At 41.8% G+C, this 242,055-nt stretch overlaps 5 protein-coding genes across 8 annotated transcripts; 3 read left to right on the top strand and 2 right to left on the bottom strand.

Moving 5' to 3' along the window:
* Positions 1 to 1,918: 1,918 nt before the first annotated feature.
* On the top strand, positions 1,919 to 63,890 carry IPO9 (importin 9). The gene is made up of 24 exons (XM_054980741.1): positions 1,919 to 2,195; positions 21,039 to 21,100; positions 21,938 to 22,024; positions 22,805 to 23,006; positions 24,280 to 24,368; positions 26,406 to 26,492; positions 31,322 to 31,441; positions 32,209 to 32,309; positions 34,409 to 34,467; positions 34,896 to 35,047; positions 35,981 to 36,079; positions 38,241 to 38,347; positions 39,503 to 39,642; positions 40,893 to 41,052; positions 41,213 to 41,439; positions 43,178 to 43,326; positions 44,455 to 44,583; positions 50,221 to 50,496; positions 51,173 to 51,339; positions 52,431 to 52,564; positions 54,611 to 54,730; positions 60,539 to 60,643; positions 61,469 to 61,545; positions 62,822 to 63,890. The coding sequence occupies exons 1-24, from the start codon at positions 2,063 to 2,065 to the stop codon at positions 62,930 to 62,932; spliced, it is 3,093 nt and encodes a 1,030-aa protein (XP_054836716.1). The 5' UTR covers positions 1,919 to 2,062; the 3' UTR covers positions 62,933 to 63,890.
* Positions 63,891 to 75,270: 11,380 nt separating this feature from the next.
* Positions 75,271 to 116,853, top strand: LZTR1 (leucine zipper like post translational regulator 1). 3 transcript variants are annotated; one of them, XR_008597052.1, is made up of 20 exons: positions 75,271 to 75,462; positions 75,602 to 75,664; positions 77,421 to 77,477; positions 78,264 to 78,343; positions 80,166 to 80,274; positions 80,683 to 80,766; positions 82,009 to 82,066; positions 85,798 to 85,937; positions 86,487 to 86,688; positions 87,383 to 87,493; positions 88,623 to 88,715; positions 92,135 to 92,230; positions 92,672 to 92,855; positions 94,412 to 94,581; positions 95,539 to 95,695; positions 98,536 to 98,662; positions 100,399 to 100,548; positions 101,456 to 101,561; positions 107,476 to 107,796; positions 107,966 to 108,040. XR_008597052.1 is itself a non-coding variant. In XM_054980108.1 (20 exons), exons 1-20 carry the CDS (start codon positions 75,296 to 75,298, stop codon positions 111,153 to 111,155), a joined length of 2,352 nt encoding a protein of 783 aa, XP_054836083.1. In that variant the 5' UTR covers positions 75,271 to 75,295; the 3' UTR covers positions 111,156 to 116,853. The 3 variants fall into 3 exon arrangements, 2 of the variants coding, with proteins under 2 accessions (XP_054836083.1, XP_054836084.1); XM_054980108.1 differs by lacking the exon at positions 107,476 to 107,796 and adding an exon at positions 111,039 to 116,853 and having other exon boundaries at positions 107,966 to 108,046; XM_054980109.1 differs by lacking the exon at positions 107,476 to 107,796 and adding an exon at positions 111,039 to 111,122 and having other exon boundaries at positions 107,966 to 108,119.
* A 4,899-nt stretch (positions 116,854 to 121,752) lies between these two features.
* Positions 121,753 to 176,868, top strand: MMP24 (matrix metallopeptidase 24). 2 transcript variants are annotated; one of them, XM_054980905.1, is made up of 9 exons: positions 121,753 to 121,908; positions 137,506 to 137,654; positions 143,828 to 143,944; positions 153,374 to 153,678; positions 167,452 to 167,613; positions 169,345 to 169,559; positions 172,660 to 172,798; positions 175,806 to 176,072; positions 176,531 to 176,868. In XM_054980905.1, the coding sequence occupies exons 1-9, from the start codon at positions 121,753 to 121,755 to the stop codon at positions 176,866 to 176,868; spliced, it is 1,848 nt and encodes a 615-aa protein (XP_054836880.1). The 2 variants fall into 2 exon arrangements, with proteins under 2 accessions (XP_054836880.1, XP_054836881.1); XM_054980906.1 differs by having other exon boundaries at positions 121,753 to 121,875.
* Positions 176,869 to 185,764: 8,896 nt separating this feature from the next.
* EIF6 (eukaryotic translation initiation factor 6) lies at positions 185,765 to 197,842 on the bottom strand. The gene is made up of 6 exons (XM_054980052.1): positions 197,620 to 197,842; positions 195,710 to 195,795; positions 194,885 to 195,060; positions 190,809 to 190,985; positions 188,412 to 188,593; positions 185,765 to 187,506 (listed from the first exon to the last, which is right to left on the bottom strand). Exons 1-6 carry the CDS (start codon positions 197,724 to 197,726, stop codon positions 187,497 to 187,499), a joined length of 738 nt encoding a protein of 245 aa, XP_054836027.1. The 5' UTR covers positions 197,727 to 197,842; the 3' UTR covers positions 185,765 to 187,496.
* A 3,594-nt stretch (positions 197,843 to 201,436) lies between these two features.
* Positions 201,437 to 213,460, bottom strand: FAM83C (family with sequence similarity 83 member C). Its single transcript, XM_054981721.1, has 4 exons — positions 212,606 to 213,460; positions 207,290 to 207,457; positions 205,898 to 206,022; positions 201,437 to 203,048 (listed from the first exon to the last, which is right to left on the bottom strand). Exons 1-4 carry the CDS (start codon positions 213,152 to 213,154, stop codon positions 202,175 to 202,177), a joined length of 1,716 nt encoding a protein of 571 aa, XP_054837696.1. The 5' UTR covers positions 213,155 to 213,460; the 3' UTR covers positions 201,437 to 202,174.
* Positions 213,461 to 242,055: the final 28,595 nt, after the last annotated feature.

A 242,055-nucleotide genomic window follows, 5' to 3' on the forward strand; every position in this document is an offset into this window, starting at 1 on the left:
TGACATTTTAAATCAGCTAGACTAACAATGTCTTTATCTGAAAATGGGCTGCCATTTCCACCCATCATTAGTAGAGTATAAATTACAACTTCTCGTATTTTCTGCTATACCCTTGTATATTTTGTCTTTTTGTTTGAAAATTTGAAGGAAGACCCTGTTTTATTTACATTAATGTATAGAACACAAGTGGTTTGTGTCAAATGGCAATTGAAGCGAGTTAATTTTTATCTGAAAAGTGAAGTGAAAAATATAATCAAAGGTGACAGTGAAGAAATCCAGAATTTTTTAAAGCTATGATTTAATAATAGTATGCCATCATTCTACCTGGTTCCTAAAATAAAAGCAAAACATGAGTTCATACTTTCAAACTCAGATCTTATGTATTTAAAATGTGATTTAAAAACATCAAACATTAAACTAAGATTGCCACATCAATTACAAACAAAAATACAGTTCATAGTTTGTAAGGACACTGAATCTAGTTGGACTTTAAGATGCTACTGTACCTGAATCCTGCTGTGCTATTATTAGACTGCCTCATGACAACCTTGCAGTGTAGTCCATTGTTGATATGCAGGTTGGAGCTGAACCTGAGGCTGAAAGAGCATAGTGTGTACAACAATCCCGATAGAATAGTCTGGTGTTCTTATCCCTGTATGGCAGACTGCTAGGGGGAGTACAGAGGGGTACTAAGGAGAGAGTGGTGTAAAATCACTTTGCAATGTACTCCAGTGTCATTCTCCCTTCACCACAGACTGGAGAAATGGTCGTATTAACCTCTATGCTTCATGATCTTCACCTGTCATAGTGGAGCTGAGATTGATAGTGGCTCTCTAATAAAGGCTACTAAACTGTCATATTGTTTATCTTTATTGGTGACACACATCACAGCACAGCATCAATCTCACTTTGCAAATATGAAGGGTACTCCATAATAGGTCAAGCAATAACAGTATCGATTTGGACAGGTACTTTCACTTTAATCTGCTTTGTGTATTTCTACAGTATACTTCCAGGCAAGATAATAGTACCTAACTTGCTGTGCCAATTAAACAATGTATTTGTTTGATTATAAATCTCATCAGTGAAATTGTGCATGACTCTGCAAAATTATTTGCTTCCAATAGGCCACTAAAGATCAATATGGATAGCATGTCTGTTTGCATTCATAATATCAATTGCTTCTTGAGTGTTTGCTGCAACTCGGATAGCATTTAAGGCATTCCTTAAGAGAACTAGCTTGCCTTAATTACATCTCTCGAGAAAACTGCGACACACAGGTTATACGATCAATAAATACTCTACAAAAAAGAGAACAAAGGAAAGGCGAAGACACAGGAAATACCCCACTAAACTCAGCGAACATCTGGCAGAGCTGCCCGGTGGCTCAAGACAATGCAATGCAGCTTACTTCAGAACTTCTAATACAATGCAGCCACCGCCCTTCTGTACAACAATCCGGATTTAAAATAGCGTTTTTAAAAAGGTGCCTCTTTGTTTTAGGAATTCCAGTGACAGAAAACAACAAACACAAAATGTATCTCCGGTTATAGCAATAATAAGTCGAGTTAAAGTATCCCCACCATTGCTCTGTCCTATTTCAACTCCATTCATATCGGTGTGAGCGCTTTTACCCTTCTGAACCGCGTAAAATGGAGATTCCCTAATCACCCCAGCAGCCGGGAAGCGCGCGCATCCGTCACTCTAGCCTCGTTCTCTCTATGGCTACACGGTCGCACGTGGACCTTACAGGACGACCCTACAGGAAGAAAGCCGCCGCCGCTGCCCTTCCTCCGCCGAGAGTTGAGAGCCTCGTTTCCCCTTGTGTGGGCTGCAGGGGGCGCTGTTCGAATTCCTTTCCTCGGTTCATTCTCGCCCGCGTCGCTCTCCTTACGCAAGAACGTTGTTGGGCGCGCGTTTGGCGCGGTGGCGGCCGCCGTAGCCCGCGCAGTGCCGCCTTTCTGCCCCACCCCCGTCTCTCTTTCGCGTTCGTCGTCGGGCTACTTCGCCTCCCCCCCCCACTGCCCCAATCGGCGTGACGCTCCCTGGAGGACTAGGCGGGATGTCGGGAGCGGGGCCGGTGGCTCAGGGGCTGAAGGAGGCGCTGGTGGAGACCCTGAACGGGATCCTGTGCCCGGTGCAGGGGGTGCGCGCCGCCGCTGAGGAGCAGGTGAAGGTTCTGGAGGTGACCGAGGGTGAGTGTGAGGGGAACCGGGAAGGAAAGGGGGATTTTGGCCTCCTGCGCCTCGGGGCGAAAGCCGGCTCGGAGTTGTTCATCATCCAACCCTGTTTCTATAAGGGGCGGGGAGACTTAAGCGAGCAGGACTAAGAGAGGAAAGCTCGCTTCTTACCCCAGTCATAGGATTCCTTTCGGGGGTTCACCACGTCTTCCTCCCCGCCGATGATCCCCAGGCTAACTTGCTTTTCCAAGTCGTGTTAGTCTCTCAGGAGGTACCGAAATATGACTTTGTTTCTCTTCCTTTCACCCATCTTGTAAGTCTTGACACTTTGGACTGTGCAATAAGGTTTGAGTCCGCTGTCTCCGGTCTTCAAACACTTGAAGACATCTTCCTTCTCCTGAGGGATATCTGAAGAAGGGAGCCCTGACTCTCGTGAAAGCTCATATCCCGAAAATCGTGTTGGTCTCTAAGGTGGACTCAAATCCTGCTGTTATACTGCAAACCAACACAGCTGCACACCTAAAACTATCCTCTTGGATTGTGCAGTTTCTGGTGCTTTGAGCTGGTGGGTTCCATAATGATAGAGGATGCTGGGCCCTCAATGTACTGCTGACAGGTTCCTGGTAAAGTGCCATATAGGGTTTCCGAGAGAGAAGGTATGCTGAAATGGGATTGAACTCCTCAGAGGAAATTTATTAAGTCTGGGTGGGTTGCATAACTCTGTAAATTAATGCGGAAAGGCAGTTTGGTGAGGATGGTCCTTAGTAAGCTGGTCGAATACAAATCATGGAATCAAATTAAGAAATTTAGATTTAATTTCTAAATGGCGACTCTTGCCCCTGATTTCAGACTTGCACAAATGCTAGTTTTGAGTGATGCTACAGCCACATCTTTTTCTTTCTCTGACCTTTCTCTTGAACCATTGTTATGCTTGGTCTTTGAGGTGTGGATTGCACAACTTCCTGTGTGGACTGGTGGAGACCAGCAGGGGCTGGAATACCCTGCATATCTGGAAATTGAAAGTATTGAAATTTCTTCGGTTACACTGTTTAGATATGCCCATTGAAATTCTCTATAAATGTATTGAATTCAGGAGTGTGGGACTGACATAGCAGTTCCATGTTTTGTCATCAGCGTAGGAAAATGCTTTCTTTGTTTACGTGATTGCATCTTGTTAGATGAGGTGAGCCTCGTCAATTCTTCACTGCAGTTGTTGAATCAGAAATACAAAGTTCCGTTTCAGCATGTATATTGGAATTGAGTATATGCACGCTTAAAAAGAAAGAATTTCCCTTTCATATTCCAAATGATGAAAAAAAAATACTTTACTCCCATTTATGTACTTGTAAGTAAGGAAGATCTGTTAATATGTTGTATAGTGGTTGGAGTAGTAAATTCAGATGTTAAACCAGACCTGGAAACTGAAACTTCCCTTCACATAAGCCATTCTTAAGCTGAGAGTAAAGAATTCTTATGATCTCACTTTGATAGCTTTAGAAGTAGTTCTTCTCACACTACACCATGATGCAATTATGTCATGCAAGTAGATGGACTATGTCATTTTTATGCAGAGCTTCTTCCAAGGCACTTAAGGCTTTGATTCTTCCTTTCCTGCTTTATCCTTACAACAACAGCTCTATGTGGTGCACATGAACAAATATGTGAAGCTGCCGTATACAGAGCCAGACTTTTGATCTATCAGGGTCAGTATTGTCTACTCTGACTGGCAGTGGCTCTTTACATCATCCTTTTTATTGAAGATGCCAGGGATTGAATCTGGGACTGTCTAGATCTGGTAGATACTCTCCCAGTGAGCTGTGGCTCCTCTCAGATTGATAACTGACGGACTCAAGATCACCTAGCACATTTCGTGGTAGAGTGGGGATTCATACCAGGATCTCTCAAATATGTGTCCAGCATCCTCACCACCATACCATACTGGCATAGCCTTCACCTCACTCCAGGTCATGACTTGCATAATGCTTCTCTGATGCTGTGCTACTTGTTTCAGGGGAGGCCCAGTTTTTTTATATCAGTTGTACTGTGTTGTGTTCTGTTTCTGTCTTGTTTGGCACCAAGGGCCATCCTTTGATGCCTCTACCCTAGTACCTCTTCTCAGTTGAAACTATTGCCTCTTGCTCAGTTTCCTAGGAGATACAAAGATACAGTTTCACTGAGGGTTTGCTCAGAAAGGCAGAAATCTTATGTGTAGAGGATTGGTTGCTTTTTTGGACATTCCAGTAACTATGGACAAAAGAATTATGTGGATTCCTGGGAAGGGCTCACAAACTGTGAAAGGGTTGTTTAAGGATAACTTTTCACATAAAAACAAGTTTTTAAGGACTTAGAAACAAAATGATGAAGTGAAATACATATGCATTCTTTGGAATTTATATTGCTTCAGATGTTATCCTCAGGTTGCCTAGGAAAGCAGTGCAGACTTTTTGAAGAGCTTTCTAAGACAGACTTCCCTCACATGCCTTTTCCTAACAGTGGTACCCTTGGCTTGCAGAGTGTTAGAAGGGTGAGTTGGGAGTCCCTGTCAGCCTGGAAGGGCCTCTGTGTTTATTAAGGATTGGTCATACTCAGAACTCATCTTACTTTTATTTCTAATGCTAACTCTCTTAGAAGAGCGCTGAGACTATAAAAGGAAGAAGATAAGACTCTTCTTTTTTTTTTCTTCCTCCTGCACACCAAGCAAGTGGCTTTTTTCAGGTATTAGTCTGGCAAGCCAATCTATAGCCATAGAACATCACAAGTAACTCTGTTAGCAGAGCAGCAACTTCAACTGTATCTAAGATCAGTACCTCAGTAGAGGAACATTGCAGAGCATCTACATGTGCTTCAACCTGCACATTACAAAAAATTTGTTACCTCAGCTGACCCAATCTTTAGCTGAAGAGTATTGCAACAGGTAGTACACTCAGATGTCAGCCTTCCCACCCACTGTTGGAAATGTTACTTTTGAACATCCTGTGCTCAGATGCCTGCAGAGTGAGAAAGGTATGTGAAAACGTTCCTTCTAGGCTGAGAAAGAAAAGGCATCCTTACCCAGAGGAAGAATCGTTAGATGGTTGATCAACTGTAATTAAGCTTTTATTCCTTCAGTGCCTTTTCTTATATGTTGTTACTTACAGGTTCCTTCACTGTTTTTTGTTTACCTAACTGTTGTTTTCCAGTATAGTTAGGAAGTCAAAAGAAAATTTTCCACAGTTTAGGGAAACACTCAAACTCAAGAGCAGGGTAACTGACTGGAGACAGGAAACTGACAGGTGTCCTGCCTTCATGACTATGTGGTGGGAATCAGTCATGCTAAGATGCCGTCTTTTCTTCAGAGTAGAGGAAATTATATGGTTCCAGTATTCTTTTCTCCTGGCGGTCTTGTCTCCTAGGATTGTCCCTATGGCAACAGTGAACTTTCTCTGTGTTAAGTCCATTTCTCTGGAATGAGGAGTGAATGTAAAGCTGGCCTTTACTTGTTGCAGTGTAAGACTGTTTTATTCCAGAGGGCATTTGGTAGTGGGTAAACACTTTTTGGCAGATTTGGCTACATTTTTAACTGTACTGTTTTTATCTTGGTGATGGGTGGTAATAATGTTTTTGTGCCTTTGCAGCTCTTGCTGATTTGATAGTTACCTTCAGCCTGAGGAGATAAGCCAGGATATAAATATTTTAAATAACATAAAATAGGAATAAACTTGCTTCACACTTTCAGTTAGCATTGCCAATTCTGGGTTGAGAAATTCCTAGAGATTTGTGGGTGAAGCCCGGGGAGGGTGGGGTTTGGGAGAGAATGGACCTCAGCGGGATATAATGACATCGAGGCCACCATCCAAAGCAGCCATTTTCTTCGGGGGAACCAGTCTCTGTAGTATGAAGATTAATTGTAATTTCAGGAGATTGGCAACCTACAGCACACTCCCACTACAGCACGCACACACCCTCCCCAACTACAGAGCCAACAAATCCTGACATGTTTCTGACTGAGCTATGCAAAGTGTCCAAGCCATGTAGATGCTCCCAGCTCTAGGAGAAACTAGTTAGAGCTGGTAGTAGCCATGAGAAGTATATTGCTGTTCAATCCAGGAGAATATATTGCAGACTGGGGGAAATTGAAACAGTATCTAGAAAAAAATGGGATGTGAAAGGAGGACTGTGGCAGTTTGAGAATTATTAACACGTGATTTTATAAAGGGGAGAGAGAAGTAACTTTACCATTAATGGGAAATTTAGTTATTAATCAATCTGAGCTAATATTAGTATTAAGAAGAATGTATTAAAAATAGATAGGTTAAACAGCGAGACGTAGATTGGATATATTAGTAAATTGGAGATATAGAAGAATTTGAATATGCTTAGAATAAGTGATACAATATATATAAGATTTAGAAAAATTATAGTTAAGAGTAATTTAAATAATAAGATGGGCTAAGGGTTGGAAAGCTGTTGGAAGTCTATAAGGAGGGGGGAAAGGGGGGTTGATATAATTTAGGTAAGATGGGGAATTTGTGTAATATTTTATGTACTCACCAATAAAAAATTTTTTTTTTAAAAAAAAGAAGAAGTATATTGCTGTTCAGAAGATCTGAGAATAGTGCTATTAAACCATAACTGAGGTTTGCTCATTCTAGGAGTGGCTGCATGAGGAGCTTGAGAACACGTCACATTTCTTGTTTTAGTAGCAAGCCCAAGCTGTGTTCCATGAGGTAATGTCATAGTGTGGACCCTGGGTCACTGTGAAGTATTCTGATCTGATTGGCCTTATTTCCCTCTCATGGAGCCCTCAGATTCATTTAGATGTGTCTTGATAGATGATCTGATTCTTGTGGGTTGTACTTTTTACTGTGCAAAATTGTGTTAAGCTGAAACTGAAGATATAGGCAAATTGACACTAGTTTACCCTAGAAGATACCCACACATCATTTCCTAATCCAAGAGCTCATAATTAGAGGTGTGTGATTTGGGTTTCCGATTTCGGATAAATCCCCAAATAGGACCCGATTTGTAAATATTTGGGATTTCTGAATCGGGCCCAGCATACTGGCCCCTATTCAGAAAGACCAAATCAAAGCTTCCTGAAGCAATTTTGGTCGCTTTGGGGCGCTTTCAACCCCCCCGGCTGGATCCAGCTGTCTGGAGGAGGAGGATCTCCCCTTCCAGCCAGCTGAAATTTAAGGGGCCCTTTCCACATTTCAGTTGGAACCCCCTCCTCCCCTGCCCATCGGGTGAAATAAGTGATGGGGCAGGAAGTTTCAGTATGCTCCAAATCTTCACGGAGCATACGGAAGCAGGGCAATAAGTGGTTTCTGAAGCATCTTGCTTCAGATTCAGAAAACCGAATCTTTCTGTCCCTGCACATCCCTACTTGTAAGTATACTGTAATAGTTGAATAAAACAGGAGCCCCATGGCATCTTAATCACTAACAAAGTTTATTCTAGCATAAACCTTTGGAAGGCAGCACTCATTTCATCAGATGTACAGGAGAGTAAATTCATGAAGCTGAAGGGAGGGATGTTACAGAGAGAAGCCAGTTTAAAACAAGATCCAGCCCCAAAGAGTAGTCGTCATGGGTGTGAGATACTCCCAACTGTTGTTAAGCAAAATATGACCTAGTAGAGGATGAAAAGAGATAAGCCGTACTGTATGAATTTACAGAGTTATAGGTTGAAGTGATTTGCAAGGGGTGGAATATGCAAGATATGAACTTGTATAGTGAGGAATTCCAGATCCCTGTTATGCTCCGTAGGCTGCCTCCCCTCCCCAAGTCTGGGATTCTTAACTCTCTATAGAAAAGAGTCCAGCAGCACCTTTAAAACTAACCAACTTTACTGTAGCATAAGCTTTCGAGAATCACAATTCTTCAGATGCAAGTCTGCATCTGAAGAAGAGAACTGTGATTCTCGAAAGCTTATGCTACAGTAAAGTTGGTTAGTCTTAAAGGTGCTACTGGACTCTTTTCTATTTTGCTACTACAGACTAACACAGCTAACTCCTCTGGATCTATTAACTCTCTATAGGTCCTAATATTTATATATCCCACCTGTTCCATATCCTAAACTTCATCTGAGCCTCTGTTACTTATTATATCTGCTTATCTCATTTCATCCTTCTCTAAGTTTTACATTTATCTACCTAACAAGAGTTTGGAGTGTCTTACACCCAGGCTGATGACTGCTTGGATTGGATTTTGTTTTGAAGTGGCCTCACTTTGTAAAATTCCCCCTCCCTGTTTCTGCTTTGTATGTAAATTGTCCTGATGGATTAACGTTCCTTTTTGTATGCAGTGAGCTCTGACTCATAAAACCTTGTGCTGCTATCATTGTATTAGTCTTGATTCTTGTTTTATTCTGTTAGTACAGACAAAGAGAGCTACCCAACTGGAATTGCTATAATAGCTGTAATCCTAAAGACAGCCAGATGACTTTGTGATGAATGTAAAGGGAATGATGTTATAGGAGGTATTTAAAGGGAATGATAAGGGAATGATGTTATAGGAGGTATTGAACTTCCCCAGTCACTTAGGTTTGAAACCTTGGCTATTTCTGGATCTTCCAGTTTGCAGCCAGGATCTACTTAAGTTGGATGTTAGCTGAGAAAGCTGAGGGGTGTGTGTGTGGAAAATGGTCCTAAACCTTGAATAATAAACTTGAAATTAGGCTACCACAAGGCATTAATTTTATGTAGGATTGACTTTGGAGACTATTCAGAAGCTTTGGCTCGGATAGCATGTAACATCTCCATTCTTCATAGAGTATTTGGCTAATATCAGTGTGTTAAACTGATCTCTGTAGACTAGCAACCATTTTATCCCTTATGTTTCTTTGAAGTCACTTGATACTGTTTAAGTGACTATTTGAGTAACAAGGACATGCTGAGATTTCCATAGTCTTGCACTCTTACCAGTGTCCAAGCCAGTGTCTCCTCCCACCTGCCAAAGTGCTATAAGGCTGCTTGCTCTCTAGATGGCTTTTAATGACTGTGTGTAGTATAATAGTTATTAACTATACCATGCAGTATTTTAAGGATATTTTATTAGTTTTATTAAGTTGGTCATGAAGCCCTTAACACTGGCTAGAAATCTAAATAAATATATAATGCTTCCCATTGGAATGTGCTGAGGATGGAACAACACAGGCTGTAAAGAGAGAGGGTGTTGTTGAGAGGGGCAACAGTGTTGCTATGGCAATATCCTACACACCATTTGTGGATGCAGTTTGCATTCCCTGCACAGAGTTAAATTCACCTCTCCTTACCTGGTGCCATCAGAAAGCAGTAATATGCCAAGAGGTTTAAACAGTATTATGAGTTTTGATAGGGGAGGTGCTGAAAGGGAATGAGCTGATCTCACTTGCATTTCTGACTCATTTAAATAGAATAATGTGAAATCTGGCTGCTTCTATTCTTTCATCATTTAACATCTGAAGAGAATCTCTGTTGAACTGAAATAACAAGAATAACTGAATAACAAAATAAGACTTCATCTAATATATATGATGAATTCAGCTTGGTTTGAAAGACAGTTTGTTCTGCTGCCCACAGGTGCAAGAGACTATATTTATAAGCCTGGCTGCCATGTATTAATTTTTAAAGTACTTACTAAATACACTTAATTTTCTCAGTAGTCCTCACAAGAGCCCTGTAAGGTGGACCATTATTTTTCATGTCGCAGATGGATGTTGAGGCTGAAAAATGGCTTGCCTAATACTACCTAGTGAATTTGTGGCTGAGCAATAGATTACTGGTTCACATTCTTAATAATTGTATTACACCAGCTCTCAAAATCAAGGAGGGGGAATTCTGCCAGGTAATAGACTACAGAGAACTTTAAAACACTGACTTCAGTCTTCTTTGCTCAGTTAGAATTTCAACAGTTCACCTGTGCAGGCTTGAGATCTCTTAAGGCATAACTAATGTATGGTGGGTATTTCCCAAGAGTATTTCCTTTTACTTTATACATTTAAAACCTAAGTAATACCTTTTTGGGTTGACTGAAGGTCCACTTAGTCTAGTATTACTTACAAGAATCTCAGCAGCCAACAGGTACCAGAAATCAATGTTGGCCCATGTTCTGTTCTCTGCTGGGTCTGCTTTTGACAGATATATGAAGCTAGAGTCTTCGTTGATATGCAGTGAAGTTACAGTGCTTGGTGTGACTTAAAAACAAACTATGGAAACAATGTCAGATCGTCGTCATTCTTCTGTGCAGCCCCACATTGGGACTGTGCAGGCGCAGGCCAGCCACGGAAAAGATTTTTCTAGCTTTTAGAGATGTGAAGGGGACGCTCGGATCCACCGCGCATGCGCGCCGGTGTTCCCTCCAATTTTGAATGTATATATATCCGAGCGTCCCCAGCATTCCCTCAGTTCCTTTTTCGCCGCCGTTCGAAAAGGTTCTTATTCAAGCGTTACTTGTTCTCTCAGCGTCTCTTCGGAGTTTGTTCGTCGTGGATTGTGCTGTACGATATTTTCTTGTATTCCATCTCGTGGGAAATATCATTCCTAGATGTCTCAGACAGCTTTATTTAAGAAATGTCTGAAGTGCAGCACGAAGATGACCCATTCGGATGGCCATGAGCTTTGTCTCATCTGCCTGGGCGAGGGGCATATTGTGGAGCGTTGTGCGGTGTGTATGGCCTTTACCCCAAAAGTGAGAAGCGATCGGAAGGCCAGGTTGCGGGCTTTCCTGTGGGATGCCAACCTTCTCCCCCCCCAAACCATCGGGTTCATCGGGAGACAAGCCCCGCTCCGCCGCTCCTTCGCCGGCACCATCTCGGAAATCGCCGGAGCTGCTCCCCTCGTCCGGAAGGCCAATCTGACTCCGGTTCCGTGGATTGACCTTCTAGCCGGAAGGCTAAGAAGCGTTCCTTGTCAAAGCCGTCATCGAAGCCATCGTTGAAAACTTCGGCCGCCGAGGCTTCTTCGGAGCCCCCGCCTAAGAAGGCCAAGGCCAAGTCGAAAACCAAGGGTCGTGCCCCATCTCCGACCCCGACTGTGCGACCCAGTTCGCCATCCAGGCCGGTTCTGATTGACGATGATGTGGTGAGTCTCCATAACCCGTCGCCTCCTTGTACGCCTCCTCCAGCACTATCGGAGGACTACGTACCATTCCCACCTCTCTTGGAGCCGTATCAGTCGTTTGAACGTTCCCTGCCATCCGCTCCAGCGCCATCTGAGGTCTCCGTTTCGATGCAGCCTGCCCCATCGGTTCCGGCGCCGTTCCACTGGCCTGCTCAGATGCCCGCCCCTCTACCTCCTTGGCAACCTGTCCCTGGACTAGGGAACATGACCACCTGGCAGGATTTTGTGGCTTGGTTTCAGCAATCCGTTCCCTTCCTGCAACATCCATCGGCTCCACTGTCTTCTGCTCCGGTTCAATCAGCCATGCAACCTGCACCTGCTCCTCCTGCGGCTAGAGTGCAACTGCATCCCTCAGTTCCCGGTCCTTGTCCATCGGTTCCGGCGGGACGTCCGGCTTCGGTTCCGATGCAGACCCCGGCGGAATTTTCAGACTCCAAGGATGAAGAAGGCCTAGCATCCCTGTCCGATTACTCCTCGGATGTGGCTTCTGACCCTTCCCCGGATGATACCGTAAGGGAGCTCCGTTCGTCGTCCCCAAATGACGACTACAGAATGTTTGCCGAGCAGATGGTCCGGATAGCCACTGCGCTGGAGATAGATGTTGCTTCCACGACCTCCAAGCCTAAAAGCAAGCTGCTGGAGGCGTTGTATTCGGGATCCCCCGCCTCGGTGGCGTTCCCTCCTGTGGAGGACTTTGTAGATAATGCTCTTGCGCTCTGGCAGACCCCAGCATCCCTGCCACCAACGGCAAAGAAGGTCGAAAGGTACTATCGTCTGAAACAGGAGGACTGTCCGTACCTTTTCACTCACCCTAAGTCCTCTTCCATCGTGGCGGAGGAAGGTCAGGCACGGTTCCGATACGGTTCCTCTTCGGCTCTGGCAGACCGGGAGGCCAGGAAGCTGGATGGCATGGGCAGGAAGCTTTACTCATCCGCTTCTTTAGGATTCCGCATAGCAAATTTCCAAGCTATAATGGGGTCCTACAATTTATTTTTATGGAAAAGGCTGTCCTCTTATCTCTCCGACCTCCCGGAGGATCGTCGCCACTGGTCAAGGCCCTCCAGGCTGAGGCTATGAAGCTGTCGAAGCAACAGATGACAGCGGGCAAGGATGCCACCGACTCTGCAGCGCGAGCAATGGCGACTTTGGTGGTCTTGCGTCGGCACGCCTGGCTGCGGTCCACGGCCCTGCCACCAGAGAAAAAGGCGAAGGTGGAGGATTTTCCGTTTGAGGGACCCCAGCTCTTCTCAGAAAAGACAGATGAGTCCCTCTCACTGATGAAGAAGAACCAGCAAACAGCCAAGTCCCTGGGAGTCGCTCCTTCAGCTCAGCCGTCGGGGCCGAGGTATCGTTACGGTCGGTTCCAATCCTACCAGACCCCATACCAACCATACCAACAGCGTCAGGGGCGATTCTTCTCGAGCCAGTCGTATGGCCACCGATCCTACCCGACTCAGCAGCGCCATTCTTCCAGGCGCTCCGGCCGGTCCAAGGGGAGGCAGCAGCCCCCCTCACCTAAACCCTTGACATCTGTGCAGAAGCCTCCTGTCTTCTGACTAGGCCTGGACGCTCCCCAGTTGGCCTCCAAGGACACTGTTGTTACTGCCCATTTCTTGGACAGGCTTCGGCCTTTTTTGCCCTGTTGGCGTCTTATTACCTCTGACGCTTGGGTCCTGTCTATTGTGGCCCATGGTTACAAATTGTTGTTTTCTGATGCACCTCCTCTTTCGCCCCCTCCCCGTTGTTCTTCATGTTGGAATGTTGTTTTACATAATAATGTTACGGAATTGGTGAACAAGGGTGCTGTTCGGGTGGTCAATGTCGCTACTTCCCCTTGGGGATTCTATTCGAGATACTTTCTCGTAGATAAGAAAGACGGAGGATTTCGGCCCATTTTAGACCTCAGGGGCCTTAACAGCTATTTAAAGGTTGAGAAATTTTGGATGCTGACCTTAACAAGGGTCATGGAGCTCCTGGAGGCGGGCATCTGGTTAGCTATTTTAGACTTGAAAGATGCTTACTTCCACATCTCCATCTTTGAAGGCCACAGAAGGTATCTGTGGTTTGTCTATGGGGGTTCTGTATATGAATATACAATATTGCCCTTTGGGCTGGCCTCGGCACCCAGGGTTTTCACAAAGTGCATGGCCACTGTGGTGGCGTATCTAAAGTCCAGGGGATGCTTTATCTACCCCTACTTGGATGACTGGCTCCTGGTGGGGCCCTCAGCTGACTCTCTCCGGGACCATATTGCCCTCACCTTGTCCGTACTAGCTAGGTTGGGCTTGGTGGTGAATTGGGACAAGTCTGTCTTATCTCTGGGCTCAGCCATTAGATTTATAGGGGTCCATTTTGACTCGCCACGGGGGAGGGCCTACTTACCCCCGGCTCGGTTGGACAGGCTTTCCTCCCTAGCCCGTCATTTCGTGCACAACCGTTTCCAAACTGCCCTCTTGATTCAAACATTGCTAGGCCTTATGGCCTCCTCCACAGGGGTGGTCTTTTTCGCATGCCTTCATATGAGGCCTCTGCAAAACTGGTTCGTCCGGAGGTTCAACCCCCTCACTATGGGCCAGTATCAGAAGTTCTCCATCCCCAGGGTGGTACAGCGGTCCTTAACCTGGTGGACTGTCCCTTTCTTAGCAGAGGTCACCGTCTTTACTGACGCCTCCAACTTGGGGTGGGGAGGGCGCTGTGGGCAGCTGTCAGCCCAAGGCATCTGGTCCCCGACTGAAGCAAACATGCACATTAACCTCTTAGAGCTTAGAGCGATCCGTTACTCCCTTGCTTCTTTTGCAGATGTCATTCGGAACAAGAGGGTTCAGGTCCTGTTGGACAATACCACGGCCTGCTACTATCTCAACAAGCAGGGAGGAATGGTCTCGCTCAAGCTCTGCAGGGAAGCTGCAACTCTCTGGAAATGGGCCATTATCAACAACATCCTTCCCAGGGCCGTTCACATTGCCGGGGAGCTCAACACTGCGGCAGACACGCTGACCAGGGTGCTTTTGCCTCAGCACGAGTGGTCCCTCAACAGGGTTTACCTCCACCGAGTCTTTCGCGAATGGGGTACTCCACTCATCGACCTCTTCGCCACAGCCCACAACAAGCGGGCCCCGCTGTTCTGCTCCCGGGCCGGGATTGGCCATCATTTGCTGGGGGATGCCTTTCAGATACCCTGGTCCCCAGGGCTCTTTTATGCCTTCCCGCCCTTCCCGCTCATGCACAAGGTCCTCTCCAGGGTCAGGGACTTCAACACCCACTGTATCCTGATTGCCCCTCGGTGGCCTCGTCAGGATTGGTTCCCTCTCTTACTCTCCCTTTCGCAGGGAAGATGCCTAGCGCTGCCACCTGCCCCGGACCTACTGGTCAGGGAGGGGGTCAGGCACCACAATGTGGCGGTTCTGAGCCTGGCTGCCTGGCTCCTATGGGCCCCGGGATAGGCCTCTCCTCAAATGTTCTTAAGGTTATTCTAAATGCCCGGAAACTATCAACCAGGCTGTCCTACCAGAGGAAGTGGTCACGTTTTTCCAGGTGGTTGACCCCTAAGGGGGTTTCTCCCTTTGATTGTCCCTTGCCTATCATTCTGGACTACCTCCTGGACTTGTGCTCGCAGGGTCTTGCCTTCTCGAGCATTAAGGTACACATGGCTGCTATCTCTGCTTTCCATGAGCAGATTGATGGGAAGACCATTTTTACACACTGGCTTTCCAAGCAGTTCCTGAAGGGCCTATTCAAGACCTTCCCTCCTAGGGCCCCTCCGATTCCTCAGTGGAGTCTGTCCCTGGTACTCTCCTAACTGATGCTCCGGCCCTTTGAGCCCCTATCCACCTGTCCCTTGCCTTTACTCACACAAAAGGTAGCCTTTCTGGTGGCAGTCACGTCTTCTAAACGGGTAGGGGAGCCATCTGCTCTGAGGTGTGACCCCCCCTTCCTGCAGTTTTTCCCTGGTACGGTCATGCTCCACACTAGCATGGAATTTCTGCCCAAGGTGGTCTCCAAATTTCACCTGCAGCAAAAGGTGGTCCTCCCTTCCTTTTTTCCGACACCCTCGTCCTCAGGGGAACGGACGCTACACACCTTGGATGTGAAACGTGCTTTATTGTTTTATTTACATCGCACCAAATGTTTTAGGAAATCTCCTGCTCTGTTTTTGTGTTACTCTGGCCCTCACATGGGCTCGCCTGCTTCTGCCCAATCCATCTCTCGTTGGATTGTGTCTACAATTAAACTTTGTTATCAGCAAGCTGGAGTCCAGTGCCCCTTGTTGGTTACCGCTCATTCTACTCGAGCGCAAGCTGCTTCTGCTGCCTTCCTGCAAGGAGTGCCGCTCCGGGACGTCTGTCAAGCCGCAACGTGGTCCACTGCAGACACTTTCATCAAACATTATTCTGTGGACGTGAATGCATGGCGTGAATCAGCTGTTGGCACGGCTGTCCTGCATTCTTTGTTCAAGTAGACACTCACACCCGCCCCCATTGGGGAGATGCTAGTTATTCTCCCAATGTGGGGCTGCACAGAAGGACGAAGACGATAAACAGGGTTTCTCACCTGTAACTGTTGATCATCGAGTCTCTTCTGTGCAGACACACATTCCCTCCCACCTGCCCCGCTGTGAGTGCTTGGTTGACTAAGTTGGTTCTCCGGCGCCTGCGCAGTCCCAATGTGTGTCTGCACAGAAGAGACTCGACGATCAACAGTTACAGGTGAGAAACCCTGTTTTTCTCATTAGTAATACACATTTGGCTTGTTATAGAAGTTTGTTGCTTTTACTATGATAACATAATTATTTGACCTTAACTATAAATGAAGTTATAATTTTAGAGCCTTCTTTTAGATGTGCACCTAAGACAGTTTAAGTATACCAAATGTCTTAACAGATAGTATCAAATTTGTTGCCTACAAGTGTGCTTTTTAAGATGGGGACCTGGTTGCTTTTCTCAGTTAAATGCACACGCAATGGCACACCCAAAGTGGCTGCTGTATAATAGGTGAAGTTGTTTTTCTTGTTGGTGGAAAAGAAAAAAATTCAAGGACAATTTTGGTTTGTTTTAAAGGGCATAAGATATAGAAGGTTATTCTTAATGATATTGCTATGCACTTACTATGGGCTGCATCCTGTTCTGGGTGCAGTGAAAAGCACTTCTGTCAGTGGACTTCTGTCTTTACACATCTTCTGTTTCTTTGTGAAGATAGTAGCATTCACTGGTTGAATGTATCTATTTGTATTTTCTGGAATTAATGGTGCTTTTTTTTTTTGGTAAAGATCTTGGTGGTTATTTTCAAACAAGTCAGTAGGGTCTTGTATCTATAACCAAGAAAAATTGGTTTGGGAGATGGTTTCGCATTTTGTAACTACTGTATGTACATTCTATTTAGAATGCATAGTGAGGTGTTGATGCTGGTAATATTGTGGGATATTGAGTCATACATCATAGTCCTCTGCTAAACCCATTGTGTCCCTATTTGTGTCTGATTAAGTGTGCCAGTGAAAAGTTTCCAGGTACAGGTTGGCTTGTAGACCAGCTAATCGGACAGTCTGATAGCAGGCAATGGTCAAGAAAGATAGATTTACCTGTTATTAAGAACTGTGAACTGTACTGCCCTCACCTATGATTATTGTGTAATCTAGGGTTATATCTACAGTCACATAATGATTCCATTAACTTGGAAGCTGACAGAGGAAAATGCTTTCTAATTCTTACCTGAGGTTTTCTGGATCTTTTCCAGTATAGCCTAAACATGGTTCTTCTGCGAAGGGAGAGCCCTCGGGAGATCAAGACTAAGTCCTGAGCATGTGGTGTTCACTGAACCTAGCTGATGGCGCCTACTCTCAAGTAAAGGCCAGTTGTGCAGTTTGTTTGTTTATTAATGATCTTGGCTTTGATTCTACAAGTAGCTTGAGATGATTAAAGTATGTGTCAGTTTTAACTTCCTGAATGAGTCCTAGTAAGGGGAACTTTAATGTTTCTTTTTGTAATCATGCTTCTGCAAGAAATAGTGACCCATAAGGAGCATTTGAAGGAAGAAAATGGAAGGCTTTTGAATTGCGTTCTTTATATTGCACCTCATCAGCTTTATACACTGTGCTTCGTTTGTTGTATTTCTAATTAAGTGAAGTAGAGAGGTTCATGAGAAGAATATAAATATGAGTTTAGCAAGAAAGTACTCATTTTTGACTGATTATACTAACTGGCAGTTCAGTTCCATTATAGCTCCAAATGGACAAATCTGCAACATTTTGCCATAATAATTTGCTAGTTGAAATTTGGCTCATATTTTTGTGGAATTTGACCCCTAAAATGATTGAGTTATACCACCAGTTCAGTTAAAGCAACAGTGTAATCAACAACTAACTCTTAATTGAATTAATGTGTAATTACCATGTGGATTAAATAGAAAATGCTTGAAAAAATATGAAAACATGATATTGACAAGAAGTAAATCTTGTCTGATTGCCGAGATTGTCTTGTGACATAAGGATGACAACTCTTTCCAAAATATATAGGACCCAAGTCATTGGGCTATAAATTGGTGGTTTGAATTATGTCCAAAACTTTCTATAAAGCTAGGGAGGCCCACCTGGCATCGACCAGGGCCAGGGCTTTTTCAGTCCTGGCCACAGCCTGGTAGAACACTCTGTCCAATGAGACCAGGGCCCGGAGAGATTTATTAGCTTTTCGCCATGCCTGTAAGACAGAGTTGTTCCGCCAGGCATGTGGTTGATGCCGGGCAGTGCCCTCTAGCCGGGGGAGTACCGATATGCCCCCCCTACTAGTGACACCTCCATCTCTCATATTTCCCTGCCAAAATACTCTGGAGATGGCTAAAAGGTGGTCATCTAGATTGTGTGCTGCTGTGTTTACATATATACATATACATATATCCGCCCTGAGCCTGCTGATGTGGGGAGGGTGGAATATAAATTGAATATAAATAAAAATAAAATAAATGTGGACAGTGGAGCATTAGGAGCTTATAAAGTAGACTACATGTTCTATACTATGTACAGTTTTAGAACTGTCTTCAACACTGCATAGAGTATTGTGCAATAATTAAATAAAGGCTGTGATGTCTTGAATAACATTTGCTAGGTCTGAATTGAATGGTAATAGAGGACGTTGCTTCTGGGTGCTAAGTGTGCAATTGGAACACCAGGGAAAGGCGAACTCTAACATTGAGGGAATGGAAACATTTGTCAGATTCACAGGGTATACCAGCTGTCATTACATTAGCACTGTCTGTGGATTCAGCTTTAGTTATCTTACCTGGTTCTGTTCTCTTACTGTAAGAAGGCACTGAATAAGAACAAATAACTCAAAGCGAGGATCAAATGGAAAGGATTGTGTAGGGTGTTCGTGAACTGGAAGCATCTTACTCTAGACCTTGCCCTGTGAATTTAAGTGCAAGTGTTCAAGACAAACTTGTGGGACTTCAGAGGATGTGTTAAAGTGATGAAAATATGTTCCCTCATCATCCTTTTGCAAAAGTGCACACTACTCTGTGTAAACTGAAAGGCATTTTTACTATCTTAGGAGGCTGTATTACTATATTAATGGTGGAAAGTATTTTCCATTCAAATTTAACTTAATATTCTTTTTAACATAGTGTTCACCCCTTTTATCTCTGTACCTCATTGCGTGCTCTCTTCTGTCTGCACTGCCCCAGCTCTTTTAGCATCCCTTTTATTCCCTTTTTTTGCTCTTTCCTTGACCTACCAGGTTCTCTGCACCCCATTTTTCCTCCCTATTCCCAATAGCATGCTCCCTTCTCTCTGCACTACCCTAGCTGTTTTGGCATCCCTTTCTTGTATCCCCTTGGTTTTATCTGCTCTTCCCTTCCTCGCCATCTTTTATTTCTCCTATCTGCCTTCAGTGGCAGTAACTCCCAAAGCTTTCACTTTTCCAGCAGCTCACACACTAAAGGAGTGGGGGCAGGTCAACTGTACAGCATACCTGTTTGGCTGCAGCAAGCTGGGAAAGCAGATGCATCATGCACTTGGGGATCCATGGAAAGGAAGAGCAGTGTGGATATTTCTTTTGTTTTTACCCCACTTCAGTGCATTTTGATAGGCCTTACATATTCTCATAAAGAGATGGCAAATGGCTGCAAATGATGTGTATTTGGAATTCTTGCAGGTGGAAAGTCAGAGAAGGGGCTGCAGTTGCCTGTAGGCCTGCTTTTGCATATTCTTGATGGGGATATAGGCTGCTTAAATCACCCCTTGAGTGCTGCCTGCTACAAGCCTTGAAGTGAACCAGCTTTCACCCTAAATTTGATATCTGTCTTTGTAACATAATGTTCTGCTATTCATGCTTTTTGCTCCTGATGCAGTTAATCACACTTCCTCATTGACCACTTTTTTATTTAGGTTTCATGCCGTTGACAACACTTAAAATATAATACTGGCCATGACAAACTTTCTAAACTTGATCAGTATGATAAGAATCACAGAACAATTTATGTACCAATTTACTTGGTGCTAACTTAAAATACCAAGCGTTAGTAATGACAGCAGGAATTATAGGGGAGGGGAGGGCAGAGAGAGGTTGTATGATTGCACTATGTTGAGCTTGAAAATACATCTTTTTGGCTGTAGAGACAGTCTTGAAAAGAATAAGAATCTTCTAAACAATAAGAAACCAGATTGGAGTGCTATTCAACTTGTCGCTATCTCTTGAGACTGTCAATGGAGGTTTTGTCTCTAAGAAATATTGTATCCTTTTGTTCCTTCTTTAATTACTACTTTATTAATATCAAAAAAATTGCAAATAATAAAATTAGTAAGACTGTTTTATTGGGCTTGGTGACAGAGAAGTTGTAGAGGTAAGGGCATTAGGATATGTTACTGCAGGAGAATACTAATATAATCAAGGTAATGGCATTGATCTTTAAAGCCCTATATGAGTTGAGGTCATCATAACTTAAGGACTGCCCAATTTCTTATAAATCTACTTGACCACTTCAGTCGTCTTTGAAAGCCCTGCTTCAGGTGCCCTTGGCAGCTGAGGCTAGACAGGTGGGAACCTGAGAAAGGGCCTTCTCTCTCTTCCCAGGGAATCTCATATGTCTTCCTCTGTCATTGTCTTCCCCCTGAGGGGTGAAGACTTTTTTGTTTTGTTTGGCATTCCCTCACTAACTTTTATTAGCCTTCCTCTCCATTTGTGTGATTTTATGAGTTTAAATAAAACATAATATAAACACACACACATTCTTTTTAATCTCTCAAATGTTTTAGTGTTTGCTGCCTTGGGGACCCTGAATTGAATGGAAAGGTGCTTTAAATAAATAAATTGCTAGCACTGGAAGGATGAGCAACAGTCTGATACTTTTCTTCTCCTATATGCATATTTGTTCAGAAATACCTTCAAATAAATATATGTAGGATTGCAACTGAAGTCTCAGTTTATCATTTGCTTAGTGACTGTGAGTTCCCAATTTTCTGGTTTGGTTGAAATATCTTTAAACATTAGATTTTTCTTTGCTCTCTTTATGCTTTATTTTTTGCTGTAACAATAATTTTTGTAAACTATGCTAAACCACTGGTGTCTTGGATTTCTGTAGATATTAACCTATAAGACTTCCTTTCTTTTTATAAATAAACATTATCGATTACTAAATTGAAAAATAATTTTTTCCATACACATTTTTTCAGTTAGTTGAGGGATGTTGTAATGTAGGACGAAGTATTGAGAATGAGTTTCACTATATCGTGATTTTTTGTGTACTTTCATTATGATCATTTACAATGGCTTATCTGGTTTTTTTTTTCCTTTCAGAATTTGGAGTTCACTTGGCAGAATTAACTGTAGATCCTCAAGGAGCACTGGCCATTCGTCAGGTGACTTTTTCTCAATTGCAGTGACAGAAGAAATTAAAATAATAGCTTGGGTCATAGAATAGTCTCATATTTTCTTTACAAAGGTCTGGTCAACTAATTTAGTGCAGAGACTGCACGCTCTCTTGAGTTACAAGCTTTTAAGAGGCCAGGTTGTTGCTATGAGCCACTAGATGTCAAGACACTATCAAGTTTATAAGGTTCCTCAGTCATTGGCTCTAGTGTAGCAGAACAAATTTTTGATTTTTTTGTTGCCATAAATTGAAGCATTTGAGAGTAATATGGGTGCTCCTAGTGACATTTCTTAACTCAAGGGTGAACTTATAACTTTGAGAAGATTGCATAAGCTGATGATAACAATAACAACAACAACAACATTCGATTTATATACTGCTCTTCAGGACACCTTAATGCCCACTCAGAGCAGTTTACAAAGTATGTTATTATTATCCTCATGACAATTATCCTGTTAGGTGGGTGGGGCTGAGAGAGCTCCTAGAAGCTGTGACTGACCCAAGGTCACTCAGCTGGCTTTAAGTGAAGGAGTGGGGAATCAAACCTGGTTCTCCAGAATAGAGTCCCGTGCTTCTAACTACTACACCAAACTGAACTTTTAGTAGACTGGTTTTGGTTTGAGGTAAGAAATGCCACAAAATCCTAGCTCCCACATTTTCAGAGATAGCATCTATTAAATTTCCCTGTGAAAGTTGCTTCTGAACTTGATTTTTCTGTAACTTTTGAGAGTTTTGTTCATCATATGACCTATTAAGAAGTAAAAGAATATTTGAAATGAATCCTGAATGTGGGCACTTTTTTCTTCTCTCTTATCTCTATCCACAGCTTGCATCTGTGATTTTGAAACAGTATGTAGAAACCCATTGGTGTTCCCAGTCAGACAAGTTTAGACCTCCTGAGACTACAGAAAGGGTAATTCTTACTTTTAATACTTGATTTCATGCTGTCTCAGTTTAGAAGCTACTTTTATCTGCTTGCTTTCCCAAGCAAACTGTATTTAAACAGGCTTGGCTCTAAACTTTGTTTTCTGATAGTGAACTACTCTTCCATTGGTGGAGGAACAGAGGGCAATTTTTGCTGATTTCCTCCTGCTGCTGCAGACCATCATGTTGCTCTGAGTGCAATTCTTGGGGGTCCCCTGGCATTTGGGTGGGTGTGTGCAGTGGGTGAGGGGAGGCAAAGTTTTGCTTCTCTTTCTGAATTCTGCTTGTACAACTTTGGATCCAAGCCATAGCATTTTCTTTTTGGAATCTATTACTAGGGGTGTGCATGAATCTGAGAAAAAAAATTGGAATTGATTCTCTAATTTGGTTCAGGTGTTTCTGAAAAATTCGGCCATTGTTTTCTGTGGGAAAATCACTCTGGGAGCTATCTGATGGTTTGGGTGAAAATGACCCCTCCAACCCACTAGATAGCTCCCAGAGTGATTTTCCCATAGAAAACAATGGCCAAATTTTGTCGATTTTTTTTTAATTCAGTAAAAATTCAGGATACCCAATTTTTTTTATTTGGAATACTTGGATTTTACTGAATCAGACAGATTTCAATATTTTAATCCGAACTCTGATCCAAACTGGACACCCATATCTATTTGTATGTGATTGGAGCTCCTAGCATTTGCCGATAGAATACTGTAATGCACTGAAGTGTTTCTTGATAAGGATGTCTTCTACCCTATCTCTTTCTCCACAGGCAAAAGCTGCTATTAGGGAACTACTTCCAAATGGATTGAGAGAATCAATTAGCAAAGTGCGCTCAAGTGTTGCCTATGCGGTTTCAGCAATAGCTCATTGGGATTGGCCTGAAGCATGGCCTGAACTCTTCAATCTGTTGATGGAAATGCTGGTTAGTGGAGATCTAAATGCAGTACATGGAGCTATGCGAGTCTTAACAGGTATTTGTATAGTAGAGCCTTAATTGACCAGTTTTCATTTAACATGAGCTTGACTCTGGACCTCCAATTTTTTGATAGATTATCTGGCCTCTCTACTTGTTCTTTCCCCTAGAAGTTGCGCAGCTCATGCTTCAGTTTGGAATGTAGAAATAGTTATGGGCTCTCCATTCCTACATTGTACAAGATTATGGAATCTTTATAGTGTTGTAATAATTTGGATGTAGTGATGAATGGGATCACAGTTCGTTCTGCAACAAATGGTTCTCTTAAGCCCTTTTCTTGTTAGGTATTATTATTATGCATCTTGGTGGTTCATTTTTTGGCAGTGGGTATACAGGCATAATACCATTGTGTTCATAAATCAAAGAAGACGTGTGTCTGAGCTGGGAAAGAAAAAAAACAGAATGGAAATTTTGCCTTCAGAAGACCAGATACTTTGCCTCACTTACTCAGATAGTTTTAAAGCAGGATCAGACTGACTGATTTCCAGAAGGATTAGAATCTGAAATGAAATATTGCAGTCCACAGTACCTCTTCTCTGAAAACACCTTGATTTTGTGTGTCTGCTTGGGGTGAGATGAGGGCATTAGCCATATGGGACATTTTGAAGTGGGAGTGGCATGTGCTGGTAAAAAGCAATGTACAAGGCAACCAGCAACTGATGGCTGTGTTCATGTGCTGCACTATCATAGATTTTCAGGTATCAACCATATCATCTCCAATATCTGTCAAGCTTCAGCCAGGCAAGCTGAGAATTGGGGTGTTGAGTAGAATAATGGTTTAATTGCCAACATGCAGAATATTAGTCAGGACAATAAACTTTGAATTACTTCTGCATTAGACATAAGCCCAATTTTCATTGAGGGTGCAAACTTGTATGCAATTAAAAGTCTGCTTGACTGAGTGCTCCTCCATTTAAAAAAACCCCGTTTATACATCAAAAATTAGATGTTGGGGAGAAGGATTCTGCCTTCCCTTCTTCTTCACTTCTAAGTTTCTGTGTGCTCAGAATTATTTTATATAGAAGAAGATACGATCATGAGAGAATCTGCCTGCAAGCTGATGTGGTACAACTCAGATACATGGTTGCCCCTTTAGAGAGGAGTAGGCTTTTTAATGCATATGATTCTGAGGGAACATTTAACTCTACTTATGGCCGTTTGTAAATTCATGTGGTGGAACAGTGTGGAACTGATTTGTTGGCCATGAAGATTCTCTATAAAATACTTAATGATTACTTGACCATCTAGTTACTTTGACTGTTGTTTCCTAGAGTTCACTCGGGAGGTGACAGACACGCAAATGCCCCTTGTTGCTCCTGTTATTCTTCCTGAAATGTACAAGATTTTCACGATGGCAGAGGTATGGGGGGAGCGGGAATGAGGATTGCCTTCCCTTTGTCAGAAATATAATAAATCTATGGTTGTTGTGGATTTTCTGAGCTGTATAACTATACGGCTATACAGCCTGGAAAATCCACAACAACCATCGTTCTCCGTCCGTGAAAGCCTTCGAGAATATATATAATAAATCTACATTGGAGGAATCTATCCTGCCAAATATCAATATGCTTAGGTACTGCTGTGCTCTTGAAGTGTTTTTAGTTAATGCATACTTGTCACTGAAGTTTGATGCTTTTTGTAGTTTCTTGCCTGAATATGTCCTTGGAGTTTATGTAGAAAAATTTAAATGTGATCTCCTGACATGCTCCATTTTCTACAAGTAGCAGGTGATCTCTGTTTGAATGCTCTGAGATGCCAATCCACAGAAGAATAATTAATGATGAGATGTGGTCTTCTAGTTCCCTGCCTAGAATAGCATGTAAACTGCTTCTTTAGCTGTGTGCTGTACAAGGGGCCATGGGCAGCTGTCCATGCACTATGTGAGATAGAGCAGATACCACAACCCAAGATGTGCAAGGAGAAAAGAGAATCATAGAATCATAGAGTTGGAGAATACGATGGAAGAATACGATAGAAGATTAGGAGAGAACCAGTAGTGAAAGTAAATGCACTCTAAAACACCATTAGCATCTCATCCACATGTCATAAGGGAAAACAAGCTTGCTTACCTGTAGTATTGCATTTTTCTCTGTACAGTTACATATCATGTCCCTTTCCTCTCATAACCTTAGCAGTCATTGGGGGATTTCCTAATGCATTTCCTAAGATTAGGGCTTCTGTTGATGGTCAGTTAGAAACTAAACAGGAAGATACCGATTTTACCCATCACGGTGGAACATGTGAGAGGGGAGAAGGAATCGATTGCTTTTCTTCAGAGCTTTGTAGATTATCTCATCTGTCATCTGCACAGTGGCAATCCCATGTGTGAATGCCCAGAAAGCAGTTTGAAAAACAGTACTTGCAGCTTAGCAATCCTGCATTATATTATGGCTGTCTTAACTCCATCAGCCTCCTTACCTCATAGCATTGCTTCTGGAATTCGTTGCCACAGGAGGTGGTGGCAGCTACAAGCATTGCCAGCTTCAAGAGGGGACTGGACAAATATATGGAGCAGAGGTCCATCAGTGGCTATTAGCCACAGGAGATAGATGGTATTCTCTTTGTGGGGAGGTGGTGCTCTGTTGTCTTGGTGCTGGAAGGAAGGCAGTGGGAGGGCTTCTGGTGTCCTGGCCTCACTGACAGTCCTTTAGATGGCACTGGATTTCTAGCCACTGTGTGTGACAGAATGTTGGACTGGATGGGCCACTGGCCTGATCCAACATGGCTTTACTTATGTTCTTATGTTCTGGAATCTATGCTTCTCCCTCCGCCTCCCCGCCACCACCTGGTCTCTCAGCAGCCCCTAAGCTTGATCATGTTTGTGTGGGAAGAGGGAATCAGTGGCGCAAGATGGAGCAAACGCTATAAAACATGTTTTTTGGTAACTTAGCAAATGTCAGAACATTTCAAGTAGGTTTAAGAATATGCTTTGACAGTTCATTATGAAAGTATGTGTCTAGACTAGAAGGGTCATTATGAAAAAATACCAAAGTCTGTCGTTTGACCTCATAGTTTACAATTTATCCTCTATGCCTGTCTGCTAATTCAGGACACGCTTCATGTTTCTGATGAAATATGCCACAATAAATCAGCTTGTCTGTAAGGTGCTGCAAGACTCCTTTTTGTTCTTGCTTTAACAGACTTAACATGATCACTTCTCTGGAATTTGTACATATCTTTTGTGTCCTCTGCCTTAAACATTAAAGTACTGATATCCTGAAACAGAAATATTGGGTTAATGTTGACATTTTATGTAGAGGAAAACTTGGCTTTCCATTTTAGACAAACTTATGGAATCATTATTAAGGGAAAAATACTATTGTGGATGGCAGCTGTTGATGACACAAGTTTGAATACCAGCCTCTGTCATGTTAACAAGATCTCCCTCTCTTCCTAGGTGTATGGTATTCGTACAAGGTCACGTGCTGTAGAAATCTTCACCACATGTGCTCATATGATCTGTAACATGGAGGAGTTGGAAAAGGTATACTGTACCATTGGTTTCCTGTTTGTGAGTTATGTTTGTTGTGCTGATATCTTATTATGTTTCTAATTCTTCATATCTTATTGGTCTCTGTTCTATTGCATGTTTATTTGTTTGTTTGTTTGTTTATGCCCCGCCCTCCCCATGAACAGGCTTAGGGCGTCTAACAAGAAAATACGTTACACATCATACATTAAAACCATATACAAGTATCTAAAAACAACACAAAAATTTAAAAACGAAATATAATACAAATCTGGTGCCATGAACAATATTAACTCTGTATCCCAACCATAAAGTAAAACCTACTGGGAAAGAGAAAACAAAAAGGGTCAGTTGGGTGCTCTCTGCTCTGGGCTCTTCCAAGGAAACCTGTACTAGAGTGATGGCGACCTGTGTGGGAAATGCATGTACTGTGCAACTAAAAGAAGAGCAATTAATATTGCTATTTTAGTGTCACTTGAAAGGAACGGTAAGGGCTTTCCAGTTACACTTGGCAAGGGAACACCCTTAGCAGCCCCCATTGTCCGTGCTGGCCCTCCTCCTCTTAGCATCCTGCTTTAGATTATTGGACAACAGGTACCTGTGGAGGCTGTCTAAAAAAGACGTGCTCATATGTCATTAGAGAGCAATGTCTGAGGGAGAGAGAAGCCAATTAACGAAGGGGCTATAGTGGCAGCTCTGTACCAAGAGGAATACTGAGAAAATTGCAAGTTGAGCAGCTTACTGGCTATTAGGGGAGTGATCATTGTATACCCATCCCCATTTGAAGCTGATTTCATTGTTTTGATACTTGATCCTACTGATACTAAGTTTTGTTCCTAACTTGGCGCTGGCAGACTTCATTCCTTACATAGTGAAAGAAAATTGGTAGTTTTATTATACCTAGAAACTATATGTTGTTTTGGCAATTTATGCTTTGTCCAAGAATGAATGTATAATATAAGAATGTATAATATAAATGATCCATTGTTGTCTGCTTTTTCTTGAAAATGTCAGTCCTTCAGTTTGTAAATGCCTTCCAAGTCTGAAAGCAGTATATCAGAATGGTGCTTATTTGAGGCCACCTCATATAGCTATGAAAACGTATTCTGGTTTACAAGTGGGTAGCTAGAGTCCAAGAAGCTATCTTGTAAAGAGTTCATCAAGTAAATATCAACTGTAAACACTCATTTAGAGGTTGTATGTGTCACTGAAGTTGATAATTGTAACCAGCTGATTCTTTTTAAGGGATGGGTGAGAAAATGGATCTGAATTAATAGATGTGGCTTCCCAGACACTTCTTCTAATGACAAGAAATTTACAAGTTGCCACACTTACAAACTCATGGAACGCAAAGAAGGGCACCGTGGAACTCACAAACCAGAAGAAGATCAAAGACCTCCCGCAGGGGAAATTAACAATAAGCAACTCTAGGACAATTAAAGTACACCATGCAGTAGTCTACTATAATTTTTACAAATGAATGTAATATACAGGTAAAGTGCAAAGTGTTCAACTATCAATAAATACAGTAATAAATATACAATAAATAGAGGGTTTACAATACATATGGTTCACATTCAACAATATATAAACACAGTTCTGCTACACAATCATATTACCAGGGGATGCTTCTCTTATCCCCACTTTTACTGTGCTCACCAAACTTGGCTAAAATTACTTAATACAAGAGACACAAGGAATCTAGGTAATCTTATCTTGAACATTGTTTAAGTATTATGTCTTTGGTAGTCATAAAACTTTTTCTTTTCGGGTGTGGACCTGTTTTCCAGGGAAGAACCGACACAGCGGACACTCAACCAGAGAAGAGCCTCCTGTAGCTATGAGCCAAGTATTTCAGATGGAGCCCAGCATCCATCAGTGCTGTACAGGCTGCTAGCTATTTTCCTGTTTCGAGAATATCTTTCTCAAGAGCGTGTAAAGCCACACTCCTGTCATAAGTAATTTTAGCCAAGTTTTGTGAGCATATTAAAAGTGGGGACAAGAGAAGCATTGTATTGTCGAAGGCTTTCACGGCCGGAGAACGATGGTTGTTGTGGGTTTTCCAGGCTGTATTGCCGTGGTCTTGGCATTGTAGTTCCTGACATTTCGCCAGCAGCTGTGGCTGGCATCTTCAGAGGTGTAGCACCAAAAGACAGGATCTCTCAGTGTCACAGTGTGGAAAAGATGTAGGTCATTTGTATCTACTCAGGAGGGGTGGGGTTGAGCTGAGTCATCCTGTAAGAGTTTCCCAGGGTGTGGAATGCTAATGGCGGGAGGCTTCACTGTATCCTGAGGAGGTTCTTTTGCATATGGATTGGTACTTGATGTGCTAATCTTCTCTGCAGGGCTATTGTTGGAGATAGAATGTTTTGTTAGCCTGGTGTTTTTCAGAACTGGAAACCATGCTCTGTTCATTCTTAAGGTTTCTTCTTTCCTGTTGAAGTTTTGCTTATGCTTGTGAATTTCAATGGCTTCCCTGTGCAGTCTGACAAAGTAGTTGGAAGTGTTGTCCAGTATTTTGGTGTCCTGGAATAAGATACTGTGCCCTGTTTGAGTTAGGCTATGTTCAGCCACTGCTGATTTTTCAGGTTGTCCAAGTCTGCAGTGTCTTTCATGTTCTTTTATTCTTGTCTGAATCCGAAGAGCAATCAAACCCAGGATGAATCTTTTTATTCTTTTTATTCTTGTCTGAATCCGAAGAGCAATCAAACCCAGGATGAATCAAACAACCAAGGAAAAACAGTCTCCTACAGGAAAAGTGTTTTTGCCATATATCAAAGGAATTACTGATCAGATGGGAAAGCTTATGAAAAAGCATAACCTCCAAGCAGTATTCAGACCCACCCGAAAAATACAACAGATGCTACGATCAGCAAAAGACAGTAGAGACCCCCTCACCTCTGCAGGAGTATACCGTATACCCTGCAGCTGTGGACAAGTTTACATCGGGACCACAAAGCGTAGCATCCAGACAAGAATAAAAGAACATGAAAGACACTGCAGACTTGGACAACCTGAAAAATCAGCAGTGGCTGAACATAGCCTAACTCAAACAGGGCACAGTATCTTATTCCAGGACACCAAAATACTGGACAACACTTCCAACTACTTTGTCAGACTGCACAGGGAAGCCATTGAAATTCACAAGCATAAGCAAAACTTCAACAGGAAAGAAGAAACCTTAAGAATGAACAGAGCATGGTTTCCAGTTCTGAAAAACACCAGGCTAACAAAACATTCTATCCCCGACAATAGCCCTGCAGAGAAGATTAGCACATCAAGTACCAATCCATATGCGAAAGCGATGTGAAAGCCATTAAAGAAGCAGCGGGGGGGGGCAGAGAAGTCTGCCCGGTAAAGTGCGTCACTTACGAGAGCAGCGAACAGGGAATTAAAGTTGGTGGGAAATCAGCTGATCGGATTGCAAGTGGAGCGAACACAAACCATTTTGCGTCTCCAGAATGTTAAAGAGGAGGAAAAAGAGGATTTATGGGATCTCGCCTCGGAACTTTTAGCGACACCCGCGAGGGCAACTAAAGAAGAAGTGAAAAGCGCCATTTTGGGAGTCCGTCGGGCATCTTCAAAATATGCAACGAAGCGGCAGCTGCCTCGCGAGATTGTTATCGAGTTTTCATCTAGGAGGGTCCGGGACAGTATCCTATATAATTCATACAATGCGGAATTGGACTTTCTGGGAAATAAAGTCAAGATATTGAAGGACGTTCCATTTTTAGTGCGAAAGAAAAGATTTAAGTACAAGATGTTGGCAGCTCTCTTGAGGGAACGGGATATAAAGTACAAATGGCTACTCCCGGAAGGAATCGGGTTTAGTTATAAAGATAAAGCTTACAAGATTAATTCGGAAGATCAGCTAAGGGATTTTGTGGATAAAAATTCAGAATTTGGACCAGACACCAAGCAAAGAGAAGAGGATCCGAAGCCTGAAGGGAGGGGGGAGGCAATGAGCGCTCTGGCGGTAGCTGCGCAGAGGGAATTGCGCCCGAGGCCCAGGGGAGGGAAAAAGTTAATTTGAACTGTAATTTGTAATTTGTATGATCAACCACTCCGTCACTATTTTATTAAGCTATTTTTCACTATGGCAGTATGAAGGGAAAGCATTGAAATGTAGTGTTTAGTGTTTGTAGGTCACCTTCCCCTTTTTTCCACCCCTCCTTCCCTTTCTCTTTGTTCTCCCTTCTTTCCCATCCCTTGTGCTATTGTAGTCTTTTGTAGTTACTGTCTTGTAGGTTATGTATGTATGCAGTAGTTTTGTATGTTAGATATTGAAAAATAAAAAAATAAAAAAAAGTACCAATCCATATGCAAAAGAACCTCCTCAGGATACAGTGAAGCCTCCCGCCATTAGCATTCCACACCCTGGGAAACTCTTACAGGATGACTCAGCTCAACCCCACCCCTCCTGAGTAGATACAAATGACCTACATCTTTTCCACACTGTGACACTGAGAGATCCTGTCTTTTGGTGCTACACCTCTGAAGATGCCAGCCACAGCTGCTGGCGAAACGTCAGGAACTACAATGCCAAGACCACGGCAATACAGCCCGGAAAACCCACAACAACCAAGAGAAGCATTCCTTGATAACAAGATCATGTAGCAGAACTATGTTTATATATTGTTGAATGTGAACCATATGTATTGTAAATCCTCTATTTATTGTATTATTAATAGTTGAGCACCTTGCACTTTATCTGTATATTACATTCATTTGTGAAAATTATAGTAGACGATTGCATGGTGTACTTTAATTGTCCTAGAGTTGTTTATTGTTAATTTACACCTACAAACTCAAACATAACTTTTTTTTTTGTTTTATTCTGGTAGGGAGCAGCTAAAGTTCTGATTTTCCCTGTGGTGCAGCAGTTCACTGAAGCCTTTGTTCAGGCCTTGCAGATGCCTGATGGCCCTACATCAGACAGTGGACTTAAAATGGAGGTTCTAAAGGTAAGTATTCAAAATACATCACCATATTAGCACATAAAGATATGTTGTATTCTGATAGGTAACAAAAAGAAGTCTTAAGTTCTATCTACATAGTACCACACATTTCCCCCCCATAGCAGTTACTGTTTCTGATATTAAAATATCTTCCAAGTAGAGAGAGAAACACTGGTAGCATGCAGATACCTTTGATTTGTCTCAAACAGAATACAGCCCCAGAAACTTTTAACGGAAGTATCTTCTTTCAGAGCCCCTTAATAAGAGAAAAATACCTCTTTGAGGATCAAAAGAAGATTCTCCTTTCTCAAATTGTATTACTGAGGAAATGGTGTATACGCTTTGTAACAAATTACTCCAGAAGATTTTATTGCATGGCAAATTATCTAGGATAAGTTCAAAGAGTGTGAGGCTAGAAGACCAAGTGCAAGCTTATAAGTGCCTTTAAGATTGTCAGACACTCATGAATTAAAGGTTTTTAATTTAAAAAACTCAGTCTTTCCAATACAGCTCTCAAAGGTGTGAATAGAGGATTTATATCTCCCATTCACCTACTCTGTCAGCTGCTAGCTATAATATAAATAAGTATATATATGTTTGTTGAGATACATTTAATCAGCAATATTTTTATTAATACTCAGTGAATAATGTAGCATTCTTTCATTCAGCAGAAGAGGAAATATTAATATTTCAGTACTCAAGTGAAAAGTGCATATTTTGTAAATACAAGAATGTTAAATGATGCTAAAGATATTTTTATTTTCCTTCTCCAGGCAGTGACAGCTTTAGTGAAGAACTACCCAAGACACATGATTTCCTCCATGCAGCAGATTCTTCCCATTGTTTGGAATACACTCACAGAAAGTGCAGCATTATACCCTTTTTATTGCTTTGGCATAACAGAAGTTTCCTACAGAGACAGTTCTTATGGCAGGAAAAAGAAAAACCAGTAGAGGTGTAGATTCTAACATCTTAAAACAGATATTCCTCTCAGTTGAAATATTTGAGGCTGAAAAAAATTGTTGATATGGCTTTTCTGCATAATAAAGACTGCAGCTAGAATGCAGATAACACTGCAGACATGCACAAAACATTTCCACACAGTCAGGGTTTGCTAACTTCATTTTCTGGCTGCAGCTCATCATGTCTCTAACTTTTTAGGAAGCCTGTGTGTGTTTCACGCTCTCACGTTTAAGTAGCAATGATTTCATCAACAGATTTGTTTGTGAAGTATGGCGTGCTGCTTTGACATGGCTGTTTTAACATGATTTGAGTCCAATAGCACCTTAGAGGCCAACAAGATATTTAGGGTATACGTTTTTGAGAGTCAGTTTTTGGGGTCTTTAACGTGCTAATGGACTCAAATCTTGCTGTTCTACTGATGACCAACACAGCTACCCACCTGAAACTTGGCTTTTTTGGATATCATTTTAATCATGGTATGAACTGTTCAAATCCTTGATTTAAATCAAGGATGGTGCACGTTCCTTGACATACCAAAATCTCCAAATGTCTAAAGAATTGGTTTCCTCCCTGTAAACCTTTATTCTAAATCTCACTTTAATCTTTGTGTGGAAGGAAACAGACTCCAGTTTGCCCAGATGCCTGCAACTTGACATCTTGCCAAATTGGAACTTGATTCCAAGACTTCCTAAAATTAGGAAGCCTTTGATTGCACTTCACACGTGAGGATAGGAGAAGCAGGAGGGAGCACATGAACATGACAACAGCCTTCATTCATGCCTGTCAGACCAAGGTTTGTTTTGATGTATTAAACTGGCTTACGTTTCACTAGCTTCACTAGTAATTACAAAGAAATGGTAGATGAGTTTGAAAATTATGCATTATTCAGGCATAGGTATTCAAAGAAAATAATGGAAATGCATTTCATGTATACCCAGGTACTTAACTAAGACAAACTTTCAGTTATTTGAGCAAAGGCAACAACAGGATGTTGTGATGTGATGTGAAGAATGTATAGTTTTCACACTCGTCTGCCATTTTTGTTAATAGACCTAGTCCCTGTTTACCCAAGTTTCAAAATGGAATATTCCCAAGTAGGAAAAGGAAATAGCATTTTCTCCAGTGTGATGAATAAAAAATGTAGTTACCGCTCTCTTGATACATGGCTGCATTTAGATGTATAGTTAAATAAAAATGTGCATGGGCCTGACTTATGGGGTTGCATGTGTGCCTGGTTCCCTCTTGCCTTGCACAGAGCATCATTCAGGAAATTAAAGCTAAATTCTGGGATCAATGAAGTAGCTGCATTACTTAGCCATCCACAAACTGGGATTAAACCAAGATTAAACATTGGTTGAAAACATTGACTTCTGATGGGAAAATAAGCTTTGGTTAATCAGTTTGCCTGCATTTGTATGTCAGTAGATTTGTATGTCAAAGATTTGTATGTCAAAGATTTGTCAGTAAATGGAGTTAGTCTTAAATCACCATTTCTTTCTCACACTCTGCACAAGATGGGTAGAACCAGGTGTGCACATGAGCCTGGCAATTATGCGCATTTTTCTTTAACCAGTGTTTAAATTTAATGTCTGAATGCAGCCGGATATTACCTGCACTGACTCTGCACTCTTTAGATCTACAAAGATCTATGTGTCACATTTTGAAATGTTAGTAGATGCTACTTATTTAAAGAACATAGCAGTATGTTTGCAAGGACCACAGTCAAATGTGTCTATCTTTGTAAGGTGACTATATAGCTAATTTATCTTTAAAAAAAAATTACAAGGGATTGTGGATTGGTTGTTCCGCTGGGTATTAGTCTTCACTGTTAATATCTCAGAACAGATATAAAATTTGTGATTTAACTGGATTCTGGTAACATCTTTTCTGTTAAAGGGTTTGTGTGTTTACTTTTTCCTTATCCTCACTAAATGCATCAGAGGATTTGAGCTTAAGTTAAGGCACTGTGATCTGGTTGATAGAATATATTTCCTTAACTTGTTTTTATACCTATGTAAGAACAGAAGTAAATTACACAGAAGAAGTAGAGGACCCAGTGGATTCTGATGGTAGGAAACAGTCCTGTTGCTTTTTAGTTATTGCTGTAGATGTGACTGAAAATCTGAGTAAGCAAGTGCAAGAAAGCTAATAGGGCTAACTATGGAAGAAATACCTTGTACTTGAAAAACATGCTGTGAGACTTACAAGATTCAGTATTATTTGCTGGAATAAGACAAGCATTTGATGAATTCAAGGACTGTGTATCTTCCCTTTAACAATATTTATAGCTTTTCTTTTAAAGAAAGTAAACGTTCTTTTAATTTAAATCCTGTGAAATCTTCTCACTATAGGATAGGACTTGAAATGTACTTTTTTCAGATGGAGGACTAGTTCTTGTCTTCAGTTTTACTTGCATGAGAAAAATAACAGTACAGCTGTCATTCAGTAAGCTAAAATAACTATTTTAAGACTGTGATTTTCTTTTTTCTAAATTTAGGTGAAGTTTTGGGTTTTGAAAACCTAGTATTCAGCATATTTGAGTTTGTTCATGCACTGTTAGAAAAACCCAGATTTAAAAGCACAGTAAAAAAAGCTTTGCCAGAGCTAATATATTACATCATTCTCTATATGCAGATCACAGAGGAGCAGGTAAGTGAATTTTATGTGTGTATTAGCATAGAAAAACTTTTTAAAAATTTCATCTCTCATACTTATAAAGGAGTTTAAAAAGTGTTGTAGAAAACTTTAAATGTGTGATAATCAGTTCTTTTATGATAATCTCCAGTGATTTTATAGCACGTGTAGGATGGCAGAATATTGACATTAAAATAGATCTCTTTCTGAGAAGCATTTATTCTTGTGGTGGTATGTGATAAGAAGGGAGCTAGCTAGCTTTAGCTTCTTGCCACCTTTCAGCCTTCTATTTGATATACATTTATTGCACATATAAACTGCATCACTGAAGTATAACTGCTCAGTTAATAACTGTTTTGGACTGTGAGAGAAAAAAATGGTGGGTGATAGACTGCTTAGATATACATCACCTGTAAACAGAAGGGTGGGCATTAGTAGTGGTGGGGAGATCACCAGCAAGAAGGGTACCTTCTAACCAGCATCTTCTGGTCTTAAACTGTGCTGGGACAAACTTTGATAATAGTGGAGAAGAAGAATCTTTTCACTAGCTCATTCTGGTATTTCCCATGAGTCATTCAGATGAAAATGCAGCTGAAATTCAAAGAGCAATCTGGGAGTTCTGGCATGATTGTTTTTTGAATAGGAAATTACACTGTGGACATCACCCTTCTGAATATTCGTACATCAGTGGTTCCCCGAATGCTTTTGAATTTAGCTTTGATATAATGAGGAAAAAGATGAGAAGCTTCTTGGAAAAACTTAAGCTGTGTGTTCACCATCTATATACAGCAATATAAAGTTTTTCACTGAGCAAATGTATTGTAAGAAAAACAAAATTGGAACTTTTCTGTAAATGGCAGTTCTTCGGTTTAGTTACCTTTGACAGGCTAGACTGGACAGAGAATTTCTTACAACATACTAGTCTATTGTGCTTTCATTACTTTTCAGATAAAAGTCTGGAGTGCAAACCCACAGCAGTTTGTTGAGGATGAGGATGATGACACATTTTCATACACAGTTAGAATTGCTGCACAAGATTTATTGCTGGTAAGAAGAAAAATGCAGTGTCTGAATGTAAATAGCAATGATGAATGGGGTTTGTCTTTTACACATAGGTTGCCCAGATGACACAATTTTCAGTTACTATATATGTATTTAACTCTGGAGAGCCAGTATTACATAGTAGTTAGAATGTCAGACTGGGACTGCATCTACACAGAGGTGCAAAAGTATGCCCTGCAGCAAGTGGTGTGCGAGCCAGCAGGAATGGCTTTCACACACTTTTTCTCCTCTCACCGCTGCCCCCCATCTCCTCTGTGCACAAAAGCACACATGTGATTATGATTGTGCTGGGCCCACTGCAGTCCAGATCCCCGCCCCTTACTTTTATTTTCCTTGCAAGGACACACTTTAATGCTATTGGAATGCTCAACTGGGAAAGTGAGAAAAGCCCTTTAAAAGTGTATGGGGGGGGGGAGTAGTGCAGGGCAGCAAGCTGCTTTGCACCATTTGCTCTACCCCCTCCCTCTAATGTCTGTGGGTGAAATATCCAGGGGGATGCACCATCCACAGTTGCCTTGTAGTTCTTCCTTTGAAGCAGATCAAAGCAACAGGGTTTTTAAAAATTCATTAAAGGACCAGGATCCAGTCATGTGTATGTTCCCATTTAATTCACTGGTTTCTGCATTCCCAGTGGGGACAAATTCTTGTGAGGCATAGACTTGGGGAGTCCTGGGTTCATATAGCTACTTTCACATGAAGCTCAATGGATGATCTTGGGCCAGTCACTGTTCTTTTTTTGTCTCTGCTTAATGGCCATGCACCATTCAGTGAACAGTTGAACAATCTTTCAAAAAATCAGCTCCCTATTCATGACTGGGAAATCAGGACATAAGTTGAACTGGCAGTTTGAGCATCCCCGTTCATGAGTTCATAAAGGTATGGGAGGAGAGGTAGATAGGCCTGATCCACCCATTAGGAGGATCTAGGTGATTGCATAGCTTGCCAAAGGTGAGTGGGATGGCAGGTTGGCAACTCTGACCAATGCCTCTGGCCCCATCACTGTCCCCTGGGTTCATACTGCTACTGGTTTGCTCACTTGACCTGCCTTCCCTACCCTACCCTACCCTGTTCCTACCCCCTTGAAGGAGGAGCAGGTGGCCACCAACTCTGCCACCATCAGACTCCCCACCCACCTGTCTCCTAGGGCAGTAGCTGGTGATGGGTCCTTCTCCCTGCTCCCTACAACTTGAAGTGCAGCTGGGTCCAGGCATGCCGACACCCAGGCTGTGGTGGTGGTGGTGAGGACCTGGCAGCCCTTGAGGAGGGATACTGAGACATCCCCTGATGCAGCCACTTATTTTTTTTATTCAAGATACAATTTCTGGAAGTATGTTCACATGCTGGGGCTTACTATTTAACTAAACATAGAGGGGAAGACTGTGGCTGTTCCAAATTTTATCTCTCTGGTTACATCTAGGAAAAGCAGTTTCCTACAGAGGGAAACTGTTCCTACAGAGGAAGCAGCAGTTTCCTCCCACAGAGAGGGCCTCCTCAGGGTGCCATCGGTCAAACAATGTCGGCTGGTGACCCCCAGGGGGAGAGCCTTCTCTGTCGGGGCACCTGCCCTCTGGAATGAATTGCCTCCGGAGATACGTATGGTCCCTGACCTACAGACCTTTCACCGTGCCCTTAAGACATTATTCCAACAAGTGGGGCTGGCCTAAGTGTGTTTTAATTGAGTTGTCCTGTTCTGAGCTAAATTATCCAATATGTTTATATTTTATATTCTTACTGTTTTATATTTGTATGTTTTATTTTGGCTGTACACTGCCCTGAGTCCTTCAGGAGATGGGCGGTATAAAAATTCAATTAAAGTTAAAGTGATACGGCATATTGTGCTCAGCACTTCTCTCGCAAACAGCATCCACTGAAGTGATGTGGGGAATCTGAGTATAATGTTATATTTATTTCACTAGACGTTACTGGAAAGATGTGGGTTAGCAGCCACATGTGCCTTCTAATGTCCAATTAACTCTTATATGAAATGCAAGTGGAAGAGTGAAGACACTTCTGATTTCTGTCCAAATTCTCTGTGCTCTGGAGTCTCATCATATAACTCCAAATTTGAATTATCTGTAAAATAGGATTATATGAAGCCTTCTTTGTCTTGTCTGAAAATGCCAGCTATTGTCATACTTCTACCTAGGCTGTGGCAGCTGATTTTCAGAATGAGAGTGCAACAGCTTTGGCTGCAGCAGCTACAAGACACTTGCAGGAAGCTGAGCAAGCTAAAAACAGTGGCACTGAGCATTGGTAAGACATTTGCTACAGAAGAGAATGTGTTTGCAATGAATAGTATCTTAGCACATCTAACACAATAATACTAAATCACTTTATTTCCACTGCTGATTTATCAGGTTAAAAAAAGGCATGCAGAATTATTCCAGTAGTGATTGCACCTCTTACTGGCATCTGCAACTGATCTAGTGAATAAAAACTCATAAAATCCTGTTCAAAAGCCTGGAATAAATGCTGTGTACTTCTTCAACGTCGAAGTATCGGTAGAAGTCAGAATCTAAAAATCTACTGATTTCTATTACCATTTTCTGTACTGTAGAGCCTAGCCTGCTTGTCCTCTGTGAATCAGAGATGAACTTTATTGGTAGGTGATGATATAGAAGCTTAGGTAGAAAAATGAGCCCTTGATAGTAATTTTTGGAAAGGAAATTTCCCCATAGTGGTGCTGCTGGGGGTGTATTAGAGATAAGGAGCTTCCTTATTATGCCCCACCCTCCCAACAGCAGCACTATGGCAAAATGGTCCTTTTGACACCGGGAAATTGAAGTCTTAAACATACATTGGAATAACTGGTGTAGACCTGCGGTTCTGAAAGGTCAGATGCCAGAAGTACAGTTTTTAATAAGTTTTTTCCTGCTTTAATTTGAAGTATACAGTGTCCCATGTTTGGAAATATTTAGCTTTTGTGTTAATGATGATGACACCTGTTTTCATCATTTTCCCTGGAAGTGAATGAAAAAAAATGTTTTATGGGTCTGATCTGCAGAGGCTACAATAATGCTGTTTGTTTGAAAGTTTTAACATGATATATGGATATATATACTAGTTAAGTTGATTAATATTTTTTGGATGGATGTGTCATTGTAAAAGCATTTTAATAGATAAGGTAAAATATTTTATAGATGATCTAATAATGAGATTTAAGAATGAAAAGAAGAAACATTTTAAAGTATGGTTGTGTTATATATGTGAAACTATATTTTAAATGTTAGATGGATGTTACATTTTTGATAGTCCTTGTAACGTACATTTAAAATTTTCCTTTTGTTGTAATCGTTGTATTTTTTATTCCCCTCCCTTTTTTTCCCTTCTGTACCCCTTTATCTGGTCTAAAAATAAAAAAAAACTTAATAAAATGTTGAAACTAAGGCATTTGTTGGTTTATTGCAGGTGGAAGATACATGAAGCATGCATGCTGGCTTTAGGTTCAGTCAAATCTCTTATCACAGATAGTGTGAAGAATGGCAGAATACACTTCGACATGCATGGATTCCTAACAAATGTTGTTCTTGCAGACCTGAACCTGTCAGGTACCTAATCTCCTGCTTTACTGGCTAGTGGCCAGAATATACATAAGAGCAATTCAAGAGCCTTCCAGAAAACAAACAGATTGAAACCCTTATTGTGCCCATGACAATATTGTGGTTGAGGATTTACTGAATGTATGGGATGAAATAAATATTCCACACCTATTTTACCTTTGGTTTCAGTATTAAGGGAGTTGAGGTCCAAACTGCAAATTATATTCAAGAAATTTAATAAATGTTAATCTTTGGCAGGGGGTGGGGGAGCCAGTTGTTCAGATATAAAGCACTAGGAAGGAAGGATAAAGTCAATCATTGAAGATGTTGAAAACTTTGTAAGCCATGGCTCACTGGTAGAGCATCTGCCTTGCATGCAGAAGGTCCCAGGTTCATCTGGCATTTCCAGTTCTAGGATGAGATAACAGGTGATGTGAAAGACCTTGACTTGAGACTCTGGAGAGCTGCTGCTGGTCTGGGTAGATAATACTGACCTTGATGGACCAATGGTCCAATTCAGTATAATGCTGCTTTGGGAGTTCATGTATTCAAATCACAGTCCTGCAACATTTACAAGTTAAAAGCTTCTTGGTATCTACCTTGCAGCAGAATAGATTACTCAGAGAACGTAACAATTTGGAAAGGGTTTTGAGGATGGAAGGTATTTGCTTTTAAAGGTGTATTCTGTTTTAGTAGACATGCAAAGGTATGACAGCAAAGAATTACTCCCTGGAAGAAAGAATGATTGGATAAAATAAAGGATTCTTATATTTTGTTTAAACTCATGGAATTATGCAAATTGGTACCTACAGAGTAGGAAAAGCAGTGGCTTGCATCTCTTTCACCATCACCACCCCATTTTTCCACAACTTGCAATTCCTTGTGTCCTTTGAGTAGAAAATATTGCTACTTCTGGAAGCATTAGAACTCTCTTCCCTTCTCAACCAACTCAGGAACATAGAGGGGTGTATACAAGCTCTAGAAGAATTCTGGCTACCTACTTGACTTACGCAACTAATATCCCCTTCCTTCTCCCTGCCCAGAGAGAAGACTCTCCTAACTGCAGTCAGTAATTAGTTTCTTTTACTATCCCTGAATGCTTTCAAGGGAGCAGTGTACAAACCCTAAATGCCTCAATGAAGCATCTTATGTGTTTGCTGTATCCCTGTAAACAGCTCCTTTCAATATTATATTGGGCCATCTGGTATAATAGTATTTCTGAGGATGGAATTGGAGGAATATTAACTTATTTTTTCCAGTGTCGCCTTTTCTGCTTGGTCGTGCTCTTTGGGCTGCCAGTCGCTTTACAGTTGCTATGTCTCCAGAGCTCATCCAGCAATTTCTGCAAGCCACAGTTAGTGGTCTTCATGAAACCCAGCCCCCTTCTGTGCGAATTTCTGCAGTAAGGGCTATTTGGGGGTAAGTAAATTGTGAAATAATGTTATTTGCAAGCCAATATGAAGGAATGTGTCATCATCAAACAGTTCCTTGATAAAAGGAAAAAAGTAAAAGTTTTAGTAAATTAAATATTGCGCACTTACTATCTTACTGACCCTGTTGAAACTTCTGCTTTTTCTAGTTACTGTGACCAGCTGAAGATCTCTGAGAGCACACATGTCTTACAGCCTTTTCTTCCCAGTATCCTAGATGGACTAATCCACTTAGCAGCTCAGTTCAGTTCAGAGGTCCTCAATCTTGTGATGGAAACACTTTGCATTGTCTGTACAGTAGATCCAGCCTTTACAGCAAGTGTAGAGAACAAGATCTGTCCCTTCACCATTGCAATCTTTCTCAAGTATAGTAATGGTATGTGCCCAGATACAAATTCATTTGATAATCTTCGTGTTCAACTACAGAATAGTTTTGCAGTTGGCTTTTTCAATATTTTCTTGTGAAAGACAGCAAAGATGCCCATTTTCTTTGAGAAAATTCAGTGCATTGAATAACTATGGCATTTCTTAGGGTACAACCTAAGTAGAGTGGGTTCTTAGTCATAAGGAGTCTTAGTATGACCCGGAGCAAATCTGTAAGTGTCTGCCTGTATACTTTGCACCTAGGCTAGCTGTGCATGTAATTACCCACTAGTTTAATGTAAGGGTGGTTCTGTGCATCCAACTCCCTAACGTCATCATTAAGGCACATGTTTGGGAGACAGGCTAGCAGAACTAGTTTGGAAAGATGCTCAGATCTGAGCTAGCAACACTGCAAAGACTTTGAAGTATAGTCACCAAGCTCAATAAAAGTGTGAACACAAACTTAATCATTTTCAGATTTGTTATAATCATATAATAATTTTTTTTACCATACAGTCTTGTTCTTTGAATAGGGAGGGATAGCATTAGGTCAGCCAATTGCCTTAATTTTTATTGCTTTAATTCCTTAAGGGTGCAGTGCTAATTTATCTCACCACAATTCCAACTTCTTACCTAGAGTCTAATCTGGATTCTTACAACATAGGGTGTGTGTATTTACATCCGCTATTTCTAGATGGTTCAGAGATTGTATCGTGTTAGTTTACAATGTACTGGGGAAATAGCATCTGTACAGAATTACAGCTTATTTCTTCAGTGGAATGTTCTTACCAGCAGCCTTATAGGACACTTTTCCATTAGGTGAACTCTCTAGAGCAGGACCTAGCCAAATATTCAGCCTGCTGGCACTTGTAGTTGGTTGACATTGAAGCTTGCCTTACTCCCCAAGTTGTAAGGTAACACATTCTCCAAGGACACATCTGGAAGATGGGGAGGTGGGGAAACAAAAATGGGGTGAAATGTATTATGAGCAAAGATGAGCTTTCATGACTTCAGCAGGGCAGTGCTGGAAGTAGGAAGGAATGCTTCATTCTTAAAACAATTAAGACTAATCCTAGCTGAATGGGGAGTGGTCATCCTGAAGGTTCAGATTACTTTTTGCCTACTAAAGGGAATTTCAGTCCCCATGACTATGAGCCCAACCTACTCTGATTCTTACTTTTGTAAGCCTCTGGCTGTTGCAACAGGACCAGCCATAAATTTTTCAGTATAATGAATGTGTCACAAATTCCCCTTTTCAGATACTCATTTTTTTTCAAGGCTTTATGACTTTCCAAAGTGAAGCTTAGACATCACATTTGAACAAAACATTGAATATAAACATACTTTCCCTCCCTTTCAGTCCGTGTTTTTAAAACTATTGATCTGTATTTTTAATCAGCCCTCTGGATGTGGAGTGCTACAGATTACTTTAAAAGTTCATGGTTTTTTTCCTGCATATGCTATGCAGAAGAGACGAATTACAGTTTAGTTAGGAATTATTATTATAAGAGCATGTTTTGTCTGACATGGAACACTAAAGATGAAGAATCAGACTTTGAAGTTGTCTTTTCTTCCTATCACTAATATTTTAAACTAAATTCTGTTTTACTCAAGTGGAAAGGAGTATTCTGCTACACAGTGTAAAACAATGTTCTCTTTAGTCTTTGGTTTATAATCAGCCTACTGTATTACATTATTATTAAAATGGTGCAGCTTTGATCTAGATAGTAATTGCTGTTTTCTTGCATCAGATCCTGTAGTTGCCTCTCTTGCCCAAGACATCTTCAAGGAATTAGCACAGATAGAAGCATGCCAGCATGCAATGCAGATGAGGTTAATCCCAACGCTAGTCAGCATTATGCAGGCTCCTGCGGATAAGATCCCAGCAGGGCTGTGTGCAGTAAGTATGAGGGCACCTTCTCAAATTGGGAACGCATCCATGTAGTTTCCTATTTCTCTGTGTAAAGAACAGAAACATTTCTTCCTAAATTACTGAGAAAAATATATTAAATCCTGAAAGCACGTTATGTTTTAAGAAAAGTTGGTATGCATCATCTTTCAGGTCTCTTGGTAAGCCTCGTTCCAATAACTGTTTCCAGAGCCTGTCCATCAGAGCTTGCTTCTAAATTAAGAGGTTTATATAGAGCTAGAGACTAACACTTACTGCTACTGAAGCGACTGTCTTGAATAAGCCTAAATGAGGGTGACAACAGGCCAATCAGTTCCTTTTGAAGAATTTTTTCTGTTACACCAAAAATGTTAGATATAATTTCCAATTATGTTGACTTTCACTTGCTTAGCACAGGTACAGTGCTTCCAGTGGCAAAATAAAACCAGCTATTCTTTCCATGCTTGCTTTACAAAATACAGGAAAAGTTCACACTGCCTGGAAGGGGGCTGTGGTAGAGCATATGCTTGGCATGCAGAAGATCCCAGATTGAACCCATGGCATCTCCAGTTAAAAGGAGCTTGCTAGTAGGTGATACGAGATATAAGCCTGGGACTATGGAGAGCTGCTGCCAATCAGAGTAGACAGTACTGACCTTGATAGACCAATTTTCTGACTTTGTATAAGGCAGTTTTGTGTGTTCATGTGGTTTAGATGGAATGCTAAACTATGGTTCAGGATTGCTTGTGCAATCCTTTCTCCCCTTACAAGCTGCAAGCTAATTAGCTGCTTTCACGATAAAGCATAGTTTGCCTTTACATTTGCCAGCTGTGGTATGTGCTTGACCTATAAATCAGGATTTTGAATTTGGAAAAAAGCTGCTCTTTGAAACCCTCATCTGCAGGGCAAACACAAACCATAGGTTTGCTGATTTAGATATTGCAGGAAACTGCCATTTACCATAGAAATAGTGACATGTGAGTGGGAAGAGAGGAGGTATCATGAAGACCTGAAGTTTCTTAAGGGCTTATTTAGTTGTGCTAAACAATTGTTTGATGTTGTGCCTGAATCAAGCCACTATCATTGTTCTATGCTGTTACTTCAAAACTACTCACTTGTCTCTATATTTTTCTTTTTCAGACTTCAATAGATATATTAACAACTGTTGTGAGACATACTAAACCCCCTCTTTCAGAGCTGTTAATCTGCCAAGCTTTTCCTGCTGTGGCTCAATGTAGCCTTCATACAGATGACCATGCTACCATGCAGGTAATCTTCACTCGAAACAGGAGAGGGTGGTTTGAGGCCAAATGAGAGCCAGCATGGTGTAGTGGCTAGAGAATCAGACTAGGACCTAGGAGGCCCAGGTTGAAATCCCCAGTTGAGTCCTTGAATGGCTGGCTAGCTTATGTATTAATCTATCACACCTATATCCTCTTCTTTCTGGAAGTACCTGAATGCCAACATATGCTTCCAGATGCAGCCTACAGTGCAGATTTGTGTAGCGTATCTTCAGGTTGTTATCTGAATGTCCAAAACATGACTTCAAAACACTGTCATAAGTACTCCCTGCATGTAATTTTCACCAAATAAAAATGAATTGGGATCCATGTGCTTTTCAGAAATAAAATTGCTCACACCTGCTTCAACTGAGATGGTACTATGGGGGCAGAGACGACCTCTGATTTTATTAGAACCCAGCCTAGTTACAGTTGTTTGCATACTTTTCAGTTGCTGTGGCTTGAGGATGCGGATGAGCCACATCTATACCTATCCTGGTTTATTACTTTTCATAGGAATACTTGCAGGTGGGTAGCTGTGTTGGTCTTCAATAGAACAGCAAGCATCAAGGCCAGTTGCTTCTTGAAGACAAACAGGATTTTCAGGGTAAGTTTTGGGGAATCAAAGCTCTAATGAAGGGTGATTTGACTCTCAAAAATTTATACCCTGAAAATCTTGTTGGTTTTCAAGATGTTACTGGGCTCAAATCTTGCAATTTCATGGGAAGAGACTGCTCAGTCAGGCCCATAGGGTCAGCTAATGCTTCATTAGAGGAGGATGTGGTTCTGACTACCCTGAAAGAAGACGTTTGTGAAGCAACTGTTGAAGAAGCTATTTCTGGACCCAGCTGATATGTACTGCCACCAGTTGCAAATACCCCATTTGGAGGTGGATTGATAGATAGAAGCCATTCAGCTCCACAATTCTTTGGGATGAGACAGATTATCTAGACCCATCTCAGCTTGATTTCTAACCTTGTATGGAACTGAAATTGCCTTGGTTGTTAAGAAACAGACATGGAGAGTGTAGCTTAGTTCTTCTGTACTTCTTTTCAGTATTTGCTGCTGTCAACCCTTGTCTCCTGGACTGGTTGGCTGAAATGGATATTGAGGGCATGAACTCTACATTTCATTCTAGTCTGACCTCCATTTATCAGAAAGTGGTGCTTGGAGACTGGTGCTTGGCACCTGTGCAGTTCCCTCTTGTCACCCATGCTGTTTAGTGGGAGCGTGACTGCTTTGCATGCAGAAGGTCCTAGGTTCATTCCCCAGCACCTCCAGTTAGAAGAATTGGGTACTAGGTCATGTGAAAGACCTGTCAATTGAAGTAGACCGACTGACCTTGATAAACCAGTGGTCTGACTTCTGCTTCCAGAGTTTTGTAGTAAACTGTCATTGTATACTAGTGACATGCCACCGTACCTCTCCTTTCAGCAGAATTGAGTGAGATAGTGGATGTACTGAACAAATAATCTGAGGGTCATTGTCATGTCTGCACCTCATCCAGGCCATTATTTTAAGCTGAGATGTTACAATGAGCCATTGCTGTTACTATGAACCATTGTTTGATGCTGTACTTTCATGTCATATTGCCAATGCCATAAATTGCCTTGCTTTCACAGGCCTACTAAAGCCGCAGGTGCCTTATCGAACTGCTTTGAAGCTCCCAGGGCTTCTGACCTTGTAAACTGTTCGTTCTCATGAATCACTGTGCTTCAACTTTAATCTTAGGCCTTTCTAGTGTCTAGACTTGATATATAAACTATGAGAGGAGCACTCAAGACTGTTTTGCACCAAATGTTATGTTTTACTGTTGGGAAGGGGGACGGGTAGTTGTGCTCTATAAGAAGAATGGGTTTCACAATTTAGGTATTCCTGTCAACCTGCCTATCTGCTTGCTTTCTTCTGAGCAATCCTATGGACATATCTGTGGATTGGAATTGATTCCTGAATAAAGCCTTTCAACCAAGATCGTGGATTTTTTGCTGTGAGGGTACAGGGGTCTATCTGCCATGGCCTGTCATTGACTGACAGTCATACTGGCCTGGAGTAAACCGAAGTAACTGAGGTGCAGTTACTTTATATAACTAATCAGGGAGTAAGGAATCAACCTGTTCTGTATGGGGTTGTGCTTTCCCTGAAGGAGCAAATTCATGTCTTGATGTAGGTGCAGTTAAGTCTGTGTCTGCAGATGGACCTTCAGGTATCACCTATAGTATGAAAGCACTTTTCATTAAGCACCATCTGCAGCCCTTCCTTGAAAAGTGATATCCGGCTACAGATATCCATGCTCTGATTGCATCAGATTAGATTACTGCATTGTTTTTTATATGGGGTTGCCTCAGTTCAGAAACTTGTTCAGAATACAGGGGCAAGATTGTTAACTGGTGAAGACTGTAAGGGATGTAGCTTACCACTGATGAAATAAATACATAGGTGAACTGTTTGTTTCCAGGCACAGTACAGAGTGCTTGTTGTTACCATTAAAGCCATAAATAAGTCATATTATTATTTACTTATTCTTTCATACTTTACCTTCCTTTCCAATGTGGGGACCCAAAGGAGCTGACATTGTTCTTTTGTTTACTTTATTCTCACTGCTGGTGAAGCTACAGAACAAAAGGGTGCCCCCAGGAAAAAAGGACGACTCAAAAGACAGGAATCCGGGGAACTAAAACAGTAAACAGTCAATAACAATTAATATATATATTTACATGTGCAAAGTGCAAGTGTATACAGAATCAATACAAAGTGCATAAATAGCTGGCATTTATGGGGTAGTCTGTCAGTGAATAAATAATCACAGTAATTCCATATATAGTCTCAACTGGTGGACAGAGAGTACGCAGAGGTGGGAGAAAAGCGTCCTGCTTGAGCTAGAAATCAGTCCATTAGTCCATTAGTCCCCAGATGGAATAGGACGTGCCCAAAGGCACCTCTAGCCGACGGGCTTCTGCTCGCAATTTTCCGTTCCCGTTTCGGTGTTTCTTCTTCTTGGGCTAGTTTTAATGGACTGTGATAAAAATTATCATATAAAAATTTAAAATACATGTATTCCAATAAATTACTTACTATGCCTGATGTAATGTATAGTCATTTTACTTACACTCCGCAAGCGTCTCTCCTCACACCACACTCAGTTAGAACCACAATGAAGCCGACAGACACAGCAAATCAAAGACACACCCCATATTTAAAGTAACATGCCTTGAGTCACCTCATTAACACAATTTAGAGCTGCTAATTCCTAAAGGGGATCGAAGCTACCATCATGCAATTAACAAAGCAAAGTTGCAAATTATATGCTCATATACAGAGCAACATACAAAGAATATTCACTGAAAATCTATAGGTCCAAGGAGGATTCTCAAGAGGAGCTAAAAGGCTGACATCTCAAGAGTGAAAATGTTTACCCTTGTCCCAAGAAACAAGAGTAATCTATGGAAAGATTCAAACCACCTGGTGTTAAACTGCCTAGCATGAAAATCCATTTCGTTTCTAGTTGTAATAATTTTTTAGTCTGATCCAAGTTGGAGCATGTCTCCCCCACCTTCAAGACAGAGATCCGCAACTCATTGATGTTTGTGTGGCTGGTCAAAAAATGCTCTACTAAAGGAGCCTCTCTGGTGTTGTTTCTAATACGTGAGAGGTGCTCCTGTATACGCACTCGTAATTGTTGGGTAGTGCTCCCTACATAATTAAGGAGGCAGCTGCATTGTATTATGTAAACCACATTGGAAGACTTGCAAGTAGAGAAAGGAGGGGAGGGGCCTCTTCTTGATGGTAAAAGAATATCTAATTTAACCATCAGGTGGCATACGAAACAATCTCCGCAAGAGGAGTGTCCTACTGACAAGGACCGCACAGGAGCCTGCTGCTGGTATTCTGATGTTACAAGAATATCTTTTAGGCTCCTAGTGCGTCTGTATCCTATTGTCGGGTGATTTTCACACACAGCAATACCGCTCACTAGGTGCCAATGCTTCTTAACGATTTTATTGATGGAGCCCGCCATGGGGGTATATTCCAGTGCCCATTTGATTCTAGAATCCGTCTGACGGCTTTTGGGGCGGAGAAGTGTCTCCCAGGGTGCACACTCTGCCCTCCTAATGGCTGGCAATCTCACACCTTCGGGGTACCCCCTAGAAGCAAGGACTGAGTCCAGATACCAGCTATGTTGTCTAAAGTCATCATTGTTTGTGGAGTTGTGCTTGAGATTGCCAGCCATTAGTGCTAGGCAGTTTAACACCAGGTGGTTTGAATCTTTCCATAGATTACTCTTGTTTCTTGGGACAAGGGTAAACATTTTCACTCTTGAGATGTCAGCCTTTTAGCTCCTCTTGAGAATCCTCCTTGGACCTATAGATTTTCAGTGAATATTCTTTGTATGTTGCTCTGTATATGAGCATATAATTTGCAACTTTGCTTTGTTAATTGCATGATGGTAGCTTCGATCCCCTTTAGGAATTAGCAGCTCTAAATTGTGTTAATGAGGTGACTCAAGGCATGTTACTTTAAATATGGGGTGTGTCTTTGATTTGCTGTGTCTGTCGGCTTCATTGTGGTTCTAACTGAGTGTGGTGTGAGGAGAGACGCTTGCGGAGTGTAAGTAAAATGACTATACATTACATCAGGCATAGTAAGTAATTTATTGGAATACATATATTTTAAATTTTTATATGATAATTTTTATCACAGTCCATTAAAACTAGCCCAAGAAGAAGAAACACCGAAACGGGAACGGAAAATTGCGAGCAGAAGCCCGTCGGCTAGAGGTGCCTTTGGGCACGTCCTATTCCATCTGGGGACTAATGGACTAATGGACTGATTTCTAGCTCAAGCAGGACGCTTTTCTCCCACCTCTGCGTACTCTCTGTCCACCAGTTGAGACTATATATGGAATTACTGTGATTATTTATTCATTGACAGACTACCCCATAAATGCCAGCTATTTATGCACTTTGTATTGATTCTGTATACACTTGCACTTTGCACATGTAAATATATATATTAATTGTTATTGACTGTTTACTGTTTTAGTTCCCCAGATTCCTGTCTTTTGAGTCGTACTTTATTCTCACAACAGCCCTTTGAAGTAGCTTAAGATGACTCTCTAACTGGCCCAAGGTCACCTACCAAGCTTTCGTGGCAAAGTGGAGATTTGAACCTGCATTTCCCAGATCCTAGTTCAACACTCTAAGCACTGCACTACACTGGCTCTATATATTTGAATGTTTTGTCCTTAGAGTAGGGAGGACTATGTTCTTAATCCTGACCAAATAAAGAGATGTATAAGTCTGTATTAGAATTTACTACTGTTAAGGCTGCTGTAAGGAAGCTTTCTTTGCCTTTTAGGAAATGTAGCTTAAATTAGCTACATCTGTGAAGTCTTATATACTAGATACACTGCCTATTACCAGTGGTCTAAAAGGCAGATAGCAAAAAAATTGATGCTTGACAAACGTCTTAATTTTTAAACTATTTTATCACTTCTGATTTTGTTCCTTGACTGCTTCTACAGTCTCACCAATTTAACTTTTCCCTTATTATAGTGTTTGAGTGTCTGAAAGATACAGAACTCTCTGTAGTTTGAAGTTTTTAAAATTGTTTGTCTTCCTTTGTTCAGAATGGTGGCGAATGTCTGCGTGCATACATCTCAGTAGCACTGGAACAAATTGCACAGTGGCATGACGAGCAAGGCCACAATGGACTGTGGTACGTGATGCAGGTGGTGAGCCATCTTCTAGATCCACGCACCTCAGAATTCACAGCTGCCTTTGTAGGCAGATTAGTTTCCACATTGATTTCCAAAGCAGGGAGTGAACTGGGAGAGAATCTGGACCAGATTCTGAGAGCAATTCTCAGTAAAATGCAGCAAGCAGAAACACTCACTGTAATGCAGGTAAGGAAGCTGGAAACCAGAAGAAACTGATTATAAGTTGGTTAGATTAAGAAGCCTTATCCTTGTTAATTTGTGGGGGGGGGGTTGTAGTTTTACACAAATTATAGGCCATATAATTAGGTCAGAGTTGGTCTGTTTAGTAGTGATTACATTAATTAATTATAGAGCAGGAAAGCATTCTGGTTGTAAGTGGGTGGTCTCTCTGGATTGAATTCACAAATCTGTTTATCCATTGCTTCTGTGTAATATTTCCTATGTTTTCCAGGAATATTATATTGCAGAACAATTTGCCCTTTAATGCATAGAAACGCCCTTAGGACAATTGAAAATTTATAAAATTTGTTCATTATTACTCTTACTGAATAATTGGAAAATACTTGAGCAGCACATCTGCTAGAATTATAATTGGGATGCACCATAAGAGGTGGCTAAGGATATTTGCTTGATTATTTGGCAGGAACACAATAATGCTGTGGTATAAGGAGACTGGATACTTTATAATGAGGATATCATTTTCCCTTTGGTTTTTGTTTGTGTTTAGTCTTGCATTCGCTTGGTCACTTAATTTTTAATTAAAGAGTTTTGTTTGTTCAGTTTTAAGTATTGATAAAGCTGTTAAGCCCCCCAAAATACAGGTATACCTAAAAATACCTCCATTATTTTGTCCCTCTTGCAGTCTTTGATCATGGTGTTTGCTCATCTAGTTCATTCTCAGTTGGAACCACTGCTAGAATTTCTTTGTAGTCTCCCTGGACCAACAGGCAAACCTGCTCTGGAGTTTGTAATGTCAGAGTGGATGAGTCGACAACATTTGTTCTATGGACAATATGAAGGCAAGGTCAGGTAAGGAATTCCTGGATCACTGTATGTTCCCTAAAGACACAAGCCTGATTGTTCGTTCCTTCCTAAAAAGGATGATATGTCTCTCTAGAGAAACAAACTGGAATGCATGTGGATTCATCGTTGGTATTCCACAAGTCTTTTAAATGTTAGCTTGTCTGTCAGCTTGAAAATACCTGTCTTGTGCTTGACTTGTAATTAGGGTTGCCAGCTCCAAGTTGGGAAATTCCTGGAGATCTGGGGGGTGAAACCTGGAGAAAGTGGGGTTTGGGGAGGGAAAGGACCTTGGCAAGGCATAATTCCATAGAGTCCACCCCCAAAGTAGCCATTTTCTCCAGGTGAACTGATCTCTGTGGCCTGGAGACCAGATGTAATTCCGGGAGATCTCCAGCCACTACCTGGGGCCTGGCAACCCTACTTGTAATGGTGTAAAATAGGGTCAGTTGACTGGTGGTCTCAGGTTAAAACCGAGTTTCTTGTGGGTTTTTGATACCTCCCTCACTCCTTTGCCAACCTAGAGACAAAAGGGGGTATGAAGACAATGACATCTGAGGCAACAGAACCTGTTAGCAATTCACTTTAGGGTGTAGAGTGACAGTGAACCATCATTTCTGTCTGGCTTCTCAAAGTTACTATCCTTAAAAATGAGTTGCTGAACAGTTTCTTAAAGCCTCTGTGTATTTCATGAGGGAACATGGCATTAAAAAAACATTAAGATACAGAAGTTGGATAATATCTTTAGCTATTTGATCATCATCTGCTTGATGATTTTCATATTATACTGAGAGCAATGTATCAGCCTTAGTTTAAGATCTCAAGCATGATATTGTAAATCCTAATGAATGCTGTTGGAACAAGTAGAAGGTGGTGGTGATGATGATGATGGATTTATATGCCGCCCTTCAGGACAACTTAATAATCACCCTGTAAGGTAGATGGGGCTGAGAGAGCTCTGGAAGAGGTGTAACTTAGCCAAGGTCACCCAGCTGGTTTCAGGTGGATGAATGGAGAATCAAACCCAGTTCTCCAGATTAGAGTTCCTCTGCTCTTAATGACTACACCAAACTAGCTCTCAGTAAACTTTTTTTCTTCAGCTCTGTTGCCCTGTGCAAACTCCTTCAGTATGGCATCAACACAGATGACAAGCGGCTCCAGGATATCAGGGTAAAAGGGGAAGAAATATTTAATATGGAAGAAGGAATACGTACACGATCAAAAGCAGCCAAAAGTAAGTAATCAAAATGTTACCTTGAGACAGAATCAGCCAGGTATAAGAGATCTTTAAAAAAAAACCTTAAAATAGATTTTGGAAGTTGTAATCCTGGGTATTAAAATTTTCTTTATTTAAACTATAAACTACACACCACAACACAATAAACAACAAACATAGAGAACAAGAAAAAACACACAATTCTAAACGTAACACACTAACAATACATATATCTATAAAATGAAGAGGAAAAGAAAAAAGAAAACACAAAAAAACTCCTAAATTACACTACAAGTTGAGTTCTGATTTTCTCCGCAATAAGCGTATATCATTTCTAGAGTCCCACTTATTCTGAGTTAGTCACAAAACCCCTCTTTTTTTCTATTGTTTCTGTTTCTTAATCCATAAATCCAGATGTCATCAAATCCTTGTTACCCATTTCATGCAAAAAGTCTATTGACGGTTTCCGTTCAGTCAAGAAGTTAACTAATGTCCTTTCTCTAATTAACTCAGTAAGTTTTGCCATTAACGCAAACTCCAAAACTTTTGTCAACCATTCCTCCACTGTAGGCAATGTTGTAGTTTTCCACTTTTGTTCATAAAGTACTCTTGCTGCTGTAATAAAGTATAAAAACAGTGTTCTAAAACTTTTTTCCAACTGGCTGTCCATTATTCCCAACAGAAAAATCTCTGGTTTCAGCTGAAGTTTAATCTTCAGAATCTTCTGAATCGATGATTGTATCTGCATGAAGGTTGTAATCCTATACACTCAAGTCATATAGTAACTGAATGTATGGCAAAAAGTTTAGTCGGGTTCAATAAACAGTTCCCAAGGTGTAAATTCAAATATAGTAAAGACCTATTTCTTTATAAGAACATAACCTTACTGGATCAGACCAGTGATCCATCTAGTCCAGTATGCTGTTCTGCTCACCATCCAACCAGATGTCCTGGAGGCCCAACCAACAGGGCACCGAGGCTGACAGGTTTCAAAGGTTTACTGCCTCTGAGTATGAAGGTTCTTTTTACTCATGGCTAGTAGCCTTCGACGGACATGTTTTCCGTGAAGCTATCTAACCCTCTTCTAAAGTCATCTATGCTTGTATCCATCCTGTCAGTGAATTCTGCAATTTAATTACAGAATAAAGTATTTACTCGTCTGTCCTATACCTATCGCTCATCAATTTTATTGGGTGTCCCCAAGTTCTAGTAAGATCAATTCATACTATGATATTCTCTGTTGTTATGCGTGGTTGGTGAAAATTGAACAGTGAAGAAAGATAACAGGAAGAAAGTTGATGCATTTGAAAAGTGGTGCTGGAGGAGAGTTTTACGGATACTATGGATGGCTCAAAAAACAAGTGGGTTCTAGATCAAATTAAACCTGAATACTCCCTTGAAGCTAAAATGACAAAAAGGGGCTATTTTTTGTACTTTGGTCACATCATGAGAAGACTCGCTGGAAAAGACAATAATGCTAGGAAAGGTGGAAGGCAGGTGGAAGGAAAAGATCAGATGGCTTGACTCAATGAAGGAAATCACAGCCTCCAGTTTGCAAGATCTGAGCAGGGCTGTTAATGATAGAACTTTTTGGAGAATGTTAGTTCATAAGGTCACCATAATTTGGAAGTGACTTGACTGTGCACACACATACAAGGTCTAGAATTATGGTAAAGGAAGAAAAAATTCCCTCTATCCACTTGCTCCACCATATGCATAATTTTTAAGCCTCTGTCATGTCCCTCTTAGATTTCTATTTTCTAATGTCCCAGACTCAGATTTTCTCAGAGGAAATCATAAATACACATAGCTCTGTACTATCTCCTCATAATAGGACACAATAAGGAATGTAAAAAGGCTCCACATATCCAGTTGCTTAACAATTACAAGAGAGAGGCCTCAAAATACCTTAATCATAAGCACAGAAAATAGTGTCCTCTGCAGTTTTCCCTGCTGTTTCTGTGACTGATGGCTTTCTGATTTTTGAAATGTATTCTGTATTACGTTGATTTTCCTGAGAGATTTTAATTGTTTTTTAAAAAAACCTTGTTCTCTGTCTTACAGATCCTGAGCGCTGGACAAACATTCCTTTGTTAATTAAAATCTTAAAACTGATAATAAATGAACTTTCTAATGCAATGGAAGCAAATGCTTCCCGCCAAACAGCTGCAGACTGGAGCCAAGGTATTATATTGGTTTGACTTTTCTCCTTTTGGTGGTAGTAACCTTTTGATAATGTGTGACCATTGCTGCTTTTAGAACAGAACTTCTAACTAGATATTCCATTATCTAAGTCTGGAATATCTTTTCAAATATTTTGTACAGGAATTGTAGCTTCTTTGGTAATACGATTCTTGCTAAAAAATATACCTCTGTGTTTCCAGTTGCTTAGAGTTAGAATGTTTATGCCTTTAGTTTAGATCCCTATTTCCGTTGCTCCCTGACCAGTCCGCAGAGGAAGACCACATTCTCGTTCTCTCTTTTGAATTGGAACTCATTTTTATTTGGCTGCTAAGATTTTTGTATGATGCGGCTTTCCAAATTGCCCGTTTTGCTTATGATGACAGTTGATAGCTCCGCCCCTCACCCTCCTTCCGACTCCCTCTTTTCTTGATGTAGACCCTAGCCTTGAGCCTGGCTCCGGCCGGGTGCACCCCAAAGTCACCCAGCTAGTGGTGCGACTTTGGAGGGGGGGAATTGTAAGCAGTCGGCCTAGCCTCCGCCATCTTTAGTAGCCATTTAACATGGCTACTTGGGATATAAAATGAGGCAGGGTTGAAGCTTCTAGGCGCAGAGGTACTGGACGCAGGGGGTGGTGACGAAGTTGCTCTCACTTATTTGCCTTATATACTCAGGATGGTGTAAGAGGGCAAGGGCCAGGTGCTTCCCCTTTGCTTGATTGCAATGACACGCCCTCGATGTCCAGCTCTGTCCGCTGCTGAGCCTCCAGGCGTGTGCTCTGTTGCCTTTCCCAAACCGCCTTCCTCGCTCGAGTCTTCTATCTTGCTGCTGGCTCCAGAGGCTTGGATCTCTGGGGCGCTGGTTCCTCTTCCCTGCACGATCCCCCACCATCGGCCACTTCCATGGAGGGCCCTGGCAGCCCTTCGCTTGCCAGCTCCTCTGGTGCCACAGGCAGATCTCCCACCGGCTCCACCAGCTCCTCCACCCCTTACCCTCTGAGGAGGACTCACTGGCAGGCAGGGGGCCCAGCTGAGGCTGGTCCACGACACCATCCACCTCCCAAGGCCCCCTCTCCTTGAGCACTCAGCAGTGCCTGGTTTGCTGGGGTATGCCTGATGGAATCGTCGGAGAAGGCAAGGGGCATGGAGGTTCTCCACCGGCTCCCAGAACCTGTCTTCAGGTCCATACCCCTTCCATTCGACCAGGTACTGTAGCCACCCCTGTGTCTTCAGGAATCCAGGATCCAGTCCACCTCGTATTCTTCCTGTCCATCCACCAGGACGGGCAGTGGTAGGGGCGCTGGGTCGCTGAGTGGGTGTGGGGGTGCCGTTGACGAGAGCAGGGACCAGTGGAAGACTGAGTGGATCTGGAGTGTTGGTGGGAGCTCCAGGCAGTAGGCGACCAGGTTGACCTGCTCCACAATAACAATAACAATAACAATAATAATAATAATAATAATAATAATCGGTTTATATACCACCCTTCAGGACAACTTAATGCCCACTCAGAGCGGTTTACAAAGTGTCATTATTACCCCACAACAATCACCCTGTGGGGTGGGTGGGGCTGAGAGAGCTCCAGAGAACTGTGACTCGCCCAAGGTCACCCATCTGGCTTCGTGGAGGAGTGGGGAATCAAACCCAGCTCTCCAGATTAAAGTCCCATGCTCTTAACCACTACCCCAAACTGGCTCCAGTATAGGTCCAGTAGGGACCTATAAAGCGATGGTCCAATTTCCGGGACGGGCGTTGGGACTGGAAGTGCTTGATGGAGAGCCACACTGCATCGCCTAATTTGAGGACTTCTCCCTCCCGGCGGTGTCGGTCCGCAGTAGCTTTGTAGGCCTGCTTGGCCTGGTCCAACTGCTCCTGCAGCACTTGATGCAAGGCTTGAAGTTCCTGTATGAAGCTATTCGCGGACAGGACTGCCGAACCTGGAGCTGTCTGCGGAAAGTACTGTGGATGGTGTCCATAGTTGGCCAGAAAGGGCATCTGCCGGGTCGAGGAGTGAACAGAGTTATTATAAGCAAACTCAGTCAGGGGCAGCAAGTCAGCCCAATTATCCTGTTGATAATTAGTGTAGCACTGGAGGTATTGCTCCGATGTGGCATTTGTGTGCTCTGTCCATCGGTCTGGGGGTGGTGTGAGGAGGATAAATGGACGCGGGTACTGAGGAGAGTCTGGAGGGCCTACCAGAAGTGCGAGGTGAACTGTACTTCACATACTGGGAAACCCTGTGTAGATGGAAGATATGGTGTAGATATAGGCATGCAATGTCTTGGGCTGAGGGTGGTGCTGGACAGGGGGCAAAGTGTACCATCTTTGTGAATAGGTCAGCTATGACTGCAATACAGGTGTTTCCCCGTGACAGGGGAAGGTCCGTGATGAAGTCCAAGGAAACAGGGACCTCCTTGGCATGCTGGCATACGTCGCAGGACTGGACATAACGGGTGCAGGGTCTTGTACCACCCAAAGTGCCCAACCGGTGGAGCATCATGGACCAGCTGCAGCACCTCCTTTCGCAGAGTTCCAGGGGGAACGTAGACCTGCTCGTTGTGGGTTAGCAGGCCCTGTTGGATCTGGTACCCCGGTGAGTCCGGTTGGGCAGGGTCTTGTAAGAGCTGGACGATGCACCGGGCCCAGGGGTTGTCCTGTTGTGCTTGTTGGACCCGGACACGCAGGGAAGCAGACTCCTCCACTGACGCAAAGACTTCAGGTGGGAGGACAGTGGTGGCCACAGGAGTCTCCCCGTCCTGTCTGGCATACTCCGGCTTTTGGGACAGGGCATCCACCTGCTTGTTCTGGGAGCCAGGGACATAACGGATGATGAGCTGGAATCGGGCAAAGAACAAAGCCCAACAGATCTGGCGTTGATTCAGGTTCTGGGCGGACTGCAGTTGCTCTAGGTTGCCGTGGTCCAAGTGCACAATGACCAGGTGTTGAGTCCCCTCTAGATGGTGTCTCCAGGTTTCGAATGCAGCCTTGATCACCAGTAGCTCCCTCTCCCAAATAATGTAGTTCCGCTCAGCAAGGGTGAGTTGGCAGGAGTAAAAAGCACAGGGGCTCAGTGGACCTTTGAGGGAGAACTGTTGTGCCATGATGGCTTCCAGCGCAGTGTCGGAGGCATCTGCCTCCACAATGAAGGGTCGATTCGGGTCTGGGTATTTCAGGATGGAACTGGTTGCGAAGTGGTTCTTGAGGGACTGGAAGGCCTGTTGAGCATTCAGAGACCACGTGAAGGGAACCCGCGGCTGAACCAGCTGGGTTAGAGGAACACCCAGTGTAGCAATGTCAGGGATGAACTGCTGGTAGTAGTTTGTGAACCCCAGGAATCGCTGGACATCTTTTCGGTTCCTGGGGTTCTGCCAGGAGAACATGGCGTTGATCTTGGATGGATTCATCAGGATGCCTTGGGCTGAGACGCGTTGCCCCAGGAACTCCACCTTATCCTGGTCGAACTTGCACTTCTTGAGCTTGGCATACAGGCCGTGTCATCTCAGCCAGCAGAGTACAGTTCAGACGTGCTCGGTATGTCTGGCGGGGTTCTGGGAGAACTCCAGGATATCATCAAGGTACATGATGACGTAGTGGTCCAGCAGGTCATGAAACACGTCATTTAGGTACCTCTAGAAGACCAAGGGTGCATTACACAGGCTGAACGGCATGACCAGATATTCAGTTTGGCTGTAGCAGGTCCCAGAGGCCATTTTCCATTCATCCCCCTCATGAATCTGGATCAGATTATATGCCCTGTGCAGGTCGAGCTTGGTAAAGCAGACTGCTCCCCGGAGCTGGTCCAGGAGCTCCAGGATCAGGGGAAGTGGGTAGTGGTCCCGAATGGTGATCTGGTTCAGGGCCTAGTAGTCATGACACAGCCTGAGCTCCCCTCCCTTCTTTTTCACAAACAGGACCAGTACCGACGTGGGCAAGGTGGAGGGCCAGATGAAATCACGCTGTAGGTTCTTGGCCAAGAATTCCTGGAGTGCCAGGCGCTCAGATTTGGTCAGAGAGTACAAATGGGCCATTGGTGGGGGTTTATCGGGCATCAGGTTAATAGCGCAGTCATAGGGCTGGTGGGGTGGTAGCTAGTTGGCTCCTTTTTCCTCGAATATGTCTGCAAACTCGGCACAGTGGGATGGCAGCAAGGGCTCCTGAGGGCTTTGTGCTGGAACTGGTGAGCAGCCTCCGGGGTGGGGTGGGGGTTAGGGGGTTAGGGCCTTCTGGAAGGCAACCAGAGTGATCGGCGTTCCCAGTCAATGATGGGGTTGTTGCTTTTGAGCCAGGTCAGACTCAGCACAACCGGGAAGCAGGGCATCCGGACCAGACCAAACTGGAGTTTATCCCTGTGCCCCTCTGCGATTATCTCCACGGTCTCCATCTCATGGGTTACTGGGCCAGATCTCAGAAGCGCCCCTCTATGGCCTCCACTAAGGAGCTGACTGGCTTCTCGTGCATGGGGATGCAGTGTTGGTGGGCAAATCCTTGATCCATGAAGCGCCTGTATCCATGCCGCCGGTTGTTGCGTGGGTGGGAGCAACGTGTCACAAACGGCAAGGGCACCTGCTCTGATGCTGAGCTGCTGGGAGGAGAGAGAGAGAGGGTGAGTCCAGGATGCACCAGGGTCAAGAGCCAGAAAATCAGTCGGTCGGTGGAAAAAGCGAGCAGGAGTCTGAAAGCCAAGTCGGGGTTGAAAGCCGAGTCGTCAGTCAAACACGGAGACTAGCAAGGAGTAATCGAGGTCAAAGCTGAGGTCAGGAAACAGGAGTTCAATCCAAGCAGGGGCAAGAAACAAGGCAGAGTTGAAGCTTCCAGGCGCAGAACTACTGGACGGAGGGGGTGGTGACAAATCACTCCCATGCTCAGGTCTGCTCAGTGTTCACCTTGTATACTCAGGATGGCGTAAGAGGGCAAGGGCCTGGTGCTTCCCCTTTGCTTGATTGCGATGCCGCGCCCTCGGTGTCCAGTTCTGTCCGCTGCTGAGCCTCCAGGCATGCGCTTCTTCGCCTTTCCCAAACCGCCTCCCTCTCTCGAGCCTTCCATCTTGTTGCTGGCTCCAGAGGCTTGGATCTCCGGGGCGCTGGTTCCTCTTTTTCCCTGCTCAATCCCCCGCCATTGCCTGCTTCCACGGAGGGCCTTAGCAGCCCTTTGCTTGCCGGCTCCTCTGGTGCCACGGGAAGATCTCCCACTGGCTCTGCCAGCTCCTCCACTCCCTCATCCTCTGAGGAGGAGTCGCTGGCAGGCAGGGGGCCCTGCCAAGACTGGTCCACAACATACTGGATCTGAACTGCTGCTCCCTTGAGGCTGCTCCAAGCCTCTTGCTCTTCTGGCCGAGAACACTGGCATTTGAAGCTACTCTTTTCTCCCGCAGACTGGACTATTCTTCAAGATAGGTAGATATACTTTGCCCTCCCTCACTCTATTCCAACTTCTGACTAGCTTCCTAGGACTCTGTGTGCATGTAACCATTTTATTAATTACTCCTGTGTGTGTGTTTTCCCTCTTCAATAAAAGTTTGTTCTTTGAAGCTTAAAGCACCCATCTCGTCTGCTGTATTGGAAGGGACCCCGTAAAAGTTAATGAAAAAGATCCCGTAGTTACCGCCTCTCGCATAGCTGTCTTCCTTGCTGCTAATTCCCCCCGCTACTCTCTTATTTGCAAGGAGACCAATTCAGGTAACATCTGGCCAAACAGAACTGTTTTTAGTATACCTCCCTGTTAATAAAACTAAAATATAAATTATCAGTGATGAATGTTATTGCAAAAAATGTTATAGTTCTCATGGCATAAACGATTTATCTTTTTAAATTAACAGATGAATCCAATGATATGTGGGAAGATCAAGAAGAGGAGGATGAAGAAGAGGAGGAAAGCTTAACAGGACAACTATTGTCAGATATTCTTGCTACCAACAAATATGGTAAGCAAAGCTATTCATGGAAGTCTTTCTCCAGAGAGATTCATTTGTCCCCTTCGGTCATTGTCTTCTGCAAGCAGGTGAAGCTTTTTTTGTTCTGGCTGGAGTTTCCTTACTGGTTCTCGTTGACCCTTACTCCTGTTTATGGTGTTCTGCTTAAATTGTTTTTATGTGTTTTTAATCTTGTTGTTATTGTTTGCTGCCTTTTGAACTTTAATGTTGATGAAAAGGGCACTTTAAAATGTTTTAAATAAAGCTAAATAAAAGAACTTGTGGAAAATAACTCAAAGGGTGCTTGTACCACACCACTTGGTATAAGTACTTTACTAATATGAATAGCCAAGTGGATGGGTTCTCAAAATGGCTCAGACTTCACTGCAGACTAGGGATTCCTTCTACATAAATGTAACTGGGGGATCTTCAGACCTATCTCCCTTGGCCTTGTTTGTTGGTTCCTGGTTTACAATTCTAGCTTGCAGAGCAAATGCAAAGCACAGTTTGCTGCTTTGAACACAATGGCAGATTTTGTTTTGCTTTGAACCTGAAAATATCTAGTTATCTGGCTGCATTTTAGAGGAGGAGGTTGAGATTAGCAAAGCCTTAAACTTAAGTAGTTGTTTAAAATGTATACATCATTACACTAAAGTGAGGAATGCATATGCTTTATAAACTCAAGAAACTACAAACATGGATTTCATTATACAACTTGGAAGGGCTGGAATTCGCCAATATTTGGTGTTCTGTTCTTTTGTTGTCCGCTATTCTCTTTCCGTAGAATAACAGCTATCAAAAAGACACCTCTGAATCACACTTTTGTTTGATTAACAGATGATGATTATTACGAAGATGATGATGAGGATGATCCCGATGCCTTGAAGGACCCTCTCTATCAGATTGACCTGCAGGTAATGCTAAGTTTGTTTGTGTGTTGCACCCTACATCCTATTGCCCATTTGCTTGCTTTTTACTAACTTTCTTTTTGTTAACAGCTAAAATCATACTATTAAAGTTCTTTTCTCAGTTTTGTATTTTTAAAAAGATCCCCTCTTAACATCATTAGAAAACTGAAATTAAGTTGTCATGCTGCTCTAATAATGAGTAGCACTGTGGATAACGCTGAATAAAATTACATAGGTAAAGTAGTCATCAATAAATACAAGGATCCAGATGAAAAGATACTTTAATAATACACAGTGTCAGGCCTGCCTAGGGGATTCTCTCAGACTCTCCACTTCATCCAACACGGTTTTATGAGTTAAAGGTCTTTATTCAGATAAACCTCCCTAGAAGTGCTGTGTTACATAGAGATTGCCCAGAATGCTGAAGTACAGTCTTCCCCGATAGATATACTCCAGTTCCCCTCCCCTAGTCCAAATAAGTCAGTTGTAGTCAGCGAAAGTCCTGCAAAAGATGCCCAGCCGAAGTTCCCATACCTGGTTCCCACACAGCTGCACTGATAAAGTCTCTTAGCAAAGCATAGGCATAGTGAAGGAAGCTACACTACAGGAAGAAAGCCCATCCCACCCCCCACCCCCCAGTAGACATGCATTCACAGTTATTATGGCAGTTATTATGGCAGGCAGGCTGGCTTGCCTGCCTGACACACAGCTGTATGCTTCCAAGATAGTTCATTCTGTGATCTGTATTCTGAATAATGCCTGTTCTGTTGGGAAAAGATATGTAAGAGAAACATGACTAAATAGATGTTTTACATTAATGCATACAGCAGTATGCTGTTGGATTTTCAGACAGTATAGTGGATGAATTCCACATACTTTATCATTCTACTTCTGAATCTCCACAGTCAAACAGCTGAGGGGTTGGGGTGTGAGGATAGCAGTAATTTTGATCAGGAAGACGTTCAGAGAGGAGATAAAAGAAAGTTTTCTAGAAGACAAGAAATAATAGCGAGAGCATTAAGCTGCTGAATTTGGTTTCATCAAAAGTTTAAGAAAATTTAGAATAGTTAATGTTAACGCTGAAGTAGTGAAACCTACAAATCAAACATGGAGTTCTTTGAATCATACAAACTTTAAATACACACCTAATATGTTTGGCAACTTTTAATCTTTTATATGTTGTAGAATCTTTGCATGTAGAGAAAAAGAAATCTTATGAAAAGATTTGTAAGAAAGAATCTTATGGAAGTGAAAATAACCAATTTCCTCCCTTTTCTCTTAGGCTTACCTTACAGACTTCTTGTGTCAATTTGCACAGCAGCCTTGCTATGCAGTGTTCTCAGACCACCTCAATGAGAATGAAAGAAGAGTGCTACATGCCATTGGCATATAAATCCAGACCCTTGTGATCATATCTAGACAATATTTTTCTGGTTTGCTTCATGTTTTGTGAGAACATGAAACATCTTCCATAGTTCACCAGATATTATAGATGCGATCATCTTTATTTTGAAGTACTGCTCCCTATCATGATGTGGGTTAAGAGAAGGATTGTTCAGAGGCAACAAAACATGTGCATTAAGTTTTGCACACTGGATTCTCACAAGGGGAACATCTTATTCTTCAAATCAGCTTTGCAATAGACCATTAAAATAATGTGCCCCAATGCCAATTTTCTCTGCACCCTTGAAAAGGCACTCCACTGACTTCATAACACAGCATATTGGAACGAAGAAGACAGTATGGTTGTCTGTTGTTTGTTTGGATGTGTATAGAATGGGGGGAGTTTGTCCCACTTCACACTTGTGTAACACAGGGTAAATGATCTCAGTCTTACCATATCACATCTTTTTTAAGAGAACTATGAATCTTTTTAACAAAGAGACGCTTGAACGAAATGGAATCAACTTACAAAACAAGAGTTTGGATTAAAACCTGCAAAATAAAATTATTTTTTTCCAGTTGCAATTGGAAGTAAATTACTTCCACTTGGGTTTTGTCTCTTTCCCAGTTCTTCACTAAAGCTATTATTGCAGAACTTGCTACTTAAAACTCAGTTCCTGTGGTTACTGATGACTTGGTTTTGCAACCAAACAAACTTTTTAAATATGGAATCCTGATGGTATTTAACATGTCTACTTACTTCATGAATACAGTTCTCTAATACTTTTGCTTCCTTTCACACATAGGAATTATTCAGAACAGATAAACCCATAAATTAGTATGTGTATTTTTATAGGGGAGTAAAATTAACACTGACTAATCTGCAGGTACTGTTTGATGCATCTCACAACACCTCTTTGCCTTTTTCTCCCATTTGGGAAAAATTAAAATAAAATTGTTCAAATATACGTTGGTATCCTTCTGGCCTGAAGGGAGTGTCTGCATCTTTCATTTGTTCTTTTTAGGCAGGATGAGAACCACTGGATATATACAGCAACTTCTGTTCTTTGCATAACATGCTTTAAAATATAAATTTCTTTCTCTTATCCATCAAGTGTGGAAGTGAAAATTCTATCAAACAAGTTGTACTTGAGTATGCTGGCTTTTTATAACCTTATGTTCATGCATATGGTGCCTTAGAGGCATGGCAAGCCATTCCCTTCTCCCTGCTTAATTTAAGCAACTATTTGCATTTTTAATTATCTTGAGAGTGTAAAGAGTATTACACAATATCTGTTTCAGTGATAATCTGGGTGTTTTGCAAAAACGAACGCAGAAGCTTAGACTTTGTGAGCCTCCATGTTTTAAATATAGAATAGAGAAATGCCACACATGAAATCCATTTGGGTTTGATGCTGCATGCTATACATCCGATTCGTTGCTGTAAAATCTGAAACTTGTATCCATCATGCTTTCTCAGTTTAGCTACATTAATGGCTAAAACCTCATGAGTTCCTCTAGCACAAAGGAAATTATTTTAGTAACTTTTAGTTCAGTAGGGGGCAAACATTTCAGCTTTGAACTCTGGAAACTTGAACTGTGCAGAACATTTCTATAGGACTTGGAAAAAAGGAAAAGTGGGGGCTCGCCTAGCTTAACTTTAGAGAGTAGTGGCGCAGAGGGGGGAGGCAGAGAGAAAACAGAGGGACCAAATAAAGGAGTGCGTGTCCATGCCCCTTGCCCCATAGGATTTTTTTAATAGTTGGGCCAGGTTAATGGATATTTGTAGGCCCTTTGGAGTATACTGTGTGCAGGAAATATCCACTGCCTCAGTTTTTTCTTGGTTTTGATACTTGGTTTTTAAAGACATTTGTGCAAAAATTAGGCAGTGTGCTTGAGGAGAAAGATCACCAACGGATTCCCCCAGATGTTAGCATTCAGATTCCCCTTTTAGTATTGTGATAGGGGCCTTTTGGATCCCTCATATGCATTTCTGCCAGGCAGGAACAGCCTCATTGGAGCTGTATTCCATGTTAAAATGTTTGTTTTAGAGACTGTTGCCAGAGTTGTGAGAAATACATTTTTTAATTCTAGAAGTCATCAAGTCAAGAGTCACTGGAAAAAACAATAATGCTGGGGAAAGTTGAGGTCAGTAGGAATAGAGGAAGACCCAACAGAGATGGATTGACTCAATAAAGGAAGCCACAGCCTTCAGTTTGCAACACCTAAGCAAGGCTGTTGATGATAGGACATTTTGGACATTAATTCACAGGGTCACCATAAGTCAGAAGTGACTTGACAGCACTTAACACACAGAGAGAGAGAGAGAGAGAGAGAGAACTAAACATCCAGTACAAATCAATGATCTCTAATTCTGCAGTATAAGAAAGCTGTTTCACTTTCCTAACGCAGTCTACTACCATTGTGGCTTTTAAGACCATTGCATCATTGCAAAACAAATCCTATTAAACATATTGTATGGAAAAGTTTTGACTAAGTCTGTGGCAAAAGAGTTCAACTTGTTGCAAAATAGCATTTGGCTATGTATTGCTCTTCATTCCTATACTTGGCTTGGGCAAAGAAGCTGACGACACGCTGAACCAAATAGATGAATAGCCCCCTCTGTTGGGTAATAGAAAACCCAATGCAGCTTTCACAAGTGCTTTGTGCAAGTTCTTATAGATCAAGATTTTAAAGACTGGACTTTGTAAGTGATTTATGTTCAGTGTTGTGTGCATATAATAGATGATAAAACATTATTTCCATAAAGTACCCATTTTAAAAGGCTTTTTTGCTAGTAAAATTATATGTTAGATGTAATGAGAAGGGTATTCCTACCAGTCCTGTCATTACAGCCTACATAACTAGATAGGAAGGCAATATCGAGACTTGATCATTTGAAATTGAAGCTGAATGTTGAGTATTTTATGGAAATTTTGGCTTATCTGCAAAATTGACATCCTTTTAAAACTGAAAATTGCTACAAAATGTTGCAATTTTGAAATGAAATGCCTTGCTAAAAATTTTTGGTTAATTTGTTAAGATAGATGCCTTAAGGACCATTTTTGTTCAAAGTGGGAATTTTTTTAAAAAATCCAGCTAGGCTGAATCACAATAGGAATTTCCGGGTATCAGTTTTAAGACTGAGGCACATTTCAGATGTAGCAGCTGAGCAAACCCATGGTATAAGAAGCTTTAAGCTTGCTTGTGAAAACGCTTGTTCCTTTTTCCTGTGCTTGCGTTCTGCAAGATGCCAATCTTTGGGGCAAACCATAGGCCTGGGTGTGTTTCTTCAGTGCAGCAAGACTTCCACCAACACAGGAGACATTTCTCATGGCAGAGGAGGCTCTCGAATTGGAGGGACACAGCAGAGAAAGGAGTGGTGGGATCCAAGCCACTTTTCTCTTGGTAGGACTGAAGGTTGCACATCTGGCTGCACTGCACTATGCACTTCCCCTGCAAACTATTATTCTAAAATAAGATTCCACCATTGCTGAGAATTGTGGTTTGCAGGAAAAGAGCAAATTGCTGAGAATTGTGGTTTGCAGGTGTGAATGTAACAGCCAGCTATGCTTTACTATGAAAATGGAAGTAAAATCTTGCTGCATGTCTGGTGAGGTAGAAGGCAGCTGGATTCAAGTGAATCTGAAGTACCTTTATATAATGGAAAACTATGGCTTGCTGTTGCATGCCAAATAATTACATTTTTCTTCACTTCAGTTTCCTCTTAAAATGTTTAAGGAGTCTGTACTGTATGACCAATATTTATCTTAAAATTACAAATCACAGTAACTTGCCATCTTGTAGCAGTAGAAAAGAGCAAGAGTCCAGTAGCACCTATAAGACTAACAAAATTTGTGGTAGGGAATGAGCTTTTGTGAATCACAGCTAATTTCTTCTGTACTGGACTCTTGCTACAGACAGCTAACACAGCTACCCATCTTTATCTATTGCCATCTTGTGTTTGAAGTACATGAAACTCGGCCACACAACTCAGGAGATAACAGCTCAGGATAGCATATTTTATTTAGGGCATTAAAATACCTTTTGTTTCATATACAGGTGTTCCTCTTTTGTTTAGCAGAACATTACAACTACGAGATTTTTGCACAATAAAGAATGGATTTAGAGTGCCTCACTACTTAAAATGGATGCCTGATATACCTATGACAGACTTCCCTTTGGTAAAGGAAATAATAATGTAGATAATGCAGAAATTGCTGCTTCTTTCAAATGGCTGCAAATGACTGACAAGGCCTAGATCGACGAAGCTGAAGTTGGTTCCCAGTTCCCAGTTCCTTATTCGCAGTTCCTTATTCGTTATTCGCAAAGCCAAAGAAAAATATTGTGGGAAAACTGAAAAGCTATAACTCCAAAATGAAGTTTGCAGGGGCACATATTATACACCTCGATATTCAGAAGACTCAGTACTCTAAGTGGACCTATACTGGGTCATCCTACAAAACCCAGATCTTGAGTAAACAGCTTCAAAATAGGATGCCCCCAGAACATTTCAATAAGAAGAAAGGGGCAGCAGCTGCAGCAAAAAAATACTTTGGATCACCCCAAATCACACACCCCTGAACTGCAGAGACTGTCCCCTACAAGAGGACATGTGCTGGTGCGGATCCAGTCTCTGGTTCTGGACCTAAGGCCTCGAATGTGGCCTGTTCCCAAGCACCCTGTATTAGACATGGCTTTGAATAAGGAAGTGGTGAAAATATAAGCCCCTGCAAACCCAAATAATCTTTGGATCACCCCAAATCACACACCCCTGAACTCCAGAGACTGTCCCCTACAAGAGGACATGTGCTGGTGCTGATCCAGTCTCTAGTTCCAGAGCTGAGGCCTCGAATGTGGCCTGCTTCCAAGCACCCTGTATTAGACATGGCTTTGAATAAGGAAGTGGTGAAAATATAAGCCCTCTCAAACCCAAAACAATCTTTGGATCACCCCAAATCACACACCCCTGAACTCCAGAGACTGTTCCCTACAAGAGGACATGTGCTGGTGCTGATCCAGTCTCTGGTTCTGAACCTAAGGCCTCAAATGTGGCCTGCTTCCAAGCACCCTGTATTAGACATGGCTTTGAATAAGGAAGTGGTGAAAATATAAGGCCTCTGAAACACAAAACAATCTTTGGATCACCCCAAATCACACACCCCTGAACTGCAGAGACTGTCCCCTACAAGAGGACATGTGCTGGTGCTGATCCAGCCTCTGGTTCTGGACTTAAGGCCTCGAATGTGGCCTGCTTCCAAGCACCCTGTATTAGACATGGCTTTGAATAAGGAAGTGGTGAGAATGTAAGCCCTCTGAAACCCAAAACAATCTTTGGATCACCCCAAATCACACACCCCTGAACTGCAGAGACTGTCCCCTACAAGAGGACATGTGCTGGTGCTGATCCAGTCTCTGGTTCTGGACCTAAGGCCTCGAATGTGCCCTGCTTCCAAGCACCCTGTATTAGACATGGTTTTGAATAAGGAAGCGGTGAAGATATAAGCCCCCTGCAACCCCAAATAATCTTTGGATCACCCCAAATCACACACCCCTGAACTCCAGAGACTGTCCCCTACAAGAGGACATGTGCTGGTGCTGATCCAGTCTCTGGTTCTGAACCTAAGGCCTCGAATGTGGCCTGCTTCCAAGCACCCTGTATTAGACATGGCTTTGAATAAGGAAGTGGTGAAGATATAAGCCCCCTGGAACCCCAAATAATCTTTGGATCACCCCAAATCACACACCCCTGAACTCCAGAGACTGTCCCCTACAAGAGGACATGTGCTGGTGCTGATCCAGTCTCTGGTTCTGGACCTAAGGCCTCCTAAGTGGCCTGCCTGGAAAAAACTTGTATTAGACATTGTTGTGAATAAGGAAGTGGGGAACTATAAGCCCTCTGAAACCCAAAACAATCTTTGGATCATCCCAAACCACACACCCCTGCAATCCAGAGACTGTCCCCTACAAAAGGACATGTGCTGGTATTACAGTATATCTGAATGGGAATAATAGGAAAGGGCATAAAAATCAACACTCTAGTCCAGGCTCCAAATCTGAGCAGACTTGAGACCAGGGCTGCTTTGAGAGAGAAACTTTTCCGAATACAAGCTTCTTGGAGGCAGCTGAAAAGGGAGCTCACAGCACCAGAACCACTTTGGGGGGCAGAGCGCTTATATTTCCCCCACTTTCCCCCACTTTCTTATTCAAAGCAATATCTAATACAAGTTTTTTTCCAGGCAGACCACATAGGAGGCCTTAGGACCAGAACCAGAGACTGGATCAGAACCAGCACGTCTTCTTGTAGGGGACAGTCTCTGGAGTTCAGGTCTGTGAGATTTGGGGTGATCCAAAGATTATTTGGGGATGCAGAGGGCTTTTATGTTTCTCACTTCCTTATTGACAGCAATGTCTAATATAAGGTTCACGGAGAAAGGTGAAATAGTAGGCCTCAGCTCCAGAAGTAGAGACTGGATAAGAACCAGCACATGTTTTCTTGCAGAGGGCAATCTCTGGAGTTCGGGTCTGTGTGAGATGGGGTGATCCAAAGATTGTTTTGATGCATAGAGGGCTTTCATTTTCTCCAGTTCCTTATTTACAGCAATGTCTGATAGAAGGTTCTGGGAGGCAGGCCAAATAGGAGGCCTCAGCTCCGGAAGCAGAGACTGGATCAGCACCAGCACATGTCCTGTTGTGAGGGACAGTCTCTGGAACCCAGGTCTGTTTGATTTCTGGTGATCCAAAGATTATTTGGGGGTGCCGAGGGCTGTTATATTTCTGAGTTCCTTATTCACAGCAATGTCTAATACAAGTTTTTTTTCAGGCAGGCCACATAGGAGGCCTTAGGTCCAGAACCAGAGACTGGATCAGCACCAGCACATGTCCTCTTGTAGGGGACAGTCTCTGCAGTTCAGGGGTGTGTGATTTGGGGTGATCCAAAGTATTTTTCTGCTGCAGCTGCCGCCCCTTTCTTCTTATTGAAATGTTCTGGGGGCATCCTATTTTGAAGCTGTTTACTCAAGATCTGGGTTTTGTAGGATGACCCAGTATAGGTCCACTTAGAGTGATGAGTCTTCTGAATATCGAGGTGTATAATATGTGCCCCTGCAAACTTCATTTTGGAGTTATAGCTTTTCAGTTTTCCCACAATATTTTTCTTTGGCTTTGCGAATAACGAATAAGGAATAAGGAACTGCAAATAAGGAACTGGGAACTGGGAACCAACTTCAGCTTCGTCCTAGATCGCCATCAGGAGTTACCATGTGTGTGCCTTTTTAGTTAACCTGGTTTATCTACTATATGTGTTTGTACCTCTTTATGCTTATAGGTAGGCTTATGGTTGCTCTATTGATTAAGTACCGTAGATACAAGTATTCTTGTGGTAAATAATGCATTATAGATTTATCAAATTAATTATTATAAAATGCTTTTTATAGCCACTAATTTTACATGCCTGAAGAAAGAATGAGACTTTAATTACAAGAGACTTCTCAGTGCTAACAGCTAAAATGCAGTCTCCATATTTAGGGGCAGATTCATACACTATAGATAACCATTGTTGTCATGCTGTTTGACTATAAAATGTTGGGAAAAGGTTGAAATGCTGTTTTTAGTGGGGACAAGTTCTTCCGAGTCTAATCTTCCTTCAGAATTTTTAGTAAAATCTACAGGTAACATGGATGAGGATAGTAGATGGCCTGCCAACTATCACTTGCAGTTTAGTGTAAAGATTCATATTTAACTAATGTTTACCATCCTCATAAGTGGCTGTTTCTTGTAAGCTATTTAATAGAGAAATCTATTCTCTGCCTAGCACATTTAATTCTTTTTGAGGGTCTTCTGAACCGTATCATGGTGCTCTCCTACACCTTTCAGCTTTTCTTTCCAAAACCTGCTTTACAATGATTTTTCTTGAAATATTGTGGCAAAGGCAGGGTTACCACCATGTGTACTTGGACACTGGTGTCTTCTGGATTTCACTCATATTGGGGCAAGTACACTGCCCAAGTACACTGTAGCTGCCTGTCCCCATCCTATCAGGCCTTTGGAATTTTTAACCAAAATGTGTGATTTACATGTTGATAACATAATTCTGCATCAGTTACCCATCATAAAAGCCCCCGCTGGTGGTGAGGGGAAATTTGGAAATGGTATTGGGGGACTAGCGCATGGAAAATGCAGGGAAACTAGACCTGTTAGTGTTGCACGAATAGCCTTTTGAAGCAGCAGTGGGGAAACTTGAAAATCATGGATGAGGGTAACAGGAGTTTGTCTCTTTTAAAAACGCGTTAATTTGTTGTTGGTATTTTCTGAAACCACTGTCAACCAAATATCCAAATCTGGGATCAGTTTGGGATGATTGGGCTAATTTGTCTAGCCCAGTTAAGCGCCCTGAGATTTAATTCTGTTGGTCTGGGAAGGGGGGGGGGTCAAATTTATAAACAAGTACTCTGTCTCTATTTTTTAATTTTGAATTTTATTCAATTTATATTCCGCTCTCCCCGCAAGGGGACTCAGAGTGGATCACAAAATGCAATAAATACAGTAAAAACATAGTAGCATAAATTAATAACAACATTCGATTTATATACAGCCCTTCAGGACAACTTAATGCCCACTCGGATCAGTTTACAAAGTATGTCATTATCCCTGCAACAAAACACCCTGTGAGGTGGGTGGGGCTGAGAGAGCTCCAGAGAGCCGTGACTAGCCCAAAGTCACCCGGCTGGCTTCAAGTGGAGGAGTGGGGAATCAAACCCGGCTTAATTAAAACTTCAATCAATCAATAAAATCTATATAAGACAGTTGCACACATATTGCACATCCACCAAACATTACACAGATCCATGGGGCAGGGTGGCCAGCTACCAGATGCGATATCTGAAATAACAGGTGGCTTGTAAAGAGACAAAGATAACTTTCCCAGTCTCTGTATCAGGTATCTGACGAAGAGAACTTGATTCTCGAAAGCTTATGCTACAATAAAATTGGTTAGTCTTAAAGGTGCTACTGGACTCTTTTTGATTTTGCTACCACAGACTAACACGGCTAACTCCTCTGCATCTATGACCATGGAAAGCACCGCATTCAGCCGAATGGAGAGGAAATCCATCAACCTCATGAAGAAACTGGCACAAATACAAACAGACATCATGTTCCTTTCTAAATGCAAAAAACTGGACATTCTACCCAAAGGACTGTGTGTGAAGAACCCATTGAAATCCACTTACCACACAGACTACAGTGAGAAACTATGTAACACCTTATCCAGAAAACTCTTAATTCACCTCATTGGACTGATGTACAGCAAGCAACAATGGATCAAACAAGAGATCTCTGAACTAGACTCTTCCATTAAAAACAACCCCTCTGCACAGACCAGGAACTGGCAGATGTTTACCAAAACCAGAGGAACTATTTATTGCACACTATTTACTGAACTACAGAAAAAAAGGAGAAGAAATTCTCAAAAATCCTGCATGCAACAGAGAACAAGAACACTTTGGATCCACCCAGCAACATCATCAATCTATCCAGTCATAAACTGACCCCAGCAGAGGAATCTGTCCTCTCACGTGGACTATCTTTTTGCCCAGCCAGACCCACACAAACCATACAACTTTGTGGAGACCTGGAGGCCTATTTTAGACACCTAAGACTGAAAGAATTCTTCAACTACTCTGCTGAACAAAATGAGGAACAAAGCACTGAACAGACACCATCACAGCAACCATCACTCTCCCAACCCAGCAATACACAATCATCGTTACAAAACTCCAGAAAAAAGAATTCCACATGGACACCCCCTGAGGGCCGGAACTCTTCATTGGACTTTTACATTGAATGCTTCCGTCGACGCACCCAGGCTGAAATAATTGACAAACAACAACACCTAAAGCAGAACCTCAGCCATGCAGAAAGAGAGGCCATAAACAGCCTCCAAAACAATTCTGGCATCGTAATCAAGGAAGCCAACAAAGGCGGAGCAGTGGTCATCATGGACAAACAGAATTATATACAGGAAGCAGAAAGACAACTCTCCAACACAACATTCTATAAAATACTACCTGCTGATCCTACGGAGCAATATAAAAGAGAACTCAATAAAATATTGAAGACTCTTCCCGTGGACATACAAGAATGCATCCATACGGACACACCCCAGGAACCACGGCCAGGAAAATTCTACCTACTTCCCAAAATCCATAAACCGGGTAACCCAGGACGCCCCATCGTCTCAGGAAGAGACACTATCACGGTAGGAGTCTCAGGATACATGGACTCTATCCTCAGGCCCTATGCCACCAGCACACCCAGCTATTTACGGGACACCACTGACTTCCTCAGGAAAATACAGTCCATTGACAACCTACCTGATGACACCATCCTAGCAACCATGGATGTGGAGGCTTTATACACCAATATCCCACATGCAGATGGACTACTAGCCATAGGGAATACTATCCCGGACAAAACCACAGCACACCTCGCCACTGAACTTTGTCACTTCGTACTCACTCACAATTACTTCAAATTTGGTGACAACTTATATCTACAGATTAATGGCACAGCCATGGGCACACACATGGCACCACAATATGCTAACATATTCATGGCGGACTTGGAACAACGCTTCCTCAGCTCCCATCCACTGGAACCACTACTATACTTAAGATTCCTGGATGACATCTTCATCATTTGGACCCATGGGAAGGAAGCTCTTGAGAGATTTAATCAAGACTTCAATAACTTTCACCCTACTATCAACCTAAGCCTGGACCACTCTACACAACAGGTACACTTCCTGGACACCACTGTACAACTACGTAATGGACGAATAAATACCACCTTATACCGGAAACCAACAGACCGATACTCATATCTACATGCCTCCAGCTACCACCCTAAACATACCACTCGGTCTATTGTCTACAGCCAAGCCTTACATTACAACCGTATCTGCTCCAATGTTCTCGACTGAGGCTCACACTTAAGGGATTTACAACAAGCATTTTTGGAACTACAGTACCCACCAAATGAAGTGAAGAAACAAATCAACAGGGCCAGACTAGTACCCAGAAACAGTCTACTCCAGGACAAACCTAAAGGAACTAACAACAGAACACCACTGGTTGTCACCTATAGCTCCCAGCTCAAACCCATCCAACGTATCATCAGTGAGCTACAACCCATCCTGGAAAATGATACCTCTCTCTCAGAAGCCCTGGGTGGAAGACCTTTCCTTGCCTACAGACAGCCCCCCAACCTTAAACGACTTCTCACTCACAACAATGAATCGGCCAGCAGAGTCACCAGCACAGGTACCAGGCCCTGCAACAGACCCAGATGCCAGCTCTGCCCCTATATCTACCCAGGGAATACAATTACAGGACCCACTGGCATCAACTACACTGTCTCTGGCTCTTACAGCTGCTCATCCTCCAATCTGATATATGCCCTCATGTGCCAACAATGTCCTTCTGCTCTGTACATTGGACAAACCAGCCAACCTCTACGCAAAAGAATAAATGGACACAAATCTGACATTAGAAATGGAAACGTCCAGAAACCAGCGGGAGAACACTTCAATCTACCAGGACATTCCATCAAAGACTTAAAGGTCACTGTAGTTCAACAGAAACCTTTCAAAACCAAAATCCAACGGGAGGCTGCTGAACTGGAATTTATATGCAAATTGGACTGTCAAGCTGGGACTGAATAGGGACTATGAATGGTTATCACATTACCACAGGTAACAGATTTCCTTTACAGAGGTGGGGTCTGGGGGAGTTCAGTGGCACCTGGCGTGGGCTTTCGGGGACCACAGATCTCTTTGTCAGATGCATCTGGCAGGGAGAGCTGTGGTTATCGAAGGCCCATACTGCATTGGAATTGGATGGCCTAGCTGTTTGGCTGCTACAAACTAACAGGGCAAACTCCTTTGAAGCCAACTGATACACACACTAAAAGGAGATGTTTACATATACTAGCAAAGGAATGTTTTGATTGCTCCCTCCCCCTTCCTCCCCCTAATTGCCTCTTCTCTCTCCTGCTCTTCTGTATTTGACCAGTCTCTGTATCAGGTATCTGAGGAAGAGAACTTGATTCTCGAAAGCTTATGCTACAATAAAATTGGTTAGTCTTAAAGGTGCTACTGAACTCTTTTTGATTTTTCTATTACTAGCTAAGCAATCATTCCTGTCTTCAAAGGAAGCCTTTCGCCTTATGATTGCCCGGCAGCTTCAGAGTGAGGGATGCCGGGATTTGTAGTCTGAGCACTGGCAATTCCTCAGAGTCGGAAGGGAATGCTGGGAACTGTAGTTGGCATTCGGCCCTGGTGTCTCCTCCCTCTCCTCCGCCTGAAGCTTGGACCATGGCAGCTGTGGCCAGTTCGGGCGGGCGCTCCAAGGTGGCCCCCAGCGTGGATTTCGACCACAGCTGTTCGGACAGCGTCGAGTACCTGACTCTGAACTTTGGGCCCTTCGAGACGGTGCATCGGTGGCGCCGCCTCCCGCCCTGCGACGAGTTCGTAGGGGCCCGGTGAGGAGAAACTCGAGTGGTTAGGGAAGGGGCGAAGAAGGGGCTCTGGGAAAGGAACCCAAAGGGGCTTCTGAGGTGGGGGAGCTCCGCGCTGACAAGGGGGATGTATCGGTCTGTTTTCTCTTCTTTGCCCTCCCAGCCGCAGCAAACACACCGTGGTCGCCTACAGAGATGCTATCTACGTGTTCGGCGGGGATAATGGGTGAGTCTGGATTGCTTCCTTTATACCCGGGTCGCCTACGCAGAACCAAGTATAGGCAGGAGTAGTGTTACTACTTTTCCCCACCCTTCCTTTTTTATACTCCTCTGAACAGGGTTTAATAGCGTGACAGACAGCATTTCAACAAGTGAAGCTTTTCTGATATTAGATGTGCAGTGATGGACCGAGCTTCACCTGTGGAATTTTTGCCTGTCATGCTGCTGGTAATAGGCGCAGGAGCCCTGCTTGTGTGTGGAGGAGATGCTTAGTGACCCTAAAGAAAGGTGAAGTGTATTTTGTTCTTCTTTAATGTTGCTCAGGAGATACCTTTCTCCTGTCCCAATCATGAACCCACAAGTTTACGAAAAGTCAAGAGAGAAAAAGGTTCCTTTGAACACCATATGCCCCAAAATAATTTTTTCAGTATGCTTGTGTAAATGGATGTAGCAGTCTCTCAATATGATTCTAAAGGGGGTTAAGGAGGTAGGAGTAGGTTTTGAATCCTCACCTTTATCTGCAGAAAAGTTATAGTTTGAAAGGAGCTACTTTAGGCTGCCTTGGTGTTGTTTAAATGAGGTTATGTTGTCCGAAATAGTGCTTCACAAATTAATAACTGATATCCATTTCTAATTTTTCTTTTTGCTGGAAGTGATGTTTGAGCTCTTACAGTTGAGAAACTGAAGGAAAAGAATAATACCCTAGATTCTGGTATTGTTTAGAATCTCCATTGGTCTTAGTAGTGGTCAGAGCACAAGCGGCTAGAACAAGGTTGGCTCAAGCCCCTCAATTTGATCTTCAGCACCGGCAACTTAAGCAATAACAGTGCTGCACTGTCTTGTAATGCAAATCCTTCTATTTTTTTAGCCTCATCATTTCCCTACCCTAGTCTAAAATACCAGGTTTTACATACAGCCACACAGTTCCTCTACCCTGAAAAATTGGTATAATGTTGTTCAGTCTTGCACCCACACTTATCTGCAATACGGATCTAATGAAACTGCATATTTTATTTCTCCTTTACTAGCTGGCGAAATCGTTACAAGGCATATTTTTTAAAAAAACTCAAGCTGTATTTCTTCCACAGTTTTTTCCCCCTTAATCTGACAGTATGGACTTGTATATTTGTTTCTAGTCAGTGAGGAGGAGACATGCTATCATTTCATTACATTGATAACTCCTGGATTTTCACATGGTCTCCAATGAGCAGCTGCCACTGTTACAGCTGTAATAAGAGATCAAAAATAACCAGGGAATCTGGTCTGAAAACAAAATGAAATAACTGTCCCTGCACTGTGAAACTCAGATGCTGAGAAAGAGGATGTGCTGGAAGAAAATGATGTTAATAAGTCATCAGACCTACATTATAAACTCGAAGCAAGTGATGGTGTTACTGGTGAAGGGTACAATTTAAATTGAATCTGTACTGAGAAATGGCAGATATTTGTCTTTTTTTATAGCAGTTTACTAATGCTGACAATTGGTATTAGGCAAATTAGTCAATAATACAGTTTCAGCTAAGATAAATGTTTAGTCTTGGATCAAATCAACATAATAATTGGTTTATTAAAATGTGTATTAAAGCATACACATACTTTATACAAATACTGTATAGTCAGTGTGAATTAAGGTTTTAGCTCTCTCATTCTGGTTTCAAAACATGTTTCACTGTCTGCCACAAGATATTATCACACCTGTAAAAAACTTAATGTTCATATTGTGACTGAGTATGCCTGTGGACCTTCTTTCCTTTTTTCTGCAGAAAAACAATGTTGAATGACCTTTTGAGATTTGATGTGAAGGACTGTTCTTGGTGCAGGTAAAATAGTGTTTCTAGTGACTATATATGTTAAGTTGAAGCCCACTCTGAAGCTTAATTGAATAGGATCTTTAAATATCTGTCAAAGTAAGGTGTCTTTGGTGTCCTGTATTTTATTGCTGCAGAAAACTACTGTGTATACACTTGTCTTCCTTGAGGAGGCAAGTGACTTGTACTGTCCAGCCCACCAGTTAAGATCTGCCTCCAATCTCTGCTCTCTGTGACCCCACCAGCAAAGATGAAGTGGACAGCTACTAGAGACAGGCCTTTTTCAGAGGTGGCTTTTTTCCTTTGGAGTGTCCTCCCCTCTTGAGGCTCCCCTGGAGCCTGCCTTACTATATTTTTGACATAGGGAGACAATTTTCTTCAGTTAAGCTGCAGAACTAGGAGCAGCCAGTCATTTTGCTGTTTAGGTGAAAGACAGAGAGGGTAGTCTTCCCTTTGGCCTGCTTGTTCTGGCTGCTACCCAGCCCTTCCATCACTGGGTAGTCACTCTGCAGGTGGGAGACACAGTGAGGAGGCCCTTTCCATTTGCCTGCCATTTGTATCATAAATTTTCTTGATAGCTGCTTTTGGTAACAATGATGTACTTGCATATCTAATATTACAACGTGTGCGCATACAAAATATTCAAGATGTCTATAGATTATATGTGCCTCAAATAATGTATAACTTATAGTCAAGTAGAGTAGGCCAATAGAATAGTAGAAATATATATTTTTTTAAAACTCTCCAAAATACCAATATTTGTGTCCATACAAATAAAATATTATAACTACTACACAGGGCTTTTACTACAGGGACCCCTCCGGCACCCAGGTATCATCATTCGGCGGTAGTCTATGGAAGCAGCATGTTTGTATTTGGTAAGTTATCAAAAAGCTATCACATCTTCAAAGAATATCTTCCATGTCCTATCAGACTGTGTAAGAGTCTCCATCAAGTGATAACCACAAACTGTAAGATTTGTCACCCACAGTGACAAAAAGGTGCCAGTTGGATGAAGCTATAATTGCCATTCATTATTATTTTATTATTGTCATTCCTCCCGATAGCAAATTTGATGGTCATGAGCCTATCAGAAGGGGAAAAAAACGGGGCTTCTCATAGACAGTGTAAAAATGTCTGCTTATCTGGAGGATTCCCCAGATGCAGAAAAATACTTCATAATTAAAAGTAAATAAAAAAGATCCCCCCCCCCCACACACACAACACATGAGAGGCCTGGGCATGCTTAAGAAGGCTCAGAATGCTGAGAACAGTGGAACGTCAGTTAAAGGTGTGTTGGAGGGGGTGTCAGGAAACAGAAGGAGAAATTGGCTAGCTCATTGCTTTGAAATCTTATAGCATTTCTGAGAAGAAATTCTGGGTTGGGGCAAATCTGATGAGAGTCCGTGCTTATTGCTTTCAGAATGAGAGGGTAGTTAGTGAAGAGGGCGGAAATCAGAGGGGTATGGAGAAATTGACCTGTTCATTATCCTTTGGTTGGGATTTCCTAATTGTTTAGGAATTCCTTGAGTCCTCCATGACTCCTTACAGACCCCCTACTTGTTTACATTGATAATAATCTATATAGGAGATGTTATTGTTCAAGGCCCTGCCCTGAGTTAATTCAGACTGGCGTACCCAAGAATTGTGTTCAGTGAATCTAGGATGTCTAACTGAGGTTGCACCTTTCCCACTTAGTAAGGCTTTGAGCACTCGTGATGTTCAGAGCTGGAATATCTCCACAGTCTCCAGCTGCTAGCCCTCAGGTTGACTAATCTGTGGCTGAGCTAGGTGGCTAGGAAATAAGTTTTGCTTTGATTCCTGCCCAGATGCTACTGTGTAGGCCTTAGGAGAGCCCTGTCTAGGTCAGTTGCTCCCTGCAAATATAGAAATGGAAGTGTTTCTTCATGGCTGTAGATAGAGGTACCAGTTGGAGAGCATATCCTGGAGCTGGATCAGTGGCTCCCCTACCTAATACATTTCCTCTATCAATCGTCAGCTACTGCAGAGTTAGCTACCATCCAGCCTCTTCAAATCACTTCTCAATCACATTCTCCCTTGGTATTTTTGCTCTGCTCCAGCTCCAACAGTGTCTCAATAGCCACCTGCTAGCAGATGAAGGTTGGGATGAATCTGTTACACTTCTGTACTGCCTGCCTTTGTATCTATTTCTTCTCTAGCATATTCAAATATATGGGAATGCTGTTGTTAGCTGAATATAATTTAGAAGCAAAAATAATATTGTTCTTCAAATACATGATTACTATAAGTACACTCTGGCACATAAAGGCATACAAATGGACTCATACTGCTTTTCCTGAATTTGCTACATGTATGTGCATGTTCTGGAATCTTGTATGTTTTGTGTTTGGTTCTCTGTTAATCATCATGCAGTAGTTTGTTAGCCCAGTTAGTTGACCTTACCTAGCCATAACGCAAGATTTGAGTCCAGTAGCACCTTCAAAAGCAACAAGATTTTCAGTATATAAGCTTTTGAGAGTCAAAGCTCCTTTCATCTTGAAAGCTTATACCTAAAAAATGTGTTAGTCTCTAAGATGCTACTGGACTCAAATCTTGCTGTTCTGCAGACCAACACTGCTACCCACTTGAAACATCACTTAATGCTGTCTTGTCAAACTTTGTTTTACTCTAAGTTTTGCCAAATACCTCATGTGCCATTGTAATGTCGTTATTATCCAGGTGGCTACACTGGAGACATTTATTCCAATTCCAATTTGAAGAACAAAAATGATCTTTTTGAATATAAACTTGCAACTGGTCAGTGGACTGAGTGGAAGATTGAAGGAAGGTAATTAGTTATCTTGGTAGTAACTGGGAATATGACTGTTAACACCGCAACGTGTTTTATAAACTTTTGCAGTATCCTGTTCTCAGTTTTTGAACCAATCAACCAACAATTAATTATCAAGTGCTAATGACACTGCTCACCCTGCCCACCCCTACCAGCAGCTTGATGAGGATGCTCCAGGAGGTACAGAGTGTTGATTTGTTGAAGGCAAAAGATTATTATGGTTGGAACTGTACTGAAACTAAACAGGTATTGATCTGGTCATACTTGGATGAAAGAATTCCTGGGAATTGCATATGCATTGTCTTGAGTTTCATGATGAAGGAAAGGATGAATATAAATGTAATAAACTAGTAACGAAATTTCTGTCATCAAATGATGTGATTGGTAGGTCTGCTCTTGTTTCAGGCTGCCAGTTGCCCGTTCAGCCCATGGTGCTACAGTCTATAGTGATAAACTGTGGATCTTTGCAGGATATGATGGGAATGCACGGTAGGTAGCTTTCTTGTGGTCATTATTCTAACTGCTTCATTGTTGTCAAAATTCAAGTTTCAGTTGACGAACTAAGTGCTTTTCTTAGAGAGGAAAATATAGGTTGTTATAATACACACGTGCGCACACACCCAGTTCTCTCAGTACACCTGTGCTGAGTCCCATAAAGTTTTGCACTTCTGATCTGGGGTGAAGGTAAACTTGCAGGAGAACATGAAGTTTCATTGGAATAGACAGGAGCTCGTGTTTCTATTTTATCTGCAACTTCGTTTGCTGGTATGGAAAGATTAATGGTTTATCTTATCTGTTTCCTTCATAAAGGGTATAGTCCACACTTTTCTGTGGTGAAGATTTAGTGGCACTTCTCATATGCAAGGAGACAGAAATCAAATACCACAAAAGAGTGCTGTAGTCAAAAACTGCAAAGCTGTTTTGTAAATACTTATCGTCTGATTGGATACAGCTTTTTCACAGGGTAGAGAGAACTTCATAAGAACTTCTTACTGTAGCCTTATGTTGTAGGGCAGTCTCTTTGACATAGCTTGCTTGGTGAATTTGAGGTATGTTTGACCTTCAGAGTTAGGTAGGAGTCATATGCAAATGTGTATAACAAATCCCCAACAACCTTCCCTGCCTTTCCCCCACAGAAACCAACTTTGGATGGGGATTCTGTGTAGAATCGCAGAGAAAAGGTGTAATGTTTTGCATGTAAATACACTGTGTTTTGTTTCTGTGTATATGTGGGGTTTTTGAATATTTGTTAGTGTTCAGTACTCTGACTGAAAACTGCAGTTCACTGCACCCCCTGAAGCACAGCTATTGTCCAGGCACAGCACACTTCACTCACCCATCCAACCCCCCCCTTCTTCTCACATCAGAGACCTACATTTTAAACCCACAGTAATAAACATTCGAAACCCCACATTAGCACACAGAGAATAAACGCACAAACTTATTTACATGCAAAACATTACAAGAAGCAATGAAGGGAGCAGCATTATTTGGAGAAGGAACGTGACCTCCCAGAAAATAATTAAGCATTTCCCTAGTGCCCCTTTGTGAAGGGGAGGGGGATGTTGCATGCATGTATGTGTGTGTGATCTCCAGTTCAGCCTTCATACATTTTCCAGTGGAAATACCTTCTTGTGTACATGAAGGCATTGGAATGTAACTCCTTGGTTAGATACTGGCTGTTAGAAAAATCCAAAATATTTTTAATCTGTTGTCCTTTTTCCATTATAGGTTAAATGATATGTGGACCATTAGTTTACAAGACAGGGAGTTAACTTGCTGGGAAGAGGTAAGAGTAGCCTGAATGTTTTTAACAATGGAACCTTTCTATAGTATATATTAGTATTTGATCTAAAAATGGAGTCCAACAGAATTCCATAGTGCTTGTAGTGGCTACTTACCAGTTTTACCTCATGAAGTAAAGAAACATTAGGGTAACTTTAAAAAAAAATCTTACTAGTGGTAATACATTATCGGGACCAAAATTCCTAGCTTGCTTACGTAAACTCAAATTAGAATATAGTTTTTTCAGGAGGCTGAAAGAAGTTTAAAAAGGAGCTATTGTTTGTGGAATGTACACTTGTGATGATCTGCATGAATGGGCTGTGTACACACACATTTGCAGGTCTGTTAAGAATTAATCCCTCTCAGAATCAGAGAGCTGTGAGTGGCAAGCTGCTCCAGGGCCTCTGATTGGGTACCTGAGCTGAGAAGAGGAGGGGTTTGAGTCCTGGCAGAGAGTGAGATAGGAGTGTGTGAGAGTTGAGAGACAGAATCCTCAGGGAGAGCAGTTTTCAACACAGGCAGGAGAACTGGGAAAGTTGGTATGGGATTTGGGTAGTAAGTGCAAACTCCCAAACAGGCCAAAAAGAAAGGAGTAGATCTTCTAAAGGAGAGGAGATTGTCCCTTCCCAGTTGAAACAGGGAGACAGCTCGAGAGAGAGGAGAAATCTCTGGTCAGGTGTGGTAGATAACTGCCTGAGGAGACTTCCAGATTCAGTTGAGGACTGATGGAAAGCACTGGTGTGCAGAGAGGGGGCTTGGGGTACTAAAAAGAGGATACTGGCCTTCCAAACTCCAGAAGTGAAGAATACTAAAAAGAAAGTATATTCAAGTGCTTGGGGGAAGAAACAAGGGAAACAAAGCCTAACAACAGAAGTCTTAAGTAACAGTGAAGAGCCTAAAAACTGAAGTCTGTGCATGTTCTGAATGTTACCTCAGTGATCTAGGTGTATATATGTTGAATTTTACCTCAAAAAGCTTCAATTCCTGACTTCCTGTAACCTTTCCCCATTAATGCAAATAAACTCCTTAGTTATTTTTAAGTTTTAAAAACACTCTGGCACCATTGCTGTGGTTTAAGGGTGAGGAAACATCATAACGCTCATCCCACTTTTATCTCTTATAAATAGACTAGTTTTTATATTTTTCAGAAATCTGAAAGAACCTGTTTGATTATTGGTAGGTGTGGGACAATCTCCACAGGAACTCCACAGGAATTAATGTTTCTCTCAAGCAACTGAACTCTCCTAAAAACTATCGCCTGCCTTCACTGGCCTAGATGCCACTATATCAAAAATACCTCCATATCTATTTGTCTTGAACCTCAGTGCATGGGGAAAATGACTCATCAGAAAAACACTGGAGTCAAGATCAGAAGGCAAGCTTGTCCCAACATATCCTCGGGTGTTGATATAGATTCCTGGCAGAAGTCCTCAGCATTTACTTTAGATAGTAAAACAGACTTAAACCTAGGGGTGCTATTTAGTATCCAAATGTAATACTCAAGACTTGAATCTCAGGATCCACAAAAAAAGAAATACTTTTGTTGACTTTAATGGTCACCTGAATGACATGAGCAATCTTCCCGGACATACCCTGAGTAAGGAGAGGGAAAGAAGAATGTTCCTTGTGGTATTCAGCAAGGGTTTGCTGAATACTTGTTCATACTGAACAAATTTGTGAAAGCCTGTTTAGTGAATTACCATTCTGTATTTTTCCAGAGTGGGAACATTTTTAACCCTCCTATAGCTTGAACTCGAAACAAATCATTGCCTGCATACTTTCAAAATTTCCTCACAAGCATGAACATTGTTAAAACGGAAAACTTTTTAGATTATGAAGAATTTAACTTTTACTGCATAATTGCAGCATAATTGTAAGCTTCTGTACAGAGACATTAACATCTGTACTACTACCATTTTCTGACTAGATTACCTAGCTCAGTAATTTAAGATAAGAATTATCACAATATCTATTGTATTTGTATAGCCATAGGAAAATGGCTGAAATTTACCAAACATATCCATGAAGTATTGTCGAAGGCTTTCACGGCCGGAGAAAGATGGTTGTTGGGGGTTTTCCGGGCTGTATTGCCGTGGTCTTGGCATTGTAGTTCCTGACGTTTCGCCAGCAGCTGTGGCTGGCATCTTCAGAGGTGTAGCACCAAAAGACAGAGATCTCTCAGTGTCACAGTGTGGAAAAGATGTAGGTCATTTGTATCTACTCAGGAGGGGTGGGGTTGAGCTGAGTCATTCTGTAAGAGTTTCCCAGGGTGTGGAATGCTAATGGCGGGAGGCTTCACTGAATCCTGAGGAGGTTCTTTTGCATATGGATTGGTGCTTGATGTGCTAATCTTCTCTGCAGGGCTATTGTCGGGTGTGGAGTGTTTTGTTGGCCTGGTGTTTTTCAGAACTGGAGCCCATGCTCTGTTCATTCTTAAGGTTTCTTCTTTCCTGTTGAAATTTTGCTTATGCTTGTGAATTTCAATGGCTTCCCTGTGCAGTCTGACAAAGTAGTTGGAAGTGTTGTCCAGTATTTTGGTGTCCCTCTTTTCCACACTGTGACACTGAGAGATCTCTGTCTTTTGGTGCTACACCTCTGAAGATGCCAGCCACAGCTGCTGGCGAAACGTCAGGAACTACAATGCCAAGACCACGGCAATACAGCCCGGAAAACCCCCAACAACCATATCCATGAAGTTTGCCCTGTATTGTAGAGAAAAGCTTATCAGCAACGTGCAGCACAAAAAAAGTTGATTGCCAAAATCTTTACCACTTGGAGGGCTCCTCTTGTATAATTATCATTTTAATCATATTTGTACCTATAGAGGATTTGTACCCAGGATTCAGTGAGTTTCTTCAGTCATGCTTATGCATACAGTAGGAGTTTTTGAGCTTTTTTCTTTCAGTAACAGGCCCCTATGCTATATCACAAGATGCTTTCAAAAACCTCTCAAGTTTCAGAGGTAGTTGGTCATGTGTGCTGCCTTTTAAGTTGGGCACATAGAATGACATACTTGTTTGTATGCTAGGTAAGTTTGGATCTGGCGGAACAGTGAGTAGAGCTCTGCTGGCAAATTGAATCTGTCCTCCCATCTTCTGCCTTCGGTGCCACTAGAAAAGCTGATCCTAAAGGTCAAGAGACCCTTGGGAACAAAGTGACCTGCAGCATGGGAGGACTGCTATTCCAGTAAAAAAAAGATCCATGAAAAGTGCAGGTTCTTCTTTATGTGAGTGAACAAATGTGCTTTCCACTTGCAGAAGGGCATATTTGGCTCCAACCCAGAGAGCCAGTGTGATGTAGGGGTTAGAATGTCAGACTAAGATTTGGGAGACCCAAGGCTGAATCCCCACTCTGCCATGGAAGCTTGCTCGGTAACCTTGAGTCAATGTTTTAGCCTAACCTACCTCACAGAGCAATTGTGAGGATAAAATGGAGGAGAGAAGGATGTAAACCACTTGAGATCCCTGTTGGAGACAAAGATGGTATAAATGAAGTGAATAAAACCTGTTATTGTTACAGGTGGTTTGTACAATAAATCAAATATTGCTAAGGTGGAAATTTGAACACACTTCTAATTGTGTGATTTGTTAAGCGCATGATCTTTGTATACGTTTGGACAATATGGACAGGATGCAATTTCAAACTTCAGATCAAAATTAGCAATTATTCAGCTGTCTGCAAGTGCCTGTGTTTTTGTGTTTAAAAAAAATTGTAATTTTTGTTGCTCCTTTTCAGATTAAACAAAGTGGTGAGATTCCTCCTTCATGCTGCAATTTTCCTGTAGCCGTTTGCAAAGAGAAGATGTTTGTCTTTTCTGGCCAGAGTGGAGCAAAGATCACCAATAATCTCTTTCAGTTTGAATTCAAGGAAAAAATGTGTGTGCCAAAAATAACCAAAAAAAAAAAAACATTTCTAAAGAATTATCCCCAAAATAGTCTGAAATGATGTGATTTCCATAAGATGCCCACAAAAACTTACTTTTAAATTCAGTGGAGAAAACAATGATAATACTAATAAATGTGAAAGGGTGACTACAGTGAAATGTATTAGTGTTTTTTCTATTGATGCATGCAGCTGCAATACCTGCCATGTATTTCACATCCATCTGCTTAAGTCCAGAGACTAGACCTAACAAGGACTTGCAGATGTGTCCTGTATATTGCAGTATCTATATACGTGACATACTATGTGAAAATTACAGCTTTAAGTTAAATGACAGTTGTAAAGTACTTCATAAAAACTATTCGTAGAGATTATATACAAAATTGTTTCTTGCGACATCTGTATATGAAGATATATATATATATATATATATATATATATATATATATATATATATATATATATATATACTGATTTGTACATTTGTGTTAAGAGCTGAGTCATTGAAAACTCACTTTATAACTACTCATTTTTTGTGTTAGTTGGACACGAATTCCTACTGAGCACTTACTACGGGGCTCACCTCCTCCTCCACAGCGGAGATACGGTCATACAATGGTTGCCTTTGATCGCCATCTTTATGTGTTTGGTGGGGCTGCAGACAACACATTACCTAATGAACTTCACTGTTATGATGTGGACTCTCAGACGTGGGAAGTTATCCATCCCAGTCCAGATAGTGAGGTAAAAAGATCTTCAGTAATTCTTTGAGTTAATGTGGCTCACGAAAGCTCATACCCTACCACAAATGTTGTTAGTCTTATAGGTGCTACTGGACTCTTGCTCTTTTCTACTGCTACAGGCAGACTAACATGGTTACCCATCTTGATCTATCTTTGAGTGAATAAGTTTTTTTTTCCTTTCAAATACCTCTTATCTGACATACATGGAAATAAAAGAGCCAGTTTACTGTTTCATATTGTCCATAATGTAAGAGATTGCTTTCCACTTTGTTTCCAGAACAAAGCACTGTCACTCTTGTTGTTTAATTTACTTAGGCAAACAAAGAGAGTGACCATATTCTCCTTTATCTTTGATAGTTGTGCCAAAGAGACCGTCTGAAGGGTTGATCTTTATTTACATTTTGGTCAGTTTTTGTTTTTCTCGCTGTCTTTTTTCTTTAAAATATTAATATCTAAAGTTATGATTATGCTTCCCCAGATTTCTGCACTTGGGAAAATTATTCCTTCTATCATTTTTCAGTTGCATGACAGTAGTGTCTTTTGATTTTTTTTTCTGGGCACAAAGCGTGCGATTTTTCTGGAACAGTGTTAACAGTCACTAAAGGAAGAAAGAAGAGAAAAATCACATAATCTCCAAAAAACTTTATTTGATGGATGCAATGTTCATTTTTGTATGTTTTCCTCTTAATTTCTAGTTGCCAACTGGAAGGCTCTTCCATGCTGCAGCTGTCATCTGTGATGCGATGTATATCTTTGGTGGGACAGTGGACAATAACATTAGAAGTGGAGAAATGTATAGATTTCAGGTAACAAGCAAAAGCTTTGGTATTTTTAAACTAAGCGTAGATTTAAATGTTTTTATTTATTTATTCATTTAAAGTATTCATATCCCATCTGATCTCCTCTGACTGAAAGTAGCTAACAAAATAGTGAAATCTGCAAGGATGCAGGTACCCTAAGAATCGAACAAGTTAAAAACCAAGGCACACAGTTAAAAACAGCTGTATGACAAAACTTCATTGATGTAACTTGAATAATTGCCTTTGTAAAGTTTTGCTTCATGCTGAATTACAGTGAATAAAGATTAATCAAAGTAAGTTCAGAAATTACAGCAATATTTTGAACATGGAGATTGTGCTATGAGTGTGCCAAATTCTGATTCCTGTGTAAAGCCCCACAGAAGAAAGCATTAGAGCTTGGTTTATAAAGCCGAAATGAATTTGACCTGTTTGAACCTAAATGTTCGTAGTTTACACAGATGGCAAAGCTGCCCACAGCATCAGTACATTGACTCTTCTTAGATACAGTAAGAACTTCCTTTCTGCAGTACCTAGCTGAGTCATCTGAACATCATTAGAGTGCATCTAACTTTCTGCCTAAGCATGTGGCATCTCATAGAACCGTGACTGATGCTTACTCCTCTGCTCAGCTAGCAGAGGTCTGTTTCATAAATACAAGAAATGCTATGGGTGGCTGTTTGGACAGAACTGTTTTAAGGAAGCTAAATGCATCAAGCTGTTTCTGTCAAATGCCTCTGCTCAATTTCATTTATTCTTACTGCACTAATGGTACTCCTGTGTTTCTGTATGTGTGTTTGCTCATGTGTGTATGCAAATTCATTGGCATTGTATGAACTTCACGCAAACATACAGTGTTGCCTCCATGTGGAGCTGTTCCATTCATTAGTGTTTCAAACAGCCATCCCAATCTCTACTAGTGTGGACCAATATGGCTGTTTACAACTTTTTGCACATATGAACTGGCCTGGGCCTGAATATTTCTTACAACTCCTGTTAATGCAAATGTTATATTGAATAGTGAGTTTTTTCTACACATGGAATCATACACTAGAATATGACTGCTTTTACAGTAATTGACTGCAACATAACTTTTTCTGTTCCATACTATAACGGAATTTTTAACTTTCGGTTTCAGTTTTCCTGTTATCCAAAATGCACTTTACATGATGACTATGGAAGACTGTGGGAAAACAGACAATTCAGTGACCTGGAGTTTGTTCTTGGAGAGGTGGGTAGTTCAACTTAAAATACTGAACAGAAGTTGTTTTGTTCCTGCCAAAAAGTGGTTCTATTATTACAAACATTCCATTTTTAATGAGATTATTTCTTGAGGTCCAGGTATTCCTGCCTTTCGAGATTAGGTTGGTGGCAATGAGTGAAAATGCTTTCTTTTTGATGGTGCCTCAGTTATGAAATAACCTTCCCAGCAATAATTATTTGAGGCCCTCTCATTTACCTTTAAGTTGTTAAATAAATACTTTGTTTTCCAAAGGCTTTTCTGAATATCATGTTCATGTATTTTTGTATTTTACTACAGCTGCTGGGTCTCTTTCAATGTAACTTCAGCTGTGTGGTTTTTGTTTTGTTTCTGTATTGTAGTTTTAACTTTATTTTATATTATAAACTGTTTTGCAGGCTATGTGGTAGAAAGCAAAATGTGTGCATACCTCAACATACCTACTCAACAGATATTTAGTTCCAACTATTTGCTTAAGTTCAGTCTAATTTGATGAGAAGAGGGGGAGAATTAATAGTTACAAACTGGCTGTTTACTGTTGACATAATTATGTGATTTATAATAATTCCAGTCATTAAATGCAGTTTTCACTGTTTTCTAGCTGGACTAGCTGCTGATTAAAAAGATTTTTTTGCCATAGTATGTTGTCCTGAGTTCCACATCTCAGTAGATATTGGGATGCCATTGATAACAAAAGGTTCTTTTGTGCCTGCTGTTTACAAGCATGAGGTGGGACCGCAAAGAAGGTACAGTCTTTACTGGAGGGTGTCCCTCCAGATAAACCCCTTGTCCCACAAGAAGGCCAGAAGGGGTGTTGAGCAAAAACTAAATACTACGTGGTGAAAACCTCACCTCCTAAGGTAATGAGAGCCACCTCAGTCCTTCTTAACAAACCCTCAGGTGAGATACTAAGGAACAAAGTCTCCAGTCCTACGAGGTATTAAGAAGTCAGCTCTGCAAGGTAGGATGCCTGAAAATTAAGTTTAACAAAAACTATTCCTTGCTAGCTGTAATCAAATACTAGATTTAAATTGAAGCCCCCAAACTCAAATAACACTGCATAAGTATAAATAATTAAGAAGATTTATTAAGAACAGTGCAAGAAATTCCATATGTAAGAGTGCAAAACAGGAAGGAAAATAAGAACACATAAATACTTTAAAATACTGTAAAGGTTTTGGTACCCTAACACAGATGTTTACCTTATCAGGCTAGAAGTTAAAAAAATCCAAGTAGAACTCCAGAGTCCAAAATCCAGAAATAAGAGTCCTGGACTAACCCCTATCCTGGTAGTCAAGGCCAGAGCACAGAATTGCATGTAAGCAGTAGATAAACCACCAGTAACGCTCAAAAGCAGAAACTGGAATGAAAAACCTTGCTTTATGCTAGGCTGCCTGTAGCATGGCCTGATCCTGCTTGACCAATCAATAGGTATTACTAGGACATATGACTTCGTTCCTCTGCAGCTGGAGCATATTCTTCATAGTCAGAGCAGCTGACCCTCACCAAGATTCCTTGCACTAATGAGATAGGATACAAGTGCAAAACTACCTCCTGGCCTCCAGCCTTGAAGTTCTCTAATCTCATGATCTCTCAGCAGCTGTGTGCTTAAGCTCTATCTCATGCCTTATCTGTTTGAAAACTGCAAAGTCATAGTGACTGTACTTTTGCAGAGATGAGTCTTCTTCTGTAACCTAACCAGGCCTTGAAACCTGAGCCAAAGATTTGGAAAGCTGAGAAACAGACTAGAAAAGGCTAGTTTCTTGACAGAGGGTAGATTAGAAGGTGGTGCTGGTGGACTGCTTTATCCTATGACCTCTACTCCTAGGGGGGTTCTGCAAGATCCCATCTCCTCTCTTGTGTTATTTAATATCTGTGTGAAAATGCTGGATGAAGATGTCCAGGGATTTGGACTACAGTATCATCAATAGGTGGTTGATTTCCAGTTCTGTCTCTCTTTTTTCCCCTCAGTAAATCTTGGGGACACAGTTGAGTCCCTGAATCTGTCCTTGAGCTAAGTGATAACATGAGTGAGTCTGGAAAAGATGAAACTTAATCCTGAAAAGGCAGGGTACAAATGTTAGGAGTAGGAGCACAGCCTGTTTTGGATAGGGTTGCACTCATCCTTAAGGCTCAGGTTTGCATCTTTGGATTCCTTTTGGGTCTGGTGACTCTCCTAGATGTCCAAGTGATGGTAATGGTAAAGACCATCTCTTGCCAATTAAAGCTGATGTACCAGCTGCATCCTTTCCTGGCTCAAAGGAATGTAGATGCATTAAATCATACTTCTATGAGTTTATTACTCAAGAATGTTGACATTTCAGAAAAACAGTTTTTGTTTCGTTGGCTTCTGTTTTAACGCATGAAGGGCCATTGTCCACAGACAGGCAAGCTGAAAGTTAGCTAGAAAAACTTGGTCTGCACCCATTTGCCTATCTATGTAGGTGGTTTTAGATTAAACTGTAAATGTTCAGAGTGCAATTCAAGTATTTACCATCCAAAGTTGTAATTTTTACACATCTGTGGTTGAAGTCATTTCATCATAGTAGCCTACTCTGTTGTTATCTTAAAAGACTGGAAGTGGAGAAATATGTATTTGCCTGTTGTCATATCTCTCCATTTTTATATCTCTAGTTTCACAGTCTTTAAGATATCAAAAAGAGTATGTTTTAGTCAGGTTTGTAAATTGTTAACGTGTTTGGTACAATAGTATTAATTACTGAAGTAAGATTATGCTGAACTTGTGCTGGCAGTTCTGCATGAACTGTGTTGCCTACCCAGAACAACAAGAACTGTGGCCACTGTTGCAGTAATTTAAAACTGTTTTAAAATTCAGATATTTGACAAATCCCAGAAGAATGCAAGGGTTGGATCCCATGTAAGATTTCTGCAGATAGAAGAGATTTCTGTCTGATGAGTGTGACTTTCTCACCTTCCCCTCTCCCTCTGCAACCCAAATGGCCCCTTAAATCCTGCTTCTTGGTACAAGGGATCCTCAGCACTATGAGCCTTCTAGACCCCACTCAGTAGTGGAAGCGTTTGGGGTGACCTTGGGTCCTTTACACTCTCTCAGCCCAGTCCTACCTCACAGACTGGTAGTTGTGAGGATAAGGTGGGAGAGGGCAGAAGTATGTGATAAAATATAAGAGTGGAGAAAAGTGTAAGCTGCTTTGAGTCTCCGTTGGAGAGAGAGGCTGAGTGAAGCATGAAATAAACCAATTTGATTCCCGATTAAGGGGAAAACAGGATACAAATTAAAAAATATGTAAAATATAAATATATATGAGCATGAAGGGGAGTTAACAAAAATTGATCCCCACCCATTCTGTCTATGGAAATCCTTTGCTGGATTCAACCCAAAGAATACAATTCCCTTTCTGTCTAAATAACTGTGTTCTGTATCTCCACAGAAGGAAGAGAGGGTTCAAGGGCATGCAGCCATTGTCACAGCTCGCTGTAAGTGGCTCAGGAAGAAAATTACACAGGCAAAAGAGAAGTTGAAGCAGGTATAGTTTGTGGAAACAGCATTTAGATTCATCTTCCATTTTACCTCTGTGGAATAATTAGCAATGATCATCATTGTTGGTCATGTACACACTGCGGAACTTTTCTGGAAGACTGAAACTTGAACTTAAGTGTTTATCCACAGATTAATTCACATGACATGACTACTTCTATCTGAGAGAAAGTTGAGCAGTAACAATTATTTCTAAGTACCTAGGCTTTTCATATGGAATGGCTGAAATTAGTTAACGTAGCAAGATCACTTTGGTTTTGGAATACATTTTGATTTAGTAATAGATATATGCCAAATACAAATAAATTGATTTGCTAGGTAAATGGGCATTGCATGTATGTGGTTTAGCATGTTGATTAATAGAGTTCAGGAGGTCCTATGTGGAGGTACAGCTATATACAGATTAGATGTTTCCTTCTGTCCTGTATAGAAACCTAAGCAAGAGATTGATGAAGAAGGACAAGAGTCACCCCAGAAAGAGATGTTTGGCAGCAACATTAAGCTGTGCCGTCTGCAACCACCACTGGAGGTGACCATCCGGGAAGCTGAAGCCCAGCCCTTTGAGGTGCTCATGCAGTTCTTGTATACAGACAAAATCAAATATCCACGTAAAGGTAAGACAGCAGAATAACTTTTTCTGTTCTATATCAATATCTTACAGATTGACTACTCTTATTTGTGCATTTATTTTTAAAAATTGTACCCATGCTATCCACTGAAAAGCCTTCAAGGCAGCTAACAAAAAATTAAGACCATAAGCTGCAGCTGAAAAGGTCAACTTACTGAAATGTTAACTAAACAGTAAAACTGCAGGGTAATAAACCATGTTAAATCAGTCCAGTGCTTAGGATGTAAAAGCTTGTAAGCCAGACACCATTTGAATTTCATAACTGAGTGCCAACTTAGAAAAGGCCCTAGTGTTGGTCAGTGGTCCCCACTTGTCTAACCTCTGAAAGAGGGAAAAAATGGAGATAATCGCAAATGGTAGGCATGCACATTATAGTCAAAATCCACAAGTACATTGATATTCATTAATTTGTTTAACTGTCATCTTAACAACATTCAAAGGCAGCCGTACTGAAATCCAACCTATAACTGATGTTTACAATTCCAATCCAAAGTCAAATACTGATTTAAATCTATTCATGCCTATGTAACACACTAACATATTGGGCAATGATTCATTTTTCCCTAACATTTTTTGAAACATTAAGCGAAACACATACTGCTTCAGGAATCCTTTGCCATCTGTTGAGAGAGCCTGCTGTTGTGTCATAGAAAGTGTTTATAGCATATATAAAAGGATTTCCCCAAGAGCAGCCCATTCATGAGGCAACCACCACAGGCACTGTATGGCTACGATGAATGAATGGCAAATTGTCAGTTAAATTTAGTTTTAAAAATAGACATGTAGGTTTATTTTTTGTAATTCTCTGCTGCTTCTAAAATGACAGCATTGTTCCTCCAACTCAGCAAGATCACACAACAGCTAGGCAATGCTGTATCTTCTCCACTGTTACTTTTTTAGTATTGTTTTTCATTGCCTGAGATAGAGGTGCTTGGAGGGTTTTGTGACTTAGCACCATGTGGAAAGGGTGACGGAGGATCAGCATTACAACACATGTCAGGGGAAAGAGTATGAGAGAGAACCTTCTCAGAACAGTATAGCTGGATTAGCCTTCTGGTGCCCTATTATTCATAACTCTCTTGTTCACCCAGTTTGTAGAATAGGAAATTGATTGGTTTAACCAAGTAGCAATATTTTTAAAGGCTATGCTATAGGAGTGTTGAGTTTTAGCCTCTTTATTGACTGTTGTGGTCTGTGGCAGGTTGTTCACCAGGAACCTTGGGACCTGCTTGTTATGTGATAGATTAGAAATACCACAAATATTTCCTCCTGTAAGGATGCTAGCTTGGTTCCCATTACTTTCTCTTCCTGTCATCTTAGAATTGTTTCCAAAAGATTGTTATGCTGCATTGTGTTAGCTTATATAAAAAGTGCCGGTATGAATCATCCTTTCCTTCCGAGGATAGTAATACCAGCTAGCCCCCCTGTCCCGCAAGCAATCATTGTCAGGATCAGGGCTCTTAATTTCCTTCCCTGCGTGCTGTAATGCCTGTCAGTCTCTTAGCAATATGTGGAATGGATTGATTTACTTTTGTTGTTCAGGACATGTGCAAGACGTACTGCTTATTATGGATGTATATAAACTGGCCCTTAATTTCAAGCTCTCACGACTTGAACAGCTGTGCCTTCAGTACATTGAGGCATCAGTAGATCTTCAGAATGTGCTGGTTGTGTGTGAAAATGCAAACAAACTTCAGCTGGATCAACTAAAGGTAGGCTTCATGCAAGACTGTGAATACAAACTGGTTAATAAATGGTATTCCAGATAGATTCAACCTAATTATTATCCTTTTGTCTAGGTGCTCAGTTGCTATATATATAAAAGGGACTGGCTTTTAATTATACTTAAATATTTGGACTCCATTCCAGCAATTCCCAAATGTGGACCCTGTGGCTTTGTGCAGCTACTGTTGTAATCACTAAGAGCAAAACGGAGTTATCCTAACTTTGTTTTTGTTTTGTTTAGCTGCCTCTTGCTGCATAAGTGCCAGCAAAATTTGTTGAACAAACCATGTCTAGGACAGCCCCCAGCACTTAGTTGGAATGGAAGAACAGTATGAGGATAGATCTGGCCCCAGAAGTTGGAGATGTTATATTTGACCACAGTGAACAGAAGACTGACATGCAGCAACTGAAACATACAATTGAGAACCAGGATGGTGTAGTGGTTACAGTCAGACTAGGATCTGGGAGAGCCAGGTTCAAATCCCCGTCTCTGCTATAGAATATTGCAGGGTGACTTTGGGCCAGTCACACACTCTCAACCTAACCTACCTCATCAGATTCTTGTGAGGATAAAATGAAGGAGAGTAGAACAAGCTGTTTTGGATTCCCACTAGGAGGGCATAAATGAAGTAAATAAATACAAAGTATATGTTTAGTTATGTCTGTATAAATGGAGTCAATGGTAAGGGGCATTGATGCACAGGAAAGAGGTAAGGAAACTTGCATGTGGTTACCACTGAGAGGTGACCTATAACAACAGCTAAAATTGTAGATGAAAGAGACATTATTAACAGTAGGTGTGTAATTACGCAAGTAATACAAGGGTTTATCTTTATACATTAGCATAAGAAATAATCACACATTGTTTGGATATATAGTGATAAAATGTTGTTTTTATCTGAAGAAATATTACTGCTTTTAAAGAAATTGTTTGTTTCTTTTAGGAACACTGCCTGAACTTTGTGGTGAAAGAATCCCATTTTAATCAGGTAATAATGATGAAAGAGTTTGAACATCTTTCGTCATCTTTGATAGTAGAAATTGTACGACGAAAGCAGCAGCCTCCTCTTCGAACACATTCCGATCAGCCTCTTGATATTGGTAATGTACCATTCTTCCTTAATCAGAGTTCCTTGAGACTTGCACTTATGTAGATGAAGAAGACCCAAGTCTTGAGTAGGAATACCTTTAGGTGTTTCATTCATTAGTTCTTTAACTATTACAAGGGCCTAAGATGTAGACTCACATATTTTAAAAGATGAATTTTGAAAGAACTGGAGTGTGTCCCAAATCTTATCCCAGTTGCCATAGTCATCTTTGGGGAAGATGGAAAAGAAGGTGCAATAGTCTTACTGATGATTTGAGGAAGGATGAGTTAAGTTTTTCAAGAAGACCATGGAGGGATGTAGACTCATCTTAGCCTTTTGGCTGATCTTAGTAGATGAGATGATGGTGTAGCTGTTACACAAATTACACATATTTACTGTTTGTTTAACAAATTCTTAGGTAGTCCCATAGTTTTTCATTGCTTAATGCTGGTAAAGTGTCCTTTTCACCACTGGTGGTGGAAGGTATTATGGGTGGTTTTATTCCTGACGCTCACTTTGCAGCCAGGCCACGTTAATCAAGCTTGGAGGGTTTGTCCTTTCCAGTAGGAAGAGTGCACCATCCCAAGTTCTTCTGTGTTGCAAGAACAGAGGGTTTTTTTAGCTCTTTTCAGAGGAACTTACTTTGCTTAGATCCACCTTCCCTTGCCTGAATTCACTTAGGCGAATTTAGGATGCCAGTACATTCTTAAGAACCTGAATGTGCAACTTGCACTATCTTAGAGAGGACTCTAGAGGCATGAAACACCAAGCCCAGCTATAGAAAAGACTATCAACAAAATGCTGCAAGAGAGATGGAAGGAGATGCCTCAAAATCAGGCTAACCGTGGAGCAGGAGGATGCGCCTTTTCTTGCCCTGTGAGACTCAGTATCTGGAAGAGTCATGGAATAATGTAGCCATCCCAGCCATTAGCCCACAGCTTAGGGAACCAAGACTGCAGTTGGAGGTAGTGGCTGCTGTGGCCAGGAACATAATGGTACAGAAAGAAATGCCTGCTCATTCTGGGAGGCTGTTGGTGGTGCTTGTGGAACCCCTGAGATACATGAGGGTATGAGGACAATGGGGACAATTCATATTTGGATATTCCATCCCCCAGGTGATGTGAATGAAGTTCTGGTGTCTAGCAGTATCTTGCTCTGTATTAGAAGAGCAGCATCTGTCATTTGGGACATGCAATGCCTTGTTAGGAAGAGGTGCTGGGAAGAAATGGCAGCTTCCTCACCCGCAGATATTTCCTTGTTGAAAAGCTGTGCAGTGGCATCCTCATTATTGATGGTCTTCCAGGTTTATTGTGTCTGAGTGGGTTAAAAGGATCATGGTAAGAGGCATAACATCTGACTTCATGGGGGAAAGAAAGCAAACGATAAGGCATCTAACAGAGGCTTCCCAGTCTTCCTCTTTGCCTCTCCTGTCAGCCCTAGAAGAAAGATTCGAGAAGAAACTTCAGGTTCTGAAAGAAAGACACACAGATCACACAAACTTCTTCCTTAGGTGACTCTGGGGAAACTTTTCAGAGCCCTACACTGATGGAAGGGAGAGTTAGAGGATGTAAAGAAAATGGCTTTTCTGTTCGAACTGTGACCATGTTTAAAACTTTGGTTCGGGACAGAGGCCTGAGAAAGTTTACAGAGCTTGCTAGCAGCTTCAGTACACAGCGACCTTGGAGATGAGAGTTAGCTTGTTAGCAGAGCATCCATGGCACAGATTTGAACCAATCAACATTCCAGAACACTAAACGAATCTCACACCTGTGGGAAGAGGCTAGGATCAGAGCTGCAGATTGGTTTAACTTCTGCCCACTCACGTGTTCATCCTAGCAATGGTGACATTAATCTTTGGGGTCTTGATTGGCTAACAGGCCTGAGCCAATTAAGCCCTAAACCTATAAAATACATTAACAACATGGAGAGACGCGAACTGAGAGGCTAAAAGCCAGAGTCTTGAGTCTTCTGTAAGATGGCTGTCCCTTTGCAACCGTCTTCTTGTCTGCTGTCATGGATATGAACTAAGGTCCTGTCTGTCTTTATGTAACAGAGTCTGAGGTAACTTGCACCTGTGCCTAACTTGTGTTTTGCCTTCTGGAATTACTATGGTATGTGTTGTACTTAGCATATATGCTAAAGTTTTGTTATTTTACCCCCACAGTCTGTCTTTTTGAATATTTTTGCACTTTAAATAAATAATCATATTTTTTATCTTCTGTGGTTCTTGACTCTGAAACCTCAAAAGGCTAATACTGGTGTCTTGACCCTGAACCACCTACCAGGTACATTTTTGTGAAAGAACTCTGCTTGCAAGTCACCCTTGCAGGGTAGACCTTCTTTTTAGGTCCCTGATAGGCTGGGAGATTTGTCTTTTTTGCTCCCATGCCTTGGGATAGACTAAAAAGACTAGTGGCAGCTGTTGAGGCTAATTGGCAGTTTTGTAAAGTTTTGACTAACAAAGACACAGAGCTCGTGTGCGTGTTCCCCCTGCCCTGAGTGGAAGAATGGACCCTCACACTCTTTGACAGAGGAACCTAATCTAAATGTTGTCATTTGCAAGCTGCTAGAGTCTTAAGCACAAGAGAAGGGGCCTCAGATTTTGTCTTTTGTGCAAACTATGTAATATTGGAAAAGTACCCCTATTCTGTTTGAAAATAGTCTTATCAAATGTATGTATTTTCTTTTATATTAATGATCATGTGTTTATAATTAACAGTATCTTACCCTAGGAGTAATATAGTGTGTTGCCTATTAAACTTCTCCCCTTGATATGAACTATCTCAGTGTTTCAGCTTCATGTTACCTATAAAGTAATCCATATCTCTCTGCTACTTATTTCCCTAAATTCAGGAACCTCATTGATTCAGGATATGAAAGCTTATCTAGAAGGTGCTGGGCTTGAGTTTTGTGATATAATATTACTCTTAGATGGTCAGCCAAGAGCTGCTCATAAAGCTATTCTTGCAGCTCGCTCCAGGTATGTCTACTTGGATTAATAATTCACTGATACGAAACTGTATTAGGGGTTGTTGGAGTGTTATTCCCCCCCCCCCATCTCTCAGAGTAGTGAGACTGTTTATGTAGTTCATCTCTGCTTCCTCATATATACCAATAACCTCTGATTGCATGTAGAAGTGAACATCCAAACTGCGGGAGGCTGCTCTGGTTTGAATGCAGGTTCTTCTCTGTCACTGGGCACTGAAAACATAGTGGGAGGGAAGCAGGTTCAGTACCCAGGGCAAGGGAGATCCTGTGTTGAAATAAGGACAGACTCTTCCAGTGTCTATGTTCATTTCTGTACATAGTGAAGAGCTAGAGGGAAAAGTGTATGAGCTCAGATGACTCCTGGTCTCACTAGGCATAGAATGGGGGAGGGGGTGGCAGGAAATAACGTCAAACAGTCCTGAGAAAAGATCAAGATGGGTAGCTGTGTTTGTCTGTAGCAGTAGAAAAGAGCAAGAGTCCCAGTAGCACCTGTAAGACTAACATAATTTGTGGTAGGGTATGAGTTTTCATGAGTCTCAGCTCACTTCTGAAGATCTGATGTGAAGAAGTGAGTTGTGACTCACAAAAGCTCATACTCTGCCACAAATTTTGTTAGTCTTATAGGTGCTACTAGACTCTTCCTCTTTTCTACAGTCTTGAGAAAAGATCTCTTTATATAGTAATAGGTTAGACTGCTTTTATTGATTTAGTATAAATTTGATGGGTTGGATCCAGCCAGCTTTGTTGCTGGCTCTTGCCAAATTCTCTTCCTCACTTTTGACTATGCAGCTCGTACACAATCCCCCCAGCATAAGCATTTGGGGTGGTCAGAGAAGACACCTCCACCTATTTTCACCAGCACAAAAGCTGTTTCCATTCAAGATAGCATAATTATGAAATAACAATGGCAATTTACAGAAACAAGACAAAAATTACTACGTTGACACTGATGTTAACAGTTGATTATACAAGATGAAATATACTAAATCAGTGGATTTCAGTCGTAGTTGTGACTCTCATGCTGTTTTGGAGTCCCACCAGCTGGGTAGCAGGCCCCTATAGAGTTGCAATTTTTGCTGCTTTTTTGAAGGACTTGTTTGCTAATTTGTATGTCTAGAGAGCCAGGGTGGTACACCAGCCTCTCTTGGCACACACTCTGGTAACTGAATGGTACATGAGGTCACGCAGCAAAAGAAAGGAGTTTCTTAGCACAGGTAGATTCAGACCTCTTCCCTTTGTCTTCTCTCTCTCTCCCTCTTCTTCTTGCCTGGCACAGTCACCCCACCCTTACCCACACCAGTCAGTTCTCCGGTGCTCCACATGGATTTGCTGCATAGTGTTCCACTATTGGTGAAGTCATAACTCCTTTTTGTCTCTCTTCTGTCACAAGACAGTAATATCATTTTCTTGTAGTATGTCTCATTCCCCCACTTGGGAATTATAGGTGGGTTCAGAGTAAGAAAAGGTAATGGAATATTGCTAAAATGACAGCTTGTCCCACAAATATTTAGTAAAACATTGCTGTTGAGAAATTTGAATTTTTGACAATTAATTTTATGACTTTTTGAAAAATACCTTTAGAAATGCCCTTGCAGAGCTACCGTGCATCTCTGTCCACTCTTTGCTTACTGTATGGCAATTATGTAAGAACTAGACATGTAGAAAACCCAATTGATTATTATCATTTACCATGTTTCCTCTTGTATTGTTATATTGGCATTTTTCCAGTTACTTTGAAGCCATGTTCCGTTCTTTTATGCCAGAAGATGGACAAGTTAATATTTCTATAGGAGAGATGGTTCCAAGCAAACAAGCATTTGAGTCTATGCTAAGATATATTTATTATGGTGAAGTGAACATGCCTCCTGAAGATTCTCTGTATCCTTTATTTAGTCTTTGTTTTAAACCTGTATAAAAATGCACTTACAGTGTGGCAGCATTTCCAGTTCAGCTATAAAGGTACAAAATCACACGCTGCTTAGGTGAGTCAGTAGTTCTTTGGCAGTGAATTTATTGTATATCCAGTTGTAAGGGCTTGATAAGTGTAAAACAGTGTGGGGGAAAGGGATAGCTCTGCATATGCAAGGAGAAATAGTATCCTAAATTATTAAGATACCATGCTTTCTTAATTCTAGAAGTTTGTGTGAATTTGTTCTGTACTCTTAGCCTGTACAGGTTAAGACTGGAGATCCACCTATTGCTTGCTTGCCTACCTCTTTGTATAGCTTCCAGTTTTCTGTCCTGGGCCAAAGCTGTTCAGATAGGTAGAAGGCTGGATCTTTCCACCGGCACTAGCAATCTAGCAGTTTCTTTCTTATTGCTACTATTTGTATTTTGTCCATATGGGTCCCTTAACCACCAGCATTGTTCAAAGATGGCTGCTGGGAAAGCTTCTTCAGTGACTTCCACTGGTGGAGCATAGGATCCAACCCATAAGACTTAGGAATTAATGTGTTGCTAATTTACCCAAAGAACAGATCATCTTCAAGGACATTGAGTTTTTTGTTTTGCTTACAATGTCATTTTCCAGAATGTTTGAATTCACAGAAAATTAGGCAACAGCTGCTGCATATATAGTATGGTTGAAGCAGCAGTGGTGTGCATGGCCCAAATCCAAAGAAAACTTCAAGGAGGCAGCCAGCTGCAATTATAATGAGAATACGTTAGAGAGAAAGCAGACAGAGGTCAGATCTCTGTTAATCCTTATTGCCATTCCATTTATGTTTATGGTACCTTTGTTCCTCACAACTTGAAACATGAATTCTCTTTAACTGGCCTTTTAAAGCTATCTCTTTGCTGCCCCTTATTATTATGGGTTCTACAATAACCGTCTGCAAGCATATTGTAAGCAGAACCTGGAAATGAATGTTACTGTGGAAAATGTGCTCCAGGTAATTGTTCAGTTTGGAACTAGTTATAATTAGTCCCTTAAAAGTTTTTTTGCTATGGGAAATTGTCAATTAAAAAGCCCATAAATTTTTGCCTAGAAAGTTTGTGACATTAGTTCACATTCTCAGACAAAACATTATGGCTGGAAGAAGTTAGTGTATTCCTTCCTGTTAAAAATTCTGTCTAAGTCTCTGTGAAATCATTGGTATCCAAGAAAACATACCTTGCTCTAAATTTAATAGTATACTCTGAAATACATATATCTGATGTTGGGGGGTGGTTGATGGGGGGCACGGAGGAAGAATCACTAGAACTGATACTGCGCAAGATGCAGAAACCCATCCCAGTCCCTTACATGCCATAAGCCAATAAAGATTAGTCTCATGATGTTCAGCTGATTTGATCCTTTTCAGAAGGACAACCAGATAAAACCATATAGGACCTCCTTCTAGAGTCCATTTTTGACTGTGAGCAGCCATTATCTGCTGATTCTTCCAGGAATACGTCCTTGATCACCTCATCTGCCTAGAAGTGTTTGCAGTAGCATCAGAGAGTCTGTTAGATCACTTTTACCACTGCAGTACACTGTTAATGATTGGAACCATATATTAATTCCATCTGCTGTTGTTTCTCAACCTGCTTAAAATCACAGTCTATGGAACCAAGTACAGTGCTTCATTCAGTACTGATCCCTCTTTCATCTACTTCAGCACTAGTTGTGCTTCATTTGTTAGCTTTTGAAAGGCTGTTGTCATCTCAGTTGCATACCCTGGAACTGCTTCTCCTTGTTAGGATAATTTCTTCTTTTCTGATCAGAAGATGAAGTTGATGATTCTTTGGATTCCATGAAGTCAGACAAAGAATCAAGCTCTTCCGGCCCACTGGTATCTGTTAACAAGACTCCATCCTCTTCTATTTGGTTGTATGTTGCATAATTAGTCTTTGGTACAAGATGTAAAACAGCAGTCCTCATAGGTTCAAGACCTAGTGTTTGAGTAGTGGACTCTGAAGCCCATACTCTTCTCACACTTCCAGTGCTTCTTGCTCTGGTTCCTAATGATTCTTGGGAGAAGCCAGCGCTGATGTCTCCAGTTTCTGGAAGACTTAGATAGCTTCTGCTGTGGTGTTGATCTCTTGGGGCAAAGAGAGATGATTACCCCATTCAGCTGATGAACAAGGATGGAAGGAATTTCAGTTGCATGGGAGATAAGTGTAACTCTTTGGCAGCATTGTCCTTGCAGGTTAACTACCATTCCTGCAGGGCTAGACACCATACAAAAGATATCCAAGGAAAATTGCTATAGGACTAGGATTACAAAATTAGAAGACAACACAGGGGAAAAAGTATGTTATTGTTAACCCATGATGTACCATAAACAATGCAAAAAATGGGTTATAAAAGTAGAAGACAAGGCAGCAAAACCAAAATAATACATCCAATGAATTGGGCAAGAGACTACAATCAAATTCTTTTTACAAAAGCACCCTCCTAGACCATTATACTACAGTCCTGTTTCCTTCATAAAAATGCCTCTGGAACATTTTTGTTCTACACATTCTGCAGAATGATAAAAGTGTGGAAGCCTTCCTGCTGCCTCAGGCACACCATTCCACAAAGCACAGGCCACAACAGAGAAAGCTCAGGTACCAGCTTTTTTTACTCATTTACAGGATGGCATATATGGAAGGCTTTGCTCTGATGAGCAAAGCTGTTGTGGTGGAACATAGCACAAGGGTCAGTCCTGCAGATATGTCAGTCCAAAGCAATACTTTCTCTGGACAAAAGGATGCTTCTGAAAAGATCCTCAAAAATGAAGTGTTGTGTGTAACCAAGAAGCTGCATAGCAGATTTTCATTCAAAAAGCATGGGTATAGCTGCTGCTGTATGACACCGTGCATGGATGGCTGTAGACTGCTTTAACTCCTAAGGCTAAAGCAAGGATTTGAGAAGCTACTATTTGAATGGGAGAACATGTTCAGCAGCAAGATGGATGATACCCTGAAGATAGTGCAGAGGTGTTTACGTCTGTAGCCCACTTATCTGTGGGCCTTACTCACAGATAAGATCCAGAGGCAGAAGCAATGGTTTGGAGTTTGCCATTTGGGGCCTGACTGATCCTTCATAGATTGTTCATTATTTTGTCAGTCCATCTCTGCTGTGTCTTTTAAATCCTCTTCCAAGGCCCAGCACCTTTCAGTGCTCAAAGTCATCTTTTTAAAAAATTCAACCTTCCTGTCTCATCATCTGTCCTGCACTTTGGATGACATCTGTCAGTGTGGGAAGCTATTACCATTGACATCTGAGTTACGACCATGTCAAACTAGGATATGCAATAGAGTTTGCTTCTGTGTTTTTATCATTAGCAGCCATCAAAAGCCTTGGTTCATTATCATTGATAAGGGATGCCCAGGGTCACTTCAGGTGACTTAACCATAGCTGTTTCCAGGTGAGAATGCAGCATGCAATATGGCTAACATGCTAGCAGTCAGCCCTACTCACCACAAGAAAGACAGCTCTTCATCACCTTTATAGAGCTCCCAGCAGTCTTCGTCTCTAAGGGAGACCTCCCTGAGCTGCTAGGGAAAGTAATACATGTGACTGCCAACAATGTGGCCAACAAATGTGCAGCTTCCATAACTCCCACCTTAATTGCAGATCATGGGAGATGTCTATTGGGTATTATATCATACTTATAGCAGTTTATATTTCTGGTAGTTGCAGGTTTACTCAGTCTCCCATGGAATGTGTTCTCTTGCATTACTCCTGTTTGAGGCATGGACAAAGTTGTTCTGTTTGGTTCATCCAACAACACCAAGTGCCACAGTTACTACAGCAGAGCAAGTGCAAGCAGATACTCTCTTGGTGATGCTTTTCAGCTCAGTTGGAGCCCATCCTTCTGATCACAAGGCAGTCAACAGTGTATTGCCCAAGTGAGGACAAACTGGATATTGATCACTTCTTACTGGCTACAACAACATGGTTTGCCAAGGTCTTCCACACAGCCAAGAACCAACTGCTGGTATCTCCCAAGGCACATGACATTCTGTCACAGGTTTTTGGTAGAGCTCTACACAAAAATGTGGCCACTCTGAAACTCATTATATAGGATGATTCAGGCCTACGGCTCTGTGGGAAATACTCCTGAATGCTAGGAAACCCTTCTCCTAGTTGCTTTTATGCTCAGAAGTGGAAAGGTTTCTCCTGTGTGTCTTGGCTCAAAGATAGGACACCCTCACCTGTCAGTAACCTTTATCTAATAGAATTTGCTTCGGCTTTGCTCTCTAGGTTTAGGAATCTCTTCCTTAAGGGTGTACCTGGCAGACAGCTCACCTGCATGCCCACTGCTATATTGCTGTTACCTCTTTGCACAGCCTATGGTGAAGAAATCATTTTCAGGCTTCACCCTCCTGATCCACACCCTCTTGGGACTTACAGCTTGAGCTTGTAAAACAACCCTTTCAGCTGTTAGCCACCTGCTACCTTCTGAAAGTAGCCACCTTGGTCACTGTACATTCAGCAAGAAAGTTCAGCAAATTTTGTAGTGTTTGTTCTTATCCTCCCTCTCTCCAACTCTATAAGGATAAATCTGTTCTGTGCCCAGACTTCTTTTTTTTTTTTTTGAAAAATTTTTTATTGGGTTAGAACATTATTTTTACATTTACATTCAATTTTCCCCAATTTTTTCATCTCTAACCCCCTCCCTTTCCCCCCCTTTTTTTGTTGACTTCCAACAGCTTTCCCACCCTTTGTCCCCTTTCCCTTATTTTTATTAGCTTCCTCTATCTAAAACAAATATATATTCTCCATTATTCTAAGCAGTACATCCCTGACTATTATCAAACTTCTTATCAAATTCTGCCTCAACCAGAAATTCATTCTCCCTACCTGTTTTGTTTAATTCAGCATCCAGAGTACAAAGAGCCTTGCATTTCATGGATGTTTGCAAAACATGGGTATTCTGTCTGCACAGAACTGCCCCTTTTAGGAAACACCTGGACCGCTTTGTTTTGTTTGTTTTATTTACTTTATTTATAGCCTATGTTTTTCACTCAGGCTCAGGGCAGATATAGAGTATAAAAACAATGCAATCGGACAGCATAATATCTCCAGTGAACAATTCAGATAGACTAGGATTACAAAATTAGAAATCAGTGCAAACAACAAACTGTCTAAGGCAAGATATACAATAAACAATGCAGAAGGTGGATTGCAAAGATAGAAGACAATGCAGTAAAAGCAATATGATACCTACTGTTAATATTGTAGTAGACTATAATCCTAATCCCTTATAAAAGCGCCGTCCTAAACTGTTCCATTCTACTACAGTTCTAATCCCTTTATGAAAATGTGTTCCTGAACATTTCTGTTTTGCACATTCTGTGGTATGATAGAAGTGTGGGAGCCTCCTTGATCTCCTCAGGCAGGGCTATTCCAGAAGGTGGGAGTCACCACAGAGAATGCATGTGAATGGGCAATTCCCAAACTTATCGTTTGCAGGGTGGCACTTTCAGAAAGATTTGGTCTGATGAGTGAAACTATCACCACAGAGCATAGGAGGAGAGACAGGCTAGCAGGTATGAGGATCCAAGGCAATTAAGGGGCTTCTAACTGATAACCAGCACCTTGAATTGAACCCAATAGCCAATCCGTAGCCAACATGATGCCTGAATAATATGTGACGTGTCCTCCACCTTGCATCCAACAGTAACTGTGCTGCAGTGTTCTGTACCAATTGGAGTTTCTGATGTTAAGAGCACAACTATGTATCACTTTTTCAAAAGGAGATTGATGGAAGTATGAGGAACTATTTGGTGCCTTGGTGGAGGGGGTTATACATTCTTCTACACATGTATAAAGCCTTGCACAGACTTAAAGGGGACTACTTGGATTCCTTTAATCATTCTTGAAGAACTTAAAGAGAACCTAGATGGATCAGACTGGAGGTTGATGTAGTTCACCATCCTATTCACAATACTCATCCCCAGCAGAGCATAAAGGCAACTATATTCCAGCATCATTTCTGCATAATTTCTCCCCAGGTTAACTGGTACTCCCCAAGTTAACTGGTACATCTGAACATTAATGTTCCATATAAGTATCATGACTAATTGCTGTTGAAAAGCCCATCTTTATAACCATCTAATAATCTAATCATCATGGTAAAGAATCTAAGAAGCCAGTGTGAATGAACAGAGAGCTCTGTGATGAGCTACAGAAGAAAAAAGATGTTCAAGAAATGGAGGGAAGGAAATGCATCTAAAGAGGAGTATCTAGGGGTAGCTAGGCACTATAGGGCAGTCATCAGAAAGGTCAAAGCTCAGAATGAGCTGAGACTGGCCAGGGGACATGTCACAACAAAATGATGTTCTTAAGATACATGAGTAAATGGAAAGTAATGAGTGTGATACCCCCCATTGTTGGGTGAAAACAGAGAACCTCTGACAGAGAGAGAAGGCAGAAAGGCTCAATGACTGTTTTGCCTCAGTTTTCTCCCTGAAGAGAACAGACTCACCTAGAGATAGTAGTAGGCAAGGCATGGCTTCAAGGCTGCTGGTTGACATGGGCAGAGAAGTTGCTGAGAAGCACTTAGCTGCACTGGATGTGTACAAATCCCCTGGGCAAGATGGGGTGCACCTGAGAGTGCTTGAAGAACTTTCAAAAGAGCTTGCAGGCCCTTCGTCGATCATCTTTCTGGCCTCTTGGAGGACAGCTGATGTGCTGGAAGACTGGAAGAGGGCAAATGTTGCCCCTGTCTTCAAGAAAGGGAAAAAAGATGATTCAGGGAACTATAGGTCAGTCAGCCTGACTTCTGTCCTAGGGAAGATACTGGAGCAGATATTAAAGGTGTCAGTCTGCAAGCATCTGACAGACAACATGGTGATATGGGGAAGTCAACATGGATTTGTTCCCAACAGATCCTGCCAGACCAACTTCATCTCCTTCTACGACTAAGTGACAGGCTTACTGGATTGCGGGAATGCTGTCAATATAATATATCTGGATTTCAGTAAAGCGTTTGACAAGGTTCCTCACGTTCTGATGGCTAAACTGGAAGACTGTGAACTGGACTCTAGGATGGTTGGATGGATAGGGAACTATCATGCTCAATCCGGGGAAACCATCATACGGGGCAATTCCAGGTTTTCGCCAATGATACACTTAAAACATAGTGCCTGAAGAGACCTGTTGAAGAACTAGGTTCTTCATAATCTAGAGCTATTATAACATCCTGCAAGGTAAGGAGTTTCCCCAAATATTTTCTAATGAAGACTATAAAGTTCAGAAATAAATTTAGAGCAAGTGCATAATCCATCCCTCCAAGCATGATATCTTATTCTATAAAGCCTGTTCTTATGGATTTTAAGTTTTTATTCAGTAAAAATGTACAATTTTGTTGCATTTCAGATTTTAGAGGCAGCTGACAAGACCCAGGCTTTGGATATGAAGAGGCATTGCCTACATATCATTGTTCACCAGTTCACCAAGGTTGGTTGGATGTTTTCTGGGGTTCTGGGCATCTGCTGTCCCCTTTCACTGCCATGGCTGAAAACAGCTTAAGGTAGTCCTCCATTTCATTCTTGTTCCACCCTTTGGATTGTATGCTGTGCTTTATAATCTGCTTTTAATAATAATAGGGTTGATGACATTTTTTTAAATATTGCTATGGCTTTTCAAACTGTTTCTTCAGTGACTATTACCTGTTATGTGATTTTCTTTTAAATATTGACCATTATGTGTACCATGACAAGACCATGTTTCTGTGTGTGATATTCAGGGCTTTTTTTCAGCAGGAACGCAGTGGAACAGAGTTCTGGAACCTCTTAAAAATGGTCACATGGCTGGTGGCCCCGCCCCCTGATCTCCAGACAGGGGGGGTTTAGATTGCCCTCCACACCACCAGCGTGGAGGGCAATCTAAACTCCCCTCTGTCTGGAGATCAGGGGGCAGGGCCACCAGCCACGTGACCATTTTCTCCTAGGGCAACCCACTGAGTTCCACCACCTCTTTTCCCAGAAAAAAAGCCCTGGTGATATTAGTCATATGCCATATAACGTTTTTCCTATAATTGGGTATAAATAAAACTCAGCTTTCTGATAAAATCGTACATTTGGTAATGTTGTTATTGGCTAGCATCTGAAGAACAGTGAAAGTCCAAGAAAAACAAGTCTAAAGCCTCCTCAAACATCAGCTCTCCCCTGTACTGCAATGCAAACTGCTCTTGAAAGTGATGTGGCATGGAGGAAAGTCACATGTTCATTGAAAAAAATAAAGAATTTTACTATAATTTCACAAGCTCATTTTGCAAAACTAGTTGGGAAAAGAAAGATGTAACACTCTTACAACAGAAAGGATAATTTAGAAGTGCCCATTCTGCATTCTGTCCACCTAACCTCAGTTTTGCACTGATTGGATAGCACATATAATGTCACTTAAAAAATTCCCTATCTCCAGAGCAGTTTTGCACTTCCAACAAATGATCAGCTTAAACACACATGTAAAAAAAGTAAAAAGTGGTACCATGGTACGAAATGGCTGAGTGACCAAGTGTTTGATTTGTTAACAAATAATTTCAATTGTAAAGAGAGGAGGAATCAGTGTTTTGCACAGTTGATGAGTCACTCACTGAAAGTTGTTTTTTAAAATACTAGGTCTATCATATGAAGCTGCCATATTCTGAGTCGGACCAGCTAGCTTAGTATTATCTGTTTTGTTGGGTGGGCAGCAGCACTCCAGGGAGTCCAAAACAGAAAATTATTTCTCACCACTAGTTACTGATATTTAACTGAAGATGTCAGGTACAGAAACTAGGACCTTCTTCATACAAAGCATGTGCTCTAACATTAAACCATAGCATGTTAACATTAAACCACAGCATCTTTGAATCCTGAACATTGTCTTTGAATCATCTACATTTTTCCAGTATTAAAAAATACCATTTAAACTAGTTAAAATAAATTAAAAGTATCTTTTTGTTTGCCTCCTTTTTCTGTTGGTCTCTGAAAAATATCATAACATGACTTGTACTGTGATGAAAATAGGAGAGATGAATGGGAGGTATTAGGTAGTGGTAATTTTCATCATTACTACAACTATGCGACAACGAAAACAGTTTTTTAAATTTATTTAGCTTTGACAAGTTTTTCTTAACTAGAACATTGATTTTGCTAAACTTTTGTTAAAACTGCAGTAGTTCTCAGCAGATTAGGTATTAAACAACATTTGATTTCTCTGACATTTATGCTCTAACTCTTCTGTGTTTCTGAACTGAGTCAACTGCAGTGTGATCATCTTTTGATAACCCCTTGCATGGCAGATTTCTACTAATGTTAACCATTGTCATCTGTCCTCTGAGGTGACTGCTACCTCCTTTAGTCAAATGTGTGTACTGAGGACACCACAGATTTCTGAATTAGAAATTTTATATATATTATATATATGAGCAATTGATATATACACTGGTGAATGAAACTAGTGGTTGTGAGAGGTCAGAAGAGACTAGTGTCATAACCAGCTTCTTCCTACTCATATACGAAGAAATTTTAGGCAATGTTACTGTTTTTGTTTGAAGCATTTAAGCATTTAAAATGCATTTGCATTTTTTCTTTACAATAGGAACATTTCCGTTTCTTTCTATTTCAGTTGTGCTTGCACAGTGTAGTAGGAAAATTAAAGGCTTGGCTCCAAACCATCCAAAAGTAAAGCTGCAGTGGGAAGGGGGATAGGGAACAGTCTTTTCCTGAACTTCATTCTGTAGTTTGAATTCAAGCCATGTTCTTGGCTCAGAATTTCAAACCATCAAAATCATGGCAGGTATCAGAAGACTTTAATTGTCTTCTACTGTGACTGCAGTGCTGTACTAAAAATGTGGTTGCAGATGATACAATTTTAGGGTTCTTCCTTTCTTTAAGGGGAGAGGGGATTTTTGTTTGTTTAAACTTGCTTGCATTTACTGTTTTAAATAAAACCCCTGTTGGTCCCATGTGAAAAAAACCGTGCTTCTTGGAAAATATTCCTGAATACTTTTAAGGTGTCTCATATTGCATAGGTGGTGCTTCATGTATTTTTTTGTGAGTTAAAGTATATTATTTTAAAATAAAGTGCTTGGGTTGGTTCTAGCAAAACTAAACAAATAGCTTCCTTGCACAAATGGAGGACAGTGAACCTAAAGGAGGAATATATTACAAAGCTTATCCAAATGCCTTTACATGTATTTTAGGCATGACTGTATCTGTTGCCTCCAGTATTACCTAGATAAGTCATCATCATGGTTTTGGCTAGTCCAAAAGTACTATCTGAAGATATTTTTTTAATGAACTATGCAGATAAAGCATTTGTTCTGACTTTTTTCCTTTGAAACATTGCTCAGTAGCTTATACCATTAAAATAATACTGTAATATCTGTGAATTTAATTTATTCTATGTCTTTCAGACATGATTTGGAGTGATTAACTAGATTTTTCCCTCTTTTTCCTTGAAGGTCTCCAAGTTGCCAAATCTTCGCTCCCTCAGTCAGCCTCTCCTTCTTGACATCATAGAATCATTAGCAAATCACATATCAGACAAGCAATGTGCAGAGCTTGGCTCAGATATCTAAGGATTCCTGTATTCTACATACTGTTCTTCAAGAGGTTGCACTGTTTCTTACATGTATTATCACAGTCTGTCTCGCTTGTTACCATTCCACGTTGATCTGATGAGAATGTCCCCAGAAGTCAAACGCAAGGCCTGTTTTAAAAAATGCCATGAAAACATCAGAATGTTCTGTGAAACCTTCTATAGATAGATTTGAAACTGAATTGGACGTCACAGATGCAAAGAAGAGAGATTACTGTTTCTACTTGCCTTTTAATATCAAGCAGGACAATATGTACATAATTCCTGATGAGTAGTGGAAATTTTGTTACTGAAATTGTCTCCAAATTTGTTCCACCAGGAGATGTGATAAACTTTCTTATTTTTCTCATCGGTACCTTTCTACTGCCTGACCTGATCCCTGTTAACCATGAGGCTGGGAGGTTGTGGGGAAGGTATAGAAGGCTAGGAGATAATATCAGTGGTGCTGGGGAAGGTTTTGGGTAATGATGAACACAGTGGAACAGCCAGTGCTGTGGTGTTCTCCCACTGTGTAAAAAGTCACTACATAGGGCATTTGTTAACAAGATGTATCCAGCATATATTTGCTGACTGGTAACTGTTCTTCCTTTCTCACCATCTAAGCAGATGTCATCAAAGACTATCTTCAAAACACTATTTATCATCCCTTTCGCTGTATGTATGTGTAAAAGATTGATTACATGTCTTGAAAAGTATAGTAGCAAAGAAATATAAATTTAAGGAATATGAAATATCAATATGCATTATTCTTAGTAAACCTATGCTGCTTCACCTTTGGAATTATGAATGCAGATGAATGTCAGACATTTCATGTCATTAGAATGTAGTTTATAACATGACCCTACAAATGGGTCCAATAAATGATGTTTACTCTGTCATAGTAAAAACTTTCTCCATGTATAGATAACCAAGTTAATTTCACCCAGAAGTTAATTGAGCTGCACTCTTGCCAAAGCACAACGTTAGAATCCAGTAGCACCTTAAAGACCTACACAATTTTCCAGGGCATAAGCTTCCATGAGTCAAAACTTACTTCATCAGATATGCTTTAACTCACAAAAAGTTATACCTTGGAAAATTTTCTTGGTCTTTAAGGTGCTAGTGGACTCATACTTTGTACTAATATAGATTAACACAGCTATCCATCTAAAAGTATTTTTAAACATGTCTGGACTTTTCAGTTAAGTAAAAGGATGTATTTGGGGGATGAATAAAAACTTCAGCCTATGTTTTAGCAACAGTGGCATGCCTACATAAATTATATTGCTGGGAGAGACTCCAACCTAATCTAACTTTGGTTGCTTCCACACCAGGGTGATTTTCTGGGGTAATTGGGAGCTCATGGAATTCCCTGTTAAATTGCCCTTGCAATGGGATTCCAAACAATGGACATTCTATTTTAAGTGATAGTTTCCTTTTCACACTTAATATTCATTGAAATCCGCCCCCCGCATGTGTTCTCATATGACCCTCAGGATTCTCTGCCCACCCTGTTTTACTTTTTTTTTATGTTGAAAAGCATAGGTAATGCAGCACTACATAGAAATAACGCAGTAACTTAAAAAAGAAAAAACTACGTATTTCCAGACACCTCCAGTGATCCCCTTCCTGAACTGTGGGTGATTCTCTTCTGTTTTTGAAAAAAAACCTACCATGAATAATACTGAATATGGTAGATGAAGGAGAATTTATTTTAGAGTTTACAAGGTTGTTCAGTTTGCCAATCAACAACTTAAACAGGGCCAACTCAAATGCAGCCTCCCAGCATTACAAAGGCCAAGAGCCCACAAAGAAGCAAATGAGCCTTCCTGTGGAGCCTGAAAAGGCAGTTCCAGCAGGAGGTTCAGCTTCTGTTGCTGCTAGTAAAAAGGACCCTTGTGGAAATTCCAGTTTCAGAAGAGCCACTTTGAGAGACCTCCTCATTTCACTTTGAACACCAACCTCAGAGTTAACATAAAAGACAAACTTCCCCAGAAATAAACAATGGAGGCTGCTAAAACATAGATGTTTACCCGACAGGCACCCAAAGGTACAAAATCAGGTTCCAAATTCCTTAAAGTCCCTGTATTATTTGAAGCCAAGAGGAAGTTCGGTAAACACGGAGGAGCTATATTTCATTGCGAACAGAAAGTTCCTTTCTCAGCTAATGTTTTGAATTATGGGTGCTGCAGAGATAAGGCTGTTTCGAAGCAGCATAGGAAAAAAATCCAGATGACTATAGTACTGCAAGAGGGGCACCGGTCTCACAGCTCCTGATACCACAAGAATGGCAAATAGCCCCCTGTAAGAGATTTTTTTTATTGCTTTACAAGACTGAACTTCAACTAATGATCTCAAAGCTGAAACAGTTGAATTTAAAAGGAAACCCAGCATATTTGATCTCTTTTTCTTAGCCGTAATTTTCTCTTCGTTTTTCTTTTCCAAAATAGAATTGTAATTACCAAAAATTTCCCATAGGGCTTTTGTAGGGCTTCTGCTTGATGTCTAAATTCAGTCCATGCAATCTATTTAATACTTTCAGCCAAAACTCCTTTAAAAGCAAAAGCTGAAAAACATACTCAGTTTTATCAAGGTCCAAATTTAAAATACTGCTTTAAAAGGGGGAGCAAAAATGCTAAAAATTTCTTTAGGAGCAGCAACTTCATCCTCAGGGACTTTTGTAATTCCAAACCAACCAATTTCATTTCATAAAGACACATTCCAACACCCTTACTAGTGATGTCTGCAGTCGTGCTGATTTATGCAGGGGAGCATTGGACTGAGGGCTAGGTGGGTGTTTGGGAGCAGTTGGCCAGTGTACTCACAAACATCCTCCCTTGAGGAACGGGCAGTTCTCATAAATTGAGTAAGATTACTCAGTTATACAGAACTTTAGATAAGCCTTTCCAATTCTGTTGGAAGTGAATTGTACATGGCTATGTAAGATTTTAAGCACAGCTTTTCTCTAGGAATGCTCACAGAAAAATTTAGACACAGACTGACAAAACGAACAGGGGAAGACACGCGCAAACAAGGACAGAATTTCCCCCCCACTCCCCTTCTAAAGTTGTGCATCCCAAAGGGAGCACATCTCAAAGAGCAAGCCAGGACAACTTAGTCCTTCCTGTATCAGCCTTTCAAAAACAAATTGTGCATTCCAGTTTAGAAGCACCAGGACAAATGCCAGATTGAAACTAGGAAACAAACATTTCTTCTTTATTTTCTTTTCAGTTTCAGGACCTCAGAGGGTCAAATAATTTTTAAACAGGTATAATTCTTAAATAATTCTTCCTTAAAACAATTCTTTACCTAATGCAATAAACAACCAAATTCTAATCCCTAGGCGCAAAAAATGCTGTTGCTTTCTTTAAAAATCACATGGGTCATTAAATTTTGAAGTGCTGCATTTATTACATATTCCTATGGTGGAGAAGCCAGGTGTTTTAGGGGAAAGCCCCCAAATTACTATTTTGTGCACACAATTCCTACCAAAGAAATAGCATCTCAAAACAACACTCTATCCTTGCCTCAGACAGGGTCATGGAACCAGTTCTGAAGGGGGACTTTTTTTAGAGCACTCTGTGTTTTAATTCAACCCCCCCCCCCTTCAGCCAATAACCTCACACAGAATCATGACACAAAGCAGTGATCTTTAAAAGAATATGGGTTTATTGTTTATAGAATAAGCCCATGACACATACCACTTTTTTCAGGGCTGAAATGTGTAAGGACCAGTTACATTGGAGAGCTTTATATACCCTTAGTGCTAGTTGTTTACCGAATAATTGCTAATTGTTTACAGAATAAAAGATCAAAAGGTTAGTGTAAACACCTTGTCAAAATGATGCAAAATGATGCATTTCCCATAATATCTGACAAGCTTGAGTGACAAATGAATTATACAAACATTTGAGACATGTTTCTGTTATACTCCTGGGAAGGAATGCATTCAAGGTTAAAATCTTTAGTAACCGAAACAAGAAAATGTTTATATTTTGCTCAGTGACCCTTCTCGCCTACAAGAGACCTATCTGACCTGCAGGATATCTCGGCAGGAAGAATTGTGACACTAGAGCAAGGCTATCTTATGTGTCTGTGTGTTTCAGCTTGAATATATGCTCACAAAAAAATTTTATGGAAAGGGGTCTAAAAATCCTTTAACAGTAGACCCTAAGGACAGCCTTTTAAAAAGAAAAAACCTTTATTTGCAGAGCCTCTGAGGATCCCTACTCCTCTCTCTAAAAGAGTTGTTCTCTTCTGTTATACTAATGGTTGCCAGGGTCAGGCCCCTAGCAGTCATCAGTGCACTGCTTCCCCTTTAGACACAAGAAACTCCTCATGCCGATTGTGCCCTGTACAGAAAATACTGGTTTTTTACAGGTTTCAAGTCAGATTTGTGTGTGTGGATAGAACAAGCTGTTAATGGTCTGTACACAAGTATAAGACAACATCATGTGAAAACGCAGGGGGAGAGCTCCAGTCATGTGGCTGAAATGTGGGAAATCCTTGGTGCAGAAGCAGCCTTTGTTAGAATGGGAATATAGGAGGGATAAAAATAGACTAGATTGGCACTAGAAAGATAAAAGTAATCAAACGTTTGCATTTGGAACAAGGTTTGTACAGTTGTTGCAATGTTGGTGCCACAGAATAAGAGAAACAGTACAATATAAATTATTGGATTACTTCTTCCGGTAAAGAAGTATGGCAGTTTTTGAGTTGATTTAAATTTTTATTTTCTTTTGACTCACTGTTTAACATTTTTGCTCCAGTTAAAAGTCTCCTGATATGTTTTTGTACAGTTGTTTTCAGAAATGAAAAGGAGGATTGTATAAAAAGGTTTAGATACTTTGGATAAGTTATGAACATCAAGAGAATCTGTCAGAATGTTTGATGTTACAAGAGATTGTTTCTTTAGCTAGTGCCTCAGTTGTCATGGCTGTTGGAAAGACTGCTGTGATTGGAGGATCTCAAATTAATCTTCTCTGTTTGTAAGAAATTGCAGCTAGTTGCTCTGCTTGGAATATTTTCGGTTCCTTTAAATTGTCCTTACTTGAGAAATGGTGAAATGTCCCCCTGTGAAGAACTGAGTACCAGAATTCGTGCTGTGTTAGTCTGAGGGTTAAAGACCAAATGCTTCTTAATAGAGTTTTAGTATTTCTTGAAATTCTTCCAGTAGGCATAATACTGTACTACTGTTTGAGGCTCTAATCTGTTTACATATGTTGGAAGAATAACTACAGAAGACGCACAATTATTGGTAGCCATTATTTATGTAGTACATATATTGAGAATGAGTGCCTCAAAATGAATGAAGTGTATCTTGAGCCGGTGTAGTCTGGTTTTCAGTCTGTCTATTCATTTTGGGAGAAGAGTGCAGATCAACAGAGTTGGCTTGTGTGATAAGTCTTTTAGTTTATGTGAGAGGGGCAGATTTAAAAATGACAGAAATAAAATTAATTTTAGGAGCAGTTACCCTGACTACTAGTGAAAGACACTGCCAGTGTTCACATGGTTTGCCTACCAGATTTAACAGTGGGTGCCTTGATTGTTCAAATGCATGCCCATACCTCTTTTAGGTCTACAGCTGGTCTCAGTTTTGCAGTTCATTTTGAAAGTTACAGTTAATTGCTAAAAATGTTTTCTTTCAGATGTTTCTTTTTGCTTGAAAATGCAATAAATGTAGACCTCTGTGGCAATAACATTCCTTTATCACAATCCTCTCTGTGGATTTGTATCCCATCACATGCTTTCATTTCCCCATCTCTAAATACTATACTATTACCACTGTCTTTTTTTGCTGTGACGTGGATAGCTCAGGCTATCCTACTTTTGCCAGATCTTGGCTGCTAAGCAGAGTCAGCCCTGGTTAGCACTTAGATGGGAGACCACCAATCATGTCCAGGGCTGCTATGCATGGGCAGGCAATATCAAACTAGTTCTACTTGTCTCTTGCCTTGAAAAACTTGTAAGGTCATCATAAGTCAGCTGTCACGTGACAACAAAAAAGTGGCATTTTAAAAATGTATTTTACTCATGGATTGGTTAGCAATTGGCTTGCTTTATTCTGCTGAATATTGTGCAGAAATGAGATTTAACCTTACTGACATCAAGGGTCAATACATTAGTAGTTACATATCTCGTTGAAATTTGAAGCTATTACAAAATTATTTCTAATTAAAAGTAGGTTGACTGTAAAATGGCTAATTACATGTTTCAATTATCATTTAGTTTACCAGTTCTACTTACAATTCAAATGGAGTGCATGAACAGAAATTGTTTGCAATGTAACAATGCTCAGTTGATACCTTGCTGCACTGTTTTTTGCAACTACTTGAATATATTTTGCACATTATCCCACTTAAACCATTACTTCAGCAAAGAGATATATTTAATACTTATGTGTATAGCTGACTTTGTGATATATACAAGGCTGTAGACTTTTCTTAAAGTGCTGCAGTGTCCTCATGAAGTGGAGACAACAGGCTTTCCTTAATATGTGCATTTCTTGAGTCTCCAGGTGAGTCATGTATGATGCATGTAGTATGATACATGTGATAAAAGTATGATACGTCTAGTGTTGATTTCATGATGGAATAAAAGTATCATTAGAATGTATAGTGCTAGTTCTCAAGAATGGATTGGAAAATAAAAATGTCCCTGGAGCAAGCTAAGCTGAACAGCCTCTGCAGCACTACAAGCCAGTGCTGCAGCAAGTCACACAACCTCTCAGCTGCACTAACAGTGGGCATTAGCTCACTCATGCTGGCTCCTGCAAACTGGTAGCTGTAGGAGGTGGCAGGTAATGACGACACTGGTTTTCATTGCTGCTGAAGGGTCCATGCCAAGAACCCTCTGAGGTATTGGCAAAATTGCTAGGGCTTGGTGCTGCTTGCTCCCTCCCAGCAGTGGCCCAACAGAAGTTTCCCTGTAAATTAAATGGCCTGTCCTGTCTGACCCTACTAGGTCTCATCATAATTAGCCTGAATGGCTTCTTGGAGTTAACACAGGGCCTAAGAAACATAATCAGCTGGTATTGTCTACTATGGCTTAGTTTGATACATCTTTTTATGCCTGTGTATCAAAATGTGGTCTAGATAAACTGGCAGAAGTCTGATCTGTAGAACATCCAGCCCTCGTTGGGATTTGGGGTTTGGTTTGAGTAATCTTCTGAGTCTTTCTAGCACTGTGAGTTCAGTCCCTGCATTTATACTTGGAAGTGAGTTTTATAAAACTGCTTCCAAATAAATGTGTTCAGGATCTGTGCATCAAGCTTTTTGTACATACATCTATACAAGTGTTTTCATCCTGTTTTTTGTTGCAAGGGTACCTCTTATTAACAGATCAGAAATTAAACTATTATTTAAGGGGGCTGACTAATAAATTTTTTATTCAGTTTTTTAAAATAATTAAAAACTAAGGATTTTAAAAGTAATTTAGTTATCGAAAATACGAAACATGCAGCACAGTTCACAAGATAGGGAAGGATTTATGTATATTAATTACTGACAATATTCACAAAATAGAGAAGGATTTACAAGATATATGATTAACAAGACAGAGAATGTGTCTTCAATATATTTCCCATTTCATCTTTTATAATTGGATTGGATCTAGTGCAGCATTTCCATGGGTGCAAGGAGTTCTGTCAACAGAGTGTGACTAGCAGCTTTCTCCTCTTGTAGCAGCCTGAAATGCTCCCTGAAATCCTCTTCCTGGGTGTCTCTTATCTCCAGAGTAACATTTAACAGGGCATTTCAGGCTGCTATGGAAATGGGGAGCCACAAATGTCACACACTACAGGCAGAACCTGTGCCCACAAAAAATCTGTGCTGGATCCAATGCATTATTTTGTACTTTCCATTTCTATTATTTTATAGAATTTAGACATCAGCCCTTTCAGATTTTTTTTTTCTGTTTGGGCATTAACAAAGTATGTAATGTAAAAACAACACAATAAATGAGCTTCTGTCCTTGTCATTAACTTCAGCAATTCCATATTTATTTATTATAATTGCACTCCATCATTCTAAAGATCTCAAAACAGTGTCTGTGGGCTATCCTATTTTATCCTTCACAACCCTTGTGATTAGCTCAGGGTTATGTCCTCTGTGTAAGGGTTGGGATTTGAACCTAGATTTCCCCAGTACACCCCACTGACTCAGAATTGGTTGAATTTATAGAGCTTGTACAGAGGAACAAACATACAATCTAAAATTGCACTACATACAGTTTAATTATTGGGTCTAGAAAGCACATGAGATGCACAAAACTTTTTTAAAAATTTTCTGTAGTGACTGTTGCCTGATCTATAAGTTATAAAATGGTATGTGGTGGTGTTGCTGCTGCTGCCGCCACCGCTGCTGCCATGTGAAGTCGTTGTGAATTACACAGAAATATTAAACAATAGTGGAGACATGATCAGCTTAAGGTAGAGTGCCTTCTACCCTATAGCAGCAGCACTGACAAAATATTCCTTAGTACAGTTTGAATTAATTATTAGAAGGCCATCAGAAGCCCTAGACTTTCTCCCTTCTTTGGTTGTGTCTTACTATCAGTATAGTGGTGATACCTAGATACTACATAAATGGACCTGTCAAATGCTGTCTCTTAAGCAGATAACTTCAACATGTTTTGTGGCATGTTGACTTCATTTATATTGTTCTAGTCTAGCAAGTGTAATTTTTTTCTCACCCCTTGGATCAGCAGGTCAGGGTTGATATATAGTTCAGTTATGGTTTTGTCATCAATTTTATTTAGTCTTCATTTGTAAATGCAACATTCATTTTGATAAATTACTTTAGTCCTATTCCTATTGGAATGGGATTTGTATTTAAAGGCACAGTGCCTGCATTAGGAGAAGGGAAATAAAGGAGTAGTTGAAAGAGAAACACACCATACCTTAATTGTAATTTATATCTTTTGGTACTTGAGCATGCAAGGTTAAGGAAATCCAAACAAAAGAAATCCTAGTTTGGCTGCTATGAGAGCCTAGGAGTAAACATGGGGCATCAAAATAGTTGACATTAGTAGGTCCTACTGCCATTACTATTTCCAGTGCAGACTTTCTTTACAGCATCTGCTCTTGTTAGGGTGCCAGTTCCCAGGTCTCCTAAAAAGGACACCAAGAGAAAATTGTGATGCGCACACCCAATCTATTTTACTCCTAAACCCATGTACAAGACAAGCAACCACAAAGAGGATCACTACATGAAAAAACTGAGTTACATTATACTTGCTGCAACCTCAAGAAGCTTAAGTACTGTATGCCTCTACCACTTTCCAAGGGCCACGATGTTCTTAGGATTCCGCATTGGTAGTCATTCAGTTCTTAAAGGTAAAACCTATGTCTGTTGATGTCATGCACACAACAGCAAAAAAAAAAAAAATTTAGAGAGAAGAAACCCATCCTACTGAACATTTACCACACTCAACCTATCTCTGCATGTGTTAACAAAATAAACTTTTGTGTCACTTTATAGGTAATGATGTATGTGCCTCCTCTCGCCACCCACACACACCACCAATTTTTATTTACAGGGGAAATGTTGTGACTTCTCTAAAGCAAACAAAACGACAATATGACTAAATGTAGAAGGGGGAGTCATTCGTTTATGCTGGTATGTACTGGCTGTTACAACTTGGATTTGTCAAGAGGAATTTTAATTGAAATTTTAATCAGTTCAGATTTGATGGCTTTGTTCTTAAATACCTCACAAGTGAGGGTAGCTGAAATTGTTCTCTAGTGATTCTCTCCACAGCTGTACAAATGTAGATGCGAAAATGTTAGGTAGCCTGATCCTAGACTGAATCAACTTTTCGGTTAGTTTTGTGTTTTACTTTCAAAGAGCCCTAGAAACGAATAAAACGAATAAAAATGAACACAAATGCTTTTGTTAGCCATGTATTCAAAAATGAGTGTTGAAATTCTCAAAAGATTTCATATGCCTGGTTAAATTTCTTTACATAGCAATCTGAGAGACTGAAGATAAAATGTGAATTTCCTGTAACCATGTGAAGCAAATTTAATGGTAAGTAATGTGTGGGATCTATTTCCGGTTATTGCAGGGGAGGGATTTTTTAAAAAGTGTAACCACTGGTGATTATTTCAGATGTATTAATGTGGAAAAACAAAAACCTGTGCTTTTATGTGTACGTTGTACTTTTCTCAGAAACTTTGGTTCCATTTCTTGGCTTCCTGCATCGAAGGTGTCTCTGGTTGTTTCAGCTCCTTTAAAAGGGGACTCGAACCAGCAAGTGAAGGCGTGATGCTTCTTTCGGCTGTTCGAGCTCTTCCAAAGACCTCTGAACCTTTTTGTGTTCTCTTCACAATTCCCGTTAGCCAAAGCTCCCCCTCCCTGCTCCCCAAGGGACCACTAGTCTATGTATGATACACATGGATTCAGCTTAAAAACTCCGCCGCAGGCAGCCGTGAAACCAAAAGCCACACGGAAAGAGGCCAGCGAGAGGGTGGGCTCGTCATTGTTACCTCAAGGAATTGAACGGGGTGGAATAGCATCGCATCCCCCATCCCACCTCTCTGGCCGCAGCGCATGCGCGGTCGGCCAGGCCCTGCTCTCCCTGCCTGAGCAGGTGCAGGGATGGGCCCCGCTATGGAGCGGAGGCAGCGGGGATGCCGCGGAGCCCCAGCCTGGGGGTGCCGCCGCCTGCTGCCCTTTCTTAGCGCCCTGCTCTGCGCTTCTGGGGACCCCAGCGTCGGCCCGGTAGGGATGGGGAGCGGTGAGCCGCCAGCCTTGGTGGGGCTTGCGAGGGACAAATGAGCGGAACAAGGGGACGCCTTCCATTCTGAGGGGCAGCCAGGGCCGGGCGGCGCCTCTCCAGCCACCCACCCCGGGCGTGGCAGCCTGGTCCGCATCAACTGCCCGCTAGCCAAGGTGGAGGGGAAGGGGAGGGCAGGCAGAGTCACCTCTAGTGAGGGGCGATGGAGCCGTGCGAATCAGCCTTCTCCGGTCAGGTTGGCAGGGAGGGGCTGGCTAGGATGTGCCCCCCCCCCGGCATGGTGTTTTCTTGAAGTAGGGCAGGAAGGGGCGCCGGGTGCCTTGGTTTTGTTTTTTGTAACCCTAGCAGTGTCTTTAGTAAGGCTGATGGGGAGGAAGTGAGAAAAATACTCGCAAGAAGGATGTGCTGAGGTGTGGAATATTTGTTTGGGTACCACGAGTCGGAATGGATGCCGACAGGCAGGCTGGCTGGGGGTCTTCACAGCCTTACTGGAGTGAAGCAGAATAGGGAAGGGGATGAATTACTGTCCCCCTACAGGGAATATTGGGCCGAGGTGACTGACTCGTGGATTGGATGTCAGAGTTGGGGGGACCTCTGGGTGTTAGAGAGGAAGTGAAAAAGTGTTCTGGGATTCGCTGACTTAAGGTCATACAAGTCCCCTCTCTGTCCAGCCACGTTGAACAGAGAATGCCCTATATAGCCCCAAAGATCTGTTCAAGATTGAGAAATTTTGTCCTGGGACAATACAAAAATGTACAAACATTTTACTGGAAAGCATCTACGTTGTCTTTATAGTGAACTGCAAACAAAAGGAAGTATAGCAATAGCTTAATGTTCATAGTTAGGCTGTATGCTAATGATTTTTGACTGTTGATGTCAGTGTGCATTTAAATTTCTTAACTGTCATTTTTGCTAGCTTTTATGGTATTGTGTTGGATACTTTTCAGTAGTAACAGCTTTAATCAACTTTAAGCAGTATGATTTTGTCTTGACATTTCCTTTTATTAAAGTATGAGATTTTCATTAATAAATGCTAAATGTTAAACAAAACTATAAAGTTATTCCATATTCAGCTTTTCATAACTTGAAGATATGTGTTGTTGATACCAATTTTTGTTCAGATTCAGAGTAATAGAAAGAAATACTGCTGGCCAGATAAGAGAGAGGTAACTTGGTTTGCTAGGAGAACAAAACTGAACTTTGCCAACTGCCCTAATTTGTAATGTAGTGATTTTGAACATTGAATTAATGAGATGAGTGCTGTGTGAATGAGCAGTAGATAAGAACAGCTCATTTCAAGTGTGCCAGTAACTCTGCTTTACTTGCACTCTTGCCTTAGTCTCCCTAACGTTACAGATTCAATATGCCATAGGGTTAACTCTGCAGCTATAAAATGTTCATGGAGCAGTGACAGCTGGGCCAACTAACCTACGCAAAAAAACTCTTGATGCATGGCCAGTCTGTTTCATAACACTGACTCATTAGCAGTGGTGGCTGATGACTTTTTGAGTTGGTGGGGCTGCAATTTTTAAACCTCTTATATTAAAAACAAGAGGACTCACACAGCGTGTATAAAGGAAAGAGCGCCCTTAAAAATGTGCAGCAGAGAAGCATATTCTTCCTAATGAGAAAAATTAGCTGTTCTCTACATATCGTGAATAAGGGAATAGCACCATATGAGAGGGTCCAGCATCTAAACAAACTTGAGCCTCAACATAAACATGGCATAAATGCTTAAATATATGCATTTCTAAAGGAAACATACCAACATCTATTGCCAAAACCTAAAACAAATAAAGCTTTCAAAATATCAGGGAGCACTTACTTCTTGTAACATGCATGTTTTAAAAAAATGACTTCTCAAACCAAATCACTTCTATTCCAAACTTTGAAACAACTAATTATATCAGTAACATGGAAAAATAAGGGTGTAATTTGAGTCAGGGCCCACTAGAGCTTAGTATTAGAAAAAGCAGCTTTCAGTCCTTAGTTCTGAACATTTGGTTTTCTCAATAATTTTAATCCAGTGATAATTTAGCTTTAAAGGGAGTTTAGACAGATACATAAACATCAATGGCTACTGATGGTGAGTAAAAGGAACTTCCACATTGAGAAGCAATACACTTCTGAAATGCAATGCTAGGAGGCAACATTAAGGGAGTCTCTATGCTGTGCTTGTTGACCTTTCTCCAGGGCAACTGGATGGGTAGAATGTGAAACAGGATGCTGAACTAGATGGCCCACTGGGCTGATCCAACAGATTTCTCCTTATGCAGGAGGCATCTTATTTTTATGATATGCAACATAAGGTTCATGGAGCATTTTTGTTCTCAATGAGATCTAGTGCCTGGATTGAACCATCAAACGTGGTTTGGATCCTGTTACTGTTAGGTGGATCTGTAACTTGTTGACAGATTGTGCCCAAAGAACACTTCATCCTCTTGGAGAAGAGTGACAAGTAGAGTTCCTCAGGTCTTGGGACCTGTTTTGTTCAACATTTTTATCAATGATTTGGATGAAGGAATAGAGGAAATGCTTATTAAGTCTGCTGATGATACTAAATTGGGAGGGGCAGCAAATACCGTTGACAGAGTCAGGATACAGGATGATCTTGACAGGCTGGAAAACTGGGCTAAAACAAATACAATGAATTTCAACAGAGATAAATGCAAAGTTCTTCATTTAGGTAGGAAAAATCAAATGCATAATTATAGGATGGGGGAGATTTGTCTTGGTAGTACTATGTGCGAAAAAGATCTAGGCATCTTAGTAGACCATACACTGAACATGAGTCAGCAGTGTGATGTAGTAGCTAAAAAGACAAATGCAGTTTTGGGCTGTATCAACAGAAGTATAGTGTCCAGATCATGTGAAATGATGGTATCACTCTACTCTGCTCAGACCTCATCTAGAGCATTGTGTTCAGTTTTGGGCACCACAATTTAAGAAGGATATGGACAAGCTGGAACGTGTCCAGAAGAGGGCAATGAAGATGATGAGGAGTCTGGAGGCCAGGTCCTATGAGGAAAGGTTAAAGGAGCTCGGAATGTTTAGCTGAAGAGGAGATGTCTGAGAGGTGATAAGATAACTATCTTCAAGTACTTGAAGGGATGTCATATAGAGGATGGTACAGAGTTGTTTTCCGTTACCCCAGAAGGTTAGACCAGAACCAATGGGTTGAAATTAAATCAAAACAGTTTTTTGGCTAAACATTAGGAAGAACTTCCTAACAATTAGAGCGGTCTCTCAGTGGAACAGGCTTCCTCCGGAGGTGGTGAGCTCTCCTTCTTTGGAGGTTTTTAAGCAGAGGCTAGATGGCCATCTGACAGCAATGCTGATTCTGTGAACCTAGGCAGATCATGAGAGGGAGGGCAGGAAGGGTTACATCAGTACTTAGTTCTCGTGACCCCTTCTTACACACCCAGGGTAATGCCAATTGCCTTTGGGGTCAGAAAGCAATTTTCCCCTGCCCAGTTTAGCTAGGGATCCTGATGGTGTTTTGCCATCTTCTGGGCATGCAGCAGGGGGTCACTGGGTGAATGTGTGAATTTCCTGCATTGTTCAGGGGATTGGACTAGATGACCCTGGAGGTACCTTCCAACTCTATGATTCTGTGATTCTAAAGTAAGGGTGCAAAGCCCAAAACTTCAGCTAGTCTAACAAAAAATCTAAAATGCAATTCAAACTTGGGGAGAATTGAGAAGAATCTTTGAGCTGCAAGTCGGCAGTCAGTAAGTCCCTCCCACAGAGTCAACACCAACCGCCTGGCTGTGAGTGGTTGGTTTGTCTTGTCTCAGTCCTACAAGGCAGCGATTATGTTTATCTTTGCAGGAAAGCAGGAGGAGCTAATGGGTAGCTTGCAAGCATCCAGGATATCTGCTGTAAATTTGGCTGGGAGAAAGCAGTCCCACTATACAGAAGTGGCTTGCTTAGGTGCAGTCCAGAAAGAGCAGAGGCAACCTGAGATACCACGTGATACTCTACATTAAGCTTTCTTCCCTCCTCCCTAACGGGTTTGAGGCTGAGTTTAACACTAGGATGGAGGACTAAAACTAATATTATGTGGTGCAATTGTCTTTAATTGTATTATCACTCACCCCCTTGAGTGGTAAGGGAAGGAGGTTACACTGGATTGAGGCATAATGGTAGAGCCATGCCTTGTGTGTAACTGACAAGGGGAGCTTTGACTCTGGAAAGCTCATAGTTTGGAAATTTAGTTGGTTTTTAAGGTGCTACTAGACCCAAATCTTGTTCTTCTACTGCAGATCGACACAGCTGCCCATCTGAAACTGTATTTTTGTTCTGGGGTTATGTGTTTAGATACTGGGTTAAATTGCTTTGAATATTGGGAAATAAGTATATACATTTTACAATTAAATACAAATAAATTGCCTACTAATTACATCCATTAGAACCATCACATACTGGTGCAAACAAATTGTTTGGCCAAAGTCCTGCTAATATGAAATGATGCCATTTCAAAAGTAATGCCTTCGTAGTATTCTTTCTAATTTATAAATAAAATCATAGATATTACCGGTGTAACCCGTGAAATGTACAAAAAATATTTTACAAAAGTATGACAGAACTTACACTAGTAAGTTCTGTATGCCTGGGGGTGGTGGGGAGTCAATTTATGTTGCTTGCTCAGATTGCAGCTCTTCTTGCCACATGGTATACTATTTTTAAAACTGAAGAGATTTTCCAAAGCTGAACATGATCTGGCATAGGGGTCTGCTTTCCAACAACAACAAAAAGTAAAAAATGCCACCGGGTATGGCTGATGGGTATGCCTTATGTAGTTCTTTGGATCTCGTTGGCATCATTGTGTATTCAATCACTAACAAGCATAAATACCTCTGTTTTTAAAAAAGGGGAAAAGAACAAAGATACCTTTTTCTGATCTAAACATTCTTTAAAAAATATAAAAAAACAAAAATACAAATACCAAATAACATGACACTTTTTACATAGTTACATATGTATATATTTTCAGAGTAGTTGAGGAATTTTTAATAACTTTCTGCTATATTTCATTTATTTATTTATTTATTTATTTATTTATTTATTTATTTATTTATTTATTTATTTATTTATTTATTTATTTATTTATTTATTTATACTTTGCCTTCTTCCCCGGTGTGGACTGAAAGCAGCTTACATGATTTTCCTTTCTCCTCTCCTCCATTTTATCCTCACAGCAACACTGTGAGGCAGTTTAGGAGTGTATGATGGTGACCCATCAAGATTTTATGGAGAGTGGGGATTTAAACCTGGGTGTCTCAGATCCTAGTCTGACTATATACATGCTATACACAACTGTCATTATACAATAGCCCATTACTAATTAAATAGAGCAACCAAATCTATATACTCACAGTATATAATTATTTGTAGTGATCTGGTGCACTGATCGTCTTGTCATGAACTGGGCTGGACTGGGTGACTTAATATTCTCTGTCTTTCTCTATATTGACATCATAGTCACTCTTTAGTACCATGAAATCAATGGGATAAGTTAACTGAGACTAATTTGATTTATCCAATTGATTTCAAGGGGAGGAGTGCAAATTTCCAGTGTGGTGTAGCGGTTAGACTGTTGGACTAGGATCTGAGAGTCCAAATCCCTGCTCAATCATGGAAGCTACTTGGATGACTTTGGGCCAATTACACATACTCAACCTGCTTCACAGGGTTGTTGTGATGACAAAATGGAGGAGAGAAGAATGATGTAAGATGCTTTGGTTCTCCATTCAGAAGAAAGATAAGTAAATAAAGGTAAATAAATAAACTTTATGTGGCTCGTGTATGATATTATGAAAACAAGAACTATTCTAAAATAGTTTTAAATTTCAAAAATGCACAAAATATACGCAACATAGTACATTTTATATGGCATTTTATAAATGATAGTAGCCTAATAGCTCAGACTAGCATGATCTCATCATAGCTTAGAAGATAAGCAGGGTCAGCCATGGTTAGTACTTGGATAAGGAGACCACCAAGGAAGATGGGAATACTATGCAGAGGAAGGCAACAGCAAACCACCAGTGCTCGTCTTTTGCCTTGAAAACCTCATAGTTCTGGAACCTCATAGTTCTGGAACCACCATGAGTTGGTTGTGATTTGATGGTGCACTCAGGTTGCCAGGCCCCCTCAACCTCCTGGCGGGGGAATTGGGGCCTGGCACTCACCTTTCCTGGGGGGTGCGCATGTGCAAAGCACGCACACATGCTCCCACAAGCGTGATGATATCATTTCCGGGAAGTAACATCATCACGCGGTGCCCCCCCCAGAGCACGCCCACACTCCGCAGGGGCTTGGATTGGAGCTGTTGCAGAGTGGCCCAAAACGGGCCCAATCCACACCAAAACGGGCTCATTTCAGGCCCGTTTTGGCACAAATTGGGCCTGTTTTGAGCCACTGCAGAGTGCAGGAGCGCTCCTGCCCTCCATAGCACTGAAAATGGCCCCACTTGGGCATGGATTGGGCCCGTTTTGAGCCACTGCGGCGTGCAGGAGCGCTCCCGCGCTCCGCAGCGGCCCTCATCCGGGCCAAACTGGGCTGATCCAGGTGGCTGCTGTAAACCCATGTAAAACTGACTCATGCTCTTGTCACGTAGAAGCAGCAAAACCTTGTAAATAAAGCATAAAGGTATAGAAATGAAAAGCAACAGCTCAGAAACAGCTGCATAATGATGGAAACAGCTGCATAATGATGGAAACTATTAGAAGGCCCTTGCTTCATTTTGTTTGACAAAAAAAATGTTTTCTGTTGGAACATGTCTTTACAATTTTAAATTTACTAGTCAATTGATAGATTACTAGATTAACGTGATAGGAACCAGTCCTGTATACTCCACTGCATTCTCCAATAGTTTAGACAGAGCTTGCTGCTGCCTGCCCAGAAATTCTTCCTCGGGTTTAGTTGACCCTTGGGTACAGCACGTGGAGCTGTCTGCAGTGAGAGAAGGACAATTGTCATGCAAGTGCTGTTGCACAAGCAGAACAAATCATAGGGTCCAACCTATTACAGAGAAATCTTACAATAACTATTTTGCTTAGATAAATAAAATGTTAACAGTGTTACTGTTATAATTTACAGTCATGTACATGTGTGAAATGTGGGAGTGGTAGAAAGCAGTCCTCAGAATGCTTTGCTTTTTATTCATTTAAGTGGTGAGGTACTACTTCGTAGATTGGAGCAACAGGCCAGTGGATGCAAATTGCTTTGTGTGGAATAAAATTAAATAACAAAAGGTACAGACAACCGGAAATGTACTCTATCAAGTAACCGCTGAATTTTTATAATAAAAATTTTCTTCTGGAATAAAGTACTAGAAGATATTGTCCAAGAGTGGTTGGTTAATTGCAAAAGATAAATTGAACTATCTATTATCTGAGCAAGATGTGGCTGTATAAAATTCTCTTAATTTTTTAGTTAACATTTTACTAAATAGAGAAATTCATGTAAAATGTCAAAGACGACTCAAATAAGTCAAATAAATACAAATAATTTAATATATTTCCATTTTATTAGGGGATTTTTTTTGTTATCACTGAGTGTACAGTTGTGTTACTTTTCTAGATATCTAAATCTTCCCTTAATTCCTCTCAAGATCTTTAGAGTGAGATTTGCAAGAAAAAAAAATCTTCCAATAAAATTGCACCATAATCTGTCCAATGAACTAAATGAGGATTTGAACTGATGACATTTTAGTTAAAGAGAAGTTTATAGACAAGTTGATTATTTGCATTGACATATCTGTCTGCAATCTAAGCATCACATCTTCTTTTGTGACATTGTGCTGGCACAGCAGTCCGTATGTTCCATATGAAATAATTGTTTGCTGGCACAGCACTCTTATGACTGAGCTGTTAGTCATTTGAGGTTCTCCACTGAAGCCTTTCTTGAGGGTTCTTGAGTATAGTCCGTTATTATAATCATATAGATTCTCCTGCAGGATATTTTAATTTATTATAATCTCAGTGAAGCTGAATTTACTGCAGACAATAGTGGATGTCCAGCTCATCGTGCTATTCTATTGTGGTGTCAGGTGATGCTTGTATGAGACTAGAAAGGTCAGAGAAAGTCATTTAGGTATCTTAGGAACTTCTTTTACACAGTGATTTGGATTTTTAACTTATATTTGCTGTGGTCTACTACCACCGAGCTGTGGGCCAAGAAGTTCCTGGTTCAGATTTAATATCAAGCCCAAACTTGTAAAATGTCTTTGAAGCTTCTGTTCTTTCAGTCTCAACCAATATTTAAACTGAAGAACTGAAATTCTGAACACCTGTTAAAAGTGGCATTCTTCCCCATTTTCCTGCACAATCAGTTTAAATCAGTGCTGCCAAAATTATGTTTCTTTTTATCTCTAGGAAATACAGTTTGGGACCTTGTGAGGATTTGCCAAGGAGGGAAATTCCATATCCCCTCTACTAGCCCCTACTAGCTTCTGCTTCTCCCCTCTTCGTCTGTCTTGCTTGCTTGACCTTGTTCCCTCCTTCTTCTCTGGCTCTTCTCCTCCTCCATCTACTGTCTTTTTTCCTTTCTGTTCTCTCAGCTATCTGTTTATCACCAGCTGTTTCCTGCTAGAGATGGGCACAAACCGGAAAAAACAGAACCATGCGGTTCACAAACCTACCCCATTTCATGAACCGGTTCGTGAAAACATCACATCCAGGTCAGCAAATCGTCACTTCTGGGTCAGCAGAAAGTCACTACCAGACCAGCAGAAGGCCACTTCCGGGTCAGCGGAAGGTCTGCAGGAAGTCCATCCCCTGTTGCCTAGGAAACTGATTGATCAGTGCCAGGCTGTCTGCAGTGACAAACCAAAAAAAAGAACCAAACGAACCAGCCTAAAGTTCATGGCGGTTTGTCAAAAATGGGCTCCGATGAACCACCGGTTCACGAACCACGAACCAGCCTAGTTCGTCACGAACTTTGGTTTGTATTTCGGTTTGTGCCTATCTCTATTTCCTGCCCCATCAACTGCTTGCTTCACCCTCTTGTCCTTTTCTTACTCTCCTTTCTTACAGTTCTCCTCTTCCCCAGCAATGCCTGTGGTGTTTCTTTCCTTTTCCCCATCCTTTCTCAGCTCCTGTTCCCCTCCCAGCTTACTTCCTTCTACCACCTGCCATATAGATCCTCTGGTATTTCCCCTTTGCTGGCCGCCACTTCCTATCCTCTTGCTGTGGATCTATTTCTGCCTCATGGTGCCCAGTCAGCTAAACTTACTCTGTTCTGCACAGGAGGGCCATCCCTTGCCATTAATTATATGAAACTGAGTTGCATATAAGTAGGCTTATACATATATGTAGTATGATTTACAAGGATTCTGTTCAGTTGGAATACGTCTAATTATTATGTTAACTACAAGCAGCAACTGAAATATTCTTGAAAAGTTTCCAGGAATGTTTTTCCATCCTGTAGTTATATCTGCTTCTGCAGCATTTTCATTGTGTGTTACTACAGATCATTCATTTTGATTTTGGATTCCGGTATTAAGGACCAGCCAATAAACAGTGACGTTGCAGGTGTTGAATAGCTGCTTCTTTATTCTTATCTCTCTTTTTCTAAGAGGTCATAATGAAACCAACATTATTTTTTGTAGAAGTGAAGCTTCTGGAATAATGATTGCTTCTGGTATTCCCAGCTTTGAACAGGTACTTTATATGTTAGAAATGCATAGATAACTAATCCAAAATCTGAGAAAAACAACCTAAACTAACATTTTTTAAAGAGATGTTATGTGAGGACTTGCATTCTGTTACCTACAAAGCTAGTTGTAATATTAGGAAAGTATTTAATAATGCAGACAAAGATGTAAAAACCTTCAGTGACTGGAAGTTAATGATAGAAAATGTACACACACACAGACACAAAGGGAACACTTCCCACTGATAGGAAGTGACTTTTTGGCCTTTTCCAAAGAGATATCTAAAATTCCATATGTCTCAATTTCCTTTATAGCGACTAGCCTTTATAAAAGATGTTCTCTCTCTTAGCTCCCATTAATAATTATTGTGCAGTTGCAGGGCAGACTTCATTGATCGGTTTCATGTACGGATTTGAATTATACAGGAGTGGGAAGTTACAATCGTCCTAGAGAAATACTCACTTACACGACACATTACAACTGTAGCCTATATTGAATAATATGTCACTTTGAGCCCAGTTTTGTAATCCTGGCAGGTTGATGGTTGTTCCTGAGAGTATGCCAAGTCATCCATTGCTGATGTGAGGCAGCCCCTGTGCCCTCCTTTTGCTTGCTGCCTTCTCATCACAGGCATGGTGGTCTTCGTGTCAAAATACACAATACACCAGACGTGCTGGGTTACATGTACACTACCTGACTCACAGTCAGAAGTACTTTCTGGGGAACTCCCCTTAAACCGTACTGTTGGCACTGCATTGTGAAGAGATTTCCCACTTCCCACCAACTTTTACCTGTTGAAATAGTGGGGTGGAAGTATTTGTTTCTTTCATCTGGCTCCATGTGCCCCAGGTAAGACATGTAAAGGTAAAGGTAGTCCCCTGTGCAAGCACCGAGTCATTACTGACCCATGGGGGGATGTCACATCACAATGTTTACTTGGCAGACTTTTTACGGGTTGGTTTGCCATTGCCTTCCCCAGTCATCTACACTTTACCTCCAGGAAACTGGTTACTTATTTTACCAACCTCGGAAGGATGGAAGGCTGAGTCAACCTTGAGCCGGCTACCTGAACCCAACTCTGGCCGGGATCGAACTCAGGTTGTGAGCAGAGCTTAGACTGCAGTACTGCAGCTTACCACTCTGTGCCATGGGGCTCTTTCTAGGTAAGACATGTAGAGCCAGAGAAAAAAGTGCAGAAGGCCCTCTGCTGGCAAAAACTGGATGGGAGGGAAGCCAGAAGCTCCTGCGAGGGGACAGTGTCCCCTCGCCAAGCAAATGAGTGCTGTTTAAGTTGAGTTCTCCTGATGTATGTCTGACTGTGAGTTGGATAGCAAACCCACAACCAGGTTGTCAACCTTCAGGTGGGAACTGGAAATCTCCCAGGGTTACACATCTGGAGAAAATGTCTGTTTTGGAAGGTGGACTGTATGGCATTATACCCTGCTGAGGTCCCTCCCCTTCCCAGGACCCAGCCCCAAATTTCCAGGAATTTATCAGCCTGGAGTTGGAAACCCTATATGTCAGGTGTATCAGGGCCTCATATGCAAGTGACTGCCACTGCCTCCTTGTAAAGAGATGGAGATGGTGTTGTGCTCATGCCTCAGCTACAATTCCTCCTGAAGAGGATTGCCTTCTCACAGAGACACTGCTTCAGATGCAACTACAAAAGCTGTCTCCTCCTGTTCTTCTCAAGGAACAGCCTTCCAGAACACTAGCCCACTGGGAAATCTCCTGGCCATTTAAATGGCCAGTCTGTGTCTGGGATTATCAATTATTTTCAGCTGTTTTAACATGTCTAAGTTTGTTAGTACCTGTTGAGTACATTCTCTGACCAGATTTTAGTAGTATCAGTAACAGAATGCATGCATATGAATATGAATATTTTCCTTTCTTTGTTAATGAGAACTATATCCAGTTAAAAGTGTCCAGAAAGGAAGAAATTTATGCTTTGGTGGTGCAGTATGTCAGGCTTTATATATACAAATATCTTCTGTTCCATGATCTGCATCATAAAATTTTCAGATATGGGGTTAAACATTAATAAATGTGTTTTATAATAAGAAGAACCTTTAGAGACCCAGGAGAAAAGAAGCAAGCTTTAGATAGCTAGGCAAAAACACAAATGTAAGCTCATTTTCTTCAGCACTCTAGGAATCCAATATTGGCCATTTGGGAGTGAGAAACATTTACCTAAACTGCAGGAAATGCTGTAATAAATTCTTAATCTACAGTTAGGTTCTGAGTGCCAATTCACAGATTCTTAAGTTAAAGGGGATCACTACAATTGCAGCCATTGTGAATATTCTGTGAGTATTGTGTCTTTCTTCCATTGGTGAAACCTGAGTTCTCTTTTGCACTTACATGGTCTAACCTAATTAACATAGTCTAACCTAATTAACTCCCCATCACACCATTTCTTCTTCATTTTCATCCAGTTTGCAGACTCTGCAACATGCCTGATAACAGCTGTTTCTCCCCCTGCTTTTTATATTTGCTTGTTGGCTTGTTTTGTGTCTTCTTTAACATACAGTCTGAAGAAGAATTCTGAGGAACTCAAAACTTTGCTTACTTACTACTTCATGACATTTCTATTACTTTTTGATTCTAGATACTAGAAGTGAAACAACTAAGGTAGTGTTTTTATTTTTGAAGCCAAAACTAAAGAAAAATGCATGAACATAAAGAAGAAGGCTTTACCCATAAATGAAATTAGCAGGTGACCCCAAGTCAGGAGTTACCCTTTCCAGGAATCCCTTAAAAAAACATTTTAAGCTAAACAAGCAACAGGTTTGGGGTCTGAACAAACAGCACATACTTGAGATTTTAGTTAGGGAAACTTCCTTGAAAGGATGCCTGTAATACTGCATACCTTGAAAACATTGGAGGTTGTAGCACAGATTAATCCACTGCTGACATAGTTTCTACAGCCTGATAGATCAGAGCACACCGTATCTCAAATGATCCTACTAGCCTTACATGTGGATCATCTAGTATTTCTGCATGTTGGAGCTATGACACATTGTGAATTGTTATAAGAAGGTAATAGATGGAAACAAACCTGGTATTTGTCTCCGTCTATAACCTCCACTGCCCCAGGAAAAAAATCAGCCATGCAGACTCAGCCTTAGAAATTCTGCCCATAATTTTGGTCAACGGACTTGTTTTCAACCCAAGAGGGAAAAAAATTAGGCTGTAGCACCGAATACTTTTTTGATAGTGGCAGCAGTTCAGATGAGGTAGTGGCACAGGCACGTATTCCTCCCCCAAAGTACTTCAAATAACATGTGGTGTGAGACCTTCATGTTAATACCTCCTGCACATATTCACCCACCACTGTCACTGAGCACAGTTCTTTGCTACCAGTTTAAAAGATTGTATTGAGAATACCATTGATACATTCCCAATATTAGAGTTAATTGCTATTACAAGTTTTTCCAAATAGAAATCAAATACCTTTCAAAAATATTCTCTTGTTTGAATAGTTAGATGAGCAAATCGTATAGTTGAGCCAGTATCTAGTTCTTTTGACTTAAAAAATCTGGAAATAGGGTGTCTTGGTTGAAACCATTGTTCAGTTTTGTGTAAGGAACTCTGGGTGAACCAATTAAATTAAGGATTATCTAAAAGAAACTCTCCTTCTGTCTCAGTTTCATTCCCTCTGTCTGCAATATGGGAATAATAAAAGTGACTTATATGGCTTTAAAAATTACTGAGATAATATATAAAGTTAAGTATTATTATTGTTATTATTTTCATCAGAAATTGCAGGTATTATTGGAGGAACATTGTGGTTGAGATGAGAATATATCTGTAAATCTGTGGAATATGGAATATTTTGTATAATTTTTTAAAATGTTTGACTAATAAGGCTGTTTTTGTTGATGTCAGGGACTGTGATCTCTAGTAATCTCTAACTTCTGATTTTTGCTCAGTACGTGACAGGTTCACAAGCACCTTGCTCTAAGAATTTGCAGTCTCTCTGTGCACTATGCTGGCAAAACCTGTTGTGGGATGCATAGAAGCAACCCTAGTTTAAGGTTGCTTTTTGACTTGCTCTTGAGGCAGAAATAACATTTAGAGAAGTTGGGAAATTAATAATTTTAAGGGGGATGGGAAATTTGGAACTTAATTATTAATTTTGATGGTATTCGCGGAATTTATTGAGTAGGCGGACCTGGGTAACAGTGCAATAGGCGCTGTGGGGTTAGTAGCCAGAGGCAGAAGTTATTTGAGGTGGTGGTGGATATGTGGTCAGGGAACCCAGTGGTCATGGGACGGGCGAGGTATGGCAGTGGGGCTAGGCATTATAAGGGAATGAGCCAGAGATATGGCTATACTCGAGTCCCTTCCAACCTTTGCCCCATCCTGAGGGATGCTGGTAGTGGGGCTAGGATTCAGTGCCCTCTCCCGTCACTGCTGTTGTGCAACGCCAGGTCCATTAATAATAAGACTGCAACCCTCCAGCAATATTTTGCAATGGAAGAGGTGGATCTGGTGTGCATGACCGAGACCTGGGTATGAGAAGGTGAAACTGTCACCCTGAAAGAACTAACCCACCCACCCACCCCCCGATTTCTTGGTCCTTCATCAGTCACGGGACAGTGGCCGGGGGAGCAGGGTGGCGATGCTCATTCGAGAGTCTCCATCAGGCCATTCCCTACACCAAAGATTGGCAGTATTGACTGTGTGGGCCTGGTGTAGGATGCCGAGGAGAGTATAGCCATCTGTTTGGAGTACTGATCGCCTTGTGCACCTGCAGATGCCTTGCCTGGCCTGTTGGAGGCGGTAGCTGGGTGGGCCTTGGAGTATCCCTGGCTTTTGGTCCTGGGAGACATCAGTGTTCATGCCGACAATGCCGCCACCTCATGGGCCATGGACCTGATAACTTCCATGGCAGTGTTAAAACTCTCCCAGTTTGTATCAGTTCCCACACATAGAGCAGGACACACGCTGGACCTAATCTTTGGGGTGGGGATACAGGTGGATCTGGATGAACCTATAGTAGTGCCATGGTCAGACCACCTCGTCCTGAGGGCTCGTCTGGGCACTGCAACCCCTCCCTGCTTGGGCAATGAGCTAATTTATGCTCGCCCATGGAGTCAAATGGCTCAAATTGGATTCCAGAACGCTCTGCGGGATCCGATGCCCTTTGGCAGCTTGTTGGATGAACTGATAGAGGACTGGAATGCCCGTCTCTCTGATGACATCGACAAGATTGCTCCCCGTTGCCCTCTCCGCCCCTGAACTAGAATAGCTCCCTGGTATACTGAGGAGCTACGTCAGATGAAATAGGAGCTGAGACAGCGGCTCCGTGACGAAGTGTCAAGAACATCTTATAGAACGTTTATGAAGGCCTATGAGGTGGCAGTGAAAGCTGCAAAGAGAGATTACTATGCAGCCTTCATTGCGTCTGCTAGTTCTTGCCCAGCACAACTTTCCAGAGTGATTCGGGCTTTAACGTCCCTTACACATGGGACAAAAAATGTGAATTCGATGATAAGCTGTGAGGCTTTTGGAAACTATTTTGCAGATAAGATCCTGTCACTCTGCCGGGACCTGTCCACCGTGGTTGATGCAGTATGTGAACTGGTGGCCCCTTGGCCATCTCCAGGGTTGACATTAGATCAGTTCAGACCACTCTCCCAGGAAGAGGGAGACAGGGTCCTGCATGCTGTGAAACCTACCACATGCCCACTAGACCTGTATAATTTTGGTTCCTTGCCTCCTCAAACTTAACCCTCTTGAGGCTCCATCCCCCCTCAAATCTCGAGGAGTTTCTCAACTTGAAGTTGACAATTCTAATAACAGCAATCTGCTTTAGTTCAGAACTTACATTAAAACTAACAGTGTATATTCTTTAAATAACAAAACTAATATTCTTATATGTTCTTATATGTGCCGTTAAACTATAAAGTGCTGTAAGTTTAGTTTTGTTTTACCATATTTTTTTCAGAGCTGGTTAAAAACCTACGGTTATCTACTTCCTTCTGACACACGAATGTCTGCTCTACACTCAGGAAAAGTTATGCAGTCTGCAGTTTCCACTATGCAGCAATTTTATGGCATCCCAGTAACAGGAGTGTTGGATCAGACCACTATTGAGTAAGAGTTTCTTTTGCAAATACTTGAAAGCATTGTCTTTCTCTAGATTATCTATGATTTATCTTCAGTTGATGGATCCTTTGAGAGATACTTTCCACATCTGTAGTAATTTGCTCTGCTTACAAGTAGAGAAGTGAGGTGAAAAGGGCCAGTATGATTTGGTGAATAGAAAATTGGACTTGGAGTTGGGAAGAAAGCTTCAAAGTCCACCCATTGCTGTGATGCTCTGATTAGGGACTGTCCTATTAAATATTGGACTGAGTTAACCTACATTTACAAATTCCAGTGCTCTGGAAAAAAACATGCACCTGAGATATCGAGCAAATAGTAAAGAAAATTAACTGGAAACTGACTGATAAACTGAAATAATCCATGTTAAATCCAAAATGAGAATATTCTTCAGGGATTTGCACTAGTTTAACTAAATTGGTTTAAACAAGTCAGTGCATCACATAGAAAGATGCTCAGGCTTAGTATGCAGTATACAATATCACCATCTTGAGGGCTGTTAATGTGATTTTTTAATTCAGTCTAAGATACTGGTAGAGGGGAGTTGCAGTTTTATTGCTCTTATGCTATTCTTCATATTTAGAAGAATTTGTTTCAGCCCATATGTCTCATCCTGAGGTAGCCTTAGCCTAATCTTAATGAATTGTTTAATGGATTGAACTGTGAAAGAAGCTGTTCTATGCTTATGGGTAAACAGTTTTTACTTCATGCCAGTCTAGACATAATTCATGCGCATGTTGCCCTTTCTGCCCCTAACCTACAATTCAGAATGTAAATACACTGATCTGTAAATACATTGAACCACTTAGGAACCAAAGTGTTGGCAGCTATTTAGTAACCAAATAACAAAATATTTTTTCATATTCCCAACTTTCCTGGATGATAGGAAGTTCCAAGGGTAGCCTTCGCAGTTGACCAGGAAGGAGAGAAAGCAATAGTTCTTAAACTGTTTGTTCACAAATTTACAGGTTGAACAGGTAGGAAATAGGCATGCTCGTGTTCTAATCCTAAAACATCTTCAGTCCCTAACCACAACACTAAAGACTACTACTTGCAGCTAGTTCTAAAAACACAAATACTATGTGCACTCACACCAATGGAGTATAGAGCTAAAATATTTTAGCGCTAGGCTCTCAGGCACAAAATCTTGCCCCCTTTCGTGCCTACATGTCCTAGGTAGGGAGTTCTGGCTTCCCACAGAGAGCCAAGCTACAAGTGACGAATTACACTTGAATGGCAAGTGAACAGACTCACATGTATTCCTCCCTGTTCACTTGCCATTCACTTGCGCTCCACTTGACCACCGTGATCAAGTGGAGCACAAGTGAATGGCAAGTGAACAGGGAGGAATACACGTGAGTCTGTTCACTTGCCATTCAAGTGTAATTCGTCACTTGTAGCTTGGCTCTCAGTTCTCTTTGACTGACACAGTAGCAGCATTGATTAGGCACATCCTCCTCAGAGAAGTCTCTGTGAAGCAGCATCTTCCAAGGTATTTTCTGCCTTCATTCTTTCTAACTATTTCCCTTCCTTTTATTTCTTGTTTTGTCAGGAGGATTTTGAAGAAATCTTCCCCTCCCCTTCACTCAGGGCTGATTCCAGACACACGTTCTCTGTTTCAACAACTCCAGTTTTGTGCCTTATTGTTGTTGTTTCCATGTCATCCTCCATTACTGTCCCAATCATGAACAATCTATTTTCCCCATTAAAAATGGACCTTTCTCAAGATAGCATTGTGCAGATGATATTTTTTGTGTGTCCAGGCGGGAAGGTACACCTTCTGTTTGATTGGCAGAAATGCCCCATTCCACTGCATTTTCACAGTGTCCTTGATACCAACAAAACAGAGTGTGTGTTTGGTTTTTTGGGATCATGGCAATGTCATAACAGTGTTACTAGATTAGGACAATACAAGGACAAGGGTTTGACATTTGAAAAGTTCCTGGAGTATTCTCTCCATTTCCCCCAGTAAGGGGGGGGCAATTAGTCTTTTTAATGTAGATGAGGGCAATGTGACATCCAGAATCTGGCAGTAATTAGCATTACTGAAGGATTCAAGTATTGCATTATTCTGGAGCAGCACTATGCATAAAACAAAAACATTTTTAAAAGTTGCCGGAAAATCGTGATCGTGGTATAACATTATGGGTATAACATGATGTGCAATCAGCCAAAGTTTTTATGTATAGCTGAATTTTTAAGCATTGTTAGTAGCAAAGAGGCAAGTTGTCTTCCACAGACGTTTACAAGGCGTTAGCGCCTTTTCTGCCTGGGAGACAGGCAGGACATTGAGACTTGTGCTTACTGTCAGATGTACATAGAAGAAACCAGATGGAACTATTTCTCCGATCAGAGCCATGCTGTGGGAACAAGCCCTCTTGATGTTGGATGTGATAGCAGAAGTTCCTTTAGTCTCAGTGGTGGCTCCCACATCATCAGCTCTGACTAAGTCACTCTCAAAATCATCAGCCCTAATTTTAGGTGGTTAGCCATGTTGGTCTGAAGTAGATGAGCAATGTTCAAGTCCAGTAGCACCTTGAAGACCAACAAGAGTATCCAAAGTATAAGCTTAAAGAGTCAAACTCCATCATCTATGAGTCAGAGTGGAGATCTCAGAGTCTTTTTTCCCAGTCAGAAGGTGAGAGGGGTGTTGCAAAGTAATAAGATAGGATGTGGAGGTAAGAGAGGATGTGAAATATAATTAGCTTGATTCCTCCCCTGCTATAATCAAGCAAATTACAATTCACATTCTTCCTCCACATCCTATGTTACTCTTTAAGATGCTACTGGACTTGAACCTTGCTCATCCTCAGTTTTAGCACCACAAATACTGAACTTGATGCCAGATCCCTTTTACACAGGCTGATTTTGGAGTCAGTGAAGCTGATTGAATGTAAGCAACAAAAACAAAAGTGTTGGCCTGTATCTCCTTCCAAGTCTGTGCTTAAGAATCGAAAGGACAAGCATCAGCCCAAGTCTGATGAACAGAGATCTTTCCCTTGATCATGATTTCACCAGGAATAACCAACTCGATGTGCTTCTCTCCATCTCCAATGCCTGAGCCATCAGATCCCAATCATGGACACCATGATAAGGCATTCTTTCAGTATATTGGAACTGATTTCTCAAGGTAGAGCAAAGGGAAAGACTGCTCCAGATTAACCATTTGGATTAGCCATCCAAGTCATTCCAAGCCTTTTTCCTGAAGCTATAAGGCAAGGTACACAGATGGTCACCAACAGCATGGCCACCAAATATATGAACAAGTAAGGGGCACTGCCTCCATAAATTCTTTCTTACCTGCAGCTTCTGAGAGAGACACACCAGGTGTCACATTAAACCTGTAGTGATATTAATTGTCAGCAAAGATGACAGACCCCTTGTGTACTTCTTCAATCACAAAGGGATAGTTGGTCTTGAGTGGTCTCTTCAGACTTCTTACTTGCCACCCATCTCATACTGTGCAATCCGCCTTGAGTCTCAGTGAGAAAGGCGGACTATAAATGACATAAATAAAATAAAATAAAAATTTTCCACAGATGGAGCACAGCAGAAGTCAATCTGTTTGCCTCTCTGTACAACAAGTGCCATAATTACTGCAGAAGAGCAGGAGCAGAACATCACTTCCTGGATAATGCCTTCCAGATCTTTTACATTTTTCCACTTGTTCCACTCATCACCAAAAATGTATCCTGATCACTACCTTCTTCTCAGTTTATCATGGTCATACATTATGCCTGAGGTTATCTGCTACACCTCCTCAAGGCTGACAACCTCCTGTCGCAGAATTGCAGAAAGATTCTACATCTGGACATGGCCAAGCTGAATCTGGTTGTGTGATGGAATGCCTCAGAAGCATGCCAGTGACTTTGATGGAGAATATACAAGAAAACTACCCTCTGTTCATTAGCCAGGAGAAGGGTGCTTTCCCTGTTCCTATGGGAGGGACAGATAACTCCAAGGCCTCCCAGCAGGGCATTCAGCCAAGGCGCTGTGGCACCAGAAGGCCCTGGAAACACCTCTTCAGTTACTTTGATGAAGAATGTGAAAGAGAGCCTTCTACCAGGCACTCCTGTGACAGAAAAAGGAAACACTTTTGCCTGTTTGCTATTGCTCAGGGATGGGAATAATCTGTTTTGTCATCTCTATCCTTGAATACCTACTCTATGTTCTTAAAGGCTGGGTCAGTCTTCCCTGTCAGTGCATCTAGTTACTCTTTCAACTGTGAGATCACACCTAGAAGGCTGCTGTTTCTTCATCCAGTCTGTAGTAAAGACATTTTTCAAGATCTCCATTAGACTTTATCCACTTATTTTGTTCCCTGCTCCACCATGGAACCTGCAGGGCTTGCTTTATCAGTTAATGAAAAAGCCCTTTGAGTCTCTGTCTACCTGAAACTTGGCCTGTTTTCTTTGAAGGTGGCCATTTGGCGGCCATAATGCCTGCTAGGTGGTCCAGTGAACTGCGTGCTTTGCATTCTGAACTCCTCGTTCCTGATTTATACAGGGAGAAGGCCTTGCTGTAACACCAGACATTTTCTCCATTTCTAAAATTGTTTCTGGATTCCACTTCAACCTGAAACTGGTTATTCCTACTTTTTTCTCTCAGTCTGTCTTCAGAGACCGAGAGAATACTTTACTATGGTTTTCAAAAAGCACAGGCCTTCTGCCTAAACAATGCAGTTCCTTTCAAGAAAACTCCAGCCATTTTTTCCAGTTTCTTTGGCCTTAACAAGGGATAGAGAGTCTCTTCACACACTTCAGGCACTGGGTATCAACAGGGGCGGTACAAAAGTTTGCCGTGCTCGCGGCCGGCTGGCCCCCGTGATGCCCCCCTGGCATCACGCACCAGCATGCGTGATGATGTCACGCATTACGTCATCATGGGAGCGCGTGCGCCGCCGCTGGCCCAATTGCAGCGGCTGGCAGCCTCTGAGCTCTCCCGCTCGGTTGCCTGCCCCGCCGCAGATGCCTGCCCACGGTGGCTGCGCCCGGCCGGGGGCTTGTGTTGGCGGCGGCAGCGGCGCGGGGCGGGAGGGATAGGAGGCTGCTGCTTTGTGGAGTGCGCTCCCGCCCCCCACGCCTCCTCCGGCGCTCCCTCCGGCACCCCATGCCTGAGGCCACTGCCTACCTGGCCTCAATGGGCGCGCCAGCCCTGGGTATCAACTACCATTAAGCTGTTCTATGATCTAAGTCAAGTTGCCCCCAGATGTTGTATGAGCTCATATCCATATTGATATTCACAACCTTAATCATAAGAGTCTCTATACCAGAATTCTGCAGGGTAACTACCTAGTCTCCATATTACACCTTTGAGAAACACTGTTATGAACATTAGAACATACATGGATGCCTCCTTTGGCAAAGCCATGCTCAGCCTCTCATTATATTACTGCATCTGTGCCCACCACCAGGTAGTTCAACTTGTTAATCTTTTCCTATTGGTGCAAATGCATAGAGACTATGAAGAAGAAAAACTGGTTGCTTACCTGTAACTTACGGTCTTTGAGTTGTCATGTATATAGTCACACAACCCATCCTTTTTTCCATTGCAGGTGCTTTTAGCTTGCTGTAGCATTATTAAAGACCTGAGCTGGGAGCTGCAACTCCTTCCCCTTGAGTATGACAGCTCAGAATGGGAAGATTTTACACTTAGCTAGAGAATGTTCCAAATTGAAGCTCTGCACAGGTGTTGGTACTCAGTACTGTGACTGTGAAGATAGCCACTTGAAAAACAGCCATTAAAGATAAATGACCTTTTTCTCCCTCTTGGTCAAATTTGAAACTGCCTTTTTATTTGCTGCTTTGGGATATACCCTCCAAGCAGAACAGTATTTTAATTAACTGATTTTGAAAAGTTGTGTCCTAAATTCCTCAACCAATGCCAGCTGTTGTGGAAGCTTACAAACCACAAGGAATTTTATAGAAACTTTCTTCCTCACCATAAATATACATTGATAATAAATCAATAATATCTTAAAATCAGAACAAAATTCAAAATCAACAAAATGCCTGGGTAGATGAGTGGAGGGCATTTGATAACTGTAGTTTCTCAACTGAAAAGTCACAGCTGAAAGCAATATCTTGTCATCATTAGTGTCCAGGGAACCAAACAGGACAGCATAACTTACGGATTTCTGCACTCAGATATATTTTGCTTTTCAGGTGGATGAAGAAGCCTCGTTGTGGTGTTCCTGATCATCCCCATTTAAGCCATAGACGAAGGAGTAAGCGATACGCACTAACTGGACAAAAATGGAGACAAAAACATATCACATACAGGTAGAATCCTCTATTTGTATCTATTCAATTAATGCTTATATGTATCACAACTTTTCAATTTAAAATTCCCAAGGCAATTATCAACAACAATAATCTACAACTTCAGAGCACAATAGAACAGGTTTATATAACATAGTAACAGCATAATATAAAATTCATGCTATATCTACCAGCAATAAAATAGTTAGATGGTAAAATAATGAATAAGTAATAATGAACCAGCAGAAGCGGTAAAAGAGCAATAAATCAGGACGGAGAGATAAAACAGTGCCATCCTTGCTATTTTTAAGTATGATATATAGATATTCGACTGAGCTTTGCCATGTAAAATGTTTCTGCCAGGGTATCTGCTCATATTCTGCATCAACCCGCACTCCAAGTCAGTCTGGGCATTTCTTTGATAGTCTTGCCTTGTGGATTCAGCCTCAATTGTATCTCATAGCCAAGAACAGACAATTTATGGCAGAGATCAGTCAAGCCCTCATGGCTGCAGAAGGAGGTGAGCGCATGTTCACAGTATATATGAAACATTAAGAAAAAAAAGGGAGGTAAGTGAAGTTAGTTATACTTGTTTGGGTTTCATTATTAGCAAGGAGTAGCATGAGGTCCCCCCTCCCAAGGAAAACTAAATATATTGTATTTAGTTTTGTATATATGAATTTTGTATATATTTGTATATATGTATTTTTAGATGTGGGCTTATGCATTCTGCATTCATTCTAGCCTTCTAATTCAAATGCAAATAAATATGTAATATTGTAGCTCTTTCTCAAGCAATTCATTCCCAGTGTGATTCTCAAGTGTTTTGTAAAGTTGTCCATGCTTGTAAGCCATTGTAGAAGCCTCTAAATATGCCACAAAATAATTCAACACTAGTACAGTAAATATACATAGCAAGTGTGAGTTTTCTATGAGAACTGCGTAGCAGAAACTGCTTTGACACACAGACCTAGCTAGATTTTGTTATCAGCTCTGCTGTCCTATTGGTTCACAGGCAGATGCTTCCAGAAAGGATTTGGTCATTGATCTGCCCCCACCACTGAGGCCAAGTTGGCTAGAACTGCTTCTGACAACAGCGAAGGAGGAAGCCACTTCAGTTTGGCGCCTCCTGTGAGGGTTCTAAGGAACAAGGTAGCTCTTGCTGGGAAGAACTGTGTGGCTCTGATCTTGTGTAGAGAGAGACTCATATTTGTAAGCTTCCTTGAAGACCAAAATGGTGGAAAGGCATGATATAAATGTCTGAAGTAAATAATAACAAATCATGGTTTTGTTAACAGAGCATGAATTATATTCGCTTAACACACAACTTAATGCTCCTCTTACCATTTTAGTTTTGCTCTAAGAGTGGTAAAGCAGACTTCCATTCCACTTCTGAGAGTCAAGTGTTTTCCACATGCACACATACTGGGTTTCCTAGATATTCTATCTGTGAGGATCAGATCTGCTTTGGGCCTCTGTTCAACCAAAGTGTTGTCTGTTTATTTTTTCTGCACTAGAAAAATGCCCGGTTTCAGTTGCATGCTTTCTGGGGAATACGTCAGTTTTGTCAGTTGACTTTGCTGGACAATAATCAGGGTATGCAGTATGTAGAAAAGCTGCAGAAAAACCGGGGAAAGAGCACTTCTCCGGCAGATGCAGCCTTTCTCCGTGCAGAATGCAGAAAAGTCGGGGAAGCAGTTTGCAGAAAAGTCAGGTAATTTTTGACTGTGCATGCAGAAATCTGGAGAGAAATTGAGGCAGTATGGGGCCAGAAGTGATGAAAACCTTGTGCAGAAAAGACCTGATGGTGGTCAAGACCCAGACTTGGATTTAGGAAATGTATGCTGCGATTCTTGGTCAGCCTGGTGAATAAGGATGTGTTTGTGTCGGGGCAAGTAATTATCTCATATGCTCATCTCCCCATCTGTGAAATGAAAATAACAGCCAGCCTCTGAATGTTAATTACAATAACACATCCTCAAAGAGCTATTGACATTTGACATCAGTTTCATTAATCTCACCTGCATTCTTCTCCTTTGCTAATAACTGTGCTTTTTCTGTGATGGCTCTTGGATCAGTTGTTAAATTTTTTTTTTCAATTTTGAAGGTTGCACAGAAATGGAAAGAAGGGATGAAATGAAAACATTGTGGAATGATGACAGTTCCATGTAGCTTAAATCATATATATCAATCCTGTGTGTTTTGAAACTGGAAAACAAATAATAGGTTGCCTTTCCCAGTCTACGGGCATGCCATGAATGTGATAGACGTTGCTTCCCTTATATTATTGATTACCCTTGTCTTTTTTAGTTACAACTCCTCAGGTTGCCTGGGTATGTTGTGCTACAAAGGAGTAGCTAATTTGTAAAAGCTGAAGAAAAAGGAGAAAAAGAGCCTTCCACTTTTCTTGTTCAAAACACAAAATAACTTCTTTTAAAAAGAGACTCCTTTAATTTCCACTTTAATTTTGCTATCTTTGCTCTAATGTCTGACACTTTACTCCTCCTTAACATAGCACAAAAGAATATTTTGATACTTATTTTGTCTCTTAATTTATTTTAAACTGGTAAGATAGAAATGATTACCAAATTGCTTTTTGAGGGAATTATGCTTTTCTGTCTACCTAAACAAGTGGTGGGTTTTAAGGAGTGTATCTATACTATGTTAAATTTCTATATTACTTTAAACATTCAAGCTTTAAACCAGGATTCTTGATCCTGTTTATACTTTGCCATGAAGGCAGGATTCTGAACATCCAGGCCTGTATACTTTTGTATGGAAGAAGGTAATAGGAAATCAGAGAATTCTCAGTAGGATGAGAACAGCATGTGAATTTGCTTGACCTATCTTTTGCTTGTTGGAAAAGTGGAATCCTGCTTGGTACAGCAAGTTAGGGGAAAATGTAGGCAGGCAGAGTGCTGGGCAGGCGTGGGTAATGTAGCTATTGCATAGTGTTCACTGCAGTGGTTTTGCTAAAGCGATAGCCAGAGCTTTGGGGTTCTTAAAGATGTACTGTGTGTATTATTTAGATATCTAAAAGATTTTACTATGAAAATTATTGATAGCAGTTATAGCAGTAATAGCCTTCCTCTAGGAAAAGGAAGAGTGCACCACAATGCTCAGAATGGGTTCATGGAATTTAATGATCTAATTAAGACATTAAGTAAAGATAAGAGAACAATCACTAGAGAATTGTTTCATAGAACAGTGTCACTGTTTATTATGTACTGATGCAGCAATTGTCACCATCCTATATGCCATTCACACCGTTTTCCACAATCCAGCATTATTTATATATGTATTACTTTGTTCTCTCTGATTCCTTTCATTATTACATTTTATTATTTTTTTAAAAAAATATTTAAATAAAGTCTAAGGTAGAACCTACTGGTTGGAATATGCACCGGAGACCCCAAGCTTTCAGGGGATGGCTAGCTAGGGGAAAATGTCATCATACAGTTTAAGCCAAACCTGAGGCACATTGTTATGAAAGGTGCTTTGTGAGTGGTTAGTGCAGTCAAAAGTCTTTCATGGCAGTTCTTTTTAAGTATGCCTTATTTTAAGAGATTATTACACATTCTGCAGGTTTATATAGGAAAAACCCCTAAAATTCTTAGTATTTTCCTCATTGACAATTCAGGGTGTGCACCAAAAAAAAATCAGGGAAATTCCAGATTCCTAAAATTTGGGCCTGATTCTCTGACTTGGTTGGGGTAAATCAAAGGAATTCAAGTTAATTTGGCCATTATTCCCTATGGGGAAATCAGTCTGAGGGCTATCTGGGGGGTTGGGAGTGTGTCATTTTTCAATCAAGCTTCATCAAATTCACAGAGAACCTACTCCTGACTGTTTTATAAAGACCCTAAAAATTCAGGAAGATTGGAACTCAAGGGCCAATTCTGTGGACCTCCAGAGAAGGTCCCCCAGCCATATATTGGGGGAAATGTCCCCATTTGTTCCTATATTGGGGGAAATGTCAAAGCTGACTCCCATTGCACAAACACACTCGGTCAAGGCTGCCATAGCTAAAGAACCCTTCCTAATGCAAGCTCATCCCTGGGAAAGCCCAACAGAACCAAAATAATGCTCCCACCAAACCTCAAGTGCTCTCTGAGCAGGCTGCCCAGCCACTCTATTGTTTCCTATGATGAGAAAGTTTTGAGGCTGTTTCTTGGAGCACAAACACAAAGGGAATAATGCCAGTGGTCAGAAGCACTCTCCCTATGCAAGCTCATCCCTGGGAAAGAATGCAGAACCAAACTGAAGCAAGGAAATGGAAACCCCCCCCCCCCAACCAAAGTGAAGCAAGGGGACCAATAATCAAACCAGAGAATCACATCCATTACACCTAAACCGAACTGAAGCAAGGGACACTGTTGCAACTTAGCCCAACAGAACCAGCATCATTCACAGCAGCCAGGCATAACCCAGAGTCAATGGGGCAAAACCACAGAACAGAACCAAGCAAGTATCCTGCCACAAGCACAAGGCAGCAGTGAGCAAACACAGTTGTATAAGATGGATCCATCTTGGCTTCAGACTGAAAGTGAGAGTGACGGGTAATTTTGGGAAACCCAAGCTTCTCCTCTCTCCCTCTCTCTCTGCAGAGAGCACTTTTCTCTCCCTCTCACTCAGGAGAGCCTCGAGTTGAAGGCTGTGATAGCCTTTCATCACTGGTCATCCCTCCCACCCCTGCAATGAGGGAAGTTAACATTAGACAACATATTACATAGTACATAACACAATAGCATTCTATAGCTTCATTTGGGTATTTCTGTCGGTTTGCCTCTGCAAGTGGTCTGTCACTCTAATTCTCTACTTTCCCTAACATCTCTCTCTGAATCTTCCCATCCCAGAGGCAAAAGAACAACACTTCTGGTGCTGCCTTTCTCAGTTTTCTGCAGAAATCTGAGTCAACGTGGTCAAGCCAGTGGTTTGGGGACTGGGGAGGGGTCCAAATTGGAGTGTGCTTTTAATGTTCTGCAAAGTGGATTAATAGTCCCTCCTGCTGGTGTTTTACCTAACTTTTAAGTCTTGGGAAGAGCACTTTTCTCCACCTCCCCAACACAGTCTTGCAGAAGATGCAGAACAAAAAGTGGGCTCACTTCATTCACCCTGGAAGTCCAGAGTTGGGCAGCAAGTTGACCTTCAGGAAGACCAGCTGCTCAACTCTCCAGGGGAGCAGGCAAGTGCAATACGAGCTGACAGTGTCATCCACAATGGAAAAGATGTGCTCGCTCTGCTCGCTCATCAGAAGGCATGAGAGGAGCCTTTGAGCAAGGAGAGAGAGGTCTGGCCAGACCACCTCTTTCTTGGCCCAGCTTCTTCGCCTCCACCAAATCCTGGCTCATGCCCAGAGGGGTTGAGGGCACACTGGAATATCTCCATCTCCACGGACATCCTGATGCTGGCTGTGGGGGGAACCTGCAGAGAAGGGGTGGTGTTGGGGGGAACATCAGCGCTGTCCCCCATCTCCTCTCCTGGCAAGGAGCCCCTCCTGGCCTGTCTATGCCGCACACACAAAGGAAGTGGATCTCTCAAGCTGGTGAGCTTTCTGGCCCGCTCAGCGAAGCGCAGGTTGTACATGGTAACTAACATGTATGCCTCCTTCTTAGTGAGAGGCTGTAGCAAGGATGTGATGCCTTGTTGCAACCTTCTCACAAGTGCACACACTGCTGGAATGAGGTCTGAACATCTTGCATTTGGATCCAGGAAAGAGTCCATTGCAGTCTGAAGCATTTGCAGAAGAGGAATGATTAAGCCCATGGTTGCCATGTCAGACGAGACTAGAACAATGAATTTGTTGAAGGGTCTAAGGACTGCCACCATATGGGAGATGGTGAGCTAATCCTGTTGGTTGAATTCACCCTCTCCCCTCCAATTGTCACTCTTTGAGAGCCACACCATGAGGGAGACCTGCTGCTCAACCAAACACTTGAGCATGGCACGGGGGGAGTTCCAGAAAGTGGCAGTGTCACAGATCAGGCAATGCTCTGGCACATCTGTCCTGTTCTGCTTCTGGCACAGTTGTTGATTTGCTTTCTTACTGCACAAGAAGTGACTTGTGATGTGCTGGCATTTTTGGAGGAGACATTGGAATGCATGAGTTGTGGGGTCCTCTGCAGGTTTCTCAGAAGAACCCAGACCAAGAGCATCCTTCACCATGAAGTGAAGTTTGTGAGCCATACAGTCAATGCATTTAAGGTCCACTTGTGCTGCCACTGCCTTGATGTTTGCACCACCATCAGTCACCATATATCCCATGGTGACATCCCTGACTACCCAGTCTAGTAATTGTCTCTCGCTGGTGTCAGCAATGTGTATCTGCCCTGTGGCTTCACTGAGAACCTGAACAACAACTTTACAATCTGGGACTTATGTTAAGCCAAAGCATCCCCCACAACAGCAAATCACCAAATATAAACAGCAACTTCATAATATAACACCAAAGCACCCACACACACTACAGTAAAAGCAGTTTTTAAAGGGGAAACTTTAAGACCAAACTTGTTCCTTCCCTCCCAATCCTATTCCTCCCCCAAAAGACAGGAAAAACTTAGTGAGTCTATGAGCCAAGCTACAAGTGACGAATTACACTTGCCTGGCAAGTGAACAGACTCGCGTGTATTCCTCCCTGTTCACTTGCCATTCACTTGCTCTTCACTTGATCAAGTGGAGCACAAGTGAATGGCAAGTGAACAAGGAGGAATAAGTCTGTTCACTTGCCAGGCAAGTGTAATTCAACATTTGTAACTTGGCTCTATGACTCTCAACCCTGGCTGGGTGCAGATTCTCTTCTTCTTCTAGGCAGCCACAGCAGTAGATAGGCACTAAGCACAGGGCAGGCAGCAACAAGGCAAATTCACTCCAAAGCAAGCCAGATCAGAGAACCAGCAGGCAGCAGGAGCTGTAGGAGCAGCAGCAGCAGCCAGCAGTCTCCAAGGCAGACCACACAAAATGGAGGCTCATTTGAGGCAAGTCTACTTTTTTAATTCCTTGCAGGTCAGTTTGAAAAAGTCTCCTTTTCAGAGAATCTCATTGACCAAATAAGGAGAGCTTCCGCAACTACTGACCACTCATTCCCCCTCCCTGCCTCATTCCCCCTTCCTCCTGCCTCTGCCTCTATCCCCCTCCCCCTCCCATCTTACAAAAAATGGTGGGAAATGCTGTTTCTTTGCAGAAAAACAGCAAGGAAATAGCCAAACTCTGATTCCTGAAGCAATCTGAATTTACCCAAATTAATTTGGGGTTTTAAATTAAGGTTCCCAAATGAGATCCAGGATTCTCTATTTTGATCTGAGAAAGCAGAATTTCACTGAATTGGCAAAAATACAGCTCCCCCCTGCCCCATCTCAGATCTTAATTGCATATCCCTATTGATAATTTTGCACAAGAGTCCAGAATTTCACTCTTTCAAGTGAAATGTTGGTAGCTACAGGTTAAATCTTAGGCCAGAAGGTTTGCATGTGTTTTGCTTGCCTGACTAAATATGCATCCCTAACATAATGTGTGGTCACTGTTCCCCCTAGTGGTGTTGCTAGTGACCACAGTCAGTTTTTGAGGTGATGGTATTTTAAGGACATTGTTTGCTCCAGTGGTTAAGCTAAATACATTTTTCTTAAAAGTCTTCAAGGATTACTTTACACATTGATTTATTTCCTGAAATATCCCTGAATGTCTGTCATGGAACCACTGCATGTTGCTGAAAATTGTCAGGGTTGTGTTAGAATGCGACTCAGACCAAATGGAGAGCATAAGAAGAGAGAGCTTTCAAGAACATGCCCAACAGAGATCTGTGTAAGCATGACTAATAAAATATTTTAACTGCTGATCTAGAGGAAATATTGAAAATGAATTAAACTGATTATCTAGTATAATAAACGTAATATAGCGAATCCTTGCCATTTTACATTTATAAATCTGTTTTAAATAATGTTGTTCCTATTGATGACAAGGATTTCTATCTTCTTGTAATGAAGAGTACCTTTAAATTTGGTGTGAGGTTGTGTTTAGAAGATTTGTATCCAATCTCCTTTTCCTACCTATACATTATTCTGTTTGCTTTTATTACAGTCCTTCATATTGATATTTTTATAAACAAAACAATTTTGATTGTGCTCTTTTCATCTTAGCTACTGACATTACTCTGATTCTGCAGTATCCTGTGTGTGGTTGAGTCACTCACGCTGATCACACTGTTCCGGATGAAGGCAGTTTCATTGATTTGTACAGTTGTATTCATATGCTTCCCATCCCACTCATTAGCCATGACAACATGCTTTTTTTGACTAGAGGTACAGAGTCACTTAAGGTTTCTGAGATAGTCACACATCCATCTACGTAAGAACTAGTGATGCTGCCAGATTCCCCACTAGATATGGATAGCGTTGAGCCATGTGGCACGATGGGAAATCCAGTCCTTATTCTACAGATGGTTCTTCATATGGGAATGAATCCCATCAAATGATCCGCCTGATGAGCCAAATGCCTTTTGCTACAGCAGCTTATGAATTTTATCCCTTCCTTATATGGAGGCATGCTTCCCAGCTTGCTTCTGTATAGACTTGTAATATGAATATATGTTATTTGAAGTCCTCTAAAACCCTCGGCAAAGACATTCTGTTCCTGAATTGAAATTTAGACAATATTTAACATTGCAGGGATTGGGACGCATTGCGTCAGAGCTTGTGTTGCCCAGAAGTGCTGGGTGTGTCAATTCTAGGGTTGTTAACTCTGTACTGAGAAATTCTGGGAGATTTGGAGCCTGAGGAGGGTGGTCTTGGGGAGGAGAGGATCCTCAGTGGGGTCTGGTTCCATAGAGTCCTGCCTCCAAAACATTTTCTTCAGGAGAACTGATCTATGTAGTCTGGAGATCAATTGTAATTCTGAGAGATCTCCAGACGCCTCCTGGAGGCTGACAATCCTAGTCAATTCCTGCCAGTCTACACAGCTGACAGGGCCAGTACAGTCTTCTTGCCTCGCTATTCAGAGTCATCATAGGAACTTTCCAGAACAAATATATTGACTACCTGAAACTTTCTGTGTTTTCTGTTGTGTTCGGAAAGTTCATAAAGCTGCTATCTGGGCAAATATTGAATTTTATTCCTTCGTTTGTCTACCTGCTGAAGTTATAGATTATATTTCATATTGTACTGTATACTGTAAACAATATATTTATTTGTCTTGAAAAAACATAAAAGGTTTTTTTCATATTAGTGGGAGTATGGATGGAAAGTCATGATAATGTTATTCTTTTCCTAAATAAAAAAATTCTTATAGAGGTATGGTTTGTAAACCTGATAACATGATCCTGAAAATCTCTTAAAAATGTAAAAGGTCTCAAAATTAGTTTTCTGGTTTTACTTATCTAAGATCTGAAACATGCTTTTAAATATGAAGACCCTGTATAAGAAGGTCCCTTTCAGTAAATTCCTTCTCTTCTTCATATAGTGTACACAACTACACCCCTAAAGTTGGAGAGCTTGATACCAGAAAAGCCATCCGGCAAGCATTTGATGTTTGGCAGCGGGTGACTCCACTCACTTTTGAAGAAGTTCCTTATCATGAAATTAAAAGTGACAGAAAAGAGGCAGATATCATGATATTTTTTGCTTCTGGTTTCCATGGTGACAGTTCTCCTTTTGATGGTGAGGGTGGATTCCTAGCCCATGCTTATTTTCCTGGACCAGGAATAGGAGGTGATACTCATTTTGATTCGGATGAGCCATGGACACTGGGAAATTCTAATCATGATGGTAAGATTTTAAAAGAACTTCTCATTCCGCACTAAGCTTTCAGAAGAGAGGAAATGTTGGTTTCATGGAACCTTTTCATATGAAAAGGTGGCTCAAATATTGTAGCAGAATCATTGTTTTTCACTGTCAGTAGCTAAACACCTCTATGTAAATGTATTTGTTGAGATCTGAGAGGGGGATCTAGACTAGAGAACTGAGTGCTCTGCAAATAATCTTGCTTTAAGGGTAAGCCAACAAGCTTGCTTCCAAAGTAATGAAATCCATTGGTGTATCAATCCAAGTCCATCTTCTTGAGCTCACAGCAGAATTAAAATGTGATGCCAAATGGCCAAGATGTTCAGTTTCCAGTATATTTTAACCCCATCCTTCCAGTGATCTCAGGATGGCAGATGTGGTTATTTCATCCCTGTTTTATCCTCACAATAATCCTGTGAGGTAGTTTAGGCTAGAGAGGTCACCCAGTGAGCTTCATGGCAAGATGGAGATTTTAACCCAGATCTCAACACTCTTAAGCGATAGACCACACTAAATCAGTTGTAAATTACATTTTTCAAATGTGAACTTTGAATGATTTTAGAGATTTGCAATCCAATTGTCACCTATGTATTTAATGTCTCTTCCTTACTGCTAAACCACCCAAAGTGATTTGTGATCTATCCTCATTTGGAAATGTAGTTCCATCTTTTGGGATTTCTTTCTCTTCCTTTTAAGATCTAGATCTGGTAGATTTTCCTTCTAGGTAAAGGATTAAGAGTTATTTCTCTGTATTGGCTGATTTTGAGAATAACTTACTGTGTCTGTGGTCTCCCATACTGGGTATTCCAGATGTCTGGTAGCAGATCTGTTTCTCAGAATACACAATATTATTTTGTTGTGCCTTGTAGTATGCAAAAGAAAAATGTCTTAAGGGGAAAATCTACCATTTACAGTTTAAAATAGATGGGGCTGAACTGCTGCTTCATCGTCATGTTTTCTGTGCAGTCCTACATGGGGACTGCATGTGCAGGCCAGCTGTGGATGTTCCAAACCTCCTGGAGGTTTGGATAGCCTTTTTGCGCACTTTCCCCCCCAGGCGTGGCTATAAAAGGTAGGGCAAGTGGCTCCCTCCCTCAGTTCTTCTTTTGCCACTGCTGAAGAAGGGCATGCCTTCTCTCCGCTCCCTGGTTCCATCATTATCGATGCAAGTTAGGGCCTTTGATTCATGGCATTGAAGGCCCTCTTCAAGAAGTGTTGCCATTGTGGGACAAAGATGGCACAGTCAGATGGGCACAATAAATGCCGCCTTTGTCTGAGTGAGGGCCATGACACCTTGCTGTATGTGGTCTGCAAATAATTTACGCCCAAAGCGTGCCATGAAAGGGCCTCATCATGACTTAAAGCTGCTCTTTGGGAGTCAGCCCTGAAGGGCTCTACAGACTCCAATCGTAATGCCTCAAATAATAGACCGCAGTGCCCAGAACAGGCCTCCTTGGTTCCTACAGCATGTTCAGTGCCTGTCACTATTCAGAAGGACGAGTTTGTTTCAGCTGCGCCTTTGACAGTTTCACCTCGGTGCCAGTCAGAGCTGCCTACAAAAACAGCTAAGCTCAAGTCGAAGCATACTGATAAGCCATCAACTTCTAAAGATACTGAAAAAATGGATAAAGAAATATATAGAGTCATGTTGGAAATGTAAGGAAGCAGATGGCTCCTTTTTTCAGATGTGGTGGTCATGTAAAAAAATTTGGAAAGATATACACACTGAGATTCAGAAGATTTTAAAAACTGATTTTGCTATGAATCCCCAGACTACGTTGTTGGGAATAATACCAGATAATGTTGACAAAACACTACACGAACTATTTAGGTATCTGCTGACAGTGGCAAGAGTGGTAATTGCAAGCAAATGGAAAGAAGAAGAATGTCCAACCAGGGAAATTTGGAAAGACAAAATGTCAGAATATGCAGTGATGGCAAAATTGATGAGTTATATAAAAAGAAGGCCAATTAAAGAATTTGAAATGAGAAAATTACTTTGCTTACAACAGATAAAATTTATAAGATGTTTTAGGCCTGCAAATATGACTGAATATGATTATACATTGATATGTTTCTTAATTTTTGACTGTAAAATACTTAGTTGAATAAAGATAATTGGTAGAATAGAATGTATGATAGATAATATTGAAATATTGTTAATAAGTCAACATTGTCGTTGTTAAGAAATATATGAGTAAAAGGTAACGACAAAATAGGGGTAAGAAGGACTTTTCCATTTTCTAAGATAAGGAGTAGAAATAGGTTTGAATTCCACATGTGCTGTTTATTTGAAAATATATATCTTTAATATTATTCTAACACTCTTAAAGGTTATGATAATTAGTTGCATTACGACATCAGCATTATTATTTTTAAGAAAAGGTAATGATAAGATAGGGGTAATAATGGAATAATGAGTTTTTTATTATTTTTTAAGATAAGGAATAGAAATAGGTTTGAATTCTGCATGTGTTCCTTATTTGAAGATCTATACACTAAACAGTTTTTAATTATTATTCTAACACTTTTAAAGGTTATGATTTTTGTACTCTGTACTTTGATAATCCTTGTAGCACACAGCTTTATATTTGTTTTTCTTGTCCCCTTCCTTTATCCCTCTTTTTTCTGTATCCCCTTTCTATTTTAATAAAATAAAATATTTTTAAAAAGGTTAAGCTCAAGTGGAAGCCATCGACTTTTAAGTCTCAAAAAAGGGAAAAAACCATCTTCTTCAACAGTGACCACTTTGGTTGCCTTATGTCCATCTAGGGTTCCAAGGACTCCCATCTCCAACCCCTAGAAAGTGTTCCACTTTTGTTTCATCCCTTTCAGAGGGTGAGATTTCTGAAGTCATAGAATGGTCTACAACCATTTCTCCAATTGCTGCTGTTACCAATATGGCCTGTGGAAAGATAGAGGTGTTCCATGGACCCATCTGAAAATGACAAACACTTGGAACTGGCTCCTCACCATATATGCCATTGGTTCCATTATTCTCTGTATGGCTCCCCATACCATTACTATGCTTATGGGTTTGAAGGTTCGCCAGGCATGTACTCACCCTCTCATTACTTCTTCCATAACGAAGAGCCTTATGTTTCGGTTGGCTCAGAGATAAATCTAAACCTACCTCAGTTCCAGCCATGGTTCCAGAAGACAATGCTGTCCCAGAATTGACATTGAACCATACTATACACTTGGATGATGATTACAATGTCGGCTTGGATCTTGCCGCAGAACCTTCTCCACTGGAATTTCTTACTGAGGATTCTGTTGTATTCCCTAGTGAGGATCTCCACTTGTACACCGAGCAGTTAGTCCAGATAGCAAGATCTCTGGACATTGAGGTGACCTGCTCTGCTCCGACCTCTTCAAAGTCCAGTACTCAGAAGCAGCCGTACCAGTGACATTTTCAGTCATGCAACGCATGCTTGACATGGCCAAAGATGTGAGGTGCAGACCAGCCTTGACTTCAGTGATGACAAAAAGCTGGATAATATGTATAAAAGAAAACAGGATCAGGTTTTCTGTTTACTCACCCTCCTGCCAATTCTATTGTTAGCGAGACCCTCTAAGGCAAGGCCCTCCAAAAAGCACTGGCCATTCAGCTCCAGTCGAAAAGGAGGGCAGGAAAGTAGACATACTGGGTAGAAAGGTTTATACTTCCTCAGTCTTACCCTTTAGAGTCAGTAATTATGAGGCCATCTTGGCCCACTACTGGCTTTTCTTATGGGAAAAGATAGGCCCATACTTGAGCCTAATCCCTGATGATAAGCAAAGACCTGCAAAAAGTTTGCAAGCTTTAAGGCTCACCAAACAACAAATTAATATGGCCAGACATATTGGAAATCACTCTTCAAGAGCTATGGCCTCCACAGTTGTAATATGTAGGCATGGGTGGCTCAAAACTACAGCCCTAACAGCTTGTTATAGGATGAGGGTAGAGCACCTTCCCTTTGAAGGTACAGACCTATTTTTGTCCACCATGGCAAGGCACTCAAAAAGATTAAGGATGATAAGGTGACAGCAAGGTCACCTCTCTACCCCAATCCTTTTAGACAGAGATATCCCCCAAGGTCATATGTGCCTTATAATAGTAAATACAATTGGTTCCATCCCCAACCGATGCACACATTGCCCAGAGGCTCTCAACAGCCTTCTTCCTCTGCCTTTATTCAACCTTACCATTTTCCCCTATCTTGACAACTGGCTTCTGGTGGGCCATACTAGAGAATCCCTTTCCCAGCATGTCTTTGGTTCTTACCGTCATTCACCAGCTGGGCCTGAGGGTCAATGTGGAGAAGTCATTCCTGGTGATATTTGTGAGGGGGCGGTCTCAGACTCCTTGCTAGCCCTTGCCTTCCCTACCCTGGAAACGATAGGGAAATTTCTCCTTACTCTAAACAAGGTCCTTTCATACAGGCAGCAAAGCACAAAACAAATTCAAAGACTGTATTGTCGAAGGCTTTCACGGCCAGAGAACGATGGTTGTTGTGGATTTTCCGGGCTGTATAGCTGTGGTCTTGGCGTTGTAGTTCCTGATGTTTCACCAGCAGCTCTGGCTGGCATCTTCAGAGGTGTAGCACCAAAAGACAGAGATCTCTCAGTGTCACAGTGTGGAAAAGAAATTGGCAGGTAATTTATATCTACTCAGGAAGGTAGGGTTGGGCTGAGTCATCCTGTAAGAGTTTCCCAGGGTGTGGAATGCTAATGGAGGGAGGCTTCACTGTGTCCTGAGGAGGTTCTTCACTGTATCCTGAGGAGGTACACCTCTGAAGATGCCAGCCACAGCTGTTGGCAAAACATTAGGAACTACAATGCCAAGACCACGGCTATACAGCCCGGAAAATCCACAACAACCAAAATTCAAAGACTATTAGATTTTATGGCCTCTCTGACTGTTAGTTCTGTTCACCAGGCTGAGGCTTTGTCCTCTGCAGAACTGGTTCATCAGAGTGTTCCACCCACACTGCCAGAATCCATACAAATGGCTCTCTATCCTGAGGCTTATCCACACCGAGGGCTGGCGCACCCATTGAGGCTAGGTAGGCAGTGGCCTCAGGCGTGGGGTGCCAGAGGGAGCACCGGAGGAGGCGCAGGGGCAGGACGCTCGCCACAAAGCAGCAGCCTCCTATCCCTCCCTCCCCGCGCCACCACCACCACCAGCACAAGCCCCCGGCCGGGCACAGCCGCCGCGGGCAGGCAACTGCAGCGGCGCAGGCAACCAAGCGGGAGAGCTCGGAGGCCACCCGCTGCAGCGATCGGGCCGGCGGCGGAGCATGCAATCCCGTGATGATGTCACACGTGACATCATCACACAGCCCGGTACACGCGCGCTTGCGTGCTCATGGGAAAGGCACCCAGCCAGCCAGCCGCGAGTGCTGCAAACCCTTGCGCTGCCCCTGTCCACACCTCCTTGAAGTGGTGAAACAACACACAGAACCTCTTAGTGGGGAACCCTTTTGGTTCCTTCCCAGTTCATATCTTGATCTACACAGATGCCTCTCTGTTGGGATGGGGGGCTTGTTCTGGGACCACCCAGATAAAAGGAGCATGGTACCCTCATGAATCATCTATGTACATCAACCTCCTCAAGCTCAGGGCAATAAGTTATGCTCTGAATACTCTAGTTTGCTTAGTGGAAGACAAGAATGTTCAGATATGCATGGACAATACAACTGCCATGCATTACTTGAACAGATGCGGGGCACAGCTGCCCTGGCTCTCTCCTGGGAGTCCTCACTGATAATGAGCTATCCAGCAGTTTGGTGTAGTGGTTAAGAGCGCAGGACTCTAATCTGGAGAACTGGGTTTGATTCCCTACTTCTCCGCTTGAAGCCAGCTGGGTGGCCTTGGGTCAGTCAACTTCTAGGAGCTCTCTCAGCCCCACCCACCTCACAGGGTGTATTGTTGTGGGGATAATAATAACATACTTTGTAAACCACTCTGAGAGGTTGTCCTGAAACGTGGCATATAAATCAAATGTTGTTGTTATTATTGAGCCCTGTCTTTGCCATATACATAGCGAGCTAGGGCAGTGTTCTGACAGATGCACTAACTTGGTCCAAATACCAAAACTACTAATGGTCTGCCTGCATGGACTTCCTCCACCCTATTTTTGCAATGTAAGGTATCCTACCATAGATCTGTTTGCCGAAGACCTCTCTCAGAGATGCCTGTCAGATCCCTTGGTTGTGCACCCTCCTATTTGCATTCCCCCCTCATCCTCTTATGACATTGCCATTCAGCAAGATGGACTTCCAGAAAGCTTTTGATAAAGTTCCTCATCAAAAGCTAGTAAGTAAGCTCACTAGTCATGGGGTAAAAGGACAAGTCCTCTTGTGGATCAAAAACTGGCTAATGAATAGGAAACAGAGAGTGAGTATAAATGGGCAATATTCACAGTGGAGGGTGGTAAGCAGTGGGGTACCACAGGGCTCATTATTGGGTCCAGTGCTTTTTAACTTGTTCATTTAATGATTGGGAGTTGGGAGTAAGCTATGAAGTGGCTAAGTTTGCAGATGACACTAAATTGTTCAGGGTGGTGAGAACCAGGGAGGATTGTGAGGCTTTCCAAAGGGATCTGTTGAGGCTGGGCGAGTGGGCGTCAATGTGGCAAATGAGGTTCAACGTGGCCAAGTACAAAGTAATGCACTTTGGGGCCAAAAATCCCAAATATAAATACACAATGATGGGGTCCAAACTGGTGGAGACTGACCAAGAGAGAGAGCTTGGAGTCGTGGCGGATAACTCACTGAAAATGTCAATAGTGTGTGACAGCAATAAAAAAGGCTGGGGATTATTAGGAAGGGAATTGAAAACAAATCAGCTAGTATCATAATGCCCCTGTATAAACCAATGGTACGGCCTCATTTGGAATACTGTGTACAATTCTGGTCACCATACCTCAAAAAAAGACATTATAGCACTGGAAAAAGGGCAGAAAAGGGCAATTAGAATGATTAAAAGGGTGGAACACTTCCCCTATGAAGAAAGGTTAAAGAGCTTGGGGCTCTTTAGCTTGGAGAAACAACGACTTTAGTTTGGAGAAACGACGACATGATAGAGGTTTACAAGATTATGCATGGGATAGAGAAGGTAGAGAAGTATTTTTCTCCTTTCCTCACAATACAATAACTTGTGGGCACCAAATGAAATTGCTGAGCAGTCGGGTTAGAATGGATAAAAGGAAGTACTTCTTCACCCAAAGAGTGATTAACTCATGGAATTCACTGCCACAGGAGGTGGTGGCAGCTTCAAGCATAGACAGCTTCAAGAGGAGATTGGATAAACATATGGAGCAGAGGTCCATCAGTAGCTATTAGCCACAAGGTATAGATGGAACTCTCTAGGGCAGTAATGCTCTGTATTCTTGGTGTTTGTGGAGGCAATCAGTGGGAGGGCTTCTAGTGTCTCTTCCCCACTGGCAGACTTCCTGATGACACCTGGTTTTTTGGCCACTATGTGACAGAATGTTGGACTGGATGGGCCATTGGCCTGATCCAACATGGCTTCTCTTATGTTCTTTGGAGGGAAAGTTCCTCAGCTGTGTAAGGCAGCCACCTGGTCCATATTTAGTAAGCATTATGCCATTGATGTAGACTCCAGAAGGGACACAGCTGTTGAGAAGGCTGTCCTGAACTGTCTCTTCCATGAAAGAGCTTCACGTCCACCTTCTGGGTAAGTTAGCTTGCTGATCTTTCATGTGGGACTGCACAGAAGACATGACAATGAAAACAGGGTTGCACTTACCTGTAACTGTTCATCAAATGGTCTTCTATGCAGGCACACATCCTTCCCTGCCATATGCTCTTTTTCTTGCCTTCTTTTTCCACCAGTGGCTTAGAGAACCGAGGGAGGGAGCCACTTGCCCCACCTTTTATAGCCGCTCCTGGGTGGGAGGTGCGCAAAAAGGATAAGAGACTGTCTTGCACTTGCTTTGGAACATCCATGGTTGACCTGCGCATGTGCAGTCCCCATGTGTGCCTGCACAGAAGATGACTCAATTGAACAACAGTTACAGGTAAGCGCAACCCTGTTTTTTTCTTTTCCCTGAATGCTGCATATACAGGAGATTGTGCCTTTTAAATTTAAATTAGGTGTAAGTTGTGGAACTGATTTTGGCCAATTGGTTTATCTGCCACAGAACATGGAAGTCTTATATTCTCGCTTTATTTCGTGATAGATTACAGGATGCTAAAATTTTACATTGTACTGGCAGTTTTAAGTATTTAAATGACAGTGGTTTGGGGAGAGTTTTCCATGTACAGTATTGATTATTGCAATTGATTTGTGTCAGCACCACTTGGTTTAGTTTGAACCAGGGTTTTTTTCCTGGGAAAAGAGGTGGTGTAAATCTTGAGAGGGAAATGAGGAAGAAACACATTGGATTCTTTGAAATAATATTGTTTTCATGCACTATTGCCGAGTATTTTCAAGAGGTGCCAGAACTCTGTTCCACCGCGTTCCCACTGAAAAAAAGCCCTGGTATGAACACTGGTAATGTTAGCAGGGGTTTGTTTTTTTTTGCTGTTTCTGTAAATTGTGATACTTAAAACACTGTGCATTTTGTATAATCTGCATATCCAGAGAATGGTAGTGGCACCAAACAAATTGTTTCTACCATATTTAATCTAGTATAGTGACAGTATTCTGACTGTATAAGCTCCCTTTATGTCTCCCTAGGTAAGTACGTAACCTTACTCCATCACAAGGAAGGCTCCAGACTTAGCCAAGTATAGTCAGACTAGGATCTGGAAGACCCACGCTGCCATAAAAGTTTGCTGGGTCACCATGGGCCCATCACACACTCTCAGCCTAACCTACCTCACAAGACTGTTGTGAAGACAAAATGGAGAAGAATGATATAAGCTGCTTGGGATCCCCATTGTGCAGAAAGGGAGGGTATAAATGAAAAAGAAGTAAATGAAGAGGGTATAACTGAAAAAAGTAAGTGAAGATGGCAGCATATAAATGGTAGGTAAGGGCGAAGGGGAGAAGGAAATATGGAAAGGGGAGAGGATATAGGTCTGCTAGGAGGAGGGAAAGAGGGCACAGTGTGGGGCGGGGGATTCAGGGGAAAATAAGATGCCCCTTGCAAGTCCTTGTGAGTACTCCACAGTGCAACTGGGTCCAGGCCCAGCGGCTGGAACTGCACAATTCAGCTGTAGGATGGCTGTTGGGTGGGAAGGAAAGAAGGAAGAAGAAAAGGGGGAGAGGCTATGGGAACTTTCAGGAGAAAGAAAGAATGGGGGAAGGGAAAATGAGATTCCTCCCCCCCTGCAAGTTCTTGTAGATCTCCCTCTTGTATCTTTTGTAGATCTCCCACTTGTATCTTTCTAAGCCCATTGACTTCCATGGACTTTGGGGAGTGGGTATGTAACTCTGTTTAGGATTGTATTGTAGTATTTTGGGAGAAAGTAAAACATGCAGGCAGCCCATAGTGTAATAAAAGCGTTCACATAACTGTGTGTGTAACAGTGTTTGGCCATCATACAAATCCATAATTATCTGGGCTGTAGGCATCTCAGGAAGACTTGATCAGACGGAGAGAGGCTGGGTGAACAATGCCAACCTTAGGCTGCCACTGTTCTCTGAATTCAGGTGACCTACTTACTGAAACTCAAAGGCTGCCAAAGCTAAAAAGGAGAGTCATTAGTGACAAAATGCCTTAGTCTCTGAAGTTAAGTTTACATTAGGCATATATCATCAGGTATCTGCATCAGAAAACTCTTCAGCAGTTCTGTGCTTCCTTAAGAACAATTGATTTCTCAGGTTGCTTTAAATAAAAACAGATAAATTAACATTGTTCTAATTTAACTATCCGAGGTCTTTCTGCAAAGATGGTTATTACAGCAGAAAAATCAGCTAGGGGCAATAAAATCTTTTTCACTCTACTCTTTTCCATTATTTTGTACTGTCTCTCTTTCTTCATTGTAACTTGCCATACATCTGCTTTTCATGTCTAATATCTGTTTGTCCTATTAAGCCTATCTTGCACTGTTTTTGCTCTGTTTCTTTATTCTCTCTGGTTTTCTAGCATAGTGCCAAAGAGCTAGGCTCTCCCTTCTTATATTCCATTTACAAGGTTCAAATACATGGAGTTTCTATCTCTTTACATATTTGCTGTGCCAGCAAAGTTTAATGCTGAGTAATAAAGAAAGATTAAAATTGGCTAGATTTTATGTTATGTAACAATTGATTTTGCTGCCCTTGTTTTTAATCATACATGACTTTTTAATTTTTTTCTTTACCATATTACTTCTATTTTGACCACTCGCTATTTCATGCACTCTCTAACACTTTTTTAAACCTTGTTTCCAATTTGATAAAACTCATTTGTCACCAGTATTAATAACCTTTGATTTGAATTTACTTGCCATTATACAGAGAGTCTATGCACTAGGGTTGTCAGTAGAGGTGGGCACGATCCAAAAAAATTACCGATCAAGCTGATCGGGGATAGGCACTGGCAATGACCCCAAATCACTGATCCACACCGATCATCTCCTGTTTCCGATCCATGGATCAGATCGGGGAGGTCAAAGCGGAGGGGCGCCCCGCTGTTCCCAGCTATGTGGGAAGGTGGGTGGTGGCGGTGACCGCCAGGCCCAGTGGGCACGGAGAGGCGACGACAAGCCGCCTCTCCTCAGGGAGGGGACGTTCACACACACACACACACACACACACACACACACACACACACACACTCTCTCTCTCTCTCTCTCTCTCTTAGAGGGGGGGAGTTTTTAACCCATCCCTGCCTCTCCAAATAGAGAGAGAGAGAGACACCCCGTCAACATGTTTCAGCCAGCTTTTAAAAAAAAGCAGGGACAGAATCCTCCATTCCTCCCCACCCGATTTTAAAAGCAAGCAGCCAGTCTTTCAAAAGCATATTTTAAACACACACACAGAGCCATGAATGAGGTTTTCCCACAAAATACAGTGTTTTAAAAGCAAGTTAAAAACAGAGAGTGACAGACAGAAAAACAGCCATTCCTCCTACAAAGCCCTATTTTTTTAAAAAGCAAAAAACATTTGGAGTGCCTATGGCTACAGAACACCCCCTTCCCCCTCCCTCCCCTGGGTCTCTTCTCCCAACTGGTGAGTGCGTTGCTGCTCCGTGGTTGGAAGGAAGCCCTGCTAATCAAGGAAAGCTGGGCTTCCATTCGGGTTTCCAGGGCGACAGAAGGAGGGCAAACACAGCTCAGGCATTCCCCTGGCTCCATTGCCCCGGGAATAGATTACTGGCTCCTGATTGTCTGCATCCTCAATCAGATCCCGATGGCCCGAATCAAGCCCCGATGAAGCGCCCCCCCCCCCCGAACTCTAGATCGGTTGCTGTGGACGGCACCGATCCGCCGGGTCCTGATCGCGCGAACGCCATTATCGTGGGTATTTTTCTATCGTAATGCCGATCGTGCCCATCTCTAGTTGTCAGTTCAGGGTTGGCAAATTCCTGGAGATTTGGAGGTGGAGCCTTGGAGAGGTTGGATGGGGTGGGTGAGGAGGGAGCTTAGCTGGGTATCCACCCTCCAAAGTAGCCATTTTATCCAGGGGTACTGATCTCTGTTGTCTGGAGATCAGTTGTAATTCCATGAGATCGCCAGGTTCCATCTGGAGGTTGGTGACCATACTATGCACACAGCTCTTACCAAGAATAGGTTTTTCTGTTAACACAGTGAAGGGTTTATTTGTAGCACACGTAAGTATACCTAACGCTGTTACAAGTATAAAATAACAATCCTAACAGAGTTACACTCTAAGGCCATTGAAATCAATAGATTTAGATCTCTTTTTAGGATTACACTGTAAATAGTCTGTTGTCCAAAACACAATAGAAACAAAAAGGAAGTCCTTGTCCATGAAGAAGCTCTGTTTTGCTCAACAGCTTCGTTGCACGAAAGGAGCCTCTGGAATGTGGCAAGTAATATAAAAACATGATTCTTATATTTTGCTATTTGGCCTCTATACAAACCTCACGAAAGTGAAGAGACAAATATATTAAAAGCGTGTAAAATCCTTGCATTCAAAATACCACTCATGGAACAGAATTTTCCTGGATCCCCTTTCTTGCAGCAGCCCACTGCACCCCCTAAAACCCTGCTCCCGGGAATAGTGCTGGGTGTGATGTTCGGGCTTACAGTGGGAGGAGGGAATCAATGAAAATCACCATCCACTGGTAGATAATAAGCATTAAATAAACCTCTTAAGAGCAATTAAAATATTTTTGAAACCTTACCAATACCCATACATTTGAGAAATTCAGTACTAGAAATAAATAGTAATTGGTGAAAGACAAACATGCTTGTTAAAAAGTCTTTTGGTTCCTGTTGTCTGGTAGAAAGGGGAGCTTTTCCACTGAGGTTTAAAACTTCTGTTTGCTAAGGATTAGCTCAGTTCAAGTATTCTTATTTATGATTCATATTCAAAGATGATTAGAATTTCTTTATGACTCCCTGCCACGTAAGTAGATTTGCTTTGACGCATATGTCCTTATTTATCCGTTCACAAGGGCCGCAGGTCACCTATGGAAATACAGCGCTCACTGCATGCAGTGCACAAGTATCCTCAAACATTTTAAGCTTGCAGAATTGAACAGTTTTTAATTTAAAATACAAAATAACAATGAAAGTAGCATATTCATTCTTCTTTACAAAGGACTAAAATGAATTGTGATTGTGCATTTTTTCATACCTTAAGCTGGCATAGCACCTTTCGCCAAGAGCCAAGCTACAAGTGATGAATTACACTTGCCTGGCAAGTGAACAGACTCATGTGTATTCCTCCCTGTTCACTTGATCAAGTGGAGCGCAAGTGAATGGCAAGTGAACAGGGAGGAATACACGTGAGTCTGTTCACTTGCCAGGCAAGTGTCATTCGTCACTTGCAGCTTGGCCCCTAGCTGCTGTTGTTGCTGCTCCTCCTTCCTCTTGAGTTGAGGTATGTCAAATGCTGTTCAAGTGTCGAACAGTTACTTATGTTTGAGTCATATTTCTAGGGACTCGGGTCTCATCTCATCCATTTTCTTTCAAGCCTCTGAAACATATCCTCCAGTTTTGCAAAGTTATTCAGCCATCATCTCATTTGCATAACTTAATCACAAGTTGTCAGAAACTTCTTCCAATTGTCATCATGAGCCATATTATTTTTAAACAACAAAGAGGTTTGTGGTATCTCAAAGCCTAATAATTTTATTGTACTGTTTTCATAGCTAGAATCTACTTCATCAGATCCATCAGCTGTGAGATGTGACCCAGGAAATCCCACAGTGTTTTTTTTTAAGTTCTAATGGTTTGGGTTGGTGCCAAGGGAATGCATTTAACACTATTTTCTCAGTATAGATTGCTGATCTCTCCTTCCCCTGTGCTGCTCTTTAACCCATAGGAAAAAACATACCTTTCTGGGGGCATGATTGAGAACAGGAAAATGCTGTGATGGCAAAGGGGTAACTACTCCTGCCCCCCAGCACCACAGCCCTGATCCAGATTGGAGACCTCAACAGCTAGAGAAATGCCTTTTATTAGTATTCGAACAATATGAAGAATTACAATATATGGGCAAATTAGAATCTGGAGTCTTCCAGCTCCCACAAAGCCTCTTTTTAAAAGGTCTTGCTGCTGAGCCTCTGTAAGTGCTGGATAAAATGGTTATATTCTTCAGAAGATTCAGAGCTTGTGATGGATACTATTATCATACTGATGTAACATTAATTGTGATGATCTCATTCTATTGTTATGTACTTTTTCTTTTAAGGAAATGATCTCTTTCTTGTTGCGGTGCATGAACTTGGTCATGCACTTGGCCTTGAGCATTCCAATGAGCCCAGTGCCATCATGGCTCCTTTCTATCAGTACATGGAAACACACAACTTCAAGCTACCACTGGATGACCTTCAAGGAATTCAAAAGATCTATGGTGAGGCAGTGTCTACTTTATTTAAATTCTCTATCCTAACCTTTAGGTTCAGGGCAGCTTAGGGTACTGAAATATACTGACACAAGCAGGGCTTTTTTTCAGGGGGAACATGGGGGAACGGAGTTCCGGAACCTCTTGAAAATGGTCACATGGCTGGTGGCCCCGCCCCCTGATCTCCAGACAGAGGGGAGTTTTGACCTCTGCGCCGCTGAGCGGCACGGAGGTCAATCTAAACTCCCCTCTGTCTGGAGATCAGGGGCGGGGCCACCAGCCATGTGACCATTTTCTCCAAGGGCAACCCACTGAGTTCCACCATCTCTTTTCCCAGAAAAAAAGCCCTGGACACAAGGTATGTGTGGGGAGAGATTGTGACGGTATAAACATGCATATTCAAACAAAAAATTACAAGTAACCTCATTTATTTTTTACTACCAACTCTCTGTTTAGGTCTCTTAAAATGCTCAGGCTTTAGGTCTGACAGATCTTCACTTAAAATGACATCCATAACTGAAGAGCAGCCATCAGGAATGCCTCCCTCTTAATATCTGAACAGAGGACACTCTGAGGAAACTGACCTCAGGGAGTCTTAGGGTCTTTCCAGATAATGATCCATTATTTACCTCATTTATACACTGTCATTCTCCCCTGTGGGGACAAAAGCAGTTTGCCTCATTTTCCTCTCCATTTTATCCTCACAATTACCCTGTGAGGTAAGTCAGGTTGAGCGTCACTGGCCCAAGTCACCCAGGAAGCTCCCATTGCTAAGTGGGGCTTTAGCAGTCGCTGAACTGCTGAGCTAGGAAAGGTTGAAGGCAATAGGAGAAGTGGAAGACCCAATATGAGACGGATTGACTGAATAAAGGAAGCCACAGCCTTCAGTTTGTAAGACCAGAGCAAGAATGTCAATGATAGGAAATCTGGGAGGTTGTTAATTCATAGGGTCACCATAAGTTGGAAATGGCTTTATGGCACATAACACATAACACAAGCTTTTGAGCAGGATATGGGTGATGTTGCTCTTGTAACTTCATCAGTTATAGGGAAATAATGTTTTCCCAGTACTCAAAACACAGTATGTTGTTGCTGGTAATGTGCAATGCCCATCCCTTCAGCAAGCACAGTTATATATAATAATCAAGTGAAATATAGTTGCCTGACTGTGAGAAAAAATAGATACAAATGAAAACCCCATATTGCTGTACAAGTCTTTTTAAATCATTAGCTTTTAAAGGAAGTATTTCAGGCTGAACTTAGCCTGCAGTGCCACTGCAGAAGTATACTCTCAGCTAGATCTTTGAAATTAATCCTTTTATAGTGCTAAACTTCAACTCCTTCCTAACGGCAGTGTATTGTCATTTCTTGATCCTTTCCTTCCATTTTTCTGTTTCCATTTCAATACTAGAGCACACATCTTTACTGACATCTCCCCCCTCCCCACAAAAAAAAAAAACGCTTTGAAGACAAGAGAAATAAAAAAGGAGAAAACAGTGAAAAGGCCACCTATCCCACTCCGCATAGTTATCTTACCCTCAGCAAGGATCAAACACTGTTTACTAAAAAAAAGTATGAGCACCACTGGTCTACCACCATAGAGCTAGTGGGACCTTCATTTGTGTAGAAAGTAGAAGATTGCGTTCAGGCCTGGGTAGGAAGCAAAGATTTCTGGCAAAAACTCGGTACGCAGTGTCCTGGCGCTTCATTAGTGCTTTTTTCCCTTTCCTTTTTGTTTAGGTCCTCCTGCTGAGCCATTGGAACCCACCAGACCATTACCAACCCTTCCTGTTCGTAGAATCCATTCCACTTCAGAAAGAAAGCATGACAGACATTCAAGACCTCCCAGACCCCCATTAGGAGACAGGCCATCTGCCCCAGGCAGTAAACCCAATATATGTGATGGAAACTTCAATACAGTGGCTCTGTTTAGAGGAGAAATGTTTGTTTTTAAGGTAGTAAAACTGTTTTCTATTGGAAATGTTTCTTTTTGCCCTACATATATGAGAAGAAACGTTTGACATTCTTTTCATCTGTGCATTTATGCAACTTAACAATATGGTTCAAATATAACATCAAATCACAGTTTGGTGCTACATGAACAAGCCCTATGCGTACAGTTTCTTGTTGCTTGGATACTTAGTTTCAACTACAGTGCAATTCAAAAAATCTTTCCTGGGACTAAGAGCCAATGAATAAACCTGAGTAAGATTCTGAGTAGACCTGTTTAAGATTGCTCTCTTAGTGACTTTTCATTTGGCACAAACCATGGTATGCTGTTTTGTCCTAATGTACTATATGAAAATCTGCGGAATTAGGCTGGATCAACCATTATGCTGAGTAAACTGAAGAATCTAATTGGGGTAGAGTTGCCAACCTTCTGGAATCACAACTGATTTTCGGACGACAGAGATCAGTTTCCCTGGAGGAAATGGTTGCTTTGGTGAATAGATTCTATGGCATTATAATATGCTGAGGACAACCCCTCTCACTGGGTTCTTCCCCCCAAATCTCCAAGTATTTCCCAACCTGGAGCTGGCAACCCTAAATTGGAGACCATTCTGGCATAAACTCTATAAAATGAAACTGGCTGCTACTTTACAATTTCCTTCATTGAGTATAGCAGCTGTTCTTACTTTAAAAGATGACAGAAGTGGGTGTGTTCCACCAAGTAGTAGGAATTTAGAATATTAGTAGCAGGGGTAAGAGCTGATCTGTATATTATGCAGAATGAGATGGTAAGTCTGTTCAGTCTACCCAGGGCTTTTTTTCAGCAGGAACGCAGTGGAACGGAGTTCTGGAACCGCTTGAAAATGGTCACATGGCTGGTGGCCCCACCCCCTGATCACCAGACAGAGGGGAGTTTAGATTGGCAAGCTAAACTCCTCTCTGTCTGGAAATCAGGGGGCGGGGCCACCAGCCATGTGACTAGAGATGGACACGATCCGCATTACGATTGAAAAAACCCACGATAATGGTGATCGTGTGATCGTGAACCGGCGGATCGTGATCGTCCACAGCCAACGATCCAGCGATCGGGAGGGGCCTGGATCAGGGCGATCAGGCCCGGATCAGGGATCCAGACACTCACGCACCAGCAATCTATTCCCCTGGCAACGGAGCCAGGGGAATGCCTGAGCTCTGTTTGCCCTCCTTTTGTCGCCCTGGAAACCCGAATGGAAGCCCAGCTTTCCTTGATCAGCAGGGCTTCCTTCCAACCACGGAGCAGCAAAGCAGTCACAAGTTGGGAGAAGACACCCAGGGGAGCGAGGGGGAAGGGGGTGTCCTGTAGCCACGGGCACTCCAATCTCATCCCTGCAAACCCTGATAGGCAGCTCTGATGGCCAAACACAGACCTCCTGCATTGCTTAATGGGACCTGTGCTTATAAATAGCCGTGGTCTCCTAGGCTGGGTTTCACTTTCTGCGAGCAGTGGAGTGGGACAGAGCTCTTGCTTGCTACTTGCTAGCCTTTGGAGAGAGAGAGAGAGACTGAGAGAGTCGGCCGCCACCACAACCCACCTTCCCACATAGCTGGGAATACCAGCGTGCCCCGCTTTGGCATCCACAATCCACGATCCACGGCTTGGGAACGGGAGATGGTAGGTGTGGATCGGTAATTCGGGATTGTCGCTTGCGCCGATCCACGATCAGCTGGATCATTAATTTTTTTGGGATCGTGCCCATCTCTACATGTGACCATTTTCTTCGAGGGCAAGCCACTGAGTTCCACCACCTCTTTTCCCAGAGTCTACCACTGCAAACTGTGGATTTGTTTCTTAACATCTCCCATGCCATCATCTGTAGAACAGACTTGCTGACAGGGATCTAGACCTGCAACTGAATTTTATTGGAGAAATCAAATGAGAACTGGTATTGGTGTTGGGTCTGGAGAAGTTTGGCGAAGGAAGAACAGAACATTAATGTTTTTGGACTTTGGGAAGAGATGGGTATTGGTCAGTAAAACTGTTCTTATGGTTAGTGCCAAGGATAGGATAAGAGATGGAGAAAATGTTTTCTGTCACTAATAAAAACGGTAAGAGAGACAGTAAAAGAAATATGGATTGAAGGGTCAAGCCTAGAAGTGAGAGGCAGGGGATGTGAAATCAAAGCTGGGGAGGTGCCATGACTCAGTGGCCGAGCACCTGCTTTGCATGCAAGAGGTCCAGGTTCAATCCCTGGCATCTCTAGTCAAATTGATCTCATAGTAAGTGATGTAAAAGACCTCTGCTTGAAACCCTGAGCTGCTGTCATTCGGATTAGGCAACACTGACCTTGATATACCAGTGGTCTGAATCAGTGTATTGCAGCTTTATTTGAAAAAGATCTCTGTTCATAATGTAAGGCTAGGTATATATGAGACTTGATTCAGCTGTGAGGATCACAGGAAGGAAGAAGCCATGGAAATGATTTCGGATGGTTTCAATGTGGAAATTAACATAACCAAGAAAATGAAGGAGGAGGTGACTCAGGTATAGCAGGATTCAAGAATTATCTAATACATTTTTATCACTTTTTTTAGAACAGCATTCTCTTCTCTCATTTTATCCTCACAAAAACAAAGTGAGGAAGCTTAGGTTGACAGAGAGCAACTAGCCCAAGATCACCCAACGGGCTTCATGAAAGAGTGGTGATTTGTACCCAAGTCTCCCCAGTTCAGTACTCTAACCACTGCGCCATATTGGTGTTAATGTCAACGTGACTTTTTTTGACAGGGCGATTCAGGATGATGAGAAGAGGCAGTTCCAAAAAGAAGAGTCAAAATGGAAAGCAAGGAGGAGGAAGTGGCTTTTGGAATATAATGTGAAATAGGTGGGACAGGAATGAGGCAAATAGAATGGCGTGTAGAGGAGCCAGGTTGAATTGCTTCAATCAGTTTTAGTTTTAGAAGATCAAAATGTTAAAAGAGCAGATTTCAAGGCAGTAGTACTATGAAGGGAACAGATAGTCTGAGACTGTTAATAGAGGTAACTCTCTAGAACGTGGCTTTTTGCTTTGTTATCAGTTATATTGGCATCTAATGTACAATCTTAGGAAATCCTTTGCTTCTTTCTAGGATCGCTGGTTTTGGCGTCTCCGCAACAATCGTGTGCAAGAAGGTTACCCCATGCAGATTGAACAGTTCTGGAAAGGGTTGCCTGCAAAGATTGATGCTGCCTATGAAAGATCTGATGGAAAATTTGTATTCTTTAAGGGTAAATTTTTTTGCTGGTAATTTTACATACATAATTCTGCTGTAATGTGCATTTTACAGATTAGCAAAGGTGGGCAGAGAATATTTTTTTACATAATTTAATTTGGTTGTAAGAATAAAAAACGCCTTTCTGTTTTGTTATCAGTTTGATCTATGCAGGGGTACAAAATTAAATTTAAAATCTCACAAATATGTATTTACGTGAAGTTTATAATTTCATATTCACAAGTCGATTATGTTTCTATGCAATTTTTCCACATACTGACTTTCGCTTAAATTTCAAAACTGGTGATATTTTTATTGAATTCTGCAACAGAAATTGTCTAATTGGCAATCTTTTTGAACCTGAACAAGTAAAACTTCATAGATAATGAATAATTTAACTAGGATAGAAAGGTGGGTTTCTTTTGTTAAACAGCTTCTTGGGGCTGTTGACTTGCTCTTGGGCATCAAGCAGTGTCCAAAATAATCTTCAATTTGCCATGAATGGTGTTTTTCTGGGTGAACTTGCCTTAAACACTCTCTAAAGTTGTTTTGGTAACAAGGCTGCAAATAGCAAGAAAAGGAGAAAGAACTCCTGTCTCTCCCAATGAGAGACAAGGCTACGCATTACAGAAGATACTGAGTCTCCTGAAATTTTTTTTTAGACTAATGCTAGCTGTAGGGGCTTACAAATTCAATCTGAGTCATAATGCTGGGGAGGTTAACTCTTTCCCCACTTTCTTTTTTTCTGATAGAAAGCATCCCCCAAGTTACTGTTGTGGGTTATAGGCAGATAGAACACAGGTGCTTCTCCCCATGATAATTTCAGGTTTGGGAGCACCTTCTGTTGGGGAAATGGTGCAGGGTGGAAAGAGTTAAATCCCTCCACCCCAGCACTGCAGCACAGTCCAAATCCTCCCCTCCTCCATCTGCTTTTTCATCTTAAAAGATTGGTGTTTAGCCTGAGAAGAAGTGCCTCAGAGAAACCGGGAGATCCTGAATAACAAAGGAAAGGTAACTGCAGAACTAGGAGGGATGGTTAGATTTTGGAGATCTGAATCATAAGGAGGATTCAGGGAATAAGAAGATCGCTGAAACTGGGCTCCGAGGAATATATCCATCACAAGATGGGGGGGCGGGTACTTTTAGAAAGCCTCTGCCATCATGGAGTGGAGGAAATTCGTGAAAATTTACTTGGTAGTTGGTAGTGAGATGTTCAGGTGCAGGGCAGATCTAGGGTTACCAGCATCCAGGTAGTAGCTGGAGATCCCCCGGAATTACAACTGGTCTCCAGGCCACAGAGATCAGTTCACCTGGAGAAAATGGCTACTTTGGGGGGTGGACTCCATGGAATTATGCCATGCCAAGGTCCTTTCGCTCCCCAAACCCCTCTTTCTCCAGGTTTCTCCCAGTTTCACGCCCTAGATCTCCAGGAATTTCCCAACTTGGAGCTGGCAACCCTAGGCAGATCTCATTTGAGAGGAAACTTAGAGCTAAACTACATGAAATGCCAGACATGTATTCTTCACGTGTCAGGTCCCACAAGGTTTCCTGGGTAGTGTAGTCTTACAAAGAACAGCCACTCAGTGCAATTCTGCCAGGGAAAGAATGATAGGCTAGGGTTTTTCTCCAGGAGTGCAGTGGGGGGTGAAATGTAATGGGAGGCAGGAAATCCAGGGCAGCTTTTTTGCAAGAGAGAGAGAATCCCGCCCCCCCCCCGCCCTTCTCTTGGGTGGAGAATTGCATTGTGGATTCTCTCTCTTTCTTGCAAAAGGCTACCCTGGATTTCCTGCCTCCTATTATGTCATTCCACCCCCCACCCCACCCCCGCCCCGGGCTCCCAAAGAAAAACTGAAACTGAGGCTTTTTGAAAGAGACAATGCGTCTCCTGTAGTTTTCCTCTTACTTACTGAGGAAAGTCACAAATGGTGAATAGAATAAAAGCAGTATGTGTGGACCAATAAAGGCATCCTAGGAATTGTGCCTTGAGGAGTTTTTAAGGACATCGAACAGTAGTTGGGTGGTGGTTGGGAATTAGGATCCTGTTTGCATGATGAAACAGAGGAAGGAAGCGCAGGATCTCTGGCATTTCCTGTGTCACTGGAGCTGCATTGACACTTGAGTGGAAGGAAACAGTTTAATAATTCTTGTAAAAAAGAAAAAGAAAGAAGGATTTACTACTTGGTGGATTGTGCAGCTTGCAGTGTAGAACATAAGGCACATAAAATAGCAGAGGGGATGCTTCTTGAGGTCCATCAACCTGACACACATTCAACCTCAGATTTAAAGTTTGTACTTTGACAGGTCTGTATTTGACACTTTTCATCCATCCATGTATTTCCACTGCATTATATCAAGACAAAGAACTTCAAAACAGAGTACAAAGGAGCTTTCTTAACGAAAATATTATGCTACAGAACCTTCCTTATCTATGCTCTCTCTCTAGTTTCTGATGCTACAGATTCAAGAGAATTGATAGCAGTACAGTGATCAATTTGTAGCTCTCCTCTTGTGCAGGCCCAACTCATTTTCCTGTTTATTAGCTGTGCAAATGAGACAGTTCCATGTTGGAGTTCAATTCTAGTTTCCCTATGCTTCTGTATCTCTTAAAAGCAGGAGATAATAGCAAGGAAGGAAAATAAAGCAAGGAGTTATGAGCCTGATTTGACTAAATGACTGTACATCTCAAATCCAAACTTTTGTTTATCAAATTTGTTGTTATAAAAGCATTCCTAACCTTTGGATGCTCTCCCATATCATTTTGAATAAATAGATATATTTGCAGTCCAGTGCAGAATGTTAATGTTCCAGTCTAGTTTCTAAACTGAGATTCTTGTACAAGCTAACTTGAAAACTGCCAGCATGGTATAGTAAAAAAACTAAGGTTTATGATAGAAGTTGTTTAGCAAATGTTAATCTTGGCTGTGCTTCCTGTCACTTGTCATTCTCAAACTGCATCATTGGAAAGCTTTCAGATTATTGAACTGACTCCCAGTAAATACATCTCTATCTCCTCTCTTGCCTAGGAGATAAGTACTGGGTTTTTAAGGAGGTGACAGCAGAACCAGGGTACCCACACAGCTTAGTGGAGCTGGGCAACTGTCTTCCTCGTGAAGGGATTGACACAGCTTTGCGATGGGAACCTGTAGGCAAAACCTACTTCTTCAAAGGAGACCGGTATTGGAGATATAATGAGGACAAGAGAGCAACAGATCCAGGTTATCCCAAACCCATTACTGTATGGAAAGGGATCCCACAAGCTCCCCAAGGAGCATTTGTTAGCAAAGAAGGCTGTGAGTATTAACAAAATTACATATTTATCCACTGAATAGCATTTAATACATTCCTGTTTATTTTTTGAGATTTGCATTTGGATTGTATGTATATCCACAACTGTGCATATAGTTATGCACAGATTCCTGGCTACACAACTTGTACATTTGACTATGTGTTTCATGATGTACAGCATTCTTCCTGATAGGTGATTGCCATTCATTATTTCCTGTCATCATTCTTCAAATGAGTGTTCATGCAGGCAGGGGAGCAAAAGTAATTTCCCATGCATAGGAAGACTTAAGCAAAGTAACAGAGTTCTCTATTTCTGCCATCCAACTTATTGCACCTGTACCCAATGTGACCTTCAGTGCTGACCAAGTAAACTATTCTGGTCATGTATAGAATTCCTCTTACATGCCTATATTTGTTATCTCTGAATGGTGCAAAATGGAGTAATCTCTGCTTTCTCTTCCAGTTTATACCTACTTTTATAAAGGTAAAGAGTACTGGAAGTTTGATAACCAGAGGCTGACTGTGGAACCGGGATATCCCAGGTCAATCCTCAAGGACTGGATGGGTTGCAACCAAAAGGAGGTTGAACGGAGCAAAGATAGACGCCTCTCTCATGATGATGTGGATATTATGGTGACTATCAACGATGTGCCTAGCACGGTCAATGCAATTGCAGTTGTGATCCCCTGCATTTTATCTCTGTGCATCCTTGTCCTGGTATACACAATCTTCCAGTTCAAGAACAAAGAAGTCCAACAAAGTGTGACCTACTACAGACGACCTGTTCAAGAATGGGTATGACAGGCTCAGCTGTTCATTCAGACTCACATGATGATGACAGGCTTCGGACAGTAAAAAGGATCAAAGGATAGCCTGCCAAACACACTCACACACACAAAACTCTTGGAAGAGACTTGTATAAGTCAGATAGAATTCTGGGATTGAGAGAACAGAGGACAAAAATCAAATATACCCAGGTGGCCTTGCACGGTGGAGCCGCTTTCCTTCTGACTGACTGCCTCAGTGCCGTGTGTGTCTCAGTGTGGCATTTTTCACTGACCCACTCAGTGAGTGTCGGAGACCTCAAGAGGAGTTTGCTTCAACCTTTTTTTCAATTCACCTGAGCAATCTTCTTCAGTGCCCTCTTTTAAACCCAGCATTTGCCAGTGTAGCCAACCACCTCTCAACAGTCCTGTTTTTTCTACACTTGTCTCATCAAAAAGGTAATTAATTCTGTGGGACACAAAAGAAACACTTAGGTACCTTCTGAAGAAGACATTCTGAGGCTGAATCATTCTGAAAGATTTTAATTTATTACAGGAACCAGGCAATTACCTGGATACCATTTTTCCAATACCTGCTGGTCAGATGTTTTGTACATTCATGGTAATTAGTTGATGCGCCCAATCTGCCAGTGCAGATACATACATATAAAGAGCTCTTAGGAGGTAATTCTGTGTAGACCACAACTTCAAACAGCTCTAAAGCCAGATCAAACCATAACAGCACTAGGAACAGAAATTTCTTGATTCAAATAATAGTCTACAAGACTAAACAATTTGGGTTCAGACATGACTGATGTGAATGCAGCTCTCAGTGCTCTTGTTTTTAAGGATCTGTCATGTAATGAATATTTAAATGTCATATTACCACTATTTTAAGTTGGCAACAATAAATTGTTACCATTATAAATTAAATATAAATTCTGTGATATTTTCATCCCTTTATATCTACGGAAGTCAGTGATATGTGCATTAAGATACAGACATTTTTCATCAAGAGTACAATGGAAAGTTTGGTTGGGAGATGAAACTTTTAATGACAGGGAGAGGAGGAACAAATCAAGAAGTAATCCTGTACTTATAGCTTAGAAATGTAGTCCAGCATTAATGACAAGTAACTTTTCTGTTGCTTCCAAGAATCTAATTAGAAAGTAAACTGTTATGTCACATTTAAGAATGTATTTGGAAGGGAAAGTACTGCAAAATGTGGAAGTTATATCTCAATACCTTAAAATATCAGTATTTCAATTATTCACGAGTCAGCTGTGACTAGAAGGCACTCTCCACCACCATAAACTGATACATGTTTCTTGAAAACAAAATTAAGCATATTTACTTTTTAGAATGTTTCAGTTGAGTACACTTGCCTGTTGTAATCTTTGGTGATTAACTGTTCTACCCAGTTTTCCAAATAGGTACAAGAATTAAAATATTATTTCAGATCTCTCTAAGGATGTTATGGATAGGAAAGGGGGGGGGAGTAGCTTTCCTTGCTGGGAGCAACCTCAGACCAAGGTTTCCCTGGAAAGCACCCTGGTAGTTGCTTGCCCTCAGGCACCTGCTGAGAACAGCTAAACTGATCCACTGGGAAGCTGACCTTCCAGCTCAGCCCTAGCAAAATAACCAAGTAATAGAGTGGAAGTCCTGAAAAAGTGTGTGTGTGTGTGCTATGAGCCATCAAGTCACCTCCGACCTATGGCCACCCTATGAATGAAAGACCTGCAGAACATCCTGTCATTAACAGACTTGCTCAGATCTTGCAAACTGGAGGATGTTGCTTTTATTGATTCTTCCTCTTTTCCTTTAAGTCTTTAGGTCTTCTTCTTTTCCTACTGCCTTCCACTTTTCCTAGCATTGACTTTTCCAGAGAATCTTTTTTTAATGGTAAGTGTTCTTTATTCAGAAGGTCTCTCCTTTGTTTGAAACAGTTATTTCCTTGCTGGATTTAACTACTGGTTCACCCATCCACCGAGGAGGGAAAAATCACACCTGGAACTGTTATGAGCACAGCAAGTGAATGGTCAGGCTGATTTCCAACCAAGTCTTCACTACTGCTGCTATCGCTGTTGTTCTTGGAGTGGCTCAGACTCTTCCCATGGACAGGGTCCAGTCATCAAAAGTGGCATCTTTCAGTTTCTCATATTCAGATTGCAGTGTTACTTTATTCTTTTAAATTCTTTCTTCCAGAGCTGGATCAATCTTGCTGTGTAGCTTGTGAGCATCATAGCAAATCTGGGTGAATTAACTGAGTCCAAAAGAGCCTCCAATGATAAGCGGCAGCATCTGGACTCCATAGCATAGCATCTTGCTTTTATTCAGCGCTTGCATCCCACCCATGACTCTCGCAGTGAATCCCAGCCACTCTTGAACCGGGCTAGGCCACTCAAGAATCTTGTCTTCTCATGATGTGACCAAAGTATGATAGCCTTAATATTGTCATTTTAGCTTCTAGGGCTTGATTTGATCTAGTACCCAGTTATTTGTCTTTTTGGTTGTCCATGGTATCCTCAAAACTCTCCTCCATCACCACATTTCAAATGAATCCATTTTCTTCCTGTCAGCTTTCTTCACTGTCCATCTTTCACATTCATACATAGCAACGGGGAATACCATAGTTTGGATTATCTTGATCTTGGTTCCAAGAGAGATATCTTTATCTTTAAGGATCTTATCTAGCTCCCTCACAGCTTCTGTTCCAAGTCGCAGTCTTCTGATTTCTTCATTGCAGTCTCCCTTTCAGTTGAGGATTGAGCCAAGGAATAGAAAATCTTGGACAATTTCCATTTCCTCATTGTGAACTTGAAAATTGTGTAATTCCTCAGTAGTCATTACTTTTTTCTTCTTGATGTTTAGCTGTAATCCTGCTTTGGTGCTTTCTTCTTTAACTTTCATCAGTAGTCATTTCAAGTCTTCACTATTTTCTGCTAGTAACGTGGTATCATCTGCATATCTCAAATTGTTAAAGTTCCTTCCACCTATTTTCACTCCACCTTCTAGATATAATCCATCTTTCCTTATGATATACTCTGCATAGAGGTTGAACAGGTAGGGAGATAATTTGCATCCTTGTCTGACACTTTTTCCAATTGGAAACCATTTTGTTTCCCCATATTCTGTCCTGACAGTAGCCTCTTGTCCAGAGTACAGGTTGTGCATCAAATCAATCAGATGTGGCACCCCCATTTCTTTTAAGACTCTCCATAGCTTTTCATGATCCACACAGTCAAAAGCTTTGCTATAATCTATAAAACACAAGACTGATTTTCTTCTGAAATGCCCTGGTATGTTCCATTAGCCATCATAAATTTGAAATGTGATCTCTGGTGCCTCTTCCTTTTCTGAATCCAGCTTGAACATCTGGCATTTCTCATTCCATATACGGTAAGAGTCTTTGCTGTAAAATTTTGAGCATCTGAAAAAATATAGCAAACTAGGTGGCACCCAAGCAGTCTGGCATGTAGGGAAGAGAATCAGAGAAATATCCCAGAGAAATGGATTGTACCAAGGAAGCCAAAAATGCCTTTATAGAAAGAAGTTTTATTATAGAAAAAAAGGGGGAAATGGGGGTGGATTCAAAAGGGGTATGAAGGAGGACAAAATATAAAATCCAGGGGAAAGCAGACTATCACACAGCACAGTCTCTAAAATAAGACAATAATGTTGTGTTAACTCAGCTAAGCACATTTTACCTACATTGTAGAAGGTTCCTCAGGGCATGTACAGAGTTCCTTGTAGTACAAAGATAGTGGAGGAGTCCTTAACCCCTGGCCCACTGGTCTTGGGGTCTCCAGATGTTCTAAAGTGGGGACAAAGAAAAGTCCAGAGCTCCCTGATATTTACGGGCAATGAAGTCTGACCTCAACCAGCCTCCTCAGTGAGATTGATTTGCAAATCAAACCATTCCCAAGCAAAGCTCCATCGCTGATGTCAGAGACTATTTCCACCAATCAGCGAATTATTAAAGGATGGTCCTGCCATTTTAATGGCTCTGCACTAACATGACAAAAAGGGAATCTGGCCCAAACCTGTTGCCTTTTGTCAAAAAAAGGATTAATTTGGTCAGGTAGCCCTAATGTGGAATGGAGTATAAAGCATTTCTTATGTAAGTCTCGGGGGTCCAAGAATCCAGACTGGCACTCTTGAGCCATATTGAATCTTGGGGTTCTGTCACAAAGGGTTTCAAAACTGGTTGTTTCTTTCCTGGCAGCAACTCATCTGTCATTCTTACTCCCAGATATCTTGTTTTATGTCTCGTTTATACTTTGTACTTCTTGCTGTTCTACCGGCCGTTCAGTAAGGGAAAGAAAATATTTGAAAGCAAACATCTTGTTGGCGTACAATTTTTAATTCTGTTGGAATTTGCAAAAGTGTGTATCATGATGTGCAGTTGCCTTATATGCTTACCTCATGCTAGGAAGATGGTCATATGCTACAGTCATGACTGAATTCACTTGGCAAACTGATTCTCACCCTGCATTTGCTAAGATAATGGGCCTGCAAGGGTAGGAGCCATTTGCAGAGGAGAACTAATTGGGGAGGGGTTCTGATTGATCACATGCTTGCTTATTCTCCTCTGCAAATTCTATCCCCAAACCCTTTGCCTGTTGATCCAAGCTGGGCTCATTTTCTCTTTGGGGTGAGCTTGGTTGAAAAAAAGGATTTCAAAAAAACTAATGGGACATCAGTGACTTTGTTCACTGATGTCCCATCAGTTATGTCTACTGACTTTGTTCACTGCTCTGCATGGGGCACTAATCTGTCTAGAAGAGCGGTATATAAGCACAGTTGTTGTTGTTGTTTGAAGGGTAATGAAATCAGCCAGGAGGAAGTGTGGCCACTCTGCTTCCAGTTCTCACCTGCAAGTGCCCCCATTCTTTTTATAAATTTTATGAAACGTGATTGGGAACTCCAAATTTCCCTCATCATAATTAGCTCTGTCTCTGTTTCAAGATACAGTACAGCAGGAGTCCCCCTGTGGCCACTGACACCTTTCCTGGCACCCATCAAATGTTTTAGAAAGTAGGTGTGATAAGGTTAGGCTTCTGATTGGCTACTCAAGATCTGATGGTGCAGATTTTTTAAGTTGCTTCTGCAGCAGCTACTCAGATTTTCACTGCATAACTGAGGTAAGTTGTGTGTATGCAAGAAAATATTTTTAAACAAAGTGTTTAAAAATATTGAAGTTTCCAGAATATTGAAGAGTTAACTATTAGCTACGTATAGCCTCAATTCCTGACATTTTGTGGTTTGCCCCACCTCTTGCGGCAGTCATTTTGTAAAGGAATCAGCACAGAACTAGCAGGTTTGTACTATGTTCTTTAGCTTGAGGCCGAAGTTGAATTTATGCTAGATAGTTTGGATCCTATTAGAGCAAAGCCATGCAAAACTTAAAACTGGTATGTTCTACTCCTTAGATAAATAGGTGGGTGCCTTTAAAAACTCATGCATTATTAAGTTATTCATTCTCTAAAACAATTGATTGGATTTGTTTTTAAGATTTCTGTCACTTTCCCTCCCAAATAGTGTCAACAAGGCAACAAACATCAAAATATTAAAACAAATTTAAAATCAAATATATAAAAAATAATTCAATGCAAACATGTAATCACGCACCAAAACTGGAGAGGAGAGCTGATAACAGTTAATGGGGGTATGCTTTGAAAACAAGTCTTGTCTTCCACATGGTGGAAGACAACAGAGGGAGACAGACAAAACTTCTGGGGAGGGAGTTTCAGTTCTGGTGCCATGACCGAGAAGGCCCTTTCTTGAGTTGCCAGCAGTCTAGTAGGGGCACCTGAAGTAAGGCCTCTGAAGAAGACTGGAGCTGATGAGTAGGTTCTTATGGGAGGAGGTGGTCCTATGAGGCTGGAGACGGTCCCCACGTCCCACTTCAGTCAACATTCTGGCTGCAACATTCCGTACCAACTGTAGCTTCCAGAGTTTTCAAGGGCAGCCCCAAATAGAGTGCATAGCAGTAATCTACTCTGGAGGTTACCAGGGTGTTCCCCACCATGGCAAGATCCCACCCCCACCAAGAAAGGCCACAGCTGGCTCACCAGCTGAAGCTGGGGAAAGGCATCCCTTGCCATTGTGACCACCTGTTTATTCAACAGGAAGTCTGGGTCTAGCAGCACCCCCAAGCTATGAACCTGCTTCTTTAGGGGAATTGCAGTTCCTTCCAGAACAGGAGATACCCCAATCCTGGGTCGAACCTCCCCAGATCCCCACCTACCAGTAGCAACTCAATTTTGTCATGATTAAGTTTCAGTTTGTTAGACCTCATCCATCCCTACACTGCCTCCAGGCACTTATTCATGATTTCCAGTCTCCCTGGGATTTGCTGGTAGGGAAGATAGAGCTGAGTGTCATCCACATATTCGTGGCAACTCAGCCCAAATCTCCAGATGTCTCCCAGTGGCTTTATGTAGATATTGAAAAGTATGGAGGACATGATGGAACTGAGGAACACCGAAGGCCAGAGACCAAGGGACAGAGCAGCAGTCCCCCAGCACCAGAGTCTTAAACCTACCTTTGGAGAAAGACTGAAACCATTGAGAAACAAGGCCTCCCAGTACCGACTCTGGAAGGTGGTCCCAGAAGGATACCATGATCAATAGTATCAAAAGCCAACAAAAGCTACAAGAGAATTAACATGGTCGCACCCCCCCCCAACTTCCTGGGCCATATCTTCCACCAGGGCAATCAAGGCCTTTTCTGCCTTTCATATCTGGCAGAAGCAAGTCAGATTCTGTGTTCACTACCCTTTCAACACAGGACAGCCACAGTACCTGGCTCATGTTGACACTTAGCCATGCTGCCATACACTGCTACTTTTGTGATTCAAATGTTTAATTCACTGCAGGGAGTCTGCACATCTGAAACTGAAAAAGTATGAAAAATTAGCCCTTGACGCTGGCAAGGGAGTGGTAGTTGGTGGTTTGTGAAGTTGTCATGAGATTTACTTTTTTAGTGTGTGCATGTGCAAATGGTGTTTTCTCGTCAAGTATGGGTATTTTATTGCAACACTGCTAAGGTTTCTGAGAGTTGGATTGCAGCAGTACAGTCAAATGCCAAACACTGCAAAATTGGGACTTTGCTATGAAATATGAAACTGTCAGGCAATGTTTTATTGTAGGCTCAGACTTAGCCAACATACCTTCAACTCCTTCTGCACAGTCCTACCGGTATGCGTTGGGCCTACCATGGCTACTGTTCTGATTTGTTAGAAATTTGTCAGTAAAAGAAAGCACCAGATTACCAGTAGGGATACTAACTATTTTTTAAGACAAGAAGTATTTAATGCAAATTTTCAAAATGGAATTTTTAATGAATTAGTCAACATTTAATCTGCTAATTGATTAAACTGCATTAGCCCCAACTGATTAGGCAACATTTTTAAAAAGTTATTTTTAATCTTAAATGCTGACATGCATTCTTGTTTCACATCTAAGATAATGCCTACAGTGGCAGATGCATGTACCATCTGAAACCAAAACATTTCCCCCTTCAAACTATAGATTTTGTGCAGATTTATGCATTTAATTAAACTCCTAAACTGATTAAGATTTATTTAAGGTTGACTCAGCCTTCCATCCCTCCGAGGTTGGTAAAATGAGTACCCAGTTTCCTGGTGGTAAAGTGTAGATGACTGGGGGAGGCAATGGCAAACCACCCCGTAAAATGTCTGCCAAGGAAACGTCGTGATAAGACGTCCCCCCATGGGTCAGTAATGACTCAGTGCTTGCACAGGGGACTACCTTTACCTTTAGTGGGTAATAGCCCTAGTTTTAAATCAAAGGTACCTGCTTAAAATATGGTGGAAACTATTCAGCTCAAATAAAGTATTATTCTGATTATGTGCAGCCTACTACATATAAACACTGATTGATTGATAGGCATAAACTCAAATTTTCAACCCATTTACACCTGTCTCGCCAAAAATCCATTATTCTTTGGTGAGTAGTGTCAATGTATTAGGAGTTTGGATCATACATGGACCAACCATTTCATTTTATCCTGCAGCTCTCCTTTGAAAAATAAGAAAGCCAGTGTAGTGGTTAGAGTATAGGACTAGGACCAGGGAGAACCTGGTTCAAATCCATCCAAACATGAAAACTACAGGATGACTTTGGGTGGTACTCACTTTGGTTTAATCCTTGGGCCATCCAGGGTTTATTTACTTCATTTATATCCCACTGTTATCCCCAATAGGGACCTAAAGCAGCTATCATTCTCCTCGCTTCCATTTTATCTTCAAAACCCTCAGAGGGCAGGTAAGACCAAGTGTGTGCTGCTGACCCAAGGTCATCCAGCAAGCTTCCATAGCAGAATGTGGATTAAAAACATCTCCCAGTTCTTGCACAAAGTTCATGGTGGGAGAACGTGTTAAGCTTCCTTAATAGACAACTAGTCTCTGCTGAGCGAGAGCGTGCGTGTGTGAAAAGGGCCATCAACTTGCTGCAAACACCTACTGGGGTTTTCAAGGCAAGAGACTAACAGAAATGGTTTGCCATTTCCTGCCTCTGTGTGGCAACCCTGGTTTTCCTTAGTGATCTCCCATCCAAGTACTAACCAGCACTGATCCTACTTAGCTTCTGAGATCTGAAAAGAGTGGGCTAGTCTGGACAATCCACCTCAGGGCCACATACCTGCCAACCTCTGGTCCAGCTTCAAGCCTTGTTACACCACTTGATTCATTAGTGCAATATGATTTTTATATAGCTTAACCTACTTGCACTATACTAGTGCAAAATGCTAATGGTTATGAAACAAATACTAACACAATACTCTGTCATTCATTACATTTCTTCCATATTAGTTACAAACCCGCTTAAACATCTTTAAGACTTGCTACAGTTTTTCAATGTTCTAATTTACCTGTTGATTTCTATGAAATTCATAGATGCAAGTGCTGAAATGATTTATTCATTTATTCACTGTTAGAATATAAATGCAGCGTGAAAGCTTATTTTCCTTTATCACCCACTCGCATTTCTACTTTCTACACAGCTTGGGTATGCTAAACATTTCTCCCTCTCCCCCAAAAATTAAGAGATGCTTTTTAAAATCTTTCTGTAATGCATTACATAATTCCCTTGCTCTCCCAGATTTAAATATTCTGCTTGGTATAATCTGTTCAACCTTCCAAGTTATTGATCGTTCAAATATTTTCAATTTGCTGTTTGCTGAGCCACCAAACTATCCCTAGGTTATAACTGTGCAGAAGACTCAACACACAACCGTGACTTTGTGAATGCAGTGGCTGATTAACATGCCACTGTATTAGCTGGAAGCGGTATCTGCAGCCAGGTACTGAGAATACCAGACATTACTTTTAGCAGTATAGCTCACGCCATTGCAGATGGCTAAATTAGTCTCTTTTGGGGGAAGCTTGTAGATACCTGATCTGGTCCTAAGTCAGAACCTAGAATAACTTCAGAATTAGAACTACATAACAACTGAGTTATTTTTGATACCTGCCTTTTGTATTTTGTTACCAAGGAAAACTGAAAGGAAATACCACCTGCTGCTAAACTCCTCCCCACTAGTAGCAGTAATTGAGGGGCAGAGGAAAAGGGGGTATGTAATATCTAGGTACTGAAGCCTTAGCTGGTAACTAATGTGCATTGTTAATAGAGAAAGCTATAAAATGGAAATGGGGGTGTTTACAGCAAGCATTAAAAATTACCACATCCTAAGTTTGATACAGCTCTGCCCCACATTCAAAAATCCAGCTTCAATGATCATAGCATTTTCTGACTTTAAGGTTCATCAGAGCATTGAATTGCCTTTAGTGTTCAATCGAGAAAAAGATAATCTAGTTTCAAGGATTCCTTTTAGCCCTGTGCAATACCAGAAACAGAACAATTCTCAGAAGATTTGGTACTTAAGATACAGGTAGCAGAATGATGTAACAGAACACATCTGCATGCATCTGATAACAGAATTATCCAGCTCAAGGAACAGGTTTTATCATTGTACAGCTTTTATAACATCCCACAGCTTCTTATGGCTTATACACTTTAGATGGAACAAAACCCTTAATACTGCCTCTAGGGCCACAGTATAAAGGCCACTGTTATTCAGCACACTTGCTGTTACAACTGCTTTTGTACAATTTCCTACCTTCACTAGAATTCCGCACTCCTTTGAAGAATGAATGCAAGACAATAAGTTATGCCACAGAGTCTCCCTATGTTAATCTGGTAAGCTGAGTAGGTGGAAACTCCTTTGATGGGAATGGTATCTTTTGTTTCAGTTTGAGCTTTTTAAAGGATGGCTATTCAGGCAGCATGCTGGGAAGTGCAGGAGATAGACTGTCCTTTTGTTGAAATCATTACTGCATGTACTATAGTAATGACAACTGCCCTTTCAGTGTACTCTCAAGAGCTGTAAAGATTTATCATCTCACAAATAATGAAAACAACAGAACATCATTCACAGAAAAAAGTAACAAAAGCAGCAAAAGGGATACAAGATTTCTCATTCAGTTCTGTTTGTGAGAGAGACTTTATAAAACAAGTGTACAGTTTTGAAACTGTTGTTCAGCCCTCTGTTCCGGGTCTGCAGGAGTAAGAGTAGTTAATTGCGTGAGCTGTCAAGATCATAATTGGGCATTTCACTCCTTCAGAGCTTCCAGCAATCACATCATGTCAAGCTATAAAAGGGAACAAAAATGAAGGTTAGCCAAAAATACTTAAAGGTTCCAGCCAGGCTGCCTTATTTTCAGCCTTGTGTTCTAAAAATTAAGGAAGGTCCAACTGAGAACTCAAAGCTTGTCACGTGAACTGAAATGAACAATGAAGGTTACCAACTGACTGCACATAGTCACAACAGGCACAGCTGGAGCCCAACCAAAACTGGACAGCACCATTGTGTACATCAATACAATAAATACTGTATTAATGTACATGTGTACAAGCAATGCTCAAAGTAAGTATGTCCTGTAAATATAAACTGACCAAGGGCATTTCACTGTATTTACTCTTCTTTGTATCATTCTAGAAACCAGAGACCATGTACAGTGTGTGATCATCCTGAAAGATCAAGAATGGCACTATAAACAGCCTCAAAAATATACAGGGCTGAAAAGTTGAAACACTTGTGAAACCAATAATTTTGAAAATAATGTATTATGGGTAACTTCTGTCCAATACTGATTTCCTTATGGAGATAGATCAAGATGGGTACCAGTGTTAGTCTGTCTGTAGCAGTAGAAAAGAGCAAGAGTCCAACAGCACCTATTTTAACAAAATTTGTGGTAGGGTATGAGCTTTCATAAGCAGTGACTCACTAAAGCTCCTACCTTACCACAAATTCTGTTAGTCTTACAGGTGTTACTAGACTCTTGCCAATTTCCTTATGAAAAGTATATAAAGATGGGGGTGGAATACATGTCAACCTATAAACAGACCAACTGAAAAAAGTTAATTATGTATTAACATATGTTTAATTAATAACTACTCAAACAAGAAACGGTAGGGAAAAGGTATTTTGCAAAATAATACAACCCACAGCCCCTCTTGAGGTATTAGTTTGATTTAAAAGTAATATTTTACTTACCTGTCAATCAAAGATTCCCTCATGTTAGTGGCAATAGCACTTGGCTGTGCTTCGTTGAGCTTAAAGACACTCTCAATAACTGATAACTCAGTACTAGTTGTGTCCAGACCACAAAAGGCACACCAGTCATTCACAACCATTCCAGCTGCAATCACCTCACTGCCACGATTAACAGTCCCAGCCTAAAAAGAGATCCAGAGGCACTCACCATCATGGAAGGATAAGAGAAATTTTCTCTAATGTTCTCTCATGCTTACCAGTGCAATAATCAACAACCTACTATTAAAATATAAATTTATGCCATCTAGCATCATAGTATGCAGTACTGAGTGATTACCAGATTTTTAAAAAATATATTCTGAAGTATCTCTGTTTTCTAGAACTATTTTTGATAACCACTTGGAGGCACTGCAGAGTGGAAACACAACACAAATATTGTAAATGAAGTATTTAAAAACATACCAAATAAGCCAAGGACTCCAAGAAAGGGAAGGTGTTTTTCAGCCAATTAATGGAAATTCTTCCATGCGGGAAGAGAAAAAGGACAGTTGGAAAGAAATTGCTTAAACATTTCCCTTTCTGGTCCTCATTAAGAACCTAAGAAGAGCCTGCTGGCTCAGGCCAGGGGTCCATCTAGTTCTGCATATGGCTGGTTGACTGAAACCAACCAGTAGCCCTGGAGAACCAAATGGCATAGGAGCCATTTGGCATAGGGCCATAGAGGCCCTACCCTGCTTCTAATGCTGCTTCTGTACCCTTCAATCATCATGGAAAGTAGCCATTGATGGACCTCTCTTCCAGGAATTTGTCCCTTTCAAAGCTATCTATACATTTATCTCAAAATCAGCCAGGCAAGCTGTATTTTTACCTGTGGGGGAAAGATATGGATTCCAGGTCTTATCCATCCACTTGCAGATGAAAAAGTAGCGGGGGTGGGGTTCAAGGCGAAAAAAAGGACTAGAGGGACAGAAATTTAATCAGCCTGTCATCTCCTATTCTGCTCAGGTGGAGGCTGGCAAAGGCTCCTTGGGATTTTTAAAAACGCAGAGAGAGAATCATGGAATGCCGTATAAAGTCTTGAGTGTAGAGCCTTATCTTACCCCAGTTAACAAGAGTATCACAATTTGGAATGCAATGCTGTTGCATAACTGTCACAACAGGATTTGCTATTAAACTGATACGGACCAGTCAGCTGGGAAGGAGAGACTGGCAATCCTGTATGCTATCCTAAATGTAACAAGACTACCATGCAGACTGGATTGTACTACCGTCTTTGAATCAGGATTTGCAGAACAACACTGCACAGGCAGGAGCAACCTTTGCACTGATCTGAATAAAGCACTGCATCCGCAAAAATGATTAGGCCATCTGCCAATGCACATCAACCTAATTCATGTGTATTATATCAACAGGATGAAAGGGGGGGGGAAAGAGCCCCCAAATAACTGAATTTACAAAACTTTCATACCTACTCCCTTGGAGGCAGTCTGCACTTGCCACATAAGTAGGTGAGTGACTATTTGGATAAAGAAGGCCATTTTTTTCAGTGCTGACAGTCCTGAATGCTACAGTCATCAAAGTTTTAGCTGAATCGACTAGGCTAGGGTTCTATTTGCAACACTTCAATTCAAAAACAGACAAATGAGAACGGGTGACCAGTTAAATAGAAGACTAATAGTCCAAAATTCCCTATACAGGCTTTCAGGACAATCAGCATGACAAGCTTTCATCCTTTTAAAATCAAACTTATTCTTTTGAAACAAATTACAATCACCTGAACTGGAAGTGAACTTTAGTTGACAGAAAAAAACACCTGTCAGGTTACTTGGAGCTCTCATACCTTTCCAGAACATGCATGCAGCCAAAACATGTCAATACAGTAAAATAAAATGCAAAGTGACACATATTGGTTGGGATACCACTGGCTGCTCAGGACAAGACCAGTGTTATCTTCCAAGACTCTTCACCATCCTTGTGCCCTGCATACTTCTGACCAACATGCCCTGTATGTTTCAAGTACTATTAAATTGATTCCTCCTGTTCTTGTACTTTACCCTTTCTGCTGTGTATATTCACCGTTACCAATTCTCTTATCGCTTTAAGAATTTTGTTACTGCTTTTATACTTACATGTTTTCTGTTTTAGTGCCTCTATACTAAGCCTACTGCCATACAAGGAAGCATAACCAATAAGTAGATTTAGTGAGAAAATTGGGAACAATTAGAAATGTAAGTTCCTGATACAAATTAGCTGAGGTGTAGCTATTGTGACTGACATCAAGACAAAGATGGGTGGTAACTGATGAGCGTTACCTGCCCACACAAATCCAGTGATGTCAGAACTGATCATATATAAGTAAACAGAGTACTGAAAAATCTGAACAGAAAGAATACTAACCACAAGTGGGACTTGTAGCAATGAGGAGAGCTCATCTTGGTCTTCAATAGAAGTCTTCGGATGCACCAATCCTCCTTGATTACTGAATGCACAATAACTTCCCACTAGCACTTGATCTGCTACAGTCTGTCTGAATACTTCTACTTTTAGTACATCAGCTAAAATTTCCTCCGTCTCCTGTAAAAACATTGGAAATTAGAGATGTCAACGTCATACAACAACAAACCTTTACTTGGCATTAAAGGCCAACATAATGAAACCTTTTCTTTTTGCCTTTAGCTAACCATATACCAAATTACACTTTAACAAAACATTACAGTAAGGGCCTTTTTGACTCTTAAACTTGTGATTTAATAAGCAAAAACTACCACACAGAAGAAAGACTAGAATTTAGACACACCAGTACTGATTTAAACTGAATGCTGTCAGCTTAAGTTACCTCTGATCATGTCTAATTTTCTTCTAATTCCCAGAAGCCAAAATTGGTTCACCCTGAAATCTTTTACCACAGGAAAGGCAATCTCAGACCAAATTCACATGAGTCATATGAAGTGCTTTTCAGCTCTTCTCCCTCTGCTTGTGTATACATAGGGAACACAAAATGGCAGTTTAAAAGATTTTTGAACTGACTAATGACCATACTGGAAGGCTGATGTAGAATTGTTCCCGAGTTCTGCCAGGCATATGACGCTTTGGCATTTTTCATCAAATTTGTTCTGGAGAGGAGACAGCTGCACTTTTATGCAGCATGCCTGGCAACAGGTCTTTCAAAGCACTGATCTGCCCATTAACTGAGGAAGGGGGGAGAGAAAGAAGAGAAACTGCAATTTATTATTAGTCTGAATTGACTGGCCAGCCAAGCTTGCACACCTACCTTCCAACTTTAAAATCCTAAGGAAGAGATCCCAAACTCTCACCAGCTGGGAATTGTACACAAGCATTTATTGTGTAGCCAAAGGCCGTTACAAACACAGAAAATTAAAAAGAAAAAAATATGTCATGAACATCACCCCTAAAATAACCAAGTCTAAAACACGACACCCTTTGGATGTGACTTTTGCTCAATTTTCCTTTCTGCGAAAGCAAACAATGACAATCTATGTGATACAAATGGGTCAGCGTCAGAAACAGGGAAAGTCAGCTTCTCTGCTTCCAAAGAAGAATTTAAGCCCTCCAAAAGCACTGAGAGCAATTTGGTTTTCTCTTAGTCCTCTGATCATGGCTTCCAGGCAGCATCCAAGAACAAAAACAACAGCATCTGGTGGCTTAGTTAAAGATATACAGAGCTGGGTGTCATTAGCATATCGATGACCTCCAACTCCAAAGCTACAAACTGTCTTGCTAAGTGATCTTATAAAGATTAACCAACACTGGAAAGAGAACAGAAGCCACAAAACAGGTACTCTATGTCAGCTCCACAGGAGGTGCTTACACCATATCTCCCTGCACTACTCTGTGTTAATTTACTTAGAAAGGAATGAAACCATTGTACAGCTGCATTTCCTACACCTGCCTGACATTCCAGGCAGTGTAGTAAAAGGGAATGTTGCTGCTAGAGCAAGCAACAACAACAACAGCAAAACATTTTCCCTATCCATCTGCAGAGAGTCTACAGAGCTACTAATGCCATCTTGGTCCCTAAATCCAACCAGACTGACATGGATCAAGGGCAGAACTGCCATTTAGAAATACCTGGAGCTTCTTAGCCACAAATCCACTCAATCAACTTCTCCAAAGAATGTAGGGGTTAGAGGCGTGCACTGAAAAAAATTGGGCTGATTTGGATTCAATAATACCAAAGTGGGGAAAAAAGCACCCAAAAAAGCAGTATTCCCCAAATGCTAAATTCATTCTCCGGTCCAGCTCTGCAATACAGAGCAAATTTGGCCACTGTTTCCAATGGGCTATGTGATTTTGGGTTTTCCGGGGGGCGGGGGCATTTTTGTACTGAATTTTACCAAATTTGCTCGGGACCTACTCCTAACAGTTCTCTAATGACACCCCCATATTTCATGAAGATTGGACATCAGGGGGCCATTTTATGACCCCCAAAGAAGGTGCCCCCAGCCACCTTGAATGTCCATTATTCCCTATGGGGAAACTGAGGCCTATCCAGGGGAGTGGAGGTGGCATTTTACAAAATTTTCAGAGGACATACTCCGACTGTCCTTTAAAGAACCCCACATTTTATGAAGACTGGCCCCCGAGGGGCCATTTACTCCACACACACACCATGTTTGAAGCCGGTGTTGCATCTTTTCTGTTGAAATAAAGATGTGTTGCATCTTTTCTGTTGAAATAAATTGGACTGAAAATTGTTATGTTGTAAGAAGCTAGAGTTGTTGAATGCTTTGCCTAGGCTTGCTTAACTGTACTTCCAGTTGCAAGACTGTCCCCTCCCCTTGCTTTATCTTGGTTTGGGGGCGGGCGGGCTTCAGTTTGGTTCTGTTGGGCTGTCTGGTGCGGAGACTGTAATTGGGAGTGCGCCTGTAGCCATGGAAGCAATGGTCTATGTGTGGTTCTGCAGTGAGTGTCATCTTTTTCCTACAATAGAAACTCATGGAGAGTGGCTGGTCAGCCTGCTCAGGCGATGCTGGGCTTTTGGGGTGGGGGCTTTCATTTTGGTTCTGTTGAGCTGTCTGGTGTGGAGATTGTAATTGGAAGTGTGCCTGTGGCCACGGCAGCCATGACCCATGAAATTTCTGCAGTGGGAGTCAGTTTTTTCCCCTCAATAGAAACAAATGTGGTGGCTGGGGGCACCTACTTTGCGGGGCCATACAATGCTCCCCCAGGTCCAATCTCTCTGAAACTTTAGGACTCTTTAGAGGACAGTTGAGAGTAGGTCTGCTGCAAATGCAGTGGATTTTGCTTGCAAAATGCCACCCCAGCCCCCTAAATAGCTCTCCTAGATAGCTCCCCTTGTTTTCCCCATAGGAACAATGGAGATTGGAGGTGGCTGGGGGCACTTTCATCAAGAAACTTGGAGAGTCTTTAGAGGACAGTCAGGAGTATATCCTGTGAAAATTCTGTAGTTTTTTTTTTTACAAAATGACATCCTCAACCCTCTAAATAGCCCCCATAGTTTTCCCCATAGGGAATAATGGAGAACCGAGGTGACTGGTGGCAAACAGGTGGGAAGCAGTGACTCTTGCTGATAGCAAGAAATGCTGCTGCTGTAGTTCTCAAAGTTTACCAAATAAATTCAGTAAAATTCTTGCATCACACATCCCTAGCAGGTTTAACACACATTTGTAGCTTGTTGGCTTCATTTACCAGAAGAAAGCTTTTTCTATAGAGGCCTACTGGCAGTGTCTATTAAGGACTTCAGAAAAATTTCTTCTATCAAAACCAAAACAATATGCCAGTTAATTTGAACCACAGGCATCCTTATCTTTTCTAAATAGTTTCAACAGCCATGAAGGATAGGGATTCAATTTGAAGGCAGCAGCCTTCACAGCTCCTATAGTTCTGCTGACATCTATCAGAAAAACCAATCCAAAACAACTGATAAAAGTTTGACTAGATTGTGCTTCTGATACCTGCATATCAGATACCTGGCCTGCATATAAACCAGAGTCCAGGTCAGATCGGATAGGTGTTATTCACAAAGAATCTACCAAATATGTCAAAGTTTATATGGGACTCCAATTCAATCAGTTCTTGCCTAGGTCTCTGTAGAAGTTTAAATAATTATGTACTGCACAAGGAAAAAATATTTCTTCACCCTATTATGACCACATAGGTTTTCAAATGAGTTGTGCAGTGTGCTTTGATTCTCCATCAGTGTTCTAGATTTCTCCATAACCTCTTGTTATCTTAGCAAATCAAAGACCTGATGACTGAAGGGGGAGGCCACCTAGAGGCCACCTTATACAAGATGTTAAAGAGCATGGAATTCAGGGCCCCCAAGATGGCCTCAACTGAGTTGCCAGTATGGTTCTCAAAATTCCTTTGAACATTCTGGAGAACAATGGGATCCAGAACTCTCCAAGAGCAAACCAACTAAATATTTATCTAGTGAAAGCAATGTTAGATTCGGGGGGGGGGGGGGGAATCAAATAGAACAAGTCCTTTACTCTGTCAATGTCTGGATGAACAAGTGCTACATAGTCATTGCATGTCATGACATTGCCCAGGGCTGAGAGGCGCTCTTCCACTCTCTGAATTCGCACAGAATCTGGAAGACAGTTTCGGATATGCTGAAGCTCCTGGTCTGTGGTATTGTTTGGGACTAACAGCCCATGCCTGTTTCCTGGAAACAAAGAAAGGCTGCTGTTAAGATGAGAGTAAAAAGGGACTCAAACCTTCTTTTAAGCTTTCCTGCTACAGATCCCCATGCTGCAAAGCAACCAACACAAAAAAAAACCCTATACAATCAGAGCTAGACACTATGGGTCTAGCTTAACCCTGTCACACAACCCATATAATCTAGACCTCAGTGTACTACAATTAATGTTCATAAATTACAGAAATGTGTCCAGAGTAAACTGCTCTAGACAATGCAAGCAGGTAAAGGGCAATCCCTTCCCCACAAAAAGACAGGACCACCCAGTTACCAACTTCAGACATAACATTCAGTGGAATAAATACAGTATGCTTATATAACAAATCAGTGCCTGAAGCACAATTTAAAAGATTTCTTCCATGTCCAATGGTGAGAAAAACCACAATAGTTATGAGAAAATCTTCATTAAATTCTATCATGAATGTACATATGATGCATTCATCATGCAGGAAGGAACTGTTCTCCTAAGAGGTGTGTGTGCTTTTATCCTCCTTCGTCTAATCAGAAAATACCACAACAGGAGATGCAATAGTAAGGGGGATTAAATGTAAGTGCTATGAAACTTTTATTTTAAAGGATGTTGGAAAATAAATAACATTTTGAAGAATTCACTTACCCACACACATTCTGCCAATTATCCGACAGCCAGCAATAGAAGCATGGACTACAGGTATAGTATCAGAAAGCTCCCCCTCAAACACACTAAAATAAACACAGTAGAATAAAGTGCTACAGTTGAAACGTTGGTTTTTAGGTTTCTGCTACCAGACAAAATCACCATGGTATATTGGTGAATAGTGAACAAACGAACAAAAGAGGTCACAGTTAAAGAAAATGGTGCCGACTATGGAAGGCAAATCCAAGAGTATAACAATCCAAACAAAAGCTTGTATTAAAATCCTAAGGAATGCTTATAGGGCGCAAGACTTTTGTTAAGAAAAATCTGAAAGGAGAGAAACAGTTGTCACTGCACTGGAGAGCTGGTGTAGTATAATTATTATATAACCTCAGCTCAGTTACAAAGTGACTAAGCAGCCATAACTATTTCCCTCAACATTATCTGAGTTTTGACTCACAAAAGCATATACCATGGAAAATGTTTTTTGTCTTTAAAGTGCTCCTGGACTTGAATTTTGTTTTGCTGAAACTTCCCTCAGCATTATACTCCAATCAGTAACAGGAAGTTGATCATTTTGGCCCACTTTACATGGCAGTCATTGCAAGAGTGATACACAAACACACAAGAAGTATTTTGAGTTCCTAGGACAAGTGATATACAAACACTACATAATCAAACACTACAATGACACACTGCAGGATGTGCACCTTGTTCATATAAATAAGCAGTATAGCAACTGCTGGTTCAGATGGTCAAAGACACAAACAAATATATCAACTGCAGGACCAGGAACTGACTTCAGGAATTACCTGAGTACACAGTATGGTGGATTTTTAAGTAAAACAACTAATTTCGCTGTTACCTTTAAATTGTTTACCATTAAAGCACACACTCAAGTCAGTAATTCCAGAAGAGTAGCTGTATTACTCTGCTGGAGCAAAAATAGTCTTATGGCTAAAAGATTTAAAATGTTATTCCCATATAAGCTTTCATGAACTACAGCCTACTAAGTGGATCGTTTCTATACAGTCATTATTTCGCTTCATGAAAAAAAAACCTTAAACAAGATCCAGGTGACAGCGCACAGTAAAAATTAATCATATCCAATTCAAATAATCAAGAACAATAATTCACTAGCCACAGTAAACTAGCTAACACTGGTACCAGTTGAGAAGTTGAACACATGAAGCTGCCTGATACTGAAGCAAACCCTCAGTCTATCAAGGTCAGTACTGTCTATTCAAGCTGGCAGTGGATCTCCAGTGGATCTCTCAGGCAGTCTTTCAAATGAACTACTACGTGGTCCTTTCAATTGGAGATTCTGGGGATTGAATCTGGTACCTCCTGCATGCAAAGCAGATGATCTCCCACTGAGCCACAGCTCCTCTCCGAAGCCCCATGTTTTGCTAAGATAACACTTGTAACTAACTCCAAGTCCGGGTATGAGTCCAATAGCTCTACTGCAGACCAACGACTACCCACCTAAAGCAATCTCTTAAATTTCTCTCTGGCTTCCCTTTGACGTTCTTTTGCTGAAGACCTGTTACTTTCATGCCAGCAGCATAAAGAGCAGTAACCTTGCTTCCATTTTAGAGCATGATTCCCCCTTCCCACCTTTATCATTCTAGGAAGGTGGGGAAATAAGACAGCTTCGCAAAGCAGCGAGGTGCGCTCAGGCAGCCTTACGGCCCGCCTTTGTGGGCCCGGCCTTTCGTAATCGACAGGCTCGGGGAAGCGGCTACGGTGATCCCAGAAAGAACTGCTGAGGCGAAAACCGCCGCCCGTCCGGACTTGGGCAAGGAAGTCTCGCGTACCTGCGGCCCTGTGTTAAAAGCAGCATGAACACGCCCGGAAGAGGCGAGTCGCCGGGCCGCAGGCCGAGCGTAGGGCTCGGTCTCCCCGCTCACCTGTAGAAGCCCTCGGAGCCCCCGATGGCAACTAGGCAGTAGGCATTGGTGAGCTTGGCGAAGCAGCCGATCTCGTTGTTATTCTCGAAGCTGGCCCGGACCGCCATGGTCGACAGAGAACCGCCACAGAAAGAAAAGGAAAACGCTCCAGGCCGTCACCTAGACACGAGGACGAGAGGCCTGCCGGTTGCCCGGAAACACAGGAGGGGTTCACTTCCGTTTCCTGGATCGCTAAACGGGGTTAGAAAAGGTCACACAGTCTACACTTCCGGTAAGCGTCGAAAGCGGTTGACGGTATTTCTAGAGAGGCGGAGCCGCGTCGCTCTAGGCTTCGACGTCTCTACAGTGAAAACGGTATAGTGCATACATTGGAAAACCAATTCAAGTTGAGACCGGAAGTGGCGGTGACGACTTCGACGTCGTGTAATTCTATCTCCCCAGCGTTCGGAAATGGCCTCCGACTTCCGGGGGGATGCTCGAGAATTGGCCTGAAACGGAGGACGACGCCCAACCCCCTTTAGCGCCCCCTGGCGTTTAGACTGGAGCGTCGGATAATGAAGGAGGCGCCGCGTTGGGGAAATTCATGGCTGGCCTGGCTTGTACTCTCCCACTTCTCAGTGTTTGAAAGGTTTCTCAATAAGCGGGAATATTATGGCGCCGTAAAGACTAACTCTTTTATTCTAGCATAGGCTATGCATAGCATCGAAAGAGGTGTGAATTTATCCTGGAATAAGTTTTGGGTGGGTAACCGAGTTGGCGTACAGTACATGAGCCAGTTTCGGGTCCAGTAGCACTTTAAAGACCAGCTAGATTTCCAGGGTATGAGCTTTCGAGAGTCAAGCTCTCTTCGTCAGATGAAGGGAGCTTGACTCTTGAAAGCTTATACCCTAGAAATTCTTTTGTTGGTTGCTGCTGGATTCAAACCTTGCTCATTATCCTAGGATAAATGATGTTAATTTTTTAACTGTGCAAGAGTAATGTTTATTTTTGCTCCAGCAGGCTAACACAGTTGCTCCTTTGAGAGGTGCTGTGATCACAGGAGCTGCGATGCTTTGTGGTGCTCTCTGGGAGGCAGCTAGAGAGCTCATACCTTGTGGACACTATACCCCATCCCCAGGGGGACAGTTTTAAGCAAGACTCAAAAGCTTATTGGAGGGTGCATTAAAACGAACAAAGCAGGCAGTGTATGGGGGGTGGTGGTGAGGAAGCTATTTTTTGTATAGAATAATAATGCCAATGTTTTTGCTTGTTCACATTTATAGTCTGGCATTCAAGGTGAATTCCCCATTTAAGTCAATACAGTCAACAGCTGGGACATTAAATAAACAATGCAATAAGACATACAAATACAGATATTTGAAAACAAGCAGAAATCCAATACAGAGCTGAAACAATGCTGAAACAGAGCATAAGCAGTTAAACATGACATATTAAACAATGCAGAATCTACCCAGTAGGAATATACTTACAGAATAACAAAGGAATGATGCCTCACCACTGCCATTTACTCAAAGTTTTGTGGGATCTGAATTTACTTATTAGGATGAGTGTTGGAGCTTCAACAGCTGCCACCAACCCATTCTTGAACTATTTGCTTTTCTGAGGCAGCAGTAGCAGGACATATTAAAAGGAAAGGAAGAGGATGACTATTGGAATCCTTTCTGAATGACTATAAGAGTTCATTTCTGAATAATCATTGGCAAGTATTAAAGCAAAAGAGATTGGTTGCTTACAAGATCATTTTTAGGTACTGTCTCCAAATGGTAGAACAAAAGGCTTCCCCCTTCAACAATACAAATTCCAGAGGGATAACACATACACACAAAATTTAACACAACCACTATTACAGAAATTCAACATTAGAATAAATAAGACTGCTCCAAAAATATTCAGGTCATGTCTTCTCAGTTATTAAATAGAAAAAAGGCAAGCTTGCTGGCTGAGTATTTATTTAAATAGCACCATCAGTTCATACGATGCTTCAGAGAATAACATAAATGAAAAGGTCTCTGCCCTCAGCAATTTACAATCTAAAATGCTATTGGTCAGATTGTATGCCTTTGAAGTAAAAAAAAAGCATGAAATGTATTATTTATTTGGAAGACCCTCTCTATTAAAAAGAATACTCTAAGTGGCTTATAAAAATACCAAGCCACAAAAATGAATATGACCTAAATAAAATATCACCAATATAAAAAAAGAAATAAACAATCAGGTTTTTAAAAAAGAGAATCACCAGCAATTAAACAAGTTCCAAAATCATCTGCATCTCAAAATCTCTGCATCCATTCATCAAATAAGCAAGTAATGCCAAAAGTGATTAAACTCTGGTAGAAAGCAAACAGAAACCATTAACTGAACCTCCAGTGACACCAATTTCCTGAGACATGGAGCAGCAAGCAAAAATTCTCTGTTGCTAGTACCTGTCACCAGTCTTACATCTGTCAATGCAGGTTCTTTCTGTAGAGCATCTTTTTAGCTCAGGGCCTGGATAAGTTCACATAAGTGGAGACAGTCTGGGGTCCAGGGCATTTTGGAACGCTGTAAATCAAACCTACATTTTTATTTGGGCCTGGGAATAAACTGGGAGCCTATACAGTTAGTAAAATAGTAGGCTCATATGCCGATTGCTGTAGATTCTAGTTAACATTCTTGCTGCCTAGCCGTACCATTTGAGGTTTTCAGACAGCTTTCAAAGGCAGTGACATAAAGCAAATTGCAGTAGTCTAACCCTGATGTTTCCAAGGTGTGTATGACAGTGCTTTCTCTAGGAGTGGATATGGCTGGTAGGCTAACTTATTGGTAAAAAGTGCTCCTTACTACCTTCAACACCTAAACAGTAAAGCGCTCAGGAGGACCACACCCAAATGATGAGATTCATTTTCCAGGGGTAAGTACAACCCCATCCAGACAGATTATATATCTATTATATATCGCTTCTCAAATTCATTCCATATCTGTCTTGTAAGGATTACGCTTAGGCAAAATCAGAAACTGCCTGCCTGTCACTTATTTCAAACTTTCATTTAGAGTCTCCAAAGGAGAAAAAAGTTGGACATCACAAACATCCTGATAACATTTCACCCAAATTGATGACATCTTGGAGTTTTACGTTAAAGAACAGGCGACAAGCGGCCCCTTACAGAATCCCCAAAGCCAATATCTTATGAGGTACAGCAATAGTTTCTCAGTATCACCTTCTGGGACTTTCTTTCCAGGAGGAACAGAGCTACTCTTAAGTTCCACCCACTCCTCCACTTGCTGCAGCATTCATCAAAAGTGACATCCTGCTCCTCCTGTTAAGGAGTCAATCCTGAAAGTTAATTCTAAATCCCATTGATTTCACTGAGATTTATTTACTAACATGCGTCACCCTCCCATTGAAACCAGTGGGACTTCAAAGGACCTAACTTGGGTGCAACTATGTCCTAATTCTTTTTCGGTGATTTAAGTGGAAGAAGCAGAGCTATGATTGTGAAAATCCATTATTCAAATCTGGTTGATCATCTGTTTGGGGCAAATACATGTCCACATAATTAAAGAGTGCATCATAATGTGTGCAGAACCAAGGGCAGAATTCAGGTTGCACGGGCTGCTGATCTTCAGACATCTGCATCCACCCTTTGAACTAGCTTGCATACCTGACATCAGTGCACCCAGAGATCCTCCTAATTAGGTGTTTATTGTGCAACTGGAAGAGTTTATTATACATGAAAACAAGAGTCAACTATTTTGGCCCTACCCATGCAATGTTCCACTACAGGATTCACAAGCTATTTAAAAAGATAGCATCTAACCAAAGCAATGTGTTCTTGACTTTCTTTTTAAAGAAAATATTTTATTGCAGAAAGAGAGGCAGTGATTGACATGGCACAGGGATTTAAATAGTGGTTTCATGTAATTTCATATTTCTGCACCTACAGCAGGATAACAAATTAGTTTGTTTTTTAAAAATATATCTTGTACATTGCACATTGCAGATTAATACATGTGTGCCACATCAAGAAAAGAAGGGAACAGAAGTGCGGAAGGAGTAGCATAGGAGAGGTGACCAGAGGACAGACCTTTCAAAGTACAGATTCTGCATATCCTCACTATTACTCTCTGTAGCCGCTCCAGATAAGGAGCTGTGCAAGGCTATCTTTAATAGGTAAAGTGAGATGTCTGGACCTGCCAAAGAGGAGGATTAAGTGCAGCATCTGCCTGTCCTTTAGTATCTTTGAATGATGTTCCTTATCTTCAAGCTGTGTCAGGAAATGTGGTTGTCCCTCCATGGATTTTAAGAACCATTTGTTTGTTAACCATTCAAAGAAGTCCACTTACATTTTTTTTAAAGCTTTCATCATATATTACTGTTTAATTCATTATAGAAGCCTCCACTATCAGAGAACAGTTCATCTCACACTTCTGTTTTTCATACTCTTTATGATGCCTTCTCAGCTTTTGCTCTGCCAAATCTGGAACCTGTACCCATTAAAAATATGGGTTGTTGAGCTTCCATATTTTTATTATTACAGATGTCATACCTGCACTTGCTAAAACCCCAGAATACAGATTACAGTTCAAATCTGCTGTGGATTTGCTTTCCTTTTGATTTATTATAGTTAGTAATTAGATCCAATTTACTGTGACCGAGAGTCATCCTTTTCTCATTCCTATGTATGTGGCTTTTGTTTTCCGTCGGTCCATCATCACAGAGGCCAGAAGGACTGGGAACTGTGTATCTTATCTCACTATTTAGTGGATTAATAGGCTTGCTAAGGAGATCTAGTTTGGTATATCTGTGAGTTACTGGTTTCTCATCCTTCTGTGTTTTGTTTAAATCTTCCATAGGCTGAGCAGCATAGAGAAACTTGTTGTTTATTCCAGTATCCTCAGTCCCAAGCTGCAAATCATACCCATATCTTGCATTGGTGTCTAGCATTGGTGAAGATACTGACACCAAAGATGCCTTAAGTCTTAGAAGATTAGATGTGTCATCAAATGGATAATTCAATTTAATTGATGTGCTGTAACTAGAGTTTGGCAGCTCTCTGTTCTGGTGTTTCAAGTCGCAAAGCCTCAGGAAGCCCAGTGCATCTTTTCTTGTTTCACCAGGAGCCAGTTCTTTCTGTTCACAGGGTACAGTGGAGGTTGTTTGGTTTCGGTATGGTGATCTTTTTACACTTACTATGCTGGAGTTGGAGGAGCTACTTGAAGGGCTTGAATATTCACTCTCATTCATTTGAGTATGCTTTAAAACTGGCTCAGTTTTCTGCAAATTTCTGTGAGGAGAGGAAGTGGATCCTTCACCACTGGAAGCACTGAGTTTATTCACAGATATTGATTCAGCATATATGCATCGGAACTCTCTATCAAAGTCCTCTACAAGTTTTCCTCTGAACTGTATTACCAAGCTGGTGTGGACTTGACTACACAGCCATGTAAAACTGAAAGGAAAAGATCAGCAAAAACAGGAGTCAGTATCACACTAAATTCCAAATATTTACTGTCTTTAGATACAACAAGAATTCACCAGGGGAGGGGCTATCCCCCCAGCTGGCCCGTCTCCCTAAACCATCTATTTTCCTTCCCTCTCATAACCCTTGCAGCTTCTACATTCTCCTAACTTCCTTTCCTCCCTCCTATCTTTCTCAGTTCACATCTTTCATTTCCCCTCCTTCTTTCTCTCCAACCCCTGTTCCCCCTTGCTTTATTTTTCTTTCCTTCTTCCCTCCAGTGCAGCTTTACTTCCTTCTCCTATCTTCCTTCTTATCTTTTCTGCCAGTCAATTCCTTCTTTCCTTCCACCAACGCTTCTTTGCAGCAGCCATTTTGGATTACCTTGGCAACCATAAACTGTTATCTGCAGTTGCCTAGGCAAGCCAAAATAATAAATAAATAAGCCAATAATAAATAAATAAATAAAATAATAAGCCAATAATAAATAAATAAATAAAATGAAAGTTGGTTAGATATATCATTTACACCATTGACATTAACAGAAATGAGGAACAAACAGAGAGACGGCCAGGGTCATATTTCAGTCATATATACTATGAGCTGGAAAATACCTCATCTAGATCCAGCAACTCCAGGATTCCCTAGGCCTACATTTACACTGACTTTAGTGAGTTTAAGTAGTTGTAAATTTAAACATGTATCACTCTATAGTGGGGGAATTTATAAGCTAGAGAGACATTCATTTATATTTAATAATGTTAAGGAATTGATAATTAAGGACTTGCCCTAATATTACAAGACTCTAAGGTTCTAAAGACTGCTCTATGAGATGTTTTAGTTGCTCTTCATATTAAAGTTGCTTCAAGCCATTCCCATTCCTTTAGTCACTGTCTGTGGACTCAGAAACATCACTGTTCCCTACAAGGTGATGAAAAATAGATAACGCTCCAATGCTTTCCGGCACTGACCCTTGTTTTAATTCTTTCACTCACACGTGTGTGCTTCTAGGCCCAGCATGATGATGTCACTTCTGGAAGTAAAGTCATTGCTGGCGCACAAGAGGCTGGGTGGGCAGGCCAGCCAGCTGCTTGGGCAAACAGGCTGGCTGGCTGGCTGCTCCCCTACATGCTGGAGGCCAGACGGGCCTGGCACACAGATATCCTACAGTTGCTGGCTCCCTTCATCCTCCCAGCACTCACTTTTTTAGACATCTTCCCAGAATAGCGATGACAGCACTCCTGGAAAGCGACGTCATTGTGCAGGGGCTGGAAGCACTCCAATGCTTCCAGGGTAGCACAATGACATCACTCCTGGGAGTGACATCATCATGCCCCCCAGGAGTGTGCCTGGGAGGCCTATTCCCTTGCCTTTCTCCCTGCTGGCCAGGTGGTGGAGTATCGGAGCAGGGAATCCCCTGCCCCTACTGGGGGACCTGGGATCCTTAACTAGTGTCCAGTATTTTAACTCTATTTCCCCCAGACAGTCCAACAAAAAAACTGGACTGTCTGGGGGAAAACTGGACACCTGGCAACCCTACTTACCATTAGGCATCTGTAGATTGTAGCACATGTAACAGTGATGATAACTGAAGCAGATGCAAAGGCTTTCCTTTACTAGCTCCAATTGGTGCATACTCAGGAACTGGTTAAGGGAACAATGGAAGGTCTGTTAAAGAATGTGAATTTTCTTTTATTGGGATTTGGCACCAGAAGAGTGTAAAGAGTTTATTCTCCAGATCAGTTACCAAAGCCAGCTTGCCCACATCTCGCTTTAAAAGGTGGTACCAAGGGTCAGTGTTAAAAAGCCATCCTAGAACAAGTTATACAAAAAAGACATTTTGGGATGGAACACTTGTGTACATTGAGATAGTTTTATAAGATGGGGAAATTCCATGGAGTAGGCAGGTTTCCTGTAAGTAAAGGCAAAGTTGCTATTAAAGTCTTCATGATGTCACAAATGGTGAGAAATCAGATGTGGATACAGGTGAGGGTGTACATCATGTATAGCTGTATCAGTCGAGGAAGCAGAGCTGGTTGAAATGAAAACAAAATAGGGCGATTTCCTTAAAGGAGAGCCAGGGAATAGCCTGGCAGAGGGCATGTGGGTGTAAAGAGGAAGCTAACACTTGCAATGACTGATGATGCAATTAAGGTAGAAAGCAATATGGTAGCGGCAGAAAGCAAGCAGGAAGTGGGAAATTGCTAAGGTGTGTTTGTGCAGTTTAGGGGCCTTCAACTGATTCACTCCCAAGTATGTGCCCATAGGATTGCAGCCTGATACAGCTTTTCAAGGAGACCTTCATATAAATGTTTAAGCATTTCCTACATCTGCATGTTGATGTCATGCCAGCTCATGTTATCAGTATTTACATTTTTATGCAGATAGAAATTCAAAACCATACCTTTGTTCAAAAGAGGCCATGCATTCAGGAGGAGAACCCAGATACTACATTTTTGTATTGTATTGTATTTATTAGACTTCTATTCCAGCCTCCCTGACAATGGTTTCAGGGCGGGTTACATCATTTAAAACACAATAGTATAATCATACAATTTCCATAATCATTTAAAAACATTATAAAATCTGTTCTCTATTTTCTGTTGACAATGGATAATGCATGCCTTTTAAACTTGCTTTGAACAAAAATGGGCAACACTCAAATCACCTGTATTATATACTCACATGGAATATCATTCACATTTTAAATTATTATTCCCTGCATCATATGATGCAATAAACATTTTCTCAGGGTTCAAAGAAGACTGCATGGTAGGCAAAAGGACATTCTTAAAATTATATGTGGAAATGACTTTAGATACATTGTTCATAATTCTCACCTGTAGGTTCCCGCAAGCACTTGTTCACAGTCTATCATCATGAATTTCTCAAGAGCTTGTCCTGCAAGCTTCTTGCCAGCCTTACTGTAGTATGTGTCTCCACTCACACAGCGTATGCGCATGTTCTGGAATGGGGGAGGGGGAGAAGGCACATTAGAAATAAAATATAGCCTGGACATATCTCTTTTCCATTCTGTGCTCAGCTTTATTGGGGAAAGAAGAAAATAAGCAAGCATCAGGATGTCTCTGGTCGTTTTAAGCACTGATCTGAAAGGAGTGGAAAAGACAGTTTTTGTGTTTTAAAATCTAATATCATTTTGAAATAAGTCACTAGCTAAATAGCAAATGCTGCTTTCAAACACAAATATTTTTGCATGTCAGGTGTGGTAATGCAGAAAGTTCGTGTTGATCCCAGTTTGTTCAACTGCAGACCAGATATTTACAGAATCAGCAATGGCAGCATATTCAAAAGAACAACTATTTCCAAAAAACCCTCTCCTTAGTTACTTTTCTTCCCACACCCAGTGGAGTTTGCTGTACAACCTAATTGTATCGATCAGGCTGCGTTCAAATCTAATTGGTGGTTTGGCACCAAAATGATACTTAACATTTAATCCACGAAGAAACAAGCAGATGTGTTTTAATCTTCCCAGGGTTTATGATTTTATCTTTTAACTCTGTTGAGCATATCTGTTGGTATTCTACTACCAAGAACTGCACTGCTGGATGCTCTATATTGTCATAAAGCACACTAGCATGATTTTTAAACTGCTGCCAGTTTAGTGTGATTTTGGTGCCAAACAGTCTTTGAGAAGTTCTTTGGGAAGAAAAAGCAGGCACCCAGCTTTTGTGCTGAGACATCCGCTTGGAACTTAGGAATGTTAAAGTTCTGCTCCAAGAGCAGGCTACCGACATACCTGGGTTCAGCTGGAAGGATTGAGCATGCCAACCAAGGACTTTTATGGGAAGGTTTAAATTTAGGGGAGGAAAGTAACAAAAGGAAAGGAGTTGATAAAATTATGAATAATATGGAGAGAATAGACAGACCTTTTTCACATCCTTGCATAGTGTGGCACCACACAAGAAGTCTGGAATGTTTAGGACAGACAAAATTTATTTTATTTTATTTACTTCATTAATACCCTGCTTTTCTCTGCAGTGGGGACCCAAAGCAACTAGGAAAATACTTTTTCACAAGTGCATCACTGACATTTAGAATTCATTCTTCAAGTTATGATGATGGCCATTAGCTAGATGGCTTTTCAGCTCATCAGCTTTTCGTTACACACACACACAAATATGCACAGACACTTTCTTCCCTCCTTTCACTTTCTTATGGTTCATCCCAAGTTTTTTAGCATTCACTTTAATTTAAACTAAAAGGGAATATACTGGGAAGTCTTCCATGGTGAGATCCATTTTACTGCACATCTCTGCAAAATGATTCAAGTTCTTTTCATCAAGGATCAAGTAAACGGGAACATGTCGTTTGCCTGATGCTTCCATTAGGTCACTGAGTATCTCCATGTCTGTGAAGAGATCCATCACAATTGCGATCACCTGCATGGAGTGGGTGAAAAAGCAGAAGAAACATTTTAAAAGAACCAGCAGTAAATTCTTACAAGTCCTAAAACATAGCAACTGACAGTGAAATCCTAAACAGAGTTACTCCAGTCTAAGCCCATGGAAATCAAGGGGTTAGACTGGAGTAACTCTGTTTAGGATTTCACTGCAAGTTAAATACACTGTTTAGGGGAAATAATACAAGAGCACTTTAGCAAATTAAAGTAAAACCCAGATTGGTTTTTATTATTGTGGATTTTAAGTCTTCTTTCCTAATTACAGATATATGGGAGCAGGCTGTGAGGAAAAAGCACTCTGCACATGCTCAGCACTCCTGATTTTGTAATTCTCATGTATTTCAGAACTTCGTCTTGGTAAAAAAGAGCTGCAAGAATTAACCAGTAGAAAGAGCACAAACTCAAGAATAAAATATCTAAACTCAAATCTCTCTTGAGTATGTGGAAGAGTCAGTGTGGTGAAGAGGTATGAGTGTCAAACTAGGTTTTGGGATACCCAGGTTCAAAACCCCACTCTGCCATGGAAGCCTGCTGAGTGTCCTTGGGTCAGTAACAAGTTTTCAGCTTAACCCACCTCACAGGGTTGTTGTTAGGATAAATGGAAGAAAGGAGAATGATGTTGTGAGCAGCTGTGAGTCCCCATCAGGGAGAAAGACAGGGTATAAAGCATGAATAAATAAAACAATAGAACTTCAGGTTGGATTGTGGCCTATGTTTATATTTCTAAAGAGGGCAAAGAGGATGGCTTGGTTGTAATTTATTATTATTAGGGTCTTTTAATGGGTGTAGAATTTTGAGATACAGAGAAGTTTTTAAGCAAACAATAATTGTTGGAGTTGAAATAAAGCAGATATAGTAATAGTGATGGTAGCTTACTACTATGCATAACTTGCTTTCTGTACCATCGGTCAGTTAGTGCCCTGACTGCATCTTAGACTTTATTAACATTCCCCGCCATCTCTTTTTACTAACAACAGATAACCATAAACGGAAATGTGGGGAAGTAAACTTCTCTATTGTGCCTTTTATGATGAAATGACAGATCATCCCAGATCTCTGTGTAAAAATTTACAGCTCTGCACAGTGAATGTTGAATTTATGCTCTGTGAATGCTCAGAAGCTACATAAGACTATTCTCAATCTGAATGCTCAGAGACTAAGTAAGACTACTCTGAGTAGTCAGAAGGCTGAAGAACCTGTTTCTGCCCTAGCAAATTCCTACCAAATTCCAGTCTGCCAAGGTAGAAGGATGGAATTCACACATTAATAAAGGTAGCCAGAAAACAATAGACTTGTTCCTTGCCTGAAGGGACTACCAGAACTGTATGCCATTTTAGGAGCAAGTTCTAGATAGAGAGAGAGAGAACACCTTATTGCCTGTTTTATTTTCCTTTGTTCAAATGTTGTTATTCATTTGTGCTCACCGGTGTGCTTTTCCTTTTTGTAACTAATGACTGTTTGTACAACTAAAGATTATTTTTTTCCTGGAACTAATGTTGCAATTGGTCTCTGGGCCCATATACCAAAGCCTGTCTTGGTTAACACTAACCAGGATACCAAGAGAAGATAGGGAAACGCCTGCCTGGATGTGAATAACCTTCTGCACACCAGCCTGATGTTAAAAAGCACAAGAGCAAGCCAGGCCATAGGTAAGGGTTTCTGGTCATTTGATAGCCCGGAGAAAAGGAGCAGGTTTCAGCTGTGGGCCATTTATCTTGGATTGGATGGAAAGGCACAACCACGGACAGATACTCTTCATCTTTTGTGTGATCAATGTGAATAGCTATGAATCTTGTTTTCAGATTTTACACAACAGAATGATTTTAAAGCCATGGTTAACTGATGAATAATTAACTGGCTTAAGTTATCTGGTAGATAAAAATTTTTATCTCCAGATTTAATTTTCAGTACTTAAATTCTGTGAAAAAATACTGGCTTCTGTTTTTGTGCCTAATGGTTGATCCACACAATCTTTTCTTGGACTTGTCCCAAACTAGTTCCTCTGGAAGTGACTGACAGAGCACATAGTCTTGCTGTTGCTCGGGTTCCAAAATTCACCCAAGTGGTAGCAACATCCTCCTCCCCGCCATCATAGCAATTTGTGTGTATTTTGAAGCCCAAGTGTGCACTGTATAGATGTGTGCAACCAAGCATCACCACATACTGATTCAAAACTGGGTTGAGAGAAAAATTGTCAACAAAGCTTGTGAGGGGGAAATTCTCCTAAAACAGCGGATGGACTTAATCCCGAGTTTAACATTTGAGAAAGTGTTTGACTTCTTCAGAGCTGAATCTCACAGGTAGCAATACCAGACATACACACACAGTTTGTAGAATCTGGAGATGCTCCAAAACAACGGGCTCATGAGGTGTATGAGTAATTCTGCAAACAACCCTGAGCTGTGGGCTGAGTTGCCTGAAGGTGGGCTTAGTGAGTTGCACATTTGTGTCCAGAGTACACCCGTTGCTGTATGCTGTGAAGTACTCTGTGTTAACTCAGGGGATATAAAAGAATGTCAGACTATGGATTTTAGAACAACTGCATCCTTTTTTACTTATGTCGAAATGCTTGTATGGAAAACATTTTAATGGAGGAATTAATATGAAATCTTTGTGTAGAAAGCAATTTGTGTGCTACCCAAATGTCTTTTTTTCAACACGTGCTACAGTCTACACTCAGGTTTCACATTAATTGCGACAGGTTCTGTGTAAGAATTTTATAGCATTCAGAACTTAGTAATATCCACATTACATTCTTAAGAGATAATTCACTGTCATAGGGGTGGATCCGGCCAGCTTTTTTGCCCAATCTTACCAAATTCTCATTACTACAGCCTCCTTAGCACATGGCTTTTTTCATGCATATTCCATGACTCCCCCTCCCCAGCATGGCCTTTTTGGGTGGTCAAAGAGGATTCCTCCCATTTTTTTACCAGCTGAAAAGCTGGTGGGATTTCAACTCATAGTTTGTCAGTTCTTTTTCACAAAAGAACAGGTTTCCCCAGAAGGTGAAAAAAACACTACTAGCTAACAAAGAAGCATGTAAACCATCACAAACTATTGCACAAAAATAAAACAGAAGTCAAGACTAATGGGATGGACTGTCTATTTTGCCACCAGATCTTGGTGGACTGGGAGCTGTCTCTCCTGTTGCACAGAGCAGCCCATCTGAATTGCAGCCTTGGACCCTGAGAAAAGGTCACCCACAAGCACCACCACAACCCAGCGTCCCTCCACGGGGATGGCAGTGGAAGAAGGAGGGTGGCAGGAAAGGGAAGGAGCCTTTTTTGGCTTCCCAGTATGCCCACTGCAAGTTAACAAAAATTATTCCAGCCTAAGCTTTTGAGAGTCAGACAACTTTACTTCTTCAGCTGAACAGAGTGAATAATTTTTTACAGAGATTTTTATAACCAAGATCATAAAAAGTGGAGAAGAAGAGGGGAAGTTGTAGCAGAGACTTGCTGTAAACCATTAAGGTTTGAGACCATGTGTTAGGGAGTGGAACTGATGTGGTTGTTAACACAACAAATGATGAGAGCAGTCAGAGGTTCCAGCCTCTCTTGGAGTGCATATAGAGAAAGATACATTTTTTAAAAGTCCACTAATAGTGGGTGAGGTCCATTTATAACTGTAGAAGAGGTTATATGAGGTGAGGGGCATTTATAGATGGAAATCAATTGGTTTGAGGGAAGGGCAGTTAATCCATGCTGTGCCCACTGATTCTTCCTTGCAAATAGCAACCCTAGTCATTTTCCTCCATTCAGGCTTACTTCTGGATTTGGAGTAGTGTTGCCAACCTCCAGGTGGTGGCTGGAAATCTCCTGGAATTACAACTAATCTCCAGGTGACAGAGATCAGTTCCTCTGGAAAATGGCTGCTTGGGTGGATTCTATGGCATTATACTATACTGAAGCTTCTCCCATTCCCTAGCCCCTCCCTTTCCAGACACTACCCCCAAAATCTCCAGGAATTTCCCAGCCATGAGCTGGCAACCCTAATTTGGATCCCAGATGGAGAGAAAAAATGCTTAAAAGCATCTAGGAGTGGCATTTGCTTGGAAGAACAGAGATATTGTGCTCAGGAAGGGTACACTTGTCTTCCAAGCAAAACTGTGGCTTTTTCTTACAATAATTGTATATAATGAATATCCCATTTTCTTCTTAGAATACCCTTCATGATCAAAGCTGGCAATATATTAGAGTGAAGAGCTAGCTTCCCTCCCTTCTGAGTATTCCATGATTGTGTGGATACATTATTGAAATTAACGGGAGTGGTTTTCAACAAAATACATTTAGAATTCATATCTATTCACTGAATAACATCACTAAGTGCACAAGTACCAGAAGCCTGTAGGCCTCTTTTGACATTTTCATCAACATAGATTTTGGAAAAAAACAGCTCATAACATGAACCAGAAGGAATGTGGCATCTTACTTGTGGATCTTTTCTACAAACACATTTATTACCACATTTTCCACATATATTCCTTCACCATCTCACTCCAAAGTTCTCTCATATCTAGAGCTCATGGAGCAATTTTATCTGGCCCTCAGAGGCCGCACCAAATTTTAACTCTGGTGTTTTGCCTAGTTTCATACATACAGAAAATAAATTTGTTTTCTAGTTTGTATGAGATAGATTCCCTTTGTCTCTGTCTTCAAGTTTTACATCTAATGCCCAGGCCATGCTCAAGCACCATCTCCATAACTAACATTCATATTAATATTAATAGGTTAGACTATTAATATATTAATAGGTTAGACTAGTTTTACTACTTGATGAAAAAGTTAGGCTGTGCAGCAAAATATATTTCTGGTCCCTAGTCATCTATCTGGATTATCCAGAGGCCTCAAAGAGTACAGAAACTGGCCATCTTGTGATAGAAATGTGGCCCCCACAACAATGAGCAACCAAAGCATATAGCCTGTTGAGTAACATACTACATTCTTTGTTTACAATTTTTCCACGTACAAAATAATACAACGAGGCATTAAATATACACACAAATGATCTAGATATATTATAAAAACAGTATTCAACAATATCTATATAATTCCAGTGCTTTCTCAATAGTCCCACTGAAATGGGAATCTTCCACATTTAGATTTTTAACAAGTACTGTACTTACTCTCTTGGCCTTGCTTATTAGAGATCGAAATAATTCCTTAACGTTGCTTGCCTTGTCTCTTTGAAAATACAAATTGACTTCTGTTTTCTCAAACCATGAAACGGGGGGCACCACTGGCCAACCCAGCTCCAACTCCGGGGGATCAATGTCCGACATAAATGGAAAGTAGGTCCCAGATGTTACTCCAGAGAGGAGAGAAACTCTGTCTGCACTGTCTTCTCTTGTGAGACCTGCCTCATGTCCCTTAATTGGGGACCCTATGATGCTTTGGCTGTGTTGGTTCATATAATCCATGTCTAACGTGGAAAGAAATGGCAGCTCCTTTTCTTGAACAATGGCTTGCCGATAGCCAGATTCACCTTGCTCCAGAAAGGCATCCACAGCCAGTCTAGCAGTTTCACTGTGCTGTAATGTTGAAGGAGTGATTTCTGTCCGCCAGGGCTTTTTCAGATCCTCCAAACGACTCTTCAGCTGTCCTGTGGCCCCTTGAGGGTTCCCATAGCCTCTGTGGAGCCAACTCTTTGCTTCAGCTGATGGGTAACCAAACATGATAAGATTTGCTGTTCCCTCCGCTGAGGGAAATTCTCAGCCCGCGTAAAGACTCTGCTCTTCCTGCTGTGACTTTTATCCAAGTTCTCCCGCTATTAAGTTCTCGAGGAGATTTGAGCTGTTTGTCTGATGCTCCCTTGGTCTTCAGTCTGTTCTAAACAGCTGTTCCTTCCAGAGCAAAAACTGGTTTCTGAAAAAGTCTTTGTTCTCAATTTTTCTGCTGAAGTAGGAACAGTTGCTGAAAATTCTGGGTTTCAGGGCCTATCTCGAATTTCCCTTCCTCATGGAAATGAGAAGAATTCTCCGTAGCTGCTTTTATACACACTTCCTTAAGCAATGAGACCCAGGTAAGTTCCCGCCCTAACTAACCCTAAACTAATTTCTCTCTTACCGTCAAAGCACTGGAACCTGTTCTGTCAGTTCTTATGCCTGGAGAGGAAATGTGAATGTCAAACCTGTTTGAAGGTCAATGTGGCTTTATGTCATAATTATAACTATACACAAATGATACAACAATGGAATATCACTAAGCTAGTCTAGAAATGGGAAAGGAGGCTGCCAGTAATTCCTTAGAATTTTTTTCCTTAGGGTGTTTTTAAAAAAATCCAAGTACTTGTGCTGTAGATGGTTTCAACTTCTGAAATGTAGGGTAAGGCAGTGTCTATTCGTGGTATCCAGCACACATTTTGTTTGAGCTGCAAGAGAATCACTAAGTACTGGGCAACTTATTTTTCTTTACAATGCTAGAATTAACCTGAATGTTTAGTTTTCAGGCAATATAGTCAATGTTTGATCATGTCCAGGTTGCATTAAGGAGGAGAAAGCTTAAGGAGCTGCTGCTGTCTCTTTGTGTTTGCTCATGCTCAGTTCATCCTACTGTTGTAATTACCAGTAGAGAATATAAATAGGATCAATCTATTCACAAATTGTGTATAAGCAGGGGAGGTCTTAGCAATGGCACACCTGAGACAGGTGCTCTGAGCCCCACACTGGTAGCTCCCTCCCGCCTGCAGCCAGCTGCCCCTCCTGCTGCTGGGTTGCTAACCACCAGGTGGGAGAAATGGCTGCTTTGGAGGGTGAATTCTATGTCATTATATCCTGCTGAGGTCACTTCTCACCCAGGCTCTCCAAGAATTTTTCAACCCAAAGTTGGCAACCATAGCCACTGGTCCTCTGCATTGCCTGAGGTTCAGACAGCATGAGGGAACCTTATTACGGGGCAGTTGGAGGGGCTGACTGCCCTACAACTGATCACACTCCCCCGACCTGAGTCATTCTGGGGACCATCCTCAAGTTTTGCCCAGGGCCCCAGAATAACATCACCCCTGTATATTAGTAATCCTTTCCTTTCCATGGTAGCTGAGGGAAGAACAGAGCCTGCTGATCTGTTTCCTGATGACACATCCTCCTTCTCTAAAACATTTCTTCCCCAAAGCAAAGAACCATCCCTGGCTTTCTCCACCTCACTGGAGCAGATGTTTCAGAAAAGCCCTGGGGGGTATTGCCTTAGTGTCTATAAGGAACATTAATTCAGAAACAGCTGTCTCCATTGTAGGATACTTTGTGCAAACTTTCCATGTTATGCTTGGCCCCAGGACGGCCATGTTGTTGTAGGCCCTATGTTCATGAAAGTTATTTTGTGACAGCACCAACCACCGATTCTCAAATTCCAATAGTGCCCACAGTCTCAACAGAGTTGGAGACCCCTGGTGTATGTAATAGTGTCTATACATTTAAATAAAATGTAAGGGCACCATTCAGCCAAAGTTGCATTATTTACAGTCCTGCCGATTTTGGCAAAAGAGTTCAGCAAGTGCTTCAATATTTCCCATTGAAATAAACGGGGTTTACAGGATCTTGACTTTGCTTGGCTCTTGCCTGAAGGGCCAGTTCCTACAATATGAACTCCTTGAGCAACGAGGACTTTGAATCACACATGGAATCCCATGTTTTCCAGGGGTACGAGAGCCCAGTTCTGAATGAGACCACAGTAGGTATGATGGAGGCTGAAGAGCCCATGCATACTGTGGCTCTAATTAGAAAAGGATCCCCAAGCACGTGGGAAGCATGGAGTTCCCAGAGCATGTTTGATCCATTCTCCTCATGGTGGATGTGAGGACTCTTTATTACATTAATTGGCCTTAAGTCACTACAGAACTTTTAGTCACATATTTAATATAGGAGTACGGCATTGATGTTTTCTATTGTAGAACTGTACTGAAATCATGCTCATATAATGGCTGCCACTTACATGGCTCATGCCTCTATTATGTGTATTCCTTACAGTGGCCTTGTGGATAGGTTTTTAATTTTTCTTAAGGCATTTACAATGAATAAGCAGGTTGTTTCCTTCATGGTTTTATTTGGATTCTTTAGATAAGTTCTTCTGTTTTTGAGTCCCACATCTCATTCCAATTTTGTATTAAGTCATCTTCAGACTTGATTTTGGATTGTTTTACTCTAGAATGATTTAGTTTCTTCTAGTTGCTTTTTAATAATTTATTTACTATATATCTACCCAGCTTTTCCATACTCAGGGCTGTGTGCAAAATGTAAAGCAAAACACTAAATATATTTAAATCGGTTATGTTAATATAGGTTATTTTTAATGCTATTATTTTTGTATATGAGGAAAGCAGTTGGCATTGAGATAACACATCTCTTATTAAAAAATATTTGTTATCCTTCCTCTTCCTGAGTCAGTAGAAAAGTTGGTAAGATCCAACCCAGAGACTCACCCTAGGTTGGATCCCACCAACTTTTTCATTCAGAATTACTTAGTCCCCCTCCCTGCTGTAGCCCCTCACACATACTTTCATCCGTGAAGGACCATGAGTCCCAAAAAGGATTGCCAACATCCAGGTGAGGCCTAGAGGTCTCCCAGAATTACAACTGATCTCCAGATAACAAATATCTGGAGAAAGTGACTTCTTTGCAGGGTGAACTCTATGGTATTAGGTTTACTCTCCTCCCCAAACTCTGCCCTCCTCATGCTCCATCCCCGAAATCAGTTATAAATAAAAAACAATTATGATTAAATAAAAAGTAACCCCCTTCCCATGAAAATGTCTGCTGCTCAAACCCTATTAAAACTCCTAGCAGAAGTCTTAGTGCCGCCTATAAACTTTTAAAGATGGCATCCTGACCTTCCCCAGGGTACCCATTCACAAAGTGGGAACCACTACTGGAAGATGACCAGCTAGAGGGCCATAACTGGCACACATGGACGGTGGACATAATGGGGAGAGAGGTTTCTTCAGATACTAATGGACTGAACTGGGCTAGTTTTTACTGAGGAGAAGCTCCTTTTGGAGTCAGTTCCCTAAAACTGGCATGGAGCTGCCAAAATTACAGTTGCTCTGTCTAATCCTCCCAACTGCCTCCCTTTATGTGTTACTGTAGATGACTTTGAAGAGAAAGATGAAGAGCTGCCGGGAGGGAAGTTATGTGACGGGTTCTCCCCTTAATCTTCCACTTACAGCCCTCCCATTCCAATAGCTGGCTTGCAAATTGGATGACATAACACCAAGGTTTATGAGCAAGCTCCAGGCCTGAGCTTCACTCCAGTCATGGAGATAGAGGTGTTGTGTAGGAAGAAAGGCTGCAGAATGGAGATATTGGCATCCCTCATCCCTCCACCTTCTGGTCCTTCAGCACTTCATTCAAGCTACAGCCTTAATTAACATGTCCTAGACAGAAAGGAGGGCTCTGAAGCATGTGCATTTCCGCAACAGGAAGAATGCCTCTTTCCCTGGGCTGTTTGAGTTAAAAAATGGTACAGGAATGGGCTGAAATCCTGATCCAAAGAGGGTCCCTGTGGCAGCAGGGAACTTAGTTCCCTGCAACTTCCATGTGACTGAGGAGAATGAGATTTGGATTTCAGAACCCCCAATCCAACTTGTTAAAAGAAGTAACATCAGGATTGGCCCTTGAAGGGCTCATTTATGCACACTACAGTGTAGGGTAGGGGGGGGGATCCCCACCCTGTATCCTGTGTAACAGTCAGACTAACTCTTACACAGACATGAGTTGTGGGTTTTCCTCAGTTCCTGCACATGTAGTGCCCATTTTGGTCCACAACCACAGTGCACAAGGGGAAGAGACTTCATCCTTCCTCCCCACACCATCATGCTGACTTGAAACAGTCCCATCAGAGAAACCCACAAGAAACTGAATCCTGCCTATATCTTTAGTCTGGGCAACAGTGGAGTCAGAAAAGGTGAGGTCAGAAGCTAGGAACTCTCGTCTCAAGAGTATTTATTCTCATTCTTAACAGTAGTATCAGTATGTTCCAAAATATAGAATGTATTTTGCTATGAAGGGACAAGAGTTCCAGCCAGGAAGGAGATGGATATTATATATACTGTTATTAGACATTGTCACATTGTCACTCCCATTGTCAGCTGGGAGTGTGTCTTTGTTTCCTTGGTTGCACTTTAGAATATAATAATAATAATATTAACTATAATAATAGCAATTATGTGTGTCATCCAAATCATTCATGTCATGTAACTTTCTGGGTGGCTTTGGATAAAGTCATAATCATGCATCTTAATTTACTTGTGTGTGTGTGTGTGTGTAAAGTGCCATCAAGTCACTACTGACTTATGATGACCCCAGCAAGGGACTTTCAAGGCAAATGAGAAGCAGAGGAGGTTTGCCAGTGCCTTCTTCTGCAGAGTCTTCCTTGGTAGTCTCCCACCAAATTATTATTGACCCTGCTTAGCTTCCAAGATGTGATGAGATTGGGCTATACCTTGCTGCCTATCCTCCCCCACTTAATTTACTTATTAGGCAGTTTATTTATACTGTATATGCTAAACATCTTTTTCCCACTGAGTCCTTTAAAATTACAATAACTTAAATGTTCTATAGTAATATATTACAAAGAACACACTAAAAAATGTGCACAAAACCATCCAAACCAGGATTAATATGGGAAACAATTTGGGTATGCCACTCATTCACCTGCCGCAAAATCCCCTTTTGCAGGATTCCATAAGCTTTCATGGTCTGGAGCAGGCAAATCCCCCTTCTTTTCCCCCTTTTGACTCAAATGCTGTCAACATGGTCTACTTCAGTAATCACAGTTCTTGAACCCAGTTAGGCCAGAAGGGTCTTTTTACTTGGGATATCAGGCTTGTAATGTCTAGCGCAGGCCAATTGGTGAATGCAGTTTGCTGCTATTCTGTAGATCTCCCAAAAAGTTATGTACCTTGATATGAGGAAAACATGGTCCAATGACTAGATACATCTTGCAGACCTGCTGTGGACTCCTTGGGCAAGCCCCCACTAGCTAGTTCAGACTAGAGATGGGCACAAACAGGAAAAAAACCCGAACACGGTGTTCATTGTTCGTTGCTATCCACGAACAGGGATTCATGAACATCGACGGACATGACATGTTCACGAACATGTTCATAGTTGGAGGTTCATGGGAGCCAGAACGGCCCCCTTGGGACTTAGCTGAACTTGACCTGGGGAAAGGAGAGTCCATGGGTCTCCCCCTTTCATGTCATTTTCTCTTCACAGGCAAAAATTGGACTGTCTGCTGGAAGCTAATTGAGGAGTTACAAACTGACCTTCCCAATGTCCAATACTCACCAAATTTGAAGGGGAAATAGTCCTCACTGTCCTCTAAATACCCCCCAAGTTTCATAGAGATTGAACCCCAGGAAAGGCATGATCCATGGGTCTCCCCCTTTCATGTCATTTTCTGTTTACAGTGGCAAAAACTGGACTGTCTGCTGGAAGCTACTTTGAGGGGTTACAAACTGACCTTCCCAATTTCCAATACCCACCAAATTTGCAGGGGAAATAGTCCTCACTGTCCTCTGAAGACCCCCCCAAGTTTCAGAGAGATTGGACACTGGGAAAGCCATGATCTATGGGTCCCTCCCTTTCCTGTCATTTTATTTTCACAGTGAAAAAAACTGGACTGTCTGCTGGAAGCTACTTTGAGGGGACAAGCCATAAGGAAAGTCAGGAGTTCAGACAGAGTTCAGACAGTCCATGCTTATGTTGCCAGGGGAATTGATTGAAAGGCACCAGACTGTCTGGCTTTACGAACGGCTGATGAACGCCATGAAGAGGGAACAAACACATGTTCGCCAGGAACGGGGCCTCACAAACAGCTTGCTCGCGAACAGCGGATTGGGCTGTTCGTGGCTTTTTTTTGTTCGTATTGCTGTTTGTGCCCATCTCAAGTCCAGACTTTTGAACCCTCACTATGAGTAGCTCAAGATTATGGGGTAGATCAAATGGTGATCTGTACAATTGTGGTGATGGGGGGATTTGTATTCTTGTTCACATTAACAGCTCCCAGGAGATGGCAACTGTAGTTACAGTCATGCTGGGTCAGACACTTATCTGTCCCTTTGTATGGGTCAGGAGCCATAGGGATACTTGCTCCACATTTATGAAGTTTCAAGTGTCTCAGCTGAGACTAATTTTCAGCTCTGCCATTAATCTACCTCAGACTAATGTGTGTGCCTTTGCAATAGCAAAGATCATGCATCCAGTAAATAGTATTCAGTCACTGCAGATATCAGGTCAGACCCAGCCAGGTTTTTTGCTCAATTTTACACAATTCTCCTGAAATGAAGAATAGCTAAAACTGTAATAAGACCCATGGTCCCCAGAAAAGCATTTTTGAGTGGTCAAAGGGGACCCCTCCTCCCTTTTTTATCAGCAGAGAAACTGATTGGATCCAACCCATGAGTTGAGGTTGTTAAATTTATGGAAAATTCAAACATACACTCTGATTCCCTGTGAAAAGTGCTGTTTTTTAGAATTCTTTTTGCCATTTTGGTAATATGACTTCTGACTGAAACCTTTTGTTTCTCTCACAACAGCAAGGAACTTCCTAGTGGTAATTGTGACATGTAGGTTTTTCCCATCCAGGCCATATTTCATAAATTACTGAAGCTGTGTGATTCCAGGAAGAAGATTTTGTAAGCAAGATCTGTTTAGGTTTCTTATACATAGATAGTTTAACAGGGAACATACTTCTGCAATGACCAGAACAGGAGCTGCTGTTGAATTTACTCTCTCCTGAACATTATAGCTAAAACACCAAGTTTACTTTGAAGGCGTGTTTCAACAGATATTTTTTTATAATAGGTCATAACCGTTGTGCAGAAATCAGGGAGCGGCTAATCGTTTATAACACATGCAGCACTTTGAATATATTAAGTATTTATGACGTTTATTTTACTTGCCCTCTTGGTGAACTCCTCCCATTGTTTCATTCTACTGAGACTGTTCTATTCTTTATTCAAATAAGGCACACAGGCTTGCCTAAATAAATTCATAGGTGAGCTGGGATTTGCCCTCAAGGGTTGAAAGGTCTGACACACTCTGTGGAACAGTTATATCCACTCTGGTTTGAGAAGAGAAGCATCTTTTAAAATCTGAGCTTCAATTCTAAGATCCAGTTCACAAGCAGAAGCAGCTCCGCTCTCACACAGGTGTGCCATCAATTCATTTCTGAAGCCACAGGCTGAGAGCCCACAATGTGCAAGCAGCAACATAAACAGACTTAGCACAGTTCTCCTTGTACAAAATCTTGTGCAACACCTAGTGCTTTATAATAACATAATAATAATATTCGATTTATATACCACCCTTCAGGACAACTTAATGCCCACTCAGAGTGGTTTACAATGTTATTATTATCCCCACAACAAAACACCCTGTGAGGTGGGTGGGGCTGAGAGAGCTCCAGAGAGCCATGACTAGCCCAAGGTCACCCAGCTGGCTTCAAGTGGAGATGACCTTGAGCTAGTCACAGTTCCTTCCCTATTATTTCTTTCTCAATAAAGTGTCCATAAAACACTGTTGATATCAAGTCAAGTTGGGCTAAAAACTGAAAAGGTCTTTTCAAGCTTGTCTGGGATAGTCCAGTGTTTAAAGCATAACAGTTTGTTAAACTTTTCCAGTTGTTCACCCAATTTATTCTACCTAAATCAATTTTTTTCTTTAGAACTTTACCAATTCCTCTCTCAAACTCTTAAGAAAGTTCAACAATCTTTTAATGACTTTGTATGGAATAACAAAAAACCGAGAATTAGTTTTAACACACTGAGTAAGCCTAAGAATCAGAGAGGACTAGGTTACCCAGATCTAAAATTACATTGGGATGCATCACTACTAGCTCCCTAAATCCAATTCCACCTTTAGATTGGATGCACATAGAGCAGAGTTTTGTTTATCCAAAAACCTTGCCTGTAATATTTTGGAATAATCCAAAGGAAAGACCAAACTCTGTTGTTGATAACACTTTCCTTTTAAATTCACTTCAAATATGAGATAGTTGGCATACCAAGGTTGTACCCTCAATACCACCACTTTCTACTTTCATAGGTCAGTCAGATGCAAGCTTACAAGTTTTGGAGGAAAATTCACTGTATAAGTTAATAGATTTAACCAAGAACAGCAAGGTTTTAGATTTACAGTGCAATCCTATGCAGAGTTACTCCAGTCTAAGCCTGCTGAAATCAGTGGGTTTAGACTGGAGTAATTCTGCATAGGATTGCACTGTAAGTCTGTTTTAGAGACCAAATTAGATTCCCAGATTCATTGGTATCAATACATTCACGTTTAAAGAACGTTTGTCAAAACCTTTTGACTGACTTTGAAAAATTGTTAAAAGCACCTCCAGCAAGTGACAAAGGAATTATCTCAAGCATCTACACAGTCTTATTAATGGCCTCCAATAATAAAACCACCATCATATGTGCAGGCTTGGCACAGAGTCCTTAGTTTTACACTTTCTAAAGTTCAATGGCAACAGATCTGGCAATCTAAATTGGCTGCTTCCAGATCAATCGATATTAAAACCCGGATGTTTAAATTATTGAGATGGTATCTTAAAGGTAAAGGTAGCCCCCAGTGCAAGCACCGAGTCATTACTGACTCGTGGGGGGATGTTGCATCACGCCGTTTTCTTGGCAGACACTTTTTTGGGGTGGTTTGCCATTGCCTTCCCCAGAGATGGTATCTTACATCAGTTAAAATTCATCATATGAATTGCACTCAGCAATCAACCTGCTGAAAAAAATGTGGAGACCAAGGTTCCTATTTTCATATTTGGTGGTCTTGTAAACATGTCCAGCCATTCCAGTGTCTAATTTGAACTCAAATATTTGCTATTACAACATGTCTAATTCCTTTTAAGCCTGAAGTAATGTTGTTGAATTTCTTTCAAAATTCAGGTATACCCCAGTTAAGACTTAACTGAATAGCATTTTTATGTGCCACAGCCAACTTAGTCATTGCGGCAGCTTGAAAGAGCAGTAAACTCCCTTTATTATTTGATTGGTACAAGAAGATATGGGACATATTTGTAATGGAGAAAATTATAGATCAACAAAAGCAGATCATGTCAGACCAATATATCTCTGATTTTGCTGAAACATGGCAGCCTGTAATTGACTTTAAAGCAAGAAATGAGGCAACATTCCACTTCACCCACCTACTTTTATGACGTAGATATATCATTAGCTGTAAATTTAGTTGACCCATTGTTCTTTAATTACTTAGTAATTCTTGTGTATACTTTAATATTTAACATCTTTCAATGTTTTGATTTCTAACTTCTGATATATGTTGTTTTTAAGCTGTTATTGTACAATTTTTCTCCATTTTAATAAAGTTTATTTAAGGCTTTAAATAATTCCAAAAATAATTAACTAATTTATTTCCTTTAGAGGGGAAAGGTCAGGTGAAATCAAGGGTTGAAATTTTCTGAGATAATTCAACATATAATAATAATAAATAATAATAACAACATTTGATTTATATACTGCCCTTCAGGACAACTTAATGCCCACTCAGAGCAGTTTACGAAGTATGTTATTTTTATCTCCAAAACAAACAAACACCCTGTGAGGTGGGTGGGGCTGAGAGCGCTCCAGAGAACTGTGACTGACCCAAGGTCACCCAGCTGGCTTCAAGTGGAGGAGTGGGGATTATATATATTGGACCATTGGACCATGGTCCATTGCATTTCACGGACCATGGACTTTTCACAAACCCACCCTGGTTTGCAGACTGGTTTGTTGGTCCATGATCCATCACTTCCCAGGGCGCTGGGACCACCGCTTCACACTCAGAGATGTCAAACTTGCAGCGAGTCTTCAGCAGGCTCTCCTCCAGCCACCCTCCAAGTTTGGCCAAGATTGCATTTTGGAGTTCTGAGTTACAGACCCCCAAAGCAGCCACCCCCAGAAACTCCCATTTGCTGTCAGATTCTTCCTTGCAATAGGAACAAATGAGGTGTAAGGGGTGCCTTCTTTGAGGTGCTCTAAAATGCCCTCCCCAAAGTCCAAAATTGACCAAATTCGCAGGGGAGCTACTTCTAACTGTCCCTTGACGACCCCCCTCCCCAAGTTTCAGGGAGATTTGATCCTGGGAAAGGCAGGATCTATGTATTTATCCAGTTCTTGTCAGATTCTTCCTCGTAATAGGAACAAATGGTGAAAGGGGGTGCCTTCTTTGAGGTGCTTTAAAATGCCCTCCCCAAAATCCGATGTCTCTGAAACTTGGGGAGTCTTGAGAGGACAGGGAGGAGCAGGTCTGCTGCCAATTTGGTGTATTTTGCTTGGAAAATGCCACCCCTGGTCACCTAGTTTTCCTCATAGGGAATAATGGAGATTGGAGGTGGCGGGGGACAAACAGGCAGGAAAGAGTTTATTCTGGCTGACAGCAAGAAACGCTGCCCTGGTGCCCAAAGTGGGGATTGCCCTTTGCATAGATGCCCTCCTTCCTGGTGGGCTGAGCTTCAAGATCTCAGCAGAGGTGTAGAACCCCTGTTTTTAGCCCCCTCCCAGGAAACTAGGTGGGTTTCCCCCTCCCCCCCCATACATCCAATGGAGAGCTCTCTGTTTGACAGACTCTGACAGGCTGGACTGTGTAAAATTTAGGTCCATTTTTCCGGTCTGTGCCCACCTCTAATCACAACATATACTTCAGTTCTTACGCTCTTCACAGATACTTAATGGCTTCTGTTTTGAGGCTTTGGTTCCCTTGTTTTCCCCCAAGCACTCTAGTATACTTTCTTTTAGTATTCTCTTTCTCTTCTGTTAGATATCCACTTTCCAGTACCCCAGCTCCTTTCTCTTCAAACACCAGTGCTTGCTTTCAGTTGTTAACTGAATCTGAAGGTCTCCACAGGCAGTTTCCAACCACATCCAACCAGGGATCTCTTCACTCTCCAGAGCTACCTCCCTGTTTGACTGGGTAGGGAAAATCTCCTCTCCTTAGAAGATCTATCCCCTTTCTGTGGCCCATTTGGGAGTCTGAATCTACTTCCCAAACCTCTTTGCCAACTTTCCCTAGTTCTCCTGCCAGTGTTAAAACTTCCCTCCATTAAGAGGCTGTGACGGACAGGCCCTGTTTGAGTGACAGGTCCTGAATAGAATGTTGAGAGAGAGTGGCAGTGAAGAGCAGTTAAGACCGTTTAGAATAGTTAGTTGGGAGTTTTGGCAGTTAAGGGAGACTCTGAAAAAGAGAGTGGAGGGCTAGCAACCAATGAAGGCAGATGTGTTTAGAGAGTTCTCTGAGGAGGACTAGTTAATGAGGTATCTGGAACGTTTAACCGTTTAAGGCTGTGCAGGAGGAAGATAAAATGTGCTTCCGTAAAGTTAATTTGTTCTGTTAACCATCTGAGTCCGGTTTGATAATTCCTGCCTATCTTATACACCCTGAGGGGAACCAGCTCTCAGCCTGTCAGACTAAGTGGCAGAGTTTGAGGAGGTGCTGGTGCAACGAAGTGACATTCCAGTTCCAGTTTGTGTCTGTGAGAGCTGAGGAGGATTCCATTCTGTCCAGAGAGTGAACCCGCTTCCAGCCTGAGTTCTAGCCTCATGAGAAGAGGTCTACAACACACCTACTGAGCCGAAGTGTAAGTGGTCCGTATTTCTATTCCCTGTCAGAAGGGTCCCTCGACCAGTGAATACTTCACAAGTGGTGACAGGAGCTGTGAGATCCCAAATCAGAACCGTCCTAAGCTAGCAGAATCATTCACAAGGGGTGGCATCGAAGGGTGTCAGCCAGATAAGGCTGGGGGATCCGTCACAAGTGGTGGCAGTGTCGCGATTCGAGAATAACCCACGTAAGCAGGGTGAAGGAATACAGAGAGGCAAGGCAACCAGACTGTATTCAATCTGCTAGCTTAGTGGGAGGGAGGGATTCATGACAGAGATGGCCCCTCCACAGAAGAATGTCAGGGCAAAGGGAGATGAAGCAGCAGCTGGGGAGATTGCTGAAGGAAATCCCACCCTTGACATTGAAACAATGAGATTGAAGGTGGAACTGGCACGTATAGAGGCAGAGAGGGAGGCACGGAGGGCAAAGATAGAAGCAGAGAAAGAGTTACAGATGGCGAGGCTAAAAGCAGAAGAAAAAGAGAAAAACAAATACAAATAGCCAAATTGCAGGCAGATGACCAAGAGAGACAATCACAGGCAGAACTGTACCAACTAAAGCTTCAGGAAACCCAATTAAGAGCGGAGGTTGGAGAGCCTGAGAAAAATTTTGAACGCTCCAGAATAGAGCAAAAGAAATTCCCAAAATACCAAAAAGGGGATGACGTAGAGGCTTTTCTATATAGCTTTGAGAGATGCTGTCAAGATATGCAAATACCTCCAGAGGAAAGGATGTTGTATTTGAGACCACAGATTTGTGGAGGGTTAAGTGAAGTCTACTGGGAGATGAGAGATGGGGAAATAACAAATTATGAACTTTTTAAAGATAGAGTTAAGATCAAATATGGCCTGACAGCAGAGCAAAGCAGAAAGACCTTCAGGGAAATAAAACATAAAGCAGGGGAAACATATGCCCAGTTAGGCTGCCGCATGGATAGGGCATTAGACAGATGGGTTGAGGGAAGCAAAGTAACAACCTTTGCAGAACTGAAACAACTGATCAGCCTTGAGCAATTTTACAGCCTAATCCCATCACAATTTAGGTGGATCCTAAGAGATAAGAAGTTAAAAACAGTAGAACAGGCTGCTGTTATACTTGATGAAAAGGAAGGAGATCTAGGAAAAGCTATGTGGGTAAATCCCTTAAAGCCCCATAGGAATTGGCATCCATCTGAAAACCCTAACAACAACCCTGCAAGGTGGATCAGCCCTAATCTAAAGAGGAAAGAAACAGTCACCTGTTTTTCCTGTGGCAAAAAGGGCCATATACAAAGATTCTGCAAACAGAAAGAACCAGAAAAGAAATTTCCCGTAAAACCATTAAAATGCTAAAGAATGTACAGCCAGACTCAGAGGAACCAAATCCTCAAACCGCTGAGAGTGAGTCTGAGCCAGAAAAGCCCAACAGTATAATGAGGGTCTGGAAGATGGAAGAAGGGTTAGATAAGGAATATATAGAACACTTGACTGTAAATAACGAAAAGATAGAAGCTTACTGCAACACTGGTGCTCAGGTAACACTGATCCAGCCCCAGCTAGTCCAAAAACATCAAATCCTGACAGGAAGGAAATATACCCTGAAAGGCATCCATGGCCCAGCATTTGAGGTCCCTGTAGCTGAGATCCCGGTGCAGTACCAGAACTTCCAAGGCACATGGACAGTGGGTGTCCTACCTGATATTGGGGTGCCAATGCTACTGGGAAATGATTTGGCTTCAGAGGTAAACAAGGCCGAAGCCAAGCCTGTGAAAATTATTACCAGAAGCCTGACAGGCCCTGTAACCATAGAAACCGAGCAGCAGCCAGACGCAACAATGTTACACGGGGCCCAAGCTGAGGAATTTCAGAGAGAGCAGAGGCAGGATGATTCGATTAAAGAACTGTGGGCCCAAGCAGCACAAATTGATCAGGAAGTAAGTGTAGAACAACCCTGCCTTTTTAAAGTAAAAGACCAGAGACTTTATAGAGACACCTTAAGGAGGAAACATAATGTGATCTGGGAAAAGAGGAGCCAACTTGTAATCCCCAGAAAATATAGGATGCAAGTTTTGCAAATGGCTCATGAAATCCCTATGTCATCGCATCTTGGAATCAACGAGACAAGGGACAGAGTGCAACAACGATTCTTTTGGCCCAATATAGGAAAAGACATTAGAGTATTCTGTAAGTCCTATCCAACATGCCAAAAGGTGGGCCAGGCCCAAGATAAGACCAAAGGTCCTTTGCAACCAGTACCTATAGTGACAGAGGCTTTTGATAAAATTGGAGTGGACAAGGGAGGGATAAGAATGGAGAATTCGGAATTAGAACAGGCACTTTTACAAGAGGATAAAAAGGAAATCTCTAAGGTATATAAAGTGCTGCTGAAATGGTATGCTGAAGATGAAACAGTTAAAGTGCAAATGGTGAAGTGGGCTATAAACTTTAATAAAGAAATAACAATGGAGGCGTGGGAATACTTGTGGAAAAATACGTTGAAGATCACGACATGCACCAATATTAAAGAGAATGTCTATAAAATGATTTATTGTTGGTATTTGACACCAAAGAAAATTGCGCTAGGGAATTTGAATATGTCTAACAAATGCTGGAAATGTAAAAAGCATGAGGGATCTTTGTATCACATGTGGTGGACTTGTGAGGTAGCTAGGCAGTACTGGGGGGAAATAATAAGAGTAATAAGTGAGATTTTACAATTTCAAATTAATAAGAACCCAGAACTCCTGCTACTGAACTTGGGAATGGAGGATATTCCAGCACAATATAGGACATTGCTATTTTACATGACAGCAGCGGCTAGACTTTTGTACGCGCAAAAGTGGAAAGTGCAAGAAGTGCCAACTATTGAGGACTGGATATATAAATTGCTGTACATGGCGGAAATGGACAAAATGACAAGGAAACTGAGAGACCTTGATCCAGGACAGTTCAACACGGATTGGGAGAAGCTGAAACAATATTTAGTGAAGAAATGGGAGGTGGGAGGAGAACTGTGGCAGTTTGAAAATTACTGAAATACAATAAAAGTAGAGGGAGGTGACTTTACCGGGGGGTGGAGAGGTAAATGAGAATTTCTAAGCAACTATTTTATTAGACTATTATATATAGCATTAAGTATTATAGGTGTTATTACAAGAATTATAGTGACAGAAATTAACTAATTATAAGGATAGAAACTAATTAATTTCATTTCTGGCAATAATTGTATAATGGAGATAATTTTATAATTGCAATGAAGGAATTTAAGTAAGGTGGGAAAATATATATTAATGTATAGATTATGTATTAAATTGATTGAATTGGTTTGGAGGTATATATGGGTCAAATTGGTTGACTATTTTTGGTGGATAGTTGCATAATGAAAGAATAATACAATTATATAATTAAAACAGTATGAAGATGAGATATGTAGAAAAAGAAATATATAGAGTATAAGTTAAATTGGTTGACTTATATTGAATGTACTGTTTATAGAAGTATCTAAAAATATGCTAAATGAGGGATAAATTGTTTGCCTCATATTGAAGATGAGATTATAAGATAGAGTATAGAGTACCAAATTAGCTAAATGATTATTATCAAAAGAAAATATGCCAAGAATGTATTATTTAGTTACGTATTATTTAGTTGTTAAAGTAAGTAGGAAGACAGAAGGAGCACTGTGTTATATAGATAAGCTTAGAAGAAAGTGAAAGATTATGTTTGACAGATAGAATAAATTTAAAATGAGTAAGGGAAAAGGGACAAGGGGTTGGAAAACTGTTGGAAGTCAACAAAAGGGGGGAAAGGGAGGGGGTTAGAATTGGAAAAATTAAAGGAAACTGATTGTAATGTACAATTTAATGATATCTAATCCAATAAAATTATTTTTTTTAAAAAAAAGATAAAATTGGAGTGGACATTGTAGGACCCATTTCCCGAGTTACCCGAAGAGGGAATAAGTACATCTTAACAGTAGTGGACTATGCTACAAAGTTCCCGGAGGCAGTACCACTACGGGACACAGAGGCAGTGACCGTGGCAGAAGCTCTATTGAACATCTTCTCTAGACTGGGTTTCCCAAAAGAGATGGTCACCGATTTAGGAACCACCTTTAAGCCGAAAGTAATGCAGGAGTTACTAAAAACCTGTGGAATAAAACACGTCACCACAACTGCTTACTATCCCCAGGCTAAAGGGCTAAATGAAAGATTTAATGGGACTTTAAATCATATTTTAAAGACTTATGCCCATAAACACCCCAATGACTGGGACCAGAGACTACAACACTTGTTGTTTGGCTACCGAGAAGTTCCTCAAGACAGTACCGGCTTTAGCCCTTTTGAATTGTTATATGGGAGACAAGCCAGAGGACCACTAGACGTCCTGAAGGAAGCTTGGTCGGGAACAGAGAGCGTCCAGGAGCAGGACATCATCTCATACCTACAGGAGCTACAAGACCATCTACAGCAAATGAGGAAGACAGCAGCTGATAACATGAGCCAAGCACAACAACGACAGAAGGCATGGTACGACACCAAGGCGAGAGCACGAGAGTACAAACCTGGAGACAGAGTTTTGGTACTCAAATCCAAGCGAAAACATAAACTGGACATTGCTTGGGTAGGGCCATATACCATCGCCCAAAAGGTTTCCAACGTGAACTATCTAGTGACTACAGATGAAGAAGGGGAACAATGTAAAATGTACCATGTAAATATGTTAAAACCATATTTTGATAGGGACAATTTGGTGTTGCTGGTAAAAACATCTGAGGGTAATGTATATAACTTGTCGGGCTGAGGTAAAATAAGCCCAGGGAGTACTGTGGGGGAGGTAAAGCTCGCTCCTTCACTCAATCAGGAGCAAGTAACCCAACTGGAAGTTATCTTAATGCAATTTCAATCTATCTTTTCCAACTTACCAGGGAAAACGAATCTATGCCAACATAGGATAGACACGGGAGAGGCAAAGCCCATGGCTCTACCACCTTACAGGGTTACTGGTCCCAATGCCGTCCGTATACATCAAGCGGGAGGTGGAAGAGATGCTGGCACTAGGTCTGATTGTGCCATCAGAGAGTGCATGGGCTGCACCTGTGGTCTTAGTCCCCAAACCTGATAACACCTTAAGGTTTTGTGTGGATTACAGGAGGCTAAACAAGATAACCACACCAGATGTTTATCCAATGCCCAGAATTGATGAGTTGCTGGAAACAATAGGGGCTGCCAATTAGATTCGGTTTCGTTTTCCCGGCCATGTCAGACACTCCTCTCTGCAGGTCCAGGAGGAAGCGCCTGAGCAGCCTGACCAGGTGGTTGGCCTGCGAGGGTTAACCCCCAAGACTCCCAGTGAGGGGGTCAGGGTCTGGAGCGCCGCGGGAAGAGCCCCCTGAAGTTGATGCAGGGGGTAAATTGCCCGTTTGCTCCTACGGAGGCCGGCAGACTTGCGCAGCACATCGCGTGCTGCCGGGCCATGGAGAACGGCAACAAGCAGATTTAAGGTGAAAACCTGGAAGTAAGCGAATCCCTTCTGTTATTCTAAGCGTATGCGAAGGATTGGTGGGAGTTGAAGCTAAGAAGGTTCGGATATCTTCCCCTTCATTGAGTTTTGGAACTTAGCTGGCAGACTCCCCCCCCCCCACACATAAGATGGCGACGAAAAAGCAGAGCCCTGCTCTGGGCAAATCTGTTTCAGCTGCTTTGCAGGGGAAAGGAGAGTCTCTTGAAGAGGTGGTTAAGCGGTCGGTCGTTGAAGCTATGAAGCCCTTTGTTGATAAGCTAAATGAAATCGGTCAAAGGGTTGGTTCAGTTGAAAACGAGGTGAAAACCATTAAAGACGTAGTGTCTGGGGCAGAGCAGTCTGCTCGGGAAAACGCAGTACTCATGAAAGCAACAAACAAAGAAGTAAAGCTTTTGGAGAATCAATTGATAGGGTTACAAGTGGATTATGCTCAGACAGTATTGCGTCTTCAGAATGTGAAGGAGGAGGAGAGTGAAAATTTAAAGGATTTGGTGTCGGAACTTTTGGCGTCATTCGCAAAGGCAACTAAAGAAGAGTTAAAAAGTGATATTCTGGAAGTCCGCCGGACATCTTCAAAATATGCAACGAAGCGTCAGCTGCCTCGCGAGATTATTATTGACTTTTCATCTAAGAAGACTCGGGACACCATCTTATATAATTCGTACAATGAGGACTTGGACTTTCTGGGTAACAAGGTTAAGATATTGAAGGACGTTCCATTTTTAGCTCGGAAAAGAAGATTCAAATATAAAAGGTTTGCAGCTCTTCTGAGGAAACGTGAAATAAAATACAAATGGTTATTTCTGGAAGGCATCTGGTTCAGTTATAAAGACCAAGCCTACAAGATAACATCGGAAGTACAGCTGAGGGACTTTGTGTTTAATTATCAAGAGTTTCAGCAAGGAGAAGATTTAGGATCTGAAGGGGAGAATGGGGAGGAGGGAGTGAGCGCAGCTACTGTAGCTGTTCAGAGAGAGCTGCGACCGAGACGCAGGGGCGGGGGGAGAAGAAGACCTGATCCTGACTGTAGTTCGTACTTTATAAGATCTACCAATCAAATAGCATATTAGAAAGTTTAACTTTAAATAATTGTATTATGAAGGGAATGCAATACTTGTAGATGTGGTGTGTGTTTTTATATGTTGTTTTTTCCCTTTCCCCCTGTTCCCTTTTTCCCTTATTTGTAGTTTTTGTGGCTAGTAATTAAAAATAAATATTTATTAAAAAAAAAATAGGGGCTGCCAATTACATTACCACACTCAACTTAACAAAAGGGTATTGGCAAGCAGCAATGAGTCCCACAGACCGACACAAAACTGCCTTTGCTACTAAGGAAGGGCTGTTTGAGTTCACAGTCCTCCCTTTTGGTCTGAGAAATGCCCCATCCTCGTTCCAGAGGTTGATTGACAAGATGTTAATTGGCTTAAAGGACTTCTCATTTGCTTACCTTGATGACATAGCAATCTTTAGCCCGACGTGGAGAGATCATATGCGTCACATTGCCATTGTCTTTCAGAGGATAAAAGACAGTGGGCTAACCGTGAAGGCAGCCAAGTGTCAGTTTGCAATGACCCAAGTGAAATATTTGGGACATGTGATAGGGGGAGGGAACATCAAGGCTGATTGGGGAAAAGTCCAGGCAATAACAGTTTGGCCCAGACCTTCCTCTAAGAAAGATGTGAGAGCATTTTTGAGAGTGGTAGGGTACTATTGGAGGCATATACCCTCCTTCAATACTGTAGCTGCACCCCTGTGTGAATGCCTCAAGAAAAAGAACCCAGATCCCATCACTTGGAGACCCGAGTGCCAGGAGGCCTCTGACCATCTGAAAAAGGTGTTAACAACTGAGCCCATTTTAAAGGCTCCAAATTTTGATAAACCTTTCACCCTATTTACAGATGCCTCTAACATCGGCCTGGGAGCCATGTTGAGTCAGAAGGGAGAGGGTGGAGAGTTAAACCCCATCCTATACATAAGCCGAAAATTACTGGACAGCGAGCAACACCTGGCAGTAATTGAAAAAGAGTGTCTAGCCATAGTGTGGGCCATAACAAAGTTAAGACCATACTTATGGGGAAGGCAATTCACCCTATGTACTGATCACTCACCCCTGAAATGGCTGAACCAGGTGAAGGGAACAAATAGTAAGTTGATACGGTGGAGTTTGCAACTCCAGGACTACAACTTCAACATCAAGAGCATCCCGGGGAGGCAGAACACTGTCGCCGACGCACTGTCCAGGAATGCAACGGGATGAAAGGCCTGGAAGTCTACACCCGCACTGACAACCTAGAGACTCAAAGACTATCTTAAGGGAAAAGGTATACCCCTTTGTAATATATTTTGATGAATTGTTTGCCTTATTTATTGGCTTTTGAAAATTGTATGTATATAGATAGAGGAATGCGACTTAAAGATAAGGAGGCCGCACATGAACCCCATTGCTCAGCAAAAGGCTGAACCTTTCCCTGGTACAATGTTCTCCAGGAGAGGTGGCATGTGACGGACAGGCCCTGTTTGAGTGACAGGTCCTGAACAGAATGTTGAGAGAGAGTGGCAGTGAAGAGCAGTTAAGACCGTTTAGAATAGTTAGTTGGGAGTTTTGGCAGTTAAGGGAGACTCTGAAAAAGAGAGTGGAGGGCTAGCAACCAGAGAAGGCAGATGTGTTTAGAGAGTTCTCTGAGGAGGACTAGTTAATGAGGTATCTGGAACGTTTAACCGTTTAAGGCTGTGCAGGAGGAAGATAAAATGTGCTTCCGTAAAGTTAATTTGTTCTGTTAACCATCTGAGTCCGGTTTGATAATTCCTGCCTATCTTATACACCCTGAGGGGAACCAGCTCTCAGCCTGTCAGACTAAGTGGCAGAGTTTGAGGAGGTGCTGGTGCAACGAAGTGACATTCCAGTTCCAGTTTGTGTCTGTGAGAGCTGAGGAGGATTCCATTCTGTCCAGAGAGTGAACCCGCTTCCAGCCTGAGTTCTAGCCTCATGAGAAGAGGTCTACAACACACCTACTGAGCCGAAGTGTAAGTGGTCCGTATTTCTATTCCCTGTCAGAAGGGTCCCTCGACCAGTGAATACTTCACAAGTGGTGACAGGAGCTGTGAGATCCCAAATCAGAACCGTCCTAAGCTAGCAGAATCATTCACAAGGGGTGGCATCGAAGGGTGTCAGCCAGATAAGGCTGGGGGATCCGTCACAGACGCCATCTTCCAACTCTTCCCACTTCATCTCTCTCTGCTAGAACTGAAAACAGACCCTCCTTTTTTCAGCTCATGCTACCCAATCAGATCCCTTGAAGTAGCCTGTTGCTCAAAGCTCTGATTTTTTGAGGGATTAACCCTTAATAGCCTTGGAGCTGTGTGTACAGCACTTCCAGGCTTTTTAAAATTGTGCAGTCTGTCACACACAGCTTGGCACCAGTACATGTGAAAAGAATCTCAGGAAGGATTGCAGTCGATCACAAGCTAAATATGAGTCAGCATTGTGATGGGGCTGAAAAAAAGGCTACTGTGATTTTAGGCACTATGAATAGAAGTGTGTGGTGCGTCACAGGGGGCAATACTCTTCCCGCTGTTGTTTAAAATCTATATGCGCCCTCTCACCCAGATGGTGCGAAGTTTTGGGCTTCGCTATATCTGTTGATGGACAGACGGCCTGGATCAGCCCCGGTTGTCCTGGAGCATGCTTTTGAAACCGTGGCTGGATGGTTGAGGCAGAGTTGGCTGAAATTAAACCCCTCAAAGATGGAGATCCTGTACGTGGGTTGTGGGAGAGTGGATTTGGGACCCCGGCTTCCTACACTCGATGGGGTGGTGCTTATACCGGCTCTGAGAGTTAGGAGCCTGGGGGTGATCCTGGATGCCTCCTTAAAAATGGAGGCCCAGGCCGCAGTGGTTGCCAGGTTCTCTTTCTTCCATCTCCGACAGACCAGACAGCTTGCTCCCTATCTCTTGGCCCGAAACTTAACTACAGTGGTACAGGCAATAGTCACCTCTAGGCTAGACTACTGTAACGCGCACTACACAGGGCTTTCCTTGAACCTGATCCGGCAGTTGCAACTGGTCCAAAATGCAGTGGCGCGTGTTATCACTGGAGTGCCTTCGAATGCACACATAATGCTGGTACTGCGCCAGCTGCATTGGTTACTGGTGGAGTACCGAACCAAGATTCAAGGTTTTGGTATTAACCTGTAAAGCCCTATGCAGACTGGGACCAACATATCTGCAGGACTGCCTCTCTCTATATGTGCCCCAGAGGACGCTTCAATCCAGTGATAAACAGCGGTTAATGATCTCTGGCTCCAGGGAGGTCTGCCTAGCGTCAACCAGAGTCAGGGCCTTTTTGGTCCTGGCTCCAACCTGGTGGAACGCTCTGTCTAAAGAGACCAGGGCCCGGCTGGATGTTATCTTTCTGCCAGGCATGCAAGATGGAGCTGTTCCGCCAGGTATATGGTTGACGCTGAACAGCAAAGAGGGAAAACTCCCACGGAAACCAAACGAATCACCAATTAGTTTGTAGACTAGTGAAAAATTTTTAAAGTGCAAGTGCAATTACTAATGTAGTCATTCAATACAAAATGTACAAAATTCATTCAAATTACATTCACAATCAATTACATAAATGTCATATTCAACACTCCTATGAACTCTACAGTTAAAATAATTACACCATAAATAAACTGCATCCGGGTGTATATAAAGACTTCAAAGGTAAGACATCTCTTAATAATGGTATTCTTTGTATCCTTTAATCCATATTCTTTCTTCAGTAATACAATTCCTTCAGTAGGATGAGTGAGAATGCAAAGATGCTAAAAGCCTCTTCCTCCACGCTCAATCTGGGGCCGGCTACGAGTCACAGATTTCATGCCCACTTCATCAGGAGCGTGCTTCCTACCATAGGTAGAAATTATATATCTCAACCACACTCTTCTCAACAGCATGTCTATCTTCAATATACCAAATTCATTTCCATACTCACACATCCCATAAGATATTCTCATTCACAATGTAGATTACTAGTTCGTCAACCCGGAGTCTGGCAGCTGCGTGTTCTCTTGCGCATCTAACAATCACCTCACTTATCTTTTTATCTCTGCTGATTAATTGGAGACTCTTATCATAAAGGTACAGGATTACAAACTACAAATCACCCGCGATATACATTTTAGAGGTAGCAATTCAATAATAACTCATTATTCAAGCCCTTAGGTCTAATACAGTCAAATTTAAATATCCAGTAAGCCTCCCGTCGGAGAAGCCACGATTGCATCCCTTCTCGTTCACCCTTGGCAGCCACATCTAAAATTACAATCTTAAGGCTGTTTTCCTGATGGTTCTGTTCCTTAAAGTGTTGGGTCAGTGAATTGCTACCTCTAAAATGTATATCGCGGGTGATTTGTAGTTTGTAATCCTGTACCTTTATGATAAGAGTCTCCAATTAATCAGCAGAGATAAAAAGATAAGTGAGGTGATTGTTAGATGCGCAAGAGAACACGCAGCCGCCAGACTCCGGGTTGACTAACTAGTAATCTACATTGTGAATGAGAATATATATATATATTAATGTATTATATTTTATGTGATCTGCCCTGAGCCTGCTGTTGTGGGGAGGGCAGAATATAAATTGAATTAAGTAAGTAAGTAAGTAAATAGTCTAGGTCATGAGAAGTTCCTCTCTATTCTGCCCTAGTCTGATCTCATATGGAGTACTGTGTCCAGTTTTGAGCATCAACTTTAAGTAAGATAGATACAAATTGGAATGGGTTCAGAGAAGAGCAATGAAAATGGTTAGGGGGCTGGAAAACCACTGCTACAAAGAAAGTTTGAAAGATCTGGGTGTTTAAAATTGAAATTAATTAAATTACCTATATTTAATTAAAATCTAAAATAGGTAACAGTAAAATAGGTAACAGTAATTAAACTTACAAGTACTGGGGGTAAGGTATAACTAAAAATGGCCAGTGCAACTTCACCTGTTTGTGGATCAATTTTAACCTAGCCCTCAAAATTTCTGTTAGATCTGGATTCAATTTCAATATGTTTACTCAAGTCCAAGCTACACACCACCACATTCCTGAATCTGTGACGGAGATGCAGCATCATTTTAAAGTCTCAAAAAAACCCACCCCTTTTAAAATTGCAATGGGAGCCTGATCTAGGAATTACACTGCAGGTTCTGCCACCATTCACATATAAGGAACCTCTTTGAAAGCCAAATCTTGGTAGTAAAGGAGGATAGACAATTTTTAAATGAACAAAATCCCTATCTTCCTTCAACTTCCTCTCATTTCTATGTACTCTAGCCTGTGCAGCCCCCCGTTTGTCCTGTAGCTACCAAATACACACTTGCTTCAGCCACAGGCCACAATCAGGGACTGGTTTGGGTTTCCTCTTAGAATCCATGCAGTTTTATTATCAACCTAATATATAGTTTCCTTTTGTCTTTATCTACATTGAGTTACAAGACATAATGCACTAAAATAGTTCTGTTCCAGACTGTTTGCTATCTAGCTTATTCTGGGGCCAGAACTTTTTTTAATGGATCCAGAGCTTCCTACTTTATTAAGGAAGGTGATCTGATTGCTACAGACATTCTAAACCAGATAATATTTCAAATGCAGCGATCAGGGTCCTCTGGGCTCCACATGGTCCCCTGGCATAGAAGACAGACTTCAGGACTCATACTGCAGGTTTCACATAGCTAATGCTCAGAGACTTGTACTGGTTCATCCCAGGCCTACTCTTGGTTGTTTGCTTCCCGGCTTATCTCCCTGATACTACAGGGTGACAAGACAGTGCTGGATATGGCTGTGTGAGAACGTTAACGTTTAAATGAGCATTTTGAATATGAATTAAGGCATGTAGCTTTGTGCCAAAATATCTACCATTACTTTTTCCATCTATTCCAGGAGCAGCAAGATACACACAGTAAAGTTTATTTTGGTCCTCAGTATACTTCACTCCCATTAAAAATAAATTAATCAGCGAATTCCTACACAGCTAAGCCTGCTTTTATGTAAATATAACACAGCTGTAATGAATTACAAGGTGTTATTATCTCACACACACACACTGCACAATACTTCACACATAAGAGGTTTCTCTCTTTAACTCAGCTTGCAACAAAAGCATCTTAAATAAACTGAGAAAAAAGTGTTTGGTTTGTAATGTTTTCATAGAAGTGGAGTATAACTCACACATATAAGGTTTCTTTTTATGACTCATTTTAGAACAAGTTAAACTGAGGAAGTTTGTTTTGGAAAACACTAACAAATTGATTTTTTTGTGCAAAGAAAATTTACTGGTAGCTGCTGCAGGAGCAAAGGCGAAGGGTGCAATCCAGACAGGAAGCCGTGTTGCATTTCGTTTTGTATAGACCAATCCTTCACTGTCTTCATACTTCATACATTTCTGATGCATGCATACTTGTTTAAATGATGTTGCCTTGTTTTTAAACATAAGCAGCCTCAAGCAGGTCATTGGAGAGGCAGCATAAACATTTCTAAATAAATACATTTGGGTTTGTTGGCTCCATTTTTAATTTGTTTCTTAAGGCTGCACCTGCATATCCGTATATCCCTAACAAATTTGATTCAATGAAAGGGTGGGGAAAATTGACATGGGATAGTGACTTACTTCAGCTTCTATTAAAAGATGGAATTAATGTCTATGAACAAGTACATTAGAGCAATGATACAAATTCATCATTTTTGTTTGTTTTTCAAAGGCATCAATAACAAAAGTGGAGGGGAAGGGCAATGATCAGGAAGGCCAGCATGAGCTTTCTGTTAAGGCCAACCTTCGAAAAACATTTACATCGTCTTCGTCCTTCTGTGCAGCCCCACATTGGGACTGCGCAGGCGCAGGCCAGCCGCGGAAAAGATTTTTCTAGCTCTAAGAGATGTGAGGGGGACGTTCGGATCCACCGCGCATGCGCGCCGGTGTTCCCGCCAATTTTGAATGCATATATATCCGAACGTCCCCGGCATTCCCTCAGTTCCTTTTTCGCCGCCGTCGAAAAGGTTCTATTGTCTAGCGTTCGTTTCAAGCGTCTCTTCGGAGTTTTGGATCGTTTCTTCTGCTGGTCGGTATTTTCCCCTTGTCATCTGTCGGGAGATACCGTTCATTATGTCGCAGACATCTTTGTTTAAAAAGTGTCATAAATGCGGCACTAAGATGACCCATTCGGACGGCCATGAGCTCTGCCTCATCTGCCTGGGCGAGGGGCATGTTGTCGAGCGCTGCTCCATTTGTATGTCCTTCACTCCGAAGGCAAGGAGTGATCGGAAGGCCAGGCTCCGTGCCTTCTTGTGGGATGCCAACCTTCTCCCCCCCAAGCCGTCAGGCTCTTCGGGAGATAGGCCGCGCTCCGCCGCTCCGTCACCGGCGCCGTCTCGTAAGTCGCCAGAGCCGCTCCCCTCGGAACCGACGGGGCAACCCGTTCCGGAGGCCCGACCTGATTCCGGTTCCGGGGATCGTCCTTCGAGCCGGAAGGCCAAGAAGCGTTCCGCTCCCAAGCCGAAGTCCTCCTCCAAGCCTTCGGTTCCGGAGGCTGTTTCGGAACCCCCGTCCAAGAAGGCCAAGGCGAAGTCGAGGGCCAAGGACCGTGCGTTGTCCCCAGCTCCGACTGTGCTGCCTGGTTCTCCGACCGAACCAGTCCTGATACCCGACGATGTGGTGAGTCTCCACACCCCGTCGCCTCCTTGCACGCCTCCTCCGTCGGTTCCCGAGGAATTTGTGCCGTTTCCGCCTTTCCCGGATCCGTTCCAATCTTTTGAGCGCTCCCTGCCGTCCGCCCCGGCGCCTTCAGAGGCCTCCGTTCCACTGCCGTCTACCTCGTCGGTTCCGATGCCTCTTCGCTGGCCTGCCCCGGTGCCTGCTCCTCTGCCCCCTTGCCAACCGGTCGCGGGGGTTGGGAACATGACCTCCTGGCAGGATTTTGTGGCGTGGTTCCAGCAGTCGCTGCCCTTCCTGCAACATCCGTCGGTTCCGATGGTCTCCGTTCCGGCTCAGCCAGTCGGGCTCCCAGCACCCGCTCCTCCACCTCCGGGCTTGCCTCTGCGACCGCCGGTTCCTGCAACTTATCCGTCGGCCCCGACCGCTCACCGGTCTTCGGTTCCGACGCAAACCTCGCCGGAGTTTTCGGATTCCGAGGATGATGAAGGTCTGGCGTCACCGTCGGAGTGCTCTTCAGACGCGGCCTCGGATCCTTCCCCGGATGACACCGTGGGTGGGCCCCGCTCATCGTCCCCGAATGACGATTACAGGCTATTCTCCGAACAAATGGTGCGGATGGCCGCCGCGCTGGAGATAGACGTCTCCTCCACGACCTCCAAGCCCAAGAGTAAGCTGCTGGAGGCGCTGTATTCCGGGTCCCCCGCGTCGGTGGCGTTTCCCCCTGTGGAGGATTTTGTTGATAACGCTCTCGCGCTCTGGCAGACGCCGGCGTCCCTGTCCGCGACGGCAAAGAAGGTGGAACGGTACTACCGTTTAAAGCAAGATGATTGCCCGTACCTCTTCAATCACCCGAAACCCTCGTCGATCGTGGCTGAGGAGGGTCAGGCTCGGTTCCGTTCCGGTTCCTCGTCGGCCCCGGCGGACCGGGAAGGCAGGAAGCTGGATGGCGTGGGCAGGAAACTCTACTCATCCGCGTCTCTGGGATTCCGTATTGCCAACTTCCAGGCCATAATGGGATCCTATAATCTATTCCTGTGGAAGAGGCTGTCTTCTTACCTCTCCGACCTCCCGGAGGATCGCCGCCACCTGGTTAAGGCCCTCCAAGCCGAGGCCGTGAAGCTGTCAAAACAGCAAATGACAGCTGGCAAGGACGCCGCCGACTCTGCAGCGCGAGCGATGGCAACTTCGGTGGTCCTGCGTCGGCACGCCTGGCTCCGGTCCACGGCCCTGCCTCCAGAGAAGAAGGCGAAGGTGGAGGACTTCCCGTTCGAGGGGCCCCAGCTCTTCTCGGAGAAGACGGATGAGTCCCTCTCCCTGATGAAGAAGAATCAGCAGACGGCCAAGTCCCTCGGGGTCGCCCCCTCAGCCCAGTCGTCGGGTCCGAGGTATCGCTATGGTCGGTTCCGATCCTACCAGACCCCTTACCAGCCTTACCAGCAGCGTCAAGGGCGCTTCTTCTCGGGCCAGTCCTACGGTCACCGATCCTACTCTGCCCAGCAGCGTCACCCTTCCAGGCGCTCCGGCCGGTCCAAGGGCAGGCAACAGCCCTCTTCGCCCAAGCCTTCGACCTCGGCGCAGAAGCCCTCGGTCTTCTGACTGCGCCTGAACGCTCCCCCGTTGGCCTCCGAGGGTGCTTCCTCTGCTGCCCAGTTTCTGGACAGGCTTCGACCTTTTTTGCCCTGTTGGCAACGTGTTACTTCTGACGCTTGGGTCCTGTCCATTGTGGCCCATGGTTACAAGTTAATGTTTACGGATGCACCCCCTCTCTCTCTCCCTCCCCGTTGTTCTCCATGTTGTGATGTTGTGTTACACAATAATGTTATGGAGTTGGTTACCAAAGGTGCTGTCCGGGTGGTCAATGTCTCTACTTCCCCCTGGGGATTTTATTCCAGATACTTCCTTGTGGATAAGAAGGGTGGAGGTTCCCGGCCCATCTTAGACCTTCGGGGTCTCAATGGTTATTTGAAGGCTGAGAAGTTTCGCATGCTGACCCTGGCGCGAGTCATGGAACTCCTGGAAGTGGGCGTCTGGCTGGCCAATCTAGACCTGAAGGATGCCTACTTCCACATTTCTATATTTGAGGGCCACAGGAAATACCTGCGGTTTGTGTATGGGAATTCTGTGTATGAATATACAGTGTTGCCCTTCGGGCTAGCCTCTGCACCCAGTGTCTTCACAAAGTGCATGGCCACCGTAGTGGCATACCTGCGGTCCCAGGGTTGCTTTATCTACCCGTACTTGGATGACTGGCTCCTGGTGGGACCCTCGCCTGACTCTCTCCAGGCCCATATTGCCCTCACTTTGTCCGTGCTGGCTAGGCTGGGCTTGGTGGTTAATGGGGATAAGTCTATCCTGACCCCAGGCATGGCCATTAGGTTTATTGGGGTCCATTTCAATTCCCTGCTGGGTAGAGCCTACCTGCCCCCTGACCGGTTGGCCAGGCTTTCCGCTTTGGCCCGGCATTTTATGCATTGCCGGTATCAGACGGCCCTTTTGATTCAGACACTGTTGGGCCTTATGGCCTCCACCACAGGGGTGGTTTTCTTTGCGCGCCTGCGTATGAGGCCTCTGCAAAACTGGTTTGTCCGGAGGTACAACCCCCTCACCATGGGTCAGCACCAGAGGCTTTCCATCCCCAGGGTGGTGCTGCGCTCTCTGGCCTGGTGGACTGTCCCTGGGAACCTGTCTGAAGGTTGTCCTTTCGGCCCCTTCCTAGCCGAGGTCACGGTTTATACCGATGCCTCCAACTTGGGATGGGGGGGGCGCTGTGGACAGCTTTCGGCTCAGGGCATC

This window comes from Eublepharis macularius, chromosome 5 (genome assembly GCF_028583425.1).
Source record: "Eublepharis macularius isolate TG4126 chromosome 5, MPM_Emac_v1.0, whole genome shotgun sequence".
Taxonomy (NCBI): Eukaryota; Metazoa; Chordata; class Lepidosauria; order Squamata; family Eublepharidae; genus Eublepharis; species Eublepharis macularius.

Coding starts and splice junctions, on each gene's coding strand:
- IPO9 (XM_054980741.1), top strand. CDS start 2,063: ATGTCGGGAGCGGGGCCGGTGGCTCAGGGGCTGAAGGAGGCGCTGGTG. Junction 35,048..35,980: donor TGCAGATCACAGAGGAGCAG/GTAAGTGAATTT, acceptor ATTACTTTTCAG/ATAAAAGTCTGGAGTGCAAA. Junction 43,327..44,454: donor TCCCAGCAGGGCTGTGTGCA/GTAAGTATGAGG, acceptor TTTCTTTTTCAG/ACTTCAATAGATATATTAAC.
- LZTR1 (XM_054980108.1), top strand. CDS start 75,296: ATGGCAGCTGTGGCCAGTTCGGGCGGGCGCTCCAAGGTGGCCCCCAGC. Junction 77,478..78,263: donor AAGGACTGTTCTTGGTGCAG/GTAAAATAGTGT, acceptor ACTACTACACAG/GGCTTTTACTACAGGGACCC. Junction 87,494..88,622: donor GAGAAATGTATAGATTTCAG/GTAACAAGCAAA, acceptor TTTCGGTTTCAG/TTTTCCTGTTATCCAAAATG.
- MMP24 (XM_054980905.1), top strand. CDS start 121,753: ATGGGCCCCGCTATGGAGCGGAGGCAGCGGGGATGCCGCGGAGCCCCA. Junction 137,655..143,827: donor TTGGATCAGACCACTATTGA/GTAAGAGTTTCT, acceptor TTTGCTTTTCAG/GTGGATGAAGAAGCCTCGTT. Junction 172,799..175,805: donor AAAATTTGTATTCTTTAAGG/GTAAATTTTTTT, acceptor TCTCTTGCCTAG/GAGATAAGTACTGGGTTTTT.
- EIF6 (XM_054980052.1), bottom strand. CDS start 197,726: ATGGCGGTCCGGGCCAGCTTCGAGAATAACAACGAGATCGGCTGCTTC. Junction 195,796..197,619: donor GGCTCCGAGGGCTTCTACAG/GTGAGCGGGGAG, acceptor TGTTTATTTTAG/TGTGTTTGAGGGGGAGCTTT. Junction 188,594..190,808: donor TGCTACAAGTCCCACTTGTG/GTTAGTATTCTT, acceptor ATCTCTTTTTAG/GCTGGGACTGTTAATCGTGG.
- FAM83C (XM_054981721.1), bottom strand. CDS start 213,154: ATGTTTGGTTACCCATCAGCTGAAGCAAAGAGTTGGCTCCACAGAGGC. Junction 207,458..212,605: donor TAATAAGCAAGGCCAAGAGA/GTAAGTACAGTA, acceptor CACTCCATGCAG/GTGATCGCAATTGTGATGGA. Junction 206,023..207,289: donor TCACCATGGAAGACTTCCCA/GTATATTCCCTT, acceptor CCCCCATTCCAG/AACATGCGCATACGCTGTGT.